Raw genomic sequence first — 288,358 nt, 5'->3', positions numbered from 1 at the left:
AATTTTGGCAGTCTTAATACCAATTTTTCATCCATCTTCTTTTTTTCTTTTGTTTGCTACATCAAAAGCAATTCCCACTGCTTCATCTTGATCGCCCACCATCGCTCCTCAACACACTAATTACTGTACACTTTTATTGACCAGCCTAATATCGCACAATACCATATTACTTTAATACTGACCGTCTACGGGCGCTTTACAAGTAGACGCGCTAGATGGCACTGCTATGCTCCATATTATTTTTAGGCGTTTCCAGTCCCACCCCATAAATGTCGTAGGCTTGTACTTTCTCATTCTTGATACCATTGTGTATCCCATTCGCCTTAAACGGACGCGTTTAATACAACTGCACCGGTTCTCATCTCACAGCATAAGTCATTTCGGTCACTGTTTCCTAAAATAATTCTTCGTCACAGACTGAATCTGTGAGATGGGCCAGAAGTCGTGGCCGGATGTTTGTCGTCTGCACACAGTGCTCTTTCATCGCAGTTACCCAAGGACGCCTCATAGAGCGAGGCAAAGGACCATTCTGTGACTGTCTATCTCTTTCATTGCTTTGTTACCTACGTATTCATTTTTATCAATAGCCTTCTGATAAGTTTTTGCTCTGCTCCATTTCATTATAAGAGGTTTGTTCAAAAAATTCCGGAACTTTGTCCACAAAATTTTTCTAACTTACCTTTTACTAATAGTGCATGGTCTCCTTCTAAATACTCTACAATTGATGCACAGCTCCCAAAGAGGTTTCCACTTCCAGTAGCAATCTTGGTACACCTCTTGCTGGATCGCACGAAGCGCAGTCTGCGAAATTTCTTTTACTGCGTCTACCGTTGCGAATATTCGTCCTTTCAACGGGATTTTCCAACTTTGGAAATAAAAAAAGTCCGCAGGGGTCAGGACTGGAGAGTACAGAAGATGAGGCAGCCCAGCTATTTCTTTTTTATTTTTTTTTGTACAATAGTTAGGCACCAACAGGGATGAATGTGCGAGTGTGCTATCGTGATGCAAGTGTCATGAACTGGCTCGCCACATTTCACTCCGTTTCCCTCTCACCTTTTTTCCTCGCAGGCGTCGCAACACGTCCCGATAGTCCCATTGATTAACAGTTTGTCCCTGCGGCACGAATTCCTCATGAAGTAATACTTCAGAGTCAAAGAAAACTATCAGCATGACTTTGGCATTTCACCAGACCTGAGGGGCTTTTTTGGTCTTGGAGAACCTTTCCCGAGCCACTGTGAACAATGAACTTTGGTCTCAACATCATAACCGTAGACCCACGTCTCATCTTAAGGTATATCTCGTTGTCACTTGCGTGTCTGTCTCTTCACAGACTGCGAAACGAAAGGCTTTCTGGTCTTGACTCATAGTCCGTGGGACGAACTTGGAGGCAACACGATGCATTCCAAATTGCTGTGTGAGGATTTCATGACATGATCCAACAGTAATTCTTCTGCAATCTCTCGGACAGCCGATATTCGATTGGTATGCTCAATTTTGTTGACGTTTCTGACATGAGCGTCGTCTTTACACGACGAAGGGCGTCCTGAACAAGGGTCATCTTTAACTTCCGTCCGGCCATTTGTAAGTCGTATGAACCATTCGTAACACGGAAGACGTCCTAAGCACTCATCGCCGTAGGCTACTTGCATCATTTGGTATGTCTCTGTAAGGTTTTCTTGACTTTCACACAAAATAAAATGTAGACGTGTTGTTCTCCAACTCTGCCACCTCGAAATTCGCAAACTGTGCGACACAACATTCTACTCAATACAGCATTGAGCAATAAACAACAGGCATACAACAATGAAATGTCCGGCACTTACACATTAAACAAAGGCGTGTGCAGGGATGCCAACCATATTTCGTTCCAACACACCATTAGCGAGAAATAACGAATGTTTCAGAATTTTTTGAACAGACCTCCTATTGAAAGGGGCTTACTATGAGTGTGGTAAATTAGTTTATCTAAAAAATTCCCGCATCGTCGGAGGTTACCTGCAGTGGGAAGAGAATTTAGATTAAGTTACACTCATATCAAAATGTTGCTTGCCGTCGCTCGCCTGATGGGTAGCTAAACCGTTCAATGCACGTGCAGTGGTTGCACTGAATCATGACAGAGACTTTGCCCTACACTTCTCTCTTAACTTTGACTGTCAAAAGGAATAACGGGAACGCTAAGAGCCAGCTCAACCGCGCATTGACGAATTTAACTCACTGTACATTTTATTTGATGAATCACCGATTACGGTTGAATACCCTGTGACGGAGAGGAATATGGAATGGGCTAACATAGTAATTGATTTGTATTCAGTTGCCCAACCATTTATCACAAAAATTTCACATTATTCGTTACACATATTAAATATCAGTTACCCACTATAGTCCCTTACGTATGACCGTAGGGATAACTTCGGCTGTGAGAATTCAGCGTGGGATAGCCACATCACACTCAGGGGATTTGAACAGAACTGTAATAGGAAAGCAGACATGTACACAAACTAAGGAATCGGCGGAAACAGAAACTAGGAAGACAAACGCTAGCCTCACCAACTCCAACAGACTTCAATGAACCCATTAATAAACTATTTGATACTGGGAAAGTTGACATTCTTTAAACTGGCAACCCAAGGCTCACTTTAGCTACGCGAACTTCGGGCGTAGTGACCACGAAGTGATCGATCCCATGTTAGCACAAATACAGGCTCACTCGACACTATTTTCCAAAGTACTGCAGAGAGAGCGCTTAGCAATCCTAGTCTGAAGGGAAGAGTGAGTATGTGACCACAGCGGCCTTTCGTGGCTAACACAAGACCCACATGCCCGAACTAAAACTTCACACGAAATGGTTAAATTACTCCAGCGATTGTTAAAATGCATACAATGAATTATTCCCCTATTCCTGGTGGTGCTGATCTCATCTGACTTGAAAGCGAGCTAACTGAAAAAATTCAACAAGAATTAACACGTAGATCCACTTTCCAGCAGAAACAGGTGTACCCACCGACTTCTGTAACAAGTGTGTCCTCTCGCCAAGAACCTAATAGATCTCGCTGGACGCTGAGCCCAGAGCAAACGTGTTACCGTGGGGGAGGTCTAGCCCATTCTCTAATGCCTAATACACAACGCGACACACTAAGCCAATTATACTGAAGCACCAAAGAAACTGGTAAAGAATACGGCGCTGCGGTCAGCAACGCCTATATAAGACAACATGTGTCTGGCGGAGTTGTTAGATCGGTTACTGCTGCTACAATGGCACGTTATCAAGACTTAAGTGAGTTTGAACGCGGTGTTGTAGTCGGAGCACGAGCGATGAGACACAGCATCTCCGAGATAGCGATGAAGTGAGAATTTTCACGTACGACCATTTCACGTGTGTGCCGTGAATATCAAGAATCCGATAAAATATCCAATCTCCGACATCGATGCGGCCGGAAAAAGATACAGCAAGAACGGGATCAACGACGACTGAAGAGAATCGTTCAACGTCACGGAAGTGCAACCCTTCCGCGCATTGCTGCATATTTCAATGCTGGGCCTTCAACAGGAGTCAGCGTGCGAACCATTCAGCGAAACATCATCGATATGGGCTTTCGGAGCCGAAGGCCCACTCGTTTAGCCTTGATGACTGCGCGACGCAAAGCTTTACGCCTCTCCTGGGCCCGTCAACACCGACATTGGAATGTTGAAGAGTAGAAACATGTTGCCTGGTCGGACGAGACTCACTTCAAATTGTATTGAGCGGCTGGACGTGTACGGGTATGGAGACAACCTCATGAATCCATGGACCCTGCATGTCAGCAGGGGCTGTTCAAGCTGGTAGTGGCTTTTAATGTTGTGGAGTGTATGCAGTTGGAGTGATATGGGACCCCTGATACGTTTACATACTACTCTGATAGGTGACACGTACGTAAGCATCCTGTCTGATCACCTGCGTCCATTAATATCCACTGTGGATTCCGACGGACTTGGGCAATTCTAGCAGGACAAGGCGACACCCCACACGCCCAGAAATGCTACAGAATGGCTCCAGGACCATTCTTCTCAGTTTAAACACTTCCGCCGGCCACCAACCTCCCTAAACATGAACATTACTGAGCATATCTGGGATGTCTTGCAACGTGCTGTTCAGAAGAGATCTCCACCCGCTCGTACTCATACTAATTTATGGACAGCTCTGCAGGATTCATGGTGTCAATTCCCTCCGACACTACTTCAGACATTAGTCGAGTCCATGTCACTCGTGTTGCGGCACTTCTGCGTGCTCGCGGTGGCTGTACACGATATTAGGCAAGTGTGCCAGTTTCTTTGGCTTTTTCAGTGTAGAAGCACTGGAGAAAGTGAGGAACGCCTAAAGCCTCAGTGCCTTTAGGATAGAGGAACTTCTAAGACCTTCTGGAAGTTTTCTCACGGGATCTCCCCCGCACCAGTTGAAAGTCTGGGGGGTCTGAAAACAGCGGGAAAGTGCTTTGACGCGTTTGTGGCTCGCTCCCGCCGGTCAAGTCTGAAGAAAGCCAACGAATTTCGATTGTCCTCGGTGAGGAGGAAGGGGAAGGGAGGAACTGCCCCAGACTCGATGCAAAGACACCATGTTATCGTTTTCATGCAAGTGGCTACTAAGGAACTGCGTTGTGAAAGAGAACGAAGTCGCTGATAGTAGTCACATGAGGAAATTAAATAGACTAAATTGTCCATTAGAAATCCTCGCCAGGGATCGACAGGTATCAGAAGAAGGCGGTATGTATTAAGATTTAATATAAACCCGCAACAGCTCAAATCTGAAACTTTCAAAGGTACACGCAAGTAACATCCACCTTTCAATATCTCACGTTGGTCTCTTCGTCTCTGCAATATTGTCCTCAACAGTCGATGGCTAGTATTCCATTCTTAATCCTCCAATTTCTTCTATCCATTCCTCTACCCACTGTCACACAAACCAGTAGAACAAATCTCAAGGAATGGAACTTCCTGGCAGAATTAAACTGTGTGCCGGACCAGGACTCAAACCCGGATCTTACCGACAGTGCTGACCATACACGACTAGCGATCTGGCCTGACAGCTTTACTTCCGTCAACATCTCCTGCTTTGCAAACATCGCGGAAGCTCTCTTGCTTACCTTACTGTATTAGCAGTCCTGGAGTAAGACGTATTACAAAGAAATTTGTTGGTTAGTTGATTTGGGGGGGGGGGGGGGGGGGCAACAGCGAAGTCATCGGTTCCATCGGATTAGGGAAGGATGAGGTGTCCTTTCAAAGGAACCATCACGGCATTTATGTGAAGCGATTTAGGGAAATCACGGAAAACATAAATGAGGATGGCCGGACGCGGGTTTGAACCGTCGTCCTCCAGAATGCGAATGTCCCGACTGACTGACTCATCATCGTCCAACCCAAACCACTAAGGGCCTTCAAATTTGGAGAGGGTGTTACGCTGTATGTGAAATTCCACCCGAAGTTGATGAAAGTTTGCGTTTTATATACATATCGAACTGGTAACAGTATTAATTGGTAGCATTCAACAGTTTTTATGTCCTGCACATAACGCCACAATGCGTTTGGAGAGGCAGTGCTCTCATCACCAAGTTGTCCAATTAACTCATGAAGTTAAACATTGAAACTAACACCAATATATATGCAGCGTTCATTAAGTGAAATAGAATAAAAACACATGTGACTGTGAGATCTTGCCTTACATTAAAAGGAATATGTGGAAAACACTGAGAAGGAGAAGTCACAGGACGATAAGATATCTGTTATTTAATCAGGGTACAACTTCCATGGTGCTAGAGGGAGCTGTAGAGGGTAAAAACTGTAGAGGGAGACAGAGATTGGAATACATCCAGCAAATAACTGAGGACGTTGGTTAAAGTGCAAAAATTGGCATAGAAGAGGAACTCATGGTGGTGGTTGGCCGCATCAAATCAGTTAGAGGATTCATGATTTAAAACAAAAAGCAACAGATTCACGAGCAGACAGTCACGATTCGTGGGTGAGTCCGCGAGTAGACCCGACAAAGCACAGGAAGCTGAATAAGGCGAAATAGAAAGGGAAAGACCCTCCATCTAGAAAACAGAACAACAGAGGGCTGGACTTCCCAAACTTAGGCGGAAACCACAGAAAGAAGCAGCAGACCCTTAATTTACACTGTCACGTAAGTATCGACAGCACACCAGGGTTCTTAAACGTAGTGCTTGGTGATGAAATACTGATAGTAATAAGTGAGGAAAACCTGGTGTAATCACAATAAATTGATGTGAGATATGTAAAATTGAGGGAAATATGATAAAATAATGAAAAGCTAGCAAAACTACTGAAATTGACTGAGAGAACACAAAATTAGAGAGAAAATACCATGAAATGAGTACTGACCGAAATCAATAAAATTGCCAATTCCTGCCAATAAATTTGAATTTCCCAACAAAATTTCAATTTCCCACCGTTTCGTGGAAGCGTGAGGAGGGTGGGCTGGTGGGGGAAGGCTACCATGTGCCAGCTGGGGAAAACCCATGATGTCGCCAGGGGTGGGGGTAATTATTTGATCAATTAATTAATTTGATATCAAAAGTGTGCCAGAATACAGGCTACCCTACTACTTCCATTGCTTCTTGTCGTTTCGCCTGTCCAGCTGTTTCCATTCCTCCATGGCGGATGACTAGTTCTCAGTTGTGGTTATCTGCTTATTTGCTCTGGTGAGAAGACTGTGTGAACAAAGTGTACAGTTTCCCTCGCTTCGTTACTTAGACTGTAGCATAATTCGTGTAGCAGCTGCTCCGATCTGTGTATGCCATGCACGTTCCTACCAATGATCCTAATTTATCTGTGTATTTGACATGGAAGTTTCATCAAACAAATGTGTATGAATTCTGCTGGCTCATAAGGAAGGTCTGAGAATAGATCTCTACCTCTTCCTAAAGTTCTGTATGGGGCCGTGCCACCTCGAATGTGCTTAATTTTCTAACATCAGCATCCCCAGCTACACTTGTTCTCATTTGCCCTGCGACCAGTACTCGTCGAGGACAGCGTATATGAAATGTTCATATGTCTTACACTCTCCTGCCATCAGTCACATTCTCGTTAATGCCTCTCTAAAGTGTGCACACGTAAGCTTAATTTTCAGAACAGGTGGCCACGATCTTGGTAAGGACTCTCGATAATATCCAGACTAATTATGTGTCGACAGCTGCTTGTTGGCGGTGGTTAATACCTCGAATTGATCTACCACTGTCCCTAGTATATTCTTCTGTGAGCTTACGTATTTATTTTTCCATGCTCTGATGGTCTCAATGTTTTTCGCATTTGCATCAACATCTTCCTTTAGTCCGTCTGGTGTCCCTCGGCATTCTGAGTTAACGTGTAAATTTCGAGGAAAACCTGCTATAACCACGAAAAATTGATCTGAGATAACTAAAATTGAGGGAAATACAATGAAATATGTAAAATCGCGAAAACCTAGCAAAATTACGCAAATTCACTGAGAATACATAAAATTAAAGAGAAAATACCATGAATTGAGCACTGAGGGAAATCAATAAAATTGCGTGTTCTGGAGGAGAATGGACTGATGCTACATATACACACTTTAATAGTGGAAAGAGGAGGCATTCTAGAGACGTGATGTCAAGGGGTAACGGCCATATTATTCAGCACATGAGCAACACAACCCAACATCGTACAACGACTTCTGTGTGCAAGAGGAAGGTTACCAGTGGCCGTGGTAAAGAGTGATACGACTGTTACATGTCATTGTACATGTATTGTGGTGTTTATTTCATCGAAAATGCCACTCTTTCTTCGTACGCATTTTCAGCTGCCGACGATCATGTTATAGGATTGTAGTGAACATATCATAATTTCCAAACTGTAATAGGGTTTGAACTTTATGAAAAGCAGGTATCACACACCTCTGGAAACATATGTAGTGTTTGTGTTACATAAATCGATGTTTTCTTTGGTATGTAAGGTAGATGTTTTATCACCTTACAGTTTGTCACCATAGTTTATCAGAAAGAAACTTGCAGGGGGAATGTATGTCATGCGCTGGAAATATATTTCCTACATTAGATTATTAACAGCGTTGCATTCCTTACGAGTAATAGGTAATAAAGTGCACAGCTCTACCATTATGGCGTGTTTAAGTGCAGGATCGTGCAGCCCTTGGAATTTGTTGATGTTCCACGATCATTTCTCTCTTTCTGGTATCTTCTTGGTAGGGATACCAAACACTGGAACAATACTTCAGAATTGTTAGCACAAGCGATTTGCGTAAAACGTTTCAAACTCCTTTTCTAAGTCAGTTACAGAGATTTGTGAGGTACTGCAAACCCTGTGTGTGTGCATTTGCTTTACAGTTGTTCTGTTTATGCAGTTAGTGGTGAATAAATTTACATGTCAGTCACTGCTACCATGCATTTGTCTCTTTCCTCATAAGATGCATTTTCCATTGCTGGCGATCATTTTATAGGACTGATGCGAGCGTAGCATATTTCTGAACCTTAATCTAATGTGAACATTGGACGCTGTACACCCCCGGAAAGCTGTACTGTGCATGTATCGCAAAGAATCTGTGTTTCTCTTTAGTGCAGAAGGAAGTAGATTTATCATTGTATAAAGTCTGTCACTGCAGTGAGTGGGGATAGAAAACTTGCAGGAAGGATGTATGTCAGATGTTGGACATATGTGTCCTGCATTGGAGTATTAAGAGCATTGCACTCCATATGACTAATATTTCCGAACACATTAGAGACGGGTCGTTCGCGAACTAACGGGTCCAAAGGAACGCTTCACCAAGATGAACGGAAGGAGCGAGGAACGAATTCTAAGGAACGGTCTTTCATAGTTGACTTCGGTCACGGTTTTCTATGTATAGTTACTGGGACCGGGAAACGGTCGGTCTCGTTCCCGCAAGGGCATGTCGGCCGGTCTCGTTCCAGCCTCGGTCCCGTTCCCGTCTGTCTCGGTCTCGGTCTTGCTCGGCCGAACTCGTCCTTCTTCGTGTGGCCTCTCGTCGCAGTTCCACTGCCGACTGCCCCTTGTTACTTCAGTATCGAGTTGTTCGTTTCGTTCGCTGCGCATGACCATTCTAGATCTGTTTCAAACCTTTTTTGAACTCCGAACTTCTGGTTCTTTTCGTATTCTATTCAGCGTCCACGACCGGTAATAAAATGTATTTTATAATTACGTAAATCACATAAAAATTACGTGGGATGTAATACACACATTTTTTCAGGTAGCAGAACGGCATATCAGTTTACTTCACTATTTCGAGAAACAGCAGAAGAAATACTTGTAAAAAGGCAAGATCATTTTGTTATCACACATGCAAAGGAAGTCGGCACGGCACACACGAGTGGCCATGTTCCGTCTTTTTTTGATCCAAGGTTAAAGGGCATGTTCATTGTTATGGAAGGCAGACCAGCTTACAACCGAATGAAGCCCGCGCTCCATAATCGAGTGTCTGGTGTCACATTTTGTAAAGAGAATATGATAACTTCTACAATATTATTTCAGTGGTACAGGGTGACGCACGAAAAATCGGCCTCTAGTACTAAACTGCTCAATGTCGCCCATCAATTGTCATCTATTGTTTCGAAGTTGTTGTTTACATTAGCTTGTTTGTTATTTTTTCACTGCCTAATTATTACATGTTTATCTATTCTGGTCGTAGTGGTCAACAAATCGTGCGTAATTGGCGAGCAGTCTGTACTTGGGGTTGGTTTTCGTGCGCCACCTTGTATTATTTCACTGCGATCAGCCACATAACGCTACGGGAGGTTTTGTAGAATCACGAAAATTACAAGTGTGTGAGAATTCTGTTATGAATGAAAACTCTGTACTCCAGAGCGGTGGTAAGTGCCCCCTCTTGGCGCCTTCCATCTTCAGTCACCCATGCTACAAATTTTCAATTTTTCATAAGAAGCATATACCAAGCACAAATGGTGAACGAGTAAAAATGAACGGTTCCCAAAAAGAGCGACCACCAGTGAGCTAGTGCCCAAGGATGAACGAGTCTGCCCATCTCTAGAGCACATGGCTTAAAATTAAAGCCACGTGTTCTAGAGATGTGCAGACTGTGTTTAAGAGCAGAATCGAGTAGCCTTAGGAATACATTGTTTATCTTCTACGATCATATCTCTCTTGCCAATACCTTCTTGGTATTGACCCCGGACACCAGAGTAATACTTAAGAATTCATAGCACAGTTGATTTACGTAAAATGCTTCAAACACCATCCAGCTCGAGCTCCATCATTCAAAAACCACATATTTATCTTAATCGCCCGTTTTATCACCACACTCTGATATGTATTACACACCGATGGGGGATGCTAACCTCTTCAACATGCACATATCTGGATAGATCTTGTGCACTTGGATGGGTGCTGTGAGTGACATTGGTGCAGAACAGTATTCCTAAACAGCAGTTATGGACTCAGTTCGCTCTGTTCTGTCAGGAGATATGGAATGTAGCACGTATACTACCCTCGTACCTCTAGTCGGTTGCAAATTAAGTCGCCGACAGTGTTGCAGGGAGGTCTGGTCAAATCTAAATTTCGCACTATGACTGAAGTGCTAGAAATATGTAGATAACCTAACTGCGTAGGTATGAGACACTGTCTGGTATACGTTGGTGTATATGTCCAAGAATTAACCATGAATGGATGTAGTGCACAGTCATATATCTACATCTACGAGGGTAACCCCAAAAGTAAGGTCTCCTATTTTTTTATAAGTACATAGACCTGTTTATTTCTACAATGGTTTACACCAGTTGACAGCTTGAACATTTAGCTATTTTTCAACATAATCACCATTTCTGCCCATGCATTTTTATAAACGCTGTGGCAGTTTTTGTATGCCCGTGTCATACCAGCTCGCCGCCATGCTGTTCAGAAAGTTATGAACCTCTTCTTTCACCTCGTCGTCGGAGCTGAATCGCTTTCCGGCCAAATGTTCTTTTAACCTAGGCAACAGGTGGTAGTCACTGGGCGCCAAGTCAGGACTATAGGGTTGGTGGGTGATTATGTTCCACTGAAACTGTTGCAGGAGAGCAACGGTTTGCCGAACGAACGATGTGTGGGCGAGCGTTGTCATGGAGAATGTGTACGCCCTTGCTCAACATTCCTCTTCTCCGGTTCTGAATTGCCCGTTTGAGTTTTTTCAGAGTCTCACAGTACCTGTCAGCGTTAATTGTGGTCCCAGTGGGGCATAAAGTCAACCAGCAATTCCCCTTTCCGATCCGAAAAAACGGTTGTCATGATTTTACCGGCAGACTGTGTTTGTTTGAATTTCCGCAGCTTTGGCGAATATTGATGCCGCCACTGGCGTGATCGTTGCTTGGTGTCAGGTGTAAAGTGGAATGCCCAGGTTTCGTCACCCGCGACAATTGAGTCCAGAAAGTTGTCCTGTTCGGCTGCAAGGCGGTGAAGAAATGCACGGGAAGCATCAATTCGTTGCCACATGTGGTCCTCAGACAGCATGCGTAGTACCCGTCTTGCGTACACCTTCCGGTAGTGCAATGTTTCCGTGAAAATTCTGTGAGCGGTGCTTCGGGAAACCTCAGGAACCAACGCGCAGAGATCATCCAGGGTGATCCGCCGATCTTCACGCATGCTTCATGCTTTGCTCATCCTTCAACACTGTCTGCTCATAAACTGACGGTCTTCCTCTCCTTTGTTCATCGTGAATTTCGGTCCGACCAGCTGCAAACTCTCTACATCACTTACGAACATTTTTGACATCCATGCACGACTCACCATACACTTCCGTCAATTGGCGATGGATTTCAGTCGGCACAGTGCCCTTTGCATTCAACACCGAATAACTGCGCGCAATTCGCACCTGGCGATAACATCCAACGGGAGCGCCATTCTCAACGGCTGCCAAGCCAAGACTGAGCGCCTCAGCGCGGCGTGCGCATGTTTACACACAGCGAGTGAAGCACTCCTCATAACAGTGTGACCAACTGCCACACAGAGTTCTGTACTCAGAAAAGAATAGGAGATCTTACTTTTGGGATTACCCTCGTACATGCAGAGTAGTGGAAGGGTGGTTTATCTGTCATGCAGAAATTGGGAAGCGTCCAGCTACGGAAAAACTGGTAAAATTGCTAAAACTGATCATACTATCAAACGTGATGCTTATTACAGTACAGTTTCCCATATCGACGATATCTTTACCATCCCATCCGTCCACTGGTAAGCTGCTGATTACCACATAATGACTGACTGACACCACTTGTTAGTAATGGAGAGAGTCTTTGTGGGAGAAACATATTTCAGGGATGGTCAGCACCAAAACAGTGACTGCATACACGGCTGAAATATAAGGAATCAATGCTCTTTGTCTCTCTGAAACAGACACTGAGACATCTGTTACCCTGTCACTGTGAAAGATGAGATTAACTGCAGAGGTCATCACCTCAGGGCAACTGTTTGGAAATGCTCCACAATGCCACAAACTCTTGCATTTTCCTCACATTGAGATGTCTTCCACATTTTTGACAACGAGTCACATGGGCTCTTATCTTTTATTTCAACCATCCTGTGTGTTGTGGGAGCAGCATAGCTTACACCATGCGATGTCCAGCTTTCTGTCAGAGCCAATGGACCAAAATGTGTTAATGTCGGTTTAGCACCTGACGCAGATCCAGAAGTCATGGTAGAAAAACAAATGAATCATTGTGAACACAGCTGTAGTCATACATTGCTTTGATGTGTTTCGGCAAAAAAAAAAAAACAATGTATCAAACTGTTTATGAAACAACAACACAAGAACCCTCTCCTTGTGACTGATAGTTGGTATGGCCTTCCTCCAGTACAGTCAACGAAACTTCACACAGGTCCATGGAAGCAACTTTGGTCACTGGTCGCCTGCTCTAGTGGACCAATACATGTATATTTAATGGGATCAGCACGTTTGGGGGGGGAGAAGGAGGGGGAGAGGGGAGTGCGAATAGTGCTTTCTGATGGTGCTGGTGGTGATGGTGGTAGTGGTGGTGTTGTGAACTAGGTCAGTTGGTATCCAGACCTCAACCTGACCGCACAAAATTTGATATGCCCACCAATAAATTTGAATTTCCCATCTCATGGAATTTCCCGCCAAAATTTCAATTTTCCACCATTTTGTGGAGAGGGGATGGGAGGGAATGGGAGGGGAAGGGTTGGTAGGGGAGTGGAGGGGTGGCATCATGTGGCATGGTGGGGTGGAGTATAGTACAGTGGAGTAGGGTGAAGAGGAGAGGGGAGGGGAGGGTGGGGAAGGGTCCTACGTGCCGGCTGGACAAAATCCAAGACGCCATCAGGGGATGGAGGGTAATTAACTGATAATTTAATTAATTAGATGTCAATTTGATACCAAAGGTGTGTCAGACCACAAGTTACTTAGATGCGGCAGCTTTCTCGCAAAGTATGTGTATCACTATTCTTATGATCTCTCACTAACGTGCTGTTGGAGCGCAGCACCCTCTGTTGTGGCGGGTCCGGGTGGTAGGCAGTATGAGCTGAGGAACAAAGCTGTAACGACCTTTCTGTGGGACAGCTTTGCTGCGGTGTTAGCTGTTGGCAGGCGACCGATATTGGGGTCATGTTGCCCCGACTAAGTTACTGAGCACAGACATGGCTTGTGCTGTGCGTATCAGAAGGGCGCTGAGCTGTCAAGGCAGTGTTCACTGCCATTTTGGCCAGTCTGCCTTCTGTTTGTTGGGTACGGACGCTTGTGTCTCCATGGTATTCGAAGGGCAATATGATTCCAAGATCTGGTGGACATTTTAGACTGATTCATTGGCTGATATCATAATTTGTTTTATGTGTTAACATTATGTATCATGGTGCTTGTGAACCTTTAGCCAGTGTAAGGCACTGTGTTCCAGAAAAAAAGCTTATCTGGAAGGTTGACGGTGTGTATTTGTGTATGCATTACCTGTTCTTGTTCATCTCCCATTAATTCTTCTGATTTTTAAAGTAAATGATTGGTCACGCAATTTTCAGTTGCAAGCACAGTGAAATGTTTAGTGTTACCAGTTACCACGGATGATTAATTGTTCATGTCAGAATGTATGTCAGTTTTGCTATTTTATTGGCCTATTTCTAAGTTGCTTTTGTTGTTCAGGTTTCCTTGAAGCTAATGCTAAAGGCCCTTGCTGTCTACGAAATTATACAGTATTTCTGTTCTATTTAACTGACTCAGATAAATTTTAGTATGTTCAGGACGCATTTGTTTTCCCCAAACCGTTATGGGCTAACGTGTGTATGGATGAACTTTGATTTTCATGCGAGGGTCCTTGTGGCTACCTTAATGGTTTGCTAAAAAGAAAAAAATTCTGAGATTAGTATTTTATTACCGAAATTAGTTTTTTGAAATATATGTAGTTGATTTCTTAAATCTTCTGGTTAACTTATTATTTAAAAAAAGCAGTTAAGTTGTCATACTTTTTGGTAAAAGCTCAGATAAATTAATTCTACCCTAATAGTCACTTATCTGATGCTGGCTGTGTGTTGAGTTCTGTCTATTTAGAATTGTTTTTGTTGCAGGAAACTGTAGTTAATAATCTTTTGTACACCTATGCTAGTACGTGTTATAGAGGATCGGGCCCCACTTAGACCCCATCGGCTCGCTTAGCCAGCTGTTTACATCATTTGGAGTGCATACACTCAGCAGCTCCCGCCGCTATCTGCCTTTCGCGCTGTTTTCTCCAACTGCAACCGCACTACTTAATGTTCCCCTTCAAGTTAAGTTTATACTTCGAAAATTCCGAATTTGTTTCCGTTAGCTTGTGGCCTTCACCTTAAGCAAATTTTAAGGTGCGCTGGGATCCCAACATGTACCTCGATTTGTTGTAACTTCATTATTCTTGTGTTATTGGAAAATGTGTTACATCTTCAATTTATGTGTGTTTCTGGGTTTAAAATTATCTAGCCTAAATATTGGCGTTAAATTTTTTTTCATTGTTTTAAGTATAGTTTTAGGTATTATTTTATTCAGTCAAGTTTAAATCGCGTTTTATTCTCACCACTTGGTAATTAAGCCCCTTTGTATCTGTTCTGGAAGTGTTCTTTTAAATTTACGTCTGCCTTCATTACGACTTTACTCTTATTTCTTTCTGTTGTCTTATATATGTAGTGTCTTGCCTTGAAGAATATCAAGTCATCTTAGGTTAAAGTTAACTTTAAAATTTCTGTAACTTATTTAAATTGGCATTGAATTTTGAGTGAGTCTCATTGCTTGGCCTTTTAATTAATTAAAAAAGCTTAATTGGCTACCATGTGATTGAAACTGTGTAAAATAAATTTGTGTTCTACCAGTGAATGAAGTGTGTGAAATCCCCATTGGTCCGGCCCTTCTTGGTTTTCCTATCTGGCCGAATTAAGAGGCCATGATTATCATCATTTCAGTTACCGTAGTATTGATGGGGACTTCAGTATGGTCCAGTTATCACTGGCAAGATAACTGGAAATGAGTGATAGGCTAGACGGAAGAACTGAAATTTTCGAAGTTTGAGGACATGATCCAAGGCACAACCAAAGAAACAGGGACCAAAGAAACGATTCCCAGAACTGACTAGACACTCCCGCTCTGGGGACGACTATTCAAGGCGCTAGGACAGTAGATGCGTTGGAGAGAAACTGTAGACTATCCATCTGGTAGACGGAAACGTCGCCAGGAAATCCTAAAACTAGCTTTGGAAGGGCAGAGAAGAGGAACGTAAATCAAAAAGGGCCGATAAGGGAGAAGATGCTTATTGTGGGCGACAGAGTTTTGTTGCCATGAAGGAAGAGGTCAAAGAAGAGTCAACAATTAAGTAGCTAATTCATTTATTTATTTTGTGGGCATTATGATGTGCGGAAAATTGTTCCCACAACGTCACAGAAACAGAAACTTTTCGAAGTCGCAAATCAATTGGGAAACACCACATTTCACATGTCAAGGTATTTAAAGAATCAGCAGTTTTGAAGAAATAAGCAGACACATGATATTCAGCCTAAGTTCAGGCATAAGAAGATGCAGCAATAATAACATGAAATGATCACGTGAGAAAGTAAAAGAGTCATGAGGTCATGAAAGAGAGCTTTCGCATGGAACATGTTCAATTGTCATAAGAAAGAATCATAAAGATTTTGCTGGAGATACCGAGAAGAGGAGCATTGAACAGATCACTGGCTGTAGTTGCCCTATTGAAGATGTACCTGTTGGCTGAAGTGTATTTTTTTTAATAGGTTCATCAGATGCGATGGAGCAATGAGCGAGAAGCCATGGAGCTTGATAATTTGATAGTATACGTGAAGGAACGCTGCACTGCGAGGAATAAGCTGTTGTGAAGGATTTAATACATATGAAGGAATGCTAAAATATGTGGTTAACTGACGAGAAAACAATATTCCAACTTACATAGTATTTGTTAGTTGATGAGAGTATGATGTGGCAATTTTTGTGTATCTCCATGTGCTGCTGACAGGACAGATAGCTGAACTTTTGAAAGTAACCATGACGCAAGCGAAAGAAGATGAGAGGATAAAAGATTAAATTGAACACAACCCAGGTTGAAAAAGGGAATATATTAATTATGTATCTACAATAAAGGAGAAACAGACTACAAATCATTGCCAATGTGAATAAAGGTAACAAACAAGGGTAACAAACCAAAGTAGTAAAAGACATGTGAAGTATAGTAAATATAGTATCGAAATTTTTTATGTATGAGTCGAGGGCTGTATTATGCTTCTTTCATGTTCCAAATTAGCAATCAACTCAATTTTGAGAATCCATAGCATCAATAATAAAACTAATTCGTAAGGTGGAAGATGGTGGATGTATGGAGGATTTAATCAGAGGAAAAATAGCAATGTGGTGAGATGGTAAATTATGTAGAGTGGCCACAGTAGACTGTGGTGAGTGGTAGATTATGGCAAATGTACAGATAATTCCGAGACATCTGCTGGGTATGTTCCTAAATAACCGCATGAAAAGAGTAACCACTAACGTAAAGCTCACCTGAGCCTCCAACCAAAAGAATTGTGAAATGTGAATTGAGAAAATTGTAATTGGAAACTTTCTGTAAGAGAATTAAGTGCCATGGAATAAATTAAATATAAATATCAACATTACAAAGAATTAAGAATTAACGTTAATGCAAAGACTGACGTAAATTAAATATGTAAAAATTTATCTTTGAAAGAATAAGAATCCGTTAAATATTAAAAGTAATTAATGATAAAGAAAGCCGGCCGGGATAACCGAGCGGTTCTAGGCGCTACAGTCTGGAACCGCGCGACCGCTACGGTCGCAGGTTCGAATCCTGCCTCGGGCATGGATGTGTGTGATGTCCTTAAGTTATTTAGGTTTAAGTAGTTCTAAGTTCTAGGGGGCTGATGACCTCAGAAGTTAAGTCCCATAGTGCTCGTAGCCAATGATAAAGAAAACTCTTTAAATAATTTAGGAGATTAATTGTAATAATTATTAAATTAGGAAAGAATTGTCAGCATATTATTAATGAAGTGCCGTTATTAAATGATAACCAAACTGTAAGAGCAGAATGTATTTGTATTTATGAGGACTGAATTACTCACACATGTATTGTATACTGTCCCGGGTCAGGAAGGAGGCATGAGACAACTGCAGAGCACGGACGGTACGAGACAGCGGAACAAGCACAGGCCTACAGCGTGCTGCAGCCCCGCCATAATGTGACACACGTGTCATAAGGAACTAAACCAACACGTTGACCAGCTGAGGTGCATGCCAGCTCACTGCCCACCAGCCGAGACAAACTTCTGTGACAATTCGCCCCGTTTACCTGCAGTCGCTGAATGAGCTCAACATGTGTGTGGAAACCCCAAGAAAATTCCGGAAATCAACCACCGACTCGCTACAAACAAGCACACAGCTACCTGGGCATCCTAAGGCTTCACTCTTATAAGACAGGAATGCTCCAGCCGACCTATGTACGTACACAATGATGATGTAATGTGGGACTACATGCAGTTTGTCAATGAACCAATGTGTGTTGCCGTTGTGATAATGTACTGTCTCTTCATATCAGATGAACACTGAAACATTTTTGTGGAGTTTGAGGAGGTCGTTGGCCACAGTTACAATTCACGATGCTGTGCGAATGGAAGGACGCTAATCACTCAATTTTGATGTATCTTTTGATCTAAAGATAAGTAAGTCTTACACATTTATTTAAAAACTAATGTGAACAGCCATGGTTAGATCACAGACTTTGAATTTTTGTAAGCCACATTATGATCAGCAGCACTGTGAACATCTGAACTCATTACTTCATGTATGTGTGTGCAACAAAGACAATAGGGAGAAATTTTACCTTGAGAACAATCTTGCGTAGCAAATAGTTCACCTTCTTGCCAAACTAAGGTCAATGTACCACAATAAATTATATCTGTTACCATGAACCTTGATCACCGAAACTAATACCGTACCTCTCGCACCAAGCCAGTGACGTTGCTAACCACATGTGACAAGCTTTTTTTCGTGCCTTAAACTGATGACAGCTTTGTTTGCTTCTTTTTCAAAAGCTATGTAATGTACTGTTGTGTGTCTTCTGCTTTTTTCTTTTTGCATCACAGAGACTGACCAGTAGGTCTTGATGTGAACTCTCTTTAGGTAACTGTAAAATTTTGTTGTTTTAACTTGTTTAAATATGATCTTATATGGAGAAAACACCTATATTGTGATATCTGACTTCACCAGTTTGATATTATTGTTTACTCAATATTTAATCACACCAGTTGAAGCATTATTAATGAATATATGCTCCATTTAACACACTATGACAAAACTGTAAGTTCTGTATGGAAAACTGAGTTTAGTATTTGTGTATGCTTTGTTTACACTGGCTTTGCCTAATATATTGGCGTATGTATCTTTATTTCACATACATATTGTATTGTTTATACATTTTGAATTTTACACTATTTTGTGGCAAGATGTTGCTGTATGTATCTTGAACTTTTGTTGTATCTTGTACTATGTATATTATTGTGTGATGATGTGTTTTCAAGAGTTTCTGCTATGGTACAATGTCTTAATCCATACAGGGTCAACATTAATAAAACCGACAAACTGCAGGTACCGATTTCTGACTGGAAATGAAGGAAAAAGAGTCCTATGAACATATATCTGGAAATGCATTGTTGCCATAGTACATGGCGCTGACGAATGTCAGTTCCTCTGACTGTGTACCATGTGTTCCTTCTGTGTTGCAGGTTGTGTGACTGGCACAGCGTACTAAAGCAGCAGAATGATCCGGTGTTCATGTCAGGAACAACCCGAGATAATGTTTGTCTATGTACAAGCAAATGGAAATGGTTGACAGGCAGCACAGGTATACTAAAACAAGTACCATTACAGACACCAACCAAATCATACAACATTCCAACTTTCTCGGCGTTTGTGTGATCACAAGTTCTTTCAGAGAGATGGCGGACTGAGTGTACACCAGATTTAGATGTCAGGCTGCAACAGCTGGCCGAGACACGCCGACAGGGAAGTAACTGATTCTGTGACTTTTACGAAATTCCTACCCAGGAGCGATTTGTATAATTTCATCTGTGTGCTTTGACAGTTTAGTTTCTTGAGTTTCTGCGTGTTAATTTAATATATAATAGCCACAGTTCTCGCATTTTCGATTGCGTCGGAAAGCAAACCGATTTTGTGACTTATTACCAGTTCCTAATCAGGGGCGAATTATTTAATTTCACCTGAGTGCTTCAGTAGTTAGGTTTTTGAATCTAATTTATTAGACACAGTTCCTGCACTTTCGTCAGCATCTACAGTAGAGTTGCACAGCATGTGCCAATAGTCCGTTACTTTGGTAGTTTAGTTTTCCGTGGTCTTAAGTATGGGTAGGACCTGTGATTGCCGTGTGCGTATGCAAACCGAGTTGGTGACACTTCGCACTCAGCTCCAGGCTGTGATGACTTTGGTTGCACAGCTTGAAGCTGCAGTGGAAGGGCACCAATGCTGTGGGCAGACCGTGGGGATTCAACGGACGTTCAGCAATCCTCCAGTCAGTCCTCACCGGTGGCCAGCCAAGTTACTGCTTGCACTGAGGTTGACCCCTCACCTGTGGTCGAATGAGAGGTCGCCCCGGAGCAGCGAAAGACTTCCCATGGAGCTGCACGTAAGACCTCCCCAGTTAGTCTGATAAACGGGTTCCAGGTGCTGTCTGTGGCTGGCACTGTCGCTCAGCCAGACGATGTCGCCTGCCCTGTTTCAGAGGAAACCTCTGAGCCTGCAAGATATGGGCAGTCACAGAGGGTGGGATTATTGATAGTTGGGAGCTCCAACGTTAGGCGCGTTATGGGGCCCCTGTGGGACAAGACTGCCAGGAAGAAGAAGAAGGCAAATGTTCACTCTATGTGCATACCGGGCAGAGCCATTCCAGACACGGGATGGGTCCTTCCAAATGTCATGAAGAGCACCAGTTGCAGCCAACTGCAGGTGGTGGCTCATATCAGTACAAGTGATGTGTGTTACTTTGAATTGGAAGAGATTCTCTCTGGTTTCGAGTGGCTAAAAGAAGTGATAAAGGCTGCCAGTCTTGCTTGCGAGATGAAAACAGAGCTGACCATTTGGAGCATAGTCGACAGGACCGATTGCGTACCTCTGGTACAGAGCTGAGTGGAGGCTCTCAGTCAGAGGCTCAGACGGTTCTGCGACCGTGTAGGCTGCAGATTCCTCGACGTGCGCCATAGGGTGGTTAGGTTTCGGGTTCCGCTGAATAGGTCATAGGTCCACTACACGCAGGAGGCAGCTACACGGATAGCAGGGGCCAGTTTTTTAGGTTAGAGTGTCTCTGGAAGATACAAGAAGGGCTTCCGTCACAAAGAGTGCAGGCCGAACACAGGAAGAACGTAGATACAGGAACCATCTGTATAACGGTTTTAAATTGTCGTAGCAGTGTTGGGGAAGTACCAGAGCTCCAAGCGCTAATAGAAAGTACTAATGCTCAAATCGTTATAGGCACTGAAAGCTGGCTAAAGCCGGAGATAAGTTCAGCCGAAATTTTTGCGAAGAACCTAACGGTGTTCCGAAAGAATAGGCTAAACACAGCTGTCGGTGGCGTGTTTGTTGCTGTTAAGAAGTAGTTTATCTTGTCGCGAAATTGAGGTAGATAGTTCCTGTGAGTTAGTATGGGCAGATGTCATTGTAGGCAACCCGAATAAAATAATAATTGGATCCTTTTACCCACCTCTCAATTCAGATGATACAATTGCTGAAAGGTTCAAAGAAAACTTGAGCTTAATATCAAACACGTACTCGACTCATACAATTCAAAGAAATAGTCTCGGCAGCAATTGGGAGATTTATACCGAATAAATTAACAAACGACGGAGCTGACCGTCCCTGGTACACAAAACTGGTCAGAACACTGTTGCAGAAACAACGAAAAAAACTTGCCAAATTTAAACAGACGCAAAATCTCCAACATTGGCGACCTTTTAGCGCGGACTTCAATGCGAGATGCTTATAATAGTTTCCACAACGAAACTTTGTCTCGAAAACTGGCAGAAAATCCAAAGAAATTCTAATCGTATGTGAAGTATGCTAGCGGCAATACACAATCAATGCCTTCTCTGCGCGATAGCAACGGATATACTATCGAAGACAGTGCTGCCAAAGGATAGTTACTAAACACAGCCTTCCGAAATGCCTTCACAAAGGATGACAAAGTAAATATTCCAGAATTCGAATCAAGAACAGTCGCCAACATGAGTAACGTAGAAGTAGATATCATCGGAGTAGTGAAGCAACTTACATCACTTAATAAAAAAATGTGAATTCCTAAGGGACCAAACTTACACACTACTTAAACTAACTTATGCCTAGAACAACACACACACCCATGCAGGAGGGAGGACTCGAACCTCAGGCGGGAGAGGCCGCGCAATCCGTGACATGGCGCCTCTAACCGCGTGGCCACTCCGCACGGCCGCTGAATAAAAGCAAGTCTTCTGGTCCAGACTGTATACCAACTAGGTTCCTTTCAGAGCATGCTGATGCAATAGCTCTACACTTAACAACCATATACAACTGTTCGCTCGACGAAAGGCCCACACCCAAAGACTGGAAAGTTGCACAGGTCACACCAATATTCAAAAAGGTAGTAAGAGTAATCCGCAAAATTACAGGCCCATATCATTAGCGTCGATATGCAGCAGATTTTTGGAACATACATTGTGTTCGAACATTATGAATCACCTCGAAGAAAACGGTCTATTGACACACAGTCAACACGGATTTAGGAAATATCGTTCTTATGAAACAACTAGCTATTTACTCGCAATAAGTGTTGAGTGCTGTCGAAAAGGGATTTAAAATTGATTCCGTATTTATAGATTTCCGGAAGGGTTTTGACACTGTACCATACAAGCTCTTGTAGTGAAATTGCATGCCTATGGAATATCGTCTCAGTTATGTAACTGTATTCGTGATTTCTTGTCAGACAAATCACAATTCGTAGTAACTGACGGACAGTCATCGAGTAAAACAGAACTGATTTCTGGCGTTCCCCAAGGTAGTGTTATAGGCCCTTTGCTGTTCCTTTGCTAAAAGGAACTCGTTAAACTTCGGTTACACGATAAATCAGTCTAATCTAAAAGCTGTAAACTCAACTAAATACCTAGGTATTACAATTACGAACAACTTAAATTGGAAGGAACACAAAGAAAATGTTGTGGGGAAGGCTAACCAAAGACTGCGTTTTATTGGCAGGGCACTTAGGAAATGTAACAAATCTACTAAGGAGACCGCCTACACTACGCTTGTCCGTCCTCTTTTAGAATACTGCTGCGCGGTGTGGGATCCTTACCAGATGGACCGAGCGAGGTGGCGCAGTGGTTAGCACACTGGACTCGCATTCGGGAGGACGACGGTTCAATCCCGTCTCCGACCATCCTGATTTAGGTTTTCCGTGATTTCCCTAAATCGCTTCAGGCAAATGCCGGGATGGTTCCTTTGAAAGGGCACGGCCGATTTCCGTCCTCATCCTTCCCTCACCCGAGCTTGCGCTCCGTCTCTAATGACCTCGTTGTCGACGGGCCGTTAAACACTAATATCCTCCTCCTCCTCCTTACCAGATAGGATTGACGGAGTACGTGGAAAAAATTCAGAGGAGGGCAGCACGTTTTGCATTATCGCGAAATAGGGGAGATAGTGCCACTGAAATGATACAGGATTTTGGATGGACATCGTTAAAACAAAGGCGTTTTTCGTTGCAGAGGAATCTTCTCACGAAATACTAATCGCCAACTTTCTCCTCGGAATGCGAAAATACTTTGTTGAGGCCGACCTACATGGGGAGAAACGATCACCACGATAAAATAAGGGAAATCAGAGCTCATACGGGAAGATATAGGTGTTCGTTCTTTCCGCGCGCTATAGGAGATTGGAGTAATAGAGAGGTGTGAAGGTGGTTCGATGAACTCTCTGCCGGGCACTTAAATGAGATTTGCAGAGTATCCATGTGGATATAGATGGGAGGGCCGGGTACTGCAGATATTGAGGCGAACCCTAGTACAAGTACCAGGCAAGTGGCTTGCCAACATGGTGTAAGTCAAAGTACGGTTATATGTATCCCATATGACAACCACCACAATCCCTACACCTGCAATCCCATGGTCACTCTGAGTATCTGTTGTCACGTGAATGCGTTGCAGTTCTGTACTGTAATCCAGGAGTATTTGTTATCGTTGCACACGCATCACCTGTTTCCAGAATCATGTTCGTAGGACCCTTCTTGCTCCATTTGCAGTCAGTAATCCAGCCATGTAGTTTGTTGGTTTTATTAATTTTCACCCTGTACTTTTTGCAAAAATGTGAGACAGCTTAATTCTGAAAATTGTTGAAATAATACAGAGTAATTAATCGATGTTTAAAGGATGAAAAGAATGAATGTGCCTAAACCATCAGTGAGTGAATGAGCAAGCAACGTAATATTATATTGTTTCATAAAGTCATTAAGTATTAAGCTAAGAGCAGAATTTTTAATGTCAATTTTAAAAGAACAGTGAATAAGTTGTGAGCTGGTACATTAAATAAATCTGTAATGTTTGACAAACAAAGTTTACACTAGAAAAATAAAACAATGAATGCATGATGGCTTATTAGCTTAGTAAGGAACATACTAATTGATGAGTATATCCTTGGCAAAATCCTAATCCAAACAAATAGCGTCTCAAAAGAGCACATCAAAGCAATGCCACGTTAGCACAAATTTCTTTGATGCAGTTACAAGTCCTGAGTGCAACTTCATTTGCATACATTTAAAGAGAGCAGTAAGAGGAGATGTTACGCGACCATTTTTCCCAAACTGTCCCATAACTAATGTGAAACAGAGAATAAAAAGAAAAATCAAATTAGAATAATTAATCCCCACTGATAAATGAAACATGTATGATCACAGTTTTTAAGTACAGATAATGTTGAGGATCAGTGGACAAAGTTCAAAACCATCGTACAATATGCGTTAGATGAGTATGTGCCAAGCAAGATCGTAAGAGATGGAAAAGAGCCACCGAGGTACAACACCCGAGTTAGAAAACTGCTGCGGAAGCAAAGGGAACTTCACAGCAAACATAAACATAGCCAACGCCTTGCAGACAAACAAAAATTGCGCGAAGCGAAATGTAATGTGAGGAGGGCCATGCGAGAGGCGTTCAATGAATTCGGAAGTAAAGTTCTATGTACTGACTTGGCAGAAAATCCTAAGAAATTTTGGTCTTATGTCAAAGCGGTAGGTGGATCAAAACAAAATGTCCAGACAATCTGTGACCAAAATGGTACTGAAACAGAGGATGACAGACTAAAGGCCGAAATACTAAATGTCTTTTACCAAAGCTGTTTCACAGAGGAAGACTGTACTGTAGTTCCTTCCCTAGATTGTCGCACAGATGACAAAATGGTGGAAAATCGAAATAGACGACAGAGGGATAGAGAGACAATTAAAATCGCTCAAAAGAGGAAAGGCCGCTGGACCTGATGGGATACCAGTTCGATTTTACATAGAGTACGAGAAGGAACTTACCCCCCTTCTTGCAGCGGTGTACCGTAGGTCTCTAGATGAGCGTAGCGTTCCAAAGGATTGGTAAAGGGCACAGGTCATCCCCGTTTTCAAGAAGGGACGTCGAACAGATGTGAAGAACTATAGACCTATATCTCTAACGTCGATCAGTTGTAGAATTTTGGAACACGTATTATGTTCGAGTATAATGACTTTTCTGGAAAGCAGAAATCTACTCTGTAGGAATCAGGATGGGTTTCGAAAAAGACGATCGTGTGAAACCCAGCTCGCGCTATTCGTCCACGAGACTCAGAGGGCGATAGACACGGGTTCCCAGGTAGATGCTGTGTTCCTTGACTTCCGCAAGGCGTTCGATACAGTTCCCCACAGTCGTTTAATGAACAAAGTAAGAGCATATGGACTATCAGACCAATTGTTTGATTGGACTGAAGAGTTCCTAGATAACAGAACGCAGCATGTCATTCTCAATGGAGAGAAGTCTTCCGAAGTAAGAGTGATTTCAGGTGTGCCGCAGGGGAGTGTCGTAGGACCGTTGCTATTCACAATATACATAAATGACCTTGCGGATGACATCGGAAGTTCACTGAGGCTTTTTGCGGATGATGCTGTGGTATATCGAGAGGTTTTAACAATGGAAAATTGTACTGAAATGCAGGAGGATCTGCAGCAAATTGACGCATGGTGCAGGGAAAGGCAATTGAATCTCAATGTAGAAAAGTGTAATGTGCTGCGAATACATAGAAAGAAAGATCCTTTATCATTTAGCTACAATACAGCAGGTCAGCAACTGGAAGCAGTTAATTCCATAAATTATCTGGGAGTACGCATTAGGAGTGATTTAAAATGGAATGATCATATAAAGTTGAGCGCCGGTAAAGCAGATGCCAGACTGAGATTAATTGGAAGAATCCTAAGGAAATGCAATCCGAAAACAAAGGAAGTAGGTTACAGTACGCTTGTTCGCCCACTGCTTGAATACTGCTCAGCAGTGTGGGATCCGTACCAGATAGGGTTGATAGAAGAGATAGAGAAGATCCAACGGAGAGCAGCGCGCTTCGTTACGGTATCATTTAGTAATCGCGAAAGCGTTACGGAGATGATAGATAAACTCCAGTGGAAGACTCTGCAGGAGAGACGCTCAGTAGCTCGGTACGGGCTTTTGTTGCAGTTTCGAGAACATACCTTCACCGAGGAGTCAAGCAGTATTGCTCCCTCCTACGTATATCTCGCGAAGAGACCGTGAGGATAAAATCAGAGAGAGTAGAGCCCACACAGAGGCATACCGACAATCATTCTTTCCACGAACAATACGAGACTGGAATAGAAGGGAGAACCGATAGAGGTACTCAAGATACCCTCCGCCACACACCGTCAGGTGGCTTGCGGAGTATGGATGTAGATGTAGATGTAGGTAACCAGTGATTGTCAGTACTCAAACAAAGTAGATTACAATTTCCTACAACACGCAAAAAAGTCTCATTTTTTCGAAGCCCCATAATTGTCTCCCATTACGACTTTAAGTTTTTAATTTAGCTCAAAGGTGCCTACTGTCTTTCTCTGTAAGGGTGTAAACATGTGGCGTCCTGTGATGTCGACCCCGCGTTCAGCGGCGCTTCAAACAGCAAGGTGTCGACGCATGTGAAAAAAAGGCCACAGCTCAAAAGTTCAAGAGATGTGTAAGGTGGGTTAAAGACGTCACATTGGCACCAAATTTCACCTCCTACTTAGCGCCATTGTGAACATGTCGCACTGGTTGTAGGTCCTCATACCCGCATTTCATCCTTTCTTTTGAAGCCTCTGCGATGGGGGTCAGAACCGTGACACCCAGCGTGGAACTCACGCGGTTTTCTTATGGGTGGCCAAGGGAAACATTTCAGACGTACTGCCGCTCAGAATCGAGACGAAACCCCCTCGGGAGATGGCACAAAGGGTTTCAGTGAAACGACCCTTTCCCTCGGCTCATTGATTCCCACACGTTTCGTTGCTGAAAATGACAGTTCGCAGTGTGATGAGCAACAGAACGAGTCCTTGACAACTTTGACACTGATTACATCCCTCAAACGATTCAACCCAACACTAAGGACAACGTCGATCTAACCCCTTTGGCCGTGCGAGGGTAGCCGCGCGGTCAGAGGCATCTTGTCACGGTCCGCGCGGCTCCTCCCTTTGGAGGTTCGAGTCCTCCCTCGGGCATGGGTGTGTGTATCGTCCTTAGCGTCAGTTAGCTTAAGTTAGATTAAGTAGTGTGTAAGCTTAGGGACCGATGACATCAGCAGTTTGGTCCCTTAAGACCTTACCACAAATTTCCTAACACCTTTGGATTGCAGTGCGAACGCAATTTTTGCTCTAGTATACAGGGTGGAAGATCTAGGCACTCTTCAAACCATTCGACGAAATATGAACGTGATCTGAAGCAGCAACAGGTGTTTATATTTTTTCAGCTCTTCTGTTTTGCGCCCTCCTTTGGCGTTATTATGAAGGGGTGCGCCATAGACATATGGGTGAATAAACTAGCAAAGTATCCTTGTAAGATGCCCTGCTCGTCAATACTCTTGATGCCACCCACGCACTTTTGATGAGCACGTTAAAAATATACCTGTCAGAGACTTGGATATCCCTTCAGCTGAGTGGTGCCTCACTACTGCTCTAACGCCTGCAGGCAGGCAACCCCTGAAAACTATCACTTTCGACCATGAAATGAAATGTGCGGGAATCAAAGCGCCAAGTGAGGAGATTGTTTCCTTGACGCCATTCATGCCAGCTCCCGAGGGCTTTTGATCTTAATTCTGAGCAGCGGAGTGTCCGAAATGTTTTCCTTGGCCATGAATAAGAAAGCTGCGTGACTTCTATACTGAGTGTCGTAGTTCTGACCTCTATTGCAGAGGCGTCAAAAGAAGTGCTGAAATGTGGGTAACAGGGGGTATAACGACCTTCCCACCGTATGACACGACCACGATGATGTTGGGCATAATTGCAGTGAGATTTGGTGCCAAGGTGACGTCATTAATCCATCCTTCAAGTCACGTGAACTTCTAAACTGTGGTCTTTTTTCCTGTTGTGGCGACATTTTACTGTTTGAAGCGTCGCCTTACAGAGAAAGGTTGTTGGCACCTGTGAGCAAAATTTAAAACTTATGCACTGCAATGGGAGACAGTTACAGAGCTTCGAAAAAGTGGTACTTCATTGCAGCGTTTATATTGAATTGCACGTTCACATAATGAAGAAGATTCTATGAAAGCAAGTCGTTCTTAGCTGGCAGCGAGCAAAGAAAGCAAGTTGTCCTAGCTGGCAGCGAGCAGGCATGCCATAGGTCAGAAACTGAGCTAATAGACCACCCCACGAGAACTCGCAGGACACTTGCAAGGGTCAACGCCACATTATCAGACTAGCCTTGCTTTAAGGCAAGCCACACGAAGCGCCAGGCGCTGAAAGTCACTATACACATTGTGTCTTCAGTTGTGCTAGTACAACGGAGTCTCTTATGAGAGTGTATGCCGGTTTTGGCTGTGTCCCAGCAGAACGTTATTGCGAACAGAACGATAGAAAATCAGACTTCGTCAAAATACACAGATCGCTATAAATAACATCTGAGACTGGAGTGCGGAACAAGGAAGTTAGGATGCCTTTGAAGACTGTGTGTGTGTGTGTGTATGTGTGTGTGTGTGTGTGTGTGTGTGTGAGAGAGAGAGAGAGAGAGAGAGAGAGAGAGAGAGACGGCTGTCTATCCTCACTGGCGACAGACAGAGAAACAACGAGAGTAGGACACAGTTTTTCAGCGCCAAGTATTGCGAAAGTTGTGACTGGTAAACTGCCTGAAATTAGAGTAAGGGAAGGAGACCAGTATCTTTTACGTCTACTCTTGACTCGGACAATGTATCGTTCAGCCAAATAAAGTTATGTGGTGCAGCAAAATCGCAGAGGACCGAGCCTTTCTTGTAGGAAGCAGACGGCTTCAAAATTGCCCTGCAGCCAGGAGTGAGCACAGAACGACCTCTTCGGGCGAGTGCCTCCCCAGCCGGGCGCCTCTTCAAGCAGACTCGATGAGCAGGCGACTCGGGCACTTTTCCAGCTGACTTGAACTTAGGCGGTGATGCATGTTGTTGGTTCGAAATCCCCAATGACTGGTTCTGCGACCACTTCAGCCTTTAGCTGAAGATTAACATGGTGAGATCTAGCCGCACAGCGAAATTCGAGTCAAAAAAATGGTTCAAATGGCTCTGAGCACTATGGGACTTAACATCTGAGGTCATCAGTCCCCTAGAACTTAGAACTACTTAAACCTAACTAACCTAAGGACATCACACACATCCATGCCCGAGACAGGATTCGAACCTGCGACCGTAGTAGTAGCGCGATTCCGGACTGAAGCGCCTAGAACCGCTCGGCCACCGCGGCCGGCGAAAGTCGAGTCATTTTTTACCGAGATTCAGCAATTACAAGCTTCGTTTTGAATTCTTTCCTGAAGGCAAAGGTTCACTGTTCTTTCAACTCTAGCCGTAGATGCAAATGCATACCATTTTGTAGTGCTTTCTATCTTTAAACTCTAACCACTCAGCAATCACGGTACGTCTACCTCGAATATAACCGTTGTATCCTGATAAGCGTTCATTTGAATCATGCTTCAGATATCTTATCCAAGATTGCTAAGCTTACCATTTTCAACGTCCTCCAAGCCATTTATCATACATTTTAATGTAAATTCATGTTTAATTTCGTACATAACGAATTCTTTGATCAGTATTTTGGTGAGCAACGATGTAATTATGTTAGATAAACAGTGCCACTTTCATACATCTAATTAACATTGCAAGCATCCTCCATCCACGAACGCTTACACAGGTCCCCTGACATCAACCTGTTGTGTTTTGTGTGCGTGTGTGTGTGTGTGTGTGTGTGTGTGTGTGTGTGTGTGTGTGTGTGTGTGTGTGTGTGTGTGTGTGTGTAAGTGGGGGGACGGGGGTGAGGTATTTAAAAGCTTGGGTATATTCCAGCCCTCTTGCTACTGTCGATGAACTCTGGCAATGCACTGTAGATACTTTTCAATCTGCAGCACACATGGAATTTTTAAACACAGATAGACACTGACGAGATGAAGTGCTGAGTGGTGAGCATGTGCAACACTCTTGTAATGTGTTGGTCCTCAAGTGCATATCTGCAGTTTGCAACCTCAAGAATACTGTAATAAGGTGTTCATGTACTCAGTTGTATTACATGGTCTGGGAAAACCATTGGTTTCTGAACCTACGTTTATTTGGATTATTTGTTTGTTTCATTGTTCTCTACTCGCCCCTTTCGTTTGCACCTATAATTGTCGAACACCCCGCCTGTATAAGCCGTTATATTAAAGACGTCCACTGAGCTGGAGAGAGAGTGCTTCTGTCGCTACAGTGAGAGGCGCTTCAAGTGATCCGGGTATTGTCAGACGTAGACAGTGGAGCACAGAATGGGTTAGACGCACTGCCTCAGCACATTTGATCGCTGCCACCTGTGGACGCGCGAGACATTCCACTTCTGAGGTCGTCCAGACACTGGGCTTCTAATGTGACATCGAGCCAAAGATACCACCAAAGTCGTGCAAACAATGGATTTCCAGTGTGACACCGTGTCAAGGATATCTCTGAGGTCGCGGAGACAATGGTTTCTAATGTAATACCGAGTCATCGCTATACAATGAGGACCTCTGTTCAGGAACAAGGACAGTGCTATATTCCAGTACCACAGGCATCAACTTGTGGATGACTAGGATCTCTGTCAATTGTTCGGAATTGTAGTGGCTTATAGACTGGTCTCTGAGAAGAAAATCACACGCAGTTTCACCCTGGTAATAATAACTGGTGGACTCCCATACCGTCAAGGACCTCCTCCTCGTTCTAGGATACAGAAGTCACTACCCTAGAAATGAGCATACTCACCACGCTTCAATGGGCACATTTATTAGAATGGCCACAGGAAAACTACCACTGAACGTCCAAAGCATTAAAAAGGTCGACTGGAACGGTGAGGTGCGGTAGGCTTTGGTGTATAGTATCGGCAGGGAACGAGAATGCCGAAAATCACTTGAAATAGTGCATTCCACTTGCCAACAGGACACAACACAGTGGTGGCGAGTGCGGGGGGAGGGGGGGGAGGGGCGGATGTAGACATGTCCCCATGATGACCTACTCTCCGAACATGTACATCTGTGCGGTCGCCTATTACATCCCACGGGCGACTTGCAGCTTGATCATGACAATCGACTACCACCACTTCATCGCTCCCAAATTGGGTGAGAAATATTTGAGAAGAGCTCGACGGACATAAGATTGCTTTTATTACTGTCCATGTCATCTGACCTCAGTCGTATTTGATACGTCCGGGATGTCGTCATATGAGTTGTGCTCGGCTCAATCATATCCATGAACCGTGAATGACGGCTGAGCAGTCGTGGGTGTAGATGTCTCCTTAATGCTTTCTAAGTCTCGTGCAGACCATGCCATGACGCATCGCCGCATGGTCAAGTCTAAAGAAGACGCTACACACTACGCTAGATTGCTCTCTGTAATCCATTTGCTAATTGATGTATATGCTACACAAGCTGCTGTTATACTGTGCATTGCACGGCGGGGGGTTCTTTGTGCCAATTTAACCCATTTCACATTCCATACGAATATAAAGGGACATAAAAGTGATCGTCTTTAGGCTCTCTAATTTCTCTACTGTGACTCATGATCCTTAAGAGAGATACACAAGGGAGACAGTGGAGCTATTCAACACAATGTCTCGAATACATGGTAGCTACACCACTGGCCATTAAAATTGCTACACCAAGAAGAAATGCAGATGATAAACGGGTATTCATTGGACAAATATATTATACTAGAACTGACATGTGATCACATTTTCACCCAATTTGGGTGCATATATCCTGAGAAATCAGTACCCAGAACAACTACCTCTGGCCGTAATAATGTCCTTGATACGCCTGGGCATTGAGTCAAACAGAGCTTGGATGGCATGTACAGGTACATCTGTTCATGCAGCTTCAACACGATACCACAGTTCATCAAGAGTAGTGACTGGCGTATTGTGACGAGCCAGTTGATCGGCCACCATTGACCAGACGTTTTCAATTGGTGAGAGATCTGTAGAATGTGTTGGCCAGGGCAGCAGTCGAACATTTACTGTATCCAGAAAAGCCCGTACAGGACCTGCAACGTGCGGTCGTGCATTATCCTGCTGAAATGTAGGGTTTCGCAGGGATCGAATGAAGGGTAGAGCCACGGGTCGTAACACATCTGAAATGTAATGTCCACTGTTCAAAGTGCCGTCAATGCGAACAAGAGGTGACCGAGACGTGCAACCAATTGCACCCCATACCATCACGCCGGGTGATAGGCCAGTATGGCGATGACGAATACACGCTTCCCATGTGCGTTCACCGCGATGTCTCCAAACACGGATGCGACCATCATGATGCTTTAAACAGAACCTGGATTCATCCGAAAAAATGACGTTTTGCCATTCGTGCACCCAGGTTCGTCGTTGAGTACACCATCGCAGGCGCTCCGGTCTGTGATGCAGCGTCAAGGATAACCGCAGCCATGGTCTCCGAGCTGATAGTCCATGCTGCTGCAAACGTCGTCGAACTGTTGGTGCAGATGGTTGTTGTCTTGCAAACGTCCCCATCTGTTGACTCAGGGATCGAGACGTGGCTGCACGATCCGTTACAGCCATGCGGATCAGATGCCTGTCATCTCGACCGCTAGAGATACGAGACCGTTGGGATCCAGCATGGCGTTCCGTATTACTCCCCTGAACCCACCGATTCCATATTCTGCTAACAGTGATTTGATCTCGACCAACACGAGCAGCAATGTTGCGATACGATAAACCGCAATCGCGATAGGCTACAATCCGACCTTTAGCAAAGTCGGAAACGTGATGGCACGCATTTCTCCTCCTTACACGAGGCATCACAACAACGTTTCACCAGGCAACGCCGGTCAACTGCTGTTTGTGTACGAGAAATCGGTTGGAAACTTTCCTCATGTCAGCACGTTGTAGGTGTCGCCACCGGCGCCAACCTTGTGTGGATGCTCTGAAAAGCTAATCATTTGCATATCACAGCATCTTCTTCCTGTCGGTTAAATTTCGCGTCTGTAGCACGACATCTTTGTGGTGTACAAATTTTAATGGACAGTCGTGTATATTAACCAACAGCATTTTGTTAGAACAACGGCGTATTTCTCATGACTGCCGCTTAACACCTTTAAGTACGTCTAGCGACTTGTTCCAATTCTGCTCTCAGGTCTGCTTGATAATCACTCCAGAGGTGGAATAGTAATCTAAAGTAGGTCGTCTGGTATGCGTTTTTCTAGACAGATTCATTACATTTTCTCGGAATATTCTCAGCGAATCTAAATCTTCCACACACCTTTCCCCACTACTAAAAAGTAAAGTCGTGTGGCATGAATGGCTGCGAGACGCCGAAGGGTAGGTTCAGACACCTAGTTGGGAAGGTCTTCCCCATCCTTCGCGCTCGCAGGACCTTTCCTTTGCGACGTAAGAGATTTGTAAGCGTACGTGGATCTGTCAAGCAAAGATTCTGTACTGAACGAGCGTGTGTGTAATGTCATGTTTGTGCTGGAGTTGGGTACGGTATGAAACCCGGTGCCGGAACGTATCGCCTACTCCCCTCAAAGAGCACCGACAATGCCGCCGAGCTTGTCATGCCCATCCGACGGAAGGATCATCATCAAAAGTGTCACATAATCTCACTTTATGAGACACTGCGGACAGGTTTGGTATTTAAACCAGGCAGTTGGCGTAAAGTCTGGGGGTCAGAAAGTTTACGCCGCCACCTCTCCTCCGGCCAAATACAGGCAGCAAGAGTTTCTTCCACTACCAGGATTCGACCCGGCTTACCTCCGTGTCGAACGCCTCTGCACATGCGTGTGTTAGCGACCTCGGCCCGCTACTAATTACTTGTATGCATTCCAGCGCATCTCATCAGTGGCATTACCCCTAGGTAACACAATAAGCATTCGAAGTTGACCACTAACGTTGTAATCCATCACTAATGGCCTCTTATTTCCATTTACGAATACTATATTACATTTATCTCCAATTGAGGAGAGTCGAAATCCGTACGTCAGTGAAAATACCGTCAGAAGTCGTTCTGCCTTTCCTGACAATCAATCAAAGACGATATTTTCTTGTAGACAAGCTGAAAAAGCTGCTGGCCCTATCAGATACATCGTTTATGTACGTGGGACATTCAGTAATTAAACAGACAAATTTATGTAGAAATGAAACAGTTTGTTGGAGGAGTTTTGTACTTTCGATCGCTTTACGTTGGCATCACTGGGATGAGCTGAGACGGATGACGGATAAAGATTGTTTTGTTTATAATTTCAATATTGCATTTAACGGAAGCTGCCCGCTTGAACTTTTCACGCTAATTGAACAAAGTCCAGTGTTCAGTTTTTTGTTTTCTGAAGGCGAAAACCCCGCTAAAATCTTTTCTCGAATAATTTTGCACTATGGTAAATGCTGTATGAACCGCACTAATTTTTACAAGTGGGAAGAACAGTTCAAAAACGGTCGAACCTCATTGACTGCCCCGTATATTTTGTTTTTCATGCTGCTTATTTAACACTTCTGATTTAAATCTATGCTCTCCGAGTGGATGTAATGATTGGAAGCACATTGAGAGCATAATTTTAACACATGAAAATAAGCCATCACATAGACAATTGTGATGACTTATCTGGCACGAACTAAAGTGGTTGCTAGAATAGATATAGACTTATTATCTCAACATCGGAGCGTGGAATGTCAGATCCCTTAATCGAGCAGGTAGGTTAGAAAATTTAAAAAGGGAAATGGATAGGTTAAAGTTAGATAATGTAGGAATTAGTGAAGTTCGGTGGCAGGAGGAACAAGACTTTTGGTCAGGTGAATACAGGGTTATAAATACCAAATCAAATAGGGGTAATGCAGGAGTAGGATTAATAATGAATAAAAAATAGGAGTGCGGATAAGCTACTACAAACAGCATAGTGAACGCATTATTGTGGCCAAGATAGACACGAAGCCCACGCCTACTACAGTAGTACAAGTTTATATGCCAACTAGCTCTGCAGATGATGAAGAAATTGATGAAATGTATGAGATAAAAGAAATTATTCAGATAGTGAAGGGAGACGAAAATTTAATAGTCATGGGTGACTCGAATTCGAGTGTAGGAAAAGGGAGAGAAGAAGACATACTAGGTGAATATGGATTGGGGGTAAGAAATGAAAGAGGAAGCCGTCTGGTAGAATTTTGCACAGAGCATAACTTAATCATAGCTAACACTTGGTTCAAGAATCATAAAAGAAGGTTGTATACATGGAAGAATCCTGGAGATACTAGAAGGTATCAGATAGATTATATAATGGTAAGACAGAGATTTAGGAACCAGGTTTTAAATTGTAAGACATTTCCAGGGGCAGATGTGGACTCTGACCACAATCTATTGGTTATGAACTGCAGATTAAAATTTAAGAAACTGCAAAAAGGTGGGAATTTAAGGAGATGGGACCTGGATAAACTGACTAAACCTGAGGTTGTACAGAGCTCCAGGGAGAGCATAAGGGAACAATTGACAGCAGTGGGGGAAAGAAGTACAGTAGAAGAAGAATGAGTAGCTCTGACGGATGAAGTAGTGAAGGCAGCAGAGGATCAAGTAGGTAGAAAGACGAGGGCTAGTAGAAATCCTTGGGTAACAGAAGAAATATTGAATGTAATTGAATGCAGTAAATGAAGCAGGCAAAAAGGAATACAAACGTCTCAAAAACGAGATTGACAGGAAGTGCAAAATGGCTAAGCAAGCATGGCTAGAGGACAAATGTAAGGATGTAGAAGCTTATCTCACTAGGGGTAAGATAGACACTGCCTACAGGAAAATTAGAGAGACCTTTGGAGAAAAGAGAACCACTTGTACCAATATCAAGAGCTCAGATGGAAACCCAGTCCTAACCAAAGAAGGGAAAGCAGAAAGGTGGAAGGAGTACATAGAGGGTCTATACAAGGGCGATGTACTTGAGGACAATATTATAGAAATGGAAGAGAATGTAGATGAAGATGAAATGGGAGATACGATACTGCGTGAAGAGTTTGACAGAGCACTGAAAGACCTGAGCCGAAACAAGGCCCCGGGAGTAGACAACATTCCATTAGAACTACTGACGGCATTGGGAGAGCCAGTCCTGACAAAACTCTACTATCTGGTGAGCAAGATGTATGAGACAGGCGAAGTACCCTCAGACTTCAAGAAGAATACAATAATTCCAATCCCAAAGAAAGCAGGTGTTGACAGATGTGAAAATTACCGGACTATCAGTTTAATAAGTCACAGCTGCAAAATACTAACGCGAATTCCTTACAGACGAATGAAAAAACTGGTAGAAGCCGACCTCGGCGAAGATCAGTTTGGATTCCGTAGAAATGTTGGAACACTTGAGGCAATACTGACTTTACGACTTGTCTTAGAAGAAAGATTAAGGAAAGGCAAACCTACGTTTCTAGCATTTGTAGATTTAGAGAAAGCTTTTGACAATGTTGACTGGAATACTCTCTTTCAAATTCTGAAGGTGCCAGGGGTAAAATACAGGGAGCGAAAGGCTATTTACAATTTGTACAGAAACCAGATGGCAGTTATAAAGAGTCGAGGGACATGAAAGGGAAGCAGTGGTTGGGAAGGGAGTGAGACAGAATTGTAGCCTATCCCCGATGTTATTCAATCTTTATACTGAGCAAGCAGTGAAGGAAACAAAAGAAAAATTCGGAGTAGAAATGGAGAAGAAATAAAAATTTGAGGTTCGTCGATGACATTGCAATTCTGTCAGAGACAGCAAAGGACTTGGAAGAGCAGTTGAACGGAATGGACAGTGTCTTGAAAGGAGGATATAAGATGACCATCAACAAAAGCAAAACGAGGATAATGGAATGTAGTCGAATTAAGTCGGGTGATGCTGAGAAAATTAGATTAGGAAATGAGACACTTAAAGTAGTAAAGGAGTTTTGCTATTTGGGGAGCAAAATAACTGATGATGGTCGAAGTAGGGAAGATATAAAATGTAGACTGGCAATGTCAAGGAAAGTGTTTTTGAAGAAGAGAAATTTGTTAACATCGAGTATAGATTTAAGTGTCAGGAAGTCGTTTCTGAAAGTATTTGTATGGAGTGTAGCCATGTATCGAAGTGAAACATGGACGATAAATAGTTTGGACAGGAAGAGAATAGAAGCTTCAGAAATGTGGTGCTACAGAAGAATGCTGAAGTTTTGATGGGTAGATCACATAACTAATGAGGAGGTATTGAATAGAATTGGGGAGAAGAGGACTTTGTGGCACAACTTGACGAGAAGAAGGGACCGGTTGGTAGGACATGTTCTGAGGCATCAAGGGATCACAAATTTTGCATTGGAGGGCAGGGTGGAGGGTAAAAATCGTAGGGGGAGACCAAGAGATGAATACACTAAGCAGATTCGGAAGGATGTAGGTTGCCAGTAGTTACTGGGAGATGAAGAAATTGCACAGGATAGGGTAGCGTGGAGAGCTGCATCAAACCAGTGTCAGGACTGAAGACCACAACAACAACAACATCTCAACATCAAAAAGAAGTGGATTACTGGAGAAATGCACTTAAAAGGATTGTAATTGTTGTAAATTTTCTGGAATCGAGAGGTCTTCCATTTCGCGGTGACAATAATATCCTAGGATCTCCGAACAATGGAAATTATTTGGGATGTGTGGAATTATTGATCCATTTCTTGCACTTCGCCTACAATAAATTGGTAATTCTGGAAAAGGTAACACTTCTTATTTATCAACGAAGAACTGTAGTGAGTTTATATACGTAAAAGGGAAACAGGTTCTAAAAAAATTATAAATGAAGTCAAATAAGCAAAATATTTACTCATTAGCGTTGACAGTACGCCCAATCTATCTTATGCTGACCAGCTAACTTTTATAATTCGATACGTAAAAGACCGTGTTTCTTTTGAAAGGTTCCTGAAACGTATACCTATTAAAGAGCATAAATCTGAGTATTTAGCGGAAACAATCCTGAATTTTTTCAGAGATTCGTGATATTCCCATGAAAGATTGCAGAGGACAAAGTTACGACAACGCTTCTAATATGTCGGGGAAGTATACTGGACTACAAGCAAGAATCAAGGAGAAATGTCAATTTGGCACTTTTGTACCATGCACGAGACATTCACTAAACTTGGTAGGTGCCAAAGTTGCTGGGTGTGTGTCAAAGACAACAAACTCTTTTGATATGGTTCAGAAAGTGTACAACTTTTTGTTAGCTCTACCCACCGATGTAAAAAGTTGTTGCATGTCTTTCGCAAACCAGATGGTCAGCCCGAGCTAATGCATGAAGATAAACAAATTATGGAAACACTGATGTCCATCGCGGAAGATACAGAACAGGCAAGAGAAATTAGAGACGAAGCCCTTAGTCTGTCCAGGAAAATGGGAAAGCTAGAATATATTATACTAACAGAAATGTGGAGCTCTATATTGGAAAGAATAACCAAAACAAGCAATTATCTTCAAAAAGAAACAATAACACTGAACGTTGCAATTAATTTGTTCGCTTCACGTGATGATTTTATCATTAGCCTCGGGGATAAATCTGATGACTTCGAATCGCCCGCCAAAGAAAGACACCCGGAATCTGATTATGAGGACCTATCTCAAAGAACGAAACATGTAAGTTCACGCCAGAGCTTTTTTTGATGGCTCTGCATCGTCAGTCCAACTGAATGAAAAAAGAAATTCAGAGTAGAAGCCTTTCTTCCCATAATAGATATCCTGAGCTTTCATTTAAAACAGCGATTAAGTTGGTGTGAGAACATTAGTCAACGTTTTGGTTTATTCTTTCGCTTGAAAACGTTGAATTCCGAAGAGCTGAGATAAAGTTACAAAGAATTTGCTGAAATTTTTTATGAAGATGTTAACGCATAAGATTTGGAAACTGAATGTTTGCATTTAACAGAATACTTCAAAATTGTTCATAGTAAAAATGGGGGAACTAATAGTATATTGGAAACATATCACCTGTTGAAAGAAAACAAAATTGAAGGCACATTTCCAAATGTGGAAATCGCAATGAGAATTTTTTTTTAGCATGCAGTACGAAACGCTCCTTCGCCAAACTGGAAAGTATAAAAAATTAATTAAGAAGTAGAATGCTATAAGAGAGATTAACCAGTTTATCGCTGATGTCCATAGAATTTAATATGCTCAAAAATATAGATTTTGAAGAAGTGATTAACGATTTCGTCCCTCTCAAATCTCTTCAATCAACATAGATATTTAAGCAATAACCTGTGAATGCTAAAAGAGCTATTTTTGTGGATTTTATTGTATTGTATATTCCTTTAATGTGACTGTAAAGGAATAAATATATATCTAGAACCTCTCTTATCTACTTTCGTTGTCTATTCTAAAAAAAAAAAAGTGCGCTGTCAAGGTCATAGGGGTCCCCATTATCCTAATGTGCCCAGGGCCTCCAATACGTTAAAGACGGCCCTGGCTTTGGGACAACATCGGGCTGTAGCTTTTAATTCTTAAATACTGTAACTCTGGTCAACATTCAACTTATAGTTCTGCTGCAGTGTGTTCTTGCGTAGTGATGTCATTAGTGATAGAATTTACAAGTACACTTCAGCTTCTCACATAGCCATTTTGTTTACGGTACAGGTAAAAAATTGTGTTTGTAGATTTCTTGGAACCTTTAAGTTGTTGCCGATAAATTTGAAGAGCGTAAAAAACAAGTCTCGTTAATGAAATCATTGAATCTGTGAATAGTTTAGCAAAAAAAGCGAAGTATTATTTCGCATTATACCTTTGTTTCTCAATATAACATGAAGTTGCTCAGCATATTGTATTAAATCTAGTATGACTTACAAATTTTCTTAGAAGTTCAGAGGTATGAGAAATGACTAATAGTTTGAACTAATGACCTTCCTCAAAGGACTGTGGTGTAACTTGCATTTTTCCCACAAGTTTCCACTGAACAGATGCTTAATAAGTGTGCGAAATTTTTATTTGATTACCTTGCTTAGCACAGTTTAGTTTTTTTTTTGTATTTAGTTTGTTTCAACATTTGCATTAAAGACAAGCAGAAAAATAAATCTCAAAAAATTGGCAGACTTTGTCATATATGTTTTTCTCTGTGTTGATAAAACAAAACCCGGAAAACCCGGAAAAATTTGGAATGAAGTTATATTGTTTTGAACGGGGGGGGGGGGGGGGAAGTAGTAACTTTGTTTGTGACAAACAATATCCCATATTCTGTTTACCTTACTGTACATAAAAAACCTTTATTGACATCAAAATTAAAGGATAAAGGTTGGAACAAAACGTCGTAGCACATATTTATATAACGTTACGTTTAGTGTTTAACTTCTAAAATTTTAGATGCTGGAACGCACCTCTTTAACCGTACTATCCCTGCATCCCATGCCATAGAGAATCACAAGTATTGATTTTTGAAATAACACTATCGCTTCTGCACGAAGCTCACTTTATCATGGGAACACACACACACACACACACACACACACACACACACACACACACACACACATTGTCACGTTCACTGGTGCCGGCACAGGAGCAAATTATAGTTACGTTGCGATTTAATACACGTGTATTATTTACAATGTCCGGTAGCGAATTGTTCCAGTGAGTTCAAAAACAGTTCCGTCGGTGTTGCCGGAACATCGTCCCGGCGCGTCCATGTGGACATTAAGCACTGGTTGCGTTGCTAAAAGTGTCATGAGTTGACCATATTAACAAGTCTAAAGATTATTCAACTCAGCACTCCGGCATTTTTAATATCCGACAAAAAAGTGAAGCACCCAGAAACGAGACGAATTGAAACTTCATGGCTTTAGAGGGTATGTGACTATTTCAATGATTACGAAATTGAGTCTCATTTACAAAGAACTTGACAGTACGCGCCTACTTATCGGTATGTTATTGCGTATATCTGACCTGGATGCATGCTCTGATTCGGTTGAAAAGGAAGTCATAAAGCTATTGTATCCTGCCCATAGCTGTTGTAACAGGTCCTTGATATAACGGGTCTTTTACGCCTCATATACTGGAACTAGGATGCAGTTGACTTCCGAGCTGGACTCACACGTATTGTACTGGGGACAGATCAAGGGATATTGCAGGCCACAGAAGTACTTACATCACGCGGAAAGTTCACAAAGACATGTGCCATGTGTGAACGAGCATTGTCCTGTTGAAGAATGGAACCACATTACTGTCACATGAAAGGTAACACATTTGTCAAGATTTTAAACATGGCTGCAGCAGCAACTGTTAAAATTCTTCACAATAAAGGATGGCAGCCAAAAACAGTTGCAGGATTCTAATCCTGCAACTGTTTTTGGCTGCCATCCTTTATTGTGAAGAGTAACACATTTGGACACAGGATGTCCTTGATACACCACTGTACTGTTAGAGTTCACTTAATCACTACAAACCGTGACCGGAAGTCATACCCGATGGCTTCCCACTACATGACGACAGGCGTAACGCTAGGCCTCTCCAAGACATTGGAAGAATGAGACTTCTCCCCAGGTCGCCGCCATACTTGCCGATAGTAGTCATCTGGGATAGTGCAGAAGTGCGATTCATCGCTAAACACAGTGTGACGCCATTCAGTCCATGCTTCCCGGCCACGACGCCTCTCCAAACGCAGTAATTTGTGTTGTGATGTTAACGGCAGCCTACGTCTGGGACGGTAATTCTCCAATCCGACTGTTGCCAGTCTCCAATCAGTCATGCCGGTGACATGCGGGTGACACAGAACGTTGCGGGGTCTCAAAGATCTTGATACACAATACAGCTATCCTTGCTTGTGGTGTCAGACACAGTAAACCTGAACCTCGAGGACGAGTATGCCTGCCCTCACGTTCCCATGCAGTCGAACATCAGGCCAGTCATACCCCAACGCACCACAAATCTGGATATTGCACGATTCGACCAGCTCGCCAAATGGGAATCCACAATGTGGCCTCTTTCAAGCTCTGACAGGTGCTGCCAACCCTGCCTCATACATGTCTGTGTGCTTCATTGTGATCAGTCAACATCCGACGCTGTTCATTGCCCTTGTATACCCTTTTATATTCTAGAGAGCGTAAGATCGCTGACAGCTCTCAGCGCTGTTCCCAGCTTTCAACTGCAAAGCGGTAACGGCTACAGGCGAGAGCAGTAGCCGTCTACACAGGTACACAGAAGCGCCAGATAAACTGGTGTAGGCATGCAAATTCAAATACAGGGATATGTAAACATGTAGAATACGGCGCTGCGCTCGGCAACGCCTATATAAGACAACAAGCGCCTGGTACAGTTGTTAGATCGCTTACTGCTGCTATAACGGCAGGTTATAAAGATTTGAGTGGTGTTATAGTCGGCGCACGAGCGGTGGGACACAGCATCTCCGAGGTAGCGATTAAGTGGGAATTTTCACGTACGACCATTTCACGAGTGTACCGTGAATATCAGGAGTCCGGTAATACATCAAATCTCCGACATCGATGCGACCGGAAAAAGTTCCTGCAAGAATGGGAACAACAATGACTGAAGAGAATCGTTCAACGTGACTGAAGTGCAACCCTTCCGTAAATTGCTGCAGTTTCAATGCTGGGCCATCAACAAGTGTCGGCGTGCAAACCATTCAACGAAACATCATCGATACGGGCTTTCGGAGCAGAAGGGCCACTGGTTTATCCTTGACGACTGCATGACACAAAGCTTTGCGCCTCGCCTAGGCTCGTCAACACTGAGATTGGACTTTTGATGACTGTAAACATGTTGCCTGGTCGGACGAGTCTCGTTTCAAATTGCATCGAGCGGATGAACGTGTACAGGTAAGGAGAAAACCTCATGAATTCATGGACCCTGCATGTCAGCAGGGGACTGTTCAAGAGGTTGGACTGATATGGGACCCCTGATACGTCTAGATACGGCTCTGACAGGTGACGCGTACGTAAGCATCCTGTCTGATCACCTGCATCCATTCATGCCCACTGTGCATTGCGATGGACTTGGGCAATTCCAGCACAAGAATGCGACGCGCCACACGTCCAGAATTGCTACAGAGTGGTCCCACGAACACTCTTCTGAGTTTAAACACTTCTGCTGGCCACCAAACTGCCCAGACATGAACATTATTGAGCATATCTAAGATGTCTTGCAACATGCAGTTCAGAAGAGACCTCAATCCCTTCGCACTCTTATGGACTTATGACCAGCGCCGCAGGATTCATGGTGTCAGTTCCCTCCAACACTACTTCAGACATTAGCAGAGTCCATTCCATGTCGTGTTGCGGCACTTCACTTCAGCGTGCTCGCGGAGGCCCTACATGATATTAGGCAGGGTACCAGTTCCTTTGGCTCTTCGGTGTATGACAACACTGAGGCGTTGCCGTAGAGACGTTTACAAAATCGCATTACGTTATTGATTGAAGTAAGCCAGCGAAACTGCCTCGCCCGGCCCCCTACAACTGATAGGGATCAAATGGTTCAAATGGCTCAGAGTACTATAGGACTTAACTTCTGAGGTCATCAGTCCCCTAGAACTTCGAACTACTTAAACCTAACTAACCTCAGGACATCACACACACCCATGGCCGAGGCAGGATTCGAACCTGCGGCCGTAGCGGTCGCGCTGTTCCAGACTGTAGCGCCTAGAACCGCTCGGCCACCCCGGCCGGCGTTAGGGATCAACTTACACCGACTCAACTACAGGCATGGTAACAAAAGTAATGCACTCTGGTAGCTGCTCTATTTGTCACAGAGAATTAAAACTCTAAGCATTTACACACCCGCTGATTGAGCGTATGTGTATGAAGTTACGTTGACATCCGACCATGTCTGCTGAGTGTTTCACTTTTTTGCCGGGAACTGTATTTTGATGTTACTAGACTGAATGCAACGCTTATTAAATTTGATTTTTTATTCGTCTTAATTATTGGCAGTTTAAATAAATCTCCCATGTTTCTCCAGCAGCCTGCAGTTAACAAATATTAAGAAATATTTATGTGTTAAAGAGTCCGAATAGTGTGTTGCGTTATTGCCGTGTTGCGTTGTAGTGCATCCGACCAATTGGTAACTCGCCTGTTCACAATGCAAGTGCAAACACGACCGAGACATCAGAGGTCCAATACACCGATTTTTATATCATGTGCCTATTCAACGCTTTCAATAATAATATCATACTCACTTTTGCGGTAAAATCTGAATAGTCACACAATTAGCCGCATTTTCTCTTGCCATGTCGCTTTTTTCAATATGAAGACTCGGTTAGTCACTGTGTTCCAACAGACGCAAACGTACTTATTTTCTCGGAAAACTGGAGAGCAGCAAAAGTCTCTCACCTCTCCCCCCCCCCCCCCCTTTCTCTTTCATCTTCCTATGTCAGGCATCTCTCAGCATCTCCTCTGTTGTGATCGGTGCATTATTACTAGCGTGAGAATCGAAGCGCATGTACGAGAGAAAGAGCGACCAGCTGTGTAAGGTTAATTTCTTTTGAATAAATTAATCTTTCTTAAAACTACGCAACAGCATTCAGTTTTACAAATCTTTTATCCCACCGAATTATTTAACAAATAAATCATATCTCGCTAAAATCCTCCATGTATCTGAAAGATTCCTATACCCATATTTCTTACACTTCTTGTTTTGTTTCAATGAGTTTACTTCTCCCATTCGCTATCAAAACTGCAGGTTATCTTTTGGTGGGATGCATAAGAAAAATAAGTGTCAAGTTCCACATGAAATATCGAATATAAAAAACAATGTGCCTTAAATACGTTTTACGTACCAGTCCCGCAAAGTATGTTCTGGTGCCGTGATATAAGCGAAGGCGAACGTTATCTTCATTTCCACATTACATGCTGGTACGGCAACTACTGTAATGAATAAACAGATAGTATAAAGAAACCTGAGATCATCAAAGTCTACAATAAATACAGATATGTCTGTGACAATAAATAAAAAACGGATATAGATGTCGTATATACGAGTACAATTGTATAGTGTCTTCTGAAATACAAAAAGATGGCCAAAGTCACATTTTATTCAACACTGAACGTCGCAGGATTAAACGGTCAAGTTTCGCAAACGGAAACACTCAATGAGACGTCGAGATTTTAACCGGGCTCTAGGAAAAAGAGTTGGTTCAACACTACTTGCAGAGAACAATTTCAGATACACGTTTGTCACTCTGTGTGGTCTAGATTGGGTGAAATTCTCCGGATTGGTAAGAAAGGCGAGAAATCGACACAACTGAAACCTAACAAAGTGCTAAAGCTCGGGTAAACCATGCAGATAGTGTCAGAATGGAAAGATACACGTGTAATTCACGTAGTTTTTGCCTATGACTTCTGCACGGTATTTAACAATGAAAGACAACTGTGAGGGCAAAAAAAGTGATTCAGAGAAGGTATACGAACCTCAAGACGACGAAAATCACATATCTTTATCATTGAGAAGAATCAAATGCTCTTGCGCACTCAAAAATTGCGTTACTAGTTATCAGCTACTGTTTTGCTGCACTCTTATCTTCTCTTGGTTTCATTCCGTCCAAGATTACCTTCATTTACGATTTTTTTATTTAAGCAACCACAAAAATTATATCTCCTTGTCAAAGATACTTCGCGACAAATCTTGTTGAGTAGGAGCAGGAGCAGTGACCAACGTAACGTGAACTTCGGCTTTGGTGCAGTAATTTCAGAGGTCCAGAGTAGTGGTAAATCATACTTCCTTTCGATAACCACACGAACTAAACACGTCAGATTAACTTAACCGTGCTTCTGGCAACGTGGCTCCCTTTAGACTGTTCCCTGTTAGTTTTCAAGACTGGTCGAAAGCGTGTAAAAGTTAATCACGGTTGCCATCTCTCATACGTTGTCGGGCAACGTTCTCAGCCGCAGAGTCGTAAGCTCAGACGATGTGACCCGCTCGTAATTGAAGCAATGGACGCAATTAGGGGCAACCATTGAGTACCGCCATTTGACGTCACGCTGCAGCACAGTCAGATCGTGCTTATGCATTTCACATCTCACGAATACATAGCAAGAGCATACTAGACTCACTGGTGCGCGTTTGTGAATAGATACGTACGAAATATGCCACAGAACAAATAGAGTAAGTCCATTCGCCAACGAGTAATACATTTCCATAAAAATAAGCATCTAATTATTTCGAAATAGTTGATTATTTTCAATGAGAAAATTAGTAGTGAGTAGCATTAGGTTACTGTCACGATTTCCTTGGTTCCTTGTTCCAGCTCTAGGTTCCATGTGCATCGGCAGCGAGGAACTTGACTGAAAATGACGAAGTAAAATAAAACAAAACAAGGATTGGAACAGGAAAGCGCACCCAAATTATGATTTCGCAACACCAGCAAAGGAATAACTTACTTTTCAGTTTCACATCCTGTGTAATTTTTGCTAAACATGCAGTATAATATTTTGCAGGTAGTTTGGAAGGGCAACTTCGTACTTTATTTCATTGGCCAGCACAAACATTGCCTCTGTAACTACGGTACATAGGCTACGGGGAGCATTATTGCGGAATGCAACCACTCAGTGTTAGTAGCACAAGACACCAAGTCCGCGTGCTTGGCAGATACTGAGTGAACAGATCAACGACGAACTGGAACGGGTGTCATGGGACGTTCACCCTGAACAACTGCAACGAACAGTATCGAAGTAGATGAGATTTAAAAAGAAACTGAGTGGTAACGTGTTTGCTACCACAACGGGCCGCAGTTCGATTCCTGGCTGGGTTGGAGACTTTCTCCTCTCGTGGACTGGGTGGTGTGCTGTCATCATCATCATCATCATCATCATCAACATCAACATCATCGACACGGAAGTCGCCCAATGTGGCGTCACATGAAATACGAAATCCACCTGGCGGCCGAACTTCCCCGGATGGGGTCTCTCCTGGCCTTCAGTGCCACACGATCATTTCATTTTTTGCAATATTAAGGCACTGGAATTGTATTCAGGTGGACAGCGCTTCAAACCCTCGCCGACCATTCAGATTTAGGTTTTTTTTATTCTCTTAAATTGTGTAAAACGAATTGTCGAGATGGTTTGTTTCGAAGGGCGCGTGCTTCCCCAATAAAAGCTTGTTCTGTCCCTGGGCACCTTGTCACTGACGGAACATTCAACAGTCATCTTCATAACTTCCTGCAGTATGAGGAGATAAAGGCTGCTGTTTCTTTCACGTAGACACATCAACGTGCATGATAATCAGACGATACACAGGATGCAACCAACTGCAGATTTTGGCACATGTTGGAATAAAAGATGCCTGTCGTCCAGGCTCCAAGTTCAGACATGGATCATTCCAGCGACCGGCAAAGAAAGTTGAGAAGACCAGCCTTCCACAAGGAGTTTCAACGAAGCCTAAAGTTTGCAGCATTGTCCCCAGAAGTCTGAGTCGAGTGGAAGGACTGAACCAGAGACTTCAAAAGTTCTGTGACAAGCTAGGGTGCGACTTCCTAGACTTGCGGCTTGGGATTGAGAACTATAAGATGTCCCTAAATGGGTCAGGTATGCACTACAGATCAGAAGCTGCTACCCAGACTGCTGACTACGTTGTGGGGTGCAAACAAGATTTTTTAGATTAGATGACTCTCTGTGGTGTCACCGCCAGACACCACACTTGCTAGGTGGTAGCCTTTAAATCGGCCGCGGTCCGTTAGTATACGTCGGACCCGCGTGTCGCCACTGTCAGTGATAGCAGACCGAGCGCCACCACACGGCGGGTCTAGAGAGACTTACTAGGACTCGCCCCAGTTGTACAGCCGACTTTGCAAGGAAAGGTTCACTGACAAATACGCTCTCATTTGCCGAGACGATAGTTAGCATAGCCTTCAGCTAAGTCATTGGCTACGGCCTAGCAAGGCGCCATAGCTTTGATAATTAATATTGTGAAGCACATCAAGAGCAATGTTCTACAAATGTGGATTAAAGTTAAGTATTACAGCAACTGCGTCCATTTTCTAAGTTCTCATTTCCTTTTAACTGTTCCAGACCTCACGCCAATCTGCGTGAGCTTAACGCGTGCCTTTCGGCTTCCTCTCGTTGTGACTTGGCTGGCTTGCTAAGTCACAACACTCTCCATCCATTCCAGGTAACAGCATCTGTTAGAATCCCAGAGGTATCGTGTAAGATTAAAAGAAATGCCTCCCACAGGTGAGAGTATTAAAATTCTAGTGGTTAACTGCCGAAGCATTCGTGACAAAGTGCTGGATTCCAAGAGTTCCTGAAAAGCAGTGAAGCTTACATAACACTAGGTGCAGAAAGCTGGTTGAAATCTGATATTGGCAGCAGTGAGATTTTTGGGGAAAATTTAAGTGTATATCAAAAGGATAGGGTAATGGGAAGTAGTATATGTGTTGCATTAGACAAAAAACTCAAATCCAACAAGATAGAAATTGAGGCTGCATGTGAAATTGATAGGGAAAAACTAAGTGTCAGGGGGCGATCATAAAATTATAATTGGATCCTTCTATGAGCCGCCAGACTCATCTCCTGATGTAACTGTAAACTTTAGAGAAAACCTCGGTTTGCTTGTACGTAAACTCCCCAATCTTACGATAATCATCGGCAGAGATTTTAGTCACACAACAATCAATTCGGAAAATTACAGTTTTGTCAGTGGTGGGCGTGACAATTCATCCTGTGAAACATTACTTAATACTTTCTCTGAAAACTACCTAGAACGGGTAGGAACCCCACTCAGGACGGAAATGTATTGGATATAATGGCAGCAAATAGACCTAGCCTCTTTGAGGATGTCCACGTCAAAATTGACATCAGTGATCATGATATGGTTGTGGCTGGAATGATTACCAAAGTACAAAGGGGAACTAAAACAAGCAGAAAGATAAGAGATGTGTTCAAAAAGTAAGGAGACTTTAAATTTTTGTGAAAAAATTATTTATTTATTCATCAATATTCATGTTGTCCCCTTCAAAGTATTCCCCCTCAGATACCACACACTTGTGCCAATGCTTTTTTCAATCCTCGAAGCACTTTTATGTACAGCTTTGAGTACTTCTAGCAATGCAGTTTTTATTTCCTCAATCATTGAAAATCTTCATCCTTTCATAGGTCTCTTCAGTTTTGGTAACAGGAAAAGTCGCAGGGTGCCAGATCTGTTGAACATGGTGGCTGAGGCATGATTGTCGTTTTGTTTTTGGCCAGAAAATCTCTCACAAGCAACGATGAATGAATGAGCAGGTGCATTTTGGTATTTTTTTTCTCAATTGGTATCATTACCATTGTAAGAAAGTCATTTGACCATTCGCCTTTGTCACATATATCATTACAGAGTAGACTTTTCCCTTCCTTGTCTGTGTCCCAAACTCTTCAACACTTCTACTGGCAAGTTATTGATTCTACATGCCTTCTGTTTCTACATCTCCATCAGTACCTTTTCTATTTCTGCTTCTAAGATGCTGTACGCCTTTCCATCTTCTAAATACATTCCTCCTCTTCAATCTTGACTTAACTCGGTATTTGATCCGTCTCATACAGGCATAGTATATATTCTTTCCATCTGCTCTAAACCTCCTGTGGTTCGTCAGTTAATGTGCCATCCACTCCTCCTATTTCCATGTTAAGACTTCCTTATCTTATTTTCAAAAACTATCTCACTATTCAATCTGTACAGAATTTCATACTTTCCCTCTCTCCATTTCCTCACATCTCTCTTTCATCCATCTTTCCCTTGCTTCTTCAGTTTCTCTCATTATTCAGTTTCCTGTACCTCTTTTTGCCTTCTTCCTTCTTCATTGTCCATGTTTTTCCACTTTCTCTGTTCTCCCATCTTTTTCAACATGTTTTCCATTATCCATTCTTTCCTGATAATTTTTTACAGTCTGATTCCTAGTACTTCTTTGGTAGAGTCCATAAGTCCTTGCCTCATTTTAATCCATTTGTCATTTACACATCTTTCAACTCTACCTCTCTGCCAGTTTTTCCAATTCTAGAGCCTTACCTACCTCCTCAAGTTTATTCTTTAATTTCATTCATCGTTACATACTTTCATCAGCTTCACTTGTATTTCTCGCACTACAAGTTTGCGGTATGAATTTATGTCTGCTCTTGGGTATGCTTTGGCCTTCTTCAGGCAGTTTCTAAATCTTTTCTGTATCAGGGTGTAGTCCAACTGATATCTTTCTCTATTCTGGTTATCACTGAAACTTAAAAATTTGAAATAGAAAAACAAATCAGAATAATGGAAAAAAATCATGTGGTAATGCAACAAAAATAACCAGGAAAATATACCAAATGAATATTTCGCAAAGTGGAGAAATGGAAATAAGTTTTAAAAACCACACTACCTCCTATTACATCAATGCTAAATCTGCTATTTAATTGGATCACATATTATCACTGCTAAAACTGCTCATGAACATTGTAATAAAAATAAAGTATACACCACAAGATTCCAGAAATGGTAATCATAACCTTGACCATTGTTTTAAAATGTAACATGTTTAATACCAGAAGCTGGAGTCGTAGTTCCCAAACATATAACAGACAGACCCACATTCCTTGCAAAATATTTGGTTTCTTGTATATTTACACTCAAAGGATACCCATGTTATGGCTAAGTTAAAATCTTAACAGAACAGAAATTTTAAGTAGTACAGAACAATTAACAGAACTTGTAAAACTTGACATCAGTCAAAAGAGGAGTTCTACTGTTATCATAGTACGATACAATATTTCATTGCTCAGTCTTAATTGGTACACATACTCTTAATACACTGCTGGCCCTTAAACATGCATGACCAGAAAGTATACACAACACAACAAAATTTTACTTTTTGGGCCTATACAGTATTGTTGGAAGAATAAATGACAAAGTTTGTAGGTGCTTAGGGGATGAACAGGGTGCAAAATTTAGTACACAGAGCTGTCACCTCTGGTGGTAACAATAGTTCGAAGTTAGCTGAGCACAGGTTCAAACTGAGCTTGGATGACTGACACGGGTGTGTAATTCATGCTGCTTCAACTCTATGTTAAAAGTCATCAATTTTGTGGTTGGCGAGTGGTGGTGTGCCAGTCTCTTGACAACCCTTGACCATGTTTTCAGTGAGTGAGAGATATGGAGCATGTACTGGCCAGGGCACAAGTTGAATACCATTTGTACCAAAGGCAGGACAGGACAGCCAGGCAACATACGGTCACACATTATCTTGTTCAAAGGCAATGTAATGCATACTTTGATGACAGAGCATTGCCGTCAGCTGTAACATTTCAGAAATATAATAGTGGCTGACCAAATTGCAGGCCACACGAACCCAAGGTGATGCGTTGTGCATTCAATGACACCCCATACACCACCCAAGGTGCTGAGTCCATATGACTACAACAAATGCTATCTGGCAATGTCCATTCTCCTCTGCTCCAGACACAGGTACTTCAATCATGAGGGTGTAGGACTCTGCTGAACAGCTGACATGGTGCCATTTCTTTGTCCACTGCAATTCTCTCTGCTGCTGCCTCACAAGAAACTACAATAATGGTCCCTGTGCCAACAGTCCATGGTGCTGTCCCTACAGATACTTGCCTTGCTGCTAGCACTTTCAAAGTCAAGACACATGACTTGCCTGTACGATCCTGAATGGCCAAGCAAACAATATGTCTTCCTCTCTGGCACTAGTCACGTGGTGCCACATAATCTGCCAGGTCCTCTTGAACCCAACAATTCTGTATTCACATGACATTAGCATGACAGTTGCAAGATACCAACCAACATGACCAGCAATATTATGGAAAGATAAACTCAAAACTGCAGCCTTGATAGGCGATGATCCTGCTGCTGTCGAATTCCAACATATGTTGATAAATGTTCCTTCTTCCATGAGCCATAATTTGATCTTCTCAAAAAAAAAAAAAAAAAAAAGACAAAATGTGATATTCTCACAAACAAAAAGAGACAAAATGTGTTTTCTAAATGAGAGGCCCCATAATTTATACTTATTTAAAATATGTACAATGAGGTATTCCTATGTACATGCCAACATGCTACTCATTTGCATATCCAAGCATATAGTACACTTCATGCCAGTTTGATATTTGTTGCATGCTGTCTTCTTGGTGCTACAGTTTGAATGTTCAGCAGTGTATTTGATCACCCCTTTCATGACATTACCATCATCAGATCCATAATTAAGAGTGACTGTGTAATGGCATCACATCAAGCATTTACTTATACATGAATGTGAATATGTGTAAAAGACTGATTCAGAACTCTGTGTTTACCATAGGTTAGCATATCTGATGAGGGGTGGTGGTGGTGGTGGTGGTGGTGGTCATCATCTTTTACTGATATAGGTAACTAAATGTTGCATACCGCAACCACAACTTACCAGTAACATATTACAGCACCCAGATAATAGAATACTTCTTCAACTAGTCTACAAATCTGCGACCATCTTAGATTGCTTCGGACTACTGATAAGAGACATTAGTAAAAACTGCAATTTTTAAGGAAAGAAATTAAAATGAACAGGTTACAAATGAGTAGCACTATATTTAGAAAAAAGTTAAACACTGATATGGATTTCAGTAATACAACAGTTTAATATCAGATCATTCCAGTGACAAAATTCAGTATGACATTTCACAAAATGAATCTTTTCAAAAAATTATGAATATGGCAACCTGATTATGAAAATGTTTTCTGAGCAGTTCACCTAAACAAGCAACAATGCAAGTACTTTCCAATGTTATATGAAATGTATTCCACATCTAGTAGTAGGATTGGATCATGTTTTCTGCAAAACATTCATACTTGTTTATAAAAGTTTGTACTTTTCACACATAGTATGTCCCAATGAATTACAATTTAAAACCAAATTTTTAGTACAAATTATGAAACAGACATTGATATATATATACATCCAGACACATCATTTTCCGCAAATATACTGTCAGAGTTTCAACATAAAAAGTTGCAAAGATGTTATTCCAATGTAGAAAAAAGTCTTTCAAGAGGCTAACATCACTGAATATAATTGAATATTTCGCTGTCTTCAGAAAAGAAAAACACATCACCAAAACAAAAGTTTTTTTGAGAGAATCATGATAACAATATTTTATACACAGCACAACTTGTACTAAAAATTTCAAGGTGTATTTAATGCATAAGAAATAAAGGGAAAGCAACATTATGTTACTGGAAAAGACACTGTTACATTGATGAAGCATATCGGACATGCACAACAAATACTGATGGTCGCTTTTACAAATCAAACATTTGTATATTACCAGGAACAATTATGTAGTTAATGCAAATGTGCCAACAATGCAGATCATCTATTAAGATTTCCCAATATAAATAATATAGAGCACAAATGTCGGAACATCACTTTTATTTATTATGTTGACACACTAAATATGAGCACAAAAAAAGAAATACCTATGCTCCAAAAATATATCTGAAAAATTATACCTACAGACTGGATAGTCATCTTTGTAAATGGCCATTTTACTAGAATTTTTTTTGTCTCAAGTTTTATACCTTGAGTTCCCTAAGTTGTGTTTCACTGAATATTATTTACTTCCTAAGAAAATAATTATACTTTGCTCCCATCATACTATACTGTTACAAGGACAATGCAAAATGACATGATCACTGTTGAATAATATGAGCACTCTATACATTTCACTGTGGACTAGATTGGTGAACACATAAAGTAAAGATAAAATAAAACTAATGTCATGTGCAGTAATATACTGAAAGGTGTTAGAATAAATTGTTTGTATCAATAATGCAAGAGGGTGATGCCTCATGGAAAATAAGGCTACCAATAAATCAAGCAAAGCAATACATTCCTAAGGCTTGAAAATTATAAAAATTGAAAGGAAATGACAATTTCAATACAATTGTGAACAAACAATAAATTGAATGAGCTTTTATTTAATTGTTGTGGCACTAGCAGTATAATATCAGCTATTGGCAGGAATTTCTGAGCTTGCCAGGATACATTTTTCATATTTATTTATTTCTAATGAAATGAAATTAAAACCAAGCAGAGAAATCACTTGTTAGTTCTCAACAGCCCCCTTCCATACTTCCTTGTAGACTCTGATCATCAAAGAAATAATGAGATGTAGAAAAAAAGCCCTAAATGTAACTGTTTGAGAGATTTAATAAATAATACAAAATCTGAACACCACAGATAATTTAAGTCAGTAATTTAAAACAGTTTGTTTCATAACAAATTGAACAGATAACTCTTCATAATTTGCTTTTGCAAGTTAAGTTACAGAGTTTCTTTCTTCTGCAAATGTTTTGCAGCCTACTGGTGATCATAACCCAATCAATGTACAGCACCATGTGACTCATGGCTTATCTCTGCATAGATTATGAATTTATATATAATTTACACAGAGTGGCAGTTTCAATGGCTTGTTTATCTTTAATACAAAATACTACTTCATAGTCTTAAGTAACATTCCAGGAGCTGTAGGGCTGTGTACAGTATTATAACTTTACATTAATGTTTTATTTTCTGTTTGTATGAAAAGCATGCTTTCTCATCTTACTTAATGGAAGACAACAATAAAAAAGAATTGCATGTAATTTGTGGTCAGAAGTACTAAACCTGAATGCCTACAAAAGGTAATAATGGTCCTGAGGTACTGATACTCTAATTTGGTGAAGGTACAGACATCTTTGTAAATATATGGGTATGGCAATACAATGGGTGTAGCAGGAGCCACAGAATTCCCCATAGGTAAGAAGTGAACCTGAAGAGGAGGCTGTAATAGTTATATTGACATTATTTCTATCAGATAATCTTGCTGGCATTTCTAGTACACACATCACTCTCAGAATGAAGTACTTGCTGTGACTATCTTCTTCAACATACAGGGTCCATTTTTTTCCTGTCTTCATTCATGAATTTCATATCAATTATCTGAAAATCATCCACCCAGGCAACATAAGACTGAGAAGCTTGCACTTTAATGAAGTACTTGGGTTCAAATTGAATAAATTCAGATAGAACATGAACCTTAAGTTCATCTAATGGATCATAAATACATGTGGTGAAATGCATGGAAGATGGATGTCACTATAGCACCACAAGTAGGAATATTTACAAAGTTCTCTTGTACAAGGCAGCATTACTGACGTTAGCATTATTTGTACTTTTCCTTTCGAACCTTATCAACTACAGCAATACTGGTACTTTATTTAATTTATAGAACCATTAAAAAATTCTAAGTTGACGGTGAGTGTTATAAAAGGACTGAATACAGTACAAAATACAATATGTTATCACAAGAAAGCAGTACTGATATCTATAAAGGAATGCTTAGTTGGTAAATGGACATAAAATCCAAGTTAAAATTAACAAATTAAGGGAACTTTGATCTTTAAAGTACATCATTTGTTTATAGTACATATACAGAAGAGGTCATTGACACTGTTATTACTGTTCAAGACACAAATTCGGATTGCTGTATTAAAAGGTAATGAGCTGGAATGTATTACAATGATTTGTTGCCCAAATGGTACAAAAACAGTTTTGCTGAAATTGATTTACAGATAGCGGCATACATTTATGATTATGATGTATTCTTACACATGCACACTTAAAAGTTTTGATAACTTCAAATAGCACACACAAGCATAACACAAATTTCATCAACCTAACTTTGAATTACTAGTCATAAATACTTATTTAAATACTGATTGTCAATTAAAAATTCACATTCTTAGCATCTTACTTTGGAAATGTTAAATTTGGGTAACAACAACTTTTGAAAAACATGATTTTTGTAATCCTGGTTTGGTACTTTAAATGTGTATAATATACAATTACTGTCTATATTCTCAAGTAATACAATTCAAATGAAAATATCAAGAAATGCATATGTGCAAAATGTATTGTAGAAAACCTGCAATCAAATTAAATGGCTTGTTAAGAAAAGGTACAAACTGAAGTAATATGAGTGAAAGAGATGATTACAGTAGTTCTCTTTACCTAGCATTGTTTGAAACTTCAGTATTTGGACTGATTAAGGAATCACATACAATAATAGTATTCCTATCACAACAAAAGCATTTACTTTTTCCATTACCGAACTACTGTTCTATTCAGCTTCTCAATTCATTTCTGGTAGGAATTTTTGCAGTATTTATATTTGTTGGATTGGTCTCCATCACTCATTACACACAACTTAACAATACTTGTTTTGTTCCTTAGCTCAAGAAGAGAATTAAAGAAGAGAAAGGAAAAATAACTGATATGAAATATTATGAGTACAGCAAATGCAGCACCCTAAAATTAACCATAAGCTTGTTCTGTTGAATGACTGAAAGGAAGTACCTGTCTACAAAATATTAATGATTTCTGTAAAGCATGAAACCAAAATGTGTAGATTTTAGAATACCTAAATACAGGAAAGATTTGCAAGGACATGTGTTACAGGAAATGCTCAAAGTCTATGTTAGCCCTAGTAACAACAGCTACATAGTAATGACAGACACCAAAACCTTATGCCAGGACAAGTATTGTAAACACAGCATAAAAGACATTTAGTAGACTCTCTTGTTGGCCTCAAGAAGCAACTGATAGCAATTAATTATCGGTTTCAGACATCACACAAAATAAGACAGATTTTGATACCTACAACAGGTATTTAGGTGCATTGTCACCAACTGAACATTCATGTTGTTTCTCCACTTTACCCATCAAATATGCTCAACACTAATGCAGTTAAATGGGTGACCCCTGTATAAACTTCATGTTTATCTGACATCTTACTTAGGCCTATCATTTTGTCTGTTTAAGTGCTAAAAGAGGACAGGGCATGGGAAGCCATGCTCAATTAAAAATAATAATAAATAAATACAGCAACATAATTATGTATAAAGGAGATGGAGGCAGAAGTGAGTGTGTGGGAACAGTTCAATGGTGTCTTTTATGATGAATATAGCAGCAGTTGCCTAGAAACTATGAATTCTGAAAAGACTGCGCGTCAGAAACTAGATGATTATGACAGAGGAGAATGTCCCTCAAGTCACTGCGTTATTGCAACTGCATGGAATAATTACTGAATCACAACCACCACCATCATGATGTAACAACACTGTTTTTAATTTGAAAGACAGAAAAGAAAGTAAATACACATGTACAGCTAGAGATGCATCAGCAGCGCAACGAAGATAGAATTAATGGGTGTTATGCGTGCTTTATGAACTAATTGATGTTATGCTGGGTGGGGGTCACATAAGGCAGTTGTCAAATTTCCCAGAGAGCACGTGAGACATTTATTGCTACTCACAGTGAGGGGATCAGTGTTCATCATGAATAGTACTCATCTAGTGACTGAGCACCAACTCAAACTTTAGTTCATAGTGAACTCTTAAGTTAAGGAAGGAGGTTCCAAAGCTACAGCTGCGTGACTGTAATAATGCTTTTCGCTTCAGAACTGCATTTCATGGATGTTCATCATGGAGTGATTTTAGAAACTGTTAATGGTATTCCATGTGGGAGAAATTCACAGTGAGTACCTGGGAAATAGTCTTGGTTCAAGAATTGTGGCTTTCTGATGTGGAGCTCTGAGTTTAAGTGCTTATTCTTGTGGTCTCTTTCCCCAGCCAGTAATATTTCTTTCTATGTTGTATTCTGAAGCTTTGGTCTCCCATCAAGTAGAACCTTGGAAGTTATCAAGATAGAAAAGACAGCTCCCAAACTAAGAAGTTCTCTACAGGAATCAACATGTACTGAAAAAACAGATATGAAAAGCACGAGAGAGATTTTCAGCAATGACTGTATACGGCAGGAAGATCCCAGAGTAGTTGATTGTCTGACTTGAAATTAATCCCACAGATAACCAAATTTAATAATGCCATGTCAACATAACAAACATCAAATGACTCGATGGTGACATTTAAGTTGTCACTGTTGGACGAATTATGTTTTCATGACTTGGGAATAATACAATATTATGAAGAGAGAAAGTGCTGCACCTGAGAAAGGTGTTGAACTGCAGAACAGATTTGAGCTTGTAAATGTTAGTAAATACGAATTTAGCAGTTCCTAAAACAATGACCTCTGCATTTTAGAATCAAAGAAAAAAATATTCAATTTTCTCTGCAAGACTAGGTAGCAAATGGTTTACAAACAGGGTGCCACCACCAAGTAAGCTGAAGTAACATGTATCCTCAAATACTTTTTTTACTGAATTTACCCCAACTGAACAGGCCACTGGTAAATTCCAGCACCTTACTGCAGGTTAAACACGTTCATTTAATTTTTCAGACTGTACAAGAAGACACTATTAAATAAAATAATCAGTAAGGATTTTTCACTGAACCTCTGAGTAATACTAGACAGCAAGAGTCTCAACTACAAAGTTATGTATGAAGTTGACACAGTAAGGAAATAACCAGGTATTTTCAGCTGTTTAATGTTCAAAGTAGATTCACAGAAACACTACAAGTAGTTCTAAATAGAATAATCACATACAATCTCTTCACAGAAATAGGACAGCCTGTTAACTCAGGTGACTAGAAACAAAAAAGCAAGGAAACCCAGGTTGGTGCCTCAAGTGTGGTACAAATTTACATGTTAATTAATGAAAATTCTGTAAAAGACCACATTAAAATCAAGTATCACACAAGAAGACATGATACCTGTTTTGACTAGGCAATTTAGCATGTACCACATTAAGAGTTCATCATTCAGTATATAATTCTGGATTAATAAGTTTGTAGAGTCTCCCAACAGTTGCTTGAGGGTGATTTAGAAATCAGTTCTTTTACTTAGAAAAAGCCTTTGAAAATAAACTTTAAGAAAGTACTGGCTTTTCTCAACAAACGCACACAATTTTTCTGAGATAAATGCATAAAAATGAAATTTTTTTAGGACCGAGAAACGTTAAATTATTAGATACTAAACTCTTATGTCCTCCACAGTGTAGAAGCTGAAAGAAGAAAGTAAGAGAAGGAAGTAAGAGAAGGAAAGTAAGAAAGTAAGAATTTTACATGATGTACAACAATTTCTTGCTCCAGATAGCATTCTTCACTGGATATGGCGGCAATAGAGGTATAATTAGACTATTTGTGTTTCATTGAAAAGATACTGGACATAAATCTTGCTGTTCATTATATGGGCAACACTAAAAATGGAACAGAGGCTCTTATGTAACTTCTATGGAATTCAATAGCATCTACTGTAATCATCCCTGCATCACCATTTACACATTTGTGAATAAATGACACAAACACTTGCTTATCAAATGAGAAACATCTTCATTGGTACTATAAATTTATATATAAATTATGAAATATAATAAGGGATGGTAGGCTGTAATATTAACTGCTGTATTAATGACTTAGTAAAATCACATTACATTTTATATAGAGGAATCAGTTCACCATTTTGATGAATATGTTAGTGCTCTGTGTGTGTGATAATGTATATGCTCTATGTACATCTCCTTGTAATGGCATATATATTTTTTACACGGAACATTTCCACATACGCACCAAAATTAAGCTTGCACAATTCATACCCATAGTCATTCAAGCATCCCCATCTCTCTCTCTCTCTCTCTCTCTCTCTCTCTCTCTCTCTCTCTCTCACACACACACACACACACACACACACACACACACACACACACACACCTTAATAAATACAATGAAAGCCAAAATTTTATAAAATTTGGCAAGATTCTTTAACTGCACAGAAATATTTTAATTTCTGAGCCATAACTACTTCCCACATTATCTTTAATAACAACATGTAACAAACAAACTGTTTAACCACTAGCAACAGGTGAACAGCAAAACAGCGAACAGTTTGTAAAACAACTGCCTGTATCTGTTTTCCATAAAAATAAGTTCAAATGTTCATTTAACAGTATGGAATGTATCCTTTAAACCCTGACTGCAAATATTAACAGAATATAAATTTTGCACATATCTTGCATATAAAATTTTACAAAACACTTTTTGGTGTCCTTGACATTTGTGCACAGGACTAGAATTGTTCCTGACATATGACTATCAAATAATTAAATGTTTCTTAAAAATGTTTATCTATTTTAATTATATACACTTACACACTAGTTAACAATTAAAGTTACAGCAAATTATAACCTGCACCTTATTCCGGCAACAAAATCTGTCAGTTTTACAGGAACTCTGATCGAGTACAGAAATGTTTGTTTGCCTTGAATACTAAATCATAGTAACCATCAAAAATGTCAAAAAGTTTGGATACAAATTTCTTCATTTTTAAGTACACTTAATCACCATGCAAGCTAAATCCTTTTGCTTATTTTCTTCATGAATGCAACAAGGAACCTGCTGTAACTTTAAGTGGAATGGTGGTAGCAGATGCATGTAAAAGAATTTCCATCATTATTCCGTTGGAGGATTTACTGCTGATCTTCCACTCTCTCGACCACTAAGAGACTGAGAATTTCGGGAAGATTTTCTACCTAGTGGGTCTAAATAGGCAGAAGGAGCCCATCCTTCCAGTTGTGATGCTGCAAGCAAAACAGAATGGAACATCAGATAATGACAAATACACATGTATTATTGTACTGATATCAAAACAGTATTTCACACAAACTTCCAGATGTCACTTTCTTTTCTTATAGTGGACTTAGGTTTCTGAGAACTCCATCTCGTGGCATGTAAAATCATAAAACATGATTACATTATTTTAACAATAAAAGCCCTAAGTATGCTCTGGAAACAAAGTGGTAATCAGTACAGCGAACAGCTATCTAGTAGGTGGTGCATATATCTTTTATCACACATATCAATTAATCACATAAGTAATTTGTTTGCCAAATACGAGTATGCTGATAGAGAAATTAGCTTAGAGAAAAGAGAAAGAATATGAAATTTAACTTTGTGCCTTGAGAGGTTGCTAAAGGATGGGTGGGAATGACACACATGGTACAAATTATTCTTAAAATGAGTCAATGGATTGATTTTGAAGAAGCAATTTAAGTAACATTGAGGTATGTGATGGAGTAGGCAAGCTCTGGTAGCACGTAAATACTGAATACTGTTCGATTAAAGGAGACTACTCTGAAAAGTGGAAGCACTGAGTCACCGATGGGTACACACAAAAAGAAAGGAAACCTGGCTAGCTTTTGGTGTAACACTTTTTCGAACTAGAGCCACACACACACACACACACACACACACACACACACACACACACACACACACACACACTTATCTACATGGTGACAGCTGAACACACAGTGCCACCACTGTTGGCTGCATTTCAGTAGATGGACTATGTTGTGGTGGGGTTATGTCAGATGGGATTAGCAGAGGGGGAGACAGTTGGGATGCAGGAAGAGGGATTAGGGGTGGGTGGCTATTGGTTCAGAGGGAGGCAGCCAGTTTGCTGGCTAACAATGTGACACGGAGGAATGGCAGGCTCATGGGTGATGCATGTGATTGTCAGAGCCAGTGGGAAGCAGCACACACTTAAAGTGATGTGAAGATGTGAACTGGGAGGGAGCAACAGGATGGGGAAGGGGCAACTGTTGAGTGTAGGGTGTGGGAACAGTGGGTTGCCGGAGATTGAGGCCAGGACGATTATGGGAGAGAAGTACATGTTGCAAGGATAACACCCATCTGCGTTGTTCAGAGAAGGTGCTGGAGGATGGAAGGATCCAGATGATCAGGTTGTGAGGCAGCCAGTGAAACTGAGCATGTTACGCTCAGCTTGATATTGTGCCACCAGGTAGTCATCCCTATTCTTGGCAACAGTTGGTGATTCCCATTCATCCTGGTGGACAGCTGGCTGGTAGTCGTACTGACATAAAAACCTGTGCAGTGTTTACAGAATTCTTGGTATATGATATGGCTGATTTCACAGGAGGCCCAGAATCAGATACAGTAGGACAAGCCTGTGACAGGAGTGGAGTATGTAATATTATTGGATTTCAGCTACTTTGCATGTGAGATATTAATCATTAAAGAAAAGGACAGCCAACGAGCTGTAGTTCGTAAAGATGCTAAGCATCACAGCGCAAGAGTAAAGAGATGAAATATTTATTTATTTATTTTTTATGTGTGCCCATACCAAGACGCGCGTCCAGCGTTTAATTACTCTAAACAAACACTATGACCCACTGGGCTCAGATATTTAAAACTCATTGCCGCAGCACTTGATAGCAAGAAGCTGCAAAACAGAAGAAAGAACAATCTACCTTTTGTCAAGAAATATTAGAGAGACTTCATTATCCCTTGAATTTTTGGTCGCCGACATGTTAAGACGTAATGCATAGCATTGCTACAAATTGTATTTTTATTTTGTGTAAAAACTATGTGAAACGACGAACAAACATTTCGGTAATTCGGGTGTGAATAAAATGTACTTACGCACATGCAAGGACATTTAATTTTAAGAAGGAATGGACTGACAAAGCAGCGATTATTGGAATGTGCCATCCACAAAATAAATATCAGATGTAAGTCATGCATTTATTGTGTATTTGTCAATGTTTAGAAGTTTAATGCCAATTTGTTCAAAATATATTAATATTTTACGATATAGTAATTTTCTTCTTATTCTTTTCTTTCACTAACCAAAAATGATGTTCTAATGGTACATGAGCTTTGTTACAGGTTTGCTCTTTATTGTGGTGTCTCGATTGTATTTGGGAGACCACTAAAGTGTTCAGATTCTGATCTGTTAATCTTTCTCTTAAGAAATTCCACTAGTTTGCTTTCATTTCCATTTTTATATTCAAATAGGTCCCTTAGGTATTTTCATCGAAGATTCTGTTGCATGAAGGCAATCTGGGTCAACAATCCCATATGTCTCCTGAACACAATTGAGAACTGATGCATCGGTGATTAATTAATAATCTCTCTCTCTTTTAAACCCTTTGTCAATCCTTCATAGCACCCAGACCCTGCCTAGCTGACCTTTTCAATGTATGATATCATCTGAAACTTCCTCCCAGCACTCACAAAATACAGAACCCAAGCAAGCCCAAGACACTTTCGTTAACCTTTTCACCAAAAACCTCAGTCCACAGAAGTTTCAGTCCTACCCAAAGGCCTCATCTTCAGCCTCACATTTAAGTACAACCAGGCTGGACTTGTCAAAGACCTACTCTCCTGCTCCACAGTGGAAACACTTCTTTGCCACCAGTCACAACAACCAAAGCCAGCTTAGTCCCAACAATGCCTCTTTCAGTTCATACCACCATGCAACCATGGTCTCCCCCCCCCCCCCCCCCCCGAGCTAACTGCACCATTGTCATCTTCCCTAAATTCCATACTTCCAACTCTTTGCATCACCATCCTTCCCCAAGTCCTTTCCTAAGAACACTAACCTTCCAGCAAAAGAAAGGACAGTTATACACAACCTGAAAACAGATCCTGACCTAATCATCCTCCCTCAGAGACAGACTCCATCAGTGTCAAGACAACTAAAGTACAAGTCATTTATGACGGCGGCTGAGTTTAGGTTCATTCTGCGCATCTGACGTCACAAAACACAGTCAGCCAATGAACAGAGAACGACGTTGCCAGAGCTCGACTGCAGTGCAGAGCACGGACGAGTGTCTTCAGTTTTAGAAACATTCAGTCATAAATAAAGTAATTGAACAAAAGCAATGTCTTGATAGCAGACTTTCTTTTATAGAAAGTTTGGAAAAAAGCATTCTTTATACCAATTGTTTCATATTCTATTAATTAATTAAACCAAACAAGCAATAAGCCTCCTAATTCATGTAATAGCAAGGAAAGGTGTTTGTATCATTTCACTAACTGCTTTTTCGCAATAAAGAACAGCGGTAATTGTTTATTTCCTATTGTACTTCGACGAAATGTGAGTAATTCATAATCATACCAACAGTGTTTGTCGGTATTTTGCATGATATATTAAAGTCCTCCGGGAGATATTTTGCATGACGAGCTGCGTTAGTGTAATGGTTAAAGTGTGGCTGCTAAGCGAAAGGTTCTGAGGGCAAACCTTGATCGATGCTTAATATTTTCTTTATTCAAAAACAATATGAATTTTATTCATTTGAGTATAATTTTTTGAAATTTCTAGTGGCAACTAAAATGGACCATACGGAAAGTATACGCTATGAACTTTTACCTCTGCAAAATTTCGTGGCATTGGTTTACTACATCTAATGCTTCATAATAACTGCGTTGAACATTGAAACAAAATTAAGTCATTTATGGGGGGAAGGTATCAGTCAAGAAGATGTGTAAAAATCAAATTTTTGGGCCAAATAGTTTTTGTGAAATCTAATGATAAAGTGTGTCAAAGCAGTCGAAACACCATGTGTCTGAACAGGCGAGCAGTGCAATGATGACAAAATCGCGCACATCGCGGAATGCGGGGAGCACGTCTCTGTAGCAGCGAAAGGGTTAATGCGGCCATGATGGCTTTACTTCATAAACTGCGCGCTCCCCCCTAAATGTAAGTTTGCGAACTATAGTATGGCGCTGCTTCTCTTGGCACGTACAACTGGCAACGCAGCAATCTCCCGCGTCTGGGCGGGCATGCGCGAACCGCCAAGATAAAAGAATTGAACTATAGCAGTGACTTTCTGATGGAAGATCTCCGCGAAGTGTCCGACTTCTCCACTGACAGCGGCCCCATCCCAGAAGTCCAACATAACCTACAATTGCTACCGAAATCCACAGATCCCCGAGTCTATCTCCCTCCTCACCCCAACAACACCCCACACATCCAAAGTATGCATGATCTCCAAAATCCACAAACCCAACAATCCTAGACACCACATTGTGGCCGACTATTGTGCTCCCACTGAAAGAATTTCCACTCTCGTTGGGAAACACCTCCAAACAATTGCCTAAAACGTAGCCTCCCACATCAAAGATATTAACCTCTTCCTTCACTGACTCTCCACTGTCCCCACACCCCTTTATCTCCTGTATTGCTACTCCTCACTGTTGATGCCATCTTCCAATACACTCACACCCATGGCCTTGCTGATATTGAACACTAACCTCTCTGAACATTCTTCAGACTTTAAACCCACCAGCTCATTCTTTATGTGAGGTGTAATCAAAAAACAAGAGGAATATTTTTTTCTTGAGGAATCTTAATTCATCAACATCAACTTTGTCCCTCTCAAAGTAAACCTCTCAGATATAATACTCTTGTGCCAGCACTTGTTCCAATCTTGGAAGCACTTCTGGCACCCACTTTTCATTGTAGTGTTCAACATCTTTGGCAATTCTGTTTTTATTGCATCAGTGATGGCAAAATGACTTCTTTTCATGGTTCTCTGCAGCCTCAGAAATAAAAAGAAGTCACAGGGTGCCACACCCAACAAATACAGTGACTGAGACAACGTAACATGTTTGTTTTTTGCCAAGAAATCGTGAATAAGCATTGAGGAGTCAGCAGGAGTATTATCATGATCCAACAATTCTGGTCATTTTCTTTGAATTGATTCATACGAATGTGCTTAACTTCCAGGTAGTATTCCTTATTCACCAAACGACCGCAGAGCAGGAGCATATGATGCACTATCCCACTGAATTAAAGAAAATAGTAAGAAGAACCTTCACATGCAATTAAACTTGTCGAATTTTTTTTTGGTCTTGGCCTTTCAGGCAGTTTACATTGGGATGATTGGGCCTTGGTTTCAATGTTGTACCCATCTACCCATGTTTCGTCATCTTCTTTAGATGTTCTGGATCACTGTTGACTTCATTCAGCAATTCCTGAGCGATGGCTATGTGATGGTCAAAATTCAACAATTTTGGACCAAATTTTGCTGCTACATGTCAAACGCATAAAATATCTGAAAAATTGGTTGGCGTGAGCCAAAGGGATATGCCAATATCATCAGCAACATCCCTGATGGTGATATGGCGATTTTAAAGAGCCATTTTCTTTAGTTCTTCCACATTGTCATGAAGTATGTTACATGAAAACTCACCGAGCACTCTAAAAAACATGTATAATCTTTTCAAATGTCAACAATAAACTAATTATTCAAAACAGCTAATATACAAACATACATCAGGAACATGTGTACCAACCAAATAAAAAATATCAGATGTACAAAGCTCATGAAATTAAAAAAATTCCTGTTACTGTTTGACAGCACTTTGTACACCCTACCAACTATATCCTGACTCACAACCACTTTTCCTTAGAAGGAAACAAATCTGTGGCCAGCCATGGGTGCCTACATGGCACTCTCCACTCTCTGATGCCAACCTGAAATGAGGAACATCCCGCTAAAGATCCATCCCACTCCTCCTGAAGTGGTGTTCCATCATCCATCCAACCTATGTAACATTCTAGTCCATTCCTGTGCCCCACTCACTCCCAAACTCTTGCCACAGGGATCATATCTCTGAAGTAGACCAAGATGCAAGACCTGCCCAATCCACCTACCCAGCAGTTACTACTCCAGTCCTGCCACAGGCTTATTCTACCTCCACCTGTGAAAGCAGCCATGTCATATACCAGCTTTGCTGCAAAAACTTCACAGCCTTTGTACGTTAATATGGTGTCCACCAGGATGAACAGTCACTGCCAAACTGTTGCCAAGAACAAAGTTAACCACCTGGAGGCACAACATCCAGCTGAGCATATCATGCCCAAATTCACAACCTGGTTCATCTGGATTTCTGCCTCTACCAGCAGCTTCTATGAACTATGCAGATGGGAGCTATCACTGCAACAAATCCTTGACTCCCGTAATCTGTAGCCCACTGTTCCCACATCCTAAACCCAACAGTTATACTCTTCATACCTTCTGTTGCCCCATCATCACCTGCAGTGTGCGCCACTCCCCACTGGTTCCAATAACTGCTGTATCAACACACCCCACCCAACACAACTGCCACCTCAACTGGCAGTGTGTTGTGTGGGTATGGGCTCACAAGCATGTGCATGCACTCCCACACCTGTCAGTAACTCAATGCTTCTGGTTTTTGGTGAATGGTTTCTTTTAATCCAAAAGTATTTACGACAATAAAATATTTTACTCTGGGAGAACCACCATATCCAAGAAACAAATCATCTCCTCTTCAAAACTAATTACAAAGATATTAAGAAAAGTCATGGTAAGTTCAATAATCGACACTGCTCATCAAAGATCACCATATAAACTCTAAAAACAGTACCACTAATTTAATGGAGCTGACCACTTAAAACAAAAGTGAAAAATATAACTTGAACATGGCCAGATCAGTTAATATAATAATCAAGAACATTTCTACATGTCCTAACAGTCAGTCACAAATTTGTGCTAAATTCAGTTAATTTTGGTGTAAGGAGTTGGGTACAGTTTATCATCTTCTCACCATCGATCCCATCACAGATTACATTCACTTCAGGAATAAACTGTGCATTTCACACATAGCATGAAGCAATGGTTCCAAAAATAGAAATATAAAGAAAACACTTTACATCGGTAGACCGAACATGAGCAGCAAACAGAAAGATGCAGAATTTCACGTAATAGGAGGAGAGATTAAGTGTGATGACTTCCCACAATTTCCGAGATAGTTAAACTACAACCGGTGAGTAGCTTATACGGAAGTTGCGTAATCTGTTGCTATTATGCTCACAGTGCTCTATTAGGTCATAAAATCATACATAAAATTTATGTGAAAATGAAATTTGTTTCAGGAGCTTGGCAACAGATGCTATGAGGGTTGCCTTTTAAGTTTTTACAAATGACCGCTAGACAGTGCTGAGGTTTTATTATTTGTCATATATTGTTCTTAACAATGGCAATTCAGAAATTGGGAAGTTATTTGTTTAGAAAGCATTTAAAGAATCAGTGTTGTGAAACAATGGAAAATTCACATGAAGGTTTTTACCGAGCTATGTGTTTATGATTTTTGTAATGGCCTAAATCAACGACGACATCTCGGAACACTTTGTTTAGCTTTTGATAACCAATCACTTTCAGAAAAGGGTGTTTATTGGTCTGCAGAATTTGCGGTTGTGCTTCAGCCAGTGATGAATTTCATGATGGTCAACCAAAGTCATACATCACTTCAAAAAATATCGATGCTGCCCAACGACAGGAGAAGAGACTTGTGACTTGCCGTGAGAGGGCGGCATCTGTGGACACGTTGAAGGCTGTGGTACATTCGATTTCGCTTGAAGATGTAGGTGTGAAAGAAACCTGTCTATAGTGACGTTCACACAATTTGAGCAAAGCCCAAAAACAGGCTCACATCAAATAATGTGAGAAAATGCAGAATTGACATACAACATTATTACAGGAGGCAAAAATTGTACATATTTGTACACTTCGTTCTCTGACGAGTCAGACTAGGTCAGTAACTAAGCTACAATCAACTGTTTGGATGTTCCAAGATGAACCAAAATCAACGAAAGTGGTATGTTCCACAGCACTTTCATGAAAAAAAATTGCTTGTTGCTTTGGGTACTCTCTTCACGTCACAACCATCACGTCACAACCACTGCTTTAGGGGAGTGAAGAATAACTGATGGTGAATGGTATACAATAATTTGTTTGCCACAAGTTATCAATGAAATTAGTAATGAAAATGTCACGTCATTCTTATTCCTAAAGAAATCTGTCATGTAACATGACATACAGTTGATTATTTGACAGAGAAAAATATCTAATTAATACTTCATTGCCTATTTCACCCTGTTTAATGCCTGAAACATATTTTATTCCCTAATGTCAAGCAAAATATTCTTAGACAGTATATTCATCACATGAGAAAGCTACTGAATCCTTTCAGAACCATGTTTTGTACTAGAATATGAGTGGAGAAAACGTTTCTAGGATTGTCTTGGATACGAGGAAAACAGTTTAAATTTCAAAGATGAATGTAATGAGAAACAATAAAATGGATGGCATGAAAAGGGATTTTTTCCCCCTTGTTTTTGTAAAAATTTGAAAGGTAGCATTCACACTATAGAAAATGTATTTTATATTCAGAGAATGAGTGAGGATGACGCAAATCAAGAATTAGCGCATTCACATTTGGTGCAGTGGTCACTGCTAATATCTTTCAGGAGGATTTTTGTTCAGTCAGATTTTCAGTCAGATACTTGCCCATGAACAAGGGAGTTCGTGTTTAATGCACTGCATACAAATAAATTTGTAAATATACTTTCAGGAGGTCAAAATCAGGAGTCTGTAACTGGTGACAAAATACAGCTCTACCAGAATGATCCAAAATTGAAGATAAGTCATGGATGTGTATCTTTTCTGATAATGCACTTTATGATAAAATTTGATAGTGCTAGGACTGTGGACAAAGTGTGTTGTACACTTTCTTTACTGTCAGCAGACATTGCACCACATTCACACTTTAAAAAGGAAAGTCAGTACTGGACCTTAATGACTTCACTGTGTATACAGGGTGTTACAAAAAGGTACGGCCAAACTTTCAGGAAACATTCCTCACACACAAAGAAAGAAAATATGTTATGTGGACATGTGTCCGGAAACGCTTACTTTCCATGTTAGAGCTCATTTTATTACTTCTCTTCAAATCACATTAATCATGGAATGGAAACACACAGCAACAGAACGTACCAGCATAACTTCAAACACTTTGTTACAGGAAATGTTCAAAATGTCCTCCGTTAGCGAGGATACATGCATCCACCCTCCGTCACATGGAATCCCTGATGCGCTGATGCAGCCCTGGAGAATGGCGTATTGCATCACAGCCATCCACAATACGACCACGAAGAGTCTCTACATTTGGTACCGGGGTTGCGTAGACAAGAGCTTTCAAATGCCCCCATAAATGAAAGTCGAGGGTTGAGGTCAGGAGAGCGTGGAGGCCATGGAATTGGTCCGCCTCTACCAATCCATCGGTCACCGAATCTGTTGTTGAGAAGCGTGCGAACACTTCGACTGAAATGTGCAGGATCTCCATCGTGCATGAACCACATGTTGTGTCATACTTGTAAAGGCACATGTTCTAGCAGCACAGGTAGAGTATCCCGTATGAAATCATGGCGGTGAATCGAGGAAGTACAGTACATACTGACGAAACTAAAATGAGCTCTAACATGGAAATTAAGCATTTCCGGACACATGTCCACATAATATCTTTTCTTTATTTGTGTGTGAGTAACATCAGAAAAGAGAACAACCAAGGAAAACTAATAACTGAAACATAAATATTTACACTTTTACATTTCCACAGGCAATCTCAAGAGAAAAGGATTTCAAACTATTAGGTTTTTGATGAAAGCAGTCTCCATATTACCACACAGCCAAATTATTTGAAATACCTAAAATTCAATTACCACTGAAATTAACACTAAACTGCCCCATCAAAGTAATCAATCATATTTGCGAATGACGAACTGCAGCTGCAGTAGTAAGCACTTGGGTGTTTGTGCGGTTGTGTGTGAGAATGTGTGTACTTCCTGACACATGATGACCCAGGGCTCAAAAGCTAGTTAAAATGTCCTGCTGCATGTGTGTATGCATCACACATCACTCTGCTGAAGATGAGTGGTTGCCTTTTCTTTACTTTATGTAATACTCAGTTGACATGATATTGGTTCCATAACAATGTGGTTTTGACTGATTTGAGAAAACATGAACATCTACATCTACATCTACATCTACATCTACATCTACATTGATACTCCGCAAGCCACCCAACGGTGTGTGGCGGAGGGCACTTTACGTGCCACTGTCATTACCTCCCTTTCGTGTTCCAGTCGCGTATGGTTCGCGGGAAGAACGACTGTCTGAAAGCCTCCGTGCACGCTCTAATCTCTCTAATTTTACATTCGTGATCTCCTCGGGAAGTATAAGTAGGGGGAACTGAAACGAAATCCAACTAGGCCTTCCACTGGTGATTTTTTTTTTTTTTTTTTTTTTTTTTACGAATAGAGGAGTGTGCAATTGATGTGGACTTACATGAGCATCAATAAAATGATTCTCTGAATAGGTGTTGCAAGAAGCTGGAGATGAGTATCACATTATAACAAGCTGAATAAAAAAATCCAAAGGAAATTAATTTCACCAACACATTAGCAAGCCTTGCTGTGACATCAACAGACCTGATACTCTGATGTACCACCATCCTCCACAGCCAACCTTCAATAATTCAACGGTATCACCTTCATGCATGGAGACTTCACTATGCCCCATTGCACAGTAATCAGCCAGAGCTACATACCTACCTCCCTGTAAAACAAAACCAGTCAGTCAGGTATTGCAGAATGGCCCATTTTAGTTAATCTAAATACAAAATTAGAGTTTTGTCAGTACAGTAAATTATTAATTTGTATAGAAACTACAGGTTGGAATATCAATAATATTAATTCTTAATTAGCACTTAAACCATGCCAGAAACGTCTCAAATCATTAATTTATTGAAAACTTGCAATTCATATCGACAGCTAAACTAGTACAGATGTAAATGTTACACCAGTGACTAGCAGAGGAAAGAAAATAAAGGCAGTGCATAATGTTACATTACAGATGACTCCCATCCACTGTGGCTTTAATTTGTTGACATGAGATATTTTACAACAATTCCTGCAGCACAGTTCTTATGACAATTTTTGAATAATGTATATTTTACTTAATTTTTTATTTCCTAGTCATCACAAAAACAAAGTGTCTACTAGACAGCAAAAACTAACATTTTCCTTACAGCAGACTCAAATTTTGTGCACAAATTTAGCACAAAGTTCTTCTTGATGTACAGAATGTGTGTGTGTGTGGGGGGGGGGGGGGTCTGTGTGAGAAAAGGGGGGGGGGGGGGGGCACTTGTCTCTGGGGTAAGAAAAATGTTAGTTTTCGCCACCCAATAGACAAAAAGGAATGGAATGACAGAATAGAGAGAGATGAGAACTGTGTGCGTATTTGAATATATATAGACACAAAATTCTCATCCCTGTATTCTGTCATTCCCATTCATTATTTAAGGCTTGTGATGATAGATCGCTAGACCACCTCTTTTTGTGCAAACAGCCACTGGACCTGTGAATGATCTTCACACCACAAACAAATACAATAGTGTCTTGAGAGTTAATGAAACAATCATTGCAAAAGATAGATAGGGAGAGTACAGCTCAGTGACAAAGCAGACAACAATGCAATCAACACTGACGATTAGCTCGCTGCCTTGTTGCATGAACATCTGTTGTCAGTATGGCACGAAATACCCCGACTGCTGCCGGCTGCTACCGATAAAAACTGGGAAGTTCATACGCTGCTGTAGTTCCCAGTACCTGTACTGTACAGTGTTTTGTGTTGTTTTGTTTGTTGACTGTGTGTTCCGTTGTACACCTTACAAAGATGAGTGCTGTAACAAAAATGAGGAAATTTGTGCCTTCTAAAATTAGAAGCACTAAGACGACTTGACAAAGGAGAAACAATAAAAAAACTTGCTCTCAAATATGCTGTCAGTGAAGTTACTGTTGGTGACTGGTGAAGAAACTGACTTAAATTGGAACAATTTTCTTCACAGAAATGCTCACACAAATCTCTCAGTCGAAGAAGTATAATGAAGTCAGACTTCGAAAAAACAAGTGAGGCATTTTTCATGTGGTTTACCCAACAGAGACAGAAGGGTGCTCCGCTTTCTGGCCCAATCTTGCAAGAAAAAGCTTTGTTTTTCAGAAACCAGCTGCAGGAAGGAGATGACAATTTCGCCACTAGTGTGGGCTGGCTCAACAAGTGGAAGAAGAGGTATGGAGTGCGTCAACTAGATGTATGAGGAGAAAAACTCTCTGGTGACACTCAGGCCATTTCAAAATTTATCGTTGAGTTTAAAAAAATCGTAACTGACGAAAATTTGTCTAATGAACAAATATATAACTGTGACGAAACTGGGCTAAATTTTAAAATGTTACCAGCGAGAACACTTGCTTCTTGTAAAGAAAAAAGTGCTCCTGGGCACAAAAAAAGCAAAGAGCAGCTCACAGTTATGGCAGCTTCAAATGCAACTAGAACTAAAACTAGTTGTGATTGGGAAGTCTGCCAAGCCAAGAGCATTCAAGAATGTATCCATCTCAGCTCTTCTGGTTGTCTATGCACATCAGAATAACGCCTGAATGAATCAGGAAATCTTCAAGAAATGGTTTTTTAACTCATTTGTACCTGACTGCAAGAATTTTTTAAAAGAAAGGGGACTGCCATGCAAAGCAATTTTGCTCATGGATAATGCGTCCTCACATCCAAGTGCAGCAGAACTGCAGTGCGACGGTATCCGCGCCTCGTTTTTCCCACCAAATGTTACCTGTCTCATTCAGCCCATGGATCAGGGCGTTCTGGAATGTCTAAAAAAAAAAGTATCGATGGCGATAGCTACAGTCAATCCTGTATTCCGAAGACAACGAAAGCACTGTAGGAGCTTTGAAGCAAGTGACTTTGAAGGACGTCGTGAACTGGATTAGCAAATCTAGGAGCGAAATAAAGTCAGACACAATTACTAAGTCATGGAGGAAAATTCTACAGGAAAGTATGCCAGACACAGAAACTGAAGATTTAGCAGATAAGTCGATCATCCACTGTGTAATTTAATCAGAAGATTGCCAGGGTGTGAAGAGGCAGAAGAGGTGGAAGTAGGCGAGTGGTTAAATTCGGACGAACAGTTGGAAGTGACAGACTCTTCTATAATTGACATGGTTAACATTCCATCGCAGTGTGAGAGTGATGAGGATGACGAGGCAGAGGCTGCACCGATGGTTACGCTGCTTTCGAGGCCGCCATATGCTACATGGAACAACAGCCTGAGGTGACACCAACTGACCTACTGCTCCTGAGATGGTGGCGTGACATTGCCGCGAGAAAACATTGCAGCTTCGCCAAACAAAAAGACACTTCACTATTACTTGTCTAAATAAATAATTGTTGTTATTCTGCCAATGAAAATGCATGTGTAAATACTTTTATTTTGATAAAGTTCATATTCTGACCTGTATTACTTATAATGTAATACTATTTCTTTTTCCCATTTAAATTTCGATAGTCCAAGTTTTCGATAGTTCGAGGTGGTTCCGGTCCCGTTCACCTCGAACTATCGAGACTCTACTGTAGCAAAGGGTAAACAGCACTGACACCACAATTCCGCCAATCTGAAGATAGTTATGGAGGCCAAAAACTGCCTCACCACAATACTAATGAAATGTTGCACTGTACTGAGTACTGTCAGAAAGGAACGAGCAAAGCCCACACAGGTTGAGCCCTAGCCCACACATGGCCTGCACACCTGTCCCACCTGAAGTTTAGCACGCCATGGCCAGCCCTGTTCTACAAGCTGATAGAATCCATTCCAGAACGGGCAACAATTTTATCAAGTTTTTGCATATTTAAAGATGAGGCCAATAAATACTGTGTGGAATAAACACTGAGAATAGCTTTGTATGAAATTATCTTGCTGTTCAAGCTGCATCATGTCTAAGTTAAAACTTGAAGTTTCAACGATATTCACCATTATCTTCTGACAAAGAAGTTGGTAAATGTATTCAAAAGATCAAGTTTTAACTTGGACATGCTGGCTCTTGAATACCAAGAGAATTTTTTTACATGTGTTCTGCAGCTAAAGACTCCCAAAACCACATGAAAAATGACCTGGTGAATGACAAGAGAAAATCAGATACTACATGAACAGTACAGCAAAATAGTTCCCATATAGGAGTGACAGGTTTCACACTGCAAACAAGAATAGAGATATTGAACTGTTGACAAGTGTTCCTGGTTGCATGAAGCAACTGAATGGCCTGTTTGTTGAGAACTGATTTGGGGCAGGCTTTCGAGGTATGATCAGAGTAATGGGAATTTTTTAAATTTGCAGGCTTTATACATCTGGTTTTCAAATATTTTTTATCTTGTTGGTACACATTATCCTGAGGTATGTTTGCATTTTCAACTGTTTTGATATTCAGCTTAGTTTCTAGAGTCGAAAAGGTTGTTCATGTTTTGTAGTGCTCAGGAAATTTTTACTTTAAAAAAGGGTGGATCAAAGAATTTGCATTAAACTTTGCTTGATAAGTGGAATAAAGTGCAGCAACACATCTGAAATGTTGACTATGGCTTTTCATGAATCTACTACACTTAAAACAAGAGTTAATGAGTGGTATAAATGTGACAATGATGGTCTAGAAGATGATGACTGCCCTGGACACCCTAGCATATCAGTTACTTTATGACAACATGGAAGAAGTACAGAAAATCGTTCAGAAAAATTGCCGAACCATAATCAAAGTGGTTACTGATGATGTTGGCATTTCCTTTGGCTCATACCATGCAATTTTTTCCAATGTTTTGGGCATTTTATGTGTATCAGAAAAGTTTGTTCTGAAACTGTTGAATTTCGACCAAAATCAACGTCGAGTAACCATTGCTCCGGAATTGCTGAATGAAGTCGAGAATGATCCAGAACCTCTGAAGAAACTTATAACAGGTGATAAAACATTGGTATACGGGTATGACGTCCAAACCAAGGCACAATTGTCCCAATGGAAACTGCCTCAAGAGCCAAGACCGAAAAAAAATCCAAAAGTTTGACCATATGTGAAGGTTCTTCTCACTGTTTTAATCAATTCAAAGGGACAGCACATCATGAGTTCCTGTCTTATGGTCATACAACCGATAAGGAATCCTATCTGGAAGTTGTGCACCATTCGTGTTGTAATGGTACACCCTCCTCGAGCATTGGCCCCCCCCCCCCCCCCCCCTCCCCCCTCCTCCTCCTTTGTAGAAATATGGGATAACAAAAGGTATTTTAACACTTGCATAGGTGAACATTGTTGGCTGTTTCACTGAAAGAATTTCATTTGATTTTGTATACGATGTATTATATTTCAGGCCAAAATGTATAAAAAGAAATTAATTTGTTACAATTGATATGCACAGCTGAAATTACTCTTCTTTTAGAAATATTTGAAATTACGGAATTTCTGGCATACCTAAAAATTCCTATTATTAATTGCACAATATAATGTGAATTATTAAATTTATTTCTGGATTCATTTATAAGATAATAATATAATTTGCTAAAGATTCTACTTTTGTAAAGGAAGCTTGTAACTCTTTTGCTTTCTAAACTCTTTGGAATATTGTTAGTATTGCAGATTGTAAGTAGTAGCAGTGGGCCTGCCTCTGACAGAAACAGATGTGTTTTTATGATTGACACTAACAATGTAATTTTTGGTGTGATAGAAGTGGACATTGTAAAGACTGTGTGATACTGAAAAATATGACAAAGAATAAAATTCAAGAGTAATACAGGCAAATATTCATCAGTTATTTAGTCATCTGGAACCCACTAAGCCAAATTTCAGTCGCAAGAACGTACCTCTAGACGCAGGAACTGCAGTCAGTAACAAGAGAAAATGAAGATAAGTAAACAGTTTTTCTCTTGTAAATCTTATGCCTCTCGAAGCTTTCAAAACTAATGAAGACACTAAGAAAAAATTAATAGTGCTGTATGGGAGGGTAAGATTACGAGTGTGGGCATCAGCCACGATCATTTGACTGATAATGAAGTTTTGTCTATTGCAGAAGAAAAAGAAATTGTGTCAGTTGCAGTTTATTTTAACTCCAATCACTCGAAGAAAGAAGACCCTAGGCTGCCCAACAAAGTTGTACCAACAGTGACAAGATACTGTGAACAATGACGGACCAGATGAATTGAATGAGGACTTTACATCTACAACGAAGGACATTAATAAGGAAAAATTGGTTTTAAGGGAGAGGGTAAGGAGTCATTCCAATCCTGGGAGCGGAAAGACTTACCTTAGGGGGAAAAAAGGACAGGTATACACTCGCACACACGCACATATCCATCCACACATACCTACAAATGTCAGACAAGCCTGAGAAAATAGAATATGGGCGCGTAATCTGGCTAGGGCGAAGGCATGTTTGCGGAGGGAATGTAAATAAAACTTAATGGGGTCGTTGTGGGGGTGTTGTGAGGGTGACATGGTATTAGAAGGTGGAAAGTGTAACATGAGGTGAAATGAAAATGAAGATGAAAATAAAAATATATGGGGAGAGATAAAGGTGAACTGGAAAGTAACTGGAGATCTGGAATGAAAAAAGGCGAAAAGGTGTTGGTTACAGCTGGGCTATGTTGGACTTGGGTTGGTAGACAACGATGTGCATAAAGGTTAGGTGGTTGTGTTGCCGCCAAAACACGTTAAAGGACGGAGAAATTCGGGAAAATTTCGAAAAAACTGCGTGTAGTATATTAAAAGGAGTGGTATTGTGGTGGCAGATTATGAAAATGAGGCTAACAATTGTCTGACGAAGAAATAATGACGTTAAAACCTGTGGGAAGCGGCTAAAAATTATAAGTGATGTGGGAAAAACGGAAATGGAAATAAAGCGAAAGTTATTAGAACTGGCCGAAATGGTTGTTTAAAAGGTGAAAGGAGCTGTTTGTGAACTAGAAACGGTGTATATTATAGCGGCGGTAGTGCTGAAAGCGGCAAAAAAAATTTTTTGGTTATGCTTTGGAAGTGGGACACATGTGTGGATGGATATGTGCGTGTGTGCGAGTGTATACCTGTCCTTTTTTCCCCCTAAGGTAAGTCTTTCCGCTCCCGGGATTGGAATGACTCCTTACCCTCTCCCTTAAAACCCACTTCCTTTCGTCTTCCCCTCTCCTTCCCTCTTTCCTGATGAGGCAACAGTTTGTTGCGAAAGCTTGAATTTTGTGTGTATGTTTGTGTTTGTTTGTGTGTCTATCGACCTGCCAGCGCTTTCGTTCGGTAAGTCACCTCATCTTTGTTTTTATATATAATTTTTCCCACGTGGAATGTTTCCTTCTATTTTTTTATATATATATATATATATATATATATATATATATATATATATATATATATATATATATATATATATATATATATATATATATATATATACACACACACACAAACTAGTTGTGAATTTTTTTTATTGTATACTCATGATTGCTAGGAAAATGAATAGAGACGAGGGTAGTGATGATGAAATGAAAGCTGTAGGACCCAGCCTAGGCATGTTTGAACCAAGTGAAAGTTTAGTCAGCAAAGAAACAGTGAAAACCAATATTTTGCAGTAGATTTTAGCAAAATTAGAGGAGATGAAGATAGACAACAATAGCAAATTTCGTGCAGTTAATGATCAGTTTACAGAAATAAAAACAGATAGCAATAGCAAATTTAGTGCAGTGAATGAGCAGTTAACTGAAATAAGGACAAACAATGACAGCAAATTAACTTCACTACAAGGACAATTAAATGACCTAAAAACTGAAAACAATAGTAAAATGGACAGGGTACAATACCAACTAGACCAACCTAGTAACCAGGTTTTGGCGCTAAAAAATGGGTTGTCAGATGGATTAAAAAGTTGATGTCTGAGAAAAAAAATATATTGTTTCAGAAAATGAGTTAGTTGCCCAATCTGAAAATCACGAGAAAAATGTTATTGACATCAGAGTTCAGCAGAAGGCCGTAGAGGAAAAAATGAAGAGAACTTTAGTAGTTTTAAATGATGAAAAGCAGTATGCTAAATTTCAGCAGTTCAGGAAAATTGTATTCACTAAAATCTTTATTCAAGCAATGGTATTGCGTGGTCAGACATTCCAATTAAAAATTTTCCATCAGACAATTTACATCCAGTGAATTTTCTGCACCACTGTAGAGATAATCTTCATTGATCCATTATGGACCGTGGGAAAACGGCTGGCATGTATTTCTTGATGCAATAATTTACCAACAGCCCTATGTATTGTAGAAATTTATTTTATAAACTTCTAATGTGCTACCAGTTTCAGCATTACATTGATGCTATCTTCAGGCCCCACATGTCATAGTCGTCAATGTAATGCCGAAACTGATAGCACATAAGAAGTTTATAAAATAAATTTCTACAATACATAGGGCTGTTGGTAAATTATTGCATCAAGAAAAACTGTAGAGATAGTTTTGTGTCGGACACGACTGACAATCAAAAAATTAAATTTGTTAAAAGATGTCTTGAAGGTGAAGCTCTGTCTTGGGTAAATCTAAATTTAAGTCAGTGGGAAACATATCAAAGTTTCAAAAAAAGGTTTTTAAATAAATTTTGGTCAGAAGCTGAACAAGGGAGAATTAAAAGTGAATTTCTGAATGGTCCAATTTATTGGAATAGGGACAGTACCCTGAAAGAGTTATGTAAGAATCAACTTAAGGAATTAACACATCTTGACAAATCATTTGATGAAATGACATTGATTGATGCACTAAAAAGGAGATTACCAGAAAGTTTGCAGTGGGATTTAGTACATGGACCTGATGACTTCCTTGAACAATTTTTACAGTATGTTGATATGCTGGATGGGGCAGTAGAAAGAAGCATGTATCATAACAATCGAAATGATAGAGATCACAATGATAATAACTACAGAAGCAGAAATAATGGTAATTTCTATCTGGGTCAAAATGGTAATAGCGACAGAAATTTTGAACATCGACAGAATAGGAATAATGGGTATAACAATGGGCAATTTAATAGGAGAAACAATCACAGAGCTAAATATTCGAGAAATGGCAGTCCACCTCAGTGAAGGTCCACAGTTCTGGGGCGAGGATACACAATAAGTACAGGACCCCCAATTTACACTTGCTATTAGATAATAACAACAGTGTTAATAATGTGGCACAGGTATCTGAAGTTGAACAGAAGGAATATCAGACATGCCATTCATGTTTTGATCAAAAGTTTTGAAATACTATGTTTAGTTATAGTGGTGTACATACTAATCACAAACCAGAATGTGAGAGTAATGAGAATTTTGATGTAGTGTTGTAGTATTACCCTTCCACACATCACTATTAAATTTCTCTGTCTTTGCACAGATTTAAAAGCTTCGAAAGGTGTAAGATATACAAAAGAATAACTTTTCACTTATCTTCATTACCTCGTTGTCATCGTTGATAGCTCAAAGTCTTGTCTAGGAGTACATTCTTACAGTTGAAATTTCGATTTTGTAATTTCGATTTTGTAGGTTCTTGATGACCAAATAACTGATTTAGACTTGCCTGTATTATTCTTGAATTTTATTCCTTGCCATATCTTTCAACATCACTCCATTTTTACATTTTCCACATAAAAAAACAATAATTACATTGTTGGTGACGAACTTAGAAAACATTTACTTCCACCAGAGGCATGCCCACCACTTCTCACTTTCTCCGGTACTAACAATATTCCAAAGAGTTTAGGAAACAAAAGAGTTACAAATTTCCTCGACAAAAGTAGAATCTTCAGCAAATTATATTATTATCTTATAAATGACTCCAGAAATAAATTTAATAATTCACATTATATTGTGCAATTAATAATAGGAATTTTTAGGTATGCCAGAAATTCCTTAATTTCAAATATTTCTAAAAGAAGAGTAATTTTAGCTGTACATACTGATTGTAACAAATTAATTTCTTTTTATACATTTTAGCCTGAAATATAATACATCGTATACAAAATCAAATGAAATTCTTTCAGTGAAACAGCTGACAGTCTTCACCTATGCAAGATTTAAAATACCTTTTGGTATCACATAATTCTATAAAGAAAAAAATGGGGCAATGCTAGCAGTAGTAGTGCGCCTGCCTCTGATGGAAACAGATGTGTTTTTATGGTTGGTTGGTTGGTTGGTTGGTTGGCTGGTTGTTTCGGGGAAGGAGACCAGACAGCGAGGTCATTGGTCTCATCGGATTAGGGAAGGACGGGGAAGGAAGTCGGCCGTGCCCTTTGAAAGGAACCATCCCGGCATTTGCCTGGAGCGATTTAGTGAAATTGCGGAAAACCTAAATCAGGATGGCCGGACGCGGGATTGAACCGTCGTCCTCCCGAATGCGAGTCCAGTGTCTAACCACTGCGCCACCTTGCTCAGCGTGTTTTTATGATTGACACTAACAATGTAATTTTTGGTGTGATAGAAGTGGACATTGTAAAGACTGTGTGATACTGAAAAATATGACATACAATAAAATTCAAGAGTAATACAGTCAAATCTTCATCAGTTATTTAGTTATTTGGAACCCACTAAGTCAACATTCAGCCACAAGAATGTACCCCTAGATGCGAGAACTGCAGCCAACAACAAGAGAAAATGAAGATAAGTAAAATGTTTTTCTTTTGTAAATCTTACGCCTCTTGAAGCTCTTGAAGCTAATGAAGTCACTAAGAAAAATTTTAATAGTGATATGTGGGAGGGTAAGATTACAGTGGGAAGTAATCAGGAGAAAATAACCAGAACTGTGGCAAAACCACTCATGGAAATTGTGTGATGAAAATGCTCTCACTCACGCTTCAATGCTTGTTCACAATTTTTTGACAAAAACAAAACCATTATGTTGTCTCAGCCCACTGTATTTGCCGAACATGGTTCCCTGCCGCCACCATTGATGAGGGGAAAAAAAACTGACTGAAGGAGCTGAACACCATAACAAAAAGTGAGTGTTGGAAGCACCTCTGAGATTAGGAAAAGCACTGGCATAAGTCTATTATATCTGAGGGGATTACTTTTAAGTGAAAAAAGTAGTAGTAGTAGTAGTAGTAGTAGTAGTAGTTGTTGTTGTTGTTGTTGTTGTTGTTGTTGATGATGATGATGAAGATGAAAAAACAAAGATTCTTTAAAAAAATGAAAATTCCCATTAATTTTTTATCACACCTCATATATCGACATAAATGCACATTGGATGGGAAATACATGCCAGAAATGTAGAGCATGTGAGTTTGGTCCGCATAGCATTCATTGTCTTTTAGTCCATTAAGCATAAGGAGATTAGCTATTCCATGAGATAGAGAGGAAGATAACGAAATCATATAAGCCTATGCATAAGAAAGTTCAATTTTTGCACTGTGCATCACTTATGGCTGTCCTCGGGGCAGGTGTGCTCTTCACAATGATTGAGAAAGAAGAGGATAGTTAGTTTTTTTTTACAAGGAAATATAAAGGTAGTGAAACAAAATAGCTTATGCAACACGTGGAAACTAAATTTCATACAATCACTTAAAGTATAAAAAGTGTGCAGATGAAGTAACTACTAATGTGAGTTTTTAAATAATTGCTATTTGGGAAACCAAAAAATTAGGAAAGTGTAAACACTGTATTCTTTGCTATTTGCAAGTAAGTTGCAGAACAATTAAGTAACATCCAGGAAACAAAGAGGTATGCCCATATGATTACTTTGGGGGGGGGGGGGGGGAATTTACCTTAAAATACTGCTACATAAAAACTGTTTCTGGAATTTTACTCCAAGTTTTTTGGTTGGGAAGAAGCTACAAATGAATTACAAAATTAATGATGTAATTGAGTCTTGGAGAGCATTATGACTGGAAATGATAATTACATGCACATGCTGAGTACTTTTACAAAAAAATAAACTGAAGATTTCCACTTGTTTTGGAAAGTTTATCAATGACTAAATGTCCCAAATTCACCTGCTACATTCTGTCTCTGTTTGCACACAATAAATATAAGCCAGTAAAACAAATTTAGTGAACAATCGAATCCACAGATACTGAAGTCCCATATACTGGTGATGGAGAGACATTGATTTCAGTTATATAAATTTGATGATTCAATTATTTTGTAGATTTGACATCTAATAATGCAGCAGGAATGTACTTATACTCGACTATGGTAGAACTGAATGAAGTACAGTGGCATCAACATGTATATGCATTATGTTTATTTTTGTCTTACAGCAACGTAAAAAAAAAAAACAAAACAAAAAAAAAAAAAAAAAAAAAGAGAAATGTCCTTTGTGACATGCTTAGCAAAATCACAAGAATGGTTGACCTTATGAACAGATTTTTTAACCATTTTTGAGCACTTATTAATTTATTTGCTGTCTATATAATGATCAGTTTTCAAATATTACCACAGATTTAGTTTAAATGTACAATGAGATATAAGGTTCTACCAACTGCACTCCTCTTAACAGTAAAAGTCACCGAGTGAGGTGGCGCAATGGTTAGCAGACTGGACTCGCGTTCGGGAGGACGACGGTTCAATCCCGCGTCCGGCCATCCTGATTTAGGTTTTCTGTGATTTCCCTAAACAGCCCCAGGCAAATGCCGGGATGGTTCCTTTGAAAGGGCACGGCTGACTCCCTTTCCCATCCTTCCCTAATCCGATGAGACCGATGACCTCGCTGTTTGGTCTCTTCCCCCCAAACAACCCAACCTAGGTAAAAGTCATATGTATACAAGGGAAAGAAAAGGAGAATCAGAAACCACCAGTTGTCAGTTACAAAAACAAGTTTATAGCTACGAGGGCTGGAACTTAAATAGTGGCAACTATTTATTCACAACCAATACAAAAGAGTTACATGTTTGCACCTGTCACTGTACTTCAAAGTAGTTACCAGCGTTGTGTAGAACAAGTTGCCAGTGATGTGGAAGGCATAGTATACCATTAGTAGAGCCTGTTCTGTTGATGGTGCAAATGGAGTGGTTGAATCTCTGGAACAGTTCTGAAGCAAATGCCACAAAGTGGTTCCTTCATCTTTGGAATCAAATCAAAGTCACAAGGACTTGTCCAGGGAGCATGGCGGATGGTACAGTACTTCCCAGTCCCATCGAGCGAACAGAGCAGCCACAGCTTGCGCTGTACGCATGGTGCATTGCTGTGCAGAATGATAGGTGAGTTGTGCAGAAAGCGTCGTTGCTTCTTTCGCAAAGCTGGTCATAGGTGATGCTTCAAAAATCAACAGTAATTCTGTGCACTGACGGTCTGCCGTGGAGGAACATAATGCGTTAGGATAACACCATCACAGTTGTACACGAGAATCACCATAACTTTCACCATACTGGACCTCTGATGCACTTCCGACTTTGGCGACGATCCATAATGATGCCATTCGTTGGATTGGCATTTCAGTTTTGGCTCGAATGATATGGCCCATGTCTCATCCAGTGTTACGACACGGCAATAGAAAGCCTCTCCTTTGCACTTTGCAAGTGCATCTGAGCAGTGTCATAACGCATCCATTTCTGCTATTCCGTCAAGTCATGTGGAACCAATCCTGATACAATTTTTCACATGCCCAGGCATTCCTTCAGGATGTGAAGCACAGTCATATGCGCTAATCCTGTTTCGTGGGTGAGCTCACGAATCATATGGCGTCGATCACTGTCCACTAACACAGCAAGAGCTTGCACTACTTCTTCAGAGATGCTAGGACGACCTGCCCGATGCTTGTCTGCCACAGTTTGCCAATCTTCGTTGAAGGCTTTTACCTGACGTGCCATTGTTCTGTACAGCAATGCCAATTCCTCGCATGCCTCTTTAAGACGTTGATGACACTGTAGTGCTATATGACCTCTGGCACATTGAATCTTGATCCAACTTCGTTGTTCCTGTTTTGAAAACATAGTGATACCATTACATTAGACCGCTCGCCCACAAGCGACTGTAATTCCCTCTGTAGTGCGCACACCGGTGTCATGGGACAGGAGAGTCCATTTGCTCAGAGGTAAGGTAGATATGTCAACGACGTGTGCTATCAGCAACAATAGTAGATTCAATTGCATAGTGTCTCCACAGCTGTGTTGCCACTATTTAAGTTCCACCCTACGTATAAATACTAACAGTTTTACAAGGGGATATTACAATTAGAAATTTTCTACTGAATACAACCCTTTCTTTATTAATCAGTCTTACAGTTTATTCTTTAAGGTATTAAAATTAATTGTCTTAAAACCAGATGATAATCTGTTGCAAAAAAATTGTCCCTTCTGTATGTGGACTGTGGTCTGCAAACTTTTTATTATTTGTAATTCAGTTAAAGTTTTGCCTTCACTTGTGTGTTATAGGTAAGTACATTACCATTCATTTAAACATAATTGTCTCCAGGATGTACATAGAGTGGATCTTTAATATGAATTACCCCACTTCATAGAAACAAATTATCAAAAACTTGACTGCATATTATCAAAAACAGAAACGAAATTGTGACAATTTAGGAAAGTGAAATTAACTGTACTTAGTTTGTGGACTTGAACAATAAAAAATCCATTTTATATATAACCCCAAAAAAAATGGTAAATGCTCACTGTTTATGAATAGCAATGTTAAAGGTTGGTACTAATTGTGACTATCAAATAATATATCTTAACCCAAACAGTAGAATGAACTTATTCTAGAAGATTGCAGACAACAGTTTGTGTAAAAAATTTGAGTAGTGCTATGGAAAGGAGGAGGAGGTTAGTGTTTAACGTTCCATCGACAACGAGGTCATTAGAGACGGAGCACAAGCTCAGATTAGGGAAGGTTGGGGAAGGAAATCGGCCATGCCCTTTCAAAGGAACTATTCCAGCATTTGCCTGAAGCGATTTAGGGAAATCACGGAAAACCTATATCAGGATAGCTGGACACGGATTTGAACCTGTCCTCCTGAAGGCGAGTCTAGTGTGCTAACTATCGTGCCACCTCGCTCGGTGCTATGGAAAAAGCACATTGAAAGAGAAATATTTTTCACGATTAGCAGTAAAAACAAGTGGTGCAAAGTCAGTAAGGAACAGTTTTTTGTGGAAGATATATACTTATAAAAGATTCGGACATAGTGTTGACTTAAAACAGGTCACTGGTTTTGTGAAATGAAAATTTGCAAAACATAGCAAATATGGAAAGGTATAAATGTAGAATGGATAAGACAAAGAGCCATACCTGCTTACATGGGAACAGTCCAGTCTGACCTAAAATTTTTTTATACAGATGAATACGCCAAAAGAAACACAATGTCAAAATTTTAGCTGCTAAGACGCACTGCAAGCATTTTTTTAAAGATTGTTGAAAACCATCAGATTTGTAGCTCACTATCTGTCTGGAGAAAGGTACACAGCTCTAGAAGACAGTGCCTGCACAACACGGCAGGCACATATCCTTCATTGACAGCACATCGGTAAACGGCACAATGAAATCTTAATTTGTAAAGCAAATTCCATCTTCTGTAAGCAGTTTCCCTGACACAGTTGTTCACAGATACTATTTGCTTGAGCTTGCAATTTATCTAATACCCACAATAATTGGCAACTGCCTTTGCAGTATAGTTAAGTTTAAAAAATGAAGACAAAACTGAATTAATGCCCTTCGTGGTTTTTTTTTTTTTTTTTTTTTAAAATGCTCACTAATAACATCTGTCTTTGCATAGACTTCAGAGCTTCACAGTAATGAGCAATCCAATTAATGTTTTCAACCATGCAAATATGAAACATGAAGCATGTGGTATGCAGTTTATATCACCTACTTCATCTGAAGACCTACCTGTACGTGTTATTTATTAGTTAATTTCTTTGATATTCATTCTAATGATTGTTGTGCTAATTAAAGTCCAGAACAAAAATTTAGTACCTTCCCAGCCCAAAGAAAACATTTGCAACATTAGCGTTCAGTGACAAAGTAAAGGCTATAAATATTTTGGTTAAACAAAAGAGGGAGAAAACGGTGTGTGAAGCCGTTTCATTTTGTAAGGTATGCTCAGTGAGTATACCGATTTTTATTAAATAACTGAAACAGTGGTTAGTTACCTCTGTGTGCTCTACGAAAGTATCCTCATCATCACTGTTACTGTACTCTGAGCTCCATGCAGCTTCTTCTTCAGGATTTTCAGTCACTACATGAGGACGTTTATTTTGAGATTCTTCAAATGTTAGACCTCCATTTTTTGGAAGACATGAATGGCTATCCCATGATGTTGTCTGGTGTAATGGCCTGTTTGTAAAGATGAATAGTTAGAAATAGTTGGAAAAAGATACCAGACACAAGTCAGAAAAGATCTGAAACAAATGACACAAATGAAAATCCCAGTATGGTAACAGATGATTCATGTTTCTGTGGTTTGATGTGAAGGAAATAGAAAGAAATTTACGTTTAGTTTTCCATGCAATCAACATACAAAGATAAATAAGAATCCATTAAAAAATCAAGAAGGATTGCACTTGAAACCAAACGATAATGTTGCGTATTTAATATTCAATGCATTAAAACAATGACTTTTACAATTATGCTGATAGTTTATGACATATTAATTTTCATCAAACACAGAATTAGAGAAAATTAGAATAGTTATTTTGATCCATACTATACATTTACATTTAAAAAATACTCATGCCAAACTAAACACTGGTTTCAGGTGCAGCTGCCTTCCCACTTTACTTTTTTCACTCAATTTCACTGAATTGCAAACATGTACACTTTGATGGTCATTTTTGCAGCAGCATGTGTTATTCACTTCAAGCATGCTGCAGACAGTAAATCTTCTTTACCAGACAGATTTCGCTTGTACTGGAAAAGCATATTTAGTAGTTATAGAGTAAACATTGTAATGTTTTTTTCCAACAAAAGCAAAACATATCTAGTGAAAAAAAATCAATTTGAATTATACTTGATACAGGGAAAATTAAACTAAACTTATAAACAATTTGAATAAACATTAGTGAATGATGTTTTGTGCAATAAAGAAGTATCACTAAAATGCCTTTACTTTTAACATTATGCTGTACCATTCACACATTTTGGAGTGAATATCACAGCAACAGATGCAAGCTAATAAAAATAATATATTTAAGTAATTAGAAGCTAACTGCATACTACTTGTCAGAGGTTATAATTTCAAGATGTTACAGCATAACAATATTGATCCTGAAACTTCCTGGCAGAACTTCAAAGTAAAATTTCTAACATGAAGTGTGTACTTACGACCCTCACAGAAATCAAAACAAGCAGCTTAGAGATCACTTTTACAAACAGGAAAGTTATGTCAATGAGAATTTGTTGATACTGCTGAACATTATTTGTTGCTGCAACCTCAAATATTTTCTAAATTAAGTCATACTTTTCTTCAAGAATGTAACAGTTTTTATACAAATTTTCAAATTTGGTTCACAATTGCCAAACCCCCAACAGAATTACTCTTAAAGCATTTATCTGCAGTGTTAAAAACTATGCTGTAATTTGTAATCATGAAATTTTATAGAACTACTTTATACCTGTGAATAATTTTGCTTCCACCTGCCATTGAGTACTGCCTGATCTTTTCGCCCTTCAGTTCTGCTAACTGATCAAGTAGGACACTTTTTATCTTGCTCACCCATACTTCCTTCTGTTCTAAGGTTAAAGCTTGAATGGTGTGAACTTCCTGCCGCCCCTGCAGCCAAACTTCAAATTTACGGCCATCACCTTTCACAGACTCTGTTAACCCTATCTGAGACATCTGAAAGACATACAAACATACATAATTTTTGTGTAAAATAAACTACTGAAAACCAGTCATTCACTGTGCTCTATAGTGCCCACCACCATGATGAACCTTCAGGGATGTGGAATGAGTCAAGATGTACATTAAAAAAAGTGAAACAGCTATTAGAAATAGCATTAATAATTAATTGTTATTAAACTACTATAAATTATTTGTTCTTATCAAGCTGAATTTAACATATTAAAGTTAGCAAGAAACACACTACGTCAAAAGTTGCTGTTATATTAAATAGCTGATGTTCATCTCTTACTGCTAATTTAATATCCGAAACCATATCTATATTGTCCATAGAACAAAAGTTATCTGTGCGTGAAGGTCTTTCTACAAAGAGCACTGCTGTTTGTTCTGTAGCTAGCAGATTCTTGAATCTAAATAGTTATTTTGTAAAAGTGGCTAATAAGGTATGTTTTCATTTCTCTTCCACTCTAAATCCTATGCAAGAAGGCTAAAAAACAAGGAAATTATTTTTGTGACTTTTGTTGTGGCTATATGAATATTAGTTCCACCAATATATTTTTTTAAATTATTATTATCAACAAATTTATAAGTTTCACTATACCTGGGCCTACCTGGGGATTCAACTGCTAACTAACTACAATGATTGTTTTTGTTGTCTCAGCGTCAGTCAGTGAAGAAGATTTTACTATACAAAATAATAAATTGTGCATTTGTGTTACATTTATTGTACAACTAATATCATAAATACAAAAACCTCAGACCGATGACCTTGCTGTCTGGTCTCCTTCCCCAAACAACCCAACCCAACAGAAACCTCATTCCAATAACTATTACCCAATTGCTAAACAATGTGCAGACTTAAATCAATACTCACCAGAATGATCATGGAAAGTACGAAAAAGAAACACATCTATTTATCCAAAAAGTTTACCACCACTGTCAGATGAAGCACTTACTATTGCTTTCTGGCTGGAGACAGCAGTCATGTTTGGGTGGTGTGTGTTTGCTTGTGTGATGTGTTCTTACTCAAGAAGGCTTAGCTTTGGCTGAAATCTCAATGTGTTAAGATCTTTTCATTGTGCCTATCAACTCAATGTGTCACCTATACGATAAGTAGTGATCTATCCTTTTAATACTATTATTGATATTCCAACCTGGATTTACAATCACTTTCACATTTCATTACTATGACTTGTGTATCGGGCTTAAAGGTACACCAGAGATCTGGCAAGAGACCGCTTCCACACAGGCATAACCACTTGCACAATGCCTCTCAGTTCTTAGCAGCAGCTTCCAAATGGCATTCACAGATCCAGACAATTTTCTGCTTCCATGCCATGTCTATATGCATGTCACACTCACCTCATCCACTGACAGTATGAAGAGCCATCAAAGAAAGGGCTGTCAACGGCGACTACATTGCACTTGCCTTGTACTGGTGAACATGGAAATTCTTTTACTAACAGGCATGAAGTGCGATGCACCACGGACACTCAGAGAGTTACAATCCAGCCATCAGACAGTTCAGATCAGTGCCTGCAGCCAGCTTAGTACAGTTCTCTGAGGACCATCTCCTGACTTAGCAGTTGCTATTTATGGAGTCATATGACAATCAAGAGTGTCTGCAGTATTACTATCAGTTACAGTTAGGATGTCAGAGACTGCCACGAGACTGTAAAGTTTTTTAGATTTCACAAAACTGTACCAAAGTTAAGTTCCATTCTGTATCACACTCTTAATATATGTAATTTTATATTTCTTACTGTATTACGATATTTCTGTTATAGTGCTGCGGTTTCAAACAAGTATTAAATTAGGAAGTGTGCAATCAACCATCTTTATGGAACTATGACAGGGAAACACTTTTCTGCTATTGTGGATGTTTCACCTGAATTAATAAAAGAAGTCAGTTACTACATTCACAATATTTTGGCTGTCAAGAAAAACTTTGAAGGCTATTCTCACTTTTTCACCAACTCTCAACATTTCAGCAAAAAGAAAAACTGGAAATTGTTTATTCAAATTTCATAAGTGCAAAATCACAGCATTCTCATCAATGTTGGGTAGTAAATAGGAAGGACAATACTGGGGAGGGGGACAATTTTTTTTGTTTTACTTACATCAGACTGCATGATCCTTTGCTTCGATTTTTGTGGAAAAGCTATGTAGCTTTATTCCGCAGTTGTTCCATTCCAGGATTGCTAATCCACATGCTTTTCAGGAAGATTCTGTGAATTTTGTAAACACTTCTGAGCATATTTTTCAGACATGGCTCAACCAGAATTTCTGCTACACAGTTCTCAGCTTATTGCAATAACAGTCTGCAACCCATGAGCTCATAATGATGGCACACTTGGCCCAACTTGAAGACATCAAGAACTACAGCCAACAACAATTACTGCAATTAAAGATGCCACACCCACACTTTTCAACATTCAATCGAAAAATGGAGTCCTGGAACGATTATGTCCAGCAACTGGAGAAAAATTACCTCGTGCATCAAATATCAGATGACATGGAATGAAAATCATTTTTATCAGCACGTGCACAACCAACTGTATTTCAGCTTCTTCAGAGACTGTAACCTACTTGTGAACCAATGATCTTCCTTTTTCTGACACTAATTAAATGTTTATGAAATATTTTAACTCGCAAGTTCGTGTTGCTGCTGGCAGACATATATTTGGTTCAAAGTTTAAAGAAGTCAAATCAAAGCTATAAACAGTGGATAAGTCAATTACTGAGGCCTGACTCAAGAATATACATTTCGTTGTGAAAATGATCAATGTATGTAAACTTATGCAGACTCACTAATTCATGGCATGCTTATCATGCACTCTCCCAGCAATAAATTAGAGGAGGACCTGGTTAGTCTAACAAATACGTCTTTAGAAGGCGATCTGCCATTGATTTTAGTATACAAACAAACGCATGTATCTACTGGTGCAATACTGTGCGACGATGTGTATTGATCATGTATCAATGGCTGGCATAGCCAAGCAACCTGTAGGGCCACCCCAGGAAACACAGGGCATGGACACTACTAGAACAAAACAGTCAGTAAACAAGTTTAGAAATTGTAAATTACAATCAAGTTCACACTGTGGCATAAACCACATAGGAGGCAATAATTTCAATCACAATGCCTGTCGTAATTACTGTAAAAAAAAGGGGGGAAATTGAGACATAGGGTTGATGTGTGCTAAAAGAAGCAGAACTGACGGACAAAAACAACAGACACTCAAGCACACAGCAATGGTTAGTAGTAAAAAGTCAAGTACTGTTCATAATGAACACGTGCAAGTTCAGAAACTTTCATGAATGAAACGTCACATAAATGTCACCTTTGGTGGCAATAAAAAAGACATTAACTGTAACTCTTCAAACTGTAACTTTTCAAATTGACATATGGTTGTCAGTTTCAGTCATTCCACTCCAAACTTTACAGACTTTCACAGTTTGCTGTTCAGTTACAGCAATCAGGAGATACCAGTAAAAGGACAATTTTCAGCATATGTTGATGTATAGCAACTTATGAAACAGGCTAAATTTTCAGGTGTAAATTCAAATAAAGCAACGAATTTACTAGGGCTGGATCTCTTCAATGCTTTGAGCTTCACCACTCACGAGGAGGCACATCAAAAAGTGTCATTCCAAGTCAAAAGTTAAATCAGGCGTTGCAAAAATATGATGATTTTTTCCCTCAAAGCAACAAGAAGTATCATAGGTTACATGGCAACTCTACACTGAAGCTGGATGCAGTGTCAAAATTTTGCAAAGCATGCAACATTTCTTTTGCACTGAAAGATAATGTAAAGCAGGAACTTGACCGTCTTGAAGAGAGATTATCAAAACCATGAACACTGGCCAACAGGCAACACCAATCTTAGTTGTCAGAAGCCGAATGGCCCACTTTGCATCTGTGGAGATTTCAGAGTAGTGGTTAATTCTCAGTCTATTATTGAGTCATAACCTATTCCAATGCTGAAAGGATCAATGTCAAAACTAGCTCAGTTAAAGAACTATGGTGATAAATACTCCACTTGGTCTCTACCATTATAAAAGGTTACCCTTCTGCATAGACAGTGCGCCAAGTTCATTCCAGTGGTATTTAGAACATTTAATTCAGAAAGCTCCAAATGCTGTGAACTACCTTGATGATATTATTGCCTCAGGTACAAGTACAAAGAAGTCCTTAAAGAATTTGAAATTAGTTTTCAAAATTCTACAGGCAGTGAATTTGAAGTACAATGAAGACAAGTGTATATTTTGTCAATGTGAAGTACAGTACTTACTGCCTGCATATGTCATCAAGTCAACATTGCAACACACTGATGCAATTAAACACCTTCCAGCTTCCAAGGATATCAAGCAGTTATGTTCTGTATTAGGAGAAATAAATTACTATTGGAAATTTCTCCCTCATGTAGCTTCCATCAGTGGACCACTGCACAAGTTGTTACATTATGGCACCAAAAGGAACTGGATCAGCGAATGCCAATGGGCATTTAACAAATTAAACTATTTGATTGACGATCCAAGCAAAATGCTCATGCTGTGGATGTCTCAGCCTATGGCATGAGCACTGTTCTGTCACACTGACATGGTTTCAAAAGTCCAATTGCATTCACTTTGAGGGCTCTGACAATGGCATAAAGAAATTAACATCAGATTGAAAAAAAGGCTCCCATGATTATATTTCCAGCCCAGAAATTTCTTTATTACATTTAGGGATGTACATTTGTGTACACAGACCACAAACCTTCATTGGCTATATTGGATCAAACAGTGATGTTCCTACGCAAACTGCTCCATGTCTGTATTGCTGGGTGCTGCTTCTGTTGAATTGTAACTACGAAATTACTTTCAAGTCCACAGCACAACATGCAAACACGGATTGGCTTGTGTGTCTGCTAATAGGACAAGACAAAAAGTTTGAGTCTTCAGCTTATGTTTGTTTTCCAATGGATATCAGCTGTCAACACCCAATGGAAACTTTCCCAGGAAAACTCAAATTTAACTGACAAACTTGTATCTATAGACCCTGTTTTGCCTAACATGAAACACTGTATTCAAATGGAGTGGCCTAATGATAAGAAGTTACTTAATCAACTACAGATTATATCTTACTGGAATGTGAGGCTTGTACTAACAGTGTACAACAGTGTCATTTTGGTTCATTCAGAATCAGGCAAGGCAAGACAAGAGTAGTTATTCCTACAGTTAATAGTTTTCAGGTACTACAGATGCTATATCAATGCCATTAGGGCATAGTTCATATCTACTGCACTGTCAGAGAGCAAATGGAAGAATACTGACACTGAAACTATTTTGGCTAGATACCATTTTTGTCAAAAATACCAGTCAGCTCTGCCTTGACTGTATTCTCCATGGCCAGAAGCCTCAGAACCTTTGTCATGTCTGCATATTGATTTTGCAGGAGCATTTTTTCAGAAGCTACTGGCTCATCCTCATCGATGCTTTCTCCAAATTTCCAATTGTGATACACGTCATTGATATCTTCCACAAAGACTATTCAGGCTTTGTCTACGTCTTTGTCTAGTCTTCTCTATTGAAGGACTGCCAAAATCTATTGTCACTGACAATGGCACATAATTTCTTTTTAGGAATTTCAATTATTTCGTAAAACCAACAGCATTTCACACTTCAGGACTACACCATTTCATTCTGAGGCCAATGTACTCCCTGAATGATTTGTACAAACTTTCGAGACACACACAATGAAGCTCTTTCAACAGTACAATAAAGACAATGTTTTATTGTCCTTTCTCTCTCAGTACAGAGCCAGTCGACACGATGCACAATCTGGAATGGAGGAACTCCGTGGGAGATCACGTTGAAAATTGATGTCAAGTTTAAAGCCATTTGTGCATCCACATGCCAAGCCTCGACAACAGTTGAAACAAACTTTTCAACTGAGTTACTCAGTAATCATTTCAGATAAAAGTGTGGAAAAAGACATGGGAACCAAGCACAGTCACAGAACAGCTCAGCAAAAGTTATGTTTAAGATTAAATGTTCAAATGCAATCAAAATACGCCATAAAAATAAAAAATCAGGCCACACTGCAGTGACACACATACACGCAGTACTCCTATTTTACTTTATACAATCATAAGACCTATATGCAGCCAGCCTTCTGAGAGACCTCCTGACGCAGCCAGCAGCTGCCCCCACCAACACTGGGTCCCATACACATCCAGCCTGTTATGAACCAATGGAAAATGGAAGTGGACCTTGTGGCTCCCACGTCAAACCAGTCTACAGATATCAACATGGCAAACACTCAACTAGACACCCTCTCACTATGATTTTGTATGGGATTGCCATGGTGCCATGACAGAATGTCAGGGGGACAAACAGACATGCACCAACCAAATACACATGCTGTCAAGCAAGGAAGCAAAATGCTAATGAAGCCAGTTGGAAACACTTAGCCCTCACCAACATAGTCCTGCAAAAGCGTATCAACCAAACCCAAATCTCCTTCAGTACCTTCTCTCCATCTGCAAGATTCTCCTGCTATGCAATTCCATTCTTCTTGGAACCCATAACACACACTGAAACTCTTTACCTGCAGGAATTTGAGCAACATGCAAGATGCCACCTCAAAAAGCTCTTCATCCTGCTCACTTTCTACTCCAACCTCGGAGTACCACTGTCCACCACCTCTACAACAACCTCCAAACCTTCATAGTGGACAAACCGTATCTCACAGACCTACTACACTTATCCCACCCTCCAAAACTCCCTCCCACCACCACACAGAATCCAGAACCTAAACAGACCTGCAACACAGTCATAAACCTTTCCTCCAGAAGCCTTAGCCCCACAGAAATATCAGTCCTTTCCAAAGGCCTCACCTCTTGCCCCACTCTCAAATTCAATAATGCAGGACTTGTTAAATACCTTCTCTCCTTCTCCCAGTGGAAACACTTTTTCGCCACCAGCCCTACCAATCAGACTCAACCAAAGCCCAATATTGAACCTTGCCTAACTAAGTCCACTCCTCCATCCAACCATGATCCACCACCACTGCCCCAAACCACCCCCTGTTAACTTTACAAAGTTTCTTAACCTCAAACCTTGCCTCACCATCATTCCCCAAATCCCTCAACATGCAGACTAACCTTATATCCACAGAAAGAACTGCAGTCAGCCATCTAAAAACTAATCCTGACATTATAATCCTACCTGCAGACAAAGGCTCCACCATTGTTGTTCTGAACTGCAAGGATTACCTGGCAGGACTCCGCCAGCTGTCAGATACTTCCACCTACAAACCTTGCCACAGTGACCCTATTCCAGTAATCCAGCAGGATCTCCAGTCACTACACAAATCCTTAGGCCCATCCCAGAACCTGTCCCCAGAGTCCATCTATCTACTCACACCTACCACTCCCCACACTCCTACCTTCTACATGCTTCCTAAAGTCCATAAACCTAACCGCCCAGGACACCCCATTGTGGCTAGTTACTGTGGCCCCACTGAGAGAATCTCTGCTCTCTTAGACCAACACCTTCAACCTATTACCTGGAACATACCCTCCTATATAAAAGATACCAACCATTTCCTCCACTGACTCTCCACAGTTCCTGCACCTTTACCACACGCTGCCCTGCTCGTCACTATTGGATGCCACCTCCCTGTATACTAACATTCCTAATGCCCATGGCCTTACTGCTATTGAACACTACCTTTCCCAACACCCAATGGATTCCAAACCAACAACCTCCTTCCTAACTATATCCTCACCCACAATGACTTCTCCTTTGAAGGCATTACCTACAAACAAATCTGAGGTACGTCTATGGGCACCCACATGGCACCATCCTATGCCAACCTATTCATGGGCCATCTATAGGAATGCTTCCTAACACCCAGAATCCTAAACCCCTCACCTGGTTCAGATTCATTGATGACATCTTTGCTATCAGGATCAAAGGTGAGGACACCCTATCCATATTCCTCCAGAACCTCAACAACTTCTCTCCCATTTGCTTCACCTTATCCTACTCAACATAACAAGCCACCTTCCTAGATGCTGACCTCCATGTCAAAGATGACTACATCAGAACCTCTGTCCATATCAAACCTAATAACCACCAGCAATACCTCCGATTTGACAGCTGCCATACCAAGAAGTCCCTTCCGTACAGCTTAGCCACCCATGGTCACCACATCTGCAATGACGAGCAGTCCCTCTCAAAATATACCGAGGGTCTCACTGAAGCCTTCACTGACCGTAATTATCCTCCCAACCTTGTACAAAAACAAATCACCCGTGTATTTCCTTTCCAGTCTCCCACCACTTCCGAAAGCCCCATTGTCCGGCCACAGAGGAGCAGTCTCCTTGTAACTCAGTACCACCCAGAACTGGAGCAACTGAATTACATTCTCCGCCAGGGTTTCGATTACCTCTCGTCATGCCTTGAAAATGGAAAATTGCCTGCCCACTATCCTTCCATCCTTCCCACAGTGGCACTCCACTGGCCACCAAACCCACAAAATATACTCGTCCATCCTTATACAACCCCGGCTCCCAATCCCTTACCTCATGGCTCATACCCCTGTAATAGACCTAGATGCAAGACCTGTCCCATACATCCTCCCACCACCACCTACTCCAGTCCGGTCACTAACATCACCTATCCCATTAAAGGCAGAGCTACCTGTGAAACCAGTGATGTGGTCTACAAGCTAAGCAGCAACCACTGTGCTGCATTCTACGTAGGCATGAAAACCAACAAGCTGTCTGTCCGCATGAATGGCCACCGACAAACTAAGGTCAAGAAACAAGTGGACCACCCTGTTGCTGAACAGGCTACCACACATTATATCCTTCATTTCAATGACTGCTTCACAGCCTGTGCCATATGGTTCCTTCCCACCAACACCAGCTTTTCTGAATTGCGCAGGTGGGAACTTTCCCTGCAATACGTCCTCTGTTCCCATAACCATCCTGGCCTCAACCTTCATTAATCGCTGTCCTCACCCATCCAGCCCCTTCCCTGCTTCCATTCCAGCACTGCACAGCCGTCATTCCACCACCACACCCAGCCTTTATTTATTTATTTTTTATTTATTTTATTACTTTATTTTTTCTCTATGTTCCTTTTTATTTATTCCTTTCTATGTCTCTCCTTTTCCACTACTCCCCCACCCCTTCCCACCTCTTCCCCGCCCAACCTGCAGCACTGCTTGCAGTGTGGTTTCAGTTTCCTGAGACAGCAGTCGTGTGTGCGAGTTGCATTTGTGTGTGTGTGTGTGTGTGTGTGTGTGTGTGTGTGCGTATGAGTCTATTGTTGACAAAGGCCATTGGGCAAAAGCTTTAAGTGTGAATTTATTATTTTTTTTTTTTTTTTGTGCCTATCTGCGACTCAGCATCTCCACTATATTGTGAGTAGCAGCTTTCCTTCTCATAATATTGAAAAATGTTTAATTAGCAAGCATGTAATCAGTCACCTTCATGGGACTATAGTAGGGAAACACTATCCTGATACTGAGGATGTTTGTGCTGAATTAAAAGTAGTAGCATTCAGTTACTACGGTCACAACAATGACCTTGAATCCCTAATAGGAATGTTACTGTGTTAAATAAGCCAAAGCTAAACAGCAACAATTATTGATGTCCTCAAGCAGCACTACAGAATATTGATATTTCCTAATGTCATTTACTGTCCACACTACTAGGTTTTGTAATTCTAGATCCAATGTCATTACAAGGTAATGAAAAACCTTTCCCGCATAATATTAACTAATGTGTAAGGACAGGGACTAAACAAGGGTTTTCCCATATGGAGCCACTCCTCCTCATCTTTTGTTGTTCTACAACAATATGATATTGGCTCATACGCATCTATTGTATGCACAGTATGACTTAGCGCTTTGGACAGGGGTGTTGCAAGTGATTCCTGCCTTTCACAGGGCAGTCAGCATATAAAACAAACGTGCATCAGAGTTTCAATAAAAACACAGACAACACACTGATGTAATAATCACTTAAATACTTTTATATAACAAAACCATGAATCTTGTTGCTCCAAATTACAAAATACTAGTCTACAACGAACTGTGAACTGTACTGTTTTCTAACTAAAGTTGACACCTAGCAGAAGTCAATCTTGGCTGACTTCTGTTGCACTGCCACACAAGACTTCCTCAGAGAAAAGGCACCTAATTATATTTTCCATATGGTAGAAGTACTATACAAACATTCATTACCTTCAAATATCGTTTGAAATGATATTCAGCTTTATTCTGGCCTTCTTTGGTAATCTTTTTACAGAAAAGCATAGCCTTCTGATATAAGAAGATGTGTCTCTGCATAGGTTTGAGGCGTAGTTCTCGTAGCCTGTCTTTCTTGCTTTCTGTCCAGACAGAGAATGAGCCCTGCATTAGTAACTCTCCTTGGTCACTCAAATCCCCCTGCAACAAAAAATAACGACATACAACAGAATCCACAAAACATAACATGTTATATTATTGATACACAGTTTGAACGATACCAGTCTACTGGGGAAGCAGTACCTTTGGATATAAATACTATTTGCATAATAACCAAGGCCAACTACATTCTTACATGCAACTACTACTCTGTTGAAAGTATGAACAAAAAATTAATGCACAGCATTGTCACGGGCACAAAACATGAAACTATATTACACCAGTTTTTATTAAATTGTCTCGAGGAATTCTTACAAGCCACTCATAAACCTAAATAACTCACCATGTTCAGTTTCACTTATGACATCTTTACGGTCATGATCCATGTTAAGGGCATCCTGTCATTATTCCAACAGAACCTCAACACCTCTTGCTTCATTTATTTTATTTGGTCCTCCTTTACTCAGTGAGCAACCTTAGTCGATGTTAATCATCTCACTAGTGGCTACATAAGAGCCTTCATTTACATTCAAGCTACCAATTACCTGAAATACCTTTTATTGTGACAACTAGCACCCATTTCAAATTAGCAAGTACTTCCCATTCAATACAGTCTGGACACTCACAAGTATCACATCTGGGGTGACAAGCAGCCCCTCTCCCAGTATGCTTAAGGTCTACACATCTAGAACAGCATGGGCTATGTGGAAGTTTGTTAGCTTGAAAGCAGGGCTTTGCCCAGAAGGAAAGAAATGTTTCATCTTTACTACATGCCTATCCACCAGTCCACTATTCAGTACCTCCTCTATTTAGTGACTAGTGATCTATCATATATAATCAAAAGTATGGTGTACATCCCCAAGTAATGAAAAATTGACCACTAGACGTCAAAAGTGATGGATCTACCACTATAATAAGAAGGTGGGGAGTACTGTGTTGTCAGTAGAGAAGCAATAATAGCAGAATGGATAGGTCAGGAGAGTTTAGTGGCTTTGAACTTGGACAGCTCATGGAATATCACCTGCATAACACATCCATCAGTGACATTTCTACCCTTCTAAAGCTGCCCACGTCAACTGTTGGTGATGGAACTGTGAAGTTGAAGCATGACAAAACAATCACAGTTAAATCAAGAACAGGCAGAACTCACGCACTGATGAACAGGCACTGTGGAGCATCGTTGTAAAAAACCATATGACATCACCTATCAAATAGTGTTACAAGACAAGGTTTTGATTCCTTGTGGTGAAACGTAAAGGTTTGGAAAAGGCTGGGAAGCGTGCACGGACAACAGAAGTGGTTAAAGCGACTGCTCACAATAAGCAGGAAACCCAGGTTTGAGTTCTTGTCTGGCACAAATTTTCGTTTGTCACAACTGAACAATATATCTATACCCATTGCAGGAAACCCAGGTTTGAGTTCTTGTCTGGCACAAATTTTCGTTTGTCACAACTGAACAATATATCTATACCCATTGCAGATGGTGACGTGAAATTCATATTCAGTGAATAATTTGGAACAATATTTCATACAGCTGTTGATTGTTAAATCATATGTCAGAACCTCTGGAATCAGTTACAATGCTGGCTGGCTCCAGATCTCAGCATACATCATCACTACCTTCTCTGGTTGTAGCTCTTGAGGAAGAATGAGCTGCCATTCCTCCAACGACATTCTGACACTCCACTGAAAGTGCCAGCTGTATTCAAGCCATTATATTCAATACATTCTCACTTAACATAAAGAATTCCACTACTAGAATGAAAACTTGCTTGGCACATTACTTTTAAGCATTCTCATCAATCCAAATTGTCACTCTCAATCAACTGATAATAAGAATGTCGCTTCACAACTGCTGTTTTACACACTCAAGCTTTTGAGAGTTACAGCACTGAAAAGTCATCATCAGTAATATATCTGTTTTCTGAATTCACTCTACATTCCTAAATGCACTTTATAACTGAAGTATTAGATCTTCCAGGCAACAACTTGACACAACCATAATCCTAAGCTGTACACTAACAAAACCTTTCGTCTCAGTATAGAGCAGAATTGCTTTCTCAAGTAGATAATGCGTCCTCATTTCTCATTTTATAATTGCTGCATTACTGCCAATACTGTTCCTTATATACACAGATAATATGTTGTGCTTAGCAGTAAAGATTGTTTACTGCTCCTCACACACTTTTTCCTTGTCACAGTTGTACTTCAGTTTAGGAAAACTGACACTGTAATAACAAATGTCATTTGCATTTCATCTACTACATCAATAAAAAAGTAACACATTAAGTTATATTAAAGTTCAGCAGAAATACTTACCCAAAATCCAGTTATTGCAATTTGGTGCATACTGTCATTCACACACTTGAGCACAATCAGCATACCATCAAGTGCTTCCTGAAGTTCTCTACCACATTTGCCATCTTCACTGTAGTGTATTAGGTCCTGTGAAAGAGAGATCAATGGAAAATTACAAGGTGATGAACAGATATCCAACATGTTTTCATTTTTTTTACCTATCTTTTCAACAAATAAATCTATCAAAGTTTATGGAGCACTCTTTTTAGGCCCTGTCTAGTCACTTTAAAAGTATCTTTACACAATCGACTTTCTTATCTGAATTGACTACTCGAGACAAGTGCACCTACTTTAGCACCCCTGGCATTCTATTCCCTGAGTCTTGTCTGCTATGAGTGGTTGCTTTCATTTACAGATGAATGCCAAAATTGCCAGTGTTGTGTGAGCTGTCTGCTGTGGAGTTTAGCATCTGATTGGTGAAAATGAGGTTATGAGGGATTATCCTTTAAATAGAAAAATCCAATTACAGTAATAAAATTAAGGAACAAGCAATGGCAATAGAGTTTGTTAATGACCAAAGCCAAATTCATAGTGGAAGTTCTTGTTAACGGTCACATGGTAAATTCTCTACACTCCTGAGAACTGACAGAATAAGAAAAGTGTCATCCAAACATTTCAGAACATATGCATGTATTTGCTCAAGAAAATATGTACTTCCAAATATGTCAGACAATAGGTAGAACAGAATAAATAGTGCCTTTTTGCTTTATCCTTTGTGTATTGTTTTCTTGCTAAGTGCTAAATAACAACAAAAAATGTTTTTCTCATCCAAGAAATCTGAAAGTTTCACTGTTGAAATAATTTTCATTAAAACATATTTATCTGTTTACATTCTTATTTTTGCATAGTATAGGTTTTTTTTCTTTGTGAAATATAAATACTTTTTGCTTTCAGATATTTCGTCTCTCTTGTAGGAGAATATTAGTAGAAAAAAATACCAGGGCCTTGTGTAGCTTCTCAATGTGTCACAAAGATTAATAAACCATGGAAGCACAAAGTCAGTTTCTGCAATAGAAGTGAACTCATCCAGAATAGGTTATAACTTCTGATGTTAGCAGATGCCACCAGAGTCCTTGTCTCTGTGCATGTGCAGTGTGCAGCGTACTCAGAAATTTAGAACTCCACACTCACCACAATCTATAGATCATTCACACCATAGGCACTCACGTTGTGGTTGGTTGCCGATTGACATTCAGGCACGAAAGGTGCACACACTTCAAGTAGTTGATTTTGATCAGGAAGTAGCATGTGTAAAATGGGCTCCCCACCTATTTGAAGTATGTCAATACTAATATTCGAGGAGACCACAAAATTCTAAGTGATAATCAAGAGTAAAGAAGATTTTTCTTAGAGTAAAGAAGATTTTTCTTGTATATCACTTCTGTTATAGATGGGATGCACAATTCCAAGAACTTTACGCACTGTTAAATGCAGATATTTCATGTAATACACAATAGCATATATATAAGAACCACAAATACACTGACTTCAAGTGCAGCTGCTAATATCCATTAAAACCACACAGGATTTATTAGTAGAAGTTTTCATCTTTCATCCCTCAGCATAGACAGTTGCATCAGACACTATCGGCAGACTGAAATACTGCTGTATGTTCCAAAACTGTATAACTATAAAAACAGTGGCGAGTTAGTACGAAAGTCAGTAGTTAGATTTATTGTGAGGGCTGTAATAGATAGTTTCATTGGGATGAATGTAGTGGGGAGCACACCAAGGAAGTCACAGAGGCCCTCTCTTGGAACTTCAAGATATGCTGTAGCTAAATCACGATAGAGGATCGAGGAAAGTATGTCTGGGCCCTTGAACTGCAATCGAAGGCAGAAAGCAAAGAGCTACTGAGGATGAAGGCACACTGTGAGGAGAGTGGCAGTTGGGAAATGACAGCTGATAGGAAGGCTGGGAGGAGGAAGGAATGGTCTGACACTTTTGATGGAAATGCCAGAGACAAGTGGAGAGGAGACTCAGGCAGGAGGAGAGGTAGGAAATGGGCAGCAGTCTCTGCCCATGACTAGGAAACATCGAAGCACTGATAATGTTAGGAAGAAAGAGGATTTAAGGCTTTTATGTATGGATTTACCTAAAGATAATCAGGTAGTAACTGTGGGTGGAGCAGCTGGTGATGTGAACAAGATAACATCCTTAATTGGCAGGACAAATGTGTCCATGGTCAAGTCGTTCCAGTTTCATAATCTTCATTTGGACAGTACTATACAGTGTCTTAATGTGGGGCTGGATAGGTGCCGATGACTACTGATCAGGCACACATTGCACTGGTGCCACCTGTGACTACTGGAAGAAAAGAGTTTCACTATGCATTGCCTCTACTGCAAGAGGGCTGCGAAGGTAAGGTAAGGTAAGATTGTTGGAGCTACTCAGTAACAAAAGAGTGTGTGGAAATGGGGCCACACAAGGTCAACTCCTGTTTTCACATGCAGCACTTCAGCAGCACCAGCTAAGAAAAGTAAATAGGTAACAGCAACTATTATAAAGTCCTCTGAAACTCTTAGATACCCCAATTCTTTACAAATATAATTTACTAATTCAGAGTGCTTAAATCAGTAGAAAAATTACAAAAAATATATATACAGGAGGGTACTGTTTGCTAGGAAAAACCATTTAATGAAAGAATTATATATAATGCAAAAATAAGAGGTATGTAGCAAGGAACATCCTAAAACAAGGAACCAAAAAAGGCAGGTTAGTACAACAACATACAAATGAAAGATGGGAGTAGATAAATAGAAAATCCGTAAGAACTAGGACATTTTGTAAATGACTATTTTTCAGGTATTACAGAGAAGCTGCAACAAAGTTTCTCTATGAAAGTGTAGCACCAAGAATGAATTATACATCCAGCACAATGATGTTTTATTACACAACAGAGCAAGAAGTAAAGGACACAATACAAAAACTAAAAAATAAGAAAAAGCAGCCCTAGATGAGGTATGCAACTCTGTTCTGAAGGCACGCATAGACACCATACAAACTCAATTAACACACATAATAAACAAATGTATTAGTTCAGGAAATTTTTCAGAGTATTTAAAGTATGTACAAGTTGTGCCCCTGGTAAAGATATATGATGTTGAAAGCACTGAAAACTGCAGGCCAATTTCCCTACTCTCACCATTCTCAAAGACTGACTAACAAATTGTCTGAATTAACAGTACTGTCTTAATACAGTAAAAGTTTGTCTTCTAATGTAGAAGAACAATGATGTATTCAAAAAGTAAACTGGATTTTGTAACTTTGCATGTTGTATTAGGCCAATTTGTGCAGTTTTGGCATTGTTGTTTTGGTAAAAACGTCTGTACAGAGTTAGCTAGATGTTGACCTTCGCCTCACAGATGGCTACATCAGTACCTCCGTCCATATCAAACCTACTAACCACCAGCAATACCTCCACTTTGACAGTTGCCACCCATTCCATACCAAGAAGACCCTTCCGTACAACCTAGCCACCCGTGGTCATCACATCTGCAGTGACGAGCAGTCCCTCTCAAAACATACTGAGGGTCTCACTGAAGCCTTCACTGACCGTAATTATATTCCCATCCTGGTACAAAAACAAATCTCCCATGCCTTGTCTTTCCAGTCTCCCACCACCTCCCAAAGCCCCACAGTCCAGCAACAGAGGAGCATTCCCCTCATAACACAGTACCATCTGGGACTGGAGCAACTGAATTACATTCTCCGCCAGGGTTTTGATTACCTCTCGTTGTGCCCTGAAATGAAAAATGTCCTGCCCACTATCCTTCCCACTCCTCCTACCGTGGTATTCCACCATCCAGCGAACCTACACAATACACTTGTCTATCCTTACACAACCCCTGCTCCCAGTCCCCCACCTCATGACTTACACCCCCGCAATAGACCCAGATGCAAGAGCTGTCCATACATCCTCCCACCACCACCCACTCCAGTCCGGTCACCAACATCACCCATCCCATCAAATGCAGGGCCACCCGTGAAACCAGTCACGTGATTTACAAGCCAAGCTGCACCCACTGTGCTGCATTCTATGTAGGCACGACAACAAACAAACCGTCTGTCCGCATGAACGGCCCCAGATGGACCATGGCCAAAAAACAAATGGACCACCCTGCTGCTGAAGACGCCGTCCAACATGACATCCCCCATCTCAATGACCGCTTCACAGCCCGTGCCATACGGATCCTCCCCACCAACACCAGCCCCTCTGAATTGCGCAGGTGAGACACATCCCTGCAATACATCCCACATTCCCGCAACCCTCCTGGCCCCAACCCTCGCTAGTCACTGCCCCCACCCATCCAGCTCCCTCCCCGTTTCCACTCCAGCACTACACAGCCATCATTTCACCACCACACCCAGTCTTTTAATTTCTTTTTATTTCTCTCCCCTCCGGCACCCCCCTCCCCCCTCTCCTCTCCCACCCTCCGTCCAAATTGCAACACTTCCCTGTTCGCCACTCCCACCACACTATACCTCCCCATCCCCGTCCCAGCCTCCTCCCCACTCCCATCATGCACTGGTGCTGCCGCTCGCAGTGCAGCTTCAGCTCTCCGAGACCGCAGACAGGTGTGCAAGTTGCATTTGCATGACCGTGTGTGTGTGTGTGTGTGTGTGTGTGTGTGTGTGTGTGTGTGTGTGTGTGTGTGTGTGTGCGCGCGCGCGCGCGTGCGCGCATGCTTGTCTACTGCTGACAAAGGCCTTAATGGCCGAAAGCCACAACTGTGTGAGTCTTTTTGTTGTGCCTATCGTGACTCAGCATCTCCGCTATATGGTGAGTAGCAACTTTCTGGTATTGTTACATTCCATCCTTGATTTTCCATTGTTCGATTTAAGAGAGATACAGATTTATGGTATTCTTATTCCCCAGTAGAAAAAAAAAGGAAAGTAGATCTCCAACTGTACCCAAAAATAAAAGGCTGTACTGCTTTCCTGAAGAGCTCACAGGAACCAGAGAAACAACATGCTCATACTGTACCAAATACAGAAGCATGCCTGGACCCACAGGACAGAACAAAGAGAGACATTTATAAGTCCTATCTTATGTGCAAAAAATTCTACAATACTAAGCTCCTCTTGGTAAAAACACTGGCAGTGCCCCCAATAAATGTATGGCAGAATGGCAAACAATAAGGACACACCAAAATGCACACAAACATGTCTGACAGATGAGGAATTAAATCACTACTTTCTATACCCAGTTAAAGAAATAGGAAACAATCTTAAAGCAACAAGTTCATCAGCAATGGACCTGACTGGAGCCCCACTGCCTAGTGACCAAATATTTCAATGGAGTAATATCACATCTGCTGATATTATAAAAGCGGTTTCCAAATTTTCAAATTCTCAAAGTATGGACTGCTACTGGTTTTCGAACTACACCATTAAAATAAGACAATACACACAGTCTCCACACCATTAGCTTTTATTTTTAATAAATGTGTAGAATTTGGAGTATATCTAGACACACTCAAGGTGGTAAAAGTTATCTCAGTTTTTTAAAAAGGGAACAAGCTTCCCCAAAGCTACAGAGCAGTCTCAAATGTGCCAATATTTTCAAAGATATTTGAGGCACTGCTATGCACTCACAAATAAGCAGCTACTTTGAAAAACACTACCACCTATGTACCAGTTAGTTTGGTTTTTGCAAGTTCCAGGAATTTTGGATCACACTTTAACAGCTATTGACTAGAAAACTTGGTACAATAGCTATTATGCAACCTAAGCAAAGCATTCCATTGCATTCCTGTTGACATACTAATACGGAAGCTGGAGTTTTACAGGTTGCATGGGAGCAAATTAGTGGTGATGCATTCTTATTTAAGCAACAGAAAACAATTTGTCTCAGTCACAAATGTAAATTTCTCCTTAATGGAAATCAGCACAGGTGTTCCACAAGGATCTATTTCGAAACCTTCCCCTTCATTGCAGCAGTCAATGATTGGCTAAGAACACAGCTCATTCTGACATATGTTATGCTGATGATACAACGCTACTTACCACACATCAAAGAATCTCAGATCTGAATCGGATAGCAACAGAAATTCTTGATACATTCTTGAACTGGTTTGCAGCTAATAACTCCTGTGTAATCCCAATAAAACCCAACAACTGCTATGGGAATGTCTAATGAAATAGAAAATAAGCCATTAAAACTTTTACACATATTTATACTGATGCCACACTCTGCTGGGAGGAACATGTTGTTGTTGTTGTTGTTGTTGTTGTTGTTGTCTTCAGTCCTGAGACTGGTTTGATGCAGCTCTCCACGCTACTCTATCCTGTGCAAGCTTCTTCATCTCCCAGTAACTACTGCAACCTACATCCTTCTGAATCTGCTTAGTGTATTCATCTCTTGGTCTCCATCTACGATTTTTACCCTCCACGCTGCCCTCCAATACTAAATTGGTGATCCCTTGATGCCTCAGAACATGTCCTACCAACCGATCCCTTCTTCTAGTCAAGTTGTGCCACAAATTTCTCTTCTCCCCAATCCTATTCAATACCTCCTCAATAGTTATGTGATCTACCTATCTAATCTCCAGTATTCTTCTGTAGCACCGCATTTCAAAAGCTTCTATTCTCTTCTTATTTTTCGTACATGTTTCACTTCCATACATGGCTACACTCCATACAAATACTTTCAGAAACGACTTCCTGACACTTAAATCTATACTCGATGTTAACAAATTTCTCTTCTTCAGAAACGCTTTCCTTGCCATTGCCAGTCTACATTTTATATCCTCTCTACTTCAACCATCATCAGTTATTTTGCTCCCCAAATAGCAAAACTCCTTTACTACTTTCCTAATCTAATTCCCTCAGCATCACCCAACTTAATTCGACTACATTCCATTATCCTCGTTTTGCTTTTGTTGATGTTCATCTTATACCCTCCTTTCAAGACACTGTCCATTTCGTTCAGCTGCTCTTCCAAGTCCTTCGCTGTCTCTGACAGAATTACAATGTCATCGGCGAACCTTAAAGTTTTTATTTCTTCTTCATGGATTTTAATACCTACTCCGAACTTTTCTTTTGTTTCCTTTATTGCTTGCTCAATATACAGATTGAATAACATCGGTGATAGGCTACAACCTGTCTCACTCCCTTCCCAACCATTGCTTCCTTTTCATACCCCTCGAGTCTTATAACTGCCATCTGCTTTCTGTACAAATTGTAAATAGCCTTTCGCTCCCTGTATTTTACCCCTGCCACCTTTAGAATTTGAAAGAGAGTATTCCAATCTACATTGTCAAAAGCTTTGTCTAAGTGTACAAATGCTAGAAATGTAAGTTTGCCTTTCCTTAATCTAGCTTCTAAGGTAAGTCGTAGGGTCAGTATTGCCTCACGTGTTCCAATATTTGTACGGAATCCAAACTGATCTTCCCTGAGGCCAGTTTCTACTAGTTTTTCCATTTGTCTGTAAAGAATTCGCGTTAGTATTTTGAAGCCGTGACTTATTAAACTGATAGTTCGGTAATTTTCACATCTGTCAACACCTGCTTTCTTTGGGATTGGAATTATTATATTCTTCTTGAAGTCCGAGGGTATTTCGCCTGTCTCATATATCTTGCTCACCAGATGGTAGAGTTTTGTCAGGACTGGCTCTCCCAAGGCTTTCAGTAGTTCTAATGGAATGTTGTCTACATATCAATCGCATATGTGAAAAAAATCTCTCAGGTGTCAAACCTCATTTTGAAGTTAGGGGATTTAGTGAGCTTGGATTACCTTAGGGTGACATACTTTGCACTCTGCCAGTCACTTATGTCGCTTGGTCGCATTGTATAGGGACATTTCCCTCACATCATGAATATTTTAAAAATACAAAAATATGTTCTATTTATAATGTGTAAAACAGGATCCATAGAGCACTGTCGTCATCCTTTTCCCAGGCTCAGAATACTTACAATTATAAATTTATACTTACATATGTGTCTGCTCTACGTTAAAAATAATACTTCAGAATTTGCTGCTAGGCAAGAAGCCCATGAACACAACACCAGAACTAAGGCATAGCTTAACAAGAACTGGAAATTCTCACAAAATGAACCTACTCAAAATTTTCAACAAATTACCAATCTATGTTTGATCTATGGATCTAAATATTTTTAAAATCAAATGGCAAAGCTGGCAATCACAACACCCATTTTACCACATTATAGAATTCTTTGAGATGCCTTAGGAGGATAATAGCGTGTAACAAATTTTCCCATAGTCTGCTGTATCAGTATGTGGCATGTTTATGCTTTGTATAATTATGCTTCTATGTTTTATACAATTATGTCCTGTATACTCTATCCAATTATTATTGCACAGTGTTTGCACCATACGACATCATAGTATAACTTATAGACACTAGGTCTTAGACATCTTCCTGTGGTGTATATCATTATTGTGGCGCTTATTATCTATACTACTGTTAATTGACATTAGTGAACTTTATTACTATACAGTATATACTATATATCTTGGTCACCAGATGGTAGAGTTTTGTCAGGACTGGCTCTCCCAAGGCTGTCAGTAGTTCTAATGGAATGTTGTCTACATATCAATCGTATATGTGAAAAAAATCTCTCAGGTGTCAAACATGCTGTATTATACAATGATGACGAAGCCCATTTCATTATGAAGTGATCAATGGTGAATAAAACTTGTTGATTCTATTTATTTTGTATAAAGAGGGCTCAGAGATTTAAAAGTAACAAAAATACGGGCTTCAGTTACCTTTGCACACAACAAACAACTTCATAATATTTCGTGATACCATCACTAATTATTTTAACTGTTGTTGTCAGAGACATGAAATTATATACATAATGTTACGAATATGTGGATGAGTTATTCGTCAATCTAGGCCTGGTATTGAGAAGAGATGAATTTCCCGAGAATGGAATTTTCACTCTGCAGTGGTGTGTGCGCTGATATGATGCTTCCTGGCAGATTAAAAATGTGTGCCAGACCAAGACTCGAACTCGGGACCTTTGTCTTTTGTGGGCAAGTGCTCTACCATCTGAGCTACCCAAGCACGACTCACGCCCCATCCTCACAGCTCTAATTCCACCAGTACCTCATCCACTACCTTCCAAACTTCACGGATGTTTTCCTGGTAGGGCACTTGGCCACGAAAGGCGAAGGTCTCGAGTCGAGTCTCGGTCCAGCACACAGTCCTAATCTGCCAGGAAATTTCAGAGATGAATTTGTTGTATGACTGAATGCTAGTGGCCCCAGGGCACAGGGCGCACCACAGCCAGCCTCGCTAGTTGACAGTTTCCAGCCAGCCATGTGCAGAGACAAGCAGTGTCACCGGAAACGGGGAAGTCTTAATGCTGGGGATCTGGATGGATGTCACTCGCATGACCTTTGTGCTCCAGGAAATGGCGGAGTGTCAGACAATATTACAGGTGGCTAAGTTACAGCTCTTTTAACTTTGACAATAAATCACAGTTACATATTAAAGTGAATCTGAATACATCTGCGGTCTCAGAAAAAAGAGGCTAATTCAATGACACAACATTTCAAATTTTAAAAAAAAAAAAGAAGATGAAAAAGAAGAAGAAGAAGAAGAAGAAGAAGAAGAAGAAGAAGTTAATATTTCACAGAATATAAACATTTAATGAATGAACCTCTGAAATCTCGGATGATAGCATGACACTATAGCAATAATCCCTGAAAACTACATGTCTACATCTATTTTATTTCTTGATTAATTATGTCATCGATGCCTTTTTATTATGCCAATATTTGTCAGATTATCATATTCTCCACATTTACACAGCAGATGAAAACAGCATCAATACCTCATATTTTGTCATGCTTGTGTATTTATTTAATGAACAGTTTACTATTTTGCAATTTTATTTAAATGTTGACTGCGAAGGCTATTAAAAGACTGTGCAGGTTTAAAAGTGGTCAATCACATGAATTAGTGGACACCATAAGCAAAAAAGAAAACTGAAAGATGCTTCTATCAAGAAGTCATAAATCATAAATAATTGTTTAAATAACATTTAAGGATAATTATTTATTTATCAACAAACCTTTCTTTGTAATTATTGTGAATGATGCGAGTGTGACTGAATATTTATAACATTTCTTTATTTAAATGTTGTTGTAATATTTTAGTTTAGGCTGGAAAGTGATCAAGATGAATCAAATTATGTCAGTAGCACGTAAGAAGGATGTATTTTTATTGGGAATGGAAAAGCAAGCAGTAGTGGAACACTAAGGGTGTCAAGTGCAGACTGGGACTTTTCAACAGAAAAGCTCAGAGGAGCAATTCTGGGCACTTTTACACGAGTTCTGGAAGAAAGCAGACCTGTCTAGAGTAACATGATTGATTCCATTGTATAGGTGATTGATTCTGGGCAGTGGACAGCTACTACCATACTTTAACTCTGAAGGGACTTAATATTTCGAGAGATCTGAATGTGCTCCATAGTAGGACTCTTAACTTTTTCCACTTGATTTATGGAACTTAGAACAGACAGAATATGTGTTTATATTCTTTGAATTATGTGCATTAATTTATGAATCATCATGCTGAACTCTGAACTGTTTTTGTACTGGTGAATATTTCATGTATGATTTAGTGTATGACACAGTTTTCGCATATCTTCAATGTATATTTTGTTACCATTCTTGTAACGCTCTCAATGTAACTTTCCTGCTTTTGATAAGGGTATTTATTGACTGTATTTTAAATGACCATCTTAGGACCACTTCCTGTTTATATGAGATGTCATTTTTCGAATAAACAATATTCAACATAACTCTCTGTCGTCTAAATCAATTACAGACATTAGAATAGGACCTTGTTATTAAATTATTCATTTAATTTTTATTTTGTAGTTCTGTCTATTTCATTAACTCGCAATCCTAGTGATTAGAGTATTTGACTGCAGGATCAGAGCTACAGCTCATTATTTGAAGCGAATTAACTGTGGGGCATGAAAGCAGACATGTGAGGGTCGACCCTATGACTACATCGAGCTATTCTTTTTAAACAGAGCCCTGCATAGCCCCAGTACCTAAAGTACGAGTAACAGCACATAAAGACGCAGCTGGTTTGCTTGTATGGACTGCTGTTTTGAAGAGCAACTACACTCAGCAGTAACCATTACGTACCGTCGCATATATAAGTCTTATATTCAGGGTGAGGCACCGAGGTTTGTCACATGAAATTACTTTTGACCTATTAAAGACACTTTCACCCTATTTTCACCAAGCCAAACAGGGACTAGGGGCTCATGAAACAAACAATAATCCATTAGTTAAAACTTCCGGGCCGGGAGGCCATCGTCAATCTCTAAAACTACTTCTTTCCGACATTTTGTTGCCAATTGCGAGCAACATCTTCCAAGGTAAGTCAATGACCGGCTGACAGGCCATGGAGGTCCCATCCTTATAGAGTGCATAGAGGGCACCACCATACGTCACCTGGGTCCGACCACAAGTCCATCTCCAACCAACGCCACTATTCTCGACTTAAGGCAATCGACTGTCACATCGCTGGTGCAAAGTCAACCACCATATCTTATCTAAATTTAAGCCTTCTTCTTTCCTATTAATAGGCAGAAGAAAAAAATTTGAGAATTTACAGAAGGGCAGGCAGGCAACAACAGTTACAGATGTTCCTGTGTGGTTATTAATTTGTTGGAAAGGGAATTATCTAAGGAAAAAATTTCTGTTGTCTTAAAAGGAGGATATTTTGCTATTACTCCATCAAATGTTCCCATGGATGATATTATAGCTGATATAGAGGTGGGGATTCATCATTTATCACCACATTCTGCTGATGAAATCAGCATGGAAACAGCCAGGACACTATGTAAAGCTAAGCCACCTAGCAGTAATTTGTCTCAAGGAGAAGAGAAGGTGTTATGGGAGATTAATGCAGACAGGAGTATTCTTGTACTTACTGCTGATAAGGGTAATGCTACTGTTGTGACGAAGAGTGAGGACAACTACCATACGAAGATCAATGAGCTTTTGGATTCTAACACATACAAAAAGCTTCAAAAGGATCCTACAATGAAAGTGTTAGGAGCTACCAATTGATTAATAAAAAAGTCTACCATTCTCACAGAGGATAAAAATATCTATGCAAAACAGAAGCTTACCCTCCTAGATTATATGGGCTACTGAAGATACATAAGCCTAATGTCCCATTGAGACCGATAGTGAGTGCTATTGGATCGCCTACTCAGGAGTTGGCTAGACATCTCACCTCCTTGCTACAACTGCATATTGGTAAAACTGATTTTCAGATTAAAAATTCTATGCACTTTATTGAAAAACGGAAGGAGATTACTGTCAGCCCACGTGATATCCTTGTCAGTTTTGATGTGGTATCCCTGTTTACCACGATTCCTGTTGACGAAACTCTTTCATACATAGCTGATATGTTTCCCACTGATATAGTAGCCCTGTTTCATCACTGCCTGTCCACGACTTATTTCCAGTATGATAATGAGTTTTACCAACAAACCGAAGGAGTGGCCATGGGCAGACCTCTGAGTCCAGCTGTTGCTAATCTATTCATGGAATTTTTTGAGCAGCAGGCCCCGCAGTCTGTCAGTAAAAGCCCTTTGATGTGGTATTGGTATCTGGATGATCCTTTTGTGGTATGGAATCACGGTGAAGAGGAAACGTATGGTTTCTTGGTGCACCTAAACAGTATTAATCCAAAGATACAATTTACTATGGAGGAAGAGAGTAATAGAGAACTTAATTTTTTGGATGTATCAGTAATTAAACAGGCAGATACACACATCGACTGTTATCTCCGTAATGATTCGAACAATCACCCCGCGCAGAAGAGAGGTGTCATTAAAACATTGTTGGACATAGCTAGTACAATCTGTGAGCCAGTTTATTTGCAAGATGAACTAAATCACTTGCGAATGTCTTTTAAGAAAAATGGATACGCTGACAATGAGATAGACGAGCACTCCATCCCAGAAGAAAAGTGTCCGACAACATTCAGCAACAACAACTGTCAGCTGGAAAAGTTTTTCTTCCATTTATTAGCAATATTACGGACCGTATTGGGAAAGTTCTGGCCAAGTTTCAAGTTGAAACAATCTTTAGACCCACCAAGAAGATTAATGAGTGTTTAAGATTGGTGAAAGACACTTGACAGCCTTTAGCAACTCCTGGAGTGTATAAAGTTCTGTGTAGCTGGAACAACTAAAAGAAGTGTCAATATCCGCTTAACCAAACAAAAATGAACTGTTGACTGGGACATACCGACAAATCAGCTGTAGTGGAACACGTTTATAAAGATGGTGATCATGAAATAACATTTAGTGAGATGAGTGTGCTAGCCAGGACATTGCATTATTATGCACACATGTATAGAGAAGCTAAAGAAATTCAGAAACATCACAATAATATTAACAGAAAAGATATGGTGGTCGACTTTGCTCAAACGGTGTGACAACTGATTACCTTAGATCGAGAATAATGACATTAGTCAGAGATAGACTTATAGTCAGCCCCATGTGACATATGGTAGTGCCCTCTATGTACTCTATATAAACGGAACCTCCACGACCTGGCAGCCAGTCGATGACTCACCACAGAAGATGTTGCCCACAGTTGGCAACAAAACGTCAAGAAGAATATTTTTACAAATCAACCTCGGCCTTTCAGCCCGGAAGTTTTAACTAATGAAGACACTGGACATGAAAGCCTGCCTTTTATCATTAAACAGCAATCTGTTCTCGTAAGTTCATTAATAACCAAGACACAGACATCAGTTTTGTTTTCTCAAATGGAACTATGATATTTGTTGCCACCAAACAGCAGTTCTCAATGAGACAAATTTGGTAAGACCCCTCTTTTGAATATATTATAAGAAATCAATACAATGAAAATAGGGATTTTTGTGCTCTTACTGCGACCTTTGAATGACCCGCCACATGGAAGTATATGCTATTCTGCAAGAAAGCTTCCTGCCATTGTGACAATATGTATGTGATGTTTCTGCTACTCTTGACAAGAACCTACACCATCAAGACAGAGATATGTCATCAGTTGTGTGTTGCATTTTAGAGGAGTTAACTTAAGTGCAGTAGAAGCACTGACTACGTACAAGTCTGTTCAAAAAATTCCAGAACATATGTAATTTAGCGGTTGACATCCCTACACACACCTGTATTTAATGTGTAACTGCCAAAGCTTCATTGTTGTATGTCTCTTAGTTATTGTTCAGTGCTATACTGAGTGGAATGGTGTGTCGCAAAGTTTGTGAATTACGAGACAGCAGGTTTAGAGAAGCAACAAGCCTGCATTAAATTTTGTATGAAACTCAAGAAAACCTTTAAAGAGACACACCATATGATACAGGAAGCCTACGATGATGAGTGCTTAAGCCGTACTTGGTGTTACGAATAGTTCACATGGTTTAAAAAGGGCTGGATGGAAACTGAAGATGACCCTCATTCAGGATGCAGTTCAACTTTTACTGACAACACTCATGTCAGGAACATCAACGAAATTGTGCGTGCCAATCGAAGACTGACTGTCCGAGAGATTGCACAAGAATGTAACATTTCAGTTGGATCATGTCACAAAATCATAACACAGCATCTTAGAACGCATCATGTTGCCGCCAAGTTTGTCCCACAGCTTATGAGTGAAGACCAGAGAAACCTTTGCCTCACAATCTGTGAAGAGCTTTTGGATCGCACAAATGAAAATGAGATGTTCCTTAAGAGAATCGTAACTGGTGATGAGACATGGATCTATGGTTATGATGGTGAGACCAAGGTTCAATCTTAACAACGGGTTGACAAAGGTTCTCCAAGACCAAAAAAGTCAGGTCAGGTCAAATGTCAAAGCCATTATGGTAAGTTCTCTTTTGCTTTGAGGGATTAGTTCACCATGAATTCATGCTATGGGGACAAACTGTTAATAAGTGGTACTATCGGGACATGCTCTGACACCTGCGAGAAAATGTGAGAAGGAAACAGCCTGAAATGTGGTGAGACAATTCAGGACTCTTGCATCATGATAACGCACCTGCATATTCAACCCTGTTGGTGCCCGACTATTGCACAAAAAACGAAACCACTGTGCTGCCTTGTCCTCCGTACTCTCCACATCTGGCCCCTGGGGACCTTTTTTATTTCCAAAGTTGAAAACCCCATTGACAGGACAGATTTGCAATGATAGATGAGATAAAAGAAAATTTGCAGATGGGGCCTTTCACAATCCAGAAAGAGGCGTACCAGAATGCTTCCAGAAGTGGAAATGGTGTTGGGCGTGGTGTATCAACTGTGGAGGAGAGTATTTTGAAGATGACCATGCACAGTAAGTACAATATAAGTGTAGAAAAATGTTGCGGACAAAGTTCTGGAATTTTTTGAACAGACCTCGTAGATCAGGTTTATTGTAGGAATGCTGTGACATATTTATAGCATGTTGCTTGTAAATCATTCACAATGTTGAATCATTAATAATGCATAAACCATTTTCAGTAATACAACACCATTTAATAATGAAGAATTGGTCAACATGACCTTAGTTTATGGCAAATGATACTAAACTGAATCAAGAGAAGCAGAACTGTATGCAGAGCGTTTCCCCAGTACTCAGTATCTTACTCATACTACCTTCATTAATACTATCAAAAACTTGGAGAGATTAGAAGTTTTTCCTCAAGGAAATGTGTATGTTATTGTGGAAGTGGAGATTAGGGAACGTAAACCTTCCCTAGTGGATGTACACCATCACTAAAATGATCAGTGTGAGCTTACCATAAACTGAAAAAAACACATCCACTAGTGATGATGAACCATCACTGTACTCAGCTAGGGAAAGTGTACAGTAGTATATTATCCACTAGTGAAGGTGTACTATTGCTGTTCCCGAGTTACTAACAGTGCGTCCAACAATGCTACCATGCATCAGCATGAATGTAATTGTCATCAGCTTGTTACTGTTATGTTATACAGCAGTGCAGTTATGTTATACAGCAGTGCAGTTATGTTATACAGCAGTGCAGTTATGTTATACAGCAGTGCAGTTATGTTATACAGCAGTGCAGTTATGTTATACAGCAGTGCAGTTATGGTTGACAGCAGTGCAGTTATGGTTGACAGCAGTGCAGTTATGGTTGACAGCAGTGCAGTTATGGTTGGCAGCAGTGCAGTTATGGTTGGCAGCAGTGCAGTTATGGTTGGCAGCAGTGCAGTTATGGTTGGCAGCAGTGCAGTTATGGTTGGCAGCAGTGCAGTTATGGTTGACAGCAGTGCAGTTACGGTTTACATCAGTGCAGCTATGGTTGAATCAGTGAAGTTCTATAAACATCTTAGAGTGGAAGGGGGAATTCTCAGTTAAAATTCTGTCTTCATGGACAGAGAAAAGTATGAGTCACTTATCAGCAAGGCTAAATCACTAAAATCAGCACGAAAGAGGGATGACAACAGCTACAAGTTTTTGAAGAGATATGAAGTGCTGGAGTGAATGGAGTAACCAAATTAATACAACCTATAATTGAAGAAGGTAAGATTAAACACTATGTTTATGAAGAAGAACTGTACGATATTCTGCATGATGCTCGTGTAATGACTGGCGACAGTGGATGCGACAGAATGATGACATGTCTGAAGTCAAAGTTCTGTAATATAACATACAGAGATGTCCATATTTTTCCTAGTTTGTATGAGCCTTGTTTAGAAAAGTAGAAAGGTCAGAAAAAAGGAATAGTAGTGAAGCCAATGCTGTTCAAGGAGCTAAATTCCAGATGTCAATTTGATCTCATTGACTTCCCAATCGCAACCAGATGGAGATTACAAATTCATAATGGTTTATCAGGACCACCTCACTAAATTCGTTGTTTCACAAGCTACTGGAGCCCAAAAAACATGAAGAGATATGTAATAACATTATTGACATTTTTACATTGTTAGGCGCTCTCTCAGTATTGTAGTCTAACAGTGGTAGAGAGTTCGTTAACAAAATAATGAGCAGCTTAGCTGAATTATGGCACAACTTTAAGATCGTCCACAGTAAACCCAGACACAGTCAAGCAAGGCAGCATAGAGCGAGCAAATCAACACATAGAAAATATGCTAACTACATGGGTGCAGGAGCACAACATGCATGGTGGAGCCGTGCATTAAGACCGGTGCAGCTAATGAAGAATAGCACGGTACATTTTGGAATTAAAAGATCTCTGTATGAAGCAATGTTTGGCTGCCCTCCTAAACATGGTTTGTCTTCAACAAGTTTACCTCTTGAAGCACTGATGAATGTTCACTCTGAGGATGACCTTGAAAATTTAATTAATAAAGTGAGTGTTAGCAGTGAGACAGGGACCGAAACATTGCAAGATAATGATCACAGTAAATCTCCATTGTAGGAGGATAATGTACCAACAGAAATAGAGGTTGAGGACAGAGAAAAAGTATTCGTGATGATAATGACTACTGCCTGACTGATTTAGATGAGATAACTCGTGCTATTAAGAAACACAAAACTAAAGCGTACAAGTGCTTAGAAGAACAAGCGCAAAGAATGTACCACTGTTCAGATCGCTGCTTTCCAACAATGGAAATGGGCTGTACTGTGAGTTCCAGTTCCTGACTTTGATAGATGAAGAGGAGATGCTAGGTTGATCTTGAGTGTCATCCTCAAGACAACGGCCGATGGCTTCTACCAAATCGGGAAAAGAGATGGTGTTCTGAGCCTACTATACACACAGTAATAAATTGTTTGTTTTTAAATAATTATGGAAGGGACAATACGATATGCCACTGCAACTGCAATTACAACATTTTGTTTCAGGTCCCAGTTCAGTACTTGCCCTCTCAGGGGAGGTAGTTCCAGTAGAGAAAACTGTTGCCCTACGGACAGTTGTGACATCTCAGTCAACAGGACGTGGCCAGGGATTCAAGTGCAACTGTCAGACTTTGAGATGCTTTTCAAAAACAAAAATGTGTTGTGCAACTCAATGTGCCATGGTTCAAGTCCTTGCTGCAATAAATGAATTTTACATAATATGACTATGTTTTCAAACTACAGGTGATAAATGTAACTTTTAAAGTACGACTGTTTTGTTATTACAGCCGTGGTTCACATTCCTTACCTGTTGGTAGTGAAGGTAGTGATAGTGCACTATCCCTAGCCAGTGTTTATTGTTTGTCAGAACTGGAATCAGTAATCCACTTACACTTAATGGGCCAGTGAAGGTGCATTATTACCAGTGATGGTATACTTTTGTTGAAACTTCCACTATAACATATACACAGAAATACTGGTACAAACAAAGCTGCAGAAGTAGCAATTTTTGCACCTACAGCAATAAAGCTGCAAGTAATTTCTTGTCAAATACAAAGAAGAGTTCTGCGTACTCTTCACAGACATAAATATTACCTATCCCAAATTTCTTGACACCAACAGCTACAAGGCAGTGAAGAAACATTTTTAATACTGTCACATAGTTCTCCAGAAAAATGAGTTTTGTGGGAAGTATTCTTCACTGCTAAGACCACATTCACAAATAACAGGAATGTAAATTTGAGAAACATGCAATTCTGGTCAACAGAAAACCCACATTGGCTTCATCTAGTTTTCAATCAATGACAGTTAAGTGTGACTCTGAGGTGTTTCATAACAGAACAGCACAGCACACGATGAGCCCTTAATGGTATATTTATCAAAGTAGTGCACAAATAACTGGTTAATACTTTAACCTTGTAGTTAGAAAAAGTGATTTTATTCCAATGAGATGGATTCCCACCCATAATTCTTCAGTAGCAAGAGATGCTTATTTCCAAACTGGTGAGTGGGAAGAGGTAGTCTTATTCAGAGGTTACCAACAAGACCTGATGCCATTAAGACTTCTTCCTCTGAAGTCATGTTAAACATGTTCTCTGCAAGGAGGCTACAATGACTGAAGGACATGAAAGAGTAAATCACTGCTGCATTTAAAGAGATTACTCCAGATATGCTGACAACAGTGAGTTCACCACGTATGAAAGTTTCATCAAGCAAATGGTTCTCATGTTGAATATACATTTAAAAAAAAAAAAAAAAAGAAAAAAAGAACATCACAGGAATGGGGCAGCAAATAATAATGTATTCATTGTCTTTTGTACATTATCTTTGGTTTCATTTACTTCATTATTATTTTAACGAATGATTTTTTCAGCAGTGTGCAAATGACTGAATATGTAATAAAAGGAAAGAAAATTTTAGTTTGATAGAAAATATAAAATTATTCTGCAAATACTGGTAATTTTGTCGCTAACAATCCTTTGTAAGCATCAGATGTTCTCATGGATATCTACCATTTCTTGAACTTTGTAGAAGCTAAAATAAGCTGACTGACTCATCTTAATGCTGCCTATATGGCTTTCCAGCAATATATCTTTTCTTTGGTATGAAACATATTTAAACCTTTGTAAAGTCTAATGCACAAGCATGATATTGTATCTTAACCCGATAGCACAAGTTTCCTCGGAGAATGGCATAACTTCCAACAGCTGCAACAAAAGCACAAAAACTCTATATTCAATGTATTTTTATTCCACGATTTCTTGTTAGATCTGCAAAAGAGTTAAATCGCTGAATTTGTCTCACTGAGATCTGCTATTCTGGTGGCAAAAATAGACTAGCTTTTTATGGAAGAAAAGCTGATGCCTGTATTTGTGTTACAAATGAAGTTGTGAGAACATATTGCTGTTTGTTTCATGGGTCAGCAGCCACTAATCATCTAGATGAGAACAGATTACAATTGTCTTTAATGGATTAAATGTAATTTGAGTTGAAAAAGTTAGCTATCTCACACTGTATATTATAAATAATAATAGTAATAACAATAAGTTTGCTGCAAGAAACAACCCATGATAGACTTCAGTAAATAAAGTGATACAGCTGCTCTCTTACCATCTTGGATTTATTCTTACCTTCAACAGCAGTTGATATTTCGTTATCCTCTGAACAGGCTTCAATAAATACGCTGCGAGTGGCAGTTTGTGGCCAAGCTTCAACTGACAAGCCTGGAAAAATATGTTTTTCTCGCCTACCATTTCCCTTAGATGTTCTGATCGTGGTATGTTCTGACAGTAGTAACTGTACAGACGGTAAAAGGCATCACGCTGCAGTAAACAAAGTAATGCAATATCAGAAAGATATCTAACAAACATAAGAAAAAAATTTGAATGCAAAAGTAAATGCTACAAAGAATAGACAAATGATAATGTAATGCTCCCATTTTTCTTTTGGAGTGGTCAGCTGAACCAGTTAAGCTTTTGAGACTGCACACTGTTGATAAAAATAAGCAGCAGTAAGCAGAGCCATTGTCATTTTTATTCCACAGTAATCTTTCTGGCATCTCTGTATCTCAGAAATCATCCTCACTTGCTACTGTAAAATTACAAATGAAATATCCAAAGCAGCCTAACAACATTTTTTCTCCTCCTCCTCCTACTCATTTAAAAAAATTATAGTTCATCCCAACTAGCTCATCTCAGTTGCACCATGTAATTCTCAGTCTTTGAATAACAACAATGGTAATTCCTGGCTAGAATAATACATAAATTACGAAAATGTGACCACTCACTGTAGCTGAGTGGTGTGTTGTGCACAGAAACACACAACAGAAAATAGTGTGTACACTAGCTTTCGAACTCACACACACACAACCATGCAGAAAGCCAAAATGGTTCAAATGGCTCTGAGTACTACGGGACATGACATCTGAGGTCATCAGTCCCCTAGACTTGAACTACTGAAACCTAACTAACCTAAGAACATCACACCCATCCATGCCCGAGGCAGGAATCGAACCTGTGACCGTAGCACAGCTCTGGACTGAACCGCCTGTAACTGCTCCACCACAGCGGCCGAGACAGCCAAACACACACACCATAGCCGGAGTGATACAGAGTACTGATTGTTGAGAGTAGCTGCCTGGGCAGATGGAAGTAGGGAAGGACACTAAAGGTGATGAGAGGGCAGCAGTACAGTGTGAGGCATGTCCTTCGACAAGTGACTCTGCAGCTGTGCAACAAGATGAAAGGAATTCTGCGGGTAGAGCACATAAGAGACACACAAAGGATTGTGGGGAGAGAAGGGGAGGGAGGAAAAAGAAGAGAAAGGTGGAGGTGAAGAGGGAAACAGGAAAGGAAGAGAGAAAGGGAAAGGGGTGGAAAATGGAGAAGATGGCACAAGGGGGGAGGGAGGGGGGAGGGAGATAGGTTGCCTGGCTGGGAAAAGGGCTGGTAGGAGAAGGGAAAGGTAAAATGAGGCAGCTGGAAAAAGTTTAGGGGAGGTTTAGACCAGGACGATTGTGAGATCGCAGGATTTGCTGGACAGACAATTCCCACCTGTGTAGCATGAGCTCAAAAACTAGTGCAAATACTATGTTCTGGCACATGTTTCTGCATGCCACATGTCAATCTGTTACAAGCGACTGTTTGCTTTTCCCTGTTTTACATACCAATCTTATAATATTCTTTTGCCCACAGATTTTGCATTTGTGAAACTGTTTGGAGAACTAGTACACAGTAAGACCTTCTTAGTATTATCTTTTACATTTCCTCTATTCTTGGTTCTATGCCTAACTCTATTGTGTCTGCGGTTTACATTATCCCTTGCCCTCCATCTTTAGACACATGTCAAAACCTTAATTTCACAGGGTGAAATGTGTTTTACATTCCTCTTATGCTGAATACGCTATTCAGAACTACATTAATACCTGGTCCTATAATATGTTGGCAACATTTTTTCTTTTTTAATTGTTCCAATAAAGTGATATTATTACATATTTTTTATTACTTTTTCAATCTGTTCATTACGTTTCACCCTTATATGCAACATAATCTGCTGAGATGTCCTATAACTGTAAAACTGACTCACTCTGTATTGTAGGGGAAGGTCACCATTATGAAGCACGGAATATGCAAATAACCAAATAAGAAAAATTTATGAAAGCCTTTGCTATCATACTGGTAGCTCACATTTTCAAGCTGTAAGTCTGTATATTGGTTATCAGAGTGAGAAAACTTGTTTTTGTGTTTATTTTCTTACTGTTTTTACCCAGTGCTGATTTGTCTACTCATCATTTTTCTGTTTTATCATCTACAGGAATGTTGCATTAATTAACAAATCCAAGCTGGTGCCCTACAGCACACACACTGAACTCATTTCACTCATATCCACACAAAATCTATTTCCTACATTTCTTACACTGTGACAAAAGAAGTATTGTACAAACTTATTTTTATATGTAAGTAAGCTTTACCATTCATTATTTTTCCACTACACATTTCTTCCTCAATACTGAAAACAGTTTCGGAAATATGTGCTTCTTCATATCACACAAACTCTTCTTTCTATCATTTGTTTTACAGTTATAGCATCATAGTAAGAGCAAGATCACCATTTCCTAGACCCTCATTATTCTCTGAAAAGGTAGCATGTGCGGCATTCCAGGTTAATGCTAAAGAATACAGTATCACCCCATCTTTAACTCTGGGGAATATGATTCAACAAAAGAAATTTACAACTGGAAAATGCAGAATTTTTAATTAATGCAATCTGCCTTGATATTTTGTAGATTCTATAATAATTTCATTTGTTTGAGACACCTTTTCTTGGCCAGTTAACTTTACTGGCTATTCAATATTTACAGTTTGTGTTTGGTCCACATCCTGTAAGACTGTTCTTATTTAAAGATGTCCAATTTCATTATTGATGTATGTAGTTGATAATATTGCCTTCAGTCTCCTTTCTCATTTTTTCCATTCACTCAAAACTTGATTTTGGGTTTAACAATCTGATGAAGAGTTTCTAAATTTGGTGATTACAATAAAATGCTATATATAATGTTACCTATAGGTTAGTGATTTACCCTACATTTAACCTACATTAAACTGCTGAGTTCTACATTCTTGAAAAAGTAAACAAGAAAGTCAGGTATATAAAACAAGTTCTTAATAGATATTCCTTATTATATAACTAACAAATATAAGTTTTCCATCTAGTATCATTGTTTTGATAAACCTCTCATACTTGTCCTTTACGGGTGTGACAGCTTCTATTGTATTTTATGCATATTTTCAACACTTTTTTTTAATTTAATTTATTAAAGTATCCTTTGATTCATTACCCTCTGTATGAAACACAATGCCACAAGTTCAGTGCTTGTGATGCAGTTTTCCAAATCTTTCAGAAAAACATCCCCATGGAAAGAATAAAGTTCCTCTAAATTACCAAACAACACATCTGATTTCCCCAGTAGGGCCTGAGGTATTATAGACTGCATGTCACTTGCTTGCATTTCACGTTTGTAGCCCTGAAAGAAAAAACAACAAATCAAAAAAAGAATAAAAACAGAATGCTAAGGTACCAGAGCTTTAAATCATCTAAGAGAAAATACATGATGTTCAATGTTAAATTTTACTAAATTAAACCATATTGGAACGATCTTATAAGCTCGGTTATTTTACAATAAATTATGTCTCCAGACCTAAATGAGCTTTATGACAGATGTGTGTGTAACAGCATTTGAACAGACCATCCATCTTTTTTTTTTTTTTTGTTTTTTAATTATTTGTCCTTTGAATCATTCTTGTACACATGCAAATGGTGATGCACAAAACACACATTATGGTATTGTAAAGCCACCGTATGATGTGATGGTCAATGACATGAGGAGACAGTGCCTCTGATGACGATCAAAACAATGAAATTAATATAGAATGAATGTTTCACGATTAGGGCAGATATAATGTCTTTTGATAATTGGAGCAACTGTTGACAGATCATTTTGAGCACAGTTGTGATGTAATATGGATGATCATCAGTTTCAGCTATTTTCAGATCTATTCAGCTTGGTTACAGTGAAGTATATCAATTCTGATGTTGTGGGTTAATATTAAAATACTAGCAGTGAACATCCAGGATGGTACTCAGTGGAAGGGATGGAGTTAAAAGGCTTACACACATCACGACGTTTATTTCACCAGTGTTATCTGACATGCAGGTTACAAATTAAAAATTTTAAAAGGATTAACACTAAGAGCCAACAATTTAAGATGTAGACATGCACATCCAGAAATGTGCAATAACTAAGAGCTTTTTAAAGTCTTTGGGAAGTTAGTAAAATATTTCCAGAATCTTACGTAAAATATCTAACTGAACATCAAAAACCATTCCGAATAACATAAAATATAAAAACTAGAGAATTGAAAAGTATTTTAAAATGTTATTATGGCATTTTTCAAGGAAAATAAAAGAAGTTTCCTGCAGTCTTCAGAACCAGTTGTCCAGCAAAGAAGAGGATCCAACAGGGTAGGTAGATTGTATGGGATGGAACACAGCATTCAGTGTGATTTGATTTGATTTTTATTGAGCCCAGAAATCCTGCTTCATGTTGTTACCAATAGATGTGGGACAAGTCAATATATAAGGTACTGGCAAGATACTGAGCTACATAAATAGGTGTTCAGTGGTAGATATGCTTGCCTCATTCTTAACTATTCTCTTCCACATAATAAATATCTCTCTATCAGACACAACCCAAAATGGAATGCAATGTGTGTGTGTGTGTGTGTGTGTGTGTGTGAGTGTGTGTGTGTGTGTGTGTGTGTGTGTGTGTGTGAGTGTGTGTGTGTGTGTGTGTGAGCACGCGCGCGCGTGTATACCTGTCCTTTCTTCCCCCCTAAGGTAAGTCTTTCCGCTCCCAGGATTGGAATGACTCCTTACCCTCTCCCTTACAATCCACATCCTTTCGTCTTTCCCTCTTCTTCCCTCTTTCCTGATGAAGGAACCTTGGGTTGCGAAAGCTTGAAATTTGTGTGTGTGTTTGTGTGTTTATTGTCTCTATCAACATACCAACGCTGTAACTTACCAAACGAGAAAGCGTTGGTACATTGATAGAGACAATAAAAAACACACAAACACACACACAAATTTCAAGCTTTTGCAACCCAAGGTTGCTTCTCAGGAAAGAGGGAAAGAAAGGGAAAGACGAAAGGACGTGGTTTCTAAGGGAGAGAGTAAGGAGTCACTCCAATCCCAGGAGCGGAAAGACTTACCTTAGGGGGGAAAAAAGAACGGGTATACACTCACTCGCTCGCGCGCACGCACCCACCAACACACACACACACACACACACACACACACACACACACATACAGAAACAGGCAGACATAAGTAAATGCAAAGAGGTTGGGCAGAGATGTCAGTCAAGGCAGAAGTACAGAGGCAAAGATGTTGTTGAATGACAGGTGAGGTACGAGCGACGGCAACTTGAAATTAGCGGAGGTTGAGGCCTGGTGGGTAACAGGAAGAGAAAATATATTCAAGGGCAAGTTCCCATCTCCGGAGTCATGAAGATAGGGGATGAGCTAAGTCAAGCCTGGACTTCAGGAGTTGAATTTGCTGTCCATAATTAAATGGTATCATCTATCACTATCAATAAAAGGTCTCCAGTAAATGGCTGCATCTACTTTATTATACTAAATGCTAAACCATATAAGATCTGCTTAGTCACCTGTCATGCCCCATCAGAAGATGCTGATGAAGAAACAAAGAACAATTTCTATCTCGAGCTAGAAAATGTAGTAGATGGACTACCTAGGCATTCAATCCAACTGATAATAGGAGATTTCAGTATCAAAGTGGGTAGAGAAAAGAAGTATCACCCAACAATTGGCACTGCTAGTAGCCATGAAACAAGCAATGAGAACTGTGTCAGGCTAACTAACTTCACTGAAATAATGAGAATGACCATCAAAAGCATATACTTCCCAGAAGTACATAAGGTTACCTGGATGTCCTCAGGTGGAAGTATGAAGGACCAAATCGATCATATTTTAGTTGACTGAGGGCATCATGGAAGCGTCTCACATGCACGAACCTTGTGCAGGGCAGATTTGAACTCCAATCACTTTTTGGTTGAAGCCAAACTACGTCTGAAACTGTCCACCAAATGGCAAAATAATGCAGAAAGGATAGTCCATCTTGACAAGTGAAAACTGAAACATGTAGCAGTGAGACAGCACTACCAAGAAAAAATTGCAGAACATCTCACAACATTGGAAGATTCTAACAACGTAGAAGGCGGATGGTGCTGCTGAGTGCAAATGAAGAGCTTGTTTGTCTTCCAAAACACAGAAGTAAACCTAGGTTTGATGAAGAATGTCGGAAATCCATAGAGACCAGATCAGCGAGGAGGCCAAAATGGCTAGAGCAACCTATAGATGATACAAGAATAGTATATTATGAGACAAGGCAAAAAACAGACCAGTTCATGAGGAGGAAGAAACGGGAACACCAAAAAAACCTGTTGACAGCAGTCGAAGAGCCACAGTCATCATGCTCTTTCTTCCAGGCCTCAAGATTTGCCAGAGGTGTCTACCGTCAAAATACATTGGTTTTAATGAATGATATTGGTGAAGTGGTACCACCACTAGAGCAGGCAAACCTATTTAAAAAAAAAAAAAAAATTGAGAATTTATTGAACCATTGCAGCCCAACAGTGTTGAAAACTCCAATTTGATAGAGGGGAAATCTCTGAACTATCAGAGGAAGAAATCTGTGTTGCGCTAAAGGCCTTCAAGAACAAAAAGGCTCCATGTAGTAGTGGTATCATAGCTGAGATGCTAAGCCTGGGGGGTGAAGCATTGATGGAGGTGTTTAAGTGGTTAATATCTACACTTTGGACAGTGGAAAAAATTTCTGAAGAAGGGAAAGGCACAATCTTCAAGAAGGGAGATGCCACATAAGTGTCCAACTACCACGGGATTTCACTACTTGAGATTGGGTACGAAGTATTTACAATGCTGCTCCTAAACTGCTTGAAACCATTGACTGAAGAAATTATAGGCACTTCTTAGTGTGGCTTCATCTTTGGACAGTCAACTCTTCTCACATATTTGCCTTGAGGCAAGTTTTACGTGTTTTATCGAAAACTACACTTCCTGTTCATTGATTTTAGGCAAGCATATGAAAGCACTGACTGCTCCAAGCTATGGAAAACATTAGAACAACTCAACATTCCACCATCCGACTAACAGCAGCTTGCTATTCCCAATCAACTTGCCAAGCAAGATTTGACAGCCAACTATCATCACCATTTGGTATTCAAAATAGATTGCAACAAGGAGTCCATTGGCCTTGGAAAAAGTAAGCCACAACACTGGTCAAAACAGAGAAATGGATATAGTGGCAACAGACACAATCTCGGCAATTGCTGATGATGATGTGACCCTTGGCAACACCCAGAAGCAAGTAAGTGCTGACACTTCACGATTCCTCTGCAATGCAAGACAAATAGGGCTTGCAGTGAACGAGAGTAAAACAAAATATCTCGTCGTCTCGTGACATCAAACTCCTCTCCCCTCCACTACTGCTGATGGGTGTGCCTTCAAATGAGTAAGACAATTCAAATACCTGTGATCCATACTGACCAATAAAAGTGAAGTGACAAAAGAGGTGCAGCAATGAATAACAAACGCTAACCGCATTTTCTTCAGCCTAAACAGTCTATTCAAATCCTGGCTGTTATTGCTCAAAAACAAGATTCAACTGTACAGCTAAAAAACAAGATTCGGCTGTACATGACATTAGTATGGCTGGTACTTTTATATGATTGTGAAACCTGGGCAACTTTAGCAACAACTGAAGAAGCAAAGCAATTTGAGCATTCAAGAGGAACGTACTTCAAAAAATATATGTGCCGTCTACAATACCATTGAAGGTAAATGTGAATGAAGAACAACAGTGGTACGGAGAACCACACATCAGTCAAATATTGGGGCAGAAGAGACTACAGTGGTTAGGCCACATCTTCTGAGCTGGTAGATCCCTCGCTAACCACGTTCTCCATTTCCAACCAGCTGGGAGACGGCCAAAAGGACAACCGAGGACACAATGGAAGGATCAGGTACTGGCAATACTCAAAAAATTGGTGAGGATCGACAGCAAATTTTTTTTTTTTTTTTTTTTTTTTTTTTTTTTTTTTTGGAAACATGTACCTTTGCAAATTTTTGTGATGTGCAGTTTGTTGTATTCTATTTATATTGTGGTTGGCACAATTTTTTATTCTGCTGTATGCCTTAAAGGCCTATATATATATCTGTTACTGCTGGAAACCATCCTCGTAACCATTGATGCCACTTCCTTATACACAAATATTCCGCACGTCCAGGGCCTCGCTGCGATGGAGCACTTCCTTTCACACCGATCACCTGCCACCCTACCTAAAACCTCTTTCCTCATTACCATAGCCAGCTTCATCCTGACTCACAACTTCTTCACTCTCGAAGGCCAGACATACCAACAATTAAAGAGAACAGCCATGGGTACCAGGATGGCCCCGTCGTACACCAACCTATTTATGGGTCACTTAGAAGAAGCCTTCTTGGTTACCCAGGCCTGCCAACCCAAAGTTTGGTACAGATTTATTGATACCATCTTCATGATCTGGACTCACAGTGAAGAAGAACTCCAGAATTTCCTCTCCAACCTCAACTCCTTTGGTTCCATCAAATTCACCTGGTCCTACTCCAAATCCCATGCCATTTACCTTGACGTTGACCTCCATCTGTCCAATGGCCAGCTTCACACGTCCGTCCACATCAAACCCACCAACAAGCAATAGTACCTCCATTATGACAGCTGCCACCCATTCCACACCAAACGGTCCCTTCCCTACAGCCTAGGTGTTCGTGGCAAACGAATCTGCTCCAGTCCAGATTCCCTGAACCATTACACCAACAATCTGAAAACAGCTTTCGCATCCCGCAACTACCCTCCCGACCTGGTACAGAAGCAAATTACCAGAGCCACTTCCTCATCCCCTCAAACCCAGAACCTCCCACAGAAGAACCCCAAAAGTGCCCCACTTGTGACAGGATACTTTCCGGGACTGGATCAGACTCTGAATGTGGCTCTCCAGCAGGGATATGACTTCCTCAAACCCTGCCCTGAAATGAGATCCATCCTTCATTAAATCCTCCCCACTCCACCAAGAGTGTCTCTCAGGCCGTCCACCTAACCTTCGTAACCTCTTGGTTCATCCCTATGAAATCCCCAAACCACCTTCCCTACCCTCTGGCTCCTACCCTTGTAACCGCCCCCGGTGTAAAACCTGTCCTATGCACCCTCCCACCACCACCTACTCCAGTCCTGTAACCCAGAAGGTGTACACGATCAAAGGCAGAGCCACGTGTGAAAGCACCCACGTGATTTACCAACTGACCTGCCTACACTGTGAAGCTTTCTATGTGGGAATGACCAGCAGCAAACTGTCCATTCGCATGAATGGACACAGGCAGACAGTGTTTGTTGGTAATGAGGATCACCCTGTGGCTAAACATGCCTTGGCGCACGGCCAGCACATCTTGGCACAGTGTTACACCATCTGGGTTATTTGGATACTACCCACTTACACCAACCTGTCAGAATTCCGGAGGTGGGAACTTGCCCTTCAGTATATCCTCTCTTCTTGTTGGTCACCAGGCCTCAACCTCTGCTAATTTCAAGTTGCCGCCGCTCATACCTCACCTGCCATTCAGCAACATCTTTGCCTCTGTACCTCCGCCTCGACTGACATCTCTGCCCAAACTCTTTGCCTTTACAAATGTCTGCTTGTGTCTGTGTACGTGCGGATGGATATTTGTGTGTGTGCGAGTGTATACCAGTCCTTTTTTTCCCCCTAAGGTAAGTCTTTCTGCTCCTGGGATTGAAATGACTCCTTACCCTCTCCCTTACAACCAACATCCTTTTGTCTTTCCCTCTCCTTCCCTCTCTCCTGATGAAGCAACCGTTGGTTGCGAAAGCCTGAATTTTGTGTGTATGTTTGTGTTTGTTTGTGTGTCTATCAACATGCCAGTGCTTTCGTTTGGTAAGTCACATCATCTTTGTTTTTAGATATATTTTTCCCTTGTGGAATGTTTCCCTCTATTATATATATATATATATATATATATATATATATATATATATATATATATATATATATATATATACACACACACAAAACCCATCGAAGAGTAACATCTATCCACTTTCTGAGGAATTAAGGGTTACCCAGTACTTTATACGCACCTTTTCAAATATGACATCACCTGCCCTTGATCAGACTACATGTGATAGGTGAAAATTTATGTACAGTTTTTACCTTTATTCAATAATATTTAGTTCTTGTTTAATCAACATAGCATCTCAGAGTTTGTTTCTGATTTGATGTTACAGAGATCATTAGCACAGTGACTTGAATATTGTATGTTTGTATCATCAGCAAACATTCCTGGTAGGCCTTTCTGAATATTTTGGAGTCAGATCATAGACAAATATAACAACAGAAGTGGGCCAAGTGTGGACACTTAAGCAATGCCCTGTTTTACAATTTGTTCCTTTGATTGCATGCTTCCAAAACTTTTTAAGGTGACTGCAACTCTTTGTATTCTGTCTGTGAGATATGATCTAAACCAGTCATTGCACTTTCCCCTAATTCCACACTCTAACAGTTTCTCCATACATAACTCACAGCTGACGATGCCTAAGGCCTCTGTGAGATCAAGTAGTAATCTTGTTGTACACTTTCTGTCAGTGAGAGCATTATACACATTTGGAAATGAATGTAGGACCCCAGTTATTGCCAAACTCAAGAGCATTCAATAAATAGTTGCTTTCCAGAAACTTATTATTACGGAAATATCCTGCTTTCTCAAGAACCATTGATACGCGCGAATGGATCAAGATTTGTCTGTAGTCATTGACATCACTCATTTCATCTTTTTAAAGAGATGAACCACTTTAGCTGCCTTGAATTTTTTAGAGAGCTGTCCCTACAGAAGGAGCAGTTTATTACAGCTAACAGAGAATAAAACACATGATGGCCGATTTATTTCAGAAGGTAACTAGATATGCCACCAAAACCACATGAGTGAGAGTTTGGTTTCTGCGTTATGTGGGACAACACGCAGATTAGTAAAGAACCTCATCAAATTTATTAAAGTAAGTGTGCTGGTTGAAACAATTTTGCAGGATCAACACATATCCAGGCTGTTGACTGTAGTACAATAACACTTACATTCTTCAAACATATTCAACCAGCAGAAAAACACAACAGGTGAATATGTTCCTGTTTAAAAGACACTGAATGAAAAGTGGGGCACCAGCTGCCTCATTCTATGTTTCTCAGCACCTTTAAAAATGCTACTGAAGGTTTTAGCGTGCAAACAAATTCACACTTTTTTACGTTGAGAGGGAAGCGACAGTGACAGTGGGAAAAGAGATTGAAAAGTCTCTACACATACAAAAAATTTGCATGTACTTCACAACTACAACATGGGGTTCTCAGAACCCTACTGACGATAACGAACACACTTCACAGCATATTTCTCTATGCTATGTCACTTTATAACTACATTTTCACCTCACACTGGATTTCACATGCATATTTTACATGTACAGATAGGGTAACTTTGAACCTCTGTACCTAGAAAATGGATAAAGATATCAAGCAAATGTTCATGACTGTTTGAGATCAGGATATTAGAAATACAGGGTGATTCAAAAAGAATACCACAACTTTAAAAATGTGTATTTAATGAAAGAAACATAATATAACCTTCTGTTATACATCATTACAAAGAGTATTTAAAAGTTTTTTTTTCACTCAAAAACAAGTTCAGAGATGTTCAATATGGCCCCCTCCAGACACTCGAGCAATATCAACCCGATACTCCAACTCGTTCCACACTCTCTGTAGCATATCAGGCGTAACAGTTTGGATAGCTGCTGTTATTTCTCGTTTCAAATCATCAATGGTGGCTGGGAGAGGTGGCTGAAACACCATATCCTTAACATACCCCCATAAGAAAAAATCGCAGGGGGTAAGATCAGGGCTTCTTGGAGGCCAGTGATGAAGTGCTCTGTCACGGGCTGCCTGGCGGCCGATCCATCGCCTCGGGTAGTTGACGTTCAGGTAGTTACGGACAGATAAGTGCCAATGTGGACTCTCCATACAGTTGATTGTGGAATTTGCAACTCTCTGCTAGCTCTGCGAGTCGATTTTCCTGGGCTGTGAACAAATGCTTGCTGGATGCGTGCTACATTTTCATCACTCGTTCTCGGCCATCCAGAACTTTTCCCTTTGCACAAACGCCCATTCTCTGTAAACTGTTTCTACCAACGTTTCATATACCACCTATCAGGAGGTTTAACACCATACTTCGTTCGAAATGCAAGCTGAACAACTGTCGTCGATTCACTTCTGCCGTACTAAATAACACAAAAAGCTTTCTGTTGAGCGGTCGCCATCTTAGCATCAACTGACGCTGACGCCTAGTCAACAGCACCTCAAGCGAACAAATGTACAACTAAATGAAACTTTATAGCCCCCTTAATTCGCCGATAGATAGTGCTTAGCTCTGCCTTTTGTCGTTGCAGAGTTTTAAATTCCTAAAGTTGGGGTATTCTTTTTGAATCACCCTGTATATTGTAAAAAAGATTACACCCATTTGCTGTGGATAGCTGTCCTGGGATCTGTGGCTCAGTTTTGATACTCAGACGCCATGTTTTTGGTGTGTGTCTTGATAATGGATAAAGATTTTCGAAAATGGGAAGCTAGCACTTCTAGATAAATGCCTAAATAACATAGCATTAAAATTAGAGCAGTTTGCTGTGGTTATTTATTATTTATATTTCACCTAATATGAGATTTTAAGTGCATAGGGCAACATTGAACCTCTCTATCTCAGAAATGGATAAAAATATCATGAAAATTTTCAAGGTTATTCAACATCAGGAACTTAGGAATATACCATAAAACTTTCAGCCATCTGTGGTTCTTAGCTGTCTTTAAATCTGCAGCTCCATTTGGCCCTGTACTGTAGGATATTGACACTAAGACAATCCATCTACATCTACATCTACATTTATACTCCGCAAGCCACCCAACGGTGTGTGGCGGAGGGCACTTTACATGCCACTGTCATTACCTCCCTTTCCTGTTCCAGTCGCGTATGGTTCGCGGGAAGAACGGCCGTCTGAAAGCTTCCGTGGGCGCTTGAATCTCTCTAATTTTACATTCGTGATCTCCTCGGGAAGCAATATATTCGATATCTCATCCAGAAACGCACCCTCTCGAAACCTGGCGAGAAAGCTACACCGAGATGCAGAGTCTGCCACTTGAGTTTGCTAAACATCTCCGTAACGCTATCATGGTTACCAAATAACCCTGTGACGAAATGCGTCGCTCTTCTTTGGATCTTCTCTATCTCCTCCGTCAACCCGATCTGGTACGGATCCCACACTGATGAGCAATACTCAAGTATAGGTCGAACGAGTGTTTTGTAAGCCACCTCCTTTGTTGATGGACTACATTTTCTAAGGACTCTCCCAATGAATCTCAACCTGGTACCCACCTTACCAACAATTAATTTTATATGATCATTCCACTTCAAATCGTTCCGTACGCATACTCCCAGATATTTTACAGAAGTAACTGCTACCAGTGTTTGTTCCACTATCATATAATCATACAATAAAGGATTCTTCTTTCTATGTACTCGCAATACATTACATTTGTCTATGTTAAGGGTCAGTTGCCACTCCCTGCACCAAGTGCCTACTATCCGCTGCAGATCTTCCTGCATTTCGCTACAATTTTCTAATGCTGCAACTTCTCTGTATACTACAGCATCATCTGCGAAAAGCCGCATGGAACTTCCGACACTATCTACTAGGTCATTTATATATATTGTGAAAAGCAATGGTCCCATAACACTCCCCTGTGGCACGCCAGAGGTTACTTTAACGTCTGTAGACGTCTCTCCATTGATAACAACATGCTGTGTTCTGTTTGCTAAAAACTCTTCAATCCAGCCACACAGCTGGTCCGATATTCCGTAGGCTCTTACTTTGTTTATCAGGCGACAGTGCGGAACTGTATCGAACGCCTTCCAGAAGTCAAGGAAAATAGCATCTACCTGGGAGCCTATATCTAATATTTTCTGGTCTCATGAACAAATAAAGCGAGTTGGGTCTCACACAATCGCTGTTTCCGGAATAGAGTAGATTCTGGGTTTCCAAAAACGACATGATACGCGATCAAAAACCATGTTCTAAAATTCTACAACAGATCGACGTCAGAGATATAGGTCTATAGTTTTGCGCATCTGCTCGACGACCCTTCTTGAAGACTGGGACTACCTGTGCTCTTTTCCAATCATTTGGAACCTTCCGTTCCTCTAGAGACTTGCGGTACATGGCTGCTAAAAGAGGGGGCAATTTCTTTCGCGTACTCTGTGAAGAATTGAATTGGTATCCCGTCAGGTCCGGTGGACTTTCCTCTGTTGAGTGATTCCAGTTGCTTTTCTATTCCTTGGACACTTACGAGGGTTGTTTTCTAAGTAAGGACCGTTTTTATTTTTTAAAAAGATACAAATACTTTTGTAAAAAAACTTTTATTTTCTGATTCTACACACTTTTACCTATTTTTCCACATAGATGCATTGTTTATTTAAGCACTTGTCATACTGTACAACTAAGTTTTTAATTCCCTCTTCAAAGAATTTGGCCGCCTGTTCCGACAGCCAAGAGTTCACGGCCGCTTTCACTTCATCGTCGTCATTGAAGCGCTGCCCGCCAAAATGGTGTTTCAGGTACCGGAAAAAGTGAAAATCACTAGGAGCAAGGTCGGGGCTGTATGGTGCATGGTCCAACACTTCCCAGCCAAAAGAATCAATCAAATCCCGAGTCTTTTGAGAGGTGTGAGGCCTAAGAGTTATCGTGCAGGAGCAAAACTCCTTTTGTCAGCATGCTGCGCCTTTTGTTTTGAATTGCTCTGCGGAGTTTCTTTAGAGTTGTACAGTAGGCATCTGAGTTGATTGTAGTTCCTCGTGGCATAAAGTCCACTAGCAAAATACCGCGCTGGTCCCAGAACACAGTTGCCATAATCTTGCGCTTTGACAGCGTCTGTTTCGCTTTGACCTTGACGGGTGAGGTTGTGTGTCGCCATTCCATCGATTGTCGCTTGCTTTTGGGAGTGATATGGGATACCCATGTTTCATCTCCAGTGACAATTTGACTCAACATGTCATCCCCTTCTTCCTCGTAACGAATCAAAAAGTCCAATGAAGTGGCAAATCTCTTCCCTTTGTGGTCCTCTGTGAAGAGTCTGGGTACCCACCGAGAACACAGTTTCTTAAAGTTTAGGTTTTCAGACACAATTTTGTACAAAACCGATCTTGAAACTTGTGGAAATTCCAAAGAAAGAGTGGAAATTGTGAATCTTCTGTCCTCACGAATCTTTGTTTCGACTGCAGCCACCAAATCATCAGCGATCACAGAGGGCCGGCCTGAGCGTTCTTTGTCATGGACGTTTTGATGGCCATTTTTAAACTCTCTAACCCATTGACGCACTTTACCTTCACTCATTGCATTCAAGCCATAAACTTCTGTTAACTGACGATGAATTTCTGCAGCTGATAGGCTTCTCGCGATCAAAAAACATATCACTGACCATATCTCACACGCGGCGGGCGATTCAATAATCATAAACATTATAAAGTAGCACAGCGATGCGTACACGTCAGCTACAGAGCTGCAACTTGCATCAGTGTGAACGGGAAGGATGCCAGCAAGTGGTGCAGAGGCTTGTTGCGACGTCCGCGCGAACTACGGGACTATACACGCGAACGGCCCTTACTAAAAAAACAACCCTCGTATTTCGATGTCAGCAATTTTTTTGTTTAAGTGAGGATTTAGAGAAGGAACTGCAGTGTGGTCTTCCTCTGTGAAACAGCTTTGGAAAAAGGTGTTTAGTATTTCAGCTTTACGCGTGTCATCCTCTGTTTCAATGCCATCATCATCCCGGAGTGCCTGGATATGCTGCTTCGAGCCACTTACTGATTTAACGTAAGACCAGAACTTCCTAGGATTTTCTGTCAAGTCGGCACATAGAATTTTACTTTCGAATTCACTGAACGCTTCACGCATAGCCCTCCTTACGCTAAGTTTGACATAGTTTAGCTTCTGTTTGTCTGAGAGGTTTTGGCTGCGTTTAAACTTGGAGTGAAGTCTCTTTGCTTTCGCAGCAGTTTCCTAACTTTGTTGTTGAACCACGGTGGGTTTTTCCCATCCCTCACAGTTTTATTCGGCACGTACCTGTCTAAAACGCATTTTACGATTGCCTTGAACTTTTTCCATAAACACTCAACATTGTCAGTGTCGGAACAGAAATTTTCGTTTTGATCTGTTAGGTAGTCTGAAATCTGCCTTCTATTACTCTTGCTAAACAGATAAACCTTCCTCCCATTCTTCATATTCCTATTAACTTCCATATTCAGGGTTGCTGCAACGGCCTTATGATCACCGATTCCCTGTTCTGCACTTACAGAGTCGAAAAGTTCGGGTCTGTTTGTCATCAGTAGGTCCAAGATGTTATCTCCATGAGTCAGTTCTCTGTTTAATTGCTAGAGGAAATTTTCAGATAGTGCACTCAATATAATGTCACTCGATGCTCTGTCCCCACCACCCATCCTAAACATCTGAGTGTCCCAGTCTATATCAGGTAAATTGAAATCTCCACCTAAGACTATAACATGCTGAGAAAATTTATGTGAAATGTATTCCAAATTTTCTCTCAGTTGTTCTGCCACTAATGCTGCTGAGTCGGGAGGTCGGTAAAAGGAGCCAATTATTAACCTAGCTCGGTTGTTGAGTGTAACCTCCACCCATAATATTTCACAGGAACTATCCACTTCTACTTCACTACAGGATAAACTACTACTAACAGCGACAAACACGCCACCACCGGCTGCATGCAATCTATCCTTTCTAAACACCGTCTGTGCCTTTGTAAAAATTTCGGCAGAATTTATCTCTGGCTTCAGCCAGCTTTCTGTACCTATAACGATTTCAGCTTCGGTGCTTTCTATCAGCGCTTGAAGTTCCGGTACTTTACCAATGCAGCTTCAACAGTTAACAATTACAATACCGATTGCTGCTTGGTCCACGCATGTCCTGACTTTGCCCCGCACCCTTTGTGGCTGTTGCCCTTTCTATACTTGCCCGAGGCCATCTAACCCAAAAAACCGCACAGTCCACGCCACACAACCCCTGCTACCCGTGTAGCCACTTGCTGCGTGTAGTGGACTCCTGACCTATCCAGTGGAACCCAAAACCCCACCACCCCATGGCGCAAGTCGAGGAATCTGCAGCCCACACGGTCGCAGAATCGTCTCAGCCTCTGATTCACACCCTCCACTTGGCCCTGTAGCAAAGGTCCGCAGTCAGTCCTGTCGACGATGCTGCAGATGGTGAGCTCTGCTTTCATCACACTAGCGAGACTGGCAGTCTTCACCAAATCAGATAGCCATCAGAAGACAGAGAGGATTTCCTCCGATCCATAGCAACACACATCATTGGTGCCGACATGAGCGACCACCTGCAGATGGGTGCACCCTGTACCCTTCATGGCATCCGGAAGGACCCTTTCCACATCTGGAATGACTCCCCCCGGTATGCACACGGAGTGCGCATTGGTTTTCTTCCCCTCTCTTGCTGCCATATCCCTAAGGGGCCCCATTACACGCCTGTTGGGTGTACAAATGGTCCCTATAGCCTAAAGGCTACACAGAACACTATCACCAATAGAATGGCAGGTATGAGCCCCGGAAAAATCCCCTTTTAACGCACAGTGTTTTGAAACATACCAGTAAGCATACTGTTGCATGTTTACTGATAAGTGACTTGGGTGCTCTGTGTAAAACTTTCATGTGTTGTTGAGTGTTTATGCGTCAGCAGACGGACCTGGTAGTGGTTTTGTTGCTTCTCATTTGTGCAACATTTACATCCATAATCTGCAAATAACTGTGAAGAGCAAGGCAGAGGGTACTTTCCATCATACCACACATTAGGGTCCCATTCACTCACAGATTGTGGGAACAATAATTGCCTAAATGCCTCTTTGCACACAATTTGTTTAATCTTGTATCATCAGTCCCGTGAAAGAAGTGCATAGTAGGAGGCTTTTTTGAGATTCTTAACCTAATACTGATTCTTGAAACTTTGAAAGTAGGCTTTCATGGGATAGTTGACATCTATCTTCAAATGTCTGACAGTTAAGATTTTTCAGCATTTCTGTGACACTCTCCCACTGGTCAAACAAATCTGTCACCATTCATGTACCCTTCCTCAAATATATTCAGTATCCCTGTTAGATGTATTTGGTATGGGCCCCACACACTTGAGTAGTGCTTCACAATCTCAAGATGGATCACAACAGTGTTTCGTTGTTATCTCCAATGGACTAAAGTCTATCATCTGCTTTACTTATGACTAAGTCTATGTGATCAATTTATATCCCCACAATATGTTATTCCTAGGAATACATATGGGTTGGCTGATTCCAAATGTAATTCACTGATATTGTAGTCATTGGATATTGGGTTTTTTTGTTTTGTGAACTCCACAATTTTTCATTTCTCAGTACTTAAAGTAAGTTGCCATCTTCACAATACTTTGAAATTTTATCCATTTTTGCCAGAATATTTAGGCCGATTTTTTTTCAGAAGGTACTACAGTATAAATGACTGGATCACCTGCAAGACGTCTGAGGTTACAATTAATATTATTTATCAACAGAAACTCCATGTTGTAATATCAACAATGTAAGAAAAATCAAGCAATGGAAAATCCAAGTGGAATGTAATAATATTATGAAAAGGAAAGTTGCTACTAACCACATAGTGGAGGTGCTGAGTCACAGATAGGCACAACAGAAAGACTGTCACAAATAAAGCTTTTGCGAACAACAGAAAACACACACACACACACACACACACACACACACACACACACACACACACACACACACACACAGATCACACACACGATTGCACTCCCAGGCAACTGAAACCACAGTTTCAGTAGCCTGAGAGTGCAGTCGTCTTGCAGTTTCAGTTGCATGACAGTGCAGTCGTGTGTGGGAGTTACGTTTGTGTGATAGTGAGTGAGTGAGTGTGTGTGTGTGTGTGTGTGTGTGTGTGTGTGTGTGTGTGTGCGAGCACATGCGTGTGTGCACACATGTGCGAGCACACTTGCACATGCGTGTGTGAGCGCACACGCATGTGCACCTGTCATCTATTGTTGACGAAGGCCTTCATGGCCTAAAGCTTTATTTGTGACAGTCTTTTTGTTGCGCCTATCTGCAACTCAGCACCTCTGCTGTATAGTGAGTAGCAACTTTCATTTTCATAATATTGTTACAATGTAAAAAAAAAAAAGATTGTAACATACCATACAGATGACATGTTAAGTTGCACACAGGCTCAATTAAAAGACACTTGCACATTAGCTTTTGGCCACAGTCTTCATCACAAAAAGAAAGAGAAACACACACACCATTTAGTCACACAAACAAGCATGCCTCATGCACACATGACCACCACCTCCTGCAGCTGGGACCATAATGCTGGAAACTAATGTGTAAGTGTCTTAATTGTGCCTGTTTGCTACTTAACATGACACCTTTATGGTAAGTAGCAATCTATCTTTTCCTTACGTAATTAATATTATCTGTGAGACTGTTTTCTCCCTACCGTGAAATTCTCAATCTAGTCACAGATTTCTTTGGGTACCACATATGGTCATACTTTTGTTAACAAACATTAAGTGTAGTATTGAGTCAAATGCTCTTCTGACATCAAGGAATACTGTATCTACTCAAATGCCTTTATCCATAGCTTCCAGGATGTAATAGAAAAGTGGGATGTGTGATTTCACATCACATTGGTTGGCATGTCAGAAGTCATTCTATTTGAGTTACCACTTGATGCTTGAGCTCCGAATATGTTACAAGATTCTACAATGTTCTCTGAATGGTGTTTAATGTTTCCCTGGACAATGCAGATATTTTATTAACTTAAAAATGGTTCACTATCATAAAAGGTAGCTTTATGTGCCTATCACTTCCCTCTTACAGCCCCCCCCCCCCCCCCTGCTCACACCCCCACCACTTTCAAAGTAGAACAAAGTAGAATTCAGCATTATGTCTATATAGGTACCCTCCTGGATTTTTTTTTTTTTTTTTTAGTACCCAGTATTTTAATGCTGAGGCAGCCAAAACCATAGATGAAGTATGTAGGCCGAACCATAACAAAGCTGGAAGTACCTGAAGATGGCTGATAATAGCCAAAACTAGTAACTGCCTATATTATATTGCAAATGCAATAAAATAAACAGCTAGCATCTTTCACCTTGTAATGGAGTGTGAAATGTTCTGGAAGATGAAAGTTGTGTAGACGCTAAGAGGTATTGGCAGGAGTGAAGTTGCAAGGGATGGGAGATCATACATCAATAGCTCAATTCGTAGTCCAACATACGATTTTAATCTGTCATTAATTTTCTGTAGTTACTGTGGTCTTCAGTCTGAAGACTGGTTTGATGTAGCTCTCAATGCTAATCTATCCAGTGTAAGCCTCTTGACTGTTGCATGACTATTACAACTTACATCCATTTGCTGGTTGTTCCATCTATCTCCCTCTAAAACTTTTACCCTCCTCACTTCCCTCCATTATCAAATTGATATTTCCTTAATGCTTTAGAATATGTCTTATCAACTCATTCCTTCTTTTAGTCACATTGAGCTACAAATTTCTTTTTTCATCATTTCAATTCAGTCATTTAATCTCCCTAGATCTAAGCACTGAATCAGAAATAAATAGTTAGTTTGCAGGTGACACTAGCATCCTTCTTACAGCAAAACTACGAGAGAACTACAATAAAGCTATAGACCACTTAAATTATTGGTTTGATGGAAATTAGCAAATAATAAACATACCCAAAACAACTTCTCCAAACTTCTGTTTAAGGGGCATAACCTCGAACACCTCTGTGCCAAACTCCAGAAGAATTAAACCCTCAATGCAAACAAAAAATTTTAGGCATATGGCAGTAACATGATTTTAAATAGCAGACACACATAACAAACACAAATGCGACACTGGAGAAAGTACACTACAGCCTATGTTTACTTGCACACAAAGCAAGCTTGCACACTGTCCAAACTGTACACTTTCCCCAGTTCCACAGAATTCTACAGTATGGCATTTTATTCTGGGAAGAACAACTGCTAGCTCGGTCATATCTTGACCCATAAAACAGCTATAAGAGAAATTCACAATGTACCATAACAGATACCTGGAGGCCTATCTTTCAAAACTCTTTGATCCTTCGACTTTCCTGCATTTGTATTCTGTAAATGCGTGAATATGTAGAAAGGAATTTAAGAGAGATAAATAAAAACTTTAATAACCATAGTGTGAAACCAGGCAAAAATATGAACTCCATGTCCAGTCTGTAAGGACATCAGTCTTTAAACCCTCCACTACAAATAGTGCTACACAAATATACAAATCATTCCCTCATTTTCACTGGTTTATAAATCCCTATGGGTATTCTTACTAGACCATTGCTTCTATTAAGTCATAGAATCTTTAGACCTTGTAAGTACAACAGACTAGAACCAAGAATGTGCAAAAACTGCTACTGATCAGAAAGCAAGATCTAACAGAATTAATTTATTACACACACACACACACACACACACACACACACACACGCACACACACAAAACTGTGCATGCTCATGTCCAAAGAACATCATGTGTGTGTAAATGACATCCCACAACCTGCAGAGGTTTTCTGGATGAATAAGGAATTTGAATCTATCTGCCTAATCTCCAGCATTTTTCTGTAACACCCCAATTTCTGACGACTGTATACCCTTCTTTTTTTAATTTGTTCTCCCTGAACTTTAATTCCCTTCCAAATATCTTTTTGGTTTCCTTTACTGCTTGCTCATATGTATTGAATAACACTGGAATAAGCTACAACCCTGTCTCACTCTCTTCTCAACTACTGCTTGCCTTTCAAGCTCTTCTACTCACATTTAACTGCAGTCTGGTTCTGTACAGGCTGTAGGTAACCATTCACCACCTGTATTTCATCCCTGCTACCTTCAGATTTACAAAGACTATATTCCCATCAACATTTTCAGAAACTTTCTCCAAATTCGCAAATCCTGTAAGTGTAGGTTTGCCTTCCTTCAGTCTATCTCCTGAAATAAACCATAGGGTCTGTATTGCCTCACATGGCGATTGGATTTTTCTAATTTTTTTTTTAAATTTGTGGTATGTTAAGTTCAGAAATTCTCTCTCCCACAGCAGTTTAATGCAACTCACAAAAATTCTCAAGAAAATCACCTTTGAAATTCTCCAACCATATTCAATATGCTAAAATAAGGTTCATATTTTTTGACTAGCTTTGTGACTCTGTGGCAGAGTGCTTGTTCACTAAGTGGGTGGCCTGAGTTTGATTGTAGGTGCAATCAAATTTTTAAATAAAGGTGCATGCTCTATGATCATTCTCGGAAAACATAGAATACATTAAGTCCACAAGACTGGTAATCAATAGATCGAGCCTCATTTTGGTCATTATTTTTTTCGGTTTTTCCAGTTCAAGTACCTATGTCATTTAAATATAAAATTTATTGAACACACACTAATTCTTATTTCTAATTCTACATTGCACATAAAAATCCAGTTTTGATTTCAAATAAAAATTCTTAAATACCAATCTTTTATGATTTAACAAAAATTACAAATTAATTTTTTCTGTATTTTTATATTTTATGCGTCACATAGATGCTCACTAAACATGCAACATGCACGTTTGTTTAAAAATTTGGTTCCACCAGGACTGGAACTCGCGAAGGTGAGCCAAAGGTTGCGTTTCATTGGCAGGACACTTAGAAGATGCAACAAGTCCGCTAAAGAGACAGCTTACACTACACTCACTCGTCCTCTGTTAGAATATTGCTGCGCGGTGTGGGATCCTTACCAGGTGGGACTGACGGAGGACATCGAAAGGGTGCAAAAAAGGGCAGCTCGTTTTGTATTATCATGTAATAGGGGAGAGAGTATGGCAGATATGATACGCGAGTTGGGATGGAAGTCATTAAAGCAAAGACGTTTTTCGTCACGGCGAGATCTATTTACGAAATTTCAGTCACCAACTTTCTCTTCCGAATGCGAAAATATTTTGTTGAGCCCAATCTACATAGGTAGGAATGATCATCAAAATAAAATAAGAGAAATCAGAGCTCGAACAGAAAGGTTTAGGTGTTCGTTTTTCCCGCGCGTTGTTCGGGAGTGGAATGGTAGAGAGATAGTATGATTGTGGTTTGATGAACCCTCTTCCAAGCACTTAAATGTGAATTGCAGAGTAATCATGTAAATGTAGATGTAGATGTAGATGCAGATGAGCACTTTAACATATAGCCAAGCTGCTTGTCGAAATACCACCACTTTAGTTTAGCATATTAAAAATGGTCAGAAAAATTCAATGTTGATTATCTACAGTACTTCTGAGAATTGCAGTGAACTATTTTGGGAGAGCTATTTTTGAGGCCTGAACATCATGAGCTACAAATATAAAAATTTACAAAAATCTGATTGCCGTGCAGTCCTCTTGTTAATTCTTTCAGTGTTCTGTCAATTTTTTCTCACTTTCCTATTAAATTAATATTACAATTATAATAATTGCTTAAGTAATTAATTTAAGGACTGTCCAGCACAAGACACAATATGCACAGATTGACTACCTTCACTTAGCTATAGAACTTCTGCCTGTGCCCGCATATCTTCGTACTTTACATTGAGACAACACTGAGGACAAAGGCTTATAGTTTATTTGAGAAGAAAAGATGAGTGTCACCATATCCTGTGCTGTCAAGGATTGTGATCCAATATCAGCATGTTGTCACATATGGAGATGATCTATTCACTGCTTTCACGCATTACCCTGAGTGAACTATTTCCGGCACCGATACTGTACTCCTTAATGTTGACACGATATGCTATCATGATCTCATGTTCTCATCTCCCCTGACCGCTCTTCACTGAGTTATGAAACAATGGCATCTCTGGATACTCAGGAATGGATGATATAAACAACCTTTCTCTAGTATCTTAGTTACTTATTTTTCATACACTGTTCTACACACACCTTCAAGGCTGAACAACAACATTTTTCCTGTGTGTTGCAATTGTTACAAACATTACTGTAGATAATTTAAAAATAAAGAATACATTGACAGTTGCAAAGAATATGGCTATCGGAAGTATAAATAAAGCTTTACATTTCATAACAACACTGCACATTTCAAAGCAGGTCTGCACACAAATGTGCTTGTCTGTTTTAAGTTCACTTACATACTTTCCAATGTTCATACGACATAAAAACTTCATTTTTCATCAAATGGGCTAGTTTCTTTCACAATCATTTAGCAGATGTTATCAAACTTACCTTTATAATAGATCCGAGCTCTGATACGTACACCTTTTCTGTTTCCAACAGTTCTGTTAGGACATGGCCTTGTTTAATTTTCAAAGTCTCTTGATCATGATTTACTTCATTGTCAGGAGACAGATTTGTGTCATTAGATTCATAAGATTTTACAGGAATCTGCCATGAATCAGAGGGCATATCAATCTAAAAGAGGAAAAAATGCATAAAAATTTTATACTAAAAAGTAGAGGAACACAGTTTTATAATTTGATGTTTAGTATTACCATCACATTCATTCATTCACTCATACATACATACATCATGTTCCATAAATCTCATCATGAAAGAGGGCCTTCAGTGACATGGAATAACTAAAATTACACATTGACAGCATCAGCTACATCTTTAAAGTATATTTACACTATTGTCAGAAAGTAGCACAAAGACACGTACTGTATTGTTCCAGAGAATGATTTCATTCTAGAAAATTTTCCTGGTGTTTGTATTGAAGTAAGTTTGTTTCAAATAATACAATCTGAGCACAAAATGTATCATTCTAAAAGATGAATATGAAAATAAAGAGGCAAAAGCAGTGGAAAAACTGTCTATGTACACAAAGTTATCAACCTTGCACAGAAATGCACATCCACCATAAAATTCACTAGGAGAAAGTTCACATTTTCGTACTTATATCCACTTAATTAATTCTATCTACATAAAATAAAATCTGAACAACTTGCTCAATGCAACATTAAGCTCCAAACACTTTAACTATAAATTTGCAATACCGATTAATCCCCCCCGCTCGCTCTCTCTCTCTCTCTCTCTCTCTCTCTCTCTCTCTCTCTCTCTCTCTCTCTCTCTCTCTCCCCACCAAAAAAAAAACACACACACACACACACACACACACACACACACACACAAGGCCACTGTCATCTCTGAGTGCTAAGGATCTAGCTGGAGTGAGCAATGAGGGTACAGAAGATGTGTGTGGTGAATATGGGGAGGAGTGGCAGTGTAGGAGTGGGGGAAGATGCTAGTGCAACCTTTGGAAGTGTACAGAGTCATGTTAGGAACTGGATATGGCTGAGAAAGGCAGAGAAGTAGAGAAGGGAAAGGACTTTATAGGTGTGTTGGTGGGATAAAGGCCATAGATAGTACTGAAGTGGAAGTAGGAAAGGGGTAAGCAGCTAGAGGACAGGGACTAGTGAAGGTCGAGGCCAGGTGCATTATGGGAACAAAAGACAAAAGATATGTTTCTGGGAGAGTTGCCAACCGAGCAAAAACAGAAAAACTGGTGCTGGTATGAGGAGTTCATATGGAACAGGCTGCGAAGCAGTCATTAAAGTGAAGCACATCATCTCGGGTGCCATGCTCAGCAACTGGGTGGTCCAGCAGCTGTCTCTTGGCCAGGAAGGAAAGATGGGGGAGGGGAGGGGGGTGGCAGCAGTACACTTATATGGCAAGAGGTGAGAACATGTAATGAACACAGTAGCATTGACGAATATGATCACTTTGTCGGTGCATGTGTTACGGATGGGGAAACAATGTTGTGTAGGCGTACGTATTGCCCTCCAAATCTTTGAATATAGTACACGCATGTGCAAGTGTGCTCGCACATGTGTGCACACACGCATGTGCTCGCACACACACACACACACACACACACACACACTCACTCACTCACTATCACACAAACGTAACTCCCACACACGACTGCACTGTCATGCAACTGAAACTACTGTGACACTGTACACCTTCCCCATCTGTGTCTCCTAAAGGGTGCATTGAGTTGCTTATCTATATTAATGTTCCACAGAAACACCGCAGGGCTTTGCCCATCTGACTTCTGATATGGCTTTATGATATTTAGAGGAATAGCTTTTAGCTTTTGTAGTTTATCTAAATCATGTTAGCATGTCTGCCTGTTTTGTCTGTAACTGTTATGCCCTGAATTCTCTGGTTAACGTTGATATTGGACGCTTGTCTGTAGCATCAGGATAATGGGATCCTAACTGATTTATTAGTTGGTGGGTCAAGGTAGGTGCCTTTTCATAGAGTTTTTCTGATTTTCTTTTAATATAGGTATAGATGGATGGTTCCTCTAAGAGGTCCTTAATGTGTGTGTTTGGTGTGTCGGCGATGACGCGGAGGATTCTGTTTTGGAGTCTCTGAATTTTTTGCAGATGTCCGTCTCCTGCCATGGACCAAAATTCCGATCTATATAACATACTTGGTGGTATAACTGCCCTCCACAATCTAAGTTTAATTTCTATGCTGAGTCCTCCACCTTTTAAGAGTGGGTACAGTTGAATGAAAGCAGTGTAGCCTCTACCTCTGGATCTGTTTATCTGCTTTGCGAAGGTTAAGCGTTTGTCTAGTTCAAGGCCGAGGTATGTAGCTGAGCCACTCCATTCTGTTTCCTTTTCAGCTGCAAAAATACGTCTGGTGTATTTTTTTATTTATTTTTTTTGGGGGGGGGGGGGGGGGGATTTATCTTTATTTTCCAAATATTGCACCATTTTACGATTTTGTACAAGTGCTCCTGCAGCTTTTTTGTTTTGAAATTGAGGTTGCTGCAACTCCTGTAAACCGTCGTGTAATCGGCATACAGCACTATCGCACCTCCTGCCGACTTTGGCACGTCGTTTGTGTATAGCGAGTATAATATGGGGACAAGAACTGACCCCTGTGGAACTCCTGCCACAGCATCCCTGATCGCGCTTACACGTTTGCCGCATCTGGCATGGTACTGCCTCCCCGCCAGAAACGAGTCAGTCATGTTGATGATATGTCCTGGAATGCCTAACTGGGATAACTTGTATATTAAGCCATCATGCCAGACTTTGTCGAATGCTTTCTCAATGTCAAGAAAGACTGCTCCTGTGCTGTTTTTCCACTCTCTCGCCCTGCATGTGTGTTCCACCAGGCGCAGGGAATGATGGAGGGTGCTATGTTCATGACGGAATCCAAACTGTTCAGGGATGATTGTGTTATTGTCTCATAGGAATTTGGATAGGGTGCTGAGGATCAGGCACTCGAGTACTTTCACTAGAAAGCACAGGAGTGAGATAGGTCTATAGTTTTGTGGAAGGATAAGGTTCTTATTGGGTTTGGGTAGGGTTACGACCTGAGCAGTTTTCCAGGTTTTTGGGAAGTAGGTTAGGGAAAGGCACTGGTTGTATAGTGTGGTGAGGTAGGTGATTGCGTTGGGAGGCAGGTGTTTCAGGTATAGGACACAGACCTTGTCAGGACCGGAAGATTTGTTATTCCCTAAGCGCCTGATGTAGGCGCACACAAGTCAATCGGAAACAGGAATAAATTCTGTATCTGGCCTTTCTTGCCTTAACTGAGCCACTCGTCCAGTTATTATTTCTTCCTGCCTGTCGCTCTCGTCATCTTTAATGACGTGAGTACAGAATTCTGACTCTAACGATGTCGCCAGTAATTCTGCCTTATCCTCGTCGTCGTATACTAGCCCATTTGGACCTTGGAGTGGCCTGTCTACCCTGCGAGTAGCCTTCTGCACTTTTGCGATTTTCCAGACTTGGTTCATGTCTTGTTCTGCATTCCTAAGTTTCTCTACCCAGCAGAGGCCTCTGTGCTGCATCAGTCTTTCCTTTACCTGGGCTTCAAGCCGCCTAAGCAAGCGATAATCTGCAGGATCGTGATAGCGTTGCCAATCCCTCCTCATGCGCCGCTTTGCGACTATCAGCTCCCCAATATCAGGGGGCAGGTCCTTAGCGCCAGGCTCGGTGGCTAGCCTGGTGCTTGTCTCTAGAGCACAGGTCTGGAGGACGTTTGTGAAATACTCTACTGCTGTGTGCAGCTTCCTCTCGTTCCACATTTGCGGAATGTCCTCCAGCTGTTATCCTACCAGGGCGGTATATTGTTCCCAGTTAGTTTGATACATTGTGTTTGTCATCCTCCGGATTGTGTCTTCAACATTGGCACATTCCAGGACAACTGGGTTGTGGATTCAGTTCAGCTTATGATGGACTGTTGGCGCAGCCCTCCAAGGCAGGCCCCTGTACGAGAAGATATCTAGGATGTCCGGTGCATGGTCGGGGTTGTAAGGGATGTGAGTAGGCTCGTCAGGAGCAATTATTCCCACTTGGGGATTGCTCCCGATAAACCTTCTCAATCTCCAGCCTCCAGAATTTGTCGTGTTGCACCACCAGTCCACACTTTTGGAGTTCAGGTCCCCTGCTATTATGACTCTTTCTCTGATTTCGATCCGGTGTTGAAGGTCCTGCTTACTGAAGTTGATATGCGGGGGTTTATATGCCGATACTATTTTAACTATGTGGTTACCGACTTTTAATTTGAGGATGGCCACCTCGACCGTGGCCAGATTTGGCATTTCGATCGTCTGGTGACAAATCCTCAGCTTCACAAGGACAGCGACTAGTCCGCCTGCACGGTCTTGCCTTTCGAGCCTGTGCACGGAATAATTTCGCACCTTCAATCAAACGGCCGGCTTTAGATGCGACTCCTGAATGCAGGCTATATCTATGGCGTAACGATCTAGGAATGACTGCAACTGTGGGATCTTCGAGGATATGCCGTCTGCATTCCATGTTAACATTTTGAACTCTCTAGTACTGTTACGGTTCATTACAGAAGAGTGTCATAGCTGCTTCAGCAATTACTAGCATTTTTGCGTATCTATCTTTCACGGCTCGGACTGCTGCTATGGTTTCTTTCACTTTTTGTAACACTGCTCCCAGGTTTATCCCCACAAACAGCTTCCCCAGTTCTCTGAATTCCCTCAGAAAACTGCCGAGATCACTGTCCGCATTTGGCCCCGCCTGTGGCTGCTCCTGTGCTGGGACTGCAGTATTGTTTGTTGTTGTTTCAGTTGCCTGTTCCGGAACTGGTGGTGGGGGTAAAGCCTGTATTGTGGGTGGGGGAGGTGTAGATGGGACTGGGGGGGGAGGGTCGTCTCCTGCACTGTCGCAGGGGGTGCCGCGGACGTAGATTGGGCGGTGGGAGCGGGCATAGCTGCCCTGTATGGTCGCATACTCGGGAAATCTCTTGCTCGCACTTCAAAGTTTGGTTGTTGACGAGCCTGAGCATTTGATGCGGCTGTTGTTGCTAGGGCAGTTTTCTGCTGCCTCTGGTTTTGCACCCATCTTTGGTATACTTCGCATCTGCGATAGTTTGCTGGGTGGGGGCCTTTGCAGTTGGCACATACCAGGTTTGCCACTCTCTGTTGCTTGTATACAACTTGGTAAGGTCGGGGCCTGCACACTTTACACATCTCGGCTGCAAGTTGCAGTTGCTGCTCGAGTGATTAAATTTTTGACACCTATGGCACTGCCCACGTCCTTCCAGTTTATTATACCGTTCTACAGTTATTCGGAATCTCAGCAGGTATCGCAGTTTGAACACCCGCTGAGCATCCTCATTGTTTTCTAAAACCGCCAAGAAATTCGGCTCTTTCTTGCGGCCGTGACTTTCTTCTGCAGTCTGGGGGGTTTTGAGAATTGGTGAACTGAGTGTACTACGAATCCTTCCTCTATTAATTCATTTTCTTCCTCAGCGTCGATGGGTAGGTGCTTTAGTACTAGTCTCAGAGCCTGTTTGGGGTCGATAGAATATGTGTGGAACTCGATTTCCTTCCTTTCAAGTTCAGATTTAACCCTCCTATAATCCTCTACATCCCCCCCCCCCCCCCCCCCCCCCCCGAATTTTCGCTGTCCTAGGCCCTTTATGCCCGCTTCCAGCTCCTTGAGGAGTAACGGGCTTCTCTTTGTAATATAGGCGATGATTGGCGGTACTCGCTCTTTTCTTTTGCGCTTAACCGTCTGCATTTTGCCTTCTCCGTGCGCGTCTTTGTTCTCTAGGGCTGAGAATGAGTTCACGATCAGTACATTTACTATAACTTGCTCCTGCTGTTCGCTTTCCCTGTCGTTTTCCGACTCGCTCCTAACATTTTCCGACTCGTTCCTAACATTTTCCGACTCGTTCCTAACATTTTCCGACTCGTTCCTAACATTTTCCGACTCGCTCCTAACATTTTCCGACTCGCTCCTAACATTTTCCGACTCGCTCCTAACATTTTCCGACTCGCTCCTAACATTTTCCGACTCGCTCCTAACATTTTCCGACTCGCTCCTAACATTTTCCGACTCGCTCCTAACATTTTCCGACTCGCTCCTAACATTTTCCGACTCGCTCCTAACATTTTCCGACTCGCTCCTAACATTTTCCGACTCGCTCCTAACATTTTCCGACTCGCTCCTAACATTTTCCGACTCGCTCCTAACATTTTCCGACTCGCTCCTAACATTTTCCGACTGGCTCCTAACATTTTCCGACTCGCTCCTAACATTTTCCGACTTTTTCCTATCCAAGTCTATGTAGAGTCTACCTGTACCCGAACTGTCGGAACTATCAGAACTGTCAGAGCTCTCCTCCTCATGCACCGTTTGCAGAGAACCCGCAGCGGTCTAATAGAGAGGATTCCCTCGAACAACTTGTTGAAGCCATATTAGCCGTCAGTCTAGCAGTCAGTCAGTTTGTGGTGCCGCCTTGAGACATTGGATGGTGTTTAGTTCTCACCTCCACAACTAAGTGGCAGGTATCTGCACCAGAGCCAGATTTGTGGTCTTCAGACAGAATTAGACATGGCCTATTTTGAATCAAATAGATTTAAGGGGGAAATAGATAATGGGAACTGGGAAGAAGTAAAACATAATAATCAAACAGCTTCAAGACTTTGTAACTAAAAGTCTAAGAAGCTGACCTTCCATAGGGTATTGGACAGGCCATATGTACAGACAGTGAACATTCCATCAGATACGGTGGACAGCTGCGAATACAGAATAAGCAGTCCCGGACCAAGGGAAAATGAAACCAAATCCACTTTGGGTCTGTCTTGTAGTAAGCAGCAAAGTGATCAGCATCTGTTCACCAGTGGTGTGACTGAAATTTACGCTCTGGAACTAACCCTTCCAGTCTTAACACTCTGAATTCACTCAGTGAGCCTACTCATCCCCACCTGATTCCAGGTACAATCATCATGGAGCATTTTGATAATCACAATATTACTCCAGGTGCTCAATCCACGGCCAGTGTTACTGGCACAACTGGTCTTTCGGATTCTGGGGCGGCCAGCTTAAATTGCAATGTGATTCAACAGAGGAAGTCAGAGTCCTCTGGCCAACTTAAAACCAAAACAAATACATTTTTGCAACACTTAACATACAAACACTTTTGCAACCAAGTAAACTTCATAAATTGGGAAATACATTAAAAGAACAAAAGATTCAAATTTTGGCACTACAAGAAACACGAACGACGGACAATTACATCATGGATTTTGACAATTATCATCTTTTTAAAAGTAAAACTGATAAAAAAATACTTAATAATACACCACATCTGGGAGCTGCTTTTGCAGTCTCCAAAAATATTTTTAATTCCATAACAGAGATAAAACCCTTAATAATAGACTAATGACAATTTCTCTTAAATGCGCAAATGAAGCATACACTTTACTTAATGCCCATAGGTCAGTCCATAAGTATAACCACAAAAAACTTGTAGAAGTTAATGAAGCTTGGGAAACATTACAAAGCATCATCCCGAAAATTCCTTCAAACAATTTCAAATCGATCATGTAGCAATTTCATACCCAAACTACAAAGAAATTTTAAATGTTCAAGTTAGGAAAGAGGCTCGTATTGATTCTGATTATTATTTAACATGAATAAAAGTATAACTTCAACCTCAAAAACTCTTAAAAAAAGTTATCCAAAATTTGACACTGCTAACTCTAACAAGTGAACTTGACAAAAAACAATTGGTATAGCCTAAAAGAAAAGTTCATCAAAACAACACAAAATTTAATTCTGCTTTGAAAGAAACAAAAACACCCTTCATGGAACATGGATTGTGAAACAGCAATTAAGTCTAAGTATGAGGCATTCAAAAATTGGAATAGTAACAAAACTGAAAATACATACAAAACCTTTCTAACTGTAATAAAGAAACATCTAAAATAATCCAACTGACTAAAAGAAACTACAAAAAATGCTCTACTTCTAGAAATTGAAAACGACTTCCAAAAGAACAACATGAGAAACTATTATAAAACACTCAAAACAAAACTAACCAGTTACAAACCTCAAAGCCTTTGCTTCAAAAATGAAAATGGCAGTTTGGCTCTTAACAACTAGAAAAATTGTAAGGTACTTACTAATTGTTTTGAAAAACTATTAAACTGTCCAGAACCAGCGAATAAATTACAATCACAGCAAACTAATAACACTAACCCTGACTCTAAAGAAACTGTCAAAATCGAAATAACTAAACAAATTAAGAGACTTAAAAACAAGAACAGCATCTGGAGAAGGTATAATTGCAAAACTACTAAAATCAGCTGGCCCTAACACTATAAAAGGGATCACTCAACTAATAGGACATATCTGACAAACTAAGAAAATATCTAAGGACTGAAAAACTGCCCTAATACATCCATCACATAAAAAAGGGGGATAGAACCAAGATTAATAATTACCAAGGAATCTCTCTTCTCCCTGTCGCATACAAAATTGTATCACTATGTTTACTTGATTGAGCCCAAGAAGAGTTAGAACCTAAAATTGGTGAAGACCATGCAGGCTTCAGACCAAACAGATCCTGTCCAGAACAAATTCTTAATTTAAAACTAACCCTTAGGCACCAAAGGAATTCTAGTAAAAATATTGTATGTACATTTGTGGATTCAAAAAGGCCTACAACTCAGTTGATCGTGAATCTCTTTTCCAAGTTTTAAAGGAACAAAGACTAGATAATAAAACTCAGATTAAGGAAACATAAACCGACACTAGCTCCAAAGTTAAAATCATGGGAAAAATTTCTGAACCATTAAAGAATGGTGTGAGACGGGGAGATAGCCTCTTCCCATTACATTTTAACTGTGTTTTGGAAAAGGTAATAACAGAATGACAAGAGCAAAAGTTGAGTCAAAATATAAATCAATCAGTCAGTTACATAGAAGTAATATTAGAGTAGATTGCCTCACCTTTGTAGATGATCTGGCAATTTTAACTAGGTATATTAACACAGAACAAAAACAAATTGAAATTGAAATTCTTACGGAAGTTGGGGAAAAGTAGGACTACAAATATCATTTTAAAAAATGGAATATATGACATGTAACAAACAAGCAACAAAGTTTTTGAACACAAAATATGGAAAAATAAAAAGGGTTCCTCAGTTTAAATACTTGGGATAAATTGTACAAGGAAAACGGTCTGGAAAAAGCTGAAAACAAAGTTTGTTGTCAAAAAATGGCAACTGCATTCAGATTAACACAGAATATTTATAATAAAAAATGTATTTATAATAAAAAAAACTCTAATTTCAGTGATCTTCAGCATTACAGCACTGTAATCAAACTTTAATGTCTTTATGGAGCAGAAAGTTTAATTTTAAATAGAAAGAGGGATATTGCAGAAATTCAAAAGAAAGAAGGATTGTAAGGAAAATATTAGGCCCCAAAATTACTGATGAGAAACTTATAGGCTGAGAAGTAATAAGGAAATAGAAGAACACACAAACATACATGATGACATTAAAAAAATTAAAAAAAAAGTTTACGGGCACATTAAAAGAATAGCACCCACTAGGTTGACAAAACAAATAATAGAATTCTATGAAAACAAAAGTAAGGCCAAAACTGAATCAATTAAATGGATTGCTGCGATTAAGGAGGCTCTTAAAATAGATTCAGGCAGATGTTACAGACAGAAAAACACTCAGACAAAAGATATTTGATTGGAAAGTTGGTCACAGGGAAATTAGAGAATGGACTGGAAATGTGGTCTAATGAAAGAGACTTCATTCTGAAAGGATGAAACAAATTTGGACACAAAGAAAGGCCAACCATCAAAAGTGACATTGATTGATTGTATATCATGTGGTCCTATTGGGCCCATACCTGAAAATAATAATCAAAAGGAGCAAACTCCAGAAATCAGATTTCAAATTCTGATTAGCAATTACCTTCAATAGGAGAAGAGCCTTAACCAGTTTTTGAGCAAAGTAGAGTGTAGTAGACTGGTAGGAATAACTTTCTGGCTAGGTCATATGAGGAACATTTTCTCAGTGGTTACTTTACTGGTCACTTTCAAAATGTGGTAGGTTAACCCCTAGTAATTGGATAAGTAAATCTTTTTACCGGCTTTTTAATAAAATATCAGTCACAGAAATCTCACAACAATTTTTTAAAATTATGTGTATGATACACAGCAATTTTTATTTTTTTAAAAAATTAAATTTCTTTGACAAAAACATACTTTGAAATTGTGTTACAAAATGTACAAAGTCTATTGCAAATTTCATCTTTTTATCTGCAATGGTTGAGCAGAAAATGTTCCTTATGCAATGGGAAAGACAGTAGAGAGGGGTGTGTGGGTGGGTGGGGGGGAGAGGGATGGGGGGGAGGGAGAGAGAGAGGGGGGGGGAGAGGGAGGGAGGGAGAGGGGGAGGGGGGAGAGAGAGAGAGAGAGAGAGAGAGAGAGAGAGAGAGAGAGAGAGACGAGAGAGAGAGAGAGAGAGCGAGGGGGGCGAATCAAAATGTTGTCTTTGGGCATCTCTTCTAAATGAGGCTGCTGCTGAACACACTGCCATACATAAAATCCTTCAATTCAGTGAGACTGCTTCACAGCCTGTGCCATATGGATCCTCCTCACCAACACCAGCTTTTCTGAATTGCACAGGTGGAAACTTTCCCTGCAATACATTCTATGTTCCTGTAACCCTCCTAGCCTCAACCTTCGTTAGGCGCTGTCCTCGCCCATTCGACCTCTTCCCAGCTCCCATTACAGCACTATACTGCCGTCATTCCAGCACGACACCCAGTCTTTCCTTTTTATTTTTCTTCTCTTTCTTTACAATCTTATTGACCAACTAGGATCACGTTAACAACTTCAGTTCCTCTTCTTCCTTTGTTGTTGTTTCCTATTTTTTTAATATTCCCTCATTTTCTCCCCATGAAGTCTCTTCCTTTCTTCTGTCAATGTTGTTCCCAATTTTTTATTTCTTCTGCTTTGAAAGTGTTCCAAATTTAGTATTTTATTTTTAAAACCGTTTCTTTTTGGTATTTCTGATTCTTTGATGTTGTTTCTTTCTAGATATTTCCTTACTTCTGTAATCTATGCTATTGTCAACTTCTTCTTCCAGAAATGTAGGAGTATTTGTTTTGTTAGTCTATTTCCATCCATTTGGTATTTATTTATCTTATTTTTTTATTTATTTCTCTCTATTTCTCTCCTTTTCCACTCCTTCCCCCCCTCCCCCCTGCCCGCCACTCAACATGCAGCACTTCACTGTCCACAATCTCCCCCCCCCCCCCCCCCCCCCATACTATCCCTCCCTTTCCCCACCCCATCCTCCTCCTTTCCCTCACCCAGTCGCCCAGTCGCCACTCCCATCATGCACTGGTGCTGCTGCTCACAGTGTGGTTTCAGTTGCCTGACACTACAGTCCTGTGTGTGTGTGTGTGTGTGTGTGTGTGTGTGTGTGTGTGTGGCATGCACATATGTGTGGGTGTCTATTGTTGACAAAGGCCATTGGCCAAAAGCTTTAAGTGTGAAAATCTTTTTGTTGTGCCTATCTGCGACTCAGCATCTGCACTATATGCTTCAAATGGCTCTGAGCACTATGAGACTTAACTTCTAACGGTCATTAGTCCCCTAGAACTTTGAACTACTTAACCTAACTAACCTAATGGCATCTCACACATCCATGCCCGAGGCAGGATTCGAACCTGCGACCGTAGCGGTCCCGCGGTTCCAGACTGTAGCGCCTAGAACCGCTTGGCCACCCAGGCTGGCCTGCACTATATGGTGAGTAGCAACTTTCCTTCTCATAATATTGTTGTTGAGCTGTCAGGCAAGAAGGAGTAGCCAGTAGCTTGTAGATGTATCAATGTTGGTTTCTTGAAAGATTCTGAGAAGAAAACTGAACTGGATCAATATTTGTCTGTTTCTATCAGATTTCAGAAGTGAATTGTCCAACATGTGTGCAGCAAGACAGCAAGACTCAGATTTAAAACATTTTTATTGACGGTGCTCACCTGAAACAATTAATGTGTAACCAACTGATGATGGGCTATCTGATCATGATGCACAATTAATAAAAATAAACAATGCAGCCCCTTACAGCTCTGAGGAAAGTTCATACAAAGCAGTGAGGCTTAGTAATGAGAACAGGGTACAATCTTTTAAGAATAAGTTCAAATAGTTGGTATGAAATCACAAACATATAGAAAGAGGTGCTAAGGTGAAATTCAATTTATGTTATAGTAAATTTGCATCAATATATTAAATTAGCTTTACTAAAAAGTTATCTAGAAAGTCTACTAAGAAACAACTAATCCATGGATAACTAAAGGGATTAAAATGCCATGTAAGAAGGAAACAGAAATTTATTTAGAGGCCTGAATAAGTCAAAATCTGATGTTACTTACACTATACAAAATGATACTGTAATATCTTAAGGAAAGTCATTAAATATACATTTCCTGACATAAATTAATAATGCAGATATCAAAATTAAAACTGTATGTGAAACAGGAGATAGGACAGCCAATCAGAGACCAAGAAGCCATAGCAAACTAAACGATAATGTTGTGACTGATAATTAACAAATTGCAACTATTTTTCACAATCACTTTCTAAATGCAGCAGCAAAAATAGGATTAAATTGTTCAGTTGAAGAACTGAGAATATATGTTAAAAATGTCATTCCACAAAACTTCATGCACCTAGAAGTAGCATCAACATTCTCCACTGAAACTACTAGAATTACAGAGGTTCTAAAAAAACAAAAGCTCATATGGTATTGATGGAATTTCAAACATAACTCTGAAGTGGTGTTTTAACTTAATAAAAAATGCACAGCTGGCTTAAGGAAATTTCCATGCAAATTAAAATGTGACACTGTTACACCCCTTTACAAAAAAGGCGACAAGAAAGACTTAAATAATTATTGTTCAATTTCCTACACATTATTCAGGCAGAAAAGGTTCTGTTTTAGCAATGTCTGTGCTCTTATTTTCTTACACCTTTGCAGATCATTTTGTACATCATTCTTTGCTAGATGAAAGTAAACGAATGACTACATAAACAGCAAATGTTACCCACAAATTATCTTCTAACTTAAGTCTGCAATAATTTCAATAACAATAATTTATATCAATTATCATAAAGAAAACAATCAGACCAAGAACCTTGGCTTATGTTTAAACAAAACAATAAAGCTAAAAACTAACTGCTGACCTGCCCAGTAAGTATTATTTTCCGTTCACTTTTAGGAACTCAATAACAGATAAAGTAAATGCAGTTATTTCAAAGATAATTTGCATTACATAGTACATAGTTAGGTAAGTTATTGTTCAAACCTTTGGCATGGTATTGGCTTTCCTAAACACTTTTGATCCCTTGTTAACATTGTGATGGTCACGAGATAAGTTTGGAGCACCTCCTGGAGGTTGTAATGGTACACCAGGCTCTGGTATCACTGTCTGGACAGGTCTAGGTGGCTTCTGAATCATACGCTTCAGACTGTCCAGTCTTTTATCACACATCATTGTAACGTCATCTATTCGATGTAACACCTTCAAAAGAAGACTCACATAATGCTTATAAAAATTTATGTTACAAAACAGAGTAAGCAGAGCATTTGTGTGTGAGTGAGTGCGTGCGTGTGTGTGTGTGTGTGTGTGTGTGTGTGTGTGTTGTTCCAGGAATTGGCATCATTTCATCCAAACATGGTACATGTATAGTTTACCAGCAAGAGACACCATGGGGTCTACACACCACTGACAGCCCTATTTAACAGAAAGGGGATTGTAAACAGACATGAAAGTATAGAACTGGAACGGCTCGGAATAATTTCAACCAAACTTGGTACTTATATGACTGACTATCTCGAAAAATTCACTGTCAGGGCAAGGCAACCCTACCACTATTAAGGTCAGGGTGAGATGAGCTGGAGGTGTGAATGGGGGTTACTTAAAAATAATGGAAAATTAACTATAATAGTTCATCTGAACCGCATCACTGGTTATAAGGTAGGATGAATTGTTCAGTCAGTCAGCAGACAATCACTATGATGTTATTTTGCATACTGATTAACTCTCAATCAGTTGTCAGTCATTGTGAATTCAGCTTCAACATGGAATCTTTTGTATGGACTTGACTAGGGTGTAGTATAAATTTCCAAGTAACAAAATATTCTTATCATATTAATATTATGATGTAATCTATTTCAATCAAATGTGTAATGTGTATGTGGATATGGATTCTAACAAAGTAAATCTGTAAGTAACAGAAGTGGCATAGACGTAATAGTGCGTAAAGCTAAATACAACCTGTCAATAAATTATGTGCATGTTGATAATGGAAAACAAAACTGATTATGGCTTTTAGCCCTCTCACAAATGTTGTTATGCTGTAAGTTCTCAAGTATGAGATATGCAAACTGTGTTTGCACTATATAGTGTTAAAATTTTGGTAACAAAGTTAATGAAAAGGAAGAAAAATATACGAATTTTTAGAATAAATATTAGACGTATAATTTGTTTCTTGTAATAATTAAATGTGCACATTCTACAGATGGGTGTGAAAACACCTAAATTAGAAAAGACTAATAAAATAAATCTGATAATCTAACTAGTGACTAGTTTGTCCCACATTATTCCTCCAAAACAAATTAATTTAGTCGTAAAGGACTGGGATAGGTAAACTGAAAATTCATAGGAATAGGGCAGTTTTGTGAATGAGCATTTTTCCAGTAGTGCAGAGAAATTAACAACAAAAATATCAGGATGCAGATGCAGCTTCTGTAAGAAATTGTGCAGCAAATTCAAATCTATTGTTATCACCACTCAATAGGACATTGTATGGGGGGAGGGGGGGGGGGGGGGGGGGACAAGGAAGTCACGAGACATATGTTGTTGTTGTTGTTGTGATCTTCAGTCCTGAGACTGGTTTGATACAGCTCTCCATGCTACTCTATCCTGTGCAAGCTTCTTCATCTCCCAGTACCTACTGCAACCTACGTCCTTCTGAATCTGTTTAGTGTATTCATCTCTTGGTCTCCCTCTACAGTTTTTACCCTCCACGCTGCTCTCCAATACTAAATTGGTGATCCCTTGATGCCTCAGAACATGTCCTGCCAACCGATCCCTTCTTCTAGTCAAGTTGTGCCACAAACTCCTCTTCTCCCCAATTCTATTCAATACTACCTCATTAGTTATGTGATCTACCCATCTAATCTTCAGCATTCTTCTGTAGCACCACATTTCGAAAGCTTCTATTCTCTTCTTGTCCAAACTATTTATCGTCCATGTTTCACTTCCATACATGGCTATGCTCCATACAAATACTTTCAGAAACGACTTTATAAGACTTAAATCTATACTTGATGTTAACAAATTTCTCTTCTTCAGAAAAGCTTTCCTTGCCATTGCCAGTCTACATTTTATACCCTCTCTACTTCGACCATCATCAGTTATTTTGCTCCCCAAATAGCAAAACCCCTTTACTACTTTAAGTGTCTCATTTCCTAATCTAATTCCCTCAGCATCACCCGACTTAATTAGACTACATTCCATTATCCTCGTTTTGCTTTTGTTGATGTTCATCTTATATCCTCCTTTCAAGACACTGTCCATTCCATTCAACTGCTCTTCCAAGTCCTTTGCTGCCTCTGACAGAATCACAATGTCATCGGCAAACCTCAAAGTTTTTATTTCTTCTCCATGGATTTTAATACCTACTGCGAATTTTTCTTTTGTTTCCTTCACTGCTTGCTCAATATACAGATTGAATAACATCAGGGAGAGGCTACAATCCTCTCTCACTCCCTTCCCAACCATTGCTTCCCTTTCGTGTCCCTCCGACTCTTATAACTGCCATCTGGTTTCTGTACAAATTGTAGATAGCCTTTCGCTCCCTGTATTTTACCGCTGGCACCTTCAGAATTTGAAAGAGATTATTCCAGTCAACATTGTCAAAAGCTTTCTCTAAGTCTACAAATGCTAGAAATGTAGGTTTTGCCTTTCCTTAATCTAGCTTCTAAGATAAGTCGTAGGGTCAATATTGCCTCAAGTGTTCCAATATTTCTACGGAATCCAAACTGATCTCCCCCAAGGTCTGCTTCTACCAGTTTTTCCATTCGTCTGTAAAGAATTCGTGTTAGTATTTTGCATCCGTGACTTATTAATCTGATTGTTCAGTAATTTCTCACATCTGCCAGCACCTGCTTTCTTTGGGATTGGAATTATTATATTCTTCTTGAGTCTGAGGGTATTTCGCCTGTCTCATACATCTTGCTCACCAGGTGGTTGAGTTTTGTCAGGACTGGCTCTCCCAAGGCTGTCAGTAGTTCTAATGGAATGTTGTCTACTCCCAGGGCCTTGTTTTGACTCAGGTCTTTCAGTGCTCCTGTCAAACTCTTCACGCAGTTTTGTATCTCCCATTTCACTTCATCTACATCCTCTTCCATTTCCATAATATTGTCCTCAAGTACATCGCCCTTGTATAGACCCTCTATATACTCCTTCCACCTTTCTGCTTTCCCTTCTTTGCTTAGAACTGGGTTTCCATCTGAGCTCTTGATATTCATACAAGTGGTTCTCTTTTCTCCAAAGGTCTCTTTAATTTTCCTGTAGGCAGTATCTATCTTACCCCTAGTGAGATAATCCTCTACATCCTATATTTGTCCTCTAGCCATCCCCTGATTAGCCATTTTTCACTTCCTGTCGATCTCATTTTTGAGGTGTTCGTATTCCTTTTTGCCTACTGCATATACTGCATTTTTATATTTTCTCCTTTCATCAATTAAATTCAATATTTCTTCTGATACCCAAGGATTTCTACTAGCCCTCGTCTTTTTACCTACTAGATCCTCTGCTGCCTTCACCATTTCATCTCTCAAAGCTACCCATCTTCTCCTACTGTATTTCTTTCCCCCATTCCTGTCAATTGTTCCCTTATGCTCTCCCTGAAACTCTGTACAACCTCTGGTTTAGTCAGTTTATCCAGGTCCCCATCTCCTGAAATTCCCACCTCTTTGCAGTTTCTTCAGTTTTAATCTACAGTTCATAACCAATAGATTGTGGTCAGAGTCCAAATCTGTCACCAGACATAAGCAAACTGCAATTTTGTGTACCGAAAGAATGCATTGACAGGAACCAGGTTAATAGCAGATATAAGAAAGAAATTCTATTTTCTGTTGCCAACAAAACACACCCACACACACACACACACACACACACAACACACACACACACACACACACGCACGCACACGCGCGCGCGCGCGCTCGACCACAGTCTCTGCAGCTAAAGTCAGACTGCAAGCAGCAGCGCATGATGAGAGAGAGACAACCAGGTGGTGGTCAGGAGGAGGCTGGGGCGGGGGAGGGGGAGGGATAGCAAGCTAGGGGTGGGGGATGGTAAAGTGATGCAAGTGGGAGTGTGCAGGAATGAGGTGAATAGAGGGTGGGGAAGCTAGGTGCACTCTGGAGGTTAGGCGGTGTTATAACCAGGAATACGACAACAAATATGTCACCATTCTACAGTTTATTGAGACACACTGATTCAAAAAATTATGTTACAAAGAGCCAAGTTGTTGATGAACACTTTGTGGAAATTATATACATTGAAGGCAGAGTCACAAGTCCGTTGATATACTAAGCCTAGTGGAGTTTGAAGTCCCAGTTCCAGAATATCATTCGGATTCTAAGTCTAGAGCGGAGCCGAATCAACATCAAGCAGCAGGTCCACTGCAGCCCAGCTCTCCTGAGTTGTACATTAGAACATAGCACAATGAGAACTGACTTGTAGATGTCAGTGGCAGTGTTAAATAAGGCTCTGTAGTTAACGGAGCTGGTGGCTGGTGTCATTGAATATTCTGGCTGCCAGTCTTTGAGTGTTATCCGTGGCCAGATGCTGTGGTTTGGATCGCATGCACGCAGAAATGTCAGCCTGTGATGCTAGCAGCAGGCCACCCACAGAGAATCGGGGCCAACAATGTGTTTCATGGCCGTGCATAATAGCGTGGCATTACTCGGTGCGGAGATTAATAGTGGCGGATGCCATAGACAGAAGGGGGGGAGGAAGGGGGGAGGGGGGGCGGGGGGTAGTGGAAAAGGAGAGAAATAAAAAGAGCATTGGTGGGATAGAGGGCTGTGTAGTGCTGGAATTGTAACAGGGAAGGAGCTAGATCGGTAAGGACAATGACTAACACAGGCTGAGGCCAGGAGGTTACAGGAACAAAGGATATATTGCAGGGAGAGTTCCCGCCTGCACAAATCAGAAAACCTACTGTTCGTGGGAAGGATCACATGGCACAAGCTGTCTAGCAGTCATTGAAATGACGAAAGTTGTGTTGAACAGTGTGCTCAGCAACAGGATGGTCCACTTGTTTCTTGACCAAAGTTTGTCGGTGGCCATTCATGTGGGCAGACATGCCCACATAGAATGCAGCACAGTGGTTGCAGTTTAACTTGTAGATCACATGACTGGTGTCACAAGTAGCCCTTTCATTGATGGGACATGCAATGTTTATGACCAGACTGGAGTAGGTGGTGGTGGTGGTGGTGGTGGTGGTGGTGGTGGTGGTGGTGGTGGCGGCAGACTGTATGGGACAGATCTTGCATCTAGGTCTATTACAGGGATATGAGCCATGAGGCAAGGGGTTGGGAGCAGGGGTAGTGTACGGAATAGACGAAGATATTGTGTAAGTTCAGTGGGTGGTGGAATACCACAGTGGGATGAGTGGGAAGGATAGAGGGTAGGATATTTCCCATTTGAGCATGATGAGAGGTAGTCAAAAACCTAGAGGAGAAAGTAATTCAGTGGCTCCAGTCCTGGGCAGTACTGAGTCACGAGATGAATGCCCCTCTGTGACCAGATGGTGGGGCTTTGGAATGTGGTGTGTGACTAGAAAAATAAGTCACAGGAAATCAGCTATTGTACATGGTTGGAAGGATAATTATAGTCTGTAAAGGCCACAGTAAGAGCCTCAGTATAATTTGAGAGGGACCGCTCATCACCACAGATGCACCAGCCAAGGGTGGCTAGCCTGAATTGAAGGGACTTTTTGGTATGGAATGGGTGGCAGCTGTAGAAGTGGAGGTATTGCTGGTGGTTGGTAGGTTTGATATGGGCAGAGGTAATGATTTAGCCATCTTTGAGGTGGAGGTCAACATCTAGGAAGGTGGTTTGTTGGGCAGAATTGGACCAGTGAAGCAAATGGAGGAGAAGGTGTTGAGGTTCTGGAGGAATGTGGATAGGGTGTCCTCTCGCTTGATCCAGATCGCAAAGATGTCATCAGTGAGTCTGAACCAGGTGTGGGGTTTAGTATCCTGGGTATTCAGGAAGGATTGCTCTAGATGACCCAAGATTAGGTTGGCCTAGGATGGTGCCATGACGGTGCCAATAGACATACCCCGTATTTGCTTGTAGGTAAAGCCTTCAAAGAAGAATTAATTGTGGGTGAGGATATAGTTGGTCATGGCGACTAGGAAGGAGGATGTTGGTTTGCAATCCATTGGGCGTTAGGAAAGGTAGTGTTCAACAGCAGTAAGGCCATGGGCATTAGGGATGCTTGTGTAAAGGGAGGAGGCATCAATAGTGATGAGCAGGGTGGTAAAGGAACAAGAACTGTGGAGAGTCAGTGGAGGAAATGGTTGGTATCTTTTATATAGGAGGGAAGGTTCTGGGTAATAGGCTGAAGATGTTGATCTATGAGAGCAGAGATGTCTCAGTGGGAGCCCAGCAACTGGCCACAATGGGCCATCCTGGGTGGTTGGATTTATAGACTTTAGGGAGCCTGTGTAAGGTAGGCATGTGGGGAGTGGTAGGGGTGAGGAGAGATATGGACAGTTCTGGGATGGGCTTAAGGATTTGACGAGAGACTGGAGATCCAGCTGGTTTTCTGGAATGGGGTCACTGGCAGGGTTTGTTTGTGGATGAATCTGACAGCTGACTCAGTACTTCTGCCAGGTAATCCTTGCAGTTCAAAACAATAGTGGTGGAGACTTTGTCAGCAGGTAAGATTATAAGGTCAGGATCAGGTTTTAAGTGATGGATTGCAGTTTTTTCTGCAGATGTAAGGTTAGTTTGCATGTTGAGGGATTTGGGGAATGATGGTGAGGCAATGTTCGACATTAAGAAATTCTGGAAAGTTAACAGTATGTGATTTGGGGGATATGGAAGACAAACAGAGCCGTCATGCATGTTTGCAATTGGTCAGAATGCAATAACCTAAAATTGTGGGAAAAGTAAAGGTAACTACTCACTATATAGCAAAGGCATTGTGTAGTTGATAAGCAAATAAACAAGAAGGAAAAATATCTAAGCTTTCAGACAAGTTTTTCTTCAGGTCTAACATAATACATGTACACACTCTCGTAGAACACACATCCAACGAAGTTTAGCAACATTTATGATCTCATTTGTGCTGCTAGTGACTATTCAGTGCCTCAAGTATATTTTGAGTTGTCCCTTTACTTCTTCTATTACTTATGTTTCATGAAGGAACATTTATTACATCACAGTGATTAAAATTTGATAATAAAGGAAACGAACTGCAATGATTTGAGCTCAAAGAAGGAAAACAAATTTGTCAAATTATACTCAGATGATAAGTTCCTTGACTGTGTAACAAAACAAATTTTTAAGGATGAATCCTGTTAATTGTATTCAAGTGAACATACTAAGAAAGACAAGGCAGAGCACAGGGGGTGGGGACAGAGAAAGGTCATCAACATGTTACGTCCTTAGTGCCATGTCAGCAGTTTCAAGCACCATAGTTGCATATGCTTCTATGTCCTTTCAGTCCTTGTAGGATCATTACTGGGGATCAAACACACAAAATACAAACACAATTTTGAAACTACAGAATATGTCCTTAATTGTTTATGTAGCTGTAGCTGATGTGGAAAATTTACAAAGATGAGAAAATAAAAAGTCAGAGAGAGAAAGGATCGATTCAACTATTGTTATTCTCAGAATTCAACTACAGTAAGTCCAAAAATTTATAAGGATCCCACACACCTGTGTGACAAGTGCCTTTGTTTCTGGTGTTATTGAATCCTGAAAAAGTGTCCGAAACTCTTTCGGACTGCTAAGCTTGAACTCTTCTGCACTTGCAATATACTGCTGAATTTCTGATAAGCACTGTTCAGCCACTTCTGGAGATGAAGACCACTTTTCAATGTGCTGTGATGCCAGAAGGTCTATTCCCTTTGCACACCACCGATTAGCCTAGAACATAAAAATAAATAAAAATAACTAAATTCAATTGTATATACTATGTCATCAATATTTTTCAACTTAACAATTTGTTTTATGTAATTATAGCAATAAATTAGATTTACTTTATGGAAATGTTATTGCTGTAACTACTGCCCACAACACCAAAACTTGCTTTTTTCTGCGACAATATGTCTTAAAACAAGTGCTGCAGCACAGAGCCCCATTAAGCCAGTCAGAGGAGTGTAGTAAATAATTCTTTCGGCATTGGCCAAGTGTTCTTAGCTGGAGCAGAGGGCAGATGGAGAAAGAATTACAATGTTATTATTTATTATCAAAATTTACAGTAACCCAGGAAAGGCGGCGTAGTGATACACACACACACACACACACACACACACACACACACACACACACAGTGACACTATGGGCCCACGTAACAGGTGGATATGATTCAAAGACAGACGTCACTAGTGAATAGGAAACAGAGTATCTGACCACTGCTACAGCAGTGGTTTAAGGGTAGCATCTTTGACTAGTAATCAAAACGTCCTGGGTCCCAGGTTTGATTTAAGCCACTTCTTAAATTTTGAATAAAAATTATCGGCATGGCAGGCAAAGACTGCTGACTAATGAAGTCACCCTCATTCTGCCAACAGCCACATCAAAGAGGGTGGCGAGCAGACAGGGGTTCAGGGCACCCTTTTGTCCTTGGTGTGTGGAAACAGTTCCTAAAAGATGGAAGAATCAGCAATTATCAATGGCATGAGGATGCGGAAGGCAATAGAAACCACTGCATTTAAGACACGTAATGTGTATTCACAGGAAATGAGCCCTGTAACTGAAGATAGTGTCATGACGATTTCTCCAACGGCAAAAGATTCCACATTAGTCCCCCATTTGAATCTCTGGTAGGGGACTGCCAAGGGAGAGGTGACCATGAGAACAAAAAATTAAACAAGCAACAAAAGGGCAAAATTCCATGAGTTGAAGTGTGCAATGTCAAAAGTGTGTGTGTAGTAGGGAAGTTATACAATCTGAAAAGGAAAATGCAAAGGCTCAATCTAGATAGGGAGGTATGTCAGAGATTGAACTACTTTGAACAATTCATTGGGAGAGTTATTCTCGTAAGCATTAACAGCAAATCAACACGAACAACAATAATTTAGGTACATAAACCTTTGTTACAAGCATAAGATGAAGAGAGAGAGACAGTATGTGAGGATATTGAAGGTTTCACTCAGTGTTTAAAGGTAAATGAAAATCCAACATCATGGGTGATCAGAATGTTATAATATGGGAAGCAATAGAAGATTTGAAAATATGGGTCTAGTATATGAGCCTGGTATACGGTCCTTGTAGTCAAAACGAGAAAGGGGAATGACGATCAAGTTCTGCAGTAAACTGCAGCTAGTAATAGTGAATATACTATTCAAAAATCACAAGACGAGGTGGTATACATGGAAAAGCCCTAGAGACATGGAAAGATAATAGCTGGATTACATCATGGTGAGATGGAGATTTCGGAATGAGTCATTGGATTGTACCCAGGAGCAGCTACAGACTCAGACCATAATTTAGTAATGATGAATAACAGACTTAAGTTTAAGAGAATCATCCCCAGGAATCAGCACGGAAAAAAGTGGGATAGTGAGGAATAATAAGATGCATTTGAAGTTCTCTGAGCCCACAGATATTACAATAATGCATACCACAACAGACAGCTCACCTGAAATGGAATGGACATATCTAAAATGGGCCTCATGGACGTTAGATAGACAAATATAGGTACAAGGAAGGTAACTTCAAAGAAACCTCGGGGAACAGAAGAAATACTGCAACTGATCGACAAAAGATGAAAGTAAAAAAACACTCAGGAAAAGGACAGGAACACAGTAATAAAAGTCACTTAGGAATGAAATAAATAAGAAGTGTGAGGTAGCAAAGGCAAAAAACGGCCAAAGGAAAAACGTGAGGAAATCAACGAAGGAATTGCCATCTGAAGGACTGATTCAGCATACTGAACAGTCAAAACAACATTCAATAACATTAAAAGCAAAGAAGTCAACATTAACAGTGTAATAGGATTTCTACTGTTAAATGCAAGAGAGGGACAGCAGATAGGTGGAAAGAGTACACCGAGGACCACTTCAATGTGTGGAAACTGCTTGATTAAGTGATAGAAGAAGAAATGGAAGTTGATAAGGAGGGCACAGGAGATCAAGTTTAGATTCACAGTTTGGCAGAGCTGAGGAAAACTTGCAATCAAGTAAGATTGAAGGCATGGGTAACAGTCCTTCGGAATTTCTGAAATCACTGGGGCAGAATGGCAACCAAACAACTACTCAAGCTGGCATGTAGAGTCTATGATACTAGAGACATACCATCACACTTTAGGAAATATATCATATACATATTTATGAAAATAATAAGAGCAGATATATACATATTTATGAAAATAATAAGAGCAGATTGGTATGAGAATTATTGTACAATCAGCTTAACACTTCATGCATGAGTAGCAAAAAGACAAAGAAAACAAACATTCAAGATCTCTTAGGTGCTGATCAGTTTGGGTCTAGGAAAGAAAGGGCACCAGAGAAGCAGTTCTGACATTGTAGTTGATAATGAGAGCAACACTTAAGAAAACTTGACAGACTTTCATAGCATTTGTTGACCTTGAAAAAGCATTCAACAGGACATTATGTTCAAAATTCTTGAGAATGTTTGAGTAATGTATAAGGAAAGTTCATTAATATGCAATATGTATAAGACTGAAGAAGGGAAAAAAAATGGGACCCCAGGAATGAATTGCTCAGATTAGAAAGAGTGTAAGACAGGGCTCCAGTCTTTCTCTCCAACAGTTCATTCTGCACATTGAAGGATCAATAACAGAGATAAAAGACAGATTCACAAGTGACATTAAAATCCAGAGTGAAAGAATATCAATGATAAGATTTGCTGATATTGTTATCCTCTCTGAAGCCATACGGAGTGGTATTCACTGGTCACTAAACACAGATATTGATTGACAGTAAACTGAAGAAAAATAAAAATAATGCAGAGAAGTAGAAATGAGACCAGTGATAAACTTAATATCAAAATTGGTGACCATGAGGTAGATAATGTGAAGGAATTTCACTACACTGGAAACAAAATAACCTATGACAGATGGAGCAAGAAGGACATAAAAAGTAGTCTAGCAGAGGCACAGAGGACATTTGTGGCCAAAAAGCTCTATTACTATTAAACAAGAGCCTAATTTGAGGAAAAAATTTCACAGAATGTACATCAGGAACAAAATGCTGAATGGGACTGAATCACAGATATTGGGGAAACCAGAAAAGAAGAAAATCCAAGCATTTGCAATGTGGTGTTGTAGAAGGATGATGAATATTAGATGAACTGATAAGAAAATAAACGAGGAAGTTCTCCACAGGATTGGTAAGCAAAGAAATATATGAAAAACATTGACAAGAACAAGAAAAGGATGGTAGCAAACATGTAAAGACATCATAGAACTGGAAGGAGGTGTAGAGAATAAAAACTGTCGAGGTAGACAAAGATTGGAATATATCCAACAAATAACTGAGGACATTGGGTGTAAGTGCTCCCCTGAGATAAGTAGGTTGGCACAGAACAAGCAGTCAAGGCACATACAACACAAAGAGTGCTAACCATAAGCCTCAGCAGAAAAAAATCCAAAAAGAGGTAAAGAGGAAAGAAAATATACAACTGATATTTATACAGAAAGAGGCTACTGGATTTACAACTCCTTTGTAAACGCTATTGAATGGTCTACTCTTCTTCATGTGAAGTAAAAACAGTTCATCCAATATAAAAAAAACATAACACACAGATGTCACTAATATTTTTAACAGCTGTATATGCTACGAGTTCAAGATAGCCAAGAAATTCATCACAGGGTGTGCCCCTCAAAGCAATAGTGTAGGATCCAAAGCCAATCTCCCTCCTCCCCCCCCCCCCCCCCCACACACACACACACACAAAAAACCCATGTAGATGAGACTTGAAATCCTAGCAGTTAATTGCCCAAGCATTCACCACATATCATCATTGTTTGAAGTGTCCCTAAAAAGTTGTGGAGCTCACACAGGAGAAACAGAAAGCTGACTAAAGCCCAAAACTGATATCAAGGAAATTTTGGGGGCAAATCTAATCTAACTGAACATCAAGAGGGTATGCTAAATGGAAATAGAGGTGAACTACTCATCAACACAGCCAACAAATTCAAATCCACTGAGATCGAAATTGAAGCTGAAGGCGAGGTTGTTTGGAGAAGATTCAGTATGAATAATGGGCAAAATTTATAATTCAATTCCTTCATCAATCACCAGACTCGCCACCAGATGAGACCAAACATTCTATAGAAAACCTAAATTCACTAGAATATAACTTTCCCAATCATAATGTCATCAGAGAAAGTTTTAATCATATGAAACTTGACTGGGATAATTACAGTTTAGTCGGTTTTGTAAGTGACAAATGTTACAGACATCTTGTGAAACAATAATAAATGTCTTCTCTGAAACTGTTTGGAAACTCGCTCATGATTGAGATACATTAGAGCTAACAGGAGAAAAATGGAACTGGCTTATTTCAGAATGTCCACATTAAAACTGGTATCAATGATCACAAAGCAATAGAAGCATTCACAAAGAAAAAATAGGAATTAAAACATTTACTCCACCCTCCAAAACTCCCTCCCACCACCACACAGAATCCAGAACCTCAACAGACCAGAAACACAGTCATGAACCTTTCCTCCAGAAGCCTTAGCCCCACAGAAATATCAGTCCTTTCCAAAGGTCTCACCTTTTGCCCCGCTCACAAATTCAATCATGTAGGACTTGTCAAAGCCCTTCTCTCCTCCTCCCAGTCCCTACATTTTGGAACACTTTTCCACCACCAACCCAACCAAAGACCAATGTTGAACCCTATCTGACTGAGTCAACTCCTCCATCCAACCATGATCCACCCCCACTACCCCCAAATCACCCCCTCTTAACTTTCCAGAATTTCTTAACCTCAAAACTTGCCTCATCATCATTCCCCAAATGCAAATTAACCTTACATCTGCAGAAAGAACTGCAGTCGACCACCTAAAAACTGATCCTGACCTTATAACGCTACCTGCAGACAAAGGCTCCAGCACTGTTATTTTGAAATGCAAGGATTACCTGGCAGAAGGACTCCGCCAGCTGTCATATACGTCCACCTACAAACCTTGCCACTGTGATCCCATTCCAGAAATGCAGCAGGACCTCAGTCTCTCCTCAAATCTTTAGGCACATCCCAAAACCTCTCCCCGAAGTCCATGTCTGCCCTCACCTCTACCACTCCCTAGACTACTACCTTCTACATGCTTCCTAAAGCCCATAAACCCAACCACCCAGGATGCCCTATTTTGGCCAATTGCTGTGTCTCCACTAAGAGAATCTGTGCTCTCATAGATCAACATCTTCAGCCTATTTCCAGAACCTACCCTCCTATATAAACCAACCATTTCCTCCGACTCTCCACAGTTCGTGTTCCTTTAACACATGGTGCCCTGCTTGTCACTATTAATATCACCTCCCTTTACACTAACACCCAATGGATTACAAACCAACAACATTCTTCCTAGTCGCCATGCCAAACTATATCCTCACCCATAATTACTTCTCCTTTGAAGGCATTACCTACAAACAAATCTGGGGTACTGCTATGGGTACCTGCATGGCACCATCCTATGCCAACCTATTCATGGGTCATCTAGAGGAATCCTTCCTGAACACCCAGAATACTAAACACCACACCTGGTTCAGGTTCACTAATGACATCTTTGTGATCTGAATCGAGGGGGAGGATACCCTATTCGCATTCCTCCAGAAGCTCAACAGCTTATCCCCCATTTGCTTCACTTGGTCTTACTCAACCCTACAAACTACATTCCTAAATGTTGACCTCCATCTCAAAGATGGCTACATCATTACCTCTGTCCATATCAAACCTACTAACCACATGCAATATTACCACTTCGACAGCTGCCACCTGTTCCATACCAAGAAGTTCCTTCCATACAGTCTAGCCATCAGTTGTCATCACATCTACAGTAACGAGTGGTCCCTCTTGAAATATACCAAGGGTCTCTCTGAAGAATTCACAGACGGCAATTATCCTCCTAACATTGTACAAAAATAAATGTCCTGTGCCTTATCATTCCAGTCTCCCACCTCTTCCCAAAGTCTCACTGTCCAGCCACAGAGGAGCATTCCCCTCTTAGCTCAGAACAATGCAGGACTAGAGCAAACTCAATTACATTCTCCACCAGGGTTTCGACTACCTCTCATTGTGCCCTGAAATCAGAAATGTCCTGCCCACTATCCTTCTCACCCCTTCCACAATGGTATTCTGCCATCCACCAAACCTACCCAATATACTCAATCCATCCCTACACAGCCCCTGCTCCCAACCCCTTACCTCATGACTCATATCCCTATAATAGACATAGTTGCAAGACCTGTCCCATACAGCCTCCCACCACCACCTACTCCAGTCCGATCACGAACACTGCCTATCCCATCAAAGGCAGGGCTACCTGTCAAACCAGTCATGTGATCTACAAGTTAAGCTGCAACCACTGTGCTGCACTCTATGTGAGAATGACAACCGACAAGCTAGCTATCCACATGAATTGCCACAAACAAACTGTGGCGAAGAAACAACTGGACCATCCTGTTGCTGAGCACGCTGTTCAACACGACATACTTCATTTCAATGACTGCTTCACAGCCTGTGCCATACGTATCTTTCCCACCAACACCAGTTATTCTCAATTGTGCAGGTGAGAACTCCCCCTGCAATATTCGTTACTCATCTTTTGCACCCATCCAGCCACTTCCCTGTCCCCATTCCAGCACTACACAGCCCTCATTCCACCAACGCACCCAGTCTTTTTACATCTCTCCTTTTCTGCCCCCCCCCCCCCAAACCCACCTTTCCCCTTCTCCTGTCTAACCTCCCAACTGCAACTAGCTGCCCTACTCTCACTCCACCTCATCCTTGCGTGCTCCGCAACAGCACTTCACTGTGCCCCACCCCTACCCTGCTATCCCTCCCCCTCCCCGCCCCAGCCTCCTCCTTACACCCACCCAGTTGCCTCTCCTGTCATGCACACTGCTGTTGCTCACAGTGTGGCTTCAGCTGCCAAAGGCTGCAGACGGGCGCGCGCGCGTGCGTTTGTGTGGGTGCGTGTGTGTGTGTGTGTGTGTGTGTGTGTGTGTGTGTGTGTGTGTGTGTGTGCGCGTGCGCGTGCGCGTGCACGCTCGTGCTCGTGTGCGCTCGCTCGTGTGCGCTCGCACTTGTGCGTGTGCACTCATGCGCGTGTAGGGCATGTCTATTTTCGACAAAGGCCTAAGGCCAAAAGCTTATATTGTGACAGTCTTTTTGTTGTGCCTATCTGTGATGCAGCATCTCTGCTCTATAGTGAGTGGGAACTTTCCTTTTCATAATAATGAAAACAAATTGAAAGATTTACATGTTTAGTAAATTACATTAAGGTATAGTAGTGTCATATTTCAATAGGAACTTGAAACATTTAGCTCTGGCAGAAACATGTAGAGGAACTGTAGTCAAGTTTAGAAGTATAACTGACCAAGCATTCAGAAAGTGTACCTAATAAAACAGTACAGGGTGAAAGGGGCCATCCACAGTCTCTGTTAAGGAAACAGTGGCTACTGCAAACAAGGCGTAAAACAAATCATAGGGTTATTGATGAAGCCATGCTAAAGGAAACGCATTTGGCCATGAAAAGGATAATCCCTGAACTCTTCAATGACTAATGTATCACAGTCACATCAAAACATCTCTCACAAAACCAAAGAAATTCTAGTTACGTGTACAGGTGGTACATGGCACTGAATTTAGTGTCCAGACACACAAGGATGGCACAGGAGCTGCAACTGAATCAGAAGTAGAAGCATTCTTCTCCATTTTCAAATGGTCTTTTTCAAATGACAATCTAATAGCACTACCCCAGTTTAATTCTTGCACCAGTGCTGGGTGATTTAGATATAGAACCTCTGTCTTTTTGTAGATGATGCAGTTACCTATCATGAAATATTGTCTAGAAAAAAGGTGCAAAAATCAGGTAGATCTTCATATGATTTCAAAGTGGAGCAAAGATTTGTAATCGGCTTTAAATGTGCAGAAATGAAAACTCTTACAGTTCACAAAACCCAAAAACACTGTATCCTAAGACTATGATATCGGTAAGTCACAGCTGGAATCAGTGAACTACAAACACTTGGGAGTAGTAATTTTAGGGATATTAAACAGAATGGTCAGACCCGGCTGCATGCAAAACAGATGTCAGATTTCAGTTCACCAGAATTATACCTGGAAAATACAATCAGTCTACAAAGGACACTGCTTACAAAACTCTCTTATTGCTCAAGTGCATGGGACACACACCAAACAGGACTAAGACGGGAGATTGAATATATACAAAAATGGGCAACATAAATGGTCACAGTGAGCTTTGACCCAAGAATGTGTTCACAGAGACGCTGAAAAACATTAACCGGCACATAAAGATAAACACCAACTATCCAACAAAAGCCAACTTTTAAGCACTCACTCTGCCCACTCTTCATACACAAATTGAATGGGAAGGTATTCTAATTACTATCAGCAACAGCTTATATGGAATTATGTACCATGTTTTTTTTTTAATATCTATGATGTATAATTTCCCTTGTATACCAAAGTTATACTTTTAATCAAACAATGGAAACTCCAGGTAGGAATATCAACAATGTAGGAAAAGACACAATTGCTACTTACCGCAAGGCAAACACATCAAGTTGCAGACATGCACGATTAAAAGACACTCACATATAGCTTTCAGCCACAGCCCTTGTCAGTAAAGATGACCTCGTCAGGGGCAGGCCACATGTGAAAGCAGCTATGTCACTTACCAGCTCTGCTTCAATCATTGCACAGCTTTTTATATTGGTATGACTACAAACCAGCTGTCCACCAGCATGAACGGTCACTGCCAAACTGTGATCAAGAAGCAAACTAAATCACCCTGTGGCACAGCTTGCAACTGAACAGAACACACTTGATTTCAATGGCTGCTTCACTACTCGAGCCATCTGGAACTTGCCCTTCACCACCAGCTTTTTTGAACTGCACCGATGGGAGTTATCCTTACAACATATTCTCCGCTCACATCATTATCCCACCCTCAACCTATGGAATCATAGTTTCCCCAAACTCTCCACCCAATAGTTTCCACCCCCTCTGACCTATCATTTCCTCCCCATGCTCAGCTCCCAATCCAGTTTATTTGCAGCCCTCTGCCAACACATCTGCCTGTCTTTCCCCACTCCTTTCCATTTTTGCTCCTTTCTTCCCCACCTCTCTGCCCTACAACCTCCTGATGCTGTGCCTGTTGGCAGTCTAGTCCACGAGACAGCATTAATCTCTTTCCCTACCCACAGACTACTATCCCTTCCCCTTCCCCACCCTTTCCAGACTGCTGCTTGCATCCCACGTGATGTTGCATTTCAGGCTGAGATGCTGGAGTTGGTGGTTGTGTTTGTGTGTGTGTGTGTGTGTGTGTGTGTGTGTGTGTGTGTGTCCCTATTTACTGACTAAGGCTGTGGTCGAAAGCTATATGTGAGTGTCTTTTAATCATGCCTGTCTGCAGCTTGACGTCTCTTCTTTACAGTAGGTAGCAAACTATATTTTCTTACATTGTTTAGTTGTACTTTTAATATGCTTTTATATATGTTCCTTACTGTCAGCACAATTTGACTGTGTATATAAATACAATTCATTTATTGTAAATTATCAATGTGTGCATACAACAATCACATAAGGTATGTACATTTTTGGACATGTAATGGCATTATGCTTCTGAGAAGAAGATACTGACAGCTGCTAAATCAATATTAAGTATGTTTCTGTAATATCCTTCTTATACTTTACATACATGTGTGTGTTAAAAAAGTCCAGGAACACTTTAAATTATCTATTGCACAAGAACTAAACACTGTACAGATGTCATACATACTGCATTTTGAAGAGAAACTCTGAAAGTGGTTTTTTTTTTTTTTACAAACATTTGATATGCAAATCATGAGTGACCTGGCAAACATCAATACAGTAATCAAATTCTTGCCCTACCCATCCCTACATGGCATCATCGACTGGGGCAGTCGCTTCCCGTATTCTCTCCTGGAGCTCTGCTACATCACGTGGTAGAGGCAGTACATACACCAGATCTTTAATGTGTCCCCACAGAAAAAAGTCACAAGGAGTGAGATCTGGTGATCGGGAAGGCCATTTCATGAAACAACTGTCCACTTCTGTGGCACAGCCAATCCATTAATGCGGCAGCTCAGTGTTCAGGTACCTATGAACTTCATGATGAAAATGTGAAAAGTGGCTTCGACGCTAAAAATTAGGTGATCAACAATGCCATCCCCATCCTCATTCAACTGCTGCAACTAAGAACAAAACTCAAAAGGCTTGTCATTGTCATCATCGCTGAGTTTCTGCACTAGCTCCAATTTGAATGGTTTCATAGACAGCTTCTGTCGCAGGACTTTCCACACAGTCACTGGAGTCATTTCGAGGTCATGGGATGCATGACACACTGATTTCTTTGGACTCCTTATGAATGTCTCTTGTAGGTGTTCCACATTTACTTCACTCACACTGGGACATCCGCTTCTCTTTGCTGGGTGCAAGCAACCCGTAGTACCGAATTTGTTGTGACAGTGGTAAATGGCTTTCATTGTTAGTGGCTTCTTACCATGTTGTTGTTGTTGTGGTCTTCAGTCCTGAGACTGGTTTGATGCAGTTCTCCACGCTACTCTATCCTGTGCAAGCTTCTTGATCTCTGAGTAACTACTGCAACCCACATCCTTCTGAATCTGCTAAGTGTATCCATCTCTTGGTCTCCCTCTACGATTTTTACCCTCCACGCTGCCCTCCAGTACTAAATTGATGATCCCTTGATGCCTCAGAACATGTCCTACCGACTGATCCCTTCTTCTAGTCAAGTTGTGCCACAAGCTCCTCTTCTCCCGAATTCTATTCAACACCTCCTCATTAGTTATGTGATCTACCCATCTAATCTTCAGCATTCTTCTGTAGCACCACATTTCAAAAGCTTCTATTCTCTTCTTGTCCAAACTACCTATCGTCCATGTTTCACTTCCATACATGGCTACACTCCATACAAATACTTTCAGAAACGACTTCCTGACACTCAAATGAATACTCAATGTTAACAAATTTCTCTTCTTCAGAAACTCTTTCCTTGCCATTGTTAGTCTACATTTTATATCCTCTCTACTTCGACAATCATCAGTTATTTTGCTTCCCAAATAGCAAAACTCCTTTACTACTTAAAGTGTCTCATTTCCTAATCTAATTCCCTCAGCATCACCCGAGTTAACTCGACTACATTCCATTATCCTCATTTTGCTTTTGTTGATGTTCATCTTATATCCTCCTTTCAAGACACTGTCCATTCCATTCAACTGCTCTTCCAAGTCTTTTGCTGTCTCTGACAGAATTACAATGTCATCGGTGAACCTCAAAGTTTTTATTTCTTCTCCATGGGTTTTAATACCCACTCCGAATTTTTCTTTTGTTTCCTTTACTGCTTGCTCGATATACAGATTGAATAGCATCGGGGAGAGGCTGCAACCCTGTCCCACTCCCTTCCCAACCACTGCTTCCCTTTCATGTCCCTCAACTCTTATAACCGCCATCTGGTTTCTGTACAAATTGTACATAGCCTTTCGCTCCCTGTATTTTACCTCTGCCAACTTTAGAATTTGAAAGAGAGAATTCCAGTCAACATTGTCAAAAGCTTTCTCTAAGTCTACAAATGCTAGGAATGTAGGTTTGCCTTTCTTTAATCTTTCTTCTATGGTAAGTCGTAAGATCAGTATTGCCTCATGTGTTCCAATATTTCTACGAAATTCAAACTGATCTTACCCGAGGTTGGCTTCTACCAGTATTTCCATTCATCTGTAAAGAATTCGTGTTAGTATTTTGCAGCTGTGACTTATTAAACTGATAGTTTGGTAATTTTCGCATGTGTCAACACCTGCTTTCTTTGGGATTGGAATTATTATATTCTTCTTGAAGTCTGAGGGTATTTCGCCTGTCTCATACATCTTGCTCACCAGGTGGTTGAGTTTTGTCAGGGCTGGCTCTCCCAAGGCTGTCAGTAGTTCTAATGGAATGTTGTCTACTCCTGGAGCCTTGTTTCGACTCAGATCTTTCAGTGCTCTGTCAAACTCTTCACGCAGTATCATATCTCCCATTTCATCTTCATCTACATCCTCTTCCATTTCCATAATATTGCCCTGAAGTACATCGCCCTTGTATAGACCCTCTATATACTCCTTCCACCTTTCTGCTTTCCCTTCTTTGCTTAGAACTGGGTTTCCATCTGAGCTATTGATGTTCATACAAGTGGTTCTCTTTTCTCCAAAGGTCTCTTTAATTTTCCTGTAGGCAGTATCTATCTTACCCCTAGTGAGATAATCCTCTACATCTTTACATTTGTCCTCTAGCTATTCCTGCTTAGCCATTCTGCACTTCCTGTCAGTCTCATTTTTGAGACGTTTGTATTCCTTTTTACCTGATTCATTTACTGAATTTTTATATTTTCTCCTTTCATCAATTAAATTCAGTATTTTTTTCTGTTACCCAAGGATTTCTACTAGCCCTCGTCTTTTTACCTACTTGATCCTCTGCTGCCTTTGCTACTTCATCCCTCAAAGCTACCCATTCTTCTTCTACTGTAGTTCTTTCCCCCATTCCTGTCAATTGTTCCCTTATGCTCTCCCTGAAACTCTGTACAACCTCTGGTTTAGTCAGTTTATCCAGGTCCCATCTCCTTAAATTCCCACTTTTTTGCAGTTTCTTCAGTTTTAATCTACAGTTCATAACCAATAGATTGTGGTCAGAGTCCACATCTGCTCCTGGAAATGTCTTACAATTTAAAATCTGGTTCCTAAATCTCTGTCTTAGCATTATATAATCTATCTGATACCTTCTAGTATCTCCAGGCTTCTTCCAGGTATACAACCTTCTTTCATGATTCTTGAACCAAGTGTTAGCGGCTTCCTCTTTCATTTCTTAGCTCCAATCCATATTCACCTACTACGTTTCAGTCTCTCCCTTTTCCTACTATTGAATTCAAGTCACCCATGACTATTAAATTTTCATCTCCTTTCACTACCTGAATAATTTCTTTTATCTCATCATACATTTCATCAATTTCATCATGATCTGCAGAGCTAGTTGGCATATAAACTTGTACTACTATATCAGGCATGGGCTTCGTGTCTATCTTGGCCACAATAACGCGTTCACTATGCTGTTTGTAGTAGCTTACCTGCACTCCTATTTCTTTATTCGTTATTAAACCTACTCCTGCATTACCCCTATTTGATTTTGTATTTATGACCCTGTATTCACCTGACCAAAAGTCTTGTTCCTCCTGCCACTGAACTTCACTAATTCCCACTATATCTAACTTAAACCTCTCCATTTCCCTTTTTAAATTTTCTAACCTACCTGCTCGATTAAGGGATCTGACATTCCACACTCCAATCCGTAGAATGCCTGTTTTCTTTCTTCTTCTTATCATTCTTGGTTCTAAACATCCGTTGAACAGCTGTAGCACACTTGTTTTTGTCGAACTCCAACACAAAGAAAGCTCACTCCACACCTGAACACACTATATTTGCGACTAGCGTCGATACTCGGCAAATTAGCAAACTACACTGCGGCAGTATACATGAAAAAAGAAACTTTCAGGGTTTCTCTTCAATATGACACATATGATATCTGCAAAATGTTTGGTTCATGTGCAATAAATAATTGAAAGTGTTCCCGGACTTCATGTACATCCCGTATAACATCCCACATTTTGTTGACTTCTGAAGATGGCAGATTACTCTGTTGAAACCGACAAAATGAAATAAATTTTTAATTGTTAAACTGGTGACAATTTTACTCTAAAATTCTAAAACACAGTATAATGAGAAGTACTCTCTCCGACATACTTCACAGTGGTCTGTAGAGTACAGAAGTAGATGTATTCATTATGGGCGATGCTTGACAACATATTCGTGACATACATGAAACAACTTCAATTTCTGTGTCCTTCTGAGGTAGAACATTAGTGACAAGATGATTATAAAGCAACACTTGTCAATATTTGCTGCTTTGTGTGTGTGGTTTAGTTCTCAATGAACAGCCTACAAAATTGAAACATGGGCACTCCCTACTACCGGAAATATCCATAACAGACGAATTTCCTATGTTAAAAATATGTTTTGCATTGCTGTTGTTCTGACTTTTTATAACATTCAAATAGCCTGTTTGATCAATATTGTCACAAAATATATGTTACTTTTCAGAAATGATTAAGTTTCAGTAATTGGTCATGTGATCAAAAATGCTAAGTTACTGCCTGAAGCTCTGGTGATGTCACAGACTAGGAGTAAGACAAAAAGCTATATGTGTTTTACAGGTGTTCGCCAAAGTCACTATGTTTCTTTGTGTTTCTTCTGCAGACAATTTAGCTATTTAATTATGGAAAATGCATTTACAACTTTTAAGTAACAATGGACAAGAATTTTGCGAATATTAATAGAGGAAACCTTCTGGAAGTTGATGTGTTTACTTCCACTAGAGCAGCAATATGCGCAAGGGTGGGCATTATCTCCCCACACCATCATTACACTCACTCAAAATGAATCCATATCTTACATCTAGATTATCGACAGTCAGATTCATGTGAAATACACTTTCAGAAACTAAGATGAGCTTGGCCTGTAAAACATGCCATCATTTACTGTCACTGCAGTCATAAACTATGACCCGAAGCACAATAAAATTCTTGGTACATCTTATATTGACTTCCTCATACACAACATACTGAGCAGAGGTAGTGCAGTGTGAGTTGATTCCGTGGCACAATGGGTAATCTGTCTGACTATGGAACAGAAGGTTGCAGGTTCGAATCTACACAACATCGTAACTTTTTATAAGTTCAAATCCTGGCAAGGTCATAAAATTTTAAAAATGTTACATGAAACGTGATAATAGCATTAGCAAGAACTCATTGTGGCAGTTGGTTCAATAGTGGAATTTATTATAGTCTCACATTAATTTTGGTCAGAGATATAGATAACTTTGGATCAATGCATTTAATTTGAGTACATACAATTCACGTTTTTTGGAAAGCACTGCTAGTGGTGAACGTATCACCACAGGCCATAGTACAATGAGGTGCAGAGTGATGAGATTTTGTATATGGAAAGATATAAAACACGTGGGACATTTGTGAGTGGAAACTAACGTCAGTATCTGAAGCAGACTTACGTCATCTTTACGTAAGATAATGAAACTTTTAACAGTAAGGATCCTAGTTGGACAGTACGGAGATAAAAAAAAAGTATTGTTTCCAATAAAGTAAACTTGTGTGGTCACATTAACCAGAAATCTTCTTGAAGGTGACCCTTGTGAACTGCAACTGCAAATGTAAATGTAACCACATGCAAACGGCTTGGAAAACTCAATAATGCTATGTTTCCAATCGGTGTTGTGAAATATTGTAAATGTGGTTTGGTTTTCCTACAAGAAGACTGTCGACTCGTCTAAAAATTCGTTAAAATTTTCCTTGAGGGTAGATTTGAGCCAGTGAGAAATAGATAACCACTTATAAACTATTACAGTCCACCACTCTACCAATTGAGGTAACGAAGCTTGCATGTAATACTGGGTATAATGACAGTCAGTTCTCAAAATTTCACTAAGAGTTTAATTGCGTTGAATGACATTGTGTCTTTCCATGCAATAGTGGGAAAGCATATCTCGGATGTAAATTAATGTTACCTTAAGTTAGGGAATTTGTGCCTCATTAACGAGGCATTTGGCCAGTGCAACCACTTTTTACACATCTCATTCTTTGGAATACTCAAAAACTATATATTTAAGGGGTTCTTAGAGATTTATTAGTACAATGTGGACTATGCACCATTTGTTACCCATTTTACGAAAAAAGATATCATTGTGAATGAGCTTTACAATAGTAGGGGCAGTGAACTAGCTAGTGGCATCACAGGCATCCCATTACTCAAATGGAGCATTTAGCAGTCTTTCAAATTATTTGAAATTCATTTGAACTTTTCAAAAATAAAAAAAGAAACTTGTGAGCACAAAATGACATAGCTGCCCATTTAGGACAATTTCCAGGGAATAGTCAATAACCTTTTGTATACATGATTCCCTGTAAAGTCAACCCAACATTTCTTTAGTCTGGGGGGTAGTGTCACGTTCCGCAGTCTCCGGACTAGAACAAAGGTACAATGCCTCTCTCTCTCCCTCTCTCTCCTCCACCCCCTCACCCCTCTCCCTCACACACACACACACACACACACACACACACACACACACACACACACACACACACACACACGATAAAAAATAAAGTCTAAAGGAAGCAAACAATTTCCAAGGATAACAGTTCATTACCTTCTCTATTCGATCCTGCAATTCTTTATTTTTTACTAGAGTTTCCAATCGGCAGTTAATTCTTTCTGAAAGAATATCACACATACGCTGAAGTTCATCACACTTCGGTTGAACACAATCCAATGGACAATAATGACGACTGGACAGAAGCTGCTGTCCTGTTGTAATTAGTTCTTCTGCTCGTTCTATATCCATCTGTAATATTAAGGTTTTTCTAATGAATACTTACTATCCTGCTTAAAGTGTAAGATTAGTTAATAAACGCAACTTAGTGGTGAGCTTGCACATGCTATGGAGCTTCCCGATAAGCAGTGCAATAAAAGAGGGGAGGGAAAGATGTTTTGATGGGGGAAAATTGCAATGTATTCCAATTTTTACTACGATTATAAATAAAGGTAAAATAGTTGTACTTACCAAACACATTTTTTGGAAACCTCTAGCTTCATTTAACAGTATTTCAACTCTAGCTACAGTTTCACCAATCTCAGTCATTTCACATATTGTTTTTAGATGGCTATCAAAATTACCCTGAAAATATCAAGCATTGCAAATGAAAAGAATAAGCACTGAAGTATATCAAAGATAAATGGCAATGAATTAAAGGAAACTGTAAATGAAGGGAAGAGAAACTGTACCTTCACTGACTCATTGGTTGAAGGACACAAAAATAACTCTTTTTTTCATTTATTCTAATGAGTGTGCAGTCATCAGAGAGAGAGAGAGAGAGAGAGAGAGAGAGAGAGAGAGAGAGAGAGAGAGAGAGTGGGGTGGGGGAGAGAGACACAGAGGTGGAAGGGAGAGGGATAGGGAGGGACAGATGGTCACATGGACAGAAGGAAGGATGGAGAGGGGGGAGTTTAAGGGAGGATCAGATGGGATGGGGGAACTTAATTTCAGTATGCAATCTGTCATCACCTTTTTTTAAATGATTTATTGAATACACAACAGTTCTGAAATCTGGATAGATTATTCACAGATCTGAAACCAGCGATCCTGAACAAAAATTCACCATTTAATAGCAGCTCAATTTATCTCAGCAAAACACTGTTTTTGATGTTTGTCCCAGCAATTTGTCTGTTACATGAATAATGCTACAATTTCCTTTCTTAAATTTTATATAAATTTCTCTAATGATTAATGTTACATTACTACTCACATATTATACATGACATCCACCTCACTTGTACTATGGAAAGTAAGCAACATTTTGATTAAGGCAAATAAACAGATTACAAGCTACAATATAAAATATTAATAAGCATTTTTCATCTTCGGTCTTAAGAAAACTATAATGGGCAGAAATAAGAAAATTATGTTATTAACATAACAGAAAAAGAGAAAGAACAAAAGCACAAGCTACCTTGGTTTGATAAGCATATTATTATAATTTTAATCAGCAATACGTATTTATATAGAGAAGGAAACAAGTAAATACAACAGAGGCTGGATCATTTCACATTAGTGAAGCTACATATCTTCAAATGATTTCTTGAGAACCATTAGTAGAGCCAGTAAAAATTCAAGCATATTGCCTTTTCCTTTTTTTCATACATTTCCTTAACTTCTGTTTACATTTTAATTATTTTTATTTTCCTCAAACAAAAGGTAACATAAAGGTTCTTACAATTTGTACACTGCAAACTGAAAGTATTGACAACATACTGCACAATGTAACTGCAGCAGCATTTACAACATTAATATTTTACCAGAACAATTGGATACTTAACTGCACAAAGGCAATAAGTGTCAGATTTATGAAAAATAAGAAACCACACTATGAAGGTGAAATTTGCTATGAAACAATATATATCAGAAGAGCTATGTTCTGTGGTGTTATCAAGTATTATGACAAAATTGGCAAACGGTGGTGAGACCAAGTCACATGGCTACACATAAGAAACACACTGTAGCCTCTTCACCTGTTTCTTACATTTCACACAGGGGAAGGGACTGCACGAATTTGTTCCATTGTCAGTATCTTTTTTTGGTGCGTTCCTAAATACCCCTACCGTATGTGATGCAGGGTTTGCACAGTCTGTCTTTTTCTAGTTGGAAACCTCTTTCTCAATATTATTTTGACCACAGGAAATTGCTACATCAGCCACTTGTGTTAGGGATTGTAGTTCAGTGGACTGCACTGTATCTCCATCAATGAACAGGACAATGTGGCTTGTGTACTCTTATCTATCAGTTCATTACACCTCAAAGGGTCATTTCAAGCTTACATCATGCCTGCATTGGCATTTCATGGGAAGAAGAGTTATGAGAACACAAAGTTACTTGCCAGATTGGTGTACACCACAGTAATATCATCTGAACATTCAATCTGTCACAAGAAACAAAACATTTAAGCTCTGCCTGACAGTGATCAATTGCAGTCAACAACATCAGGTGATCAAAACTACTTATAAATTATGGCTCGGAAATACCACAAGGAGAATGCAACAGGACTGAAGGCTGCATTTTTTGGGGAAATTGGAAGGGCCTTGTTGACGCAGACAGTAAGCAACCATAACCATACAATTAATTTGACCTCCAAGTGTCCATCATGAACAGCAGAATAAACACCCCCCCCCCCCCCCCCCAAACAATATGATGCATGAAGAACGTAAGTGACAAGAAACCTGAAATGGAACTTGAATCAGTGCCATCAGGTTCTCTTCAAAAGAGGCTGCAGGATTTGTCTGACACCTGATGATTGCCTTAGAAGAGTGTAGAAGTAGGCAGGCACCAATGATCATCTCAAGCATCTGGGAGTTAGTTGTTCTGGGAGTGGTATCATGTTTGAATGTCTGAGACATCTCATCACTATTGAGGATAATTTCAGGGCTGTGCGTGATCAGGATATTTTACCCCAACATACTAACCAGCCCTACATTCAACATTGTTGCAATGGATTTATTTTTGAAGGTGATAATGCATAAGAATATTAGCTATCAGTATAATGGTTGAGCACAGCTCACGTATAACACATGGTACCAGAGCATTTGGTCATAGTCAGATCATGAGAGAGCAATGCATTGAACATTCCATCTCTAAAGCTGACCAGCACTGATCTTTTCACATGTCCATGTATCACAGGTGCACCACGTGTACTTCTATTAGAAAGAAACTGTCACCACCACACTGAACTGCAATGGGCATCCTCCTGAGAGGGATTAGGAAAACTGCGATTGTAACTGAATAGACAGGCCAAAGTGCAGTTATTCACACATCATTTAAGTGTTGGACAACAATAAACAGTGAATGGCCATACCAATCAGAATCCCACACTTGAGTGTCACACAACCCATGACTCTATAGATGCACCTTACTCTCCATACACCACAGAGCACAGAGATTAGAATGGGCATAAAACCCACCACGACTTGACCCCCACTGTGAGGAATAAGTTGCCTTGATCGATGAGCTTTGGTAAATAAGCTCATCTTACACATTGGTACATGTAAATGCCAGGATACAAGTACATCAAAAGCAACATAATGATATGCATCCCACATGGCAGTAGGGGACTGTTGCGATGGCAGACGATGGGTGTATTCTCATGTGGTGATGTTTGCAGAGGAGGATACAGGGCCAGAAATATTGGTCACCATCTCTCAGTGCAGAATAATATAGGAACCTACTTGTCAATCATGTACAACTGTTTGTTTGTGCAGTACTCCAAAAGTTGTGAATGTCTTTTGCTTTGTCTGCCAGGTCACTTGACTTTAATCCTACTGAGCACCTCTGGGATGCCACTGGGTGAAACTTGCACTTTTCGACCTAGCTTGTGGGGGTCACTAAACAGCATGTCTGATTTGTCTGTGTGTCTCTGGTCTCTGTACTTGTAACTAAAGGAGTTCTGTAATGATCTACAAGTTCAATGTAAAAAAAAAAAGGTGTGGGTTGTTGGTGGATATTAAATCACTTTCTACTTTCTCCCACATATTTTCTGGAGCCAAAATACAAGAAAATGCTAGGAATGGGAATGTTCACAATCTCTGGGATGTCTTTGATAACTCATAAGGCATTACACATCGATTTACAGTCACTAAATGATGAAATTTCTTCATGCATAGTGAACTAACCACACTCTCAGCTCAGTCATTTCAGTTTGGTTCCATTCATTATTGTAATGTACGAGGGTGGTCCCATTAGTAGCCGGCCTGACCGAGAGATGGCAGTCGTTGTTGAAAAATATCTCTTGATTAAAAAGTGCACAATTTATGAAGCACATGTTTCAAGTTTGAAGACACCACATTGTTTAGTATTTGTTTGGCAGCCATCAATAGTGAACATTGTGAGTGAACTTGTGAAAATGGAGAAAATTGGTCATCGTTATGTGATACAATTTTTTTTAAAGGCCTCGGTGCAGCCAATATTAAAGCTGAGCTAGATTTTCCTTTGGGAGAGACTGCAAGGACAACAGTAAAATATTGGGTAGCTAAGTGTAAATGAGGCCATACGAGTTGCCAGGACAAGCATCGCAGTAGTCTACCAAATGAGGTGACAACTCAAGAAATGGTGAAGAAATTTCACAAAGCGGTACTGGATGATTGTCGACTGAAAGTGCGCGAGCTAGTAAACATAGTAGTCATTTCACAAAGTGCAGTACATCACATATTATCTGAAAATTTGGACATGAGAAAACTGTGTGCAAGGTTTGTTCACACTTCAGCAAAAACAGTGTCGTGAAGATGTTTCAATTGAGTGTTTAGCAAAGTTTCGCAGCAGCAAAGCTGATTTTTTGCACCTTTCATAACCATGGATGAAACGTGTCACCCACTTCACTCCTAAGACAAAAGAACAATCAAAACAATGGACACAAATTGGAGAGCTGACTTCAAAGAAAGCAAAGAAAATTTCATCTGCAGGCAAGGTCATGGTGTCGGTGTTTTGGGATGAGCATGGGACACTTTTCATTGACTCTCTGGAAAAATGAAAAACCATCACTGGCAAGTATTATGTGAACTTACAGCAACGTTTGGGTGAAGAAATCAAGCAAAAATGGCTGCATTTGGCCAAGAAGAAACTGTTGTTTCTTAGAGACCTCACAATCTGTTATTGCAATGGCCAAAATTAATGAATTAAAGTTTGAATTGCTACCTCATGCACCCAATTCACCAGATTTAGCCCCTCGGATTATTTTCTGTCCCCAAACTTGAAGAAATGGCTCGGTGGTTGAAGATTTTCAACAAATGAAGATGTGATGTTGGCAGTTAATGGATATTTTGAGGAGTTAGACAGTTCTCATTATAAAAAGGGTATCAAACTTATGGAAAGTGTATGGAGCTGAAGGGAGATTATGTTGAAAAATAAATACATTTTATGAAATGTGTACATAGCGGACTCTAATGAGGAAGTTGAAATGAAGGTTTATCAAGTGCTCACACCTTTTAGTGATGCTATAACTAAAATTAAATGTGAGCAAAGATATTGAAACAACCACTGTCTCTGTAAGTTGAAATGTGTGCAAGGAGTGCAATATTCCAACACTAAATGCTTTCAGAATATTTTCACTCTGCAGTGGAGTGTACGCTGATACGAAACTTCCTGGCAGATTAAAACTGTGTGATGGACCGAGACTCGAACTCAGGACCTTTGCCTTTCGTGGGCATGAGGACGGGGCATGAGTCGTGCTTGAGTAACTGAATTGGTAGAGCACTTGCCCGCGAAAGGCAAAGGTCCCGAGTTCGAGTCTCAGTCCAGCACACAGTTTTAATCTGCCAGGAAGTTTCACTAAATGCTTTGTTAATAAAATAAATTTATTCAATGATTTTGCACCCAAAAAAGATACGTAATACATTAGCAGTTGATTGCAGGAAACTTTGGCTAGCTTAATGGCCTTGGACATTGATATGATGATGCAGAATATAAAGCCAATATCTTAGCTTGCGAAGACTATACAAAAACCGTGATGCAGGCAATCATGAAAGCAAAATACAGTATCCAGGGAAGACTTTCAAACAACACAGCTGACAGAATGTCTTCTGGGGTTTCTACACTGTCATGCAGTCATAGTACTCAACTGGCACTAATCAACTTAGAATCATTTTCCAGTGTCATTAACCATTAGACTGATTCCTCAGAACGGTATGAATCCTCTCTCATTGCAGATCTGAACTTATCAATTTTCAACAAATATTTGCTTCTTTGAGTGTAGATCGAAGGGAATCCTAAGAATCCAGTACAAGAAATCACTGTAACAGCACATGCTTAAGAACAAATGAATGAAATTTTACAAGCATATTGTAGTGTTTGAATCATCCAAGTGCACCTTCATTACCCTGAAGACGTCACACCTATAACATACAGTGACCCGTAATCTCTTGACTTACCGTTTACTGAATGCAACAATTGCATTCACGCTCTGCAGCCACTAGCAGACAATGTAGAGACATATGGTTGACTCTTAGTTCCAAAGATACTTTGTGCTTTTCCAGAAAATGTTTGTCGACATTGGATAATTCATACGAAGAGGGTACGGTGTTGGAAACGAAAGCCTTCAAACTGATAGAATTCTTGTTAGGAATGTAGCTGGGGCCCTGAGGGCACAAAAGATTGGTAGGGAAACTTGCAGACCAATAAAGATTGTACCATCTACAATAGCCCTCAACATTCAATCTATGTTAGAACAAACAGCACAAAGGTCCATACGGAAGCCAGAAACCTACTGTGTACTTAATGATCAATGTGGTCACTGAGTTCAAGATTGCAAGAAGGTAAAGAAAGTCCAGCAGAAAGATACAATGATATCACCACTGGAAAATTGTTGAAGACACTAAGCCCAAATGAACTTCCCATCACTGGATTTACTACCTTCAAACTTCAGCTGGATCCTTAGTATAAACCACCCAACAGTTTCCATAAAGTATGACATCATTAACCTCATCAACATGCCAATCAATCATCGGGAAATGCAGTATGTAGCTCCTAGAATTTCAAGACAACAGGAATATGAAATGATCATGACCGATCAACGGGTGCACAAGATTCAGTACTTCCCGAGGAATTTTATGCTTCCTGTTCAATCAAGGATAAGTGAAGAGCAGTTGCCTCCCACAAAAATCAGCAGCTGTTCTTTCAAATAACATCTGTAATGCTTAAAAATCATTCTTAATTTTGTAGAGGCATTTGGAAATGAATTATTATTGGAGCATTACAACCTTTAAATCAAAAATCATTATCACAACTTCTAGCACACTCATCTACCACCTCAATGCCTCCTATGAGACACAGAGGCCAAATTACACCCAAAATGGCTGTGTCAATCTACCTTCTCACCCAAAATTCAGCGAACATGTTTTATTTACTTCAGCCAATACTGATGAGTAAGAGATATGAAAGCACAATGTGGTAAGTCATATTGTAAGCATCTTGGCATGAAATAGACTCTCCCTCACTAACAGAAGACTTGGGAAAAGGGCCTAACCTTCTTTCTGACATAACTGCAGTTCCTGTATATCTTCGAAAGCAACATTTTGCCATTATAGATATTATCCAGGCGTTTTGTAGTTATTCCCCATCCAGATGACAGAGACATGATGAAATTTTTCTGGTACAGAGACCATCATCATGGAGCAAATGAAGCACTCAAGCGTGTGAAGAACTAATTACTAATTCAAATGATTTTTCTTTGGGCTTAAATTTAGTCCATTCTTCCTTTCAGCAACACTTAGAGAATTGGCAGTCAATGTACCTTTTCCCACCACCTTATCAGGCCATAGCACTTACATGGATGATTTTGACCAGGCACTGCAGGCAAAAATACAGAAATAACCCTTTACTATTAACTGACCTCACCTGTGAGTCAGATCCAGCTGGCTACGTTAAAATGGGTGCTGAAGCCTCAGCAGCTTGTCAGAATATGGAAGTCAGAAGTACAAAAGATCACAATACCTTCACACGTGTTGGGAGTTTAGTGGAATACAGTAGATAATACATTTTTTGTGGATCAGCATGAAGTCATCAATAAAATCCCCCACAGTAGTCAAAGCTGTTGCAAACAACTGCTAGCTTTTATGACCCCTTGGGCTTAGAAATACCAGTATCTTTAACAGAGAAAATTTTGGTTCAAGGAACTTCACTACTTACACTAGAGTGGGATGAAATTCTCCCTTAGCACCACGTCACTCAGTGGCACACTTAGGTGTCAGTCTTTTCAAGCCTATCACATATTTATAAACCAAGATGGCTCAAAATTTCTGAAGAGCAAAGCATTTGCACCCCATTTCCTGTGATGCTTCTGAGCACACATAGTGTGGTCTTGTATGTCGGGTGTGCTGTAAATAGTGAGTCTCATATTCAGTTGATATACAGCAAAAGCCGACTAGCTGCCATGATGAACTGCTGGCAACAATAATGGAGTTGAGACTTCAACATTACTACTGCAAGGCTGCCAACATACACATATGTAGGGCAACTCTTTTGACCAATTCCATGGTGTTGATTGCTTGGTTGCGAGACAGTCCCAATACTTGGAAAATTTTTGTATGCAACTGCATAATAGAAATTCACAAGTACACTTCACCATCCCATTGGAGACTGTGTTGAGGTAGACACAATCCCATAGATAATTTGTCAGAAGGAAAAATGTCTCAAACCTTACATAGAATGGACACATGGTGTATGGGGAAGCCTTGTCTTAAACAACAGCCCTGTCACTGGTTAAATGAATATCCAAGTATAGCACACCTGTTTCTTTGCCAGAAACTAAAAACTCACTCTCAGATCCAGAGGTCCTCCTTACTCAGCCACTGATATACACTGAAAGATTTAGTTCCTACTGGAATCTGCTGTGAGTCGTTGCCCAATTTCTTTGACTGAAAAAGAAATTTGAATTTGCATGGTGAATTTACAGTGGAAGAAATGGCAGCAACTTGACATTATTGGATAACGGGTGTAAAAGAGCAATGGTTTTTCTCTTTTATGTAATCAGACTTTAAGGAAAACATGCACCTACTCACTGGATTAAGAATAAAGTCTCTCAGTCCTTTTTTGGATAAAGACTTTTGCATTTAGGTGGTCATCTGCATTATGCCAAATTAACCATTGAAGAATGACATCCACCTACCCTGGACAGAAACTATCGTTTCATGAGGCTTTTAACTACACATACTCATATCTGTTTCCATCACCTTGGAGTCTGAATTGTGCATTCAGGGTTTCGTTGTTCCTCCTGGATACTACAGGCCCAATGCAACACATAGGTTATTTATCAGGCTTCCCATATAAAACAATGTGTTGCTTTGTTAGTCATGAAACAAAAGTTCCACTGACTGCGCAGATCCATCCAGATCACTGGTGTTTATTTTCTAGGACCGTAATACACCAACATAGAAAGTAACACAACTAAATGCTATATTGTTATGTTCATCTGTGCTGCAATTAGATCCATTCACCTAGAGCTAGTTCACAATGCAACAATGGGTTGATTTTTGTGAGCACTATAAAGATTTATTGACAGACGTGATATTCCACACATCATCCACAGTGACAATGTCCAAGCATTCCATGCAACCAAGAAAGAGATAATGGAATTATGGGTGGCCATCTCTGCTAGTAAAACTCACCAATATTTCGCACAATAAAGCATAATGAAATTTATACACTGAAGCACGAAAGAAACTGGTATAGCCATGTGTATTCAAATAGAGAGATATGTAAACAGGCAGAATACGGCAAGAATGCGACCAACAATGACTGAAGAGAATTATTCAACGTGGCTGAAGTGCAACCCTTCCACAAACTGTTGCAGATTTCAATGCTGGGCCATCAACTAAGAGACAGTGTGCAAACCATTCAACGAAACATCATCGATATGGGCTTTCGGAACTGAAGGCCCGCTTATGGACCCTTGATGGCAGCACAACACAGAGCTTTATGTCCCTCCTGGGCCCGTCAACACCAACATGGGACTATTGATGACTGAAAACATGTTGCCAGATCAGACAAGTCTCGTTTCAAATTTTATCAAGCAGATGGACATGTACGGTTATGGAGACAACCTCATGAGTCCATGGACACTGCATGTCAGCAGGGGTCTGTTCAAGCTGATGGAGGGTCTGTAATAGTGTGGGGCGTGTGCAGTTGGAGTGACATGGGACCCGATACGTCTAGATATGACTCTGACAGGTAACACACACTTAAGCATCCTGTCTGATTACTTGCATCCATTCATGTCCATTGTGCATTCCAACGGACTTGGGCAATTCCAGCAGGACAATGCAACACCCCACACGTCCAAAATTGCTACAGAGTGATTCCAGGAACACTCTTCTGAGCTTAAACACTTCTGTTGGTCACCAAACTCCCCAGACACGAGCATTATTGAGCATAACTGGGATGCCTTGCAACATGCTCTTCAGAAGAGATCTTCAACCCCCTCATATTCTTACGGATTTATTGACAGCCCTACAGGATTCATGATGTCAATTCCCTCCACCAGTACTTAAGACAATAGTCGAGACAATGCCACATCGCGTTGCGGCACTTCTGCATGCTCGAGGGGCCCCTTCACGATATTAGGCATGTGTACCATTTCTTTGGCTCTTCAGTGTAGCTGTGCGTATCATCTGGTGACGAGTATGTCAGGGGAGAATGACTGGTTCAACCAAAAGCTGTCTGAAAGGTACTTGGATGGTCCAGCATGGACGAGAAGGGCTGTAGCTGAGCTTGTGAATATTGAAGCCACCTTCAAAGTGGAGCCAATCACTCAAAATGTACCACAAGTGCTCTCCTCAGCACACTTCCTTGTGGGAAGATAAAACATTGTCAAATAGGACTGAGATACCAATTGTAACAGATATGGTGAGAGAATTCAGACTCAATCAGAAAGTAGAAGAAGACTTCTGAAAGTGCTGGAGCAAAGAGTATCTCTTGGCCTTTTGCAATTTCCACCATGGGAAATGCCCAAAGGAATATTGGTGAGGATCACAGTTGGTGACATCTTTCTGCAATAAGTTCTCGCAAAATGTGGAAGAAGGCAAGAGTCTTTGATTCATCAGTCTTCTGACTCGTTTGATGTGGACTGCCACAAATTCATCTTCTGTGCCACCTTTGCATCTCAGAGCAGCACATGCAACCTACGTCCTCAACTATTTGCTGGCTGTATTTCAACCTCTGTCTTCAGCTCTCCTATCATCCAGTCCCTTCATCTTGTCAGTACATACCATGTGGTAATTTTCTCAAAATTCTGTACAGAATCTCTTCATTCCTTACCTTATCAGTCAACCTAATTTTCAACATCTGTAGAACTACATCTCAAATGCTTCAGTTCTTTTCTGTTCCAGTTTTCCTACTCTTCGATTTACTCTCAACAGATGTTCTGTACTAATTAGACTGTTCATTCCATTCAACAGATCCTGTAATTCTTTTTCACATTCATTGAGAACAGCAATGTCATCCAATCTTATCATCGACATCATTTCACCTTGGATTTTAATTCCACTCTTGAACCTTCCTTCTATTTCGGTCATTGCTTCTTCGATGTACAGGTTGAACAGTACTGGCGAAAGGCTACATCCCTGTCTTACACCCTTTCCAATACAAACACTTTATTCTTGGTCTTCCAGTCTTACTTTTCCCTTTTGGTTCTTGCACATATTGTAAAGTACCCATCTTTCCCTATAGCTCAACAATATTTTTCTCAGAATTTCAAACAAACATTTTACACTGTCGAATGCTTTTTCCAGGACGACAAATCCTGTGAACTTGTCTTGGTTTTTTCAGTCTACTTTCCATTATCAATTGCAAAGTCAGAACTGCTTCTACATGCTTTTACCTTTCCTAAAGGCAAACTAGTTGTCACCTAACAAATTCTCAATTTTCTTTTCTATTCTTCTGTGTATTATTCTTGTCAGCAACTTGAATGCATGATCTGTTAAGCTGATTGTGCAATAGTTCTTGTATTTGTCAGCTCTTGCACTCTTCAGAAGTGTGTGGATGGTGTTTTTCTGAGTCATGGTATATTGCCACACTCATACATTCTACAGACTAATGTGAATAATCATTTTGTTGCCACTTCTCCCAGTGATTTTAGAAATTCTGATGGAATGTTGCCCATCCTGTCTGCCTTAATTGATCTCCAGTCTTCCGAAGCTCTTTTAAATTCTGATTTTAAAACTGGAAACCCTTTCTCTTCCCTATTATCCAGTTTCCTCTTTTATCATGTCATTGGATAAGTCCTCTCCCTCATAGAGGCCTTCAATGTACTCTTTCCACATATCGGTTCTCTCCCCTGCATTTAACAGTGGAATTCCCATTGCATTTTTAATGTTACTGCCATTGTTTTTAATTTCACCATAGGCTTTGACTTTTTCTATATGTTGACTCAGACCTTCCAACAATTATTTCTTTTTCGATTTCTGCACATTTTTCATGCAGCCATTTCACTTTAGCTTCCCTACATTTACTATTTATTTCATTCGTAAGTGACTGTATTTCTGTATTCCCGAATTTCCCTGAACATTTTTGTATTGCCTTCTTTCGTTGGTCAACTGAAGTATTTCTTCTGTTACTCATGGTTTCTTCGCTGTTATCTTACTGGTACCTAAGTTTTTCTTTCCAGCTTCTGTGAATGCCCTTTTTAGAGATGTCCATTCCTCTTCAATTGAACTGCCTACAGAGTTATTCATTAACGCAGCATCTATAGCCCCAGAGAACTTCAAGCTTATCACTTCATTCCTTAGTATATGTGTATTCCACTTCCCTGCACAATGATTCTTCCCAATTAGTCTCTTTAAACTTCAGCTTGTTCTTCATCATTACCAAATTGTGATCTGCATCTATATCTGCTGCTCGATACATCTTACAATCTAATATCCAACTTCAGAATCTCTGCCTGACCATGACGTAATCTGACTGTAATCTTCCCCCATCTCCCAGACTTTTCTACATATACCTCTTCCTCTCTTGTGATCTTGAACAGAATATTTGTTATCACTAGCTGAAACTTATTGCAGAACTCAATTAGTGTTTCTTATCTACAAAGCCCACATTATCCTATAACCATTTCTGCTACTACTCCCCCTACAAACAAATTTCAATCCCAATGACCATTTGATTTTCATCTCCCTTTATTTATTGAATTACCCATTCAATATCTTCAAATACTTTCTCTCTTCATCTTCTGCTTGCGACATCAGCATGTATACCTGAACTACTATTTTCGGTGTTGGTTTGCTGACAGCTCTGATGAGAGCAACCCTATCACTGAACTGTTCACAGTAACTCACTCTTTGGTCCACCTTCCCATTCATAACGGATCGTACTCCTGCTACTGTTGATATTATACCTACACTCATCTGACCAGGAATCCTTTTCTTCTCTCCATTTCACTTCAATTCACTGTCACAATATCTAGACTGAAACTTAGCATTTTCCTTTTCAGATTTTCTACATTTCTGCAGTTTCCACATTCAAACTTCTGACATTCCATGCCCTGACTTGTAGAACATTATTGTTTCCTTGGTTATTTAATCTTCCCCTCACGGTCACCTGCCATTGGCAGTCTCCTCCTGAAAATCCATGCTGTCCAGAATCTTTTGCCAGTGGAGAGATCATCATGACACTTTTTTAATTACAGACCACATTTCCTGTGGACATAAATTATGTGTCTTTAATGCAATGGTTTCCATCGCCTTCTGCATCCTCATGCCAGTGATCATTGCTAATTCTTCCACCTTTTATGGGCAGTTTCAAACCCCAAGAGCAAGAGTGTGCCCTGAACCTCTGGCAGCTCTTCTGCCTTCTTTGACAAGGCTGTTAGCAGAGTGAGGGTGACTTCTATGCTGGAAGTCTTCAACCACCATTGCTGATGATTTTCATTAAAAATTTAAGCAGCAGCAGGGTTCAAATCCAGGACTAAGGACATTTTGTTTACTAGTCAAAGTCGCTACCTCTAGACCCCAGCTGCATCAGGAGTACAGGAACTGAAAGGAGGCAGATGAGGAGTCCCAAATATAGCCATCCTTGTCACTGCTGATGGAAGACACCTCACCAATCCTGACTTGTTGGTCATATCCCCAAAGGGAAACAGGGTGTGGAGGTTATGGAAGATAACTAAATTGTGTATATTACTTGTATCTGGATGTTTCCATCGGTAACTAATGTAACTTTCACGGTCTGTAAATTCTGTGTCAAAGTTGTATGTTGACTGAATTGCTTTCATACAGCTTTTATAATATCAATGAATTGTAGGCAGCATATGAGAGATCATGGTTCACGAAAGTTCTGCAATGCTTTTGATGTCGAGTGAAATTAGGTGCAGACCCAGGTTCAATTCTGAAAAAGGGAGGGGAGAAGACTGTTCATGTCTCAGTTTTTTACAGTACCACACTATTAACGTGCCACAGATGCCTATGATTTTAGTGACAATAAGTATAAAATGTTTCAATGTCATAATAATAAAAACAATAATCTGTTAACATCATTATTAAGTACAGCAATTTGATCTAACATCTAATGAATTACAATTTAGTGACATACAGCATTTGGAAAGCATTTGTCCAAAAATTTGAGAATGTCTGCCATGAAACTAATTTAAGAACCATCATAGTACCAAATTCTCATTATTTTTATACGATATAAAATCAAAGTGTGCAGTGCTCATTACGAGTATTTCACTTAGCACAGGTTTTAAAACTTTGGTTGTGTGAGCATGGAAATGAAGTAAATGCTTAATGCTACATCACTGAAAGTAGACATTATGAGAACTGTGGCAATTATGAGGTTTAAAACAGCGACAAGCTCCAAGTATGGTTTAAGAAAGTTTATTTAAATAACACCACTGCTGGTTTTGGATTTATTACAACTGCATCTCTAGATGCAGTTCTTGCTTTTCTGCTGGGGCCTCATTTTGTAATCATTATAGGTATGTGCAGAGGTGTATATCTTTGAAACCAATATTTTTGTTGGAAATTATGCCAGAATGTAAATAATTTTGGAGTAAAGGAGACCACTCAGCAAATACCAGTATCACTGAGTTGTTGACAGGCAGACACAAGCACAAAAGAGAAAGAAAACTTCCTAAGCGTTTGGAACAAATACCCTTTGTAGAGTGAAAGTACACACACACACACACACACACACACACACACACACACACGCGCGCGCGCACACACACACCTGAACTGCTACATTGTGCGAGCTGGACAGAGAATGCCAGTATTGCATTTCGGTAGGTGGACTAGGGGTTGTGTCTGGTGGGGTGGCTAGAGAGATGCAAGAGGTAGAAAGAGGGGTTGGTAGTGGGTAGCTAGTGATTTGGGGAGGAGGCAGCAGGTTTGCTGGTTAGCAATGAAGGGAGGGGTGAAAAGTACATGGACTAAGCTTGTGATGAACAGGTACTGAAGCTGGTGGGGTACAGCACACAATGGAGGTGATATGGATACATGGTTTGGGAGGTGTGACTGACCAGAGGAGGGGGAAACTGTTGGGTATAGGATATGCGGACAGTGGGTTAATGGATATAGAGGTCAGGAGAACTCCCGTCTAAGTAGCTCAGAAAAGCTGGTGGTGAAGGGGTGGATCCAGATGGCTCCAATTGTGAAGCAACTATGGCAATCTAGCATGTGTGCTCAGATGCAAGTTGTATCTCTGAGTGGTCAACTTTGTTTTTGGCCACAGTTTGACAGTAGCCATTCATTCTAGTGGGCAGCTGGTTGATTGTCATATCGATATGAAAAGCTGTGCAGTGATTGCGGTATAGTTCCCACACCACATGGCTGCTTTCACATGTGGCCCTGCTACCAGGTTTCCTTTCTCTTTAGTGTGCATCTGATGATGACTCAGTGCTTCTGCTAAACTAATATTTTTGTTATTCAAGTGAATCTGGGCCACATTCTGTAAATTCTGAGCATGTGTGCTGGTATAAAACATAGAAAGGTGTGTATTCAAACAGTTCCCACAAAAATTATCGGCATTCACATAGTACATGCACCAAAATGCAGAAATTTTCAAATATGTAGTGCAAACCCCAAATGAAATTATCACACACAAATGTAAACCACTGTACAAAATCTATAACTGTAAAGCAAGGCCCCACCAGGAAAACAAGAAAATCTGTAAGAGCTTTCTGATGATGCATTCATAATAAACACAAAATCAATAAAAGTTTATTTAAATCAAACTTGCTCATACCATATTTGTGGACGATTGCTGTTTTAAATTATAAACCTTGTGAAGGGAAAGCTGTTTCTTTCAGTCATTTGCACTAATGTTTGGGAATTCAGTATTTATCTTACTTTTCTCTCTCTCTTTGCCTCCCTTAGCAGGATGTCTTTCCTTTACTCCACTTGCTGTAGCTAGTTGGTTCTACCTGTGGATTTATGATCCGTGTCGTATTTGCTGTTGGTAGCAGGTACACTTAAGGTCTGGAAATGTGCACCTTTGCCTTGCTAGAATGTTACTGGTCACGTTGTAAGCACATCCATGTGGGCAGCCCCTCATACAACTGATTGCAAATTGCCATGTTAAATGTAGCTTGCATTTTACAGAATTTCTCACTATTTTCAGGATGCTTAGTTTTCATGCTACTTTACTCGCCACGACTTAGCTGTGAAATTTGAAAACTGATATATCTAAAAATAAAAATGTTTCTAATGAAATGTGTTGTGGGCAGCAATTGAGAGCTCTATGACCACCCTCTACCTCACCATCACTGGACCCTCCCTTGAATGAATCCACACCATAGCACACAGACACAGTCATTAGGGCAAAAGGCAATGTACACATTATGGGGCAATTAAATTGCTAGTAAGTATAAACAGCTGTATCTTCAAACATCTGTGAATGCCATAAATCATAACAGGTATTTTTTAAAGAATTCTACAGACATCATCTCAGTTTCATAAGAATAACACTTGTGGTATATCAACTGATCTGAGGTACTTTATATGTATCTCCACCCTGATTAGATCAGATATGTTTCAATGCTGTCAGTTGTCTTGTTACTACTTTAGCCCTTCATAGAGGGGTACACTTGCATCACAGAAGTTGCATGTGGGATGAGGCAGTAGCTTGCTGAGAGAGAAATGGAATACTTTCTGAATGTTGAATACAGCAATAACAAACAACAGAAAACTTATCATTTGAGGTGGTAGCTACTGTCTACAGAATAAGAATTAAGTGACTATATTCCTCTGTCTCTTTCCCATGACAAACAGCTTGATCAAAAGAATAGGTCTATGATTTCTTGTTAATATACAGTGTTGTTCCTTAAGGATTTGACGGTGATGACACTACTTAGCCAAGATTGCAAACAAATTTTTTTCTCAGACAACTTTGGAAAGTAAGTGACACATAAACACTTATGACAGTTTTGTGGAACTTTGACTTTTCCTAAATTCTAATGTTGCTTTTTCTCTCAGGACTAATGTTTTGACTTTTACAATCAAATGTTGTCATCAAAAAATTGTAAACATGCCTGCCTATCAGTCTTGATGTTTTAAAATAATGTATTTTCAAAAACCTGGCACTTTTGCAACTTTTGTGCTGTTAAGTACCTACAATTTTGAAAGAATAGATACAAAATTGGTCTTTTTACTGTGATTCTTTGATACAAAAAATGACAGGTGAAATTCAATCATGCTAAAAACAGTATAAAGAGGAGAGAGTCTTGCGACATGATAATATACTATGGATTACTTTGTATTGTTGGAGATGGAGCTTTAATATAACTTACAGGGTGTATACGTGGACTAGAAAAAAAATCCCAGATTTTTCCTGGATTTCCCAGTTAAAAACATACTTTCTCCCACATGAAAAAACACTTCGTCCAAGGTGAAAATTACACTTTTTCCATGATAAGTGACATTATACTTTCCCTTGGAGCTGTAAAAATATCAATCCTTTGAATGGTTTTATACACCAGCGAGGAACTTCGGAGAATGAAAAAACTTGGCCAAAAAAAAAAAAAAAAAAAAAAAAAAAAAAAAAAATCATATTATGACACACTGCATATTTTTGTATTTGTATTACAAAAGTATAGATTCGAAACAGTATGTTGATTTCCAAAGCACTGAAACTGAGATTGAAATGCGCTTTTGTAAGCTAGTCATAGTTCATGTCACGTGATATCACCAGTCTGTGACAGCAGATTTTCAAAGTATAGGACACAGGATGTAGTCAGCCAATAGCAACATCACTGTTAAGCAGTGTGAACACACAAATAGGAAAAATTAATGGTTTGAATTAATGTACATAGTGTAGCTGCAAGAAAAGCTAAGATTTCACATATAATATTGGTCTTGAAGAGTAATAAGCTACAAGAAAAGTTAAACTTTCACGTGTAATATTGGTCTTTTTTGCGTGTGTTACACTTGAAGATACATCACACAAATGTGCCAGTAAAATTTAAAATAATGACATTAATGTCTGGTCTTCTGGGCCTGAAATTCTTCTAGGTGGCAAGTCCTCAATGTATTAAGTTTTCAATGAGAGTCAAACACACACTGATTTTGGAAATACGTTGCACATTCACACATGTAACATAATTCATCTTGTGTAAAAGGAAATTTACTTTGAAACTATCACTTTTCAAAGCATCATTCGCAATATTTTCTTTGCAACCTGTTAGAAATAGCTTCGTTTCAACAGTTGCCAGGGAGTGCCAGAAAACAGGCGTTACTGGGTGTGGGCAGCTACAATGACGTAGGAAGCCCATATATGTTCATACAAATATAGTATTAAGAGATCTTACAAGACACCATAAAAGAAATAGGATACTCCAAGAGCAGTGGAATTTCGTACACCATACTAAAATTCATAATTTGGCTTAAAGTGCTCATTCATATGTCCAGATTCACAGTTAAGTTGCCCCAATCTGATATCAAGATTTCAGTGCAGTCTTCTAGATTCAAATTTTGTTGGAGTATCAGGAGTGTATTATCTTATGTCTGGTTCTTTATTATGGCATAATGCCAAACGTGCCAGAAGATGAAAATGTACACTTGAAATTCAGCGAACAGCCGAAACCAGCCAATAGTGCAGAACAAAACATTTCGTTTCTAATAAACTGAATGTCTTTGGTGAAAAGATTACTGAAAGTCACATTTACTAGCAAACCGACAAAAATAACTTCATTGTTCTGCAAAGCGAATGACTGTCAAAAACGCAGAAATAAAACCAGAAAACTGAAACTAATAACATATGTTAGCCTTCTGCAATGATGTGAATTTATTTTAATTCACTTGATACCTCCCAACCACAGAAATCCGTTTTGTTTCCATTTGATGTGAGAAATGTAAACGAAGAGAAAACAACATAATCACTAAATGTAAACACATCTTATGTGGAGACTAACCCTCCTCCCCACTACAACTCAGACTGCTATACAATCTGGCAGCTTGGGTATGACAGAAAATTTATTCTGGGTAGTTTCTGGCCGCTTGTTGCTACTGCTGATACAGTGACAGCCACTCTATCCGAATGCAGGAGAAGGTACTGCCCATACGCAACTCAAATGTGCATGCATGTGTGCTTACAGGAAACTGCTCAAACGAACTTAATGTAAACAGCTGAGATGTTACGCTCACTGGCAGCAGTTTATTGTTATGAAGTATTCCATAGTCTTCGTCCTAAAGCCTTTGACTCATTTTGCTGTTTATCAGATCTTACCAGTCAAAATTACAAAAAAAGTAACTAAAGTCTAAAACAATGAAAAATTCCCGGATTCTAAAAAATTTCCAGGTTTTCCTGGTTTTCTCCTGGATGAAAAAATTCCCAGGTTTTTTCCCAGATGTCCCAGACCGTATACACCCTGAACTTAGCAGATCTGGAAGGAAAATAAATGCACTGTTTTCATGAAAACAATGAAAAAAGAAAATAACATTATGTGGAACAGTTACCTGTAACTCCTTAAAGTCTTGTTCAAATTTTCGCAGTTCTAGACACTGTCTAAGTTTTGCAGAATGATTCTGCCAAAAATCATCAAATGTTCTTTCTGTTTCTTCAAGCTGGACTAACAACCTAGATGAAGTTGTTTTTTATTATTATTTTGTTATAAATTCCAGTTATATATTATCCCTGAAGTTTCAGCCATAAATCCATTGTCAAAACACACATGAAACTGGACATACAGAACCATATCATACAAAAAAATTTAAGTATTGAATGTACACATACATAACACGTAGAGAGAGGTGTTTGTGAGAATCCACATAGAGAAATCATCATAAATACAAGCAAATTATTAGTAAAGAAACCTAAGCAACTAGAACATTATTTCAATTATCACTTTAAGAACTTTCACTTGGCAGCATAAGAAGCTGCTATCACTGTCGTAATCGTCGTCATCATCATCATCATTATCATAATTGTTGTTGAGTATAGGACAGTAGGTTAACTGAACAGCCATGTAATTTTATTTTCATTGTTGATACAAAATATAACTCTAGGAATTTACATACTAAAAGTATGAATGAAATTATTTTGCGCTGGTAAAAGGTTAAAACATACTTTTCTGCAAAATAAAATATTCTGTGAAAGTCCTAAAAACACTATCCTATTTGCTGATGACTCCAGCATATTACTCACTGAATCCAGGCCAGAAACATTGCAGTTAACAGCAGAAAGTTGAGTGAAAAGACTTTCAGAGTACTGCATCAAAATCAAATTCATTGCATATACTGAAAAAATTGTATGTGTCAATTTTAATTTATTTCCATTATCCAGCCAAATATCTATTTAAACAAAACTGAAAAAGGATCCTCTACAAAATGTACGTATTTTTCAGTTTGTGGATTCAGCAGGACTAAATATGGGGCACATGTGTACATAAATTGTCAAAGAAATGCTAATCTGTATGCTGTAGTATAAGAACATTAAATTCTACAAGTACAACAGTACTGCATGCATAATATGCATAGTTTCAGTCACTGCTCCGAATGGGTTCATTTTCTATAGACACAACTCACAGCATAAATGTTTTTGGGATGCAAAAGTACAAGAATAATTTGTGGGTTTAAAAAAATAGATGAAATGTCAATTTCATTACTGAGCCTGGCATTCTGAATGTCCTGTACTCATTCATTTGTAAAACTATCTTATTAATGAGGGATTACCTCTTGAAAGCAGGCAAATTACTGCAGAACAAACAAATATACACCAAACATTTTCCACAATAACACCCTGTCAGAGGAGCATAGTTAATGTTGTTGTCATACTAAACAAATACATAACAGAGCAAATAAAAATTGCTACCCACACAATATTTAAAACGAAACTAAAGACATGTCTAATAAAGTATTCTTTTCATTCTGTTACAGAATTTATGAATATGTAAAATTAAATGTCACTGAAAGATATATCGATAAACTTAGATGATAAGAATGTGTACCTAAATGATTCTGTTTTGCTGATACTAAATACTGTGTCCTCATTTTGACCTGTCCAATATAACGTGTATAATTTGTGCTGTGTAAAAAAACTGGACCAATAAAAAAAAAATTAATCAGACAATCACAAAAGGACCAAATGCTAAACACTCTTGTCTATACCTCCTACTGCAATGGAACTCATTATGTGCCGTATAAATTAGTCACAGTATGATTTCAAAGATGAACAACACAAACAGCAATAGCAGTGAGATCCTTATAGGGCCACACAAAGCCCGGTAGAAATTTAATAGAAGGAGGAGCCCCAGCATTGACCAATCCAAAGCATGGGCGAAGGGGGGAAGGGGGGGGGGGGTGACTACAGAGAGCACAAATCACAACTCCACATGTTCTTGCAAAACGCATTTGCTTTCTCTTGTAGATGTAACTTCACTGTTATTTCTTTATGTCTATCCATCTATCTATCTTCCATCCATTCCTTATTAGCAGGTCAATCACAGGGAGTGGAATCCTAAGACAAAATATGTTCTGAATTTGACCATCACCGGTCCTGACTATTGCATTCTTTGCATTATTTTCATGAAAGATACAGTGCTAAACATATTTTACCACAAAGTTTTTGAGAATGAAAGAGACTGATTAAGTAACATCTATCTACAAGAAATACCATACAACCAGTGACATCCCATTACCTATACATTTTTTGTCAGCTAAGCAGGACAGCATCTACATATTTTGATGCACTGGACTCCCCTAACCCTATCTCATCAGTCTAATATCCCTTCTCCCCCTCCCCCCTTAAGCAACACCTCTACATCATAACAATATGTGCATAGGTGGGTAATGTAAGTGGTAATTTTTTGGTAATAGTCTACAATATCCAATCTTTTAAACTGTTCTTGATTTCTATTCAAAATATAGTGGCACTCAGTTCTGGCACTCTAGGCAGCTGCTTTGTTTGTATATATGGCGGAGCCCATTATGCTGCCAAACACACTCAAATATGATGATGCATTGTTTAAAGTACACTTGAGCGGCAGAATCAGATTGGTCTCCTTCCATTCTGCAATCACTTTCAATACCTAATGAACTTCAGAAAACAGGAGGTATTACATGAGGAAACACCAGATATGGAAATATATATATATGAGGGCGAGTCAAATGAAAACCTTAAATTTGTAATAACAAATCGAAGTTTCACACAGTTATCCTGTAAGTTGTTAAGCTTGCTACAAACAGCAGGCAGAATGGTCTGTAGGTAGCAGCATAGTGCAGATGCACACATACCGTCGCAGTATCAGTATAAAGATGACCGCCCCACTTGCGACTTGCACCAGGGAAGGACAGCATTCTGTTATTCGGTTTTAGCATAGTGAAGGTGTGAACCTATTGAAATTCATCGACGAATAAAGGTTCAGTATGCTGATGCATGTTTGTCACAGCAGCAAGTCTACGAATGGAGCAGGAAGTTCACAAATGGTGTGACTTCAGTGGGAGATGCTCCTAGTCCAGGTCAGGCACAATGAGTTGTGACTCCACAGAACATGGCAGCAATTGAAGCCATAGTGAAGGAAAACTGCCAAGTGGCACTGAATGACACTGCAGCATGTTTATGGATTAGTCATGGGTCAGCACACCGCATTGTGCTTGATCTGCTCCAGTTTCACAAAATGTTTGCAAGATGGGTGCCACGGCAGCTGACTCCAGAAATGAGAGAATGACGTGTTGATGCTTGTGAAGAACTTCTTCGGCACTTTGAACGAGAAGGTGATGGCTTCCTTGTAAGAATCGTTACTGGGGACGAAACCTGGGTTCAGTCCCACCAAATGGATATGAAGAGAGCAAGCAAGGAATGGCGCCATTCCTCATCACCAAAACCAAAGAAGTTTCGAACAGAACCATCAGCAGGGTAGGTTATGCTGACTCTCTTTTGCGATGACAAAGGTGTCATTTTGGAGCATTACATGCCTAGAGGGACCACTGTCACCAGTGCATCATACACAGATCTCCTAAAAAATCATCTGCGGCCTGCAATCAAATCAAAGTAATGTGGATTGCTGTCAGCAGGTGTCCTTTTGCAACATGACAATGCAAGGCCTCACACTGCCCATACAACAGTTGCAACAACCACAGACCTGCATTTTGAGTGTCTTCCTCATCCACCATACTCACCAGACCTTGCCCCCAAGTGATTTCCATATGTTTGGACCACTCAAAGACACAATGGGAAGAAAGAAGTTCCATTCTGGTTAGGTACGCCACGCGGTGCATGAGTGGTTGTGCGGACTACCAAAATAATTTTTTTCTAAAGGAATTTATGCACTTTGTAAGCGCTGGGGGACTTGCATTGACCGTGGGAGAGATTATGTTGAAAAGTGACACAGATTTGTACCACTTCTGCACAATAAATAATATTTTAAAAAATATTAAAGGTTTTCATTTGAGTCACCCTTGTATACATATGTCAGCCACAAGAATGCACTTGAGTTGTGTCATACAGAATTTTACACTATACTAATGCATCCAGAAATAATCACTGCGCAAAATTTTTATATTATAAAGTGCATTGTTATGAAGTATGGCAGCACAAACTTTTCACGAACAGTACAGTGATGTTAGTGCACCAACAGGCAGTCTGACGAAGTCATGTCACATTGTAGTCTTAAAATAAATTAAAATATCTTGGGAAGCACACTAACTGAAGACTTGAGCTGTCATCAGGAGGTGAAAACTCGAATTACCATAGCAAAGAAGGCATTCAACAGGCATTATGTGGCAAATTAGATGAAGGTCTAAGGAAAAGGCTTGGCAAATGTTTTGTCTGGAGTGTGGCACTATATGAGTCAGAAACATGGACACTGAGATGAAAGAGGAAGAAAAAAGGTTAGAAGCATTTGAGATGTGCATGTGGAGGAGAATGGAGATGATAAGCTGGATGGAAAGAGTGAGTAATGAAAGAGTAATGGAAAGGGTTGGTGAGAGAAGATGTCTGCTGAAGGTTATAAAAGAAAGTAAAAAGAACTGGCTGGCACATTCACTGCGAAGGGAGTGCTTTCTAGCAGATGCTTTGGAGGGAGAAGACTGGGAGAAAGAAGGAGATACAAGATGATAGACAACATAAAGGGAAGAGGAAATTATGCGGACCTAAAGAGGATGGCAGAAGACCAGACAGCCTGAAGAACTACCATGTGAAAACCTGCCTTTTGGCTGAACACTAATGATAATGAGTCCAACTTCCGATACAACAACTCTTACAAGCGCGCACCCCTCCACCCCAAACACACACAAGCACTTACATTATTAATTCGTGTTATCGGTGTTATGTTTAAGTTTTTTTTATGTACACTGTATCTCATATTCATTACTGTTTTTATTCATTATGACTGTTTGGGTTGTTTCTATAATGTAACAGTCATACAGAAACTTTACATAAAATTTAGACTTTTATACATGTAATTACTGTGATCTTCGTATGAGGCAATTTACCCCCAAGGGAAAATTGCAACCGATTTTGAAATTGGTCTTCTTTCACAAGATAGGAAAGATACAGATACTGTGGCATGGCAAGTTTTGGCATGCATGAGCAGAATGTAGTCAATCAGTCGGCCAATCAATCAGCAGCAGGCAGCTAAAGAATTCACAAGAAGATGAACCTGGAGAAAGCTGCTCTGGAATCATGGTTCACAAATATGGAATAGTGGCTCACAAATTGCCTCAGATGGGATGCCACTGAGCTAAGTAGATCACACACATATGCTCACCCTACAATGGTGAAAAAGAAAGTCTGAAATAACTGGATGGAAAAACTTTAATTTGGAAACAATGGGTGTTCAAGTTGAACTTGAGTATGAGATGCAGCGGACTGATTGAAACTGCAGCAAACTGCAGATGGGAAACTGTTTACTTATCTTCAACTTTTGTACAAGCAGAAAGCTCATTTAATTTTGTACAGAGAGATCAGCTTTTCCTTTATCAAGTCTACACCAACAATAGATATCTGTGTTTAAATGTGTACATACAGTCTTAGCTCTTCAGAATCTGGCCTACTGTAAGTTCCTTACTTTATCTGACTGAATTATTCTGACAAGGGAACCTCCCCATCGCACCCCCCTCAGATTTAGGTATAAGTTGGCACAGATCAATCGAGAAAACAGGAAGAAGCTGTGTGGAACTATGAAAAAAATAAGCAAAATATACAAACTGAGTAGTCCATGCGTATGATAGGCAACGTCAAGGAAAGTGTAAGCTCGAGAGCGCCGTGGTCTCGTGGTTAGCGTGAGCAACTGCGAAACAAGAGGTCCTTGGTTCAAGTCTTCCCTCGAGTGAAACGTTTAATTTTTTATTTTCAGATAATTATCAAAGTTCAGGCACTCACACATAATCAACTTCGCTCTCCAAAATTCCAGGACATGTTCAGATTTGCTTGGACATATGCAGGATTTGACGGTCTACACACAGAAAAATTTGAAAACGTTAAAAACATATGTTTTGACAGAGCACAGGGAAAACTGTGCGACTGTGAAACTGTTGCATTCATTTGCTAAAGTTTATGTGACAAATTCTTTTATGTTTTCACCACTTTTTTGGGAGTGATTATCACATCTAAAAGAAAACCTAAATCGGGCAAGGTAGAAGACTTTTTTACCCATTCACCAAGTGTACAAGTGGAACGCCAGATATAACGTCTGTCTTACTCGATACCTTTTTTTCAGTTACCACGAATGGTGACCTTTCTGACAGGAATAGTCGATTGTGAGGACCGGTGTCAAATGTTTTATGGAAATTTAGAAATATGAGGTCAATCTGAGCTCCCCTCAGCTCGACAACATATTCCTGTCATATGACGCACATGCCGTCACCAGTGTCATATAGAATATATCAGACGTGTTTTCCTGTTTAGGAATTGGTTGACCTATGACCTTGTGATCAAATGTTTTCAGTTCCCATTGGAGAGGCACGTCCTTTCGTCTACTAATCGCACGGTTTTGCGGTGCCGTCGCAAAACACAGACACTAAACTTATTACAGTGAACAGAGACGTCAATGAATGAACGGACAGATCATAACTTTGCGAAAATAAAGAAAGCAAACTTTTCACTCAAGGGAAGACTTGAACCTAGGACCTCTCGTTCCACAGTTACTCACGCTAACCACGGGACCACCGCGCTCCTCAGCTCACATGGTCCTTGAAGTTGCCTATGTTGCGCATGGACTACTCAGTTTGTATAGTTTGCTTATTTTTTTCGTAGTTCCACACAACTTCTTCCTGTTTTCTCGATTGATCTGTGTTCAGTTTTTCAAGGCCTATCCACTGTGCCAACTTATAACTAAATCTGGGGGGGTGCGATGGGAAGGTTCCCTTGTGAGTGTCCTGTTCATGAAAAATCTCAAAGTGTGTACTACAAATGTGATATTTTGATTAGTGGGTTTGCGATACAGAACTGTAGTACTTTATATAATATCTTTAGATTCAAATATTTAACAGTTGCATTCATAAACAGAGGTAATGTAATCAGGCAGTATAATTTCAAAAGTAAACCAGCTGTTTCTTTGCCATCATATATATTAAAATTCGATTAGGGAGTAACATTACAATCTAACATCAGCATTGAGCATAACTTAATTTTGCTGTCTCGTATTTATATGTCTAACATCAGGTATTATTGTTTTCATTTACATGTTCATGAGTAACTTGAATTAATAATTTAAACAACAAATCAAAAGGATTTTGTTTGCTTTCATAAAAGGCATGTTTTATGTTGCTGTTTCATGAATAATTTCAGCAGGATTTTTAACAGAATCATTCTCCTACGAAGGGCATGTTTTGACTTATTCCCCTCTACTTAAAATAATAAACACTACCTGAAAAACCAACTTTTTCTACTGATTTAATAGTCTTACACAGCTACTCAGTCTTCAAAGTCCAGGTGTGGAATTACAATGAGATGGTCAAGGCAAAGTGGGGCAGAGCAATAGGCACATCTTCCTAAAGCCACTTTTTCACTCAACATCACTTCCATAGTCCAGCAGTCCATTACCAAATGCCATACTAATTACATTTGCAGATGATATTGTTATGTCAATGACACAACCAACTTTTTGCCACAAATATTGTAACATATGCTTTTACTTTGATGCAGGAAGTTAACTGTATAGCGTAACTTTACTTCTGTTCTTTTTTTTTCACATTGTAGATGGTAACATTTTGCTGCATTTAGTGGTAACATCTTCCATGTAACATCCCAGTTTCATCTACGAGAGTACAATCTTTATGGCTTGACTGGGTATCACACAACAACAGGATCTTCACATCATCACATACAGGTTCACCAAGGACTGTAGTTAGAAAACTTTTTGCCACAAATATTGTAACATATGCTTTTACTTTGATGCAGGAAGTTAACTGTATAGCGTAACTTTACTTCTGTTCTTTTTTTTTCACATTGTAGTCTTACAAAATCAACGACCCTTCTCATGTAGATCTTATACTTCCTGAAAAAATACATATCACAAGATGGTAACATTTTGCTGCATTTAGTGGTAACATCTTCCATGTAACATCCCAGTTTCATCTACGAGAGTACAATCTTTATGGCTTGACTGGGTATCACACAACAACAGGATCTTCACATCATCACATACAGGTTCACCAAGGACTGTAGTTAGAAAACTTTTCATAAGTCATTTTGTCATTTTTCTACTTTTCCTTGCCTCCACATGAATGTCTTGTGGATACGTTGCTCCAAGCTTCTTTGAAACATTTGAGCCAAAAGTGCCTTGGGCTCTTGAAAGCTGATATAGAGGCTGTTAGCTAATTTACCACTCATTGATGAAGCCACTTCAACTGTATAGCTGTGTGTAGAGCTATGCACAGACTGAGAAACAGCAGTGTTAGTTCTATCTTCTCTGTGAAACAGTGTTGGCAATGAAGACATTTCATAATTAAGTCTTTTCTTTGTCCAGGCTCCCATCTGTTCACCTCTTCTGTAAACGCTTATGCTTTCTGACTAATACTTTGATTGTTTTTTGTGTCCTTAAGTGAGATGAATGCAGTAACATGCCTGGAAGAAATGCCATATTCCTCCCTAAGTTTGCTGATAAAAGTAAATGAAAATGTGCTGTGGAATTATCCAAGCCAACCTGTGCCCACATTTCCAGATGTCGACAGTGAACAGCAGATCCTTACACTCTTCCCCTATCAAACTGGGATATTACATACTCTTTAGAAAAAAATTTAGTAGTTTCCTTGAAGTGAGCTCTATCTCAAATTAAATTTCTACATTCCAAGATTTATTCCTGTCATTACTGAGTTCACACAGTTAATTTGAAGTTGAGTATAAGCATAAAACTTGTAGCTGGCAAGTAAATGTTATTTCATGGCACTCACCTCTCTACAGCAGTAACATTGCCTAAACGATGGGGACACATTTTGTACATTTCTTGTTGGTCTTCTCTGCAAACAGATGATGACTGACGGATATCGTTTAGTAAATCTTCACCATGTCGAGCTGCTTGGAGAATTTCTTCTTTCAGCTCTGCATATTCAGTACCCTGGAACAATGAGTACAAACAGTGTTGTTGTGTCTCTCACTGACATTTTCACAATAAATATGAGAAAAGTCATAGTTTTGACACAGAAAGCCACATTAATGGAATCAATTTCTTGATATTAACTGTTTTGCTGTTCTATTAGCAATTCCAAGCCATTCTGTAAATTGGTTAAAATGATAATCCAAGAAAAGCTTCAGAAAACTAGGAGATTCTTGACAAAAATCTATTTCTGAGGGTGGTTGTGTACTTTTAAAAGTTAGAATTTGATTCATTGTCAACAACACTATTGACTGGAGTTGTGATCTTTTTAATGACAATATAGCCCTGCAGGTGAATTTCACAACCACCAATTAGAAAGAATATCAACTGTGCACAACGGAAAAACACACTGATGAATCTAGAACATGTAAATCTGTATAAGCCAAAGTCCAGCAAAATTTAATCAAAGAATCACAATTTTTGTAAGTTGGGCAGTGTAACTGCTAACAGTAGGCCAAAAATGAAGTTAAACTACCACTGCTGGATAAGCCTTACCACTCTCACATCTGATTAAATAAAACTTTTTCCTCAGAAATGAGTAACTGAAGGTGATGTATGGAGTGTCATTACAGTTTGGAAAATAAAAAAAGTTATTTTTTAGGGTCAAAGATAGATCAAACAAGCCTTGTTGGAAAGCGTTGAAGTGCATTTTGAAATGTGCAATCCATTGCATTTATTAACAATCCAAGAATAATAATAAATTATGTATGATGGGTGTTTTGACATAACGTCTGAGCAAGTAACTTAAAGAAATGTTTGCATTCTGAGAACGAGACAGAGGCAAGATTCATGAAAATCAGTTACCTAATCACAACTCATAGTGCAAAGACGTAAAAGATTTTCTTCTTATTCTGTTTTGTTTGCAACATACTGTTCAAGCAAGTCAGTTGCCATTTCTTTACTTCTAGCCCTCAAAAACTTTTAAAATTCAGAAAGTTCTAATCAATTTAATGACACAAACAAGTGCTATCAACATACAGTTTTATACAAACTATTAATTTATTTAAAATGGAATTAATTTCAAAATATGAGTGAGCACAAATGACAGCACAATAAAATCTAGTGTATCTTTTTTTTCCCATCTATTGAAGAAATGGCTCTTGATTCTAGCATTTGAAATATCACCACATTTCAATTGTATCTCTAAAGTAAATATTTCAAAGACTTCCCCCACACACCTGCGTCTTAAGCAACTGTTGTGTTGCACTGACGTCATTAGGGAACTCAGTGTCTTGCAATCGCTGGGTAAAGCTGTCCAGAGCATCTGATACTTCTTGTGTGTTGCATGAGAACTTTTCCAGAGCCTGCATACAGATAAGAGAAAAAAATCAAATCAAAATACAATGAAGGATATGCCATGAGGGAATATGAATATTTATAACAGTATAGATCAATAATCACCAAATAGAATACGTTGTGAGGACGGTCCACTAGTCACCAAGTTGACAGTGACAGATGGTTACTTACATAGTAGAGAATTAAATTAACTGGAGCTGAAATAACAACAAAATTTAAAAAAGAAAACATGATAACAAATTATTTGAAGCCACGTTTCCTCATATAGATCTTCATAAACATTGAGCTATTATTTATAATTTTTTTGCTCATGTTATTCTGACAAAAAAACAACTCCATATCACTATTAATGGTATAATGGAAAATAAATATCAATGATCTACAAGGTACCAACGAAGACTTACAATTCAAACACATCGCAATGATAAAAAAGAAAGGACAAGGATATGATACAGTAATGAACTGTCCCCTCAAAGAAGTCTGACTACAAGAATCTTAAATTGTTCTTCTTAAGAAATAGTAAACTCACAAGTCTTTGTTGTATCCATTCCTCATGGTTGTAGTTGATTTCTCCTCCAAGATCAGGTGTTAACTGTGCTTTATCAATGTACTCATGCAAATCTTCAACACAGTTGCATACAATGACCTGCAAAATGAGTACTACATTGCTGTTGTTTTAACCTTTAAAAATTTTACCTAAAGTAAAATAATTTGTATTTACCTATATATGACAGTTACTTTAATACTGCTATTTTCCTTCCTAAATACATGATTATGTTCATAATGAAATATGCAATATTTCTTACATTTGGGACTTTTATGTTCTTATAAAATAAATAGTTTATAATGAAATATGCAATAGTTCTTCCATTTAGGACCTTTTATGTTATAACATAAATAATTCAGCACAATGGTTTGATCAATGTATATCACACTACATGTCCAATTTAACAAGCAAACACTAATTCAAGAGGACTACAGTTCAAATCCCCCCTTCTGTCATCCAGATTTCCCTAAATTGCTTAATTTGAATGCTGGAACGGTTCCACTGAGAGGTCTCTCGTGTTTTTCTTCTCTATCCTCCCACAATCAGAGCTTGTGCTCCATTTCTAATGAGATCATTAATAGGACATTAAACCATTGAATCCCCTTTTGTAAATCTAATTGTCCAGAGTTCAGTCCACAATTGGTCCTAGTATTTTTGATGTCACTTATCATTCCATCAGCACTGGCAACAATTTATGTAGCTGAAAAATTATAAAGTGCACTGTGGTTCAGAGTCCAAGTAAAACTCTAAATCCTCCTATAACTGTCTGAGTCAAAGGAAAGCAAGGACATATCACTCCCAACAGGCCAAGGCCTTATAAAACACCAAAATGTTCAAATTAGCCTTCAGGTTGAGGACAGGTTTACTTTAATAATCAAAAGAAGAAAAGACATTATCTCTGGAATATTCACACCATAATAATTCAGGGTGCTTCGTCAAAATGGAATACCAAATCTGAAGAATGACCTCTTCAGTTTTCAATCTACTTAAGAAACAGAAAAAAATACAGGGTGTTTATAAATGAATATCAGGATTTTAAAGCTTTATAATATTTATTACATTAAACTTACAGTTATAAATGATATCTAATATGAAAGAGCAACTCTAACAGTTTTACCAAGAACCTTATAAATGTTCAATGTGAGCACCATTTGTCACATGGCACACATCAAGTCTATAGCCGAGTTCTTCCCAAGTGCTGGATAGGCCTCAAGGGGCCCAATGACAGGCCTTGCTCTGCATGGCCTCCATGTTCACCTGACCTAACGCCATGAGATTTTTTCCTTTGGGGCTTCAGAAAGGATCGTTTGTACATGCCTCCGCCACGAATAGACCTCCCTGAATTAAGAAACCGAATGAAGCAGCTGTTGCTACAATCACTGAAGACACACTTATCAACGTTTGGGAAGAACGCGCCTATAGACTTGATGTGTGCCATGTAACAAATGGTGCTCACATTGAACATTTATAAGGTTCTTGGTAAAACTGCTTGAGTTGCTCTTTCATTTGACATATCGTTTATAACTGTAAGTTTAATATAATAAATATTATAAAGCATTAAAACCCCAATACTAATTTAAAAACACCCTGCATTAATTACAACAGCTGAAGCAGAGCATGGCCACTCAAGCAACCATCTGGCTCTTAATTACAATGTACAACCATGGACCTTAATGCAGTGTGTGACTTAGATAGCCACAGTGTTGGTGTAGCCATATAGGAGAGGGATCTATAGAAAGGCCAAACTAACATAATTTCCTGAAGGGGGACAGCCTTTTCAGTAATCACATGGGCAAGAGTCTGGGTGATTGATTTGGTCTTGTAACATTAACCAAAAGCCTCACTAAGTTGGTATTGCAAACGAGTGAAAGCAAAGGGTAACATCAATCATTATATTTTCTGAGGAAATGCACCTCTACTGTACAACATACTGAACATGATACACTCTTTGGTAATATATGCTGGAGGTAAAAATAGTCCCCCATTTGGATATCCTGGCAAGGACTGCTCAGGAGGATGTTGACAATGTGTAACACAAAAGTGACATTCTATGGGTCACAGCATGGAATGTCAGATCCCTTAAATAGTAGGAGAGCATGGATTGGGTAAAAGGAACAAAAGGGGAAGCTGTCTGTGCAATTTTGCACAGAGCACAATTTAACCATTTCTCACACTTGGTTTAAGAATAATGTTAGAAGTTTGTATACATAGGAGAGACCTGGAGACACTGGAAAGATTTAGATAGATTACAGACAGAGATTTTGAAACAAATATTTTAAATTTTAAAACATTTCCAGGGCCAGATATTGTGACTGATCATAATAGTCACTGCATAGTAAAACTGAAGAATCTTAAGAAATTAAGGAGGTGTAATCTGGATAAATTGAAAGCACCAGAGGTTGCTGGAGTTTCAAAGGGCCAACAATGATTGACTGAAACAACAATAAAAATAAAAGATAGGACAAATAAGTAATATTGAGAGATGGAATGGTGAAGGTAGCATAGAAACAACTAGGTAAAAAGACAAAGTCCTATGAAATTCTTGGAGAACACAGGAGATACTAAATTCCATTGACAAAGGAGAAAATATAAAACCATAAGGACAGGAAGGAGGTCAGCATCGGTTACATCATCATCTGTTATTTTACTGAAGATGTAGATTCCAGCTATCAGTACATTATAGGTAGTGATGCAGAGTTAGCATAGCTATAAAAACATGTATCACAACCCCCACCCCCATGAACCATGGACCTTGCCATTGGCGGGGAGGCTTGTGTGCCTCAGCGATACAGATAGCCGTACTGTAGGTGCAACCACAATAAAAATAAATAAATAAATAAATATAAATATAAAATCGGATAGGGGTAATGCAGGAGTAGGTTTAATAATGAATAAAAAAATAGGAGTGTGGGTAAGCTATTACAAACAGCATAGTGAACGCATTATTGTTGCCAAGATAGACACAAAGCCCATGCCTAGCACAGTAGCACAAGTTTATATGCCAACTAGCTCTGCAGATGATGAAGAGACTGATGAAATGTATGATGAGCTAAAAGAAAATAGTCAGATAGTGAAGGGAGACGAAAATTTAATAGTCATGGGTGACTGGAATTCGACAGCAGGAATAGGAAGAGAAGGAAACGTAGTAGATGAATATGGAATGGGGTAAGAAATTTTGCACACAGCAGAACTTAATCATAGCTAACACTTGGCTCAAGAACCATGAAAGAAGGTTGTATACATGGAAGAGGTCTGAAAATATTGGAAGGTTTCAGATATAATATATAATGGTAAGACAGAGATTTAGGAACCAGGTTTTAAATTGTAAGACATTTCCAGGGGCACATGTGGACTGACCACAATTTATTGGTTTATGAACTGTAGATTAAAACCGAAGAAACTACAAAAATGTGGGAATTTAAGGAGACGGGACCTCGATAAACTGACAGAGCCAGGGGTTGTGGAGAGTTTCTGGGAGAGCGTTAGGGAACGAATGACAAGAATGGGGGAAAAAATACAGTACAAGAAGAATGGACAGCTTTTGGGCAACAGAAGATATATTGAATTTAATTGCTAAAAGGAGAAAATATAAAAATGCAGTAAATGAAGCAGGCAAAGAGGAATACAAATGTCTCAAAAATGAGATCGACAGGAAGTGCAAAATGGCTAAGCAGGGATGGCTAGAGGACAAATGTAAGGATGTAAAGGCTTATCTCACCATGGGTAAGATAGATACTGCCTACCGGAAAATTAAAGAGACCTTTGGAGAAAAGAAAACCACCTGTATGAATATCAAGAGCTCAGATGGAAATCCAGTTCTAAGCAAAGAAGGAAAACCAGAAAGGTGGAAGGAGTATATAGAGGGTCTATACAAGGGCGATGTACTTGAGGACAATATTATGGAAGGGGAAGAGGATGTAGATGGAGATGAAATGGGAGATATGATACTGCGTGAAGAGTTTGACAGAGCACTGAAAGACCTAAGTCAAAACAACACCCTGGGAGTAGACAACATTCCATTAGATCTACAGACAGCTCTGGGAGAGCCAGCCCTGACAAAACTCTACCATCTGGTGAGCAAGATGTATGAGACAGGCGAAATACCCACAGACTTCAAGAAGAATATAATAATCCCAATCCCAAAGAAAGCAGGCGTTGACAGATGTGAAAATTACCGAACTATCAGTTTAATAAGCCACGGCTGCAAAGTACTAACACAAATCCTTTACAGACGAATGGAAAAACTGGTAGAAGCTGACCTCGGGGAAGATCTTTTTGGATTCCATAGAAATGTGGGAACACATGAGGCAATACTACCCTATGACTTATCTTAGAAAATAGATTAAGGAAAGGCAAACTTACATTTCTAGCATTTGTAGACTCAGAGAAAGCTTTTGACAATGTTGACTGGAATACTATCTTTCAAATTCTGAAGGTGGCAGGGGTAAAATACAGGGAGCGAAAGGCTATTTACAATTTGTACAGAAACCAGATGGCAGTTATAAGAGTCGAGGGGCATGAAAGGGAAGCAGTGGTTGGGAAGGGAGTGAGACAGGGTTGTTACCTATCCCCGATGTTGTTCAATCTGTGTATTGAGCAAGCAGTAAAGGAAACAAAAGAAAAATTCGGAGTAGGAATTAAAATCCATGGGGAAGAAATGAAAACTTTGATGTTTGCCGATGACATTGTAATTCTGTCAGAGACAGCAAAGGACTTGGAAGAGCAGTTGAATGGAATGGACAGTGTCTTGAAAGGAGGATATAAGATGAACATCAACAAAAGCAAAACGAGGATAATGGAATGTAGTCGAATTCAGTCGGGTGATGCTGAGGGAATTAGATTAGGAAATGAAACACTTAAAGCAGTAGATGAGTTTTGCTATTTGAGGAGCAAAATAACTGACAACGGTCAAAGTAGTGAGGATATAAAATGTCGACTGGCAATGGCAAGGAAAGCCTTTCTGAAGAATAGAAATTTGTTAACATCGAGTATAGACTTAAGTGTCCGGAAGTCGTTTCTGAAAGTATTTGTATGGAAGTGAAACATGGATGATAAATAGTTTGGACAAGAAGAGAATAGAAGCTTTCAAAATGTGGTGCTACAGAAGAATGCTGAAGATTAGATGGGTAGATCACATAACTAATGAGGAGGTATTGAATAGAATTGGGGAGAAGAGAAATTTGTGGCACAACTTGACTAGAAGAAGGGGTCGGTTGGTAGGACATGTTCTGAGGCATCAAGGGATGACCAATTTAATATTAGAGGGCAGCATGGAGGGTAAAAATCGTAGAGGGAGACCAAGAGATGAATACACTAAGCAGATTTAGAAGATGTAGGTTGCAGTAGGTAGTGGGAGATGAAGAAGCTTGCACAGGATAGACTAGCATGGAGAGCTGCATCAAACCAGTCTCTGGACTGAAGACCAGAACAACATCCCAATATAACTTTCACATGTACAAGCATCATTCAAACTCCCCATGGAATTGAACTTGATACAAACATAAGTTAAGCAGGAGAAAGAGAATACAAATACTAGAAAAATGAGTGGCAGCAAGTGCAAAGTGCCATGACAGGAATGGTTAGTGGAGAAATGCAAAGCTCGAGCAGCATGCATAACTATGGAAATGATAGATGCCACCTATTGGAAAACTGAAGGAACTTTGGGTGAAGACAGAAGCTGCTGTGTGAACATCAGGAGCTTTCAAGACAAGCCAGTATTAAAGAAATACTGGAAGGGAAAGGTGAAAAGTGGAAGAAATATATGACACAGTTTTACAAAGGAAATGTCTCTAGAAGATAATATTATGAAAGGGAAGATGGCCATTGCATTTGGAGCTGCCACTGGTTGCAGTCACGTGTGTGCGATGTTCGCTTGCTTTTGTGAATGTGTGTGTGTCTTTGTTGTGCCCATCTGCAACTCAACAGGTCATTCTGTTTCACCTGGTCCTCCTGAACAGTGTGTGCAACTTTCCTACATGTTGACCTCCTCTTATCTGATGGCTCCATCGTCACCTCTGTCCACATTTCAACAGCTATCATCCCTTTAAAATAAAAAAATTCCACCCATATAACGTGGCCACCTGGGAACGGCATATATGCAGTGACATGAACTTCCTTGCCCTGTATGCTGAGGGTCTCACCAAGGCCTTCACAGACGGGCACTATTCGCCAGACATAGTCCGCCATCAGATCTCCCATGCCCCCACACACCCTGAATCTTCCCACCATCCTTAAGAACCAGCCACAAAGGAATGCCCCCTTAATCAACCTTTACTACCCCAGACTGGAACAGCTGAACCACACCCGTTATGAGGGTTTTCATTACCTATTGAACTACATCACTCACCAAGGCTTTGATTACTTATAATCATGCCCTGAAATGAGGGATATCCTATCTGTGATCCTTCCCATCCCTCCTAAATCGGTGCTCTGTCATCCACTCAATCTCCACAACATTGTACTCCATCCCTATGCCACTCCCAATCCCAACCCACTGCCAAAAGTATCATACCCCTGTGGAACACACAGGTGCAAGACCAGCTAAATCCACCACCCAGCACTTCCTATTCCAGTCCTGCCACAGGTTTATCCTACCCCATCAGCTGTCGGGCAACTTATGAAAGCAGCAACGTCATTTACCAGCTCTGCTGCAATCATTGCACAGCTTTTGATATTGTTATGACTACCAACCAACTGTCCACCAAGATGAAAGGCCACTGAAAAACTGTGGTCAAGAGCAAAGTAGATCACCCTCTGGCACAACACGCAGCTAAACATAACATGTTTGATTTCTATGGGTGCTTTCCTACCCGAGCCATCTGGATCCTCCCCTTTGCCACCAGCTTTTCTGAACTGTGCAGGGGGGAGTTATCCTTACAACACATTCTCCACTCAAGTAGTCATCCCAACCTCAACCCACAGTAACATATTGTCCCCACTCCCTCCACCCAATAGTTTCCACCTTTTCATTCTGTCATATTCCCACCCTCTTTGTTTGCCGCCCTCTGTCAATGCACCCATCCACCCACCCGTCTTTCCTCGCTCCTCTCCTTTTTTGATCCTTTTTTTCCCCACCTTCCAGCCCCACAACCTCCAGACACTTCATCTGTTGGCATTCTAGTCCCTGCATGCTCTGCTATACAATGTTCCTCTCTCTCCCCACCTGTACACAGCTACCCATTTCCTTTGCCTGGCCCTTCCAGATTGCTGCTTCCATCCCACATGATACTCGCACTCTGGCCCAAGCTGCTCGATTTGACGATCATGTGTGGGTGAGGTGTGCTTGCTTGTGTGTGTGAATGGTGTGTCCTTTTCTTTTGCTGATGAAGGCTGTGGCTGTAAATTTTGTGTAAGTGTCCTTTAATTGAGCCCGTCTGTAACTTAACGTGGTTTTTTTTTTTTTTTTTTTTTTTTTTTTTTTAAGTAGTAATCATTCTTTCCCTACATTGTTGAGCAGATTCTTTTTAATTTTTGAGTCTAGCAAGGTTGTTTTATGGGTAAGCTGCAATTACCCTCATCGATTGCACTGTAAACCATCTCTATTAGCCACAATCACAACATTAAGAATGTGTTTAACACAGAAGTGTCTCATTACATTACTGATAGCTCACCTCTCTTCTAAAGTAAATGCCACTTTAGCTGCTAGAACAAAACTTGCTAGGGAACCAGTGTACTTTATCAGATTTTCCTCCTCCTCTAATCGAGCAATGAACAACCACCATGAACTCTTAACAAAGCCTCTACACCATAAGTCTTCTTGCAGCCTCTATATAATACTTAACAGGAGCAGTCATGAGTTGTCTTCTTTTTCCTGCCCTCTATCTCATATCCCCAAGGAGTCAGATCATACATCAACACATTTTTCACATACACAAAATGTTTCAGGTTGTAAATACTTCTGATTAATTCATGCTGCAAATAAGTCAGAGTAATGGGTAGTAGAAGGCAAGTGCATTACGGAACTGAATGGTTGTACTATGGAGGGTTTAACATAAACCAAAACAGCTATAATTCAGTTCAAGCATTTAGACCTAAATCTCTGTTGTTCAAAAAATAAGAACACAATGAACATGGAAGCACAAAGGGCAGGAAACTTAACTCTCTAATTATATATTATAGCAGACCTGAAAAACTGACAATCCTTTAGTGCCAAGCACATTAAAGTCTTCACTTCACAATGGGGTTAACTACAACATTTAGCTTTGTTGTTTCACTGTCATTACTGGTCTAGCTTCACATGCAATAACACCGTAAGTCAGTCTCATATTGTTACAACAAAAATAAGTGACATTTCTGATTTAAACCATTACAAAAGATAATAAATTGCAACTTCATTCAACATCTTTTTACTAGCTGACATGGAACTACACAAATATGCACAAAAATATGAAATGTGCCAAACAGCCTAATATAGTTCAAAATTACCTTGAATTTGAACTCATCCTTTGACAGTTTATTGGTAAATTCCAAAATAGCCTTCTGAAGAAAACCAACTGGCCGTAAAACATATGCCACATGTATTAGGCCAGGGAAAAAGCCCTAAAATGGTAAACAAATTATTCTTTAGTTTCTAAATTAAAGAACTTTAGAGAAAAATATAAACAATTACATTAAAATGAAGGTGCAACACACACAGCCACAGTAATCTTCCTCAATCATAATCAGAGAGTTATATGCCACAATGACCAAGAACAAATTGCATGCTTCAAGAAATTAATCTCTGACGTTCAGCCACAGAAAAAAATCAGTTGGAGTATTGAGAACACTAAATGACATTCAACAGATTAACATTTATTCAATGTGACATATTTGCTTTTCACAGAAATCAGACATCAGCGGCCTATAAGAGATACGGCGATTACAAGAAATGGAAATTGAAGAACAATACTGTCTCAACATAGATATTACCTGTAAAAACCATGCACAAATGACACAAATGACAGCTGCCCCAAACATTAGCTTATGATGCTACAGCTTTGATTAAAAATGCCAGTTTGTGTAATTTAAAGGGGAAATAAACATTCTGATTATACTCTAAAACAACGGAATCACATCTCATTTGTTTGTGGACTCATTCAAGTGATATTTTCTTTTATAAACATAAATTTTTGTTTTGCTATTTACTTTTACTGTAGTGGTTTTATTTCTGTCAACTGACTTTATATTTCCTATCAGACCAACCTGATTAAGCTCTCAGAATGAACACAGTGAGAAGGAAATATTGGAAATCGACAAAACATAGCAAAATATCTCTTAGCATTTTTAAGACTGACGAAAACATCAGGAAAATATTGGATTACTAAAGCAGCGTTTTCACATCACATACTTCTCTTCTTGCTTATTCAAAATGGATCACAAAAAGAAAATTACTTTAATGAGATGAAATGTGCCATATTACTGGATCAAATACACACTTAAGACCAGAAAAATGCTGAGAATGCTTTCTTGATGCTGTTACTCATGAAAGCAGTCATATTTTCTATCTAAAACAACTGTTGTGTGCATATGACAGAAATTAAGGACATGAAGCAATCATAAACACTACTCTGCTATTGTTCTATTGTTTCAGGGCATCTAACATAGCGGCGCCGGCTTCAAAGCAATGTACTGCCTACATCTGTAGTGCCATCTTCCCTTATTATAGTACCCTGCATAAAACAATATTGTTTCATTCAACTAAGGACTATGTTGTGTGCTATTAAGAGACCATCTCTTGTATATTTTAAGTATAATTTTAAGGATTCTCACTGATCTATTGAGATGGATTGATATGGATCTCCAACAATCTGAGTAGTACTTAGTAAGTTCTTGCAAAAATAGTTGTGAACTAGGGTAACGTAGCGTAACACCGACTATGTCTATGTTTTCCTTCTTTACATTTATAAGTAGTTTTTTCCTGGTAAAGTTGAATTTCAGGGGACTGCTGGGAAGTTCAGAAACTGTATTACACTTGGCTTATTTTTGCTGATTGTGATGCACCTCATGGCTCCGAAAGCTTGCCTAAGTATGACCTCCTTTTACGTGTGGTTTGCCACCGCTTGGTGAGTAGACTTTTTATCTATCCAACTACTGTCAAAAACTGGTTGTTTTCATTGTTATACAGTACCATTAGGAGCTTTTGGGAGTGAAACTGTCTTCTGTAGATCAAGTGTCAGTCCAGTGCATTCACCTTTTATTGCTTCCCATTTGTCTTTTTGCATTGTTATCCTTGAAAGGTCAACCTACCAATGTCACATTTTTTTTCTTAATTTATATCTGCAAAAGCCTTCACATTTTCACAAGCTTTGTCAAATGTACTTAAAGATTTGGTTTTGCTTCTAAATATGTCAACTGTTTTCTTGTGTGTCTTGCCAACAGATTTACAATGAAAATGATAATCTTTTGCATTTCTTATTTACTGGTGTGAACATACTACATTCCTAATGTTTATAAAATTGAACTGCTGCAATAATCACTTTGGAACAAAGCTTTATCAACAGGAGTGTGTATTCTGCTACTTTCCAACCTAGATGGTGTCAACAGCACACACTCAAGCAGTTAGTCCACTTTTGCACATAACCTTAATTTCATAAAATTGTACAATCACATCTTTTTCTTAACCAAGTTATGTAATATTAAATATAAAATGTATCTTCACTAATTAATTAACTAGAAGATAACCTGTATTCATCATTAAAACCACACTCAATATCATCACTGTCATCTGACTTGTGCTCTTTCATCTAGAACTAGGTCGCCATCTTGTTACTGTATTTGACTCACTTTTGCATCAGATGTAACTGTAGATCTGACGTACACCAGAATTGCAAACGTGAAAAATGTCTCTCACTGTGTAACCACGATCTTGGGTCAAGTAATGGAAAATCCTGGTAGGAATATCAACAAAGTAGGAAAAGACAGATCGCTACTTAGCACAAAGAAGCCATGTCAAGTTGGAGACACACAATTAAGAAAGACTCACATATAGCTTCTGTCGGCCACAGCCTCCATCAGTAAAACACAAACACATACGCATGCACGTAGTGTACAGGTGGGAAGAGAGATGAACACTGTCTGCCAGAGTGTGCAGGGACTAGACTGCCAACATGCGCAGTGTCAGGAGGTTGTGGAATAGGGAGATGGGGAAAAAAGCAGCAAAAATGGAGAAGGGTGGGGAAAGACGGACAGATGCATTAGCAGAGGGCTGCAAATAAACAGGGTTGGAAAATGAGAATCTGGAGGACGTGATAGGACGGAGGGGGTGGAAACAGTTGGGTTGAGAGTGTGGGGACAGTATAGCCTGGCTACCAGGGGATGGCATATCTGCAGTGAAAAAACTCCCTTGCTCCGTATGCTGAGGGTCTCACCAAAGCCTCCACAGGCAGGCACTATCCCCCAGATCTCTTGTGCCATTTCCACTCATACCCCCAATCCTTCCACCACCCCCAAGAACTAGCCACAAATGAGTGTCCCCTTCATCACCCAGCAGGAAAGTTTTGCTGGAACAACTGAAACACATCCTTCACCAGGACTGTGATTATCTATCATCATGCCCTGAAATGAGGAACATCCGACCCAAGATGGCTTCCACCTCTCCTAAAGTGGTTTTCCATTGCCCATCCAACCTTCACAACATCTCAGTCTATCCCTATGCCACTCCCAATCCCTTCCCACAAGGGTCATATCCCTATGGAAGACCCAGGTGCAAAAAGTGACTATTCCACCACCAAGCACTTCCTATTCCAGTCCTATTACAGGCTTATCCTACCCCATCCGGAGTGGGCCACCTGTGAAAGCAGCTATGTCACTTACCAGCTCTGCTGCAATCATTGCACAGCTTTTTGTATTGGTATGACTATCAACCAGCTGTCCACCAGGATGAAAGGCCACCGCCAAACTGAGGTCAAGAGCAAAGTATATCACCCTGTGGCACAGCATGCAACTGAACATAACACACTTGATTTCAATGGCTGCTTCACTAGCCGGGTCATCTGGATCATTCCCTCCACCACCAGCTTTTTTGAACTGCACAGATGGGAGTTATCCTTACAACATATTCTCCACTCCCGTCATTATCCCACCCTCAACTTATGGTAACATACTTTGCCCAAACCCTTCACCTAATAGTTTTTACCCCCTCTGACCTATCATTTACTTCCCATACTCATCTCCCAACCCTGTTTACTTTTAGCCCTCTGCCAATGCATCCACCTGTCTTTCTCCACTCCTTTCCATTTTTGCTCCTTTTTTCCCAACCTCCCTGCCCTACAACCTCCTGACACTGTGCCTGTTGGCAGTTTAGTCCCTGCACACACTGCCAGACAGAATTCATCTCTTCCTTCCCCTCCCCCCCCCCTCCTCTTCTCCACCCTCTCCAGACTGCTGCTTGCATCCCATGTGATGTTGCAATCCAGACTGAGCTGCTGGAGCTGGCAGTCGTGTGTGTGTGTGTGTGTGTGTGTGTGTGTGTGTGTGTGTGTGTGTGTGTGTGTGTGCGTGCACGCCTGTTTGTTTTTGTTTTGGGTGAAAGCTATACATGTATGTCTTATCAACTACCATGGCAAACTAAAAATGTCAAAATCTGTAGAAAGTTTGCTCTGGCATCAGATGCGCTATGGTAGTGACACATCATAACACTGCCTTCACAAAACACCATGTCACAGGCTTACTGTTCCATTATTATCAACCCACAGCTCTGGGAGAGTGGTTGAACCAGGATCCAAAGTATGCACATCCCTCTTCACAGCATTCAAAATGTGTTCAATACATTTCAGGTAAGACGACCAGGGAGGCTTGTACACACATGACTGGAGTATTTATCAAATGATTCTGACATGAGTCTGGATCAGCTGAATGATGCTACAACTTGCCAAGAGACTGAGAATATGAATTGTATATGTGCAAGTGATAATGTATGTTGAAGGATTTGGGGCTCATTTCATGCTGAATGGTAATTCTTCGTACAAGGGCATCAGCACTAATCTGATTTGTTTTCTATGAGCGAAATACATTCTTCAGTTCATGTAGTTTTATACGTACACTAGAATCCTCCCACTGATATGTACAACAAACATATTTTATGACTGATCATTCTAAATTATCTTTCTCATTCAATGAGTTTCCAAGGTAATTCTGAAATGGAAAAATGCTTAAGAGGAAGCTCATAAATGACTGCCCAATTTTTCAATTGTGCCACAGTGAGAGTGGAAATTTCAGTTTTTCATTTTTAAACTGGAGAATCATGTCTAGAACTTGAGAAAGGTACTAAGAATCCTGTGATGTTGAATTTAACACACAAGTTGCGTCTGAAAAATTGGGTGAAAGGTTTCAGAAAATAACGGAAACAAGAGTTACAAACAAAATCCCTTTACTGGCCTTCATAGTAATCACCATTAGCTACAACACATTTCTGACATCAGTGACAAAGCTGTTGGCAACTGTCAACACACATTTCTTGTGGAATCATTCAAGACATTATAGTCATGCAATGATGGAATCCACAACATCTGTGAATGTTCATGCACAATCATGCTTATACTGCCTTTGCTTATGTTAAACCCTTCTGATATTCTCAAAGACAGCCGCCAATCATCTGTAAATGTACACCGCACTTATTCAGTGCTGTCTGGGATTGTGCTTGTCGACTCAAATGCAGCTCTTCCTAAAGCTTGTAAATCAGCATTTTATACTCACTGCTTCAACACTGTAAACTTGCACGAAGCAAAACTTTATGTTAACACATTGCATCATTTTACAATGAGAGGAATATGGGTGCTTGTAGATGACCGGTGGCTGTCTTTGTGAATGAGAGCAAAGGAGTTGAGTATAAGCAAACCCAGTATAAGCACTATCATTCAGGAATGGTCACAGACATTGCAGATATCCAACAATGTGTGACCATGGTTCCTCGAGTGATTCCACAAGAAGAGTTTGCTAGCAATTTCCAATAGCTTTACAACCAATTTCAGAAGCGTGTTGGGGATAAGGGTTATTACCTTGAAAGCCAGTAAAGGTATTTTGTTGTATGTCTTGTTTCCTTTATTTTCTGTGATTATTCACCAAATGTTTCACACACATCCTGTATTTTCCGAATTATGGGAAGAGGTTGTGCTTGTGCACAATGATTTTTCAGGAGACTGAACAACTCCTCTTTAAGAACCAATGTATCTACAAGGATCAACCTTGTGGCAACCAAATTATTCATTTGATTCATGATGGAACAGCCTTAGGGCTTAATGTCCTATCAAAACACATGCAATTCTAAGTGGAGTGGTTACTGAGGTGAAGAAGAAAAGAGGTGTAGGGGAGGTATAGGGTGAGGGTGTGAAATGTATATAATATGAGTTGTGAATTCATTATATTACACTGAAGAACATACTCTGCATCTGCAAGATCACATTTACCTGTGACTAGGATCTAGTAGTATACGCTAATGAAAGCAAATCTAACAATGCCCACATATAATGCTGCACATAAACTGTAGCAGAACTGACAGATGGTGTACCTGTTCTCACACAGCTCTACTTCTCAGTCAGAGAGATGGCAGTTACAGGTCAGTAGGAGATGGTAGGCAATGCTGGTGTAAGACAGTCAAAGGAGTAAACCCTTATGGTATAGGGCTTGGAAGCACAGGTAACAGGAGGATAAAACAGGTGTCAAGAAAGCAGATTGGGTCTAGGGAAAAATACAACTTCGAGACTGTAAGAATAATTTTGGAAAGGATATTTCTCATTTTAACAGATGGCAAAAGGTGGTTTTTAAGTCCTAGTGGAAGAAATGGTTGAGTTACAACAGATTATAACTGATCTAGATTTGGTGCATCAGAATCTAAACAACTGATAAAATAGGTATTCTTTCTCAATAAAATGTAATAAATCTGTTCTGACAACAAACCAGGAACATTAAATAATCCACAGACAAAAAATGTAAACAATATAGAAAGAGAGAGAAGGAGAGTCATCTTTACTATAATGACATTATTAATATATTTGTATTATCTGTACTTAACACACAGGAATTTGCAAATGTCCATTACTGAAGTTTCAGATTCTTCCTACATCCTTCTGAAAAAATATTAGCAACTCACTGAGATTTTCAGAAGGACGGCCTTCACGGAACTCCATTTGTCATTACGACGATCCACAACCAAAACAAAGCCAACATCAGCCTCCTGCATTCTGGAACAAAAATCAATGCATCTACTAAAACCTGTATGTGCTACAAAATTAACAGAAAGCAAATTACATCAGACAGGATTCAGTTTTTAATGGTGCGTGTGGTATATTCACATGTTGTTGTTGCATTATATTTTATCATCTCTTATGACAAATTTAAGGAAAGTAAGAGAGTAGAAGCAATTACTGTAAAGAAAAGTTTATTGAGGAAACACGGAATATTTAGAGATATTCAAAGGATTTTAATAAAGAAAGTGCTCACTTAGTGCATTTGGTGACCTGCAAAATTTTTGTTTGCTGTTACATTTTGTAACATCAGTTTGTATTCAAATGACATGTTTCCAGCTATCGGCATAGAACATAAATATATAGTATCATACTCATTTCCCCACTATTGGTATCACAGCATAAAGTCAGCACTGACACACCAGTCAGGTGCAACAGGGAAGAGAAGGCTATGAGAGGAAGTCAGCCAATCATGCACTCACCAACCTCCCTCCAATATGACAGCAGCGGCCCCTACGTGAAGACGACATAAGCACCATGCCCAACAGGTGGCAGGTCACTTTGATAGCAGCGTCAACATTAGCCACTTCGTTAGGAATCTCAATGTAGCACTGACTTGTGTTTGCCTATACTGAAGGAAACTGATTATTTTGTACCTCGCCCTTTGCTTGCGACACATCTATCAAAGTTAAGTAATTGTATCTTGCCTTATTGTAATAAAACTCATTAATACGAGTTGTTTGATTGTTTGTCTAGTGAACCGAGTATGCAGGATTGCTAGACATAACAACATTCGTGACGAGGTGAACAAATAGCAGTGACAACCTGTTAATATTCGAGCCCCTAGCCGTCAGCTGCCACTTGTTTAGTCTGTTTTGTTTTGTCGTGGGCTTTTGTGTTTTGTTGGCGCCTTAATTCTACCTTGTTTCTTCTTTGCAGGGGTGTGTTTACATGTTCTAACAGCGTCTCTTATAGTGTTTTTCCTTCAGTGTTTTCAGGTGGGTATTGCAGAAATTTTCTTTGCTTGTGTGCTTATTTTTATTGCTTGCATTGTCGATCTATTGCATTTGCCTATTCCAAACTGAGCAACCCACCCATTCCACGCCGTGCTCAGGAGCCTCAGCTGCAAGTGATAGATGCAATGCAGCTAACACACATTTCAGTTTTAGACGCAGCAGATTGCAACCCTTCTAAACACAGTACAGCAGTTACTCGCCAACCAAGCAACAAACACAGCACAACATGCCGCAACTGTTGCTCAAAGTGCCATACTGCCTTTTTGCCAGTTTAATGAAAAAGAAGAGGAATGGCTCGAGTGGTTGCAACATTATGAAGCCCACATCATTGCTCAAAAAGTATCAGGTACTGTGAAACTACATTACTTTTTGTCAACAGCAAGAAGTGCAGTCTTTCGCCTCATTCAGAAATTGTTTCCTAACACCACTCCAGTTTGTAGGTTCACTAACAATTATGACCAACATATGAATTTGGTGGCAGCTAGGTACCAATTCTTTTGTTACAAGAAAAGGTCAGAACAAACTTATCTCGAGTGGGTAATGGATTTGCAGAATATGCGCTCATGTACAATGCAACTGATGTCAACCATCAATAACAGATTTTGAAACAGTCAGATCCCTCATTTTCTCACATAGTGCAATTCCAGATCAGTACGATTCAGGTGCCATGGCAGCTGTAAATTTGAGCAGTCACCAATTTGTTGGGTTGAGTCATCCCTTGTTCATGACCGGCCCTGTAGGCAGCAACTGCACGCATGTGCCAAGCCGCGTAAACTTTTCTCTAAAGAGGCGGCTACGTCAGTGAATAGAATTAAGTCATGCCCTCGATGCTATTCACGGCATAAACACCAAGATTGCCCATCCAGACAAGCACAGTGTTATGCTTTGGATAGAAAGGTCACATACAATCCGTAGATTTGCATCAGGACAAACATTGGAATTCTGCCCACTCATAAAGACTGATGACCATAGATGTTAAGTCCCATAGTGCTCAGAGCCATTTGAACCCACTCACAAAAATCTCATCACAAGGCCTATGTCATCAATGCAGTGTATTCATATCCTGCTGCAGGCATCAGCAAAACTAACAAGCAAACAGTTTCTTCAGCACTACGCCAGTCCAACAAACTTTTTGTTCACTTGCATCTTAGTGGAAATCATGTGAAATTTCAGTTGGTCATTGGTGCCTCTGTTACATTGCTGAATCTTAACACACATGAACTGTTAGGCTCCCCACGCCTGTCTAAAACTAGCACACTCCTCACAGTTTATAATGGCCAAGACATTCCCATTATCGAAAAATGTACTTTGCCTGCCTGTATCACTCGTACACGCAAACTGTGACTTTCCCTATGCTACAATCATGCGATTGTCAGAACATATTTGGATATTTGGCCTTGATTCTTTTTCTTTTTTTTTTTTTTTCAAAGTTAGGACAATGTGTTGACAGTGACTGAATTCAATGCCAGAGACAGTGTATCTAGCTTGCTGAAACAATTCTCAGAAGTCTTTTCTGAACTGTTACGCAATACTACTCTGAAAGACAATGCTCAGCCGAAATTTTGCCTGAACTATTGCATTATGGGACAAAGTGGCTGCTGAACTTAAAGAATTGCAAGATAGCGGAGCTATTGCACCCATACAAGCTAGCAATGGGCAAGTCCACTGGTTTTGCTCCCCAAACTTTCAGGTTGCATTGCCCTCTGTGGTCAATTTAAGTCTACAGTCAACCCACAAATTGTGATTGATGCTTATCCACTGCTATTCCCAGAGGATCTTGTGGACAGATCAGGCACACATTGCTACTTTTAAAAATTAATTTGAGCAACATGTAACTTCAAATACCACTAGATGAAGAATCTCAAACTGTGTGCAAGTACCAAATTGTTCAAACTATTTGGATGATACTGTCATATCAGGTCGTACACCTGAAGAACATATTGCAAATTTGCATGCTTTGTTTCGTGTGTTATCTGATGCAGGACTAAAGCGTAAACTGGTCAAGTGCAATCTTTTATAAATCTGAGTTGCAGTATCTTGGTTATGTCATAAACAGTCAAGGTGTACATCCTCTTCAGTCACATCTGTTAGCCATATGTGATCTGCCAGTTCCTCGCAATGTCACACACTCACAGTCACTCTTAGGGAAAATGAACTCTTATATCCAGTTCATACCGATGCCGCACAAATCGCAGCTCAATTTCATCACAAGAACACCCCTTTGTTTGGACAGATGAGTGCCAAGAAGCTTTTCAAAAACTTAATGATGCATTTCTCAGTGATTGAGGCTTGGTTCACTTTGTTCCTAACGAACCAGTTGTGTTGCAAGTCGACGCTTCCTCTTACGGAATCAGTGCAGTGCTTTCACATAGATTTGGTGATACAGACAGGCCTATTGCTTTTGCATCAAAAGTGTTGTTCAAAGCTACAAATCGAGAAAGAGGCATTGGCTATTGTGAATGGTGTCACCAAATTCCACCACTATGTGTATGGCAGAAAATTCTACTTAGTAACAGATCACAATCCATTGCAGTTCTTGTTTCCCTCGATGAAGCCGGTTCCTGTATGAACCGCTCAAAAATTGCAAAGATGGGCTTTGTTGTTGTCTCAATATCTGTACGAGATTGTGTATCGTCCGACAGCTCAACATGGTAATGCGGACGCACTTTCACTTCTTCCACTTGGGCCTATTACAAACATTGACACTTCTCCTGGATCTTGTTGTTACATCGATGCTCATGATGCTGAACTGCTTCAATCCTTTCCTCTGAACTTCAAACATTTTGCTAAAATACATTCGCACATCTTGGCCTTGCTCATTGCATAGCACGTAGAACTTTGTAGTGCGCCAATATCAACATATCATCACTATACAGCAAGGTATCATTCTTGTTCAAAATGACAGTGGACAGTCAAGTGTGTTGATCCCCAAAGCTTTCCAAAAAGAAGTGTTGCACTCACTTCACCAAAGACGCTGGGGGATTGTTCATATGAAACAGTTACCGTGTCGACACTGTATTTGACAGGGTATGGACACCCAAATAGAACAGATGACGTCACAGTGTCACACATGTACGAAAATCATTTCACTCTGCCACAAAAATTCTCTGCTTGGCTTAAATCGCAACCACAATGGCAACATGTGCACATAGACTTTGTGGGTTCTTTTGGGTTGGCTCAAATGGCTCTGAGCGCTATGGGACTCAACTGCTGAGGTCATTAGTCCCCTAGAACTTAGAACTAGTTAAACCTAACTAACCTAAAGACATCACAAACATCCATGCCCGAGGCAGGATTCGAACCTGCGACCGTAGCAGTCTTGCGGTTCCAGACTGCAGCGCCTTTAACCGCACAGCCACTGGTTCTTTTGGGAAAATTTGTTGGTTGATTGTGGTGGACTCTTATATCAAGATTCCTTTTGCTGTGCCAATGAACTTGACAATGTCACAGAGCACAGTTCAGGTGTTGTCCTCTATTTTTTGCCTCAAAGTTTTGCCTGAAGCCATAGTGTTGGACAAAGGCCCCTAGTTCACATCACATGAATTTGAGACATTCTGTGAATGCAATGGCATACAGCATCTAACTAGTGCCCCGTCCCATCCAAAGTCAAATGACGAAGTGGAACATTTTGTCAGAAACTTCAACCAGCAAACTGACAAACTTCACACCACACAACCTAGAGCTCAAGCATTGCAACTGTTTCTTGCCTCCTATCACTCGCATCCATGAGATGGACCACTGCCGGCAGAATTTCTTTACGGCTGCTGCCATTAGACATTGCTCCACCCTCCTCAGCATCCAGCGGTGAAGGAAGGCCACAAGTATCACTTCGCGCTGCATGATATTGTTTTTTTCAGGGTTTTTGGCAGCAGCAGACAGTGGGCGCGAGGAGAGATCCCTTGTCAACTTGACGCATGGATGTATCTCATATCAGGCACAGATGGATTGCAGTGCTAACATCACAGTCGAATTCGCCGCTGTCATGTGCATGGTGATCCTTCTGTATCTCTTCATCTACATCTACATTTATACTCCGCAAGCCACCCAACGGTGTGTGGCGGAGGGCACTTTACGTGCCACTGTCATTACCTCCCTTTCCTGTTCCAGTCGCGTATGGTTCGCGGGAAGAACGACTGTCTGAAAGCCTCCGTGCGTGCTCTAATCTCTCTAATTTTACATTCGTGATCTCCTCGGGAGGTATAAGTAGGGGGAAGCAATATATTCGATACCTCATCCAGAAACGCACCCTCTCGAAACCTGGCGAGTAAGCTACACCGCGATGCAGAGCGCCTCTCTTGCAGAGTCTGCCACTTGAGTTTATTAAACATCTCCGTAACGCTATCACGGTTACCAAATAACCCTGTGACGAAACGCACCGCTCTTCTTTGGATCTTCTCTATCTCCTCCGTCAAACCGATCTGGTACGGATCCCACACTGATGAGCAATACTCAAGTATAGGTCGAACGAGTGTTTTGTAAGCCACCTCCTTTGTTGATGGACTACATTTTCTAAGCACTCTCCCAATGAATCTCAACCTGGTACCCGCCTTACCAACAATTAATTTTATATGATCATTCCACTTCAAATCGTTCCGCACGCATACTCCCAGATATTTTACAAAAGTAACTGCTACCAGTGTTTGTTCCACTATTATATAATCATACAATAAAGGATTCTTCTTTCTATGTACTCGCAATACATTACATTGTCTATGTTAAGGGACAGTTGCCACTCCCTGCACCAAGTGCCTATCCGCTGCAGATCTTCCTGCATTTCGCTACAATTTTCTAATGCTGCAACTTCTCTGTATACTACAGCATCATCCGCGAAAAGCCACATGGAACTTCCGACACTATCTACTTCCCCCAGATTCAAGGATCCCAAGGACAGCACAGCCACAGCAGCTGTCAGAGGGTGTCATCATGACACTGCAGGACAATCCCATGAAGACGGACCCCCATCTCCTCTGCTTCCTCTCATCCTACCAATGGAGCTGGACATGCCTACATGCCTTCTATATCATGGTATGGGCCACAGGAGGTGGACACTTACCCTTCTGGGTGTTTTCCAGGGGCATTTCCACCAGAGCAGGGCATTTCCACCAGAGCAGAGGTCGGACGGCAGGGTACGACCAGAAGTCTGACGTCCCATGCAAACATAGCTTCCAGTCTATCAAAGCGCAAAGCGTTCATGCTCCTAGCCCCCCCCCCCCCCCCCCTCAGTTGAGCTCCAGATACAATGACAGTACATCGCTTGGGGAGGGGAGGGGGGGGGGGGGGGGGGGAGGGGAGGAACGTTACAGCGTAAAGTCAGTGCCGGCATACCATTTGGGAATGACAGGGAAGAGAAGGTTATGAGAAGAAGTCAGCCAATGGGCATGCTCCCTCCAAGATGACAATGCAACAGCAGTGGCTCCTATGTGAAGATGACGTAAGCGCCACGCCGGATTGGTGGTAGCCCACTTCGACAGCAACATCAACGTCAGCCACTTTGTTAGGAATCTCTATGCAGCACAGACTTGTGTTTGCCTATACTGAAGAAGACTGATTATTTTGTATGTCGCCATTTGCTTGCAACACATCTATCAAAGTTAAGTAATAGTATCTCGCCTCATTGTAATGAAACTCGGTAACGAAGAGTTGTTTGATTATTTGTCTAGCGAACCAAGTATGCAGGATTCCTAGACACAACAATTGGTGTCTTTAAAAACAAGTTGATAAATTATTGTGTATAATGAATCTCCAAAATAAATTTTACAGTGCCCACTTAAGAGAACACAATAAACAGGGTGGTCCATCAATCGTGACTGAGCCAAATATCTCACAAAATAAGCGCCAAACGTAAAAACTACAAAGAACGAAACTTGTCTAGCCTGAAGGGGGAAACCAGACGGCACTATGGTTGGCCCGCTAGATGGTGCTGCCGTACGTCAAACAGATATCAACTGCGTTTTTTTAAAAATAGGAACCCCCATTTTTTATTACATATTTGTGTAGTACGTAAGGAAATATGAATGTTTTAGTTGGACCACTTTTTTCGCTTTGTGATAGATGGCTCTGTAATAGTCACAAACATATGGCTCACAATTTTAGACGAACAGTTGGTAACAGGTATGTTTTTTTTTAATTAAAATACAGAATGTAGGTACGTTTGAACATTTTATTTCGGTTGTTCCAATGTGATACATGTACCTTTGTGAACTTATCATTTCTGAGAACGCATGCTGTTACAGCTTGATTAGCTGTAAATACCACATTAATGCAATAAATGCTCAAAATGATATCCGTCAACCTCAATCCATTTGGCAGTATGTGTAATGACATTCCTCTCAACAGCGAGTAGTTTGCCTTCTGTAATGTTCGGACATGTATTGACAATGCACTGACACATGTTGTCAGGCGTTGTTGGTGGATCACAATAGCAAATATCCTTCAACTTTCCCCACAGAAAGAAATCCGGGGACGTCAGATCCGGTGAATGTGCGGGCCACAGTATGGTGCTTCGACGACCAATCCACCTGTCATGAATATACTATTCAATACTGCTTCAACCACACGCGAGCTTGTGTGAAGGACATCCATCACATTGGAAGTACATCGCCATTCTGTCATGCAGTGAAACATCTTGTAGTAACATTGGTAGAACATTACATAGGAAATCAACATACATTGCACCATTTAGATTGCCAATGATAAAATGGGTGCCAATTACCCTTCCTGCCGCACCACACATTAACCCACCAAGGTCGCTGATGTTCCACTTGTCACAGCCATTGTGCATTTTCCGTTGCCCAATAGTGCATATTATGCCGGTTTATTTTATCGCTGTTAGTGAATGACACTTAGTCGCTAAACAGAACATGTGCAAAAAATCTGTCATCGACCTGTAATTTCTCTTGTGCCCAATAGCAGAACTGTACATGACTTTCAAAGTCGTCGCCATGCATAGAAATATGGTACGGGTGCAATCGATGTTGATGTAGCATTCTCAACGCCAAAGTTTTTGAGATTCCAAATTCTAGTGCAATTTGTCTGCTACTGATGTGCGGATTAGCTGTGACAGCAGCTAAAACACCTACTTGGGCATCACCATTTGTTGCAGATTGTGGTTGACATTTCACATGTGGCTGAGCACTTCCTTTTTCCTTAAATAACGTAAATATCCAGCAAATGGTCCGGACACTTAGATGATGTCATCCAGGATACTGAGCAGCACACACAGCACATGCCCGTTGGGCAATTTGATCACAATAGTCATAGATCAACATGATATCAACCTTTTCCGCAATTGGTAAATGGTCCATTTTAACAGGGGTAATGTATCACGAGGCAAATACCATCCGCACTGGCGGAATGTTACATGATACCACGTACTTATACGTTTGTGACTATTACAGCACCATCTATTACAAAGCGAAAAAGTGGTCCAACTAAAACATTCATATTTCTTTACATACTACACGAATATGTAATACAAAATGGGGATTCATATTTAAAAAAAAAAACGCAGTTGATATCTGCTTGATCTATGGTAGTGCCATCTAGCAGGCCAACCATAGTGCCATCTGGTTTCCCCCTTCAAGCTAGACAAGTTTTGTTCTTTGCAGTTTTTTCGTTTGACGTTTATTTCGTGAAATATTGGCCCAGTCACGATCAATGGACCACCCTGTATAATGGAACCAAAAAGATTGCCATCTACGATGAGACACTTTTCATAACAAGGTACTACATTCAGTATCTCCTTATCAAGGAATGATGCTGTATGTAGTTATAACTAAGTGGCAATAGCTTGTTTAACACTATTATCACCCTTAATGTCCCACCAGCAAGGAAATTGTCAGACACAAAGAGACTTCAAAATCAGATGGGTCTCTAGGTAAAAAGAAAAAATGTTCACAGCAAAAGTCTAGTGTCATCAGACACTGCACTGTTGTAATACTGTGGCAGTGACTTTGTGTTTTGTGGTTTGTGGTTTTACATAAAATTCAAATCTCAAACTGCCTTATCATTCATTTCGGATTGTATGATGAAGTTTACATAGAGTATCGTAATAAGTTCTGCTGTTTTTGGTTACATCACATGCCAAAAAGTCAATCAATAAATAATCCTGTGTTTCAAAATACTATGCACAAGAGATTGTAATCTAGCTTTGGTCTTTTATAGGTTAGAAATTTGCCTCGACTTCAAGGATTGTAATTTTGTTTCCATAGTTTTGAGCAACAATGCTGTTTTACTCCACATCCTCAATGAGATTCAAACCACCATCGTAAACCTCAACAGGGCCTTGCCAAATACCGGATAGAGAAAAATATTGTCACGAAATTTTAACCCAGGATAGCTGATGCCAGTGGGAACCGAAATTACTAATGTTGTGTAGGTCGACAACGCATTACTTTTAAACTATGGAAATTTGGCGCCATGCACTTCGATTGGTCACGGAATTGCCCTGTTGCTGGATGCTCTGGACAACGCATGACCGCAAATGCTTTGCCTGCCGGAGATCACAATATATCCACGGCGATGGACGTTTGTATGTGTGAAACAACAACCATAGCGCAGCCCATCAACTCAAGAATGGAAGGGCAATCCCACAGCCAACTGGAGCGTGTGGTGCCAACTTTCCGTAGTTTAAAAATGGTGCGTTGTCGATCTACACAACATTAGTAATTCTGGTTCCTACTGGAATCAGCTATCCAAGGTTAAAATCCCGTGACAATTTTTCTCCACCTTGTATGGTAATGTACCAGAAACAAGCATCCACTGCATTCTGTGTTGTGCACAGTGCTCAGATCTTTTGCTGCACAATCACACTCATTTCCATATCATCGATGTATTCCATTATCTATTCCTCATACCCTTGACAAATTTTGTAGCAAATTAAAGTCAATGACAAGATTTCATGTATGACAGAAAGAAATTTGCAAGTGATGGATGCATCAAATTTCTCAAACATTATAGAAACTCATTACTGTCGTCTGTAAAACACAAGTTTGCACCATGTTTCCAGCAACTACTGGCTGGTTATGACACTGTTGGTGCAGATCAAAGGACAATGCATATTGCTGTTGCACAGCTCTAGGCTATGTTTATATTTCAAGTTCAGATTTTGTCTGAGGTACTGTGACAAGGCATGAGGCAGAGAGATGGGAATCCATAAAATCTTTAAAACTTCTGTGTGTGTGGATGTGGTGGGCACTGGCAAGTAACTTACACTAAGGAGACAACACACACACACACACACACACACACACACACACACACACACACACACACACACACACACACGAGGGAGGACTCGAACCGCCGACAGGGGGGAGCTGTGCAAACCATGACAAGAGGCCTCAGACCGCGCAGCTACCCTGTGCAGCCCCCAACACATTAGTTTTCTATTAGAAGGACAGTGCAGCCAAGGAAAAACAGAAGGTACTGAATGATATGGCGTGCTCATCCCTGGATTGTAATCATATTAAATGACCTGGGATGAAGTGAACAGACATATCCAGTAAGTTCACATAACAAGTAAGGAATATCTCTGAAATGTCACTAAGGATGTGTGATATTATATAACTCACAGTACCTACAAAAGCTTATTGACAGCATGCCTCAAGTTTGTGAGGCAGTCATTAAATTCAGTTGAGAAGACTTTGATGAAAGTAAAATATGTATTTTCAGTTTAAGCGTATATAATTATGTTTTTGGAGGAGGAGGAGGAGATTAGTGTTTAACGTCCCGTCGAAAACGAGGTCATTAGAGACGGAGCGCAAGCTCGGGTGAGGGAAGGATGGGGAAGGAAATCGGCCGTGCCCTTTCAAAGGAACCATCCTGGCATTTGCCTGAAGCGATTTAGGGAAATCACGGGAAACCTAAATCAGGATGGCCGGAGACGGGATTGAACCGTCGTCCTTCCGAATGCGAGTCCAGTGTGCTAACCACTGCGCCACCTCGCTCGGTATGTTTTTGGAGAAATTAAGTTTTGCTTGCGTTCATTTTTGAGATATCAGGTAATAGTCATGGTTTATTGAATTTAATGATTGGTACTGTAGCACTACAGTCTATGCGAATATGCTATGATAAATATTTGCCATCAGTGTGGACAGAGACCATTAACAGGAAACAAAGTTGCAAGTATGTTGTGAAAAGTGCAGTAACCATGTCTGCATTATGAGAATTAATGTGTGTCACACTGGTCAGCCCAGATATAGACACTAGTGGTTACAATGCAGCCACAGCAGCTATCAAAAACTGAATTTACTTTCTCATTAGGCCTCGTTCGACATGTCTCAAAAAAGAAATAAACAACATAGTTTTCATCACTGGCTACTGTTAACACTCCCGTAGTAAAAAAAATCTGCTTTGGAGAAGTGATGATCATAAAACATTAACAGAAAAAAAGTCAGTTTTAAGATATCATTTGTTAATTTTACAGAGCCATTTTCATAAGTCACCTGTTTCTCTGTAAGCTAAGAATTTTCCTTACCCAAGAACTAAAATAAAATTTACAAAACATGTGGGAACTGCCTATTTGTTTAATGGAATAGAATATTAATGTCAACTTTTTTAAGTCACATTATGGTAGCATCCTGGACTACTTTCCTTGTTCTTGCAATTTCGGTGTATTCACACAATGAAAACTGGAAAGTGCTTACACTATGGCTATAGTACAACTAGAGACAATAATATCTCAAATAAAAGAATGGTTGTCACTACAATGAATTGCACTAATACAATTATTAAAATCACTCACGAAGGGACAGAGGTGAGGTACAAAATAAGGCGCTTGTATTCTTCATCACCCAAGCCGCAGAAATTACCCAGATCAGGAAAGACAATAATTGGACACCCATCACGTGACTTTCCTCCTGAAACAGAGAGAGAGACTATCTATTTAAAAGTCCCTTTTGAATAGAAGTAGATGTCAACCAGAAGTGATTTCAGCAATTTTTAAATTTGAGTATTGTTGTCTGTCATCAGCAAAACTGCTCAAAAACAAGTATTTCACACCTGAGTGTCTGGAAATGTGTGTAGGCTTAGATTCAAGGAGAGCAGCGAATGAAAGAATAAGCCTGAAAAAATAAAACACTTTGCTCTTAATTAAATACAAAATAACAGCCAAAATAAAGCTTGTCTTTTAGAAAGTGTACATGTGTGAAATCACAATCTGCTGCAGGACAAAATACAATACGTTGCTGTTCTGACCACTGCACTGTAACATGCCTGGCTGTTCCTTAGCTTACTGCTCCAGTCTGCCCCTCTGTGATGGCAGACGTCTTGAAGTCGCAAGAGGACTGGTCAGTATTCAAGGATACAAAATGATATTTGTTTTAAGTAAAATGACAATCTAGCACAAAACCAATCAGTAGTTCTGTTGAAAATTGGACGTTACAATATTTGCGTCATCAGTAAAAGAACAATTTTCTCTGCCTTATTAAGAAAAAGCAAATCAATAAAACACAGGACAGATAATAAAATACAATGTAAGAACAGAAAAACACTCATAGTTCAAAGCCAGCACTTCGTAACAAACACAGTAATAAAAAGGTCAAGATTTTGTTATCAAACTATCAAACTTTTATCCTTTCTCAGAGCTAACAAGAGCAGAAACAGACCAAATACCAACCCCTTCACACATCAATAGTAATCTTTCTCCAAGCAGACATCACATAACATGAAACATGATCACACAATTATTAACTGCAAGTTGAGTCCTAAAACCTTAGTTCATTGAAAATATTTAAATTTTCATCTTACATAAATCACATTAAATTCTTGTTGGTCCTATGTTTCATTTAATTATTTTATTACGCTGTTAGTATGCTCAATGAAAAGGTTCTTGTGGAATGCACACGGAGATGATAACTCAGTTTTACTTACCCAGGTATACTCATACATTACTGAATACCTATAATTTAAGGAATAAAGATAACAACAGCAAACTTCACTGAATTAGTAGGAAAAGCAACTTGTTCTGATGCCCAGCATTTCATTTGTCTCCCAACGCCTTCTACTGGCAGATCAATAAGTTCAATTTCTCATGAGTGAGTTGGGTCTGCAATTTATTGGTTAGTTAGTGTATCTGATACTTTCTTCACTTAGCATGCCATCTGTTGCATCCCATAAATATAATTTTGTGTGTGTGTGTGGGGGGGGGGGCGGTGGGGGAGGAGGAGGGGGGGTGTTAGGCTAATAGTATTTAACTGCAAGGTTGTTGGTAAGCAGTAATACTGATAAAATAGTTAGAAAAATGAATGTGGTTAAAATATTTATAACTTAATAAAAACTGTAAAATACAATATGTGATCAAAAAGTAACAGGAATTTTTCTTTTCCTTAAATAATTTTTATTTATTCATCAATATCAACCTTGTCCCTTTCAAAGTCATCCCACTATCCCACTGAAGTATAATACATATGTGGTGCTGCTTTTTCAAATCTTGGAAGCACTTCTGGAATTCACTTTTCTTTATCAAACAATGGAAAATCCAGGATGGAATGTAACAATCGAGAGAAGGAAAGTTGCTACTCACCATATAACGGAGAAGCTGAGCCGCGATAGGCACAATAAAAAGATTCACACAATCATAGCTTTCGGCCATTAAGGCCTTTTTTAGCAGTAGACACTCATACACACACACTCACACAGGCACAACTTGCACACACATCTGCAGTCCCAGAGAGCTGAAACTAGTGTAGTTTCAGCTCTCTGAGACTACAGATGTGTGTGCAAGTTGTGCCTGCATGAGTGAGAGAGAGTGTGTGTGTGTGTGTGTGTGTGTGTGTGTGTGTGTGTGTGTGTACTGCTATCAAAGGCCTTAATGACCGAACGCTATGATTGTGTGTATCTTTTTATTGTGCCTATCGCTTCTCAGCATCTTCACTTTTCTTTATGGTGTTCAGCTTCTTCAGCGATTCTGTTTTTATCTCATCAACGGTGGCAAAATGATGTTCCTTCATGGTTCTCCTCAGCCTTGGGAATAGAAAGAAGTCAAAAACGCCCATGTCCAGCAAATATGGTGGCTGAGGCCAAAAAATCACAAACAAGCATTGAGATTTGAATGAGAGCATTATTGTAGGCAATTCCCATGGGTAGTTTTGCCACCATTCTGGTTGTCTTCTTCAGACTGTTTCATGCAAACAGTACACAACTTCCACATTGTATTCCTTATTGACTTTACAACCATAAGACTGGAACTCTTGAGGCATTATCCCATTGTAATCGAAGAAAAACAGTGAGAATAACCTTCACATGTGATTAAACTCGTCGAACTTTTTTTTTTTTTCTCTTTTTTTTTTTTTTTTTTTTTTTGGTTCTTCAGACAGTTTCCAATGGGATGACTGGGCCTTGGTTTTGACGTCATACCTCCACGCACCACACCATCACACAGTAGGGTAAGTGAACAAACTCTTTGTTTCTACATTGTGCAAGGGGGACGGGGTTTAGGCGAGAAATTCATTGAAATTTGAAGGCTATATTAATGGAGTCATTAGAACCGGCTGACATGTCACAATTTTGAGGTAATACTGGGGAATCGTATTTGCAGCCCATAAGGTGTTCCCATTGTAATTGCTAAGGCACACTGCACTTTGTGCTGGGTTGAGGCAATAGGCTGATTCACTTGTCACCAGTATGGCTATATGGCTAGGCAATGCACTGAATCAAGATGGCTCACAATGAGGTGTAGAGTACAAATTAATGTTTCGCAGTTGTGAGAGAATAAGCTATTGTTGATTGATAATGTGTTATACTTATTTGTGCAGTGGAGATGCAGGTTCCACAATGACAAGAGTCTGGGATAGGGTTTTGCCCAGCAAGAGGTGTTGCAGTTGAGTCAGAATTCCTAGAGCAAATTTTGGGAACGGACAGAGCCAGCTGTCGCCAATTTAGTCACTGTTTTTTGGCACATCAATTGAGAATGTAATGTCTTTTTTGAGCGATCTGTAATCATCATAAAACATTGGAGGATGGTCAGATGATCAGTTATTGCAAGTAGCAAAATTATGGTTGTTCCAGGAGGTAAAAACTTTTGTCAGATATAGAGAGAGGATGAGAAATGCACGGACATTTGATCATTTGAAACAAGGCCTCCTACAACAGTATGAAAAACACAACAGTTCAAGGTTCTTCCACAAACAGTTAAGTGGCACTGTGAGACAGGGTGGCGTAGTGAGACAGTATAAAGTTCTTCGGTTGGGATACATTAAATTAACGGGCAAACATATGAGTTGGGGGACAGTGACAAAGCAAATAGGATTACACTCCATGAAGCCGAACACAGGGCACAAAATGCCTTCCTGAGGAGCCTGATGTCCAATATGTCAAGAAGCGTTTGTACAGGTACGTTGAAAGATATGTACGCTGCTGTCTGAATGGCTAAAGAATTTAAAGAAATTAACTTTGGCAACAGGGGTTCATGATAACTGAGAAGTTTTTCTACTAATGTGAGATGTGATGGGTGTGGATGGGCACAGCATGTCCAGAGGCAATGTCGGTAGCCTCAATGGGGTAAGAATGGTATGGATGGACACCATCAATGAGACTGAAGGGGTAATGATGGCCAAAAGACTAGGGGGAAGTGGACAGATGTTGAAAGCTAGAGGGACCCTGAAGTCCATTGGGCAACTTCCTCTTTAAATTTTCATGCTACAGATACGTAAGCAGAGGTTGAATGTGGTATAGTAGGAATTGTGGAAGGCAGAGAACAGAAGTTTTAGTTGGACGCAAGAGGGGGGGGGGGGGGGGGTAATGGCCTCAAGCCGGAATCTTGTAGGTCAGAAGTGACTGACTCAATTGAGCTGTAAGTTGTATGAGGTGGGAGACGGTTAAGACATTAGATTCAGTGAGATTGAATTTTCAGGTTGGGGTGGTTTAGTTTAAGTAATGTGTGCAAGTAGTACCTTGTGTAAGCAAAGGTTACTGTATGATCTTGGGATTACACTTTCTGTTAGAGTATTATGCCAAAATTGACCTTCGGCAATGTATAGTAGAACTTAGAGAGACAACATTCCAGCTAGAAAGAACTATCGCCAATGACGTATTGAGGCAAGGTTCATCTGTCTTAAGGGGCAAACCAGTTAAGCTGCAAACAAAAACGCTACTGCTTGATTCACATGATATTGTGCCAGAAAACACTGGAAAGCTACTTTGCATGAATGTAGAACCAGAGCAGCCTGTTGATATGTTCTGTATAGTAAATTCACTGCAGGAGGTGATGGTGACAATGTTTGGTTGGTGGGGCATTCAACTGCAGGTCATCAGTGCCCGTACATATTCCCAATCTGTAAACAGTCCAATCTAGCCACTTTCATAAATGATGATGGAATGATGAGGACAACACAAATGCCCAGTCTCCAGGCAGAGAAAATCCCCAACCCGGCCAGGAATTGAACCCGGTACCCTGTGATCCAGAGGTAGCAATGATAGCGACTAGACTACGAGCTGCAGACTTTTGTAATAAGAGGCATTATATGTACAGAAGAGAAGCAGCATGTGAGTGGTACCCATGAATTTGGATAATTTTGGTCCCGAGGAGGTAAAGCTAACTAACAAAATGTTAATAATGAATTTAGACATCCTAGAGGAAGATGATTTGGTCACATCAAATGAGAACTGTGGGATCTTGCCTATTCGTCACTTATAGGGTGCCTAAAGGCTGCTGCATTCTTGGAATGATATACAATGATTCAAACAAATAACATTAGTAGTTTTATTTCTAGAAAGCAAATTGACAATAGTTAACTTTGATTACAGCAAATGTTGCTACCGAGAGGCAACATGAAAACAGTAAAGTTCTTGCTATACACAAAGTCAAAGTAAGCACTTGATACAGATCCCAACAATCTGATAGCGTAGCAGTAATGTCTGTTGCAGACTGGGCCAAACTGAGCGGCTGGGACTAGCAGGACCGATGCTTATATTTACTTCTTCCAGCTGTCACTCTTGGTGCGGCGCAGTCCAATTCTGCGCACCATTGGCCGATGTTTCCTCACCGCCTTCTCTGGTCTTGCATACTGCATCTTCATTCCTGTGCTTCTGGTTACGCCAGAACAAGTACCATGGGGCATGCGCTGTTGAGTAGGTTTGTACATGTCAGCGTTCCTGGGCACAGATGTCATGGCCAGTTTCTTGGCAAACAGCTGGCCATTGTAGCGCACGAAAAGTCAACCACACCAAGTGCTGCACGTGTAGTAGCATATTAATAAAATGTTTGAGCCTCTGACATTGATTTCCTGAGTGGCCTGCATCCTCACCATGTCCCATCATTGCAACCAAACCCAGCACAGAAGTGCCTCTTTGCCCCAGGCCACGTCAATATGGCGAAGACTTGCATGATCTGCACTCCAAGAGGTGTGGACAAGGAAGGAGAGAGAGTTCAACTTTTATGTTCCAATGGTGGTATCCCATCAATGGAGATGAGGAAGAGTGTAACAATCAGCATGGAGCACAGCAAGAGGAGGAGGAGGAGGAGATCAGTGTTTAATGTCACATCGATAACGAGGTCATTAGAGATGGAGCAGAGGCTTGGATTAGGGAAGGACGGGGAAGGAAATCCACCGCACCCTTTCAAAGGAACCATCCTCGCGTTTGCCTGAAGTCATTTTGGGAAATCACGGAAAACGTAAATCAGGATGGCCAGGTGCGGGTTTGAACCATTGTCCTTCCGATTGTGAGGCCAGTGTGCTAATCACTATGCCATCTCACTCAGTAGCCCTGCAGGGCACTGTTCTCTCGGATCTGTGAGGAGCCAAGTGATACACCAACTCTAACCTAAAACAACTGACGTGATAGAAACTAACAAATAAAAATCAGAAGGAGCCTCAGAACCCCCCATCATGGATTGCTGCTTTTAACCTAACCAGATGGTTGGTTGTGAATCGTCCCTCCCACAAAGTGCACTGATAGGGGCACAAAAGACCTTGTGATTCAAGAACAGAGCATAATCATCGGGCTACCATTTGCTCACACAGTTTTCAGAGAATGTTAGTGAGTCTAAATGGCAGCAGCTGTCAATGGACATTGGGCTTTTGCCAGGTTTAAGGTTTTGGATGACAATACTACCTGGCCATTGTGAAGGGGATACACCTTCCACGCAAATGCAGTTGAAGATCCAAATAGATGGAGACTTTTAGTAACATTCCGATATTGGGTCATCTGACTATGAATTGAATTTGGCCTGTGACAGGTAGCATGTGATGAGTCAAGAGCCTGAAGTAGTTCCAATCAGTAGAAACTTCATTATATAATTGAGCGTGACGAGGGGGGGGGGGGTGAATGATAGGCATATTTCTTCAACTCGTCATTTGTGTGTTTGAAAGGTAGCTGGGTAACAAGAGAATGGTGACACTGTCATGAAGAGGGGTGCAAAATGTTCAGCAAAATATTCAGAAAGAACTAAGGAGCTTAGCCCACACCTGAGGTGAAGAGGCATATCTTCCCAAGGAGAAGATATAGCTGTTTCAGGATACCTTCTTCCTGTATTTAATCAGATAGTGAGCCTTAGTGTGAAGCCATTTAAAAATATGGAGGGCAAATCTGCAAAAGATGTTGCTCGAGATGTCACAAGGCCGCTCAATAATGCTGAATAGCTATTGCTATGCCTATGGCCAACAATGGCACCAGCGAACAGTAGAGGTGGCCTGTAGAAAGTGTAATAGCAGCTCCAGTGGCGCAAGTAAAACAGCATAGAAGACATCTCCCACAATATCATTGGTGAAATCTGATACAGAGGGCGAAGGTGACAGCAGAGGGATACAATGTCAGCTGGCTCTTCAAAGAACCTAACGTGGTCACTGGCCCATTTAGCGGTGATAAAGAAATGACGGATCTTGAAAAGCTGTCACTGTCACAAATATCATCATGTAGTGTTCATTGTAACAAAGCCGAGAGGAGAAATCATAAGTTCAATAGCTGAAAAGGTGCCATGGACAGCACTGAAATGGGTAAGTGTGTCAACATTGAGGAGAGATGATCAGAAGGAAGCTGGTCAGTCAGAAGGCACATACCAAATAACGTGGTACTTCTCCAGATGGGGTGGTGCACAATGAAACCCACAAGTAGAAGAAAAGGGAGTGAGAGTGTTCTTGGATTAAGGTGGTCATCTAAAGTAAGTAGTACCCTGTCTGGAGATAAATAAACATTATAAATTGTGATTGCTGGGGTCATTTGCACTTGCATGGCTATTGTTTCCAATTTTGTAAGGACATAAATCCAAACATCAATGACAACTGTGTGAACCAACATACAGACCCATTCACACACACTCTCAGGACCAGCATGGTTTTGACAGAATGCACAGTGACCTCAATGGGGAATGGTCATCATTGAAGTGTGTTTCTTGGAGAGCAACGCAGATAACATAACTTTTGGAAATTAGTTATTGCAGTTCCATCAGGTGATAGTAATATCCATTGCAATTTTCACTGTGTCATCATGTTGAAGGTGTCCAGGTTAGGCGTAAAGGGATGATAATGGCAGGTCATGCTCCACAATTACTGTGTCACCATTGGGGTGGAACAACATCAACAAACATCTGTCCAGAGTCCAAAAGCGTGGTGGGATCTGATGCCTCTGGGGTCACTGGAGTAGCTTTCTTCCAAGACTACTCCTCCTCCTCCGCTTTCTTCTCTCTCACAACTTTTGGTAATTGAGATTCTTGTGATGGCTTATCCCCTGTGGGTGTAGAAATGAAAGGAGAGGGGAAGCCTGTCAAGGGAGTAGATGCACCAGGTAATTTTGAGTATCTGGCCACAATAGTGGCAAAGGTCAACATCACTGAGACTGGATGCATCAATCATATTTTTTCAAGCTTCAGAACATGAGAATCAATGTGTGGCCTTTAGTTACTGGATTTTGCATTCCTTAAGTAGGTTAGCACACTTCAGGAATCAGGGAGGTTGATCATTCCCACAACTGACACAGACAGGTGGTAGAGCACGTCATGAATTTTAATGAAGTGCTGGATAGAGTTTCCACAAATCAGCCTGTATGTACACCATGGAGATATTTGTCTGATGTGCTGACATTTGAAACATCACACCAGGGATGGGAAATACGGCTTCACATCACATATGAATTATCATTAATAACTGGACCCTATTGACAAAATGCAATTGGTTAATTGGACAAGGTACAGTGTGGGGATTCTTATGATGAATATGTTGATGGAGATACACATAGATTTAAAAGAATACATTTTAGACATGAGTGAGTATGTGTAAATGTTCTGTAATTTTACACAGGTCAAACACAAGTACTTTGGGTATGTAACTACCCATGCATTGAAATCCTATCCAAACAAGCTGGTATTAACATCGCTGCAGAATACGTGGTGGTGTGGATGGTTGGATTTCCATTTTAGTCTATTAATTTTTATCATAATATATATAGTCACTCACATAATAAGGGCCTGTAAACTACTGACAAATGTAACCTGAAAATAGTGGCAAATTGGTAATCTTTAGCCTGCATTCCACTTATTGATATTATCTGCTCTCCAAAGTTGAAAAGGAACTCTTAATTGATACTGTGGGGTACTGAGGAAGTAGATACTGAAATCATTTAACTACTTTTACAAGAAAAAATCCAAATATTCAAACAGTTTTTGTATCACACGCACCGCACCTAATACAGTTCAGGAACAGATCCTATTCACAGTTCTACAAATTATGTCTCTATAAAACATCAGCTGGACTAACCCTAGACAGTTTAGCTTCCCTAGAACTAGAAGGTTTAATGCTCTACTTCCTATGTGGATTTTAATATGAGCAGTACCAATCAGGACTCAAAAACTAGCTACATAGCAATGGATGAGGCAAATGTTTATCTAATGTTCACACAAAAACTTCAGTTCTATAGAATGCAAATCAAGTATGACCATGGTCTTTCTCATGATAACAAAGTTCTGTTGTAATAGCCAGTCAAGGCCCATGCACACAGTTGCAACTACCATCACAAATGAATACATCATGTAATCGCAACACTGATACTTGTTCCCTGGCTGACTGCAATATACTGCTGGCTGGTTGTTGGAGATTAAGGGACCAAACTGTGAGGTCATCAGACCCTTCATCCTATATGTACTGAACCAGAAATAACCCTCGGGAGGAGGATACAAAAAGCAACTCCTGGGAAGACCAGTTGTAAGCAAGATACAATAGCACAAAGATAAAATCACGGAGAAATAGGAGAGGAGTGAGAGGGGGTAAGATGGGCGAGCCACTCTATGCAGAATGCAGCTGGAGGTCCCTAGAGCATGGTATGCGGTGGGAGAGACATCCTCTGCATCCCACTAGCACCACCTCACATTATGTTAGCTCAAGAAAATGAGCAACACAGACAAGATGATGAAAATTAAGAAAGGACAAAACATTGAAAACACCAAATGTAAGAGAATAAGGAGAATAAAAAGGTGGGAAGGATAGGGGTCAGGCCAGACTGCTGGGCAAGGGCCATCACAGGTCCCCTGCACCACAGCAGGTGGTCAATGAGGCCAAAGTGCCCCACCTTATATAAATAAGTAGAAACTTTCTTTGAGAGTGAAACATAAACCAGGTCAGCCACTTTGGCATCATCCACCAGCACCAGAAACAGCATCTCAGGAAGTTTAATATATTGCATTAAAACAGCCAAATTTGGGCAGTCTATTAGACTGTGGGCAACCATCATGCAGGTACAACATCGGCAATAAGGTGGGTCTTCATGTCAGAGTGTGTGGCTGTGGGTCAGCCAAGTGTGGCCAATGTGTAGCCAACAAATGACAGTGGATTCCTTGCGGGAAGTGTGAAGGGAAGACAGCCACACTGTCATGGTCTTCTTTATTGCCCTCAGGTTGTTTGGGGAGTCCAGAGCAAACCATTCTGAGTTCCAGACACCAAACAATTCATGCACAGAGTTGACCGAAGGTCCATTTCTGTGTCTCCCATTTGAAAATTCAGCATCCTGGTAGCTAACTTTGCAGAGCAGTCAGCATGTTCATTACCTGAGATCCCAATATGGCCAGGGGTCCAAACAAAGACAACTGGCTGTCTAGCTTGATGGAGGTCAGATAGAAGATCCTGGATCATCGTGACTAATGAGTGGTGGGAATAGTACTGCTCTGCAGCCTAAAGGCTGCTCATGAAGTCACTACAGATTAGAAATACCTTGCCAGTGCGTAAACAAGCATGACAAAGGGCTCATTTGATGGCCACCAATTTGGCAGTGGAGACACTGAATACACCTCGGCAAAGAGCGTAGTTCACTGCACATAGTATGTGTGTGTGCAAAACCGGTTAGTCCATCAGACATTGACCCATCAGTGTATACCACTTCCAAACCAGAAAATTCATCAAGGATAGCCAGTAACACATGGCAAAACACCAGGGGGTCAACTGAATCTTTCAGTACAAAGGATAAATCAAGACAGAACAGAGATTGGAGTATATCCATGCGGGCGTACGCGATTGCTCCCTGACAAGAGATGACAGTGGGGGAATTTGAGTTCAGAGCAAAGACACTATAGTCGAGTTGCAATTGTGACCCCAGTCCTGGACCTCTGTTGTGAGAGGTGGATCTCCAACTTGGAAAAAGGACAAGGTAGTTTGGATGCTTTAGGGTGCCACAAACATGTATAGCGTAACTGAGTAACTTTTGTAGGCACCTCATCTGTAGGGGTGGAACCCCATCCTCCACAATTAGGCTGTACACAGGGCTAATTCAAAAGGACAATGTTGAAAATTGGATCCCACAGTGGTGTATTGGGTCCAGTGACTGCAATGCTGAGGGTGATGCCAAACTGTATGCCAGACTCCCATAATCAAGGTGGGACAGGATCAGGGCTTGTGTAAAACTGCACAATGCTAGTGCAATCTGCATCCCAGCTGCTGTTTCTGAGGCAGCAAAGTGCATTAAGGCATAGCCAGCACATCTGTTTAGGTTGACAAAATGGAGAAGCCATCAGCCAGGCATTGAAGAGCACTCCCAAAAAGTTACAAGTCTTCACCACATTGAGTAATTGGTCACCAAGATAAGGTTCTGATTGTGGATGAACAGTCCAATAGCGACAGAAATGCAAGGCACGAGTTTTGGTGCCGGAAAACTGAAAGTAGTTGTTGCTGGCTCAAAATCTTGTTGTGTCTAGGAGTACATCTCGCTGCTGAAAATTTTGATTTAACGTTGCGGGTTCTTGTTGCACTAAATAACTGAGGAAGATTTGCATGTTGCTATAAATATCTTTCTGTTTTATCCCAGTCTTCTAAATCACACTGACTTTACAATTTCCACATTTAAAAAACCAATAATTACATTGTTGTTGACAAGTTTAACAAAATATGTGTGTTTCCATCAGAGGCATGCCCACCACTACTTAACATTCTGCAGTAGTCACAATTTCCAAAGAGTTCACAAGGCAAAAGAGTTTACAAACTTTCTCCACAGGGGAAGAATCTTTACCAAATCATATAATTATTTCATAAATAAATCTAGAAACAAATTTAATAATTAGCGTTAGAGTGCACAATTAATAAAATGAATTTCAAGTGTGCCAGAAATTTTGTAGTTTCGATTATTCTTGAAAGGAGTAATATTAACTGTTAGTACATATCGATTGTAACAGATTAATTTCTCTTTTATACATTTTATAGCTTGAAATATAATACATCATATAAAAAATCATATGAATTCTTTCAGTGAAACAGCTGAGATAACGTCTATTGAAACAAGACTTGGTAGTATAAATGAAAAGGGGTATCTCTATAAAAAAAAAAGGGTAATGTTAGAGGAGGAGGATTCATTATAGGATCCCTGACAGTACCTTTCGAATGGCACACTGTAGTTGGCATGCAGCAACACCCACACTAGAGCAGCAATAGTAAAAGCAAAAATAATCAGCATACAAGGAAGGTGATACTGAAGAACCCTACAGTCGCTGCTAGACCACCAACTCAAAAGAAGAAAGTGTGGTGTGACAAGAGGTTCTGGACAAAAATCTGAAGTGGGTTTCAGAAACGTCACTCGAATGTAAGGCTACGAGGATGTGGTGTTGCTATTTGATGTCATAAGCCTTTTGTACGTTGAAGAAGGCTACAATATGGCTGTGATGTCAGTCAAAAGCTGTCCAGATGGCAAACTCTAGGTAAACCAAAATATCAGCAGTGGAACAGCCTTGCGGAAAACTGTCCTAGGACTGAGCCAGAAGGCCCAGAGACTCAAGGAGCCAACACAGCTACTGGCTCACAATGTGTTTGAGCAACTTACAGAGAACATTGGTGAGACTAATAGGACAATTGCTTTCCATCTGTAGAGGATGTTTGTCCAGTTTCAGTACCAGGACGATGGTGCTTTCTCACAATTGGAAAGGGAACTCACCCTTGTTCCAGGTACAGCTGAAGATAGTAAGGATATGATGCTGACAGATCATCATCATCATCATCCTGTTAAGGATTAGGCAGTTGCCTGTTCTGAACTCTCATACAAAATCATTCCCACCTTTTTATAGATCTTCGAATATCTCGTTTCCCATTCAGCTTCTAGTTCAGGATCTTTTGAGGAATTTTGTGACCTGGCAATCTCATGAGGTGATGTTTCCAATCTTCAGGATATTTTTGGATTTTTTCGATTCCTGCTGAAAATGTTTAATTCTGTTCTAATAGCTTTGTTTCTACTCATATAGCTGTTTTTGTGCAGCCCTTTGTTCGTCATAGCTACCTCATGTCTGCTATTCAAATTTTATTTCCACATTTTCTTTTTTTTGCTAGAAATTTTAAAGTTGTACTTCTTGCAAATTTTGTTCAGCTGGTATATTAATCTTTGGAGGTCATCTTCATTCTTTGGAATAACAACAACTCCAACAGCAAACAAAAGTACACACTGGTGTTCCTCATTCGTTATCTTAATTCCTTTGTTTACTTTATTTCCATTTGTGAAGAATGAAGTCAACATAAATATTAAAAAGGGTATGTGATACGCCACACCCTTGTCTAACGCCTTGGTTAATAATTATTTCTTATAATCAATTCCAACCTGTGTTTATTACAGTGCGTGCAGCTTTGTAAAGACTTTTCACTACCTCTATTAAGTGATAAGGAAATCTACATTCAGACATAATCTTCCATAGGCTATCATGGCTCACAAAGTAGAAAAAACTTCTCAAGGTCAATAAAGGCCATATGGATTTCTATTTTAAATTCTCTGTTTTTCTACGATGTTTTTAATTACAAACACATTGTCTGTGTATGAATGACCTGATCTAAATCCATTTTGCTCTTCAGGAATAATAGCTTCTGTGGTATTCTTCATGTGGTTACTGGTGATCTTTGCATACAGTTTGTAGCCAATGTTTAGAAGACATATGCCATGATAGTTTCTGCAGTCACTATGTTTCCCGTTTTGAAAAAGAGAGATTACTTCTGCTGTATACCAAGGGTCTGGGAACTTGCAGTTCGACCAACGTTCATTTATTAGTTGTAAAAGTCTTATCTAGTGGTAATCCTCCCTAATTGGTTAGCTCTGCATTTATTCCATCTAGTCCAATAGCTTTTCTGTTCTTCAGACCTTTAAAAGCCAGTTGTAGTTCATCCATAGTAATTGGATCTACTGTTTCATGTACATACTTTCTTCAGAGTCATCATCGTCCTCCTATGTACACCACAAATCTGAATAATGATTTAGCCATTGTTCACTGGGTATAATGTTCAGAAAGGCAGTGTCTTTTTTTCTTTTTCTTTTTTCTTTTTTTCCCCTTGCTGAGGGCTTTCATGATCTTGTGTGCATACTGCTGTCTATCATGTACAACATATTCTAAGAGACACTTATAAACGAGTCCCATGACCCTTGGTGTGCTTTTTGTGCTGTTCGTGTTGTAGCATTCCTTTTTATTTTATATATTTCCCAGCTGTCTGATGTTTTTTGTCGGTAGAAACTTCATATCAGCTATTTGTTTTTCTTTAATGGTTGCTTTAATTTTTGTATACAAAATTATGAGTCTCTTTTCCCCATCTGTTTTCTTCCTTTTACCAAGTGCTTCTGAGGCTGCTTCAATGATGCTGGTTTTGATATTCCATTCAATGTCTTTGTTGACTGGTAGTGAAGCAAGCTTTTCTTGGAGTCTGTACAGATAAAGTTTCCTAATACTATATTCTGACAGGAGATGTACTATGAACAACTCTTGTTGTGGCTTCTTTTGGAGTTTCTTTGTCTTCTTCCATTTTGATAGTAACCATATCTTACTGCTTAGAAGGAATTGGTCACTACCTACAGTTCCTGGCCAAATTATTAGACACACTGCACATTTTTAATGTTATTTGTAATAATTATGTGTTGAGTACAATATTTAATGCAATTAATTGGAAAATTTATGACAGTTATTCAGGGCACTTATTACATTGTTGAATTTTGTATCTATTGTTGCTACATGTCATTGGATTGTTGACCAATTGTAGGTATCAATGAGCAGAGTAGAGCGCACAGGAAAGGACCTGTTCTGTGGCGTTCTCATGTGTAACTGGTGTAATACTTTGTTCCCTTTGATTATCAATTTCGTAATATCGACATCATAACTGATTTTTTAACAGCCAGATATTACTAACTGTGACCTTCAAAAATGGGTAAAAGAGGGGACATTTCACCACATAAAAAAGCTGAGGTCAAAGCCCTCGTTAATACGAAAATGTATTCCAATCGGGAAATTTCACAAAGGTTGGAAACGTCAGAACCTAGCGTGAGGCGCATAAAGAAGAAAATTGATTCAGATGAAGAATAGAGCCCCAAAGAGGAGAATAAATGTGTAATAAAACCAATTTCAGATCAAGGTCAGAAAGATTTCTCAAAAGAATCTGCATAGAAAACAGAATTGCAGAAACAAAACAGATAAAATCTCAACTGGAAGAGGCTAATGTGAATACATTTGAACACACTGTTCACAGAAAGTTGAAGTATATTGATTTCAAGGTCTGTCAACCAGCTAGAAAGCCAAAGTTAACAACCACAATGAATGTAAAGTGTCTGAAGTGGGCTAAACAGTGGTGTGATAAGGATGCAGACTTCTGGAGATTGGTAATTTAACTTTAAGATTATTATCTACAATATGATATAATCTATGAACATTTACTCACAGTATATTAATTATGTTTCTTGATTTTTACAGATATGCTTCAGCGATGAAAGCATGACTGAAATTTTAACTAACAAATCTCAGTACGTGGGCCATCAAACAAGAGAAAAATTTCATCCAGTCTGCATTATTCAGACCTTAAAACACACAACTAAGATGATGATTTGGTCTGTCATCTGTGGCACGGGTACAGGACATCTTTACATGGTTAAAGGCATAATGAGGCAAGACCAGTACAAGGAAGTCCTGCAAAATCGGTTAATACCACAGCTCAGAGAATGGTTCCCAAATGGGGAACCATTTATCTTTATGCACAATGGAGCTCCCTGTCACACAGCCAGGTCAGTTAAATCCTTTATGATGGAACAAAATATCCCTCTGTTAGACTGGCCAGGTAATAGTCCCGACCCTGCGCCCCACAGAAAATGTATGGGAACTAATGAAGAGGGAGATGGCAAAAGATGTCATCACAAGAAAAACACAGCTCTTAGAGAAGATCATCCATGTGTGGTATTATCATCCACAAATGCAGGACACAATACAGTCCTGCATTGACAGCATGCCACATTGTATTAAGGCTCTTATAGCTGCAAAAGTTGGCTCAACAAGGTATTAAAACTAATGTTTTCGCTTTCACAATATTTTAATTTTTGTCGTAATTATTGAAACAAAATATTTTCAACAAATACTAAATTTTGTTTATTTGTTATATCACTTTAGTTATGAAGTAGAGTACACATAATCATTTTATCACAATTTATGTATTAAAAAAACAAATTTTGTTAAACAAAAATCATAATCTGCTTAAAAACTGTAGTTTGTCTAATAAATTGGCCAGGGACTGTGTGCAACTTACTCTATAAATACATATACCTTGCACAAGACTATTCATTTTATCATTATTTAGTATGTAATCAATCACAGACCTTAATCCTCGTGCACTCGATGTAAACTTGTGAATGTCTTTCCTTCTAGAAAATGTGTTAATAATTTTAAAATTGTTGAAGGAGGCAAACTGGCATAGTTCATTTCCTTATTATTAAGGGCCTTTTCTCCAAATAGTTCTCCTATTCCTGGTACTGGTAGATTTCCAATTGTTGCATTAAAATCGCCAGTGATGACAACATGATCTGTTTTGTTGTTATTGTTAACTTTTTTCTGAAAATCATGATAACAAGTATTAGTATCATCCTTCCTTCCCTCTTCTGGGCTGTACACACGTATAACTGTTAGATGACGTCTTGGAATTTGAAATCTGACTGTCATTATTCTTTCATTTATGAATCTGTATTCACAAATCTTTCCATTTATCATTAACTAAAATCGATACTCCAGCACTGGCTCGTTTTCTTTGTGGGATGCCACTGTAAGCCATCCAGTAGTCTGTCAAATCTTTTGATCCTTTTAGTTTTTTTCTTAGTTTCTGCTATTATTGCAATGTCCACTTTCCTCTCTCTGAGTAATTTTTTTAACTTGCTTTCTTTGTTGGTTATTCCTCGGATATTGTTGACCCCGTCCTGTATCCAAGGCTGTTTGTGAGTTTGACACTGATAAAAGTTTGGGCATTTGGGTGTGGATGGGATCTAGCCCTGGAGCTTTATCAGGGAAAAGGGCTAGGGCACTAAAGAATTCCCACTCACTGAATGGAGCATTATAGGGCTCCACGTGTTGTGTATTGAAAGATAAGTGCAATCACTCCATTCTCTCTTTAAGGACAAGAAAGGCAGATTGTTAGTTCTCAGATGCAGAGGCTCGAGCATAATACAGAACAAAATGTTCAGCTACGGCATCTGGGTCATTGAAAACAGCACCATTCAAGGAAATGCCAAGTGCAACTGCACGGGACTGGTATACATACAGGCATCTGATCATCCAGACCTGTGGAGGTGGTGTACATGTTCCAGTGGTTGAAACATGACATTCCCAGCACTCTTGCTTCTGTTATTTTACTAAGTGGCAGATCTGGGCACAGAGCCATTTAAAGGTAATGATGTGCTCGATCGATGGATGCTGCTTACGGTGCTGGACAGCCTGCTTACACTCTCTAATGGCCTCAGCAATTTCCGAGGTCCACCAAGGTAGTACCTTCTGATGGGGTGATCTCGAAGGATAGGGGATTCTGTACAGCCTTGTCAATGCCTCAATTTATTGGAGAGCTCAGAACAACAGTAGAGATGAAAGCATCCCAGTCAGCATTGTGTACACCCCATCTAGGTGGGCACCCAGGGTGGTGACACTGAGGGAGGGACAGGAGGACTGGATAGTGGTCACTACCACACAGGTAATCATGGACCCTCTGGTGGATGGATGGGAGAAGAGCAGGGCTATGACCCAGTAAGTTCCATGGGCCACAGTGAAGTGTTTGGAGGCACCAGTATTCAAGAGAAAGAGGTCGAGATCTGTCAGTAAGTTTTCCATGTCTTTACCATGGTTCGTGATCATGGATTCATCCCATGAAAGGTTGTGGACATTGAAACCACCCAAGATTAGGAAACGTGGGTGGTGTTGAAAAACCAATGCAGACAATAAGTTCTGAGGCTCTCCATCATCAGGAGGGAGATAAACATTACAGGTGGTAAAATCCCGAAATGCCCTTACTCAAACAGCCACAGCTTCACAAGTTATATCAAAAATTATCCAGAGCACTTTTTCAGACATTTACAACTGTCATAATAAATTTGCCAGTTTACTTTAAATATTATTGAACCAGAATAGGTTGAGAAATGAAGATCTGACTCAAAATTATTGGTGCAATTTCTGATGAAGAGCTTCTCAGGTGATATTTTGTCAGTTTTTATCCAAATCTACTTCATACTTTACACTACATCTGACAATTTTAGATTTTTGTGCTGATATTGTAATGGAACAGACTAAACGATAAACTGGGTAAAACAGATGAACCATTTCCTAAAACTATTACACTTAATATTATCTGTCAGAGAGCGATGATGATGATCTGTAGGCCTCTGGTCCCAAATACTTTGTATCCAGAAATGGATGAAATAAGTGCCTTTTTAAAATTGTCACAGTTCTCACATTAATGTTCATGTACAGTAGTTTCATTGATAGGATACAAGAAAATCACCCAGGAACTTACCCACAAATTATCTCTCGATAGACTACTTACAAAATTTCATGTACCGGTATTAAGTGAAAAATCTAAGAATATATTACAGTTCCCTACAGTTCTTGCAGTGATCATGAAGATAACACTGATTAATTACAGCTTGCCAGCAGCATTTAACAAGTCATTTTTCCCTCACTCCGTACCTTAATATATAGTAAAATTGGAAGTACTCTCTGCAATCTCCTTCACAGTAATAATGGCTCAAGTTTCAGAATTGATGGCAGTGGTGACCTTTAAACAGCCAATAATGTCTCAAGTTTCAGGACTGACGGCAGTGGTTGCAGTGTAACACACAAATCAGCTCGATAACATTGCCTGGTGAGGATCATAATGAGCAGGGAGTGAGGAGGGAGGGAGGGGGGGGGGGGGGGGTGAGGGCAGGGAATGGAAGCAGGAACGATGCAGGTTGAGGTGGAAATAAACGCACACTACACGATCCCAACACGGATGACATCAGCATTCCTTCAGCGTCGTCCAGTTGACTGGTGCAGCCTCTGCACCAGTCGCCGGTTGAACATATGGTAAAGTTACTTCAACATCATTGAGCAGTACTGCCATTGCCAGACACTACAGCCAGTCTCCAAGGATCTGGGGTTCAACATGGAACCTGTCCACTTCCCACTAATGTCACACAGCACTGGTGTATCTCAGTTGCCCAGCTTGGCCTTGTAGCACCAAGCTAACAAGACGACTTGTGTCAGCAATGTCTTTGCTGCCACCAGCCACCACTGTCTCAGAGTACAGCTAGGAATGTCACAGGGTGTCTGCTACTCACAAACAGTTCCTGAGCTACTGTAAAATGAATGTTCCTTTTAACTAGGCATCATAGACTCTGCTCTCGCTGCTGTACTGGACAAACTGTACCGCAGTTTCCCACATATGTAACTATGCAGCCAGAACCATTCAGCAGATGACATAGGAATCACAAGTGGCTATGTCACAACACTAATAAGACTAACTAGACATTGCAGTCTGACAGCCCATGTGACTGTCAATGTGACCTTTGTTTGTGAATGTCCCCACAAAAAGACATGTTACACACTTAAGTTGCTCCTAAACCCACACAATTCTGCTGGGAACTGTTTGACAGTTTCCCAGAAGAGATCTGGAAACAATAATGCTGTTAAGTACTACCAGTTCAAACAAACACATTGGTACGCATTGTTTTATCTAAAAAAAAAATAGAGAGAGATATCATTTGGATCTTGTGGCTATTTTTCATTGACAACTTCCTCTTTTCTCCATATTCCCCTATTCCCCTGCAGTTGCAAGCCATTTTTTTATGTGACCCTAGATTAACCATCATGCTCTTAGGTGAAGATATATATATTAATACCATGAAAATTATTTATTATTATACAACTTACCAGTTATAATGGCAAATTTTGCATGAAGCAGATCAACAACATCTCGGACTGCCAGTTCATTTGTCTCCATTACATCATCTGCAAAAATGTTGCTACAGTTAACAAAATTACTGGAAATCTCCATGTAAGAAATAATTAATAAATCAAACAATTATGAACAAATGATAATGCACACTTGAAGTATAAAATTGTTTTTAATTTCCATTCTTGTCCCACAGGCTAGCACAATGATGGGAAAAAAGATCAACACCAAAAAGTAATTACTCTAGAGTAATAACATTTTGGGACTACATTTGTCTAGATAACATATTTAAGTGATTAACACTGCAGCATCACAATTTATTGTAAGCGCAAGATAAACCATTGCAAATGTGAAATGCTTGTACATTAATAACCAGTGTGACCTCCAAAACGTTGAATGCAAGCATGCAAACATGCATGCATTGTGTTGTATAGATGCCGAATGTCAGTTTGTGAGATAGAGTTCCATGCTTGTTGCATTTGGTCAGCCAATACAGGGACAGTTCATGCTGACTGCCGATAACGCAGGAGTTGTCATCCGATGATGTACCTTATGTGCTTGATTGGAGACAGATCTGGTGATCAAGCAGACCAAGCCAACATGTTGACACTCTGAAGAGCACGTTGGGTCATAACAGCGATATGTGGGCAAGCATTATGCAGTTGGAAAACACCCCCTGGATTGCTGTTTATGAATAGTAGCACAACAGATTGAATCACCAGACTGGCATACAAATTTGCAGACAGAATGTGTAGTATAACCATGAGAAAGCTCCTGCTGTCATACAAAATCACACCCCAGACCACAACTCCAGTTGTAGATCCAGTGTGTCTAGCACACAGACAGGTTGGCTACAGGCTCTTAACTGGCTTCCTCCAAACCAGCACATAGCCACCACTGGCACTGAGGCAGAACCAGCTTTCATCAGAAAACACAACATGCTTCCACCAAGCCGTCCAATCAGCTCTGGCTTGACTCCACTGAAGTCATAAATGGTGGTGGTCTGGGGTCAGTGGATTGCACGCTACAGGGCATCTGATTCGGAGCTGTCCTTGAAGTAACCAATTTGTAATAGTTCATTGTACCCACTGTGATGCCAGCTGTTACTCAATTTGCTGCTGCAAATGCAGTACAATGTGCCAGAGCCATACACAAATACAATGGTCTTCCCTCTCGGTAGTGTCACGAGGCCATCCAGAGTCTGATCTTGTGATTGTACATTCTCAAGACCACCACTGCCAGCAATCATTTACAGCGGCTACATTCCTGCCAAGTCTTTCTGCAGTATCACAGAAGGGAAAGCTAGCTTCTTGCAGCCCTACTAAATGACCTCATTCAAACTCAGTGAAGTGTTAATAATGGCATCTTTGTCACCTTAAAGGGATTCTTGACCAACATCAACTCCTCATGATCGTTACCTGGTTTGCATCCTCATAGTGGTGGTATTATTAGGACCACTCTTATGTGACTGGCACAAAATCTGAATAGACTTCATCTTTCAGATTTAGAAACACGCCTACCAATTTTTGTTTATTCCACACAACTACTTTTTGGTGTTGTAATTTTTACCCCTTAGTGTATTACAAGACTTCATTATCTGGGGAAATACTAAAGAGGAAACTTGAAAATCAATTATATCATTTGTATGTCCCTTTTTCAGTGACTTTTTCTTATAATTGTTATGGAAAGAGATAGTTCACCACAATCTGTACTATACAGAAGAGGTTACAAATACACAAAAATCATCCCCGATATCAATAAGAAAAACAACAACATTCATAACATTCCATACTGTTACGTCAAGGACAGCAAATCAACAAGTTGTTTTTGATGATTTTTATTTGTTTTGGAATACGCCTTCATAAACTCTGAATGGGAGAACAAAATGGTGTAAAGGTGTTGGCAATCCACTACATCACCTGCAATTTGTTGATAAAACCATCTTGATAGCAGCTAACTGAAAGATACCATAGACAATATCATCTATTGGATGAAGTTGGACTGCTGCTAATAGCAAAACTTGATAAAACAGATGGAATGAAAATAGGATTGGTCAAAATATACACAAACCTAGGAGACTCAGTAGAGGTAATAAAATATGTGAATAAACATGGTGAGTAAACTTGAGATGGGCTGCATATGGAAAGTTAAACACTACCTTAACAATAAATATAGCCCTACATTTAAAAACAATGTCTTATAAGCGATGTGTGTTACCACTCCAATTTTACTGGACTGACAACCTTTTAAGAAATGACAAAACAAGTTTAAAAATTAAAAAGTGTGGCACCAAAAGTATGAGAGATTAATGCTCGGTGAATTATAAAGAGATAGAGTAACAAACTGAGGCCACAGAGGAATGGATGTACGTGGCACTGTCATGTTGTGTTCAAATGACAACAGGTCCTACACATTTCAATGCTGAAAGACAGGCGATGGCCAAAGATACACCCAAAATAATATCTGGAAGTTAAAGGAGACACAAAAATCATAAACAATACAGAGTAAAATGTCACCATATTCTGTTATGTGAGAAAAGAAATACAATCCAAATTCAAGGTAACAATGTAGTTACACCAGAAATTTATAGGGCCTTAGGAATGTGTCACTCATGACAGATCAAACAACCAAAGCCTACATCAAGTAATCTATCTTACATCACTGAAATAGTGTTTGTTTTCGTTCATTTATTGTGTGTCATACATTCCACAATCAAGGAGAATTTTCAGGGTTGTGGCTGAAGATAACCAATAACAGAAGAGAGGCAAGTGCCTCAAACTTGCTCTTTACAGTGCACTGACAATGGAACAGGTAAACATAACCTGATAAGTGAACAAGAAACTGTTAATTTTAACAAAAGCTGTTGTTTCCTAAGTTATATTAAACAGCTGCTTTTTATCTTTTATTGTTAGCTTAAAAGTTTCTTGATTATCTCATTATTTTTCAAAGAAAACTGTTACCTAAATCTGCATGAACAGAGAGCTGTTCACAATACACTACTAATTGTCAGCAACTTTACCACGAACACTTATTCTTGTCCTGAAGTTAATAGAAATTTTCAATCCCTGATGCTAGATAATTAAATAATTTATAGGAGATGTGGCTAATGAAATATTAAAAGAGATTCCAAATTTCTTGTTTTATTTCAGATGGGAACTTCTTGAATATTTTTACACCAGAGTAAATAATTTCAGTCTGAACCCTGCACAAGGAGTAAAGCATGCTTGAAAATAATTTTGGTATCTTGTATTGTGATTGTTTAATTCACAGATCAGCTAAAACTGATTTTTATTATCAGCAACAAGAGTCAAACAGAATACACCTGTTCCAGTTTTTACTAGCATCTAGATCACAGTCAAAACCAATGCTTGAATCAAACAAGTTTGGAGACGGAAATTGCCAGTTGCCATTTCAAAGGAACTATCACAGCATTCACCTTCATTGATTTAGTCTGCTGTTTATAATGGAATGTGTACTGATGCAGAATCTTTCTGTATGAGTATGCATGTGGCAATGTGTGCTATTTAATATGTTCCACAATGCCACGCATAAAAATGGTATTCTTCTGAGGCTCATACCTCAGGTTCTATGGGTGACGGAAAGGAAGTGTCAGGTGTTTTGGATAGCCCTTGGACCAGGCACCGTAAGAATACACAACAAAAGGAACATCCCAGTGTCACTATCCTACAGTACAGGCCATGAATATTACACACGTCCTCCTGCTTAGGCAAATGAAGCAAATCAGGTGGTTCTTTTTGTATTTGATGTGGTTTATGGTGGGCCCTATGGGGCTTATGGGACTGCTATTAGTTCAAGGGCAGTTCCTTAGAACCTGTCCCTCCCCTCCCCCTCCCCCAAAAAAAACTAAGCCGAGGTTTTCGAGATGGCTACGCAGAGTTAATGATGAAATTTTTAGCATATACTCCTGATCTCAAAATACCTACAAAAGTTTGTTGATATCTTTATAAGTTAGCCTAACTGTACACGTAAAATCCAGTGTGAGGTGAAAACAGTTCAGAACGTGAAGTAGCACAGGCTGCAAAGTGTCTCTGATATCATCAGAAGGGTTCTGAGAACTCCATGGTCTTGCACTGAAGCACATGCAAAACTTTTGTGCATGCAGAGTTCAGTCTGAGGTGCAAAGTTTTGCATTATTTCAATTTCACACAAGTAAACTATCAAAATTTTGCTGGACCATAAAGTTATTTTCATAGAGTGGCATTTACTGCTGTGGTAGGATGCTCCTGTTAAAAAGACTGAAAAGTGTGGTACAAACAGTCCATTCTATCTTCCTCAGCAACTATAAAGTTTTTCCCAAAAAGTTTGACATGTGAACATATTTGCCCTTTTTTATGCTCAGAAAGAAGGAGAGAGTATCAGTGGGAAAGAGGAGGAAAAGTAATAAACAGTGGAAGATAGGAGAGAGTGGTTGTGGTTTAGGCAGAGCGAAGGAAACCATGGCAGTGTGAGAGAGAGGGAGGGCACAGTGGTAGTGGAACATAGTTGACAAAACAGTGCCAGGAAAAGTGAAGGACCCAGTGTCAGTGAGAGAGGAATAGATGGAGAAAGAGGAAGTGGGATGAAAGCCAGTGATAATGAGAGACAGAGTCTATGACAATGAGGAAGAGAGAGAGAGAGAGAGAGAGAGAGAGAGAGAGAGAGAGAGAGAGAGAGAGAGGGGGAGGGAGGGAGGGAGGGAGTGGGAATGAGGAGTGGGAATGAGATATTAGCAGTGTGTGTGAGAGAGAGAGAGAGAGAGAGAGAGAGAGAGAGAGGGAGGGAGGGAGGGAGTGGGAATGAGGAGTGGGAATGAGATATTAGCAGTGAGAGAGAGAGAGAGAGAGAGAGAGAGAGAAGAAACAGTAATAGTAGTAGTAGGGCAGAAGGAAAGGGACTGTGACGGAGCGACAGGAGACAGTGACAGGGAGATAACGACAATGAGTTGGGCCGAATGAATGAGTGAGAATGGGCACGTGGGAATGGATGGGTACGAGCAATGTACAGCGATTGACTATTGGGTGTGAGCGAGTTACAGTTATAGGAGCTTGTGGGACTGTGAGATGACCTGCATGTTAAAAAGAACACGAATATGTTCATATCCCAAAATTTTTGGGAGAATTTTTAAGGTTGTTGAGGAAGGCAGAATGAGGCAGCTGGTACCCCACTTTTAAGAGTCTTTTAAACAGAAGCATATTTGCCTTTGTTGCGCTCTGATAGAAGCATTTTTTTGCTGGTATTTGTTATAAGAAAGATGTGTTTGGAGCAATATGTGTCAACGACACAGATGATCACTTCTTGCCCTGACTCCGCACCAAAGTAATGACGTCAATGGACAGCGGTGCTGTACCGTACGCTGAAGGTCCACAACTGCAATGATCATTATTGGTCATGCAATAAACATTTAAGTATAATGAGATTTTTCACTCTGCAGCGGAGTGTGTGCTGATATGAAACTTCCTGGCAGATTAAAACTGTGTGCCGGACTGAGACTCGAACTCGGGACCTTTGCCTTTCGCGAGCAAGTGCTCTGCTAACTGAGCTACCCAAGCACGACTCACGCCCCGTCCTCACAGCTTTACTTCTGCTAGTACCTCGCCTCCTACCTTCCAAATTTTACAGAAGCTCTCCTGTGAAACTAGCACTCCTGAAAGAAAGGATATTGCGGAGACATGGCTTAGCCATAGCCTGGGGGATGTTTCCAGAACAGAAACCAGATGGCAGTTATAAGAGTCGAGGGACATGAAAGGGAAGCAGTGAGACAGGGTTGTAGCCTATCCCCGATGTTATTCATCTGTATAATGAGCAAGCAGTAAATGAAACAAAAGAAAAATTTGGAGTAGGTATTAAAATCCATGGAGAAGAAATAAAATCTTTGAGGTTCACCGATGACACTGTAATTCTGTCAGAGACAGCAAAGGACTTGGAAGAGCAGTTGAACGGAATGGGCAGTGTCTTGAAAGGAGGGTATAAGATGAACATCAACAAAAGCAAAACGACGATAATGGAATGTAGTCGAATTGAGGCAGGTGATGCGGAGGGAATTAGATTAGGAAATGAGACACTTAAAGCAGTAAAGGAGTTTTGCTATTTGGGGAGCAAACTAACTGATGATGGTCGAAGTAGAGAAGATATAAAATGTAGACTGGCAATGGCAAGAAAAGCGTTTCTGAAGAAGAGAAATTTGTTAACATCGAGTATAGATTTAAGTGTCAGAAAGTCGTTTCTGAAAGTATTTGTATGGGGTGTAGCCATGTATGGGAGTGAAACATGGATGATAAATAGTTTGGACAAGAAGACAATAGAAGCTTCCAAAATGTGGTGCTACAGAAGAATGCTGAAGATTAGATGGGTAGATCACATAACTAATGAGTAGGTATTGAATAGAATTGGGGAGAAGAGAAGTTTGTGGCACAACTGACGAGAAGCAGGGATTGGTTGGTAGGGCATGTTCTGAGGCATCAAGGGATCACCAATTTAGTATTGGAGGGCAGTGTGTAGGGTAAAAATCATAGAGGGAGACCAATAGATAAATACACTAAGCAGATTCAGAAGGATGTAGGTTGCAGTAGGTACTGGGAGGTGAAGAAGCTTGTACAGGACAGAGTAGCACAGAGAGCTGCATCAAACCAGTCTCAGGACTGAAGACCACAACAACATAAGCAGTATGAACTACTACATTTCATATAAACAATGAAAGCTGTATTCTGAAATAACTCTCAAACCACGTGATATGTGGGTAAAATCAAATACATTTCTATAATCAGGAAAATCTGTGCTATAATAGAGAGATGTCATTGAGTTGCAGGAGACTGCAGTGCTTCTGATCTTTTTTTCCAAACAAAACAGAAAGGATTAAAAATATGATCTAGACTGTTTTTTTACTTTAAATTGGTATGTTCAATGTTACAGAAAAAAATAACAGGAGGGCTCAAATTTTTACAGCATACAATATTATGAAATTTCAAATCTGAAGTTCTGTTAAACAAAAGTTCCTCTGAAAAATTAAATTACACCATAGCAAACAGCCAAAGTTATCTGTCACTATTTGAATAAGAACAATTTGGTAAACAGAGCTTTTGAAGTAATTCTGTAATTTTTATATGTATTAGGTGAGTGTAGTATCAAAGTAAATTACAGAAAAAAAATAGTACTGGTATTTATTTACTCTAGGGGCAGAGATGATGGTCTGCAGCGAATCGATGAAATACTTTAGGTTCTCAGTAATTCCATTAAAAATAACACAGCAAACAAATCTATAATATCTTAAAAATTCCAGGCAAAGAAAGGGATAGATTGCTACTCACCTTAAAGATGAGCACATTGAGTTTATTGTTTATTCTTGTTTTAGGGCGCAAAAACAACTAGAGTCATAAGTGCCCATTTCAAAACTGTAGAACATGAAGACAATGAGAATACTTAAAAACGACTACACGTCAATTCCAATCGATGGAGGATATGACAGCTAAAAACAGGGATGTGGAGAAAGGTCTATAAAATATGAAACAGAGGTCCAGAACTAAAAACTAAATGGCATTCGCCATACTGCTATGACAGACGAAAAGTAAAATGCGATCGACTTCCCACGCATTATTTGCTAAAATGACCAATATCTCAGATGGCAAACTCAACGGGGATGTAAGGGATTTAAAAAAAAAAGAAACAGGAAATGGTGGACAGTTAATAGTTGGGCGCAATGGGCACAAGGTGATAACAAATGGAAATGGCTAAAAAGCCAGTGTCCAATATGTAACCTAGTTAAAATGATATCCTTGCAGCAAGAGGACCAAGAGGAGGTTGTCCAAGCTGCTGGGAGAGGCTTAATAACCTGGACCTTGTTCCTATGAAGGGAGGGCCAGTGGTGATGCCAAAGAGACACCACCCGCTAATAGATTGCAACAGAGATCATCGAAGGGCATCGGAGGGAATATAAGCAGGCTGAGGTATGAGGATTGCAGCCTTGGCAGCAGTGTCAGCACCCTCGCTTCCCGTCTGACCAACATGACCAGAAACCCACATAAACATCACAGTGGCCCCATGAAGAGTGAGCAAGTGAGAACGTTCCTGGACCCGTTGCAGTAAGGGATCAAAGATGTACAACACACAGAGGCATTGATGGGAGTTGAAAGAGACTGGCAGATGACACAATTGAAAAGCCTGTGTTGCAGGATGTACTGTGTGACCTGATAGAAGGCAAAGAGCTTTGCTGTAAATACTGAGCACTGTGCTGGAAGCCAATACAAAAAAAAATTGGTGCCAATGACAAACGCACACCCAATGCCACGATCAGTCCCAGAGCCATTAATGTACACATAAGTACTATCGCAAAGTTCCATACAAAGATTGTGAAACTAAAGGCGACAGAGCGAGGCTGGAGACACATAAACAAAACACCCACAGTTTAGTTTCGAATGAACACGGGACCGGTACAAATGGAGGAGTGTGGTTCAATCTGCACCCTAGGAAGTACCATCGAAGACACTTAGGACATTGAGGGACCGCATACAGCGGGCTGCTAGGTAAGACACATGGGACAACCAAGAAAGTTTCCCATCGAGGATGAGCTACAGGAAATCTGTAGTTTCAATGAACGGAAAAGCAACAGGCTCAAGATGTAAAGATAGTGGAAGAAACACATTGCACCATCAGAAATTCGAACGGTTTTGTCAGGGGAAAAACGAAAGCCACTGCCGATGCTCCACAAGTCAAGACAATAGAGAAACTGCTGAAAATGTGACTAAATGAGGCAATACATGGCAAAATCATCATTGAAAAGGGAGCCGGAGATGCCCAGCGGGAGACGGCATTATAGGGTTAATGGTGATACCAAGGGGACGACACTCGGGACGGAACCCTGACGCACACCATCTTCCTGCATAATGATGTCCGAAAGGCAAAATGCATGAGTACCTTGAAAACTTCGTCTTTTAAAAATTCCTGTAGGAAACAGTGCAGGTGGCCATGGAAGCCCCATGCATAGAGTGTACAGGGGATACCAGCCCTCCAGCAGGTGACGTAGGTTTTCTCCAAATCATAGATTTCCACAGAAAACCATTCATGACATGATGGACAAAGTGACGAGATGAACTGCAGAACAGCACTCTCAAAATTCACACTATGCAGTGGTTAGTTAATGGCGAGACTCTAGCCATCATACAAACTGGGTATGAATCATAAGTTCCATCACCTTGCAAACAAAGCTGGTGAGAGAAATCGGGCAGTAGCTAGAAGAATGGTGTTTGTCCTTAACAGGTTTAGGTATGGGTATGACAGTGGCTTCATGCCAGCATTTCGGAAACAGACCTCTGTGTAGATGCAGTTGTATGTATTAAGCCGAAAGTGCTTGCCCACAAGAGAAAGGTACCGCAACATCTGAATATGAACAGTGTCTGGCCCTGGGGAAAAGGATCGGAATGAACAGAGAACATAATCTACCTCCCTCATAGTAAAGGCGGCATTGTAGCAGTCACAATTCTGAGAAGAGAAGGATATTGCCTGAGCCTCCTCCATTCATTTCTGATGGAGGTAGACAGGGTGATAGTGCGAGGAGCTCAAAATTGCCACAAAATGGCAGCCCAAGGTGTTGGAGGTAGCAACAGGACCCATGATGACCTTGTCTGCTACCGTGAGGCCGGAAACTGGGAAATAGATCTTGGTCCCAGAGAGCCATTGGAGGTTGGCCCACATGACAGGAGAGGGAGTGGAACTGTTAAAAGAACTAGTGAAGGAAATCCAGCAAGCTTTTTTGCTATCCCAAAGAACACAAAAGCACTGTGCATGCATCTGTTTATAATGAATGCAGTTTGATATAGTAGTAGACGGCTAAAAATGTGGAGAGCACATCTCCGCATGCTAATTGCGATCTGGCATACCTCAGTCCACCAAGGGACTGGGACAAGGTGTGGTAAAGAGGAAGCGCAAGGAATGGAACATTCTGCAGAGGTGAGGATACCATTTGTAAGATTTTGTACCTGATCATCACAATTGGGGAAATCTTGTTCGTCGAAGATGACCAGGAAGGAGTAAAGTCTCCAGTAAGCCTTAGAAAGCTGCCATTTGGGTGTACATGCACTTGGACTAGGAGTCAGCAAACGGATAGCACACAGGAAATAGTCGCTGCAGTAAGTATCAGAGAGAATGGACCACTTGAGACGATGGGCAAGCTGGGCAGTGCAGAGGGATAGGTCCAAATTGGAATAGGTGTGCGAGGAGTCTGAAAGGAACACGTGTGCTCCTGTGTTAAGGCAGAAGAGGTTGAGTAAGAAGGTAAGCCAGGAGGCAGGTTCTGTGAGGACCCCAAAGGAGATGGTGCGCATTAAAGTCACCGAGCAGCAGAAAAAGCTGAGATAGCTGCCCAATAAGCTGGGCGAAGACTGCCCTGATGACAATGAATGGTGGAGGGATGTAAATGGAACAGAGCAAAAACGTCAAATGAGAAAGGAAAAGGTGAATTGCAACAGCTTCAAGACATCCATCTTGATTGACTATGAATGTCATCCCATATGAGCAGCACAACTCCTCCATGAGATGGAATGCAGACATCGGATGGAAGATCAAAATAGAGCGGGAAAAATGCAAGAGCTCAAAGTGGTCATGAGGATGCAATTTTGTTTCCTGAATGCAGAGAACAAGTAGCCATAAATCCTCTTTGTTGGATCAAAGGCCATGAATGTTCTATTGGAGGAGAGTCATGATAAGGAAAAAATGAAGGGGCGTCACATTGGCGGCTGCCAACTGCCAGCCTGCAAAGACTCATTGCTACAGGGTACAGAAGCAGGAGGATCCTGCTCCATGTGATCCACAGAAGCATCAGCTTTCTTCTGCTGTCAGCCTGCAGAGTCCAACACAGAAAAACAGTTGGTGGTGCACACCAGTGACGCAGATGTCAGCCGGGTGAGAGTACCACGTGACGAAACTGTCAAAGAGGATCTTCAAGTCAACAAAGCAGAAGACCATTTGCCTTTGTTGGACTTCTTTGAGCCTTTCCGCAAAGCAGAGAAAGAATAAGGTGTTGGTTGGCTGGAGGGATGTAGAAAGTCTTCTTGGGAGTATTCCTTCTGTCCTTTCCGGCTTGCCAGATGTGTAGCTGGTGACTTCGCACTGTGATGCTGCAAGAGTCTGGTGGCTTGTTGCATAGATGGACTAGGAGACAGTGGTGCTACCATGACACTGGGCAATTTCAAAACATCAGAGCTGAATTTGAGGTCACAGGTTCGCATGTCCATGTCCGTCATGGAGTGAGATGTAGGCAAGAAAAGTACTGTAAGTGTCAAACGGTAGAATGCACGGTTTGTGACTAGCCAATCACATGTGAGTGACCAGGTAAGGTAATTTTTCCTTTATCTGGATCTTCTTGACAGCCCGCTCATCAAGATACGTGGGACATTCTCAAGAGGAGGCAGCATGGTCGCGATTGCAGTTGATACAGTGGGGTGGATGAGGCGGACAATCGCCCATGTGTGGATGAGGCGGACAATCGCCCATGTGCGCATCGCTACCACAGACTACACATTTGGCCAGGTGTCAACGAGACTTGCGAGTGTAGTGGTAACGATGACACTGGTAGCAGCACATTGGGTTCGTTATGTACAGTCAGACTGTGGTAACTTCATAACCTGCTTTGATCTTAGATGGAAGCACCACTCTATCAAAGGTGAGAAAAAGAGCCCGTGTGGGCACTAAGGAGGCCTTTCCTTTTTCATCACACAATGGACGGCAATGACACCCTGATCAGAGAGGTACATCTGGATTTTGGCCTCAAGTCAGACTGTCAAGCAGTCTAGTGTAAATAACAGCACAGGAAGAATTCATAGTTTTATGGACCTTGACATGAACAGGATAGCCATGGAGAAGCGAAGCAGCAAGCTGTTGTTGTGCTTCAGAATCGGAAATAGTCTCCAAAAGAAAGTGCCTTTTCGTAAACGAGAGCAGGATTTCAAACAGGCAGCAACTGCATTAACACCTTTCTGAATTACAAACAGATTTATAGTTGCAAAGAACTGACCATCTTCAGTACACGAAACCACAAGGAACCATGGTGCAGCTGGGAGGGTCTTTGAATCAGGAACTTTGTTCTGCTAACATTTGGTAGACTGGACTGCAAAGATGATGATTGGCTCATTGCAAGAAAATCCCCCAGGATTGCCAGCATCTCTGATGGCACGCACCTTCCAATTAGGGGACCCCTTCACAAGGGCGCACACCTGCCTTATTTGAGGGTTCACACCTCAGGTCACACCTCCCAAATACTAGAAAGAGGGACCAATTGGCAAGTTGGGAAGGTAGCAGTTCAGGCAATCACCCCTAGCCTGTACCAGGGGGTACGTGCGAACTCTACATGTCAACCTGGGGCTGGGAATTGTGTGTTCCTGGTCACCTGTTATGTGTCAGACACATGGACCAGCCTTGAGGAGTGCACTGGGAGGAAGAAGAAAAAAGAGGAGCATGGAATTCTGAAGTGGAGGAAGGATAGGAGAAGGTGAACGAAGAAAGGAAAGAGGAATGAAAAACAGTGGTGAGACTGTTCTTATGTTAGCTGCGGACGGTGCAGAACATTCCCAAAAACACCCCAAGTGAAGGGAGAAAGAATGAAGGTGTGTGTGTGTGTGTGTGTTCCCTTTTCTGAAGAAGGCTTTGGCCAAAAGCTAAATGTGTAACAATCTTTTCATAGTGCCTGTCTGCAACTCAATGTGTCATTGTCATAGTGAATGTAGTAATCATTTTCCCTGTATTGTTGTTATTCCAGTCTGGATTTTCCATTGTTTAAAACTCACATAAATTTACTACTGCAATTTTCTCTAAATTTAAGTAACAAATAAAGCATTTTAATGCCATATGATTCTGTATCTGTATATCAAGAGTGGCAAAAGAATACTATACATAATCACTATTTATAGCATTTATGTATACAGCTCATGTTGCTGAAATAGTAATCAATTTTGCATATCCTAACATATTTACATATTTTATCACTGGTTGTTTAAAATCTTTTTACCGCCCGTCGAAGGGGTGGGTTATGTCACAAGCTAGTGGGATTTTGGTGAATCTCGTAGAAATGGCTCCACCATGAGGGAGTGAATTGTAGAGATGACTTTGAAAGGCAGAGAAGACTTCATGAACCACAAGGCCTGATGTTTTGATCGAAAAAGAAGAATACAAATCTGTATATCTGAGCACAGATAGAAAACAGGGTAGAACCACTCAATCAGTAACAACATGTACCTTTACAAATTTTCAATTAAGAAATGTAACACATGTGAATATCTGAAAACTATCTACTTTAGTTTACAGATGCTACTGAAACCTGTATCAATTTGAACATGTTTACTGTAATCATACCACTGTCTTCCTCTACAATAATTTTTCCTCTCTCACCTCCTTCCTCCTACCACATAGATCGACATAATTTTAATCAATGTACAGACACTGCATCAGATACATACATTAGTTGATCCAGATGCAAACAGTATATGCCACCAACAATGGGCTATATGCCTAAATACCAGATTGGCATACTTTTGAAGTGCAGCTCATGGTGTACATCAAGATGTCCTTTATCAAATACATAACACAGCACCCAACAGACAAGATTTTCACATTAATGAATGATTGGAGAAGAAACAGTTACATAAATAGCAAGAGCTCAAATGGCAAGCCAGTACTGGGTGATGAAGGAATCTACAGATGTCCCATGAGAATGGCCAATTTTCAGGGAAATACAGGGAGAATCATTCAAAGCAAAAAGTCTAGTAAACATTGGATCTAAAATGCATACCAAAAGAGCTATGAGCACTTGATCACTAGATGAGATGTGTTTCACAATAGTGAAGGTGAAAAAGTGCTCATAGCTCTTAAAGTTTCCATTTTAGAGCCCGTTTTACTAGACTGTTTTCCTTTGAGAGATCATTCCTGTCACACCCGTGAATATCAATAATTCCCCCTGGGACACCCAATATAGAAAGAGTATACAAAGAAAATGAACTTAAGGACAATGTTACGGAAATGGGCGAGACAGTAGATGAAGACAGATATAACACTGCAAGAAGAATTTAATAGACCACTGAAAGACCTACACTGATACATGACACCTGAGTAAATAACATTCCCTCAAAATTGTTGAGATCCTCAATAGAACACACCATGACAAAATTATTCCATCTAGTATGCCAGATTTGATTAATGCGAAATACCCTCATACTTTAAGAAGAATGTAATAATTCCAATAGCAAAAAAGACAGGTGCTGCTGATGTGTGTGAATATTACAGAACTGGCAATACAATAAATCAAGGTTACAAAATACTGACATTAATTATTTACAGAAGAATAGAAAAAGTAGTAGTAGTGAATCTCAAGGAAGGTCAGTTTGGGTTATGGAGAAATGAAGGAACATGAGAGGCAATACTGATCCCATAAGTTATCTTAGAAGATAGACTAAAGAAAGTTTAGGCCTATAGCATGCGACACTATGCGTATAGGGTTTGTAAATTTAGAGAAAGCTTCTGACTATGTTGACTGCAACACACCCTTTGAAGTTCTGAAGAGCAGGGATAAAATAAAGGGAGTGCAAGGCTATCAGCAACATGTACAGAAACCAGTCTGCAGTTTCAAGATTTTAAGGTACTGTCTGAGAAGTGAGTGCAACAGGTTAGGTTTTGTAGTCTGTTTCCCATATTACTCAGTTCACACACTGAATAAGCAGTAAAGGCAACTATGGAGATAGTTGGAAAGGGAATTAAGGTTCCTAGAGAAGAAATAAAGACTTTAAGGTTTTCTGTTGTAGACAGAAAAGAGCTAGGAAGAACACAGAAACAGAACGAACAGCGTCTTGGAAGGAAGTTATAAGGTTAATGTATTGCAGTCAAAATAAATCAGGGGTGCAGAGGGAATTATATGAGGAAATGTCGCAATAAAAGAAGCAGATGAGTTTCAATATACAGCTGGCAAAATAAGTGGCAATGGCTGAACTTGTGAGAATATAAAATGCAGTCTACTGATGGCAAAAAAGTGTTTCTGAAAGAGAGAAATATTATCACCAAATTTAAATTAAAGTTTTAGAAAGGCTTCACTGAAGGCATTTGTCTGGAGTATAGCTTTGTATGGAAGTGAAATGTGGGCAGTAGCTAAGCCAATGAAGAAGAGAATAGAAGCTACTGAAATGTGGTGCTACAGCAGAAACCTGAAAATTACATGGATAGATCAAATAACTAATGAGGAGGTACTGAATCAGCATGGAGAGGAAAGAAATTTATAGCACAACTTGATTAAAAAAAAAGGATTGGTTGATAGCACACACACACTGAGACATCAGTGAATCTGCACTTTGGTATTGGAAGGAGGTGAGGAAGGAAAAATTATTGTAGAGGAAGACAGTGGTATGACTACAGTAAACATGTTCAAAGTGATGCGGGTTTCAGTAGTGTCTGTAAACTAAAGTACATAGTTTTCAGATATTCACATGTGTTACATTTCTTAATTGACAATTTGTAAAGGTTAAGTTTCTGTCACTAAATGTATTTGCCGAGTTTCTTCTACTTTCACTGAACTTTCCAAAGGTTCATTCTCTCTCTCATTGCTACCATGTTCTTGTCAGAGGACTGTGCAACAGACAATGGATGCTTGGAATCTATAAATACATGTATTGGCTTTGATCCCTAGTGTAATTTGCTTCTACATTATGGTTCTGATTGAAGTTTGGGTAACATAGCACAAAGTCTAAGTTACGTTGGAAGTGGACAGTTTGGTTATGAATTGATGAAGTCAATGATCGTGAATAGTATAAATTGACCTATGATAAAAAATAACAACTTTTTTAAATAACTAAAAACAAGAGTGTCCATCAAGAACAAAACTGTGTGTGTTAGAGAGTATAAGCCGCTTTAAAACAGCACTGTATTTAATTCTGTAAAGTTACAATATGTACTAGAAAGTATAATAAGAAGTATCATTTTTTGGACTGAAAACCTTAAATATGACACAGCTGCTCCAAAATATGATACACATAAAGGCAGAAAGGTAAGGTCTTAAGGACAAGAGAACCCAGAAAGTTGTACATATATACAACTGGGATTTTTCTGTAGTGGTTATTTCTACGATATTTATGGCATGGAACTAACATCAGAGACAACCACAAAAATATTTCTTTTTACTTGCTTCAATTATTTTTAGTGATTTAAAGTCAATCAGCAAGGGGTTCGAATTGTTTACAATTGCTACATAATAAATGATATTAATACAAAAATAAGATAATGCACAAAAGAGAATCACTGTCCTTTTTTTTCCCATTAACATCAACAAGACCATTACGCACTAAACACAGACCTCGTCTGATGTGGCAGCATATAACCACCAAAAGGAATCAGCAATTTCTCTGTAACACCAATCTCATTATTAAGAGAAATCTCGTTCAGCTTTAATTTAAAACTATCCTGTCTTTGTCAACAGACTCCAAAGCCCTTCTACATTATTTTTCCAGTACTTTTTGTATGATGCACACAAATATGTAGCTGTATGAATTTCTTTTTTCTCCTTGACAGTATTATGAAAAGTACAGATTGCTACTCACCATATAGTGGAAATGTTAAGTCTCGAACGCCTGGAATCCTTACCCAGTCTGTTACCCCCAGAAACCACCCTTGTAACCATTGATGCCACTTCCTTCTACACAAATATTCCGCACGTCCAGGGCCTCGCTGCGATGGAGCATTTCCTTTCACGCCGATCACCTGCCACTCTACCTAAAACCTCTTTCCTCATCACCTTAGCCAGCTTCATCCTGACCCACAACTTCTTCACTTTTGAAGGCCAGACATACCAACAATTAAAGGGAACAGCCATGGCTACCAGGATGGCCCCCTCGTACGCCAACCTATTCATGGGTCGCTTAGAGGAAGCCTTCTTGGTTACCCAGGCCATGATCTGGACTCACAGTGAAGAAGAACTCCAGAATTTCCTCTCCAACCTCAACTCCTTTGATTCCATCAGATTCACCTGGTCCTACTCCAAATCCCATGCCACTTTTCTTGACGTTGACCTCCACCTGTCCAATGGCCAGCTTCACACGTCCGTCCACATCAAACCCACCAACAAGCAACAGTACCTCCATTATGACAGCTGCCACCCATTACATATCAAACGGTCCCTTCCCTACAGCCTAGGTCTTCGTGGAAAACGAATCTGCTCCAGTCCAGAATCCCTGAACCATTACACCAACAACCTGATAACAGCTTTCGCATCCCGCAACTACCCTCCCGACCTGGCACAGAAGCAAATAACCAGAGCCACTTCCTCATCCCCTTAAACCCAGAATCCCCCACAGAAGAACCACAAAAGTGCCCCACTTGTGACAGGATACTTTCTGGGACTGGACCAGACACTGAATGTGGCTCTCCAGCAGGGATACGACTTCCTCAAATCCTGCCCTGAAATGAGATCCATCCTTCATGAAATCCTCCCCACCCCACCAAGAGTGTCTTTCCGCCGTCCACCTAACCTTCGTAACCTGTTAGTTCATCCCTATGAAATCCCCAAACCACGTTCCCTACCCTCTGGCTCCTATCCTTGTAATCGCCCCCGGTGTATAACCTGTCCCATGCACCCTCCCACCACCACCTACTCCAGTCCTGTAACCCGGAAGGTGTACACGATCAAAGGCAGAGACACATGTGAAAGCACCCACGTGATTTACCAACTACCTGCCTACACTGTGATGCATTCTATGTGGGAATGACCAGCAACAATCTGTCCATTCATATGAATGGACACAGGCAGACAGTGTTTGTTGGTAACGAGGATCACCCTGTGGCTAAACATGCCTCGGTGCACGGCCAGCACATCTTGGCACAGTGTTACACCGTCCGGGTTATCTGGATACTTCCCACCAACACCAACCTATCCGAACTCCGGAGATGGGAACTTGCTCTTCAATATATCCTCTCTTCCCGTTACCCACCAGGCCTCAATCTCCGCTAATTTCAAGTTGCCGCCACTCATACCTCACCTGTCATTCAACATCATCTTTGCCTCTGCACTTCCGCCTCGACTGACATCTCTGCCCAAACTCTTTGTCTTTTAATATGTCTGCTTGTGTCTGTATATGTGTGGATGGATATGTGTGTGTGTGCGCGAGTGTATACCCGTCCTTTTTTCCCCCTACGGTAAGTCTTTCCGCTCCCGGGATTGGAATGACTCCTTACCCTCTCCCTTAAAACCCACTTCCTTTTGTCTTTCCCTCTCCTTCTCTCTTTCCTGACGAAGCAACCGTTGGTTGCGAAAGCTAGAATTTTGTGTGTATGTTTGTGTGTCTATCGACCTGCCAGCGCTTTCGTTCGGTAAGTCACATCATCTTTGTTTCTCTCTCTCTCTCTCTCTCTCTCTCTCTCTGACTCCTGAGTCTTGGCATCCCGAGACTGTGGTCATGTGTGTGCGAGTTGTGTTTGCATGAATATGTGTGTGTGTATGTTGTCCAACTCTGAAAGCTTACTTGTTTAACAATCTTTTTGTTGTGCTTGTCTGTGACTCAATGTCGCCACTATTTAGTGAGCAGCAATCTATCCTTTTCATAACATTGTCGTAAATCCATCTTGCATTTTCCAATATTTGAGTTCTTTTCTCCTCGAAATTTAGCTGAGATATAATCTCCTTCACCTACATGTGATGGATAATTGCAACAGGATGTGGTATGGATTTTTCAAAGGGACTGACATCATCCAGGGTGTAAGCATTCTTCAAAGAGATGTCAGAATCAAAATTAGTCTCCTTTGTTTGGAGGCTTTTCGGGTCAATTGAAGCATCCGATTCCACCTGTCGGCTTTGACCATGACGTAAGGCTTTTGTCGTGTGTGACATCACGACGGCGTGGAGTTTAGTTTGTCAGAGTGGAGTGTTTGCAGGTGTCATTTTGATGTGATCGGTGGTGCTCTCTGGTGTGTTAAGTGATGTTTTTGGTTTAGTTTGTGTGTGTGGGGTGTTTACAGGTGGCATATTATTGCGGTCAGTGGTTCTCTCTTGTGGTGTATTTATGGTTAGCATGTTATGTGGCGTATGGGATTCATTTGCGTGGTAGCATTGCACGTATGTGGTATCGGTGGTGACTGTGCTTTCAGCGGGATATTTTTCAGCGAGTTAACGATTTTGGTTTTGTTATGTCAATGTTGTTTCTGTTTGTCATGTGTGAACTTTGGTAAATTGCTTTGTTTATGTCTTTGGTAGGTATGGATATGACTGACAAGGTCAACAGTTTTTGGTTGTCGGCAACGATGGGGAACCGTGCGTTGTCTCTAATAAAATTTCTTCAGCTATTTGACCTGTTGGCTGAAATCGTGAAGTGCTCAGTGTGTCGACAAGAAACGAGGCTTACTAAAGTTCCGGTGGCTCAGATCAGGGATGGCTATATGTGGAGATGTGTTAAGGCTAACAGGTCAAGGGAAGTGTTCAATTCTAATTTTGATTTTCTAAGTGTTTTTTTTTTTTTTGGTAGGATTAAGTGTAGTGGTAGTGAAAGTTTCAAGACTTATAGTGTGGTATCGGTAGTTGCTGTTGACCTATGTAGGTTAAGGAAGTGTTCGATTCCAATTTTGTTGGTTTGTTGTGTTTTGTGAGGTAGTGATGATTGTGGACATGTTTGTAGTTTTGAGTTTCAAGATTTGGTATCCGTATTTTCTGTTGACCTATATAGCTCAAGGGAAGTGTTCGATTCCAATTTTGTTGGTTTGTTGTTTTTTGAGGTAGTGATGATTATGGACGTGGTTGTAGTTTTGTGTTTCATCCCAATGGATACCGTTTTTAGTTGATTTTGGGAAGGTTGTGGTCATTTTATTTTATCGTTTTTGTCATTTGGTTTAGCAGCGTGTGTTCATGTTTAGTTTGTCTCCACCCAAAAATGCCCCATTTCCCCCGCTTGTCCCATTAGTTTCATTATATTTTTGGAGGAATATGTGTTTGATGGTTTTTTGACCTATTTTTGTGTTTGTTGTCAAGTTTATGTAATGATGTCATAGTCGCAATATGGGCGTTATTGTGAATGGTCGTTTCCGCCATATTGGTGACGTCATTGATCAAAGGGTGGAATCGGACGTTTCCGTTAACCCGGCTTTTCTTCACCAAAGAGTTTTCTGTATTCTTCTGAGATTATTAACTGCACCTGGTCACAGGTTTTTCAGGCTTAAAATTTTTTTCTCTCAGAATGAGTAAATTCTCAAAATCTGTTGAAAACTGACTGCTGCAGACAGATTACACGACTAATGCCAGTGACATTTTTGGTTCATTTAATTTTGTTTTGTATATTATAATATCAATGACATTTTTTATGATATGGCTGATGAACAGGATACTGTGACCTAGCTTAGGGTCAGATTCTTGTGTTCTTTATTCATGAAATTGCATTTTGGCTTCAAAGCATATGGGCATTCCCTGCAGACAATATCCGACATTACTACAGAAACCGACACAAGCATCTCCGTGTCTACTGACACACGGATAGAATGGCTTGGGGTAGGAGGGGATGTAAGATTGCCATGCGCCCCCTAAAAGCTCAGTTCATCAGTGCATCTGATATGGTAACACGCCTACTCTCTGAAATATTGAGCCTGTTGGACACTATGGACTGGCATTGCACATGCAGACAGTTCAATCAATATCCACAAATTCTGTTTTAGAAAGTGTTCTCCAATTGCTTCTTTGACACTGAATTAACTCGTAATGCCATGTGTCCTTGAATGCCACAAATCAAAACTTATCTAAAATTTAGTGTATCATATTTAAGGACTCTACTAACTGCTTAGTAATTATCTTCGGATAATAAATGTGAGAATAATGAATAATCCAGCACACACAGCACATTTTCTGTTATGTAACAAATTTGATAGAGGCAAAGTCAATATGTTCATGAATGTAGCAATGTTCCAAAACTGAAAAATGCTTAAGTGCTGCTAGTCAAAATTGTTTTTACCTTGAAAGTATAAATCTGTAGTGTCAACTGACATCTAGCTTAGGTGGAACAGTGACCATACACGAGTTCTCAAAGCCATTGTATGCGATATCAAAGGTAACTAGAATTCTAGTGACAAAACATATGTTATACGTAATGGATTTCAATGAGTAGTTACTGCCCTTCTTTTTTATTAGGATATGGGTCAAAGAAGGAAGATAGTACTGATACGTTCAATATTCCCGAGTCGCCCACAGCTACAGTACAATGTGGCTCTCCTGATTTCATGTGATTATTTCTATGACACAGTATGCATAGCTGAAACAAACATAAAGGACATTACTTCAGTCTGTTTTTAAAGTTACTGAGTGGGTGAAAAACACTCAAAATAGATTATGAGAAATTAATCAAACCCACCACCATCAAATTATCATACAATTTATCGTGGTTGGCAGAGACTGACAAGAATCACATACGACAACACACAGAGTCTCATTTATCACTGTAGAGGAGCTATCCTTTAGCACCCCAACTTTCATTATACCTGTTAGATATTCCATAACACCGTTCAAATACAATTAGTTTGCAGTAGAAATTTGAAAGAGAACTCGACAAGATGGGTGCCGTCTTCGTTGTATGGATTTAACCAGACAATGCACAACTACCACAAAATTGTCACCAAACCTTATGCCTGATAACTGCTGCACACCTGTAACCCTTGAGCATCTGTGTTAAATAAAAATTAACTTTCTACTGTTAGGAACTCCCAACCGCATAACTTTTGCCATAATCGAAAAAAAATTTGTTGAGCCTCAAACCGCCAGATTTGAGAGGGAAAAAAACGGAAGTCCTACGCGCTTGTAATGCCACAAATTATGAACAAAACTCTGCTTACTCTATGCGGCTCTTTTGCAGGAATCTCTAGCATACCATAAGAATAAACATTAGCTTGCTTTCCAAGTCTCAAAAATCAAACAGATGAACGTAAATTAAGCAGGCCTAATTATTATATCTAGAAAAAGTAAACAAGAGTATACTTTGTTGATGGCTTACTTAATTAGCTGTACGTTCAACATAAATTCTCGTTACTATCCTCAAATCTGAGATTAATCGCTCCGCAACAGGATGTTTATGACCAGACCGCCGCTTCCAGGAACGTAAATGCGACCTTATACATTTTGTAAATAATCCACTTTACTTCTCTAACGATGTAACAATCAACTGTAGTTTCTCCAGATCTGTTTTTACTGTTCTCCGTTCTGCTTCGACTATTCTGCAGCCGACGATTACTGAGTGAATTTCTCAATTTATATGCTTCCAACACCACCGGCGCACTATTTCGCAACTGACTTCTGACAGCTGTCACACATGCGTCGATGTCACGAACTTCCTGATAACAAGTTTCCTTATTATTCCACGCCCTGCCAAACCCATCATAAATATTTACGGAAGAAAACTAGCTATCACTACTTTGCGTTTATGGGTAGCGACAACCATATACAGAGCATTCACGTAACATCCTGAAATCCAAATAAGTTCATGTTTGTTCATCGGGGCGGAAAAAGTTTAATCGATTTTCATAAGTCGATACCAGGTAAAACATTATCGTACCACAAATATCACTGTGTGTATGAAAACAATGTAAACAGTATTTTTTAATCATCAATTTTAAACACTGACTTATATTACATAAAAAATTATTGGCATGGAGTTCACATGTCAATCATAACTCTCAAAATTAAGAGTTAACGGTAGTGATTTTCAATTACAAGAAAAAAATATTATTTCGTTATTTATATAAAACATACACGAGTAAAGTTCAAACAAAAAGAGAATGCAAGATCCTGAAGTGTGGAGATACAGCAGAAGGCTGAAGGCCTGATGGGTAGCTCGAATAGCTATTGAGGGTTTCAGGCCAGTTCACACTTGCCGTCTTGTCACGTCATTTGAAAACATTCCACAATGCATTTCAAATGGAGACATTCATACAGGCTGTCAACGGACCGTTATGTCACTTCACTTAAGCCACTGTTCCGATATTTCGGGCAGAAAGTTGTAACGGTATCGTTGTTTGCTGAAATCGGAAAATATTTTCATCGCGCTCACTCAAGTTATAAAAGTGGCTTTTGTGCTGTTGGGTTTTCTTAATCTTAATATTATTATTTTGTTTGCAAATATCAAATGTTTCATGAACGTGCCTTTATTTGTATATACGTCGCGAATGTACCATGTGCTGTCACTAAAGGCAAGGGAACAACAGATAAGTTAAATATCTTAACCTCAGAAATCCATGAGGCAACAACAAGAAAAGAGAATGTGACAGCTATATTCCTTCATATAGTTGGAGCGTATGATAATACGTGAGTTGCTACGGAAGTTGGAAACCATTGGAACTCCGCCAAATTGATTTATGGAATCAGCAGTTTCCTCGCTGAAAGACACATATGGGTTCGGTTTGTGAAGACATCGTTATTTGCGATATATATATATATATATATATATATGTGTGTGTGTGTGTGTGTGTGTGTGTGTGTGTAATATAGAGATAAAAGTTGTTTTCTGGATGTAATATGTAACAGGAAATTATTTCTTCTTTGTAAGTTGATAAATATGTTTAGAGTTTATTGGTTGTGGAAAGCTTTAATTTTTTTGTTTATCGTTTACTGTAATAAGTTTGGTAGAAAATAGTTGTGTAAAGATATATGTAATTTACTTTGATGTTGTATAAACTGTGGGCGAGAGTATTGAGAGAGAGAGAGAGAGAGAGCAATATCGATAGTCGATCCAACAAAGCGGGGTGTGTGTTGTTGGGTAGCTAGAGAGGCGGACAAGTGTTTTACTGTGGCAGTCGTGACTTTTACGAGCTGGTGAAGATTGAGTTTAGTGGCAAGCGATGTACGTTTTTAATGTCTGTTTTATACCAGTGTATTATTATATGATAATAGTGAGTGTAGAAACTGGGCGAAGTAAATACTGAGACTGTGCCGTGAGACGAAGTAACTATGACAATGCAACCGAGATTGGACGGTATTGTAGCTCTGTGTCTGTGAATTGAATTGCGCTTGTATTTTGACTGTGTTTTCGTACACTCAAGTACTGTGAATTTACGTATTTATTCGCGTTTCGATGAGCTACGCGAACTGTCTATTGTGTGTGAGTACATTCACGCCCAGGACGCTTTTTCGCGATTGCGGCACTCATAATACGAATTGACTTTCTACAGAATTCGCGGTCGGCAAGTTTTATAAACTGTGTGTGGCATAAATAAAATTGTGTGCGCCAGAAACATTAAAACTGTGCACATACGGACATCTGTAACAACAATTACATCGACCAGCCTGTGGCCTATAAAACGCCGCTGTAATCAGATTTGCAGCTTAATGAATACCACCGCCTGCCCGATAACGAGGAAAAATCATCAGCTGCAATCACACGACCGTGGGAGCAGATCTCAGCGTTTCACCAGGACCAGCCAGCTGCTGTCGATATCGCGACCATCGTCAAAACACACAAGATAAGATTTAAAAGCAGCGCTCTCCTCTCAAAGACTCAAAATTATTGCAAGCAATTTTAATTTCTTTTCCTTTTCGCTGACATTCACATAACGTTTGTCTTCTTTAGAATAAAAGTGTTCTCCACGAAGTGGTGTGTTCTATGTAGACACTGTTGACTTTCATTAGCAGTAGCTTTTAATTATTTCCAATTTTTTTTTTACATTTTAAATCCGCTGCCGCTGCATGTGTATTTTTAATAACTTTTGGAGGGTATGTGTCTAAATTCGTGTGCTGTAACATTTACCAGAAGTATTGTAATGCTTTGCTACTTGGACAAGGGCGCCCGCCATTAATTTCTTAAACGTCGACCAATGACAGTGAAGCTCGCTTGCTATTGGTGCTAACATTCTATAGTGGGTAATTCAAAGGTGGGTAGCTGTCAAACCACACAGGTTGTGTTTACTTTGAATGAGAGTCATGTAAAATTGTGGGTTCATCACTCAACTTTGGTATTCTTTTGTTTATTGATGTTAGAAGCAAATTTTTTGTCAATGTCCTTAAATCTTATTTAATATGGTTATTCTACGCTAAACTGGTATAAATTCACGGTCAGATATTGTGTTGGGAAGTAAAATTTGGAGAAACGTCTATTTAGATACGACTTGATTTTGACTGCATTAGTTAACACGGTACTTTTCGGGTATTTTGGCGATACTTAGTGACAGGGTAGAATAGCAGTCGTCACAGGTTCCAAAATAAATTAATTGGACCATGTCGTGTTACAACCAGTCGTCCACAAGGAGCTATCCTCAGACCCCTACTCTTTGCAATATACACTATCGAGTAGGTGAAGATTATTCCTTTTCCAGTTAAAATCCTCCAGTATGCAGATGATATTTGTTTGTATACGTCGACCAAAGGAATGGATCAGGCTGTGTGTGAGCTATCAAAGGCGATGGGCACACTGTATCAAACATTACATAGCAATGGGTTACTGATTTAGGCAGAAAAATCGGTACTTGTTCCTTTCACGAACGAAATTATGCCAGGCTGCTTGAATAGTATAAGACTTTCTGGTCATAAAATACCACTAAAATCTCAGACGAGGTTTCTGGGTGTTCTCTTCGATTCCAGAATAAGTTGGATACCTCATATTCAAACAGTCGTCAGTGTGTGTGAAAAAGCATTTAACCTTATCATATCAGTGACAAGAGTATGGTGGGGGGCTCACCCCAACACTCTGCTCACTCTCTACCGCACGTTGATACGTTCCTGTATGGACTATGGATGCACGGTCTATGACACTGCTGCTAAAAAGTACCTAACACTACTGGATAAACTGCACTACAGAAGCTTCTGCATCTGCCTCGGAATTATGCAATCTGCTCCCACCAACGCCCTTCTCCTGGAAGCATCGGAAATTACTCTACATATTCGCAGAACAATGATGTGTGAACGTTATATCTCACTGCAGATGGCAGATACTAAACATCCACTAATAAGAAAAATGCGAAACGCTCTCTCAAATTGGGAATAACAGAAATGTCAGGAAACAGCAGTTTTATACCTACAAATGGTATGAAGACTAGAAATGTCTCCAAAAGAAAGTATATCGAAGTGAGGTCCTTCCAATGTTCCTATATAACTATCACAGCTCTTACCACAATATTCCTGTAACATACGTCGACTATTCCAGCAAAGGAAAAGGATATGGGCAGTTTTCACCTACATCGCACCTGGCAGAAAAGTGGGCAGGATATCTTAAAGTATATGCAGATGGCTCAAAAATGGAGATGGAAAATCATACTAGATGTGCTTTCTTCTGTCCAAAATCTGCAGAAGAAAGGAAGTTTCAACTACCAGGTGATGCTTCCATAATTCTTGCTGAAACTTTCGCTATTATAGAGGCAATCAAATATGCAAGATCTCTCGAAATCCCCAAGGCAGTAATAATCACTGACTCTCAAAGCGTTCTGAAATCCATTAGTTACAGGAATTGGGACAAAAGAACTACTAAATACACCCTCGACATACTGGATCAGTACCATAAAGCTAAGAAGGCTGGCCAAATTACAGAATTTGTATGGGTCAAATCACATTCTGGCATTATATACAATGACAAAATAGATCAACTAGCAAGAGATGTGATTAACAGTGGAAGACCTATGGACATTAAGCTCCCATACACAGAATACCTCCTAACAATAAAACAACAAGCAATTCTCTCACGTCAGGAAGAATGAAATGAAAGCCAATAAACAATAGGTAAAAGCTATGCACGTACACAGACATTCTGTTAAAGGATTGTAAATAATATTACAAGTTCATATTTGTTTCTGTTACATGTGCACAAGTATCTCTGATGTAAAGTGAATGTTTGATGTATTTGTTCTTTGTATTAGAGATCCGTGAAGTTTTAAAAATATATAGTTGTTCTGATGTTGATCTTACGTTAAGTTCTGGCACTTTAATAACTCTTTACACAATCATTTAGAGGTTGGATATATATCTTTATCCTAACACGGTAGCAGAGGAGCGTGGTTCCAATTAGCATTGATTTGATATATAATTGAGACATGTTTAACAGTGTCAGAATCGACTAATTCTAGCAGACGGCTTGTGACGTGATCACCCGTTTTGCAGACAGTTTACGAAGTTATTCGACGTGTTTGTAAGCGTAAACAGAAAATAGGGGCAAAACATCATGACCAAAGAAAAACAACAGGTTGAAAAATTAAATGGCGACGAAAATTGGACTACCTGGCGTATTCTCGTGAAGGCTTTCTTGGAATGTGACGCTCTTTACGATGTTGCATGCAGATCCTTTGTGAAACCGGAAACAAATGTTGAAGATTATGTAACGAAATAAAGTGCTTGGATGAAAGCGAATTCAAAAGCAAAGAAACGTCTTGTTTTGTTACTGGAAACAAAACCGCTATTTCGAGTAGCTACATGTGAAACTGCAAAAGATGTTTGAGATAAATTACACCAGATTTATGATATTCAGTCTGCTTAAAATATCGACTTGTTGCGACATAATTTTCACAATATCGAATGGAAATGGTCAGGCGGTATGCAAGGTCATTTAGCAAAATTTGACGAAGTACAAATAAAGATGTCTATGCTAAATAAAACAATAG

General features: G+C 40.1%; 1 protein-coding gene across 1 annotated transcript; it reads right to left on the bottom strand.

Moving 5' to 3' along the window:
- Positions 1–60,331: 60,331 nt before the first annotated feature.
- Positions 60,332–283,231, bottom strand: LOC124797666 (guanine nucleotide exchange factor DBS-like). Its single transcript, XM_047260803.1, has 22 exons — positions 282,778–283,231; positions 260,782–260,859; positions 240,952–241,066; positions 229,098–229,188; positions 222,458–222,571; positions 214,016–214,132; positions 213,369–213,494; positions 211,988–212,151; positions 203,114–203,234; positions 183,699–183,812; positions 183,285–183,479; positions 166,503–166,712; positions 158,835–159,050; positions 145,436–145,621; positions 124,216–124,401; positions 121,010–121,201; positions 101,046–101,171; positions 98,565–98,768; positions 88,092–88,315; positions 86,631–86,814; positions 71,165–71,291; positions 60,332–60,644 (listed from the first exon to the last, which is right to left on the bottom strand). The coding sequence occupies exons 2-22, from the start codon at positions 260,849–260,851 to the stop codon at positions 60,517–60,519; spliced, it is 3,210 nt and encodes a 1,069-aa protein (XP_047116759.1). The 5' UTR covers positions 260,852–260,859; positions 282,778–283,231; the 3' UTR covers positions 60,332–60,516.
- Positions 283,232–288,358: the final 5,127 nt, after the last annotated feature.

The sequence above is a fragment of the Schistocerca piceifrons genome, chromosome 1 (assembly GCF_021461385.2).
Source record: "Schistocerca piceifrons isolate TAMUIC-IGC-003096 chromosome 1, iqSchPice1.1, whole genome shotgun sequence".
NCBI classification, from domain to species: Eukaryota; Metazoa; Arthropoda; class Insecta; order Orthoptera; family Acrididae; genus Schistocerca; species Schistocerca piceifrons.
Note: the sequence above shows the minus strand (reverse complement) of the source record. Positions and strands in the feature narration are given on the sequence as shown.

What these genes read in the sequence shown, in the direction of transcription:
- LOC124797666 (XM_047260803.1), bottom strand. Translation starts at nt 260,851, where the DNA reads ATGGAGACAAATGAACTGGCAGTCCGAGATGTTGTTGATCTGCTTCAT. An exon ending in AATATCAACTGCTGTTGAAG is followed by an intron (nt 101,172 to 121,009) that starts GTAAGAATAAAT and finishes TCTCTTTCACAG; the next exon opens with GACCTAATACACTACAGTGA. An exon ending in GTGGTACATCAGAGTATCAG is followed by an intron (nt 60,645 to 71,164) that starts GTCTGTTGATGT and finishes TTTTGCTTGCAG; the next exon opens with CATCACAACTGGAAGGATGG.